General features: G+C 38.8%; 13 protein-coding genes, 3 long non-coding RNA genes, 1 other non-coding gene and 1 pseudogene across 34 annotated transcripts in view; 9 read left to right on the plus strand and 9 right to left on the minus strand.

Moving 5' to 3' along the window:
• Positions 1 to 5,271, plus strand: part of LOC114240042 (carbonic anhydrase 1) — a 7,649-nt gene extending 2,378 nt beyond the window's left edge. Inside the window, exons 4-8 of the mRNA XM_089728488.1 lie at positions 362 to 464; positions 1,148 to 1,260; positions 2,616 to 2,739; positions 4,294 to 4,466; positions 4,896 to 5,271. Of these exons, the coding sequence (XP_089584614.1) occupies positions 362 to 464; positions 1,148 to 1,260; positions 2,616 to 2,739; positions 4,294 to 4,466; positions 4,896 to 4,926 (544 nt within the window). The 3' untranslated portion in view covers positions 4,927 to 5,271. The remainder of the gene's footprint in view (positions 1 to 361; positions 465 to 1,147; positions 1,261 to 2,615; positions 2,740 to 4,293; positions 4,467 to 4,895) is intronic.
• Positions 5,272 to 6,086: 815 nt separating this feature from the next.
• Positions 6,087 to 9,697, plus strand: LOC149502771 (uncharacterized). Its single transcript, XR_016323196.1, has 3 exons — positions 6,087 to 7,530; positions 7,987 to 8,107; positions 8,199 to 9,697. It is a non-coding gene; the product is annotated as an uncharacterized LOC149502771 (long non-coding RNA).
• A 3,709-nt stretch (positions 9,698 to 13,406) lies between these two features.
• On the minus strand, positions 13,407 to 23,197 carry LOC114239992 (FAST kinase domain-containing protein 4). The gene is made up of 11 exons (XM_028170442.2): positions 23,038 to 23,197; positions 22,668 to 22,830; positions 21,970 to 22,160; positions 21,166 to 21,393; positions 20,596 to 20,768; positions 18,615 to 18,840; positions 17,954 to 18,104; positions 17,140 to 17,367; positions 15,825 to 15,891; positions 15,092 to 15,197; positions 13,407 to 14,165 (listed from the first exon to the last, which is right to left on the minus strand). The coding sequence occupies exons 2-11, from the start codon at positions 22,828 to 22,830 to the stop codon at positions 14,049 to 14,051; spliced, it is 1,650 nt and encodes a 549-aa protein (XP_028026243.2). The 5' UTR covers positions 23,038 to 23,197; the 3' UTR covers positions 13,407 to 14,048.
• Positions 23,198 to 24,183: 986 nt separating this feature from the next.
• Positions 24,184 to 104,675, plus strand: LOC114240012 (uncharacterized). 6 transcript variants are annotated; one of them, XM_089727997.1, is made up of 15 exons: positions 24,220 to 24,325; positions 26,091 to 26,166; positions 26,656 to 26,704; positions 88,640 to 90,046; positions 90,853 to 92,806; positions 94,018 to 94,222; positions 94,820 to 94,929; positions 95,391 to 95,530; positions 96,117 to 96,217; positions 96,980 to 97,035; positions 98,092 to 98,321; positions 98,793 to 98,858; positions 99,565 to 99,644; positions 99,765 to 99,847; positions 100,270 to 104,675. In XM_089727997.1, exons 4-15 carry the CDS (start codon positions 88,655 to 88,657, stop codon positions 103,323 to 103,325), a joined length of 7,473 nt encoding a protein of 2,490 aa, XP_089584123.1. In that variant the 5' UTR covers positions 24,220 to 24,325; positions 26,091 to 26,166; positions 26,656 to 26,704; positions 88,640 to 88,654; the 3' UTR covers positions 103,326 to 104,675. The 6 variants fall into 6 exon arrangements, with proteins under 6 accessions (XP_089584122.1, XP_089584123.1, XP_089584119.1 ...); XM_089727996.1 differs by lacking the exon at positions 26,656 to 26,704 and having other exon boundaries at positions 24,184 to 24,325; XM_089727993.1 differs by lacking the exons at positions 24,220 to 24,325; positions 26,091 to 26,166; positions 26,656 to 26,704 and adding exons at positions 39,844 to 40,423; positions 85,157 to 85,508.
• LOC149502772 (uncharacterized) lies at positions 46,108 to 52,913 on the plus strand. Its single transcript, XR_016323199.1, has 2 exons — positions 46,108 to 47,251; positions 47,514 to 52,913. It is a non-coding gene; the product is annotated as an uncharacterized LOC149502772 (long non-coding RNA).
• On the plus strand, positions 53,395 to 60,462 carry LOC149502773 (uncharacterized). The gene is made up of 2 exons (XR_016323198.1): positions 53,395 to 57,116; positions 60,252 to 60,462. It is a non-coding gene; the product is annotated as an uncharacterized LOC149502773 (long non-coding RNA).
• Positions 104,676 to 105,559: 884 nt separating the features above from the next.
• On the minus strand, positions 105,560 to 118,514 carry LOC114239926 (zinc finger Y-chromosomal protein 1). Its single transcript, XM_028170355.2, has 7 exons — positions 118,030 to 118,514; positions 117,535 to 117,951; positions 116,819 to 116,914; positions 115,939 to 116,406; positions 114,704 to 114,910; positions 112,408 to 113,144; positions 105,560 to 111,462 (listed from the first exon to the last, which is right to left on the minus strand). Exons 2-7 carry the CDS (start codon positions 117,804 to 117,806, stop codon positions 111,182 to 111,184), a joined length of 2,061 nt encoding a protein of 686 aa, XP_028026156.2. The 5' UTR covers positions 117,807 to 117,951; positions 118,030 to 118,514; the 3' UTR covers positions 105,560 to 111,181.
• Positions 118,515 to 119,403: 889 nt separating this feature from the next.
• On the plus strand, positions 119,404 to 139,785 carry LOC114239989 (mitochondrial protein C2orf69 homolog). 3 transcript variants are annotated; one of them, XM_028170437.2, is made up of 10 exons: positions 119,404 to 119,542; positions 123,514 to 123,699; positions 124,789 to 124,916; positions 125,522 to 125,626; positions 126,058 to 126,148; positions 127,547 to 127,629; positions 128,893 to 129,045; positions 129,866 to 129,972; positions 130,676 to 130,788; positions 131,445 to 139,785. In XM_028170437.2, the coding sequence occupies exons 2-10, from the start codon at positions 123,535 to 123,537 to the stop codon at positions 131,574 to 131,576; spliced, it is 1,077 nt and encodes a 358-aa protein (XP_028026238.2). In that variant the 5' UTR covers positions 119,404 to 119,542; positions 123,514 to 123,534; the 3' UTR covers positions 131,577 to 139,785. The 3 variants fall into 3 exon arrangements, with proteins under 3 accessions (XP_028026238.2, XP_028026239.2, XP_028026240.2); XM_028170438.2 differs by lacking the exon at positions 119,404 to 119,542 and having other exon boundaries at positions 123,561 to 123,699; positions 124,777 to 124,916; XM_028170439.2 differs by lacking the exon at positions 119,404 to 119,542 and having other exon boundaries at positions 123,585 to 123,699; positions 124,754 to 124,916.
• LOC114239990 (TWiK family of potassium channels protein 18) lies at positions 119,436 to 121,033 on the plus strand. Of its 2 annotated transcripts, XM_089727998.1 has the most exons (2): positions 119,436 to 119,542; positions 119,896 to 121,033. In XM_089727998.1, the coding sequence occupies exon 2, from the start codon at positions 119,927 to 119,929 to the stop codon at positions 120,953 to 120,955; it is 1,029 nt and encodes a 342-aa protein (XP_089584124.1). In that variant the 5' UTR covers positions 119,436 to 119,542; positions 119,896 to 119,926; the 3' UTR covers positions 120,956 to 121,033. The 2 variants fall into 2 exon arrangements, with proteins under 2 accessions (XP_089584124.1, XP_028026241.1); XM_028170440.2 differs by lacking the exon at positions 119,436 to 119,542 and having other exon boundaries at positions 119,566 to 121,033.
• Positions 139,786 to 141,004: 1,219 nt separating the features above from the next.
• Fkbp59 (FK506-binding protein 59kD) lies at positions 141,005 to 151,045 on the minus strand. 2 transcript variants are annotated; one of them, XM_028170346.2, is made up of 7 exons: positions 150,700 to 151,045; positions 150,092 to 150,234; positions 148,119 to 148,239; positions 147,451 to 147,846; positions 145,730 to 146,001; positions 143,715 to 143,825; positions 141,005 to 143,041 (listed from the first exon to the last, which is right to left on the minus strand). In XM_028170346.2, the coding sequence occupies exons 1-7, from the start codon at positions 150,899 to 150,901 to the stop codon at positions 142,865 to 142,867; spliced, it is 1,422 nt and encodes a 473-aa protein (XP_028026147.2). In that variant the 5' UTR covers positions 150,902 to 151,045; the 3' UTR covers positions 141,005 to 142,864. The 2 variants fall into 2 exon arrangements, with proteins under 2 accessions (XP_028026147.2, XP_028026148.2); XM_028170347.2 differs by having other exon boundaries at positions 143,708 to 143,825.
• A 5,969-nt stretch (positions 151,046 to 157,014) lies between these two features.
• On the minus strand, positions 157,015 to 157,796 carry LOC149502774 (uncharacterized). The gene has a single exon (XM_089728006.1). It carries the CDS (start codon positions 157,629 to 157,631, stop codon positions 157,056 to 157,058), a length of 576 nt encoding a protein of 191 aa, XP_089584132.1. The 5' UTR covers positions 157,632 to 157,796; the 3' UTR covers positions 157,015 to 157,055.
• Positions 157,630 to 175,168, plus strand: Tango10 (transport and golgi organization 10). 2 transcript variants are annotated; one of them, XM_028170399.2, is made up of 15 exons: positions 157,630 to 158,457; positions 159,366 to 159,506; positions 160,232 to 160,329; positions 160,751 to 160,832; positions 161,350 to 161,469; positions 163,413 to 163,549; positions 164,013 to 164,129; positions 165,259 to 165,371; positions 165,715 to 165,813; positions 166,831 to 167,009; positions 167,693 to 167,809; positions 168,746 to 168,834; positions 169,769 to 169,858; positions 171,259 to 171,337; positions 173,354 to 175,168. In XM_028170399.2, exons 1-15 carry the CDS (start codon positions 158,377 to 158,379, stop codon positions 173,420 to 173,422), a joined length of 1,611 nt encoding a protein of 536 aa, XP_028026200.2. In that variant the 5' UTR covers positions 157,630 to 158,376; the 3' UTR covers positions 173,423 to 175,168. The 2 variants fall into 2 exon arrangements, 1 of the variants encoding a protein (XP_028026200.2); XR_016323200.1 differs by having other exon boundaries at positions 158,047 to 158,457; positions 169,718 to 169,858.
• Positions 175,169 to 176,047: 879 nt separating this feature from the next.
• On the minus strand, positions 176,048 to 194,300 carry LOC114239953 (uncharacterized). The gene is made up of 7 exons (XM_028170397.2): positions 194,163 to 194,300; positions 193,821 to 193,994; positions 187,533 to 187,741; positions 186,571 to 186,721; positions 184,543 to 184,811; positions 182,117 to 182,329; positions 176,048 to 179,387 (listed from the first exon to the last, which is right to left on the minus strand). The coding sequence occupies exons 1-7, from the start codon at positions 194,212 to 194,214 to the stop codon at positions 179,334 to 179,336; spliced, it is 1,122 nt and encodes a 373-aa protein (XP_028026198.2). The 5' UTR covers positions 194,215 to 194,300; the 3' UTR covers positions 176,048 to 179,333.
• TRNAI-AAU (transfer RNA isoleucine (anticodon AAU)) lies at positions 183,541 to 183,614 on the plus strand. Its single transcript has one exon. It is a non-coding gene; the product is annotated as a tRNA-Ile (tRNA).
• Positions 194,301 to 195,000: 700 nt separating the features above from the next.
• Positions 195,001 to 205,519, minus strand: LOC114240041 (putative transporter svop-1). Of its 5 annotated transcripts, none has more exons than XM_089728000.1 (12): positions 205,341 to 205,519; positions 205,115 to 205,255; positions 204,708 to 204,944; positions 204,084 to 204,245; positions 199,973 to 200,135; positions 199,721 to 199,842; positions 199,187 to 199,431; positions 198,717 to 198,868; positions 197,604 to 197,721; positions 196,468 to 196,653; positions 195,611 to 195,738; positions 195,001 to 195,179 (listed from the first exon to the last, which is right to left on the minus strand). In XM_089728000.1, exons 2-11 carry the CDS (start codon positions 205,182 to 205,184, stop codon positions 195,655 to 195,657), a joined length of 1,539 nt encoding a protein of 512 aa, XP_089584126.1. In that variant the 5' UTR covers positions 205,185 to 205,255; positions 205,341 to 205,519; the 3' UTR covers positions 195,001 to 195,179; positions 195,611 to 195,654. The 5 variants fall into 5 exon arrangements, with proteins under 5 accessions (XP_089584126.1, XP_089584125.1, XP_089584127.1 ...); XM_089727999.1 differs by having other exon boundaries at positions 196,364 to 196,653; XM_089728001.1 differs by lacking the exon at positions 204,708 to 204,944 and having other exon boundaries at positions 196,364 to 196,653.
• Positions 205,520 to 216,852: 11,333 nt separating this feature from the next.
• LOC114239966 (synaptic vesicle glycoprotein 2A) lies at positions 216,853 to 237,365 on the minus strand. Of its 2 annotated transcripts, XM_028170411.2 has the most exons (11): positions 237,243 to 237,365; positions 226,233 to 226,325; positions 224,980 to 225,141; positions 223,712 to 223,874; positions 223,289 to 223,410; positions 221,764 to 222,008; positions 220,907 to 221,070; positions 220,073 to 220,196; positions 219,236 to 219,519; positions 218,052 to 218,179; positions 216,854 to 217,372 (listed from the first exon to the last, which is right to left on the minus strand). In XM_028170411.2, exons 2-11 carry the CDS (start codon positions 226,315 to 226,317, stop codon positions 217,275 to 217,277), a joined length of 1,575 nt encoding a protein of 524 aa, XP_028026212.2. In that variant the 5' UTR covers positions 226,318 to 226,325; positions 237,243 to 237,365; the 3' UTR covers positions 216,854 to 217,274. The 2 variants fall into 2 exon arrangements, with proteins under 2 accessions (XP_089584130.1, XP_028026212.2); XM_089728004.1 differs by lacking the exon at positions 224,980 to 225,141 and having other exon boundaries at positions 216,853 to 217,372.
• Positions 237,366 to 241,310: 3,945 nt separating this feature from the next.
• Positions 241,311 to 276,693, minus strand: LOC114239985 (uncharacterized). Of its 2 annotated transcripts, XM_089728005.1 has the most exons (13): positions 276,568 to 276,677; positions 270,259 to 270,368; positions 268,107 to 268,222; positions 263,121 to 263,282; positions 261,394 to 261,556; positions 260,288 to 260,409; positions 259,511 to 259,749; positions 257,155 to 257,303; positions 251,651 to 251,762; positions 250,765 to 250,952; positions 250,108 to 250,206; positions 247,537 to 247,664; positions 241,311 to 241,661 (listed from the first exon to the last, which is right to left on the minus strand). In XM_089728005.1, the coding sequence occupies exons 3-13, from the start codon at positions 268,207 to 268,209 to the stop codon at positions 241,618 to 241,620; spliced, it is 1,509 nt and encodes a 502-aa protein (XP_089584131.1). In that variant the 5' UTR covers positions 268,210 to 268,222; positions 270,259 to 270,368; positions 276,568 to 276,677; the 3' UTR covers positions 241,311 to 241,617. The 2 variants fall into 2 exon arrangements, with proteins under 2 accessions (XP_089584131.1, XP_028026233.2); XM_028170432.2 differs by lacking the exon at positions 270,259 to 270,368 and having other exon boundaries at positions 276,568 to 276,693.
• Positions 253,610 to 257,140, minus strand: LOC149502775 (uncharacterized; annotated as a pseudogene). Its single transcript, XR_016323201.1, has one exon. The product of XR_016323201.1 is annotated as an uncharacterized LOC149502775 (transcript).
• Positions 276,694 to 288,358: the final 11,665 nt, after the last annotated feature.

The following is a 288,358-nucleotide window of genomic DNA, read 5'->3' on the forward strand; positions in this document are numbered from 1 at the left end:
ATACGTCAAAATTAAGGCTTCGACTTCATGTCTCAAGGAAGGCAATGGCTTTCGCGAGACCAATGACTTTTTTATTCTTTTATTATTGCTTAGATAGGTGGACGAGCTCACAGCCCACCTGGTGTTAAGTGGTTACTGGAGCTCATAGACATCTACAACGTAAATGCGCCACCCACCTTGAGATAAGTTCTAAGGGCTCAGTATAGTTCAACGGCTGCCCCACCCTTCAAACCGAAACGTATCACTGCTTCACGGCAGAAATAGGCAGGGTGGTGGTACCTACCCGTGCGGACTCAGAAGAGGTCCTACCACCAGTCAACCAGTCAGTGTGACTACCTTCGTAATTGTTACAAATTGACAGGTTCCCAATGGAAATACATTTCGTTCATGTTCAATCGGACCTCTCTGTCGACGAGGCTCTAATGAAGAGAGACGGCTTAGCTATCATAGCTGTGTTTTGTGAAGTGAGTACCCAAAAACCTAATTAATAGTTCAATCCCTCTAGTATTACTTACTAAACACAAATTAAGTTTATTTACACTTTAATTACACTCGGTGATAATTATATGCAATCTTGATTTACCTAAACAAATTTAATAAACAGTATATATAACACTGACACTGACTATCTAAATTCGTATTCTATTCGTAACCGTATTCTAAGGTGGTGCCTTACTGGGTTATAAAGTAGTTAGCTCTCCTTTGTTTTCTGGGCTGGGTGTCGAACCTCCTACAAAGCCCCCACCCATAGGTGGGGCGCGGGTTATGTGGTATCGGACGGTCTGCAGATGTTGGTAACCGGATCAAGGACGGTATTTAGAGCCGTACTCACTAGATGACTCCCCTGCGCTCTCACACAAGCGTTCGATCCCCCCCGAGGTCAGAACCCGGGAGTGAAGGGTAAAGCGGTCAAAAAAGCAGCAAGACGCGCTGCTCTAGGCGGTACAGATGACAGTGTGTAATTTGTACCCGATTATGTATTTAGTGAATGCACATATAATACCCCATACGTGTCAAAAATGAATCCAGAGAGCTCAGTCTAGTAAAATGACATTCCAAAAAATTATAGGCTAGGTATATTAAAGTCATATTTGTGGCACTTTTATTCTTTTTTCGAAAATTAACGTTTATGAAATGTTTCAATAAGGTACAAGCAGATTTAGACGACTACGAGAACACTCCTGTCGATGAAATAATTGAGCACCTTCCGAACCTGACGAGTACCGGAGACAGAATTAGTGGCGTACTACTGGATATAAGGTTAGGGTAATTATCACGATTTAATGAGCACGTTATTAACAAAAAACCAAAATAATCGAATTGAAAACTTTTTCTTTTCAAATATGTTTTGTTAAGAACGGTGTCACCCAATATATCACTACATATAGTATAAAACAAAGTCGCTTTCTCTGTCCCTATATCTGTCTGTCCCTATGTATGCTTAAATCTTTAAAACTACGCAACGGATTTTGATGCGGTTTTTTTTAATAGATAGAGTGATTGAAGGTTTATATGTATAATAACATCCATTAAGCAGTGGAGAAATCAATAATAAATTACAGTTTCCGAAGCGAAGCGAGGGCGGGTCGCTAGTATGCAATATAGAGTATTTTTGAATTCATAAATAATTTGAAGTCGTCGTGGCTTCATGGATAGCACGCGTGGTGGTGATCGAATGGTGCGACTGTGCCGTCGTTGAAATCGCGCAGGCAGGAACTAATTTGTCTATTAATGCAATGTCTATGTGCTTCGGTAACCACTTAATACCAGGAGGGCCATGAGCTAGTTCAGCCATCCAAGCGATAAAAAAATTTGTTGAAGTTCTTGTCCTCTGTATTGTTCTTCTGCGAGTTTCTTAACGTCCTCGATAGCGTGAAAGTTAAGCCAATTTCTTTATGCAATTGGAAAAGCGCCTCTACCGGCAAAACTACGCAAACGATCCCATTCCATACACAAACATGAGCTAACTTTTACGCTATCGAGAACATTAAAATACTCGCACTAAGCACACTGAACTTTTCTGTTCCGTACATTTTCCTGTAATATTTGAAAGTTTTTTGCCGCTGTTTTGTTTAATGACATCCCCAGTAACTGCAGCTCATCTACGATGAGCTCATGGTTGTAAAGGTTAACAATTTCAGGGGTATAACCAACCCGGTCTCAGTAATGCATTGGGGCTTGAAGTTATTGAACAACTAGCGGCCCGCTCCGGCTCCGCTCGGGTCTTTAACAAAAATTTCAACGATATTTGACGTTACGTTTAATTTTTTTAAATAAAATAAATACTTATTGCGGCACAACTGTAATAATTAGACATAATATGCTGTCGCGACACTTTTTGTAAATAATAATGTGTTCTACAAACCGGAGCCTATTCAATACAAACAAACAAATCTTTCCTCTTTTTAATATTAGTATAGATAAGGCTTTTTACAATACCACTTTACAATAACATTAACACTTTGTTTCAATGTAAACGACATTCACATTGCGATGTATATGGATTCCGATAACATCTTAATACCAGATGAATCGTGAGCTCATCCGCCAACGAAAGAAACTCAAAAATCAACAACCACAAAATATGATAGCTAATTTAAAATACTCCGTTCTAGTAAACTCCTAAGCCCTAAAAACAACAATTATTTCACGTACGCTGGATCTTTAACTTCGCCGGAGTGCAATGAGGTTGTTATTTGGATCATCTATCAATATCCTATTCGCATATCGGATACGCAGGTAAATGAACTATATATAATATAATATATAATATATATATAATGTGAACACTAGGAACAAACATAGGCTTGCGTTGCCGGCGGCTCGAATTAAGAAAATAAGCAACTCTTTCAGGGGGCTGGGTGTACAACTTTTCAACAAGATCCCACAAAACGTTCAACTACTACCTGTTCATAAATTTAAGAAAACTGTCAAGGAACGTTTGTGCAACAAGGCATATTATAAAGTTAAGGATTTTTTACTAGATGGCACTACGTGGGAATGAGGCGTTCGCTCCTGGCCTTTTCATTTTTCATTATTATTATTATTTATTTGAATTGTATTTTTTTGACTTGTTTTTTCGTATACTGTAATATGTTTTCTTGTTTAAAAAAAAAAAAAGAAAATAGATGAGAAAATACAAAAAAAAAAAAAAAAGCCCGCTGAGTTTGTTTCGCCGGTTCTTCTCAGGACTGTGGCTTTTTTGGGAACCGGTGGTAGAGTTAGCATTTTCTTTTACATTTTGACATTCAACAAGTGTGTTTTTGATGGCATCCAAGTTGAAATAAATGATTTTGAATTTGAATTTGAATTTGAATATAGTACGAATATAAAGACTTTTTAAACAAAAAAAGATAGACGAAATTATTGCGAACCTGATAGAAATTCGTTGAAGCAACAGCCAAGACACTTTGTACCGCTAATGATTATTTCCAAACCAAATTATTAATCTTAACGCTACAGAAACATTTAGGAATTAAGCTTCTATCTAACCTGTATAATTTTAAATGCTTAAATAGCAAAAAGAATGACTTTATACTTTATTCTTTAACTAATATAATAACTTTATTCTCATTTGGTGACGTAAGAACTTTAAATTGTTCGAAATGTCGGAAGAACTATAACGAGAATAAAAAACGCAAAATTAAACCTTCAAAATAGTTGTAATTGTGTCTACTATTCGAGAAAAACTAATAGTATACTAATAGACAGGCTATTATATTATACCTCATAGACACAGCCCACATAGTTTCTCGCCGAATCTTCTCAGTGGATCGCGATTCTGATCCGGTGGTAAATTCTGCGAAACAGTGCTCTTGCTAGTGCTCATGTTAGCAAATTCTCTCACGTTGAGCCCGTAAACTCACCTACCGGTGCGCGCGTAAGTGTAATAGCCTCTTAAGCTATCAACGATTATGTAGGAAAAAAATGTAGGTACATATTTTTTTTATTGCTTAGATGAGTGAACGAGCTTACAGCCCACCTGGTGTTAAGTGGTTATTGGAGCCCATAGACATCTACAACGTAAATGCACCACCCATCTTGAGATATAAGTTCTAAGGTCTCAGTATAGTTACAACGGCTGCCCCACGCTTCAAACCGAAACGCATTACTGCTTCACGGCAGAAATAGGCAGGGCGGTGGTACCTACCCGTGCGGACTCACAAGAGGTCCTATACAATTAAGAATTAAGGTCGCATTGAGCCCAAATCTAGACTTAGCCCATTCACAATGTCATCACGTCTTTTAAAATTTGCATGTTATTGCCTTAAATATACCTACATTTGATTCCAGTACCGACAGTTCAGCAAGATAAGCGCTGGACGTCACAATTTCCGTAGCCAGCAGCGTTTATCTCAGCACGTGGTGTTCACTCCGCCATCGAACCACGTCAACAAACCACACTTAGTGGTGTTTTTCGAAAACGTCGTCAATTTGGTTGCGGATTTCTTTAGAAATGTTACCACGTAAGAAGCTTCCTATCATATTTATGTCGAAAAATCAATAAATCGTCAAATTTTCGGCGATCTCTAAAAATTTCTGCCGTGAAGCAGTGATGCGTTTCGGTTTGAAGGGTGGGGCAGCCGTTCTAACTATACTTGAAACCTTACTTATATCTCAAGCTGGGTGGCGCATGTACGTTGTAGATGTCTATGGGCTCCAGAAACCACTTAACATCAGGTGGGCTGTGGAGCTCGTCCAACCATATAAGCAATTTTTTTTTTTTTACAAGAAACGTTAGTCGAAATTAAAATAAATTCTTTTGGGCGTTAAATCGCGTGATAAGCTTAAAACTAAAATATCAACAACGGACTTTTTAAAATTATTATTAAATTAATATGAAATACAGATAATTTTTATGAAAACTATTTTTAAATAATTACCTTTTTTTACAGCTACATGAAAAAAGAATTGAGGTCGCGATAAGAAAAGAATTTGAAAAATGAATTACAGCGGATATGTGCAAGCGGTGCAAGATTGCACCAGTTTTGTGTTACGATGTTTTTGAATTGGTATTTAGAACAAAAATAACACTTAACTTGAAAAGTTTTTAATGTTCATGTTTTACGATTTAAGTTAATAAACACATCAATGTTGCGGCGACGTCGAACTTCTTTGAGGATCTTGTCAATTTCGATGTACACTCTTCAACCAACACCTACCCTACATCAATTATTCCCACGTTGACGCTTTCAGCTCTAACACTAGGAGCAGACTTAGGGACCCCGGTAACCGTACTCGTCGAACTCGGCAAAGAGGTCGACGTGCAACCTTACCTGTGGATCTTCTCAGCGGGTCGCAATTCCAATCCGGTAGTAAATTCATTAGCGAAGCAGTTGATCTTGAGTAGTTAGGTTTCCTTTAGAGGCGCTCTGGTAATTGTTAGCAAATCCCACCCCTCCTGGCTGAGCCTTTGCGCGCTCACCTGTCCTGGTGAAACTGGAAAGGCCTCTGGGCCACCAGTAATCCTTCAATCATATAAAAAAACCCACGCCTATTGCCACGAAGTGGCTAAACGCAGATATGAGAAGGTAATATTATAGTATTATCATCATGGACACACACTATAGGTATGTGACGATAGGCTAAATTAAACTTTATCTTTATAGACAAGTGTGATTCCGTGTAAGCCCCTCTAAACATCTCAGAATTTGAAAAACTAAAGTTGGTCCAGTGATCGAAATTCGACGATAATCACTGAGATTTCAAGTTTCACATTATGAATTTATGAAGTTTAATTGATATCACTAAAAGTTAGGCAATAGCTACTGAACAAGACAAAGAAAAATGCTGCGTTTGAAAAACTCGTCGTAGTTGTCGCGGCCTGAAGAATAAACTGCCCGGCACATTAGTACCAAGCGACGCAACTGCGCCGGTATTCAAACGCCCCAGACACGTACCAATTTTTGTAATGAAATACATCCTTAAGAAACGTTCACGATTGAGTTCCACTGTATAAGAAAATCGTGTAATGAAATGATATATCCAAAAAATATAATTCGCGAAATTACTGTTGGTAAGTCGTCTTGTAAGTCCGCGCGGGTAGGTCCCACCGCCCTGTCTATTTCTGCCGTAAAGCAGTTATGCGTGGAGTCAGGGGGGTGCAACTCCCATACAAAGGAAAATAACATACAACTAGCGTCATCTTACTCCTGTGGCGACGTCATTTTTGTAACTTTTAGGCATTAATGATCTAATAAACTCACTAGATGGCAGATATGAGTTCTGACTCAATAAAAAATGTAGCGTACTTTGAAGCAGTGCTTCCACTTTTAGGGAATTCTCCCTTTTTTAGGGAAAAATAGCTGATATTTTGGATGATAAAGACAATTTAAAAAATACCAGGATTTAGCATATTTCGGGGTAAAAAGCAAAGCCTATACTAGTAACTGTTGTGAATTTTAAAATAAACGATAATTAAAGTAAAACAATGAACATTTTATTTTATGGAGAGAGAATGACATTAAGTCGAGTTGACAAGTAAAAGAATAAAACAGAGTTGTGTATAAAAACTATAAAGGTTTGATTCAACAGTAACCCTCTAGTAAAGTAAATCATAGATTAAGCCACTGCTTTTTCTTAGGGATTCCCCAGAATCCCAATAAGTATAATCCGCCAAATTTTTATTTACCTATTTTCGTTGATGTCACCAGAACTTACTTGTATTGTAATATACAGGTACTTCATGTACCATGAAAGATTATCATGGTAATTTCATTTACGAAAACCTTGTAATTGTCATTTCACTTTTGCTAGCAGTTCCTTCTTCAAAGACTGAGGTGGAAAGATTATTCAGTGTTCTCAAATTTAAAAACTGACAAAAGAAACAGGCTTTCTAATGAAACCCTGAACGGCTTGCTTCATAGAAAGTTCCCAACTTTGCCAGCAAACAATTGCTCAATTTTAGAACCGAACAGTGTTAGGTTGTGCAGCAAAAGAATATAAAAGCAATGCGTCGACTTCCTTGAAAATTCTAATCCTATAGATCTATGATCTTCTGGGGGCGTTTATATTATATATACCTACATTAAATAATATGCTGTGGTTTATTTTCTGTATTTTATTTACGCTTTCTATATAAAGGATTTATGAAAGTTGTCTAGGAAATTTTAGGGTAAATTCAAAAGAAACTAGGGTAAAATGTGTTAAAAAAAACGTAAGTGGAAACACTGCTTTGAAGTTTTCAAAATTCCAGGGCCGTAAAACAATCTCAAAAAAAAAAAAAAGTTTTCAAAATGTCGTAACGATTTAATTTTTTAAATCGTTTTTTTTTGGTCTTGGTGTGAGTTATTTTACGTTGTAGTATTAATTTAGAGCAACTTTTAGCTTTATGAGAATATTAGACGATTAGACATTGAGAAACTCTGTTTTGAATTCTCTTTAGACATAACTTGGCTCCAATACTTTTTTCTTCGTTAGCGTTTCGTAAGCCTGTGTAACTATTTTCATTTCTTACAGAATGTTTATTATTAAAAATCAGCATGCCTCGAAGATCGAAAATGAAATGCTATTTCGGATGCCTTGATAACGGTGAGTTTACACTATTTTCCCGGTATATTATTTGCTAACAGAATTATTATTCATAATATAATTAAATGAATTAGCACCAACTAATGGTCCTTCCTATTTCTGCTGCCTAGCTATCATATATGTTAAGTTTTGATCAAAACAGTCGGTATTAAGTCTCGTACTATCACACACACACCTCAGATAATAAAATTGTCTCGAGTGGGTGGAAGTATTTATGTTTTGCAACTCAGCGTATTATATGCTTATTGTCAAGTGGGCCCGAACTAGTTTTTTGGAATGATCAATCAGTCATGCTTTCCTGTTTAAATAAAATACAGCACAATTGATCTCACATCCAAAGTTAGATGATGGCATTCACGTTTTGTTTCCTGGTGTTTGATAACTAAGTTACACCAAGTGGCCTGTGACCACGTTCATCCTTCTACCCAATATAAAATAATGTTTTTATTTTTGTAGACAAAGGTTTGATAATGACAAAATTTTATGGAAAAATTATAAGGAGCACTAAAATGTCTGAAACATGAAAAGATTGATGCACTATATTTGAACCAGAACGTGTTATGTAATATATTAATTTGTAAGTAAGATTACATTAACACAAAATTTTTCATGGTCGTATTTTTTCAATATTTGTTACATACTTAAGATACTTTGTTTCTCCGTTTCAGAAGAGAAACTGATTCAGCAAGGAACGTGAACTCTCAAGGGATCTTAATTTTTTTTAAATATGTTTATAATTGATAAATTAATAATTGAAATACTTCATAAGAACTAAATTGATGCCAATTTTGTTTTAAAATAGGTTGTTTAGTTCTTATAGTTATAATATTACGTTTGAATAGTTGTAATTAGTAAGTTAGTAATATATGAAAATACTGATATAAATTTTTGTAAATAACCTTTTGTAAATTCTACGAGAAGATGATTTTAATTAATGATCAAAAGTCAACGGTCTTTAAAAGCATTATTTGCAATTATTTAGATTAACTGTGGAATATATTTGCTAAGTTGTGTTTTCTGTATGAGCAGATATAAATGAAAATGCCCAAACATGATTATGTTTCTTACATTTTCATTATGTGAAATCAATATGCTTGTGACTGATTATATTAATAATTTATTAAAACTTAAGTGATAGACAGCAACCCCTATGGCACTGCTGAAGTTTATAAGCACTGGTGACCACTTATCATGGGCCGGGTTGCGTGCTCGTCTGCTGTTGAGTGCAATAAAAATTTTCGTAACCCTTTCTATTATTTAGATGTAATATTAGTGTACATTTAATTTGGATTAAAAGATAAATTTACATTTTATGTTTGCATGTGTATGTTTATAATTCATTTGCATGTAACAAACACCAGTTTCTTTTGTAACAAAATGTAAACTAATGGTTTGTAATGAATGTAATTAACTTTAAGATGATTTTCTTTCAATCTGCTGTTTGTTTCATCTAGTATTACCAAAGCTAAAGCATCAGAAACGTCAGAATAGAAATAATTTAGATAGGGAATAAAAGTATAACTAATGTAATCATGTCTAAGATTACTATAAGCGTCATTAAGTACAAACTATCAATATTTAAGAGTACTTTAAATCATCATTACATTTTTTAAAAAATTTTTGTTTTTCAAATCATGTAATAAAACGTTTGTGCAGAACAAAATGTCACATGTTATGAACATGATTGTGGGTTAATCGTTTCTTAAATTTCTAAATGTTTATAAGAATGCTAAGAATAATTTAGTATTCACTTTAGTGTGTGTATTATCTCTACAATGCTAGTATAAATGACAATTATTGTATGACGAAGCATAGGTAGTGTTTATAGATGTAATATTTTCATACAAGGTCATGATCTGTCACGATCAACTTTAAGCAAGAACTGCTATAGTTAAGAAACAAATTTATTAAATTTAATTCAAATTGTCTACTATGTTTGTAATGGAAAGCTGACATGTTTATATTTCGCACAAATGACTTAAGTGACATTGAATGATTTGATTATCTAGACTTAATTAACTTTTAGATAACTTTCGATTTAATGTTATTAAGTACTCTAGTAGGATTAATCTAGAGGAGTTATTGTTATTCGAAATTTTATACAATTGTACGTTCATACTATCTAACAGTAAATTGTTTGTAATATAGGGAAATTAAATAGCTTACAGAGAATTACAGCTTTTTATTTAAAAAAACTGTTTTCTCTCTGTATGAAAAGGTCTTATCGATTAGAATGCTGAACACAATCAAACGTTCTTTAATATTTCATAAGTACTACCGGGAATTTCAGCGATTCTAAACGATAAGATTTTTTCATAAAGAGAGGTAATTATAAAAAATATTAAAATTACTAAAAAAGCCACCTGGTGGGGCTAGGGAGACTAATAATCGACAGCAGCGACGCCTGCTGTCCCGGGCTCTAACTAAAGCAAAAATAAAAATGAGAGTTGCGCATCTATCTCAAATATATTAAGTGTATAATCTAATTAAGTGTATAATCTATGCGTGGAGTGTAACTATACTGAGACCTTAGAACTCATTAACTATACTGAGACCTTAGAACTCATATCTCAAGGTTGGTGGCGACATTTATGTTGTAGATGTCTATGGGCTCCGGTAACCACTTAACCAGGTGGGCCGGTGGTGAGCTCGTCCACACACCTAAGCAATAAAAAAATAAAAATAAAAAATCGTACTGAAAACTGAATCATGAAACTCATGTCTCAAGTTGGTAGGACCCATTTACGTTGATGTCTATGGGCTCCATACTTGACAAAAGGTGGGCCGTGAGCTCGTCCACACATCTAAGCAATAAAAATAAATAAAAACACTGCACGCAATGAACGGATACCCCAATAAAATTAACTGACACGCATAGTCAACGACACTGGGTGGTGACATACTGACTTCGCTTTCCATTGCTGGTTCAAAACGCTGGACACCTTACACTCCGCAGTCTGAAAAGGCATTATAAATGTAAAAAAAACCCACAATAATCAGTACATACAAATGAATTTATTTAAAAATAATATTAACAACACTGTACAAGACATGTATATAGCAAATCGTTTTTTTTTTTTTTTCATAATTTCTTTTACGGTTATTAGTTCTTCGACCTTTTGGCAGGAGAATTTACTTAGAGCTTACTCGAAAAGCAACTTCCACTAATTACTCCCAGCTCGAATTCTCCCATAAATAGTAAAAAGTTAATCACCATTATTAAACATTTGAACATTACGGAACACTAACTTAACAATTCACTATTAACTCCCTTTTAATATTTCTGCCAAAAAGTCAATACACACCTAGATGTTGCCAACGTTATTAAGGTTTACTTCAGCTTCGGCTTAAAACAAAAACTATTACATGATATATTGAAGGTAGCAAGTTCATTAATACAAAGGCAAATAAGGATATATTATATCAGTAGGAAACGGATTGACTGTGACTCTTTGCTGAAGACCGCGAGCGTCTTCTCACTTCAAGGAGATTTCATAGGCAATAAAAATGTTTAAATAATGTCAAACCTCGAATTTTACTTCAGCATAACCGTCATGTTATTCAAAACGGTCACTGCTAGAGGTTGCCAGTCCGTAATTTTTAACCCAATAACGGGAAATGTGAAAACCGTGATTTTCAGTAAACAGGTAGGTATGTTTATCGAATTTCTCATAACTATTCGGATTTAAACAAAAAAGTGTCATTCGATACGTCTGAACTCTGCCGAGCCATTGGTTTTTTGACGTCATATCGACATTAGTATAGACAACGATTTATTTCTATAGCTAATACTAATACGCGATAATAAGCTTTATTCTTAAGCTAATAATGTGTATTTTATGTTCCAAAATGTAAGTACTCGCTTGGTAAATATTCTCAGTTAACATAAGCAATTGCCCCCACTGGAATACCCACCGTGAAGAGGTTCAATTAGGCATATTGCAATCTATCTATTTAACATACTTAACCGGTGTTGTTAAGAGAGTTTTAACTATGAATGTGGAAGGCTTTTAAAGGAAGAAATAAACCTAAGAAGAAATGGATGGATTGCGTGAAAGACGATATGTGTAAGAGGGCAGTGAGCGAAGAAATGGTATATGATAGAAGAGTGTGGAAGGAGAAAACATGTTGTGCCGACCCCAAGTGACTGAGAGAAGGCCAGGATAATGATGATGATGATGTTTAACCGGTCTTGTGGTATATATTTACCAATAAACAAATACACAGTTCCCAGGATATAATAATCGTTGAACGAATACAATCGAGATATCGACTTATGTATGTTCCATGGGGAGTGCTCTGAGGAATTGTTCGAAATTATACCGGCATCTCGTTTTTAAACTCGCACCGCCCGCCACCGGAGTAGAGTTCATCCATACTACCTGGAGCCACTGCGGTCATCCACAGTGCGTTTCCAGAGGTCTTTTTTGCCACGTACCATCCGGTTATGGAATGAGCTCCCCTCCACGGTGTTTCCCGAACGCTATGACATGTCCTTCTTCAAACGAGGCTTGTGGAGTGTATTAAGCGGTAGGCAGCGGCTTGGCTCTGCCCCTGCCATTGCTGAAGTCCATGGGTGACAGTAACCACTCACCATCAGGTGGGCCGTAAGCTCGTTTGCCTACAAGAGCAAAAAAAAAAAGAAAAAAATCGCGATGGATTTCGATGAGCGCCTACCACCGGAATGAATCCTAGTATTAAACAATTAATTTATAGAAAAAATATTTAGCCTTTTCATTTGCCCCGGAATTAGAGGGAATCCGTTTGTATTGAATATACGCGACTAATAAATCAGTGATTTACAAAAGTGTTTGAAGCGTGATGGGAGCTATAAAAATATATAAAACTGTCAACAAATCACGCAAGGTCATCCGGTACCAATTTAGGATGCCCTGTGTTATGAGTACCTTTGAGTGACATACATACTTATATACGTTTAAATATATACATGTATACATAGTAAACACACAGACTCTTTGTCTGCGTGTTTACTTGTGTGTCTGTGTGTTTACCTGTGTTGCCTGTGTGTAAACAAACATGTTCATAACACGAATATTTGTCCGATGTGGGAAACGAACCCACGACCCTCCGCGCAAGTGTCGGGAGCTAATCACTGCACCATAGCCGTATTCATTTGCCAAGCCAATCAAAACTCGTAGCTTTATTAATGCCAGGTCCGCGCAATATAAAGCATACAAATCTCGGGGTCAATAACCGCACTCACTCAAACGAGACTGTCAAGTCAGCTGGTATTGAATTTGTTGTACACTGCAGTTTCTTTTTTAATTAGTTCCAATTAAATTTTTATTGTTCTTTATATTTAACACATTCAAGGACATGTAATGCAGACGGTAATAGACGACGGGTCTGGTGATGAGACTGGAAGAAGACCTTTGAATCGGTACAACAGATAAATTGTTTCTATATTTTTGAAAAATCTAGTACGTCTTGTGAGCCCGCGCGGGTAGGTTTTTTTTTGCCATATAGGCAGACGAGCATACAGCCCACCTGATGGTGAGTAGTTACCGTCGCTCATGGACGTCAGCAACGCCAGGGGCAGAGCCAAGCCGCTGCTTACCGTTTAGTACTCTCCACAAGCCTCGTTTGAAGAAGGACATGTCATAGCGCTCGGGTAGGTACCACCACCCTGCCTATTTCTTAGAGACCTTAGAACTCACGTGAACATGTAACCACATCAAGTGGGCTGTGACATCGTCCAACCATCTAAGCAATAAAAAAAATACATATTTGAATTCAGAAAAAAGTTTTACATGGCGTAACCGTTATCGGGTTGATTTGCCGTTATGATTTGCGTTATCAATAGTAGCGGCAAACACCACCAGCATTAAAAAAAATAATTTTAAAAATAAAAACGATTGATATTAGACTGTATATTAAAAACAGTTTTTCTTAACGCTCCAAGGGTTATTAAATATTTTCGTGCCAAAATTTATCAGCACAGCTCACAGTTCCTAAACACTTCGCTACATCACTAGACCGAAAACATCGATTCAGTTTTGTCGTTCTACAAATCACAAATTCTATTCACAAATCCACCAAAACATTCACAAATCAATCCAGTTACACCTGAATGATAATTTAAACTAAAAACTCAATAAAGTGCCACAAAAAAACAAACTATACAGATTACTGTTAATTTAAAAATATGACAGAATACGCTTCACGATTTAACAATTTTTTTTTTTGTACCTGGCAACATTCGCGTTTTTTTTTTAATAGCGTGTATACTCTGTGCACATTGTACAAGGCTATTTTTTTTTTTATACTAACTACCTAGTGTACGAATTGTTGATTTTTTTAAGGCTGACTTTTTAATAATATTATTTTATACAATAAATAAATAAAGCCATTTTTATCTGAATGGTCATTAATATGGAAAAAGAGCATGAAGTTCTAATTACCACTCTGCATTCGTTTGGTTTGAACAAAGATAATAAACATGTTGTAGACTTCAGAGCACTGGCGAAATACACAATTTAAATTTTAATAAAGATAAACTAATTGTTTTTATTATTCACAGCTTCCTTGAGTAATTTCTCTATGTACTGCACCCTCGTCACCAGTTTGTCTTTAGGATCGAAGTCCGTGTAATGGATCTGTATTACTCTATAGCCCTGCGGAGAGAAGTAAACTCGTGAAAATTATATTCATAAACGTTTCTGAAACCAAAGACAATAGGGACCAGCGGGTGGAGGAGGGTTGGGGGCGAAGTGGGGCCATCGGTAGCGCCTGGTTGCTGAGTGTCAATACTCCTTGAGGCGTGAGGTCGTAGGTCAATTGCACAACCGTTGCCCTGCACTTCAAAGCAGAGGCACGAAAGACTATCGAAAAATACTAGTATTGCTATCGAGAAAAAATGTATAGGATTTAAATAGCGCCCCTACCGTCCGTAAAATGAATTAATTTTAGCAACACGAATGTATTTACTCACTTTCGTTTCGCAATCCAATCGTCACGTACAATACGTACTTAACAAATGTTATTAAAATCAAACCCGCAAAATTATAATTTGCGTAATTACTGGTGGTAGGACCTCTTGTGAGTCCGCACGGGTAGGTACCACCACACCGCCTATTTCTGTCGTGAAGTATTAATGCGTTTCGGTTTGAAGGACGGGGCAGGCGTTGTAACTATACTGAGACCTTAGAACTTATATCTCAAGGTGGAGTGGATGGCGCATTTACGTTGTAGATGTCTATGGCCTCCAGTAACCACTACACACCAGGTGGGCCGTGAGCTCGACCATCCATCTAAGCAATAAATAAAAGCGTTCTCGAAACTCAAAATTTATACTCATAATCGAGAGCCAGAAAATTGTGTTGACATGCGGTAACGTAAATCTCGAAGGCTACCGTCTATTGTAATGATCCGTTTTCGTATCGACAACTCGATACATTTACATTACGAATTCTATAGATTTTCGTGCATGACGTTCTGAAAGGACACCTTCACGATTGCAATAGACAGGTGGTGGTCCACTGAGATCACATAGACTAGTCCTCCCTCCCAACCCCCCGGCGTCAGACACTCCCCCCCCTACCTTGAGCCGCAACAGCCGCGCGCCCAGTTCGCTGGAGCCCAAAGGCGCTATCGTCCTTCTGCTCATGTCGTGGTAGTCCAACGCCATCACTGCTATCCTGTACACGCTGGAAGTAAATTAATAACACTAAGAGTTCGTTCAACGATCAAAATTCGACCTTATCATATGGCACATCAAGATTCATTTTTCCTATTGATATCTAAATAAAATCTTGGAATTTTTCTTTTTTTATTCAGTTATTAAGTTGTTGTTATTAATAATAATTAAAGAGAAAAACAAACTAAAATGATAATCAATCGTCTTCTCTTTGCCTATTATATTAATAAAGACATTATTTTTGCGTTTTTTTGTATTGTAAAAAATCGTAAAATGTTTGTATGTGCTCTAATAAAATTTAAAAAAAAATTGTTAAATAAATTGATCAAGTTCCGAGCTATGAGCATTTCTTGTTATTAGTGGGTTTGAGAGGGAACGCTTTGTATCTCTCCTACAAAACGAGTGGCTTTTCTATAACCTTTGACGAATGTTTATGTAGAATTCGTATGATGCACTTGCACAATGACGTCATCGTTCAAAACAATCTTTTCTATATATTTTAAGAAGCTTTGATCACGTTTGTTACATACTGTTGGCTTTTTTTATGAAAACACAATAAAATAATTTAAAATTGGTGACGTGTTATATGCCTTTATATGTCGGTACATTATGTACAACAAACACGGTTTTTGTTTACCTTTTATCACCGGCGGCTTTGTCCAGAGGCACGGGGTGACACTTGGCGTCCACAGCGAATTCCGCATCTGAAATTCAATTTTTTATTTATTTATTGCTTAGATGGGTGGTCGAGCTCACAGCCCACCTGGTGTTAAGTGGTTACTGGATCTACGACGTAAATGCGCAATCCACCTTGAGATATAAGTTCTAAGGTCTCAAGTATAGTTACAATGGCTGCCCTACCCTTCAAACCGAAACGCATTACTGCTTCACGGCAGAAACAGGCGAGATGGTGGTACCTACCCGCGCGGCCTCACAAGAGGTCCTACCACCACTAAATTCAATTATTTACTTGTAAAGTTCAGCACGACACACGAATGAGTTCGCAGGCCAACTGTGAACGCATACAGTGGCCTCACTAATCAGGGGCTATTAAAAATTAGAGGGCGCCGGATTATTGAATAAAAAAAAATTTTATAAATCTTTTAACCAATAAATACTTGATTTATTTTTGGATATATCCACGTCTTCGCCTGTTTGCTTTTATATTCAAGAAATCGTGTACCTATATTAGTAGCTCACTCATCTTTTAACAATTGAAGACATGAGTGGATGAAGGGGATATGATAAAATTTGTTAAATTTGAGAAAACGGGAAACAAGCTTTTGTTACTTGTACATTTTCTTCCTTCATCACGTGCAATTTCTAAAAATAACCTTTAAATACGGATTTTTAAGGTCTAATATAGTTTATAGGCGCATAACACCTTCATTACATGTGAAAAACTCAAAAATCTAAAAAGCGGTACTTAACCCCTTCATCCACTCATGTCTCCAATTATCAGACACTCTTTCCATTCTGTAAATTCTTTTGAAACATCTAATTTATCTTTCAGAGATACGAGTCCTATTTTGCAGTTTACCCGACATTTCTAGGCACAATATTTTCAACAAACATCTGGTAAATGTCTACATGCTTGTCATCTTGCATATAAGATTTAAAAAAAAAACTTAAAAAAGAGACATGGCCGCTAAGTTTCTTGCCAGTTCTTCTCAGGACGGAGGCTAGTTTTTGTGAATTGGCGGTAGTTCTTTTTGACGTTCAACAAGTATGTACTTTCATTTATGTTGAATTTTTTTTTATTTATTTGATTTGATTTAATTCATTATGAGTCATTATGTCATTTGAGGTTATACTGATGTGGATGTTAGTAATTTTTGAAGTCTAGATGCGGTAGTCGCGTGTGTGCTTTGCGGCAAAAAGCGATCGTTATTCTGAATGTAACTCTAGATTCCGTAATGATGTAAGGAAACATTTAAAAACAAGTCACTCACCGTACAAGAAGCCCATGTTGGAATTGCAGTCCTTCTTTAGGAAGTTGGTAGAAGAGACCAGACTCCTGAAGGTTTCGAGCACGGCGTGAATGAAGAGCGCCTTCTCCTTGTTGTAGACAAGCGGCACGCCCTCGCGGACGTCGTCGGGGAGGCGGACGGAAGACTGCCTCGTCAGCTGGATATATGCGTCTATCATCATCAGCTTCCGGCGACAAGGGATCGGGATGTCTAGAGGAATTTATCTCGGTATATATTTTTGACGTGACAACGTCTTATAATTCGATGGAGCCGGCTGCACGCACGAAAAAACACGACTCATGCGGCGTTACCTCGCTCTGAGGCGTTCTATTTAAGGCTTGAAGTGCAAGCGAGAGCGCGCAACGAGCGACAAAGAGGCACAATCGGCCTCCGCGTTCGGCAGCGTTCGACATCTGTCTCTCTCCTGCTTGAGTGAGCGATGCATCCGCGTGGACAGCTGCTATACAATAATACATTTACATGTTTTCGTCAAGTATGAAGTTCAGTGAAAACTGAATGTGGTGTCAATTGTTTGTAACAACGATAATTGCGATAATTGAAAAATGAAACCATTCCATCAGTATTTTCTTATGACGTTGTCACGTTCAACTATCGTCAATAAACCGACTTTACGGACAACCGATTTTTAAACAACTTAACTTAATCGAGCTCATTGACATCACCGCGCGAACGCTGCCGCCATCCACCGTGAGACGTGAGGTCCAAGTCTCATGTGTATAGCAAGGTCGCTTACACGGCTACCGTTACACGGATAAAACCTGAATATTGAGCTCACCGCCAGTCGTGAGCAGTTTCTCGATAAATTCCGGTCGTAATGTCGATACTAGGTGATGACGATCCGCTTTGTCGAGAATGAGGAGCGAGAAGACCAAGTCCAGCCACGTGGACGGCTTCACGACCTCCTCCTCCTTAAGAGAGCGCGCCATCTGTATTCGAAAGGTACATATTAGTAACGAAGCGGTCTGGAAGTACTATTCATTCCTGTTTCTTTTCCTACCAATCCGCTGGTAGCCTAAGGCCTAGTGTCAGCTTCAACAAAACTTAGAAATGTTGATACCGATGTTTCAAAATGCGACCATTAGTTTACGTACGTTAAGTGAATAACTTTCTAAGTGTATCTCAAGAAGACTAAAAGCTCCTACGGTATAGCAGCGAGTTATAAACGAGTGGCCAGTGTGATTAGTACCAGTTTTTTAACGTTTTCGATAGCATAAAAGTTAACTCAATTTTGTATGGAGTCGGAATGTTTGCCTACGTTGGCCGCTAGGGGCGCTGTTCCAATGCATACAAATTCGAGTTAACTTTTACGCTATCGAGAACGTTAAAAAACTCGCACGAAGCACACTGATGTATCCGACATAACCCCCTGCCACTGGCAATCACACAAATTGCGAAATACCAAAAATTACCCATTGATTTAGAAATTTTAAAATCACCTCAAACAGAGCTTCGGATCCGGGCGGCACGTAGTTTAAGGTGGCCAGCGTGACGACGGCCGAAGCCACGTCGCTGGAGCGGCAGACGCTGCTGTGGTCCATCATCCACTCCGTTATGGCGTTCAGCGCCGGCTCGTGTCTGTACTTCATGAGGCCCAGGGACACAATTATCGAATTCACTACGGCCGGCTTGTCTTCGTTCTTCGGTAAGCTATCTATTACGTCACTAGAACATAATCATATGCGATCAGCTAACAGAACATAAAAAATAGTCGTTTTAAGATATCTTATTTTACTTGCAACAATATTCTTTTTTGTGGACAAGCTCACAGCCCGCCTGGTGTTAAGTGGTTACTGGAACTCATAGACATCTACAACGTAAATGCGCCATACACCTTGAGATATAAGTTTTAAGGTCTCAGTATAGTTACAACGGCTGCCCCACCCTTCAAACCGAAACGCATTACTGCTTCACGGCAGAAATAGGCAGGGCGGTGGTAGCTACCCGTGCGGACTCACAAGAGGTCCTACCACCAGTAAATTTATTGATCATTGGTGGCGATTCATTATTACCAAGCTCATCAGGCATCGATCAATCTGATAATAGCGCCACCTACTGAGTCCATTGTAAATATTTTTACATAACAGCCTCATTGGTACCAAGTTTTGATATTTGAAAAATTCTCAAATCGTCCCAACAGTTTACTACTAATGAGATTACCTACAAACACAATTTCACACATTAATATCCAAACTCATTAAATTTACATTAACTAGACTCAACCCATGATGATGTCCCATGTGGCTAATCACATATAGTCATTTTCCGACCAAAAGTTGTTTGAGACTAGACTTTATAAAGTACTACTTACATACTAAACCGATAACTCAAATAGCCTTTCACTGACCGAAATTTTTCATTACTCAATCAGATCAAACAAATTGGATTTAGCTTAAATAACCAGACCAGTTCTTAGTCCAACTGATGTTATGCTATTAACTTCGACATCTTGCTCTATACTCATTTGTCAAGCTATTTGATAAAGTTTGCTGGTATTAAAGAGTAATGTGGGTAGGTCACACTGATAAGCTCATATCTTCCATGAAGCGTTCAGTTCTAATTACAATGATATAACTGAAAACCTGAAAGCCATTGTATTTTTTTTCCTTTTTATATTTTTTTTTTTATTTGGAAGACAAACAGTGAACTTAAACTATAACCTTAAAATCTAACCTTACAACTAAACGCCATTTAAATGTCTTCGCATTTAAATAACTAAAAACGATTGTGGCGTCGCCTCGCCTAGAATTCAATAATTAAAGCAAAACGTAATTTTATACCCTCTGTATTTTATACCGTATGTTCCATGGGGAGTGCTCTGAGGAATTGTTCGAGATGATACAAACGTCTCGTTTTTACCATCGCACCACCCGCCACCGGAGTAGAGTTCATCCATACTACCTGGAGACACTGCGGTCATCCACAGTGCGTTTCCAGAGGTCTTTTTGCCACGTACCATCCGGCTATGGAATGAGCTCCCCTCCACGGTGTTTCCCGAGCGCTATGACATGTCCTTCTTCAAACGAGGCTTGTGGAGAGTATTAAGCGGTAGGCAGCGGCTTGGCTCTGCCCCTGGCATTGCTGAAGTCCATGGGCGACGGTAACCACTCACCATCAGGTGGGCCGTATGCCCGTCCGACTACAAAGGCAATAAAAAGAAAAAAAAAAAGTAAAACAAAAACAAATATAACAACAATTTGAAAAAAAATAACAGAAAACGTAGTAAATAGAAAATAATCAATTAAAAATTTACATTCAACCATCAACTGACTAATGTTCTCCTAATACTCTTAGTAGAAGTTTTGAAAATGTCCAGTTCAGGGCAGTCAGCTAGAGCATTGAGACAATACTCAATAGGCTCCATCAGGCACCAAGCGAGTCATGTGGTTGTCTAACCAATGTAAGCAATAAGAAACTTACTTGCATATCCTGTCCAGTAGCAGTGGGTCAGGAAAGTTTAAGCTAGCCATAGAAAATAGTAAATCGGCTGATTTCTTGAGATCAATGACCTCTGCCTGACTTGTTATGTTGTGAGAAAGAGCACGCAGTAATGGTGTGCTGCGACGTCCCTTCTGCTGCAATGCCTTCATTACCTGAATAGTTAAAAAAGTATAAAGCAATGTCGATTATCTTCATCTTCCTCTAGTTCAATTCATTTTAATATTGTATGTAGTATTTCTAGATAATGTAATGACTAGTAACATTGCAGCCATGATGTTACTAACATCAAAGTATGCAAGTACTGCAAGACCTTCAAAGTTTACACTATTTCACTTTCTTGCTTGCCACAGTCGTTGTTACGGCTGCTACTTTCGTAATCGTGCACCTAAATACCAGCAGTAAATATGGACAGCAATTCGTATTCATAGCATTTTTATTTTACAAGTTCTCATCTTCTTCACAGGCAGGAGGCCTTAAGCGCAATTTTACATGGCTCAACATGAAACAAAAAATATTTCTGCAATGACTGTTTCAAATAGTAATTCCTACCTTTATCATTTGTGACAGCGTCAAATTTGAAATCAGACGGGCTGCCTCATCATCACCAGTTATTCCTAGAACTGTGCTCAGATCCTCTGCCATTGTCAACGAACTCATCGCCTGAGTGGTTGAGGTCCTAGCCAGAATTCTACATAGCTTTAAAAAACGTGGGTCTTTCTCGAATTCATTCAAATTCACTTTGTTAGTGCTCGACCATTCTGATAAGATAGAAACCATCTGAAAAACAAAAATTCCAATTGAAATATTTTAAATTTTATATTCAATTAAGGAAAAATTATGAACAAAACATAAATCTGGATAGGTCATGTGAATCTGAAAAGACTTGAGATATGCGTGGAGATGTAGTAGCAGAAAAAAATACATTGAATAATTACCATTTTGTTTAATTGACTAAAAAAACAGAAGAATGTTAATAGCCGAAGAGTATAGTCAAAAGCCAATTTATATAGCGGATATATTGATAACTAAGCATTGGCAGTAGAAAAACAGATTAGTATGCTAACAGTCATTAAAGAATTAACTAAAGTAACTTTCCTGTAATATTTTGGGCTTTTCGACTTAACATTACTTTTCTAGGCTTACACTGGTTTTTCTTGCTTTAGAATGCTAACGAAGTAGACATCAGTAGTAACTTAAACACTATGTTTATATATTCACTGCATGTAAAATAAAATAACAGGGTTGTTTTTAGAATTTTATACAGGTTCTGTTATATATTATCTTTAAAATGAAATATGAAAAGTTTAGGAAATAGTCATTTAATTGCATTGCATTTGATCTCTATAAACATACCTTTAAAGCATGTCTTCGAGACACAACAGGATTTTCAGCAACAAGGAGCAGAGAATTCACATCAGCAGCTTTGGAAATTTGATTCTCGAGCTGTTGGTGGCGACTTGTCTTAGCTGATTTTGGACTTGGTTTCTTAGTTATTGTAATTTCACTTTCAGAGTTCAAGTGTGCAAATGCAGCGGCTACGAGGCCTAAAATTAATCATCCATTTTTAACAAACAAAAAACTGAATTAATTGACCTTGTTCTTGTCTTCAGGTGAATTTCAACAATGTACATGATATTTGTTAAGACCTCACAACAGTTACCATTGTATTGATAACCTAACAAGTTTGTAATTAACAACTTTTTTTAAACTTCTTGTAATAGACATTCTAATTTAATCACTACTTATACTACATATATATTTCATTATACCATTGACCTGTCTCAAGCCTGTCATTAATTGTCTCAAGCCTCATTCACATTGTGTTGTCTATGAGCTCCAGTGATAACTTAACAAAAAATAGTCATCTAGTCAACAAGAATACTAATAAAAGTGCATATTAATATGTTCTTAATTTAATAAACAAATTAAGATTTTTTTTATAGTAAATTACTTCTTGAAACATGCATATTTCTTGAATCTATATAAAATTAATGACATTTTTTACATCTAGCAAAATCAATCAAAGATAATGTATTAAATGAAAAATCTACCTGAAGTATCCTTAAACGTTTCCGCAATGGGTATTTTTCCTTGAACATTCTTAGTGTCCTCGATTTTGTCAGTTTTTACGGCGGCAGCGTTCGTAGTCGACTGCTTTCTTATGATTGCCCTGATACCTAACCTCCAAGATATTGATCCGCTGAACCTTAGCATCTGGAATCGAAATGTTTCAAACAACGTATTAATACCTCTTAATAAATATCTAAAAGCATCGTCTAACACATAAAGCTGCCGCAGAATGATCGAAAACAACTGATTTTGGATAGACATGGAACATCTTACATCACGAGTTATGAATTAAAACAAATGTAGGTTTTAAGCGGATATTTGTTTAATGTCTATTATTCGTTGCATATATACCTTCGTTTAACTTAAACTAAGCCGAAAGCTGAGATATAATTATTTTATAGCATTTAAAAATAAAAAGGAAACTTATTTATCTTTTTGACATTCATCTGTGATTATTGCCAAATATGTAAAATTTTCAAAATATAAATAAACTGGCAACTTCTATTTTTGTTTTTGATTATTCATAACTCTACATTACTTTTGTATTCTTAATGTAATAAACCTAAAACGTGATAGTGATTGATAATGAGAGAAATTCAATACTCAAGTACAATGTGAGTTATAGATTTACGTTTTAGGTTTATTAATGAAAAACAGACAAATACACTGAGTTTCTGATCTATCATTTGACAAGAATTCTCAAGGGAAGAGTAATTTATCAAAGTACAATTGCAGTTCAAGTATATGGCTTAAAACCAGTGGGATGACATTCTACACTCCTATTACTAAACTATTTTATTTTCTCAAATAGCACAAGTATCCTACACTTGCTTGAAAACTCGTCAAGTCATTTCGTATCCTCCCGATCTGATATCAGTGCTTATAAGCATTCCAAGTACCGCTCACCGACGTAAAAAATAGCCCACAGACACAACCCACTGAGTTTCTCGATGGATGTTCTCAGTGAGTCATGATTCCGATTCCGGTTCCGGTGGTGAAATCAGCGACGCACTGCTCTTGCCAGGGTAGATGTTAGCAGAAGTTTCCCAGACTGAGGTCCTTGATCATAAAATAGCCCCTTGATGTTACTAGCAATGGCAGGAAAAAAAGAATTCTTGCTTGTATGACCAGTCTTGACTTTGATTTCACATATTTCGACATATCATAATAAATGGGCCAAAAATATAAAAACTGATAAAAAATACTGCTCTAAATATCCAGTCCGCTCTTTGTCCATTGCAGAAGGCTTATTATTAAATTGGCACTACCCGCAGCTTACTCGAAGAGAGTTCAGGTGTATTCAGCAGTGGGGGTATAAAGGCTGCTGCTTTTAGATTGTTGTTGGACTTCAATAGACAGTTATATTTCAGGTATTCACTTCAAAAAGACACTGCACGTGATTTTAAGAACTTCATCGCTTTGTATCGAGGACAGCTTTCTTTTGTGGCCAACCAATTGAAATCGATTCAGCTGTCACTCAACTCGCTGAAACCGATTTGATATTTAGTTCCTGTGACTACTCAACTCTAGTATTGAAAATTGTTAAAAAAAGTTAACGGCGGCCGTAGATGATAGTTTTTGTTATGGTATTTTGTTGAACGTTCTAATAGTGCAGCCAAAACATTTATTTATGAAAATGGTGAGTAAATTTTTCAGCAAGATTAAAAATCAAGTCACAGTATTAACCGATTAAACAATTAAAAAAACAAATTCAGAAAGCCAACGAGGCCTATGAATTTTAATTTAATATCCTTTTTTTTTTCGTTCTGTGCATTTACTGGATTCATTGAAACTAACAGCAACCACAAAATTGTATAATTTAAAATTAATCAACAATTTTTTTCGTATAAAGACGCGTAATTGAAGCTCGCTAATTTCGTACCTGCATTGAGAAAATAAATCGGTAGATAAACTTTTTGCTGGAAAAACCTTTCATATTTATGAATAATAATTATAAATTAATTGAGAAACATTTTATGTATTTGTTAGATAATTTAGAACATACCAAAACACACAAATCAATACACAGCACAAATAAATCTTGTTAAAATGTTTGTCAAAAAAAAGTACTAATACAATTATTAGGTAAACTATTTCACATAGGTACATAGATTTTCTAATAGAAATTATTAGATAATAAATCAGTTTGCATGATAATGCAGTTTATGCCAAAATAGGCAAGAAAAAAATTCTCAGACGATCCTTTTTATTTTCTACCCCCAAAAGCTCTTGATGAGCTATTTGAGTATTAATAATGATTAGAAATGTGTATTGTGTTACTTCCACATTCTGTATGTCCTATTATTCCGTCTATTCCTGTTAAGAAACATTAATACCCTTGGTTTTACATGTAACACAGTCCATAAATATACATTACATTATTATTTTAATCGTCTCTCAAATAGTTATTGTTTAGCTTAAACAAAAAAAACTTCTAAATCACATCTACATAAGGTATATTTAAGTATTATTAGGTACAGTTTTCTACTCTGTTTGTCAATTGTTTTTCTTTTTAAAATTTGTTTTGTTATTATTGACTAACGTTATTCACTATTATTATTGTATTTAATTATAACTATTATATAGTATTAAAAATATGCGTAAAAGTAGGATTGGGATCCTAAATTAAATCGGAACACTTGTCATCACCTTTTTAGTAATTTCTTTACAAACAGATAATACATTTAATATGTAACCTTTATTCATAAATCTTCATTAGAAAATTATGTTTTGTGATAAGTGGTATTTTTTTTAATGAATCATTTTCTTCTCAATAAATGTCGATAACATGAATACCACTGTTTCCCATCCTTACTTGCTTTAGATCCAAGCTCTAACATTGCCAGGAAGGTTTGATGGTACAAGGGATCAAGTGTTTACCGATGATATAGATACCAAGGAAGATGATGGGTGATATCTATCTGTGCCACATAATAATATGCCCTACTAGCATTAATTACATAATACATTACTTTATAAATTTTATACAATCCATTCCTTATTAAAGTTTTTCTCTCATCATTGAGTTAGTTTGTGAAAACTTGGGAGACTCTATCTATGTCTCCAGAATTTGTACTTGATCAGTTTGATAATCCTGACACAATAAGGCAACTTTATGCACCAAAAGAGTAAACTAAGCACAATTTTTCTCCACAATAATATAATAAGACTCTTTTTACATATTGCTTATTAATGTAAAAATTACTATATTGTAGGGAACAAACAGTACCAAAAGTTTCTGGTGTGTTTATCAAATCTAGAATAAACTTTTTTTTAATAAATATAAAACATCACAGAGACAGCTTCGGTTTGAAATCATGATTGTTTTATTGAAGCTAAATTATAAATGCTACTGTACACTAAATCTTGTTAAAGTAATTATATTTTGTTTTGTCTGTGGTCAGGCGGGGGCAGATGGCGCTGGTGCTGCTCATTAAGAGGGCCCCGCACCCCGCCCCCTCCCACGTCCATTCTTCACGGGTAAGTCATTTTTTTAACTTCATAATCAATACCCACATTTTTAAATCTAGTAGCCCTATTAAAAAAGCAAAATATATGTAATACTTTTTAATTAGTGCTTTATATTGGTAAACACGGCTTATCTGGTTAAGTGGTGTTACTGGTGGTAGGATGTCTTGTGAGTCATGGGTTATTGACATTATGGACAAGGTCATGGCCCACCTGGTGTTAATTGTTTACCGAAACCCAAATATGTCTACAACGTAAATGCTCCACCTATCTTCAGATATGAATTTTAAGTTTCACTTTTTCAGTACACCAGCTGCTCCATTCTTCAAATCGAAACGCATTACTGCTTCACGCCAGAAATAGGCAGGGTGGTGGTGCGGACTTATAAGACGTCCTACTATCAGTAATAAAATTGCATGTCTTGAAGGAACTGTCATTCGCTACAGTGTCTAACATCATGGTTGTTACTTTCAAAGAAAATTAAGTAGACGCAATGTTTAGGTGCCGATCTGCCGAAGAGAATGGATCTAGCAGCAACGAAACCCTTTAGGTAAGTTGCATTATGCAATTTTAAAAAAATCAGCACCGGAAATAAACATCGCGTGTATAGTAACATACGCTAATCAGACTGTGTGTCGATTAGTTGCTGTGTGCTAGTTGGACTGTGAATTTGTTCAGCTATCTACGCAGCAAGTAAATACAATACAAACAAGTAAGACAGAAGAATAAGTTGAGAATACTAAACTATGGACAATCGACAGGAAATTGTTTGTAGATAATTATAATCTGGCAGAAGATTGCGATACCACATCCTCTAGCCTGAAAATGACGAATATACGTAATTAATGCAAAAAAAAAGCTTACTTAAACAGCACTTAATTATTATAATGTATAAGAACTAGTTTTAAATGAGACGACGAAACCAATTACTGGTTTCGGATACCAAAGTCGGCACATGTAAAATACGCATTGGCGCAGAAACAATCATAAGGGCGTCACACACGGCGAATATATTATCTATACTTCTATACTAATACTATACTAATAATATTATAAAGAGGAAAGATTTGTTTGTTTGTTTGTAATGAATTGGCTCCGAAACTACTAAACCGATTTGAGAAACTATTTGGAAGCTACACTATTCCCGAGCGACATAGGCTATAATATTATTTGAAAAAAATTAGGGATCCTTACTAAAACTCCAATAATGTAACCCAAGGTGTAAATAAATGACCTAAAATATTCTTTAGATCGCGTGCCCTGCGAAACTATTAATGATAGAATAAAATAATGTACTACGACTTTGTAGAACACATTATTATTTAAAATAGTGTCGGTTATGCCGCAATAAGTATTCTTTTATTAAAAAAATTAAACAACGTCAAACATCGTTGAAATTTTTGCTAAAGATCTGAGCGGAGCCGGAGCGGGCCGCTAGTAATATTATATCTTAACATGCAATATCACACATACATTTTGTATGAATTATCAAATATATATTATTATCTTAACCATGTGTGATAGTTCATACAAAATGTATAGCGAGCGATATTGTAAGTTAAGGATAAAATATTATAGTAAGTATATTCGCCGTGTCTGATGCCCTTTACTCTCGTGTAAATATTGTACACCAATCGATCGATAATGCAGTTCAATCCCGGACTACGCACGCTTTGTGAACTCCATTGTGTAGGTACAGTGAAGACATCGTACCTATAGTAGAATTTAGTGTTCTATTTTGGATGCTCTACAAAGATATCACGAGTATGACCTTACTAATCTGTTAATAATTCATTTAAAGACAATCTATGATGTTCAGTAAGGTTTTTTTTCTCAGATTAGAACTAAGGTCTGGATCAAATAACATATTAGAGTGCGTGTTCCGTCGTCAACCTTGTGACCTTGAAATCAAAGATTCGATCATATTTTTTTATTAGGAAAACGAAAAGAACCATAATATTGCAAAAAAGAAAATCGTAGTTATAAACAAAAAAACATTCTGCAGGTTAGTGGTAATAGGTAATTAACACGTTGAATGCTACGACGGACACCATGTGTCCATGGTTTATTTTCCCCTAGGCCCGCATATCAAATCAAGCAAGAATCGTCCAAAAATCGTTGAGGTGTTTTTTGCAAATATTGTCAAGAAATAACTCAAAAATAATGGACTTCTTACGGTAACAGTGACTACTCGTGAAGCCGCTTTTAGACTACGCTGTAATATAGTGTCATATAGTATAGCAGCGTATACTTAGTCAATAATACATAGTACAGTACAGTGTCCATAGCAATGTATGGTACACGATATTGTTATGCTATGAGCTATATACAATGTGCTATTATATTATAGCGTAGTCTGAAAGCAGCTTTATTCTTCGAGAGATGTCAAATAGTGTCTCGCGGTGTCCGTCGCGCCCCCCTGGACCCGACTTATTGGTGGTCACAGGGTGCCCGTCGCGGCCCATTGGGCTAAATGTGGTTTCTGGTCTGGCCTTCAACGTGTTAATAGAATACATAACTTTTAGCTACGCTTTCGGGTTGGTTTGACTTTTCCGTTTTGAGAACACTCAACCTTTACGTTTTTTCTAATTTCTCGTGGCTTTTGTTTACTGAATTTAACAAACTAAAAGTAGTAAACTTATTTCAAAGACACCACCAAAATAGATACCAAATTCAAACGTAAATCAACACCACGCATCGCTTAGAAGCTGTCGCTGTCATTTGTCAAACCTCCCTTACCCTAGACCAAAAAGCCACTTGAGAACATGTCTAGTGAATAGTTTCGATAAATCAACGGTGGGGTGCTAATGCTTTTGGTATTCCGTTACACAATTGTGGATTTTTCTTCTTAGTGGGAAGGACTGATGAACTCCCGCAGTTTCTCAATTGAATCTAGATATGATTTTTAAACATATTGGGGCACACTCGGTACTTTTGAAATTGATGAGCTATGTCGTCTTGAAAGGCCATTTTCTACTGAAAGTTGGAGATCATTAAGAGGATTTAAACTTTGACAAAAAGCTCGGAACTCTGTAACACAAACATTTGAACGACCATCTCCCCATGCCCCTTTCTTCTCAGTGGGTTGCGTTTCCGATCCGGTGGTAGATTCTGCGAAGCACTGCTCTTACTAGGGTTAGTGTTAGCAACGTCGTCAGGTTTGAGCCCCGTGAGCTCACCTACTAGTTAAGGTTACGCTGAAATGGCAAGACCATCAGAAAAAAAAACCTTTTAGAGCTTAAGAAATTAACTGTAGCAGCATATTGACTTCTCGTGATTAGCTTTAGGCCGTAGTGCTACTCTCGCAAAAGAAATTTTGCGGAATTACGTCCACTTTTGTTTGAACCATACGTACAATAAAAATTGGTTTCACAGCAGTGATCGTGACATGCGTAGCTTTAACACCGCACAAACACGATAGGGGGGTGGCAAATCTAATCTACGTGCAATAAGTTGTAATCCTACCCTCCGGGGAAATAAACTGCGGCATTTTGACATTCTTTTCATTGGAGCATACCAGGGCTTTTTGCCAAATAGGTTGGATATTACTTTCGGGGATTAACATTTGTAACCTCTGACTACAGAATATTTTAATGTTTTTTTTTTTAATTAAACTTGTTGGCCTTAAAGGTAATGAGCAAAAACCTATAAAAGCAACGCATTAACTACACATTTACATATTTTTGAGTGACTTTAAAACAAAGAATCAGAATTTAGCGTACAATGTTTTTTATCTTTCAGAGCTATTAACCATTTGTGGTACTTATAGGTTTATTGTAACACAACTTTGTGAGTGAAATGATTATAAACCACTGAGTTTCTTGCTGGATCTTCTCAGTAGGTCGCGATTCCGATCCAGTGGTGTATTCTGCGATCCACCGCTCTTACTAGGGCTAGTATTCGCAAATTCTCTTAGGTTGAGCCCGTGAGCTCACCTACCAGTCCGGGCGTAGCTGGAATAGCCCATTAGGCTACCAGCGAACGGGTAGAGAAAATTTATGTTTCAAACTAGCTGACCCGTCAGACTTCGTAGTGCCTCAATCGATAAATAAAAGACACATCAAGGGGACACATCAAAGGCAAACAAAATTGTTTGTTTTTATATAATTCCGAGCTTTTTTATATTTTCTAACCTTTTAAACCTTCCATGGACTTCCACGAATAATTCAAGACCAAAATTAGCCAAATCGGTCCAACCGTTCTCGAGTTTTAGCGAGATTAACGAACAGCAATTCATTTTTATGTTTATGGATGAGAATGGACTTTATTAGAAAGAAATGACTTGGCATATTTATAAAAAATAAAAATAGAATTAAATCGTAATTACAATAGATAAACCGCTGTATACCTTGAGAACCATAACGTACGATTTCGCTGCAGAAACGTGTTATAAATAACAGCATACCATTTACATATATTCCATACCCTACGACACTGACATTGCCTGCGTTTATGGCTTTATTTATTTATTACACTTCATGTAAAATTAACAATGGCGGACTTAATGGCTAAAGCATTAACTACCTGTCAACCAAAGGTAGTACAGAGTGAATAGTGGTAGGTGCAATGAAATTTATATTAAGTTACAAATACATACACAAAAAAAAGTATATACATACATACATACATACTACATATTAACAACGGGATTAATCCGACAATAGTACCTTACCACGAACAAGAGCCGAGAGCTGTTCCGAGATAAATAAGCGCAGTAATTCCCGGGAACAGTATCGCGATCGATACGACACGTGGCCCGCAGCCCACGTGGACAATTGCAGCAGTCTTGCGGCTTCTAGATTTCGCTTAGCCTGTATGTTTATGTATAGACTTTGTTTCTAACCGACCTTTCGCTTTTTATATTGTCACGTGTCGTATTTATTTTTCCTAATGGTTGCCCGGTAGTCGTTTGTACATTATTTTTTTAAGTGATCTTATGACCTGGTAACTAAGACCTTTAAGTCATGTCTTATTTTAATTTTTTTATGAAAAATGATAATATGGAGTGAAATGAAATGAAAATGATTAATTTGAGACATTAATCAACTGGGATGAAATTAAATGAAATGAGATGATGTGGGATGAAATATAATCTTAGTAAAATGGTGGTAATTTAATAAGATTTTTTCAGTGGACTTTTTGGAGGATCCCGAGAAGTTGCGTCCAGCGGCTTTGTTTCATTTTCCCACATTTGTGCACTTTCACAGATATTAAACAGTTAATAAAACACTAAATAGACAAAATAAAACAAATCACACAACTTCACTCCTCGCGTTCCCGCCAAAAAGTACTTGTACATTATTAGGGTTCTGTTGTCAAAGACTATTTATTATACTTCTATAATCACAGATTTAGCTAGGATTACACTTAAGACAAATATTAATAAAGACAAACAATATTAATCTATTCCCAAGTTCACCACAGACCACAGATGCATGCCTGTGTGTGTCAAATACATGGTAGTGTAATGATTTTTTTTTTTTTTATAAAATATTAACATTCTGCTCTCCTTCTCGATATTCTCTATAAGTGTGGGAAATTTCATACTCCTCCGTCCGCGCAATTTTTGTAAAAATGTGTACGAAGTTTTCACGTATTAATATTTTTTAATATAACATGCCTAGTTTTTGTCACCGATAACGAAATAGACGTTCGTATGGTATGTTATTTACGCAGCATCAAAAGAAGTACAGGTAACCTTCTTATGGCACGGTAGTTATGTTCCTACAAAAGCCTCGTTCGTGTTGTGTAAAACCGTGTTTGAGACGACCAGAAGTCAGTACAACACGAGAGTACATTTTCTGAATTAAACATCCCAACTATTCCGGTATATCTTCTTTTTCCCTATTATATATCTATAGATATAAATAGTCTCTTTGTAATATTGAAATAACTGCTTTTTACTACATGCATATGAATACATATACGGTACATACACAAAAATAGAATTTTTTACTATTTTTGTCTGTTTGTTCTGTCTGGAACGGTAGGACCGATTTTGACGGGACTTTCACTAATAGGTAGCTGATGATATAAGGAGTAACTTACTTTACTTTTTTTAGACTAGCTTCGCCCCGCGGCGTCACCCGCGGTACGACGGGGCATAACATCGCGGGACTCTGCTATGAATAATAAAATTTAATGTTTCCGAAGCGAAGCGAGGGCGGGTAACAGTAACAAATAAGCAGTAAAAGGGGATTGCCCACTCTCCATAGTGTGCTAGGCCCAAGATGGACATCAAATATTACTATAAAAATGTACTGATTCAAATTCTTAAATGTATTGGATATCTAAAAAATATATTGAAATTGACGCCACTATTATAAAAAATATAATAAAAATAAAAACTCGTTTTGAGGTTAATTTTCTATATAAATAAGTGTCGGATTGTGAGATACTTCAAGAACTTTTCTTTTCTTAATGTTTAAGATGTTCCTAATTTATTTTTATCCAATAGGGTATAAAAACACACTTAATTCTTTAAATATCTATATTTTCTTCATCTTCATACACAATTAGTATCATCTAAAAATAGCAAAGGAGAGCATATACACGGTTTTAAATCTCGGTCAGGGTAAAACCACAATTCACACAATGTTTTTTAGTCGTAGTATGAAACGTTATTGATAAAAGTAAAATAAATCGAAGAAAAATCAAAACACATCCATTTTGTACGCAAGCACAACACCACAAGCAGCAAGCGAAGTGTCAGTCAGTCAGATTAAATTCAGTGTTGTCAGTATAAAGAAAAATAATTACATGAAATTCATATATCGATTATTTTTTTAAATAACCGATAATTGATTTATATCTTAATCTTTTTTTACGAGTACACATTATTTTTTATGTTTTTGTTTTAGTTGTACATATTTAAATAACAATACTAGTAAAGTTTTTTTTATTGCTTAGATGGGTGGGCGAGCTCACAGCCACCCTGGTGTTGCTAAGTGGTTACTCGAGCCCACATACATCTACAACGTAAATGCGCCACCCACCTTGAGATATAAGTTCTAAGGTCTCAAGTATAGTTACAAGTTAAAGTCCAATGGGTATGTCTTCGATGTTATTTTATGTGCATAAAATCCATTAAAATCGTTTGATTAATGATAATACTTAAAATGATTTATTTATATACTCAAAATATTTACTTCATACGTAAAAGGATTTGAAGCTGGCAATATTTTTCCCGCAAAAATAAAAATCCTTGTTTTTTCAATAGAGTTACTTTTTTTAAACTACTTATTGTAAACTATAGTGGCGCTTATTTGCAAGAAAGTAAATGCATATTTATTTATGACAAAATTAATGCACTAAGTATTTTTTCTATAATCTATTGTCCGCTTTGGGCCGAAAATGGGCCATCCCCTTTCTGTTATTCCCATATATTGTGTGTTCATAGCGCATAATGTAATTTACTAAATAATTTTAAACAAAAATCTCATTATCGTGTTGTAGAGAAGTGCCGTGTCATAAGACAGTTTTTGTTTTGGAGAATTTTTCTTTTCGTGCTAGAGTCAAACCGTGTTATAAAATACCGTGTTATAGGAAGACTACCTTTGTATTCCGCTGAGCTTGCCAGAAACTTGATTGTGCATCTTGTTCAAATAATGTAAAAAAAAACTATGCACAATCTTTAGGGTAATTCAGCGGTTTTGGATTGCCAATAAAAATAGCCAAGTATACCATCAGTCTGCGAAATGAATTTGGTATTTCCAATAGAAGATCATTTGAACTTTTGCGGATCGGGAAACCAGTATACTTATATTCGGCTCGTTAAAAATATGCACTTAATGAAGATTTCCAAACATTCCTATTACTTATAATTCAGTTTTGTTTGTTAAATGTTACTGTATCCTGTTTTCACTGGTGGTAGGACCTCTTGAGAGTCCGCACGGGTAGGTACCACCGCCCTGCCTATTTCTGCCGTGAAGCAGTAATGCGTTTCGGTTTGAAGGGTGGGCCAGCCGTTGTAACTATACTGAGACTTTAGAACTTGTATCTCAAGGTGGGTGGCGCGTCTACGTTGTAGATTTCTATGGGCTCCAGTAACCACTCAACACCAGGTGGGCTGTGAGCTCGTCCACACACCTAAGCAATAAAAAAAAAATACTATAATTCAGTTTTGTTTGTTAAATGTTACTGTATCCCTTCAATGGAAGGTTTCTCGCTTATCATTCCTGTTTATTTATAGGTTTTTTAACACTTTACGATGATGTTACGTCGATCTCTGTGTTACTAATAAATGTACATCAGCTATAGATATCGGCTACAGGGCACAGGATCACGTGGCAGTGAATGTTGGTTATCAATTTTTGTTTACAGTTGAGAAAGGCAATTAAAATGCACGCTACGATTTACGACATTATATTACTTTTGACGAGTAAATTGTAGTGCTTAAATACATATATGCTACTGTGTTTTTTGAGTCTGTGCTTATGTATAGAGCGTGTGTGATATTATTTAGGTTGTTAATTATTAACAAGACACGAAAGTTTGCAACCTGTTTATTGGGCGACACAGACTGATCTAAACTAAGCCCGCTACAGTGTCCATACAGCTTTTCCAACGTATATATGAGGCCGTCAGCGCAAAAGTTTTTTATTTATTTATTTTTTACTAGCCACCCGCCCTCGCTTCGCTTCGGAAACTGTAATTTATTATTGGTTTCTCCACTATTTAATGGACATTATTATACACATAAACCTTCCTCTTCAATCACTCTATCTATTAAAAAAACCGCATCAAAATCCGTTGCGTAGTTTTAAAGTTTTAAGCATACATAGGGACAGATATAGGAACAGAGTAAACGACTTTGTTTTATACTATGTAGTGATTGCTTAGATGAGTGGACGAACTCACAGCCCACCTGGTGTTAAGTGGTTATTGGAGCCCATAGACATCACGCAAATGCGCCACCCACCTTGAGATATAAGTTCTAAGATCTCAAATGTAGTTACAACGGCTGCCCCACCCTTCAAACCGAAACGCATTACTGCTTCACGGCAGAAATAGGCAAGGTGGTGGTACCCAACCGCGCGGACTCACAAGAGGTCCTACCACCAGTAAAAGGTGGCCTAAGCTTACCAGTTAATATGGAGATCATGAGATTTCATTTTAATTTTACACTGCTTCGTAGGCAAAAACAATACGCGCAAAATAATGTTCACAAAGGCATCTGTTATCTATGGGTGAAACTAAGGATAAGCCAGTTTAGCATCAAAACTTCTTATGTTTCGAATAAATTGGAGTATATAAATCCGAATATGACACTCAATGAGAAAACTGATGAATATCAAAAGGCATTAAGCTCTGAAAACTTCGAAAACATTTCATTTATTAATAGTTCAGTTTTATATTCCTAAATAATCCGTAGTCACAGGAGGACTTGACAAATAATATTATCTCATGTTTATTTGCCCTAATGATATGTTAGTTAAAATCAGATGATACGTGTAAGCGAACTCAACCACTTGGAGTTACTTTTGCACCACCTTTTCATATTTTCCAGTTAAAAGTATCAATATAATATTTCATGTATGTCACCGGATTTCGATACGATTCGTCAAGACTTTGAAATATTTAACACACAAGACTAATAAATTTAAACGCAATTACTAGGCGGTCTAGAGTATAATGCACATTGGAGTATTGTTTGTGCATAACGTAATTTTCATGGCTTCCGTTCTCGTTAACTTTAGCTATTGTAGTTGCATGATTCGTTCGTCGCTTCCTTCAGCGAAACGCAATCCCGATTCTGCAGGATAGCCGTCGGAGCACCATGGTTCCTGAGGAACGTGGATCTCCACGATGACCTGGAGCTCGACTCTGTCAGTAAGTATCTACAGTCGGCATCATTGCGCCATTTCGAGAAGGCGGCACGACATGAGAACCCTCTTGTCGTGGCCGCTGGAAACTACATACCCGATCCTGTAGATCGAATGGTAAACAGTCGACGTCGCCCAAAGCACGTCATTACGGATCCTCCCGATCCATTAACGGTGCTTTTAGGCACCACAAGCACCGGTCACCGTCCTCGTCGAACCCGTCGCTTGCGACGAAGGGCTCGACGAGCGAATTAACCCCTAGACACAGCCCACTGAGTTTCTCGCCGGATCTTCTCAGTGGGTCGCGTTTCCGATCCGGTGGTAGATTCTGCGAAGCACTGCTCTTGCTAGGGTCAGTGTTAGCAACTCTCCGGTTTGAGCCCCGTGAGCTCACCTACACACGTTAGGGTGAAGCTGAAATAGCCTCTCAAGGCTATCTGCATAGGTAGGAAAAAAGAAAGTCAGCGAAACGTGTACAGAATTTATCGAAACTAGAGGTTCCGCAGTAGTCGAAATTCGACTATAATTAATTGGGATTGTAAGTTTGTACACTATTATGTGTGTATTTTATACTTCGATAATAACAAATTTTGCCAAAACTACACTATAAAAATATTAACAAAGACAAACAATATTTAATCTATTCTCAATTTGACAACAGACGTCAAGAACAAAAGTTTGACAATAAATAGTATGCATGCGTGTGTGCGTCAAATACATATTATGTAGTGTGTGTAATGTTTTCTTTATTGATTTAATGTATCTTTTATGCATTATTTAAAAAAAATATTAGCATTGTGCACTTCTTCTCTATATTCTCTATAAATGTGGAAAATTTCATACTCCTCCGTCCGCGCAATTTTTGTAAAAAGGGATACAAAGTTTTTGCTTCACGTATTAATATATAGATATCGATGCAACATTATTATTTGTATCTTCTTGTACTAGGTCTCATATCGGAGATTGGCAACCGTTTCGTCAGACTATGGATACTACTGTATGGAAAAGAGATTTTTTTGTATCTCTTGCGCAAATTGTGTATATTTTGAGCAAGGATATACGAAGTCTAATGACACTACTGTGTTGCCCTTTGTCTTTGGGTATTCTTAATGTTGAGAGTATATTTAAAATAGGTAATTTTAAGCATTCTATAAATAGCTTAATGTCTTGGTTTTTATTTATTGCTCAGATGCGTGGAGGAGCTCACAGCTCACCTGGTGTTAAGTGGTTACCGAAGCTCATAGACATCTACAACATAAATACCGCTACCCACCTTGAGATATTAGTTCTAAGGTCTCGGTATAGTTACAACGGCTGCCCTACCCTTCAAACCGAAATGCATTACTGCTTCACGGCCAGTTTTTAAGTACTGTACTGAAGTAATGCTACGGAGTGTCTTAAATAAAACCATTGAGACGTCTTGACAGCTTTAAATGTTTTTTTTTAATGACTACCCATTTTCGCACTGCACACATACACACATTTCCTGTTGCGCAGCTAATTCTTTCGTTTGTCTATCAACCACCCCACAGACACAGCCCGCTGAATTTCTCTCCGGATCTTCTCAGTGGGTCGCGTTTCTGATCCGCTGGTAGATTCTGCGAAGCACTGCTTTTGCTAGGGTCAGTGTTAGCATCACTCCAGTTCGAGCCCGTGAGCTCACCTACTAGCTAAGGTTACGCCGAAATAGGCTTGAGAGGCTATCAGCTCAGGTAGGATTTAAAAAAAAAATCAACCACCAGAAAGACGTTTTTGTTCTACGTATGAAGATGAGACAACAATTTATCTATGGTTAGTTAAATATTTTCTCCGTCGTATGCAAACTCAATAATCGGAAACTCACGGAGACTTTTTGACTGATATCCGTGAAGGCGTCGTTGTGTGTGTTGCTGACAATCCCGTATGATGGATATGATCGTGTGCCAAAAATATCATAATGTGACTAATTTTGCAATAATTATGGCAGCGAATTTCAAAGTGGCCTAGAATCCTGAGTTGATTTACTATATTCCATCTGATGTCCATTAGTGTTTACCCATACGATACCCTTTGAATATACTGCATCTTTCAACAAGTGGAAGATGTAGAAAAATCGATAACCGAACTCGAACATTCGGCGCATTCGGATAAGATAGCTGTGGAACCCGATCGCCTTTGTTTCGATAACATTGAACACCACCTTTAGGGCTTGTATAAGATACTACCAATTCTCTTTTACTTTAGCTATTACGTTCAGGGTTCACAGTATTATGAAAGTTTTTTTTTTTTTTTTATTACCCGAGCAGGCAGACGATCGTACGGCCTACCTGATGAAAAGTGGTTACCGTCACTCATGGACGTCAGCAATGCCAGGGACAGAACCAAGCCGCTGCCTACCGCTTAATACTCTCCACAAGCCTCGTTTGAAGAAGGACATGTCTAGCGCTCGGGAAACACCGTGGAGGGGAACTCATTCCAAAGCCGGATGGTACGTGGCAAAAATGATCTCTGGAAACGCACTGTGGATGAACGCAGTGGCTCCAGGTAGTATGGATGAACTCTACTCCGGTGGCGGGCGGTGCGATGGTAAAAACGAGATGATGGTATCATCTCTAACAATTCATCAGAGCACTCCCCATGGAACATACGGTACAAAATGCAGAGGGAACCGAAGTCCCTCCGCAGACGCAAAGGTTCCAAACGATCCGTGATCCGTTTAATTAAGGTAGCCTTTTCACTAAATTCCGTGATCTAAGATAATGTTTATTAAGAATTCCTTTAAGCCCATCACAGCCAATAGTTCTGAGTCTTCTTTGTCTCCATCTTATCCCAGTAGATGGGGTCGGTACAGCGAATTTTTCGACTCCATTCTCTTCAATCAGCCATCATCTCAACACTCACTCCTCTCTCTCTCTCATATCGTTATTCACAAACTCCATCCATGTCTTCTTCGGTCGACCTCTTCCACCTCTACCTTGCACTACCATTTACATACATCTCCTCTCTACGCATCACATGTCCATTGCACGCTAACCGAAGCCGAATAGTTCTGAGTGATTGGACAAAATGATTGGCCGATTTAAACAAAATCAATTATGATGATATAGTGAAACCTTTCTGAACAAAATCCGAAATGGTAATTGTGATGATATGTAGTTTGTTTTTATTAATCTCAACCCCTATGGAATGTAGAAAAGGTTGAGATATATTAGTTCCCTATTAGAGTTTTAATGCCCTAAAAGTATTATTAACAGATTTAAATACAATTCGTAAGAATATGTACTGAACGATTTGTCTGCCTTAGGTCAACTGAAGCATCTTCTGGTCTGCCCAAAAGGAAATTTAAAAAAACGATTATTTTTATTCCTAACTCCTCCCAGACCATAATGTACTGTGCGTAATATTTAACTTAATCTGAAAAATAAGTTAAGTTTTAGGTTTAAAAAAAATTATATAGTTACGAATTCAGCTGAAAAAATATCTCGGATAATGCCATGGCCATTTTGTTTGGTTCGCATGCCGATGGATTGCCATTTCTGTCTGACGCAGTCGTAGTACCGTAATTATAGTTTTAAAGGTAAGAAGACCATAATATATTTCTAAGCTAAGAGGTCGACAAACAGCTACGTAACAAACCATTGCCAATTATTAGTTCAAGACGCGCACAGTCGATTTATAGACGCGCACACCGGAATCGAAAATGAACGCTAGTCTAAATACAATATATTGGTTTTGTTTCGCATATCACGTTACGCTGACATCATCCGTATTGTCTTCGTTGAATATTTTAACATTTTCACTCAATAAAGCGAATGTTGATGTCTGTATCACCGGTAAACGTTGTTGGCTTAGTGAAAGCGACCGGTAAGAGAACTGCTAGGGAAACAACGCCCTCATAATGCTATCACCCCCCATTCGACATTACTACGACCGCGCCTCGTCCCTAGTTTATCCTTAAAAATATCACTATCAACAAACTCGCCCATCAATTAATTGCGTAAGGTTGAAATTTCCGTGAAATAAAATAGCGATACGTCCTTTGGAAATTTGGGACGGCTTGTTTATCGAACAATTTTGCTTTAGTCGAAATTAAACCTTATGCTGTAGGGAATAACATTGCAAATTTTAGATCTGTACCGGTCGCTTAGTCGTCCTCCCCTAGGGTTGGTACGGTCGATCCTTCCAGTCGCCTCGTCGGCGTGGACCGGCGCGTTCCTGCACAAGAAATCACGAAACAGAGTCCTTTATAAAATCCACATTTTCCTTCTCAGTGAAAGGAAAAATGTCGGAGAACTGAAAACAAATATATTTCGCGTTTTTAACACCTGTGGTTAATCTCGTTGAATCAGTGGTTTTAAGTGAAGAGTGAAGTGTAATTGATGTTTCGTATTGAAGCTAAAATCTGAGCTTAGTTTAAAGGCTTAGTAAGTTCGATATTAATTTGATTTAAGGAGCATAAGACAGAGGTATCTTACGGAAATTTTGATGTATTGAGTAGCGTTGTGTGCGCTTGTAGTTAGGTAAGCAATGTGACGATGCTTATATGTCTTTGTCGTGATAACTAGCTTCTTGGCTATTGTGAGTATAACTTAAAAGAATTCACATAAAATTCGATGTCGGAAACATAATTTACATAATAAAATAATGATAATAAATTTTAACGAAATAAAATACGAATGAATTATGAAAACTGAATTTTATGAATGGTTCCACAATTCGGTGTCGATAAGTCACGCTGGCGTAACATAATATTACTGTAACAAATGTGTTTGCCGAATGATATCACACATTCGGTGCATACGTCGAGCGAAGAAGAAACGGAAATGCCGAAAATAACCAAAATTATTAATCGTTTTACTTGATTTATGAACCATAGAGTTAATTTTAACAGGAAAAATCCTATGAGAGCAAAAATTGTTTGTCACAAAAGATGGCTTTCGTAAATTACCCAAAAATTCACGGAATTTCTTGTTTAAAATTGCTAATATTATAAAATACAAATTTATTGATGATATGAAAATATGTTGCGAAGGCAATAAGCAAGGGCTCTGGCGTGGAATATCGATACGGAAATGTATACAAGCGCAATGCGCAAGTCTGCACGGTGGCGCCTACAGCTTGGATGCGGGCCAAAACATCAGCTGATTATTTCTACAATTAAATTCATTAATCACAATATATCCAAACTAGTAACAATCGTTCACTAATTTGGATAATATCAAGTATTCAGTTATCTTTAAGTAATTTAATACGAAAAGTGCTTACGAGGACTCTTGATTGGTGAATTTTGAACATAATCGATTGGCGATGCAGTACTGTTACAAGAATCCGATATTCCATGCATACATCGTAATCGTTTCGAAACGATTGCTCTTCTGATAAAAAAAATAGTGGTGAGGTTTCTAAGTTGAAGAACAGTCTGATTAGTGTTAGAACTAGTGACATTGTAGGTACGCAATCTATATATGTATATATCTCTGGACAGTGTCAACAATTCACGTCCCAATTGAGCTACAAAATCAACCATTCATACTTTTCTGAGGATAGATATTTCAAATAAGAGTAAAACTAGATGCTAGACAGCCAACTTTACTATCCTGTCATCCTTTGATAACGTTAAAAACTCATTGTCTTGTATAACCATATATTTTGAGTCGCAAAACAATAACATTTGCGAAATAGGAATAATTTTCCAAGTTTTACAGCACGAATCGATTTACTGATGAAAAAAATATAATTACATACATGTAAAAAAAAACTATAATAAACTATACAAAACAATTAATCGATTTCGGCGTTAATTTAACAATTAATGTACGATCAAACTAATAAAAAAGTACAATAATATAAGATCGGAAAGCGCTGGGCTCTGCGATGTCACGCATTTGTGAATTAGTATTACTGGTGGCCCGAAGGCCTTTCCGGCTTCACCTCTCTGAGCCAGACAGGGTGAAATTTGTTGATATCTGAGCGACCCAATTAACCTAGCCCTTATATCAGCCTGCTGATTTTCTCACCGAATCTTCTCAATGGATCGCGATTCCGATCCAACGGTAGATTCTGCGAAGCACTGCCCTTGCTAGGGCTAGTGTTCTAGTGTTAGCAAATTCTCTCAATTCGAGCCCGTGAGCTCACCTACCCATCCGGGCGCAGCAAGAATAGCCCTTTAGGCTACCAGCAATAGGTAGAGAAAAAAAACAACTTTTGTAAATTGGGTTATCATGCAAATAATAATATTTTGAGCCCAACCGAAAAAAATATACTTCTCTTTTAATTGAGTACCTACCTAATAATTGCCTATGATTTGAAAAGATTCGTGTCGCTATATTTATAAATTGTTAATCTTCTGCTTAGCTTTGAACGGCTTGTCGATGTGTAGTCAATACCAGTGTGAATATACAGAGCGTAGCTTCGTCAACCTCATTACGCGATCGACTGACACTCGCCATCTCGTATGTCTTACTCGTATTATGTTGTGAAATAATTTAGCGGAGACTAAAGGAATTTATTGGTGTGAGTTGGATTTTTTTTATTATACACTCTACGATCAGTTGTTGACTAGTATACCTGCAAGGGGACAGGCTGCTTGGCTTTTACCCTAGCGCTCTGAGGAATTTTTTGAAATGATTCCATTATCTCGTTTTTACTATCGCACTGCCAGCCACCGGAGTAGAGTTCATCCATAATACCTGGAGCCGCTGCGTTCATCCACAGTGCATTTCCAGAGATCTTTTTTGCCACGTACCATACGGCTTTGGAATGAGCTCCCCTCCACGGTGTTTCCCGAAAGCGCTATGACTTGTCCTTCTTCAAACGAGGCTTGTGGAGTGTACTTAACTGTAGGCAGAGACTTGTCCATGGGCGACGGTAACCACTCACCATTAGGTGGGCCCATATACTCGTCTGCTTACAAGGGCAATAAAAAAAAAGCTACTGACCTACTGACATCCATGAGCAACGAGGATCACTCACCTTTATATGATCCGTACCTACTCACACAGGCAGTAAAATCAAAGTCTAATGAAGACTTCGATTAATTATTTGTTAGAAAATGAATGATACCACTTTAAAAGTCGATAGCACTAATTTCAATTTAAATGCTAACCATTAATAGAATACGTTGAATATTCGAGGCATGGTTCGCTTTCGTTTTCATCGTCCCCTGAAAGAATCCTTTTGTGGTTCAATAAAAACCAAAAACAAGTTTCTCTGCTGAAATATTTTTCTAATTCCGTCGCGGACGCCGCGCCATTTTGAACTCCAAGCTTAATGCTATAAGTGGATTTAGTTGAATTCTGCATCGGTGGAAAATTTTCTGAATATAATATATAGATTACATTAAATTCGAATCTAATGTTGATCAATCCGTATGCGAATATCAGTTATATTTAAAATGGTTTTCAAATGAAGGCGAAATATTTTTTTTTTATTATTTGCAAATACCCTCCACGGTGAACATTGGCAAATTCTCTCTTTTGATGGCCTAGCCCAGTTTCTGGCCGGATCTTCTGAGTGCATTATTGCACAGTGATTCTGCAAAGCACTGCTTTTTTTTTTTCTCCTACCTAAACTGGTAGCCTTGAGAGGCTATTCCAGCGTAACCTTAACTAGTAGGTGAGCTCACGGGGCTCAAACTGACGACGTTGCTAACACGAACCCTAGCAAGAGTCGTGCTTCGCAGAATCTACCACCGGATCGGAAACGCGACCCACTGAGAAGATCCGGCGAGAAAGTCAGTGGGCTGTGTCTGAGGGTTAATTTACTCGTCGAGCCCTTCGACGGGTTCGACGACAACGGTGACCGGTAGCACTGCTCTTGCTAGGTTTAGTGTTAGCAAATTCTCTCAGGTTGCGCCCGTGAGCTCACCTACCCGTCCGGGGGTAGCTGGAATAGCCTAAGGCTACCAGCGAATAGGTACAGGAAAAAAAACATGGCATCCACATCATGAACCATTATCTCTTCTTAACCGCTTCACTAGAAAGTCACTGAATATTATGTCAGTTTTAACGGAAAACTACAATCCACAAAACAATCACTAGGTATTTATATATAAATAAAATAATAATAAATAAATATTTACTAACAATCACGCCACGTTAACTGGTCCCGTGATAAGTTCGTAAAGAACTTGTGTTACAGGTACCAGATAACGGAAATAAATGTAAGATTTTTATTATACACATACATATATTTAATATACATCCATAACCCTGGAAAAGACATTTATATTTATCATACAAATATCTCCCCTTGGCGGGATTCGAACCCGCGACCCCCTTGTGTAGTGACCATGTCACTTACCACTACACCAGACGGCCGTATAAATTCATATAGTACACGTCAATCGCTTCAGCTAGTTAGATATAATGAAATTATTGAAACAACAACCCTATTAAACTCACAACAATTTAAATGCCAACAATAAATTGTAATGAGAAAGTAATAAAGTCAAGTTTTACCTAGTAAAGTTTGTACTGATATTTCGTACTAAATTGCAATTTTACTGTTTGCGTGTTTATAATAATTATGTAGAAGCTTTCGGATGCCGACCGACTTTTATTTTATTTGTAACTAATACTCGTAGATATGACTTTAATAACACTAATATTTTTTATCTATTTGTTTAGAAGAGATCTGGGTTTAGGGACCCTCAATTATGATGTCAGGTTTTTTTTTGTTTTTTTTTTATTGTCCTTGTAGGCAGCCGAGCATACGGCCCACCTGATGGTGAGTGGTTACCGTCGCCCATGCACTTCAGCAATGCCATGGACAGAGCCAAGCCGCTGTCTACCTACAGGAAATTGAAATTGTTCACATTTCACATGGATTCACGCCCCACCTGAAGCTACTATTAACACTTTGACATCTTATCTTCATGCGTTTGGTATCCACTGGTGGGCATAGGCCTCAGCTTCTTAATGCCATCATGTTCGATCGCCCGCCATCCTCAGCCGCGTATGATAAAATTAGCTTTGCTGACTAAAATAGAATGAAAATAATATATATTTCTCTATCACCACACCTATGACAAAAGACAAAGATTCAGGTAGCATGTCATTATTAAAAATTACAATGCCACTATAACGAGACAATAATGGGGCGAAGTTAATGAATATTCAGTGTAACAAAACGGCACGATAACGTTATTTCGTGTTGCAGATTTCAAACGCTCGTCCAGAATCATTTCATTTTCTACTTTTTTTATTTCCTACCTATAGTAGTAGCTTTGTGAGGCTATATCAACGTTACACTAGCGTGTTGGTGAGCTCTCGGGGCTCAAACCGGAGTTGTTGCTAACACTGGCCCTAGCAAGAGCAATGCTTCGCCGATGCTACCACCGGATGGGAATAGCGACCCACTAAGAAGATTCGGCGAGAAATTCAGTGGGCTGTGTCTGTGGGTTTCTACTAGCGACCCGCCCCCGCTCTGCTTCGGGAACATTTAATTTATTATTGATTATGAAAATAAGATGGCGGTTTGTTTTCCTACTTATTTAACACTTTTCGTTATGTTCTGGGTAATTCACACTATATTTTTATAAATTATACCCTATATGTTATTCTGATGTGTCAGTTATATTATTGTGAAGTTTCATCAAAATCCATCCAGTACTTTTTGCGTGAAAGAGTGACAAATATACATCCATACATTCTTATAAACGTTCGCGTTTATACCTAATATTAGTAGGATTCAAAACCCACGAGCCGTCAAACTGTCATCCTCACTTCCACAGCTGCCTTAAGTTTTAACGTTAAACAGATGCGATGGTAAATGAACTCACTTTATATGCATCTTTGAAAGTGAACGTAGAAAAAACCATGTTTATTTCGATGTTATGTTTGAATTGCACGCCCGCGCCCGCCGACTTTCAGTATTAGTGCATGCGGCGCGCGGCAAGCGAACGGTCGCGGCCATTTTATCGTTCCGAATTCGAAAATTTCGTTTTTTTTTTGTTTGTTTCAAACCAGTCTCGTGTTTTTGTGAAGTGAATTAAAAGATGCGTTAGTGTTTTAGTAGAATTTTTCGCGCCATATGCTTGGATAGTGCGCTATGGAAGTAATCTGTGGTCGGTTCGTACCTTTGAACGATTTTTCAGGCCTCGTTGAATTTTTGTTTCATGGTTGTTGCGTCGGTGATAGTATAGTATTATAGTCGTTAAATAATTTTAATATAATTATAAAAACGGAACGAATTAAAAAAATAAAAATCTTACTCTCAAGTTACTCGACCAAAAACAAATTTGAGCGCGTATGTTTAAATAAACGCCCACGAGAATTAAATTTTTCTTTCTAATACAAGTAGACAAAAATAAAAATGTCTGAATTTAATAATTAAAATTAGTTCCGATACGTACTAACTACGTTTCCCTTAAAATTGGCAAAGTTAAATTATGTACCTACAGCGACTTTTTCCAATCTGTTTAAAGAAAATTCACACATTCACATTGCGAAATGTAGCATTAACATGAAAGCATCTAACAAGAAAAAGCACTCTATTGAATGTAGACTCGTCTTTAACAACCCGGATGCTCGCTTAGGGTGCATATGCCAGTGTTTCTCAAACTTTTATCTCGGAAAATACATTTCTTTCTAAACTCTTTTCTCGTATGGCTAGCACTAGCAGACCGGTGACTAAAAAAAAAACTTTATGATGTTAACTTTAAAATTTAAACTTTAGTGAATCTGAATACTGTACATGTATGTACTTTTATGTGTTTACTATAAAACCGGAGAAAATTCTAGGTTGCGGTCCTTGAATCTCTTAGCTCTCCGTGAAAATAAATCATGATACTTGAGTATTATTTAAAGTGACATTTTCGTAAAAGTCATCTTACACTACATTGCTTTGCGAATTATACGGAGTTCAAATAATAAGTCGAAGTTTGAGTCGAAAATCCAACTGCTTGAGTAGCTGATTCCATTTAAACAAATGTTTTACTTAGCTTCTTTTTTAAACCTGTAAGATGTGTAGTGTTCTTACAAGTTCGGGCAGTTGGTATGACGGACATATGAAACAGCTTGATAGCTTGAACGAAAAAAAAAACCTACCGGATACTAGTTTAAGGCACATTTAAATCACAATTACTGTTCCCCTTATGCCCCTAAATAATAAAGTTTAAAATAGCATTTTAAAAGCAAGTCCTTAATTCTAAGTTCGTAACGATGTTGAAAGACGTTAATGATCAGGATTCCGTGGGTGGTGGCGGCTCAGTTGACTGTCGTGATGATGTACATGCGGCTTATGAACGTTTATCACCAACAAACCAGTATGTAGTAACTAAACTCAATGGAACAGTTTTTTTTATTTTTTTTATTGCTTAGATGGGTGGACGAGCTCACAGCCCACCTGGTGTTAAGTGGTTACTGAAGCCCATAGACATCCACAACGTAAATGCGCCACCCACCTTGAGATACAAGTTCTAAGGTCTCAAGTATAGTAACGACGGCTGCCCCACCCTTCAAACCGAAACGCATTAGTGTTTTACGGCAGAAATAGGCAGGGTGGTGGTACCTACCCGCGCGGACTCACAAGAGGTCCTACCACCAGTAAAGACAGTTTTGACTATTTTCGTCGTAGTCTCAATTATGTTCCAACTAGCGTCCCGCTCTCGCTTGGCTTCGGAAACTGTAATTTATTATTGATTTCTCCACTATTTAATGGATGTTATTGTACATATAAACCTTCCTCTTCAACCACTCTATCTATTAAAAAAAACCGCATCAAAATCCGTTGCGTAGTTTTAAAGATTTAAGCATACATAGGGACAGACAGATATAGGGACAGATGAAGCGACTTTGTTTTTTATACTATGTAGCTATATATATGCACGAATATGAAAAATTGTGGGTTAGGTCACTTTTGCAGCGAGCAACTCAACCGGGCTAGTAATTCTAAGCCACATCCACGCTTTACTATACTGAATTCACTCTCACTACTTCACTCGAATGAATGAATCATCGGACATAAACACTTGCGCCTAACTAATTATAGTATACTTTTCGTATACACGGTCTTTACCCTAAAATACAGCCGTGATATTGTTAAGTAACTGGAGATTATTTTTGTTGTAGGTCAAGATCGTGAATTTCACATAATAATTTTATTGACATTGTTAATGAAGCTTGCGTGAAAGACGATATGGGTAAGAGGGGAGTGAGCGAAGAAATGGTATATGATAGAAGAGTATGGAAGGAGAAAACATGTTGCGCCGACCCCAGGTGACTGGGAGAAGGGCAGGATAATGATGATGTTAATGAAGCTTGCTACGGTTGCCTTTAAAGTTCTTAAGCTCCGCGGCCTGGATATGATACTCAATTTGGAGAACTCCTTATCCGCTCTAATCTATCCAGTCGAATTGGAGCTAATAAACATCAAAGCTTCAAACCCGCTCGCTCATGGACATAATCCTAAGTCTGGATTTTGTTTTTAAAGCACATTACTGGCACCAACCATTGCGGGTTTTCCGTAGCACAAAAATATTTCGAACGATTTTATCGAAACGATAATTCAGTTTATTGGCAATGTCAGCCGCTCCGTGTAAGAGATTTATTCCCTTTGTTGTTGTGTAATATACGAGTCGGAGATACAAGACTGGAATAGACGGCTTTATATTGAGCTATGCGCAATAATCACAAACAGATGCTACGTCTACAATCTACCTTCTTATGTAAAATATATAGCTTAGATCGAATTTATTTTTATTTTTTATTGCTTAAATGGGTGGATGAGCTCACAACCCACCTGGTGTTAAGTGGTTACTGGAGCCCATAGACATCTACAAATGTAAATGCGCCACCTACCTTGAGATATATTTAGAGAATTATAATTTTGCGGGTTTGATTTTTATTACACAATGTTATTCCTTCACCGTGGAAGTCAATCTTGAATATTTGTTGAGTACGTATTTCATTACAAAAATCGGTACCCGCCTGGGATTCGAACACCGGTGCATCGCTCAACACGAATAGACCAGGGTAGAAGCCTCTAAAAACAATAAAAAGTGGAAAAAAAAATATAGTAGGATGAAACCCTTTAGAAAAGGAGGAAAATATTATAAAAATGGAAGGAAAAATAATTTACGGGCGATCGGAGGTCGGGAAGGGGATGGGGGGGGGGTTAAGGGTTAAAAACGGTTTTTCTCGATTTCCGGCAAAACTAAAAGTCCTATGAAAAAGTCAAATAGCAAAGTTGTAGGTAAGAAAAAGATCTAAAACTTTTGTATTTAGACTTTTTTCACATAACCTCAAAATTTATGTGAAAAATTCAAAAAACCAAGCTTTTGGTTTTTTATTTTTATCTTTTTCAAAAAAAAAACTTTTTTTTACGAAATTTGGTGAAAACTTACCTTTTTATGTCCCTAATACGCTGTAATTTATTTGATTAGAATTATTAATTTTAATCTAATTGATTAGTTTCCTCTGTAAAATTAACAATGCGTTGTTTTTCTGTAGTCTGTAGTACAGAAAAAAAAACCGATCATAGGAACGTTATTATACGAAGCGAAAGTAATTGGATTTGTAATACAATAAGATTAATTTAGGTCAAATTTCCAATTTTGATGAGAAGATTTTTCGATCGATTTGCTGTCGACATTCTCAAAGTAATACTAAAATTGGATCTTCCAATGCTTTATTAGCCTCCATTAGAGAGCTAGTCGGAAGAAATCTTTTTTTTAAACGCTAGGTTGTGTTTTTAGTGAATAAATATTTTCTCCGCCTGTTTCTATCTCTCTTCGGGTTTGATATAAAAATATAGCATATTTTATTTACATTGTCCGAAGTTAAGTTTCATTTTTTTTCTGTCACAGCGATACTAGAATAAAGAGTTATTTTTCATGCAATTGTCACTTATGTCTCTGTAGTTAGATAAACAAAACCTTGATTTTAATATCTCGGAAGATATTGTTATCTCTGGCTTGCAAGTTAAAATAGATCATGCTTACCTTCAGAGAATCGCGCTATTTAATTCACTTAAAAATTTCCAAAGGATCCCATATTTGATCTCAGCGGTTGGTGACCAATTTTTTTAATCTAATTGTTATCATTTTATTCAATAGTAGGCAGTGCGAGTTTGAGTTAACTTTTTCGATATCGAGAACGTTAAAAAACGCGCTCTAAGAACACTGAGGTCAGCTACTGTTTGTTTCAGTTCTCCCTATTACATAGCACCGAATTGACGTGGCATAAGCAAAATTCTTATTTAATGCTAAACTCCAAAAATGAAATTGGAAAATAGAAATTTCTTTGTTCTTCGATATGAATACTTTAAATATTTTATTTGAAACAGACGGAAATAGTACTTTATCCTTTTCTAGACATACAGAATAGTCTATGAGTTGTTCAAAGCACAAAATTAATTTGGTTAAAATTGTTAGTCAAGCGACAAGTCGGAATTTGCGTGCGAATTTTTAAATGCTATCAAAAAAGTTTGGTATTCGTGCTCTGGTAACCACTCGACATATACTTAATTATTCATCTGCATTTATATTAGATTATAGCTGACCCGGCAGACTTCGTAGTAGTGCCTCAATCGATAAATAAAAAACCTAAGCTTTTGTATAAAATAAACTTAAAACAAACAAAAGGAATCCATCCGACGGGGGCCACATCAAAGGAAAAACAAAATTGCTATTTTTATTTAATTCCGAGCAGTTTCATATTTATCTACCTTTTAATCCTTCTTTGGACTTCCACAAATAATTCAAGACCAAAACTATCCAAATCGGTCCAGCCGTTCTCGAGTTTTAGCGAGACTAACGAACAGCATTTCTTTTTTATATATATATAGATGTCATACAACAACAATATAACTTTCTTTTTAAAATTTTTTTTTTTTTATTGCCTAGATGTGTGGACGAGCTCGCAGCCCACCTGGTGTTAAGTGGTTAAACCCATAGACCTCCTCAACGTAAATGCGCCACACACCTTGAGATATAAGTTCTAAGGTCTCAGTGTAGTTACAACGGCTGCCCCACCCTTCAAACCGAAACGCATTACTGCTTCACGGCAGAAATAGGCGGGGCGGTGGTACCCACCCGTGCGGACTCACAAGAGGTCCTACCACCAGTAATTACGCAAATTATAATTTTGCGGGTTTCATTTTTATTACACGATGTTATTCCTTCACCGTGGAAGTCAATCGTGAACATTTGTTGAGTACGTATTTCATTAGAAAAATTGGTACCCGCCTGCGGGATTCGAACACCGATGCATCGCTTCAACACGAATGCACCGGACGTCTTATCCTTTAGGCCACGACGATTTCAAAATATGAAAACTCACCGCTATCAATATACATACTTTGTATCAAAGAGAACTGTGAATGTAATTGATAGTTGACGAACGAAGCGTAACATATGAATCACATTTGTGTGGGTGTCGTCTGATGTACGTCTGTTCGCTAACAATAAAATTGCTGTATCTCCATCGTAACCAAAGAATAATTTTATTGAATGAATTTTTAAAGAAATTTTTTTGAGAAATTTTTTAAAGTTTTGAGGAATAAGAAATATGTGTGGAATATGCGTGAAACACTATTTTTAGTTTAAGGGACATTTTTGCAACATTACAGAAGAGCTATTTAAAGTACATATTTAGAAAAAATATTATAACAAAATAATTTCTTCAGCTATTTGTATGGGGTAAACTTAATTGAAGCTCAATTAAAAACATTGAATTGTTGATACCATGACATGGGGTAAATTGGGATCCTGGGGTAAATTGGGACAAACCTGCGGAAGATTCTCAAAGTACCTGTATCACGGAATCTACCTAATTTTATTTATGTTAATATTTATCAATGTATAGAAGAAAAACCAAGTTAACTATGGAAGTACTAAATATGAGTTAAGTTGGTCCCAAAAATTCGTCAAATTAAATTGAAAATAGTGGTTGAAAGGTGCGTTTTAAAACAGCTTACAGAACTTTTAAAAAAAGTAATATTATCGTTGTTTTTTCAATAAGATCACAGTTTATATAAGTTTTTAATACACCTGGAAATACCACAACAAACGGTAAGTTGCAATATTCTTATTTTAAATACAATATTTCGACAAAATAAAAATAGTATAATTTTTCCTTTCTTTTGGGGAAAATTGGGACGTATGTAGGGTAATTTGGAACGAGACTGGAAAAATTAGGGACGAGAAAACACAAAATAGGAACGCCAAAAGACAAAATAGGGATGGATTGTTAGGGTTGTCACTGATATCTTATAATAAATTTTTTAGCCTATACTATCACTCAATTGCGTGATGTAAAGAAGGTTAATGTGTTTATCAGTTAGTTTATGTAAGTACTATAGGTAAAAGAAAAGTATATACAGTCAAAACCGTTTACTGCGACATCGTTTAATACAACATGCCGGTTATAACAACCTAGAACAAAGGTCCCGGCTGAATGCCATATGACCGCCTTATTAAAAATATTGCTCTCTACGACATTGGTAATAACGACATACCTCATAAAACGACCACATTTAACTAATATTTCGGAGAATTAGATCTGTTAGAACGACCGGCTAAGCTGTATTGTAAACAATTTGAATAGGTATCCACATTTGTCTTCAATGGCTTTTAAAATCAGTAAAGAAAACAATAGGATTTAGTTTAGTGTAGGGTCTTTTCTAATTCTTAGAAACAAAACGCGTGCATGCGGTAGTCAAAGCCCGCTTCTTCATATCTCTTCAGTTAGTTTGTTACTTATCTATACAAAAGACGCACCAAAACTTTGTGGAGTTATTCGTGAAACTTTCAAAATGTTGCAAAGAAAAAGAAAACAAATTAATATTGAAGAAAAATCGCGTATTATGTAAATATATTTTTCCAATAATTCCCTATCGATTTGTTTGTACTTGCACGATACACATTAAGCATCACCGGTTGTTACGACTATCGGTTTTTACGACTGAATATGAGCAGTCCCTTCGATGTCGTTATAACAGATTTTGACTGTATATAATTACATTTTTTCGCGACATTTACCTTGTAATATCTGCCCGGTCGTATGTCCTTTATAGCAATAAAATAAAATTAAAAATTAAAAAGAACTCAAACGAATCAAAACTTTTGTTATTTCAGAATCTATTCACGCGTCGAATCATGATTTTTTTAACATTCACAACGCACATACCTACAAATAAAAACAGGCCTCAGGTTTTAAATGTAACATTAATTAAAAATCCGAGATATCCAATTATGAGTGAGTGAATTAATTGAGTTTAGTTATTCAGCTTAGAAAGAATTTCTTTTATTTTTGTTATTATAGGCAGTAATCAGATAAATCTGCTTTTTTATCTTATTCACCTGATATCTTACTCTTGCTCAAAGATTATTTTGAAAATGTTGATTAAATAAAATTGTATTATCGCATTTCCAGTCCTTTTGTTTTCTATTTTTTATTCTATTTTATGATTTTGTTTCAGAGTTGTGATTTTTAAGAAATTAAATAATAATTTTCTAAAATATAACATGCACATACTTTTTTTGATCATTGTATTGTTGATTATCATTCACGTCACATCGCTTCGGAATAGAAACCAGCTTAATTTACTTAAATTGTATTGTGCTTAAATTATGGATTGTATTCATCATTTCGGTCCATATAAATAATTGCATGGCACCTACCTACCTACCTATATATCGCAGTACCGCGAACTGACAACCCTTACAAATATCCCAATTTAACCCTTACCCGTGTGTGTCAATTTACCCCGAATGCGGGGTAAATTGGGATGTCCATTATTTTTCCGATTATTTCTTTAAATTGAATAATTAAAATAATGTAACGGTTTTTATCACCTAGGTACGTTCAAGACTCAACTTATTTCTTTGGTTGCGCAGTGACTATTTAATTGGAACTATGTTAAAATTCAATCTGAAGTTCGATTTTGTCCCTATTTACCCCATTTTACGGTACTAATACTAAATAAAACGCATCTTTAATTACTAGGATAAATTTCGCATTAATATGATTAACAGCGCTATGACATGTCCTTCTTCAAACGAAGCTTGTGGAGAGTATTAAGCGGTAGGCTTGGCTCTGCTTCTAGCATTGCTGAAGTACATAGGCGACGGTAACCACTCACCATCAGGTGGGTCGTATGCTCGCTCGTCTGCCTACAAGGGCAAAAAAAATATGATTCGCGAAAGTCGTTTAAACCAAATAGCCCTAAATATGTTTTCCTTTATTTCATATTTCTGCTGCTTCTTAATGGTAAATCATCAGATGCTGACTATTATATATCTTTGAAATAAGTATATCTTATTCATTCTCTGTTGGACCCTGCGAAATCATTCCTCAAAGCTCTGATATAATCATTTGTCCAGATACGTCTAGCTCAGGGCAACTACTAACTAACTATACTTGAGACCTTAGAACTTATATCTCAAGGTGGGTGGCGCGTTTACGTTGAAGATGTCTATGGGCTCCAGTGACCACTTAACACCAGGTGAGCTGTGAGCTCGTCCACGCATTTAAAAATAAAATAAAAAGAACCGTTCTCTTCTGTCCCATCTAAGACCCTCTCATGGCTTTATCTTTTCATCTTCTTACGAAATGTTTCCCATTTTTACTCCGGAAAAGCTGACATGTATCCAATTCGAAATTAATTCAAATAAAAATATATAATACCTATATTAAGTACTTTGGCTACGAAACAAAAGTGCGCAACTTCATCGTTAGATAAACTTTTTATTAGAGCTTTCGAATTTTATGTATTTGCTCTCAATTTATTATCTATAAATCTTTTTACAAAATTGATAGCTTTTAAAGTTTAAAGACCAAAGTTTTATTTATTGTAAATACTAGTTTGAAACTAGCGGCGCTATGACTAATAGCTGAAACACGCTAGTTTGTTGAAACGCCTAGAGCGCCACTTACAGGACGTTGACGGCTTGATGTGTGGAACTTTCAAGAAAATCGTCGGTTACGTAGGTATAATAACCGGCAAACTTCTTGAGCATTTGTTGACGTAGTGGGGGTAAGTTTGCGCATGGTACACTCACGTGCAAAAACATTACTTACTCTGCGTCATAATGCTATTAAATTATTAAAATCAACATATGTATTTATTTATATATTTATTAGAACATCGACAAAACATATAGGTTAATAATTGTAATAATTTAATCTTGGGGTAAAATAGATATTCCTTCTATTAAGTCAAAACTAGAGCTGTTGCCAGGTCTTGGTTCAGTTGAAACGAAGCTGGTATTTGTAATTTTGTTTTCGTTATCATAATCTTGACCATCATCATCATCACTGTTTTCATCACCCGAGTCGCTATCATCGTGATGAGTCGACATAGGGCTCATCGGCGTAGTTTACAACTCGGTCGATTCGGTCTTCTTTTTTGTCTATAATTAATTATTTTTTGAAGATATTCGATTCGTAGTAATCGAATGTTACTTTTTTCATTTACCAGCTTCCGATTATTTTCTGTTCTTTTTTTCCATCTGAAGCCTAGCTCTTTCATAATTCGTCGTAAGCTTCTTTAAATTTTTCGAAGCCTTTCTACGGTACGGAGTTTCGCTGCTTGTTATGTAGTTATTATGATTACATCTTTTTATTACAGATTGGACGAAACTATCCGTTCCGGTAACTTTCTTCTTCCCTGATCTTTTCTTACCCGGAGTCCGAAACACGGCGAGCAAGCCAGAGCCTTTAGCTTCGTTAATAATGCACCTAACAGTACTCACTGATGTTTTTGTTGCTTCCGAAGTCTGTTTTAATTTTTCCATATCATTCTTCCCCTGTTTTATAAAGAAGCAATATACGTCGTACACAAATTTTCTACCCTTTCTTTTAAGTACTACACCAGTTTGTCACGGCATAGTGTATGTTTTATAAAAAATCAACAAACACTCAACAAATAGCAATGGCAACAAAGTCCACAAGCAATTATAACAAATAACTTAACGATTAATAACGATAGACTTTCCACTGTGCGCAAGCGTACTTTTGGGAGCGAGCGGAATGAGGGCGCGGTGCGGGACGCAAGGTTCGACTGATCTACCAATAACGCGCTCGATACGATTTCCCCTGCCGTCGCGCCTCACCCTCACCACCAAAGTGATCTAAAATTCGGTTCTGCGCAGTCAAGGTCATTTGCTCAAGAAGTTTGCCGATTACTATAACATAATTTCGCGCCAGTAAAATATTTTTTCTGAACATAAGTACCAAATACTGAGTACCTTCTAAGGATTGTATTTGATAAATGTTGATGCGTTGATTATTATAGCTGATATATTTTAATATATCGTTTGCCTATTTTTGGGAGCATCACATAAATCTGACAAAATGCACATAAGTATTCAGTTTTTTTTCTTCTTCGCTAAAAACTAAAAAAATCACTTACGTGGTATTTAGTTAAGCGACGCAGAAAGATAACAAATTTACAAATACAATGTCCAATGAATATACAAAGTTTCAAAATATTGTAACGGACGTGACGTCAGCTGTCATGCCCTGCCGCCAGCCAAGCCGCCAAGCCATATTAACACGCCCCCTTCCGCCATAGCCACCGCCACCGCCGCCAGCCAAAGCCAACGAAGGGGGGATAGTGTTAATAAAACAAGCCATGCCAGCCATTTCTAACTACTTTTTCTGCATTCTTGCACAAATAAAAGAACTTGTCGTTACGCTGCTGGTTTTTATTGTCACATCATTTGCAACAATCAGAAGTGGCATAAAGAAATGAAACAACGTCATATACACGCTCAGATGTCTCGGTCTTCTGACAAGTTTGAAGAAGATGAAGCTCCTATTTCACTGGCGAGGAAAGTGTTGAAAAATTGCTTCAGAAAGAGGTCCACAAGGCGATACTTGAGCTACAGGATGAAGAACCTGGAACAATCAAATCAAAGGGACTTCGACGTCGTCGGACCAAAAGCGCCTGCCGCCCTGTCCTTCCATCATTCTGGTTCACGTAGAGGGAAACTAAAAGAGCAGCAACGTGGTTACTCCACTGCGGCACTACGAGCTTCACGGCGCTTCACGAGATTCACGGCTACGAGCTTCCTTCTCCCTGCCTGCGACGCTGCTGAACGGCGAAGACAGCTACATCAAAGACATCAACATGGGCTCGGAGACCATCCTGTGGCCGCCGGGCGAGGTCCTGCTGAGGGCCAACAGCTGCGAGGAGCCACAGCCAAACAGCCAGGTGTGTTGCATTTCTACTTGCCATAGCCATGCCATTACAAATATTTCGAGATTTGTGGGTAGAAATAAAAAAAATTAAAAGGAGCCATTAAATATTAGGAGTCATTCAGATTAAAAAAAATACAGTATAAGCATTGCTTTGCTACGAATACACATGATTTAGGTATTGCCAATTTAGTTCAAATGCAAATTAAGCTTACTAGTGATCAGCCCGTGTATCGCCACTTTTAGACATCGGCATTATAAAATAATCTGAATCTAGTCATGCTTCACCAGTGGTCTTATTAAGAAAAAGAACGGCGACAGTAGGCTATGCGTTGATTATCGTGCGTTAAACGCTATGGTAAAATATAAAAGTATCCACCGAACAGTACTGCACGAGTTTAGATTTAGCCCAGGGCTACCATCAATTGAGCATTGTGCCAGACACACAACTGCTTTCATTACACCGCAAGGTCATTATTTCTAGTACACTAGAATTCCTTTTGGTTTAGCAAATGCGCCATCTGTATTCATGCGTTTCTTCTTTATCTCCACCTTATTCCACTAGGTGGGGTAGTTAAATGCGTTTAATAAATAAAATAATTGAGTCTGTGGGTAGAAAAGAAATGGGTAAAAATAAATGTAGGTCAAATCGAGATACTAGCAATTTTAAACGATTTACATCTACCCTCAGTTGGTATAAAATCGGGTTCAATAATTATTGAGAAAGTACTTGGGAAATTTTATGGTGGAGACTTAAAATTAAATATGAGTAAATGCTCATTCTTGGAGGAACAAGTCACTTATTAGGTCATGAAATATCTTCAGACGGTATACAGCCGGGTGCAACAAAAATTGACGGCCGTTTCGCAGTGTCCTGTGCCAAATAATGCTTATAGTGTGCGACAGTTTATTGGTTTAAAAAAAAAAAAAAGATAAATCATGGGTGTGGGGCCGTGAACAAAACGCGAATTTCGAACAACTGAAAAACAGCTTACGTTTCAAACCTGTGCTAGCTCTGTATAATCCTATGCTTCCTACAGAAATACAAACCGATGCGTGTAACTTAGGAATTTCTGGTATACTATTACAAAAACAAACTGACAACTCACTGCGGCCTGTTATACTATTTTAGCCGGGTTACTAGGAAGGAAGAATGTGTATCATAGTTAAGAGCTCATAACCTGGCGGTCATACAATCGCTACGTAGGTTCCGTGTTTATGAAGTAGGTAAACATGATATAGTAGAAACTGATTGTACTGTGGTTTGTGCTACGCTTACCAAACGCGACATTATACCATGCATTGCGCGATGGTGAGTTTTGAAAGAAGATTATGACATTAGTGTTGAGTATAGACCTGGTGAACGTATGGAAAATTTGTAGACGCGCTTAATAGGCATCCTGTTGACATGATGAACGTGAATCGTCTTAGTTACTGATTGATTCTGTACTGTGCAATGTCAGGACGAAAAGCTTAGTTCGATTATAAAGCAATCTATACTAACATTATAAAGCTGAAGAGTTTGTTTGTTTGAACGCGCTAATCTCAAGAACTGCTGGTCCGATTTGAAAAATTCTTTCAGTGTTAAATAACCCATTTATTGAGAAAGGTTATAGGCTATATAACGCTAGCACCGCTAAGACCATCACTGGGTCAGCTAAGACCAATACAAGCGAAGTACCAGTAAGTAATGTTTCAAAATCGGGTTATTTTCCCTTTTGAGAGCTTCCGGTGCGTGCGCTGCAGAAACTGTTAAAGTTTCGCTAAAATAATGTGACAGAATTGTACCCCTTTAAAAGATCTAAAAAAAAAATGTCCGCGATAGCATATGTTAAGGTTGGCTCACTATAACGTTTTTTTATGCTAATCAATTTGTACTAAAATAAAGCATTCTTTGTGAACTATATTCCACGCGGACGAAGTCGCGCTGATGTTAAAGATAATTATGAATGAACTAGTTCGAAATTTTTTTAAGGGAAATAGACTCGCAGTCCCTTCGGCTAAATGGAAAATTGTACAAATGCACTATGACGACATTTGTCACGTGGATCTAAATCATCGTTTAGCTCTGATTAAAAGCCAATATTGGTTTCTTAAAATGACACGCTTTATTAGGAAATACGTGGCAGCATGTCTTTATTGTACACATGAGAAGGATAACTATGTTAAAAAAAAGAAGACTGTCTATATCCGATCTCTAAACCATCTGATACTATGCGCATGGTACAAATATATAACATGATGCCCTTCTGTAGGACATCTAAAGGGCACCAACCAGTACATGATCGTAATGAAAGATGCGTTGTCTAAATTTGTGATAGCTGAACTAACGCGTACTGTAAATTTAATCGGGACCATTCGTGCATTGAAAAATATATTAATAGGGTTTGTCCAGATACCCGAATCACGTGGTGACAGACTACGGGAAAGCTTTTACGAGTAGGTACTTTAAAAAAATATATCAGAAGATAAACAGTTTAGGCATACGTTAAACGGTATTGCTTGTCCGCGCGCTAATTGGCCAGGTTGAACAAACTAAACATACAATTTTGTGTTGCGGGCAACTGATCCTAGTGAAGCTTCAAATAATTTAGTGAACTCCATTAATTGAGGCACAAACAACACAATTAAAAGTAACAGCGGCTACAAGCCTTGTGATTTAATCTTTACGCGCTCTGGTAGGTCAATATGTGATGTTTCGATTCCTGGTCTCGAACCAGAAACTGTTGACGCACGGCGTAAGATAGCTGCAGCTAGGATAAAACAAGCGAGTACACACAACATTAATATAAAAAAAAAGCTCATGTTTATAAGAAAAGGCATTTTGTATCATAGAGACAGGCGCCAACTGGTTAGTAGCGCCGCTAGGATTAATACCAAATTAGACGATTTGTACTCAGGTCCGTATGTAGTAACTAAAGTAGTAGGTAACAATTGTTATCGAATTAGAAGTATATCTAAAAGGTTTACGAAGTTATAAAAACTTCACTGGCCTGGTATCAACAGATTCATTAAAGCCCTATAAAAGTATAGCCCATGTGTCCGATAGCGCTAGTAGTTCCGATGAGCAGCTCGAAACTGAAGACCTTATTGATTTATTTGAGAACTAAATGTTTTTGTGTGTTCCCCATTGCGGGAGCAATTGTTGCAGGATGGCCGAATGTAACGGACGTGACGTCAGCTGTCATGCCCTGCCGCCAGCCAAGCCGCCAAGCCATATTAACACGCCCCCTTCCGCCATAGCCACCGCCACCGCCGCCAGCCAAAGCCAACGAAGGGGGGATAGTGTTAATAAAACAAGCCATGCCAGCCATTTCTAACTACTTTTTCTGCATTCTTGCACAAATAAAAGAACTTGTCGTTACGCTGCTGGTTTTTATTGTCACATCATTTGCAACAATATCGATAATTATAACTAAACCCACTGGATAGACCGCATTGAAATAAATACCCCAAAAAACCGATCAAGTTTCCCGTCAATAAAACATTTGGATCTATAAAAATATCTCTCGAGCCACTGTTGACATATTGATTGCGTATCTCTCGCATTAGTTAATGCATCGTTGGGCATAAGGCTATCTGCAGATATTAAACAGACACCCACGCTAAAGCTGTTTAGCCGTTGCCATTGCAACTGGTAAGCCTGACCAGAATTTACGCGTTGAAATACCGGTACCGCGAGCGGCCCTCGTAGCTGATCGCAGGTTCGAGAATTTAATTACATATACTGTACTGTTGGTAGGACCTCGTGTGATTCCGCACGAGTAGGTACCACTACCCTGCCTATTTCAGCCGTTGTAATTAAACTGAGACCTTAGAACTCAATCTCAAGGTGGGTGGCGGCATTTACGTTATAGATGTCTATGGGCTCCGCTAACCACTTAACAGCAGGTGGTCTGTGAGCTCGTCTACCCATCTATATATCCACGGACGTTCAAGGTCGGAGACGTGTCGCTAACAATGGCTTCTATTATTAACTTTCTTAGGACCCATCTTCTGTTAAGTGTGTATATACCGGAGGCCATAAACAACGCGAGTGCCGCCAATTACTTTAGGACGTGAGTCTAGATTGTATTAACGCTAACAAGGCGATTTCACTTGTCCAATTCGTCTTATTTAAGATTGTAATTTTTACGCAGAATTCGTAATGACAAGTGCTTGTGAATTCGTTTATGAATTCATCGTGTTAGACAAAGGCCCATTGTGTCCGATGACGATTCAAACGAATCGTGAATAGTAATGTGTTTTCGGCGAGCAAGAAAACAAGTTACAACGGCACTCTCTGTCTTCTTCAACAAAAGAGTAATCGACGGATTTTTTAATTCAATACAGCGTGAAACTGAAAATCTTCTTCTTCTTCGCTTTCTTCATTACTGAAGGTCGTGTCCCTGAAAATTGAACGTGGCCTGTCTCGTGAGCTGTTTCCATCTCGTCCGGTCCTCAGCTTCTCGAATGGCGGTTGCAACTGGCAACCCAGTTAGAGCGGTTATTTGATCACACCAACGGCTAGGTAATCGGCCGCGGGGTCTCTTTCCTTCTACTTCGCCCTACTAAAAATCTACAAAATAGAAAAATGTAATTAGGTCGTCTCGGGTAAAAGGATTAACTCCATAACGGTATCTAATTTCGTGATACACTTTTTATAACTTATTGAATACGAGTGCTCTAAAATCTCTAAAATTATCCTTAATTTTAATTAGGTTAGACTCAATTTCATTTGCAAATTGAATTGAAGTGATTTGTAGTTAATGTTCCGTTAACATTATTATTTTAGAATTTGCGTATGATAGTGAATTTGCCTACCAATTTGCGATTTATTTTTCTTTTTCAACATTTTTCACTTTTTAGTCCAATAATTGAAAAGCCAAAAGGATGATAGGACTAAACTTTAACGATTGGGTAAAACCTAATCAACAAAAGCTTTATCAAATAAATTTCATATTATTTAACACATATTTGCGATACAAATAGAAACCTATTTACAGTAATGCAAATAAAAATTGGAAACTGAACAATATTTTAATTATTTTTACACCTAAAGTATTAATCTACCATCAAGGCTTTAAGTTCAGAAATGTGACCTTATTGCATCACAGCAATGAATCATTCTGTGAGCGAAGAACATAATCGAGAATTTAAATATTTTATCCCTTTTTGGATTGTTTCATTCTGGGTCGCGTGTACAACTTTAAGTATGTTGTGAATTACTCAATAATGTCTACTCGATATGGCAGATAATTTAGGGTTTTTTTCTTGTATTATTTTTTTTTTTTTTTTTTGTGATTGAAAGTTTACTGCTGGCCCGAAGGCCTTTCCAGTTTCACCAGGACAGGTGGGCGAGCAAAGGCTCAGCCAAGAGGGGTGGGATTTGCTAACAACTGCCCGAGCGCCTCCGAAGGAGACCTAACAACTCAAGAGCAATTGTTTCGCGAATGAATCTACTACCGGATCGGAATCGCGACCCGCTGAGAAGATCCGGCGAGAAACTCAGCGGGCTGATGCATGGGTTAGGTTGCACGTCGACCTCTTTGTCGAGTTCGACGAGTACGGTTACCGGGGTCCCTAAGCCTGCCCCTAGTATTAGAGCTGAAGGCATCTAATGCAAAGGTTATTGGATCTGATGGATCCGTAAGGACGTGTCTAGGGCGTCGACGGTGACTGGCTCCTGCATGATCAGGATTCGGAGAGTAGTCAGCGGCGGCAACGATAAGGCGATTATCATGACGCATAGCCTTATCGAAGTATCGTTCCGACGCTGACTTCATGTATTTCCGAATTGATTCGAGGCCCAGGTCGTCGTGTAGGTCAACGTTCCTCACGAACCACGGAGCCCCGACAGCTAACCTGCAAAAGCGGGATTGTAGGGATTGGAGGGTGTCTATGTGTGTGCGGGCCGCGTGAGCGAACACCACACTCGCGTAAGTCATGACGGGCCTTATGCAAGTTTTGTAAAGTGTCACCTTGTTCCGAAGGGACATTTTACTCCGCTTACAGATCATGGGGTAGAGTCTACCGAGAATAAACGCGGCACGGTCACGGACTGATTTTATATGCGGGCGGAATGTCATCGATGCATCCAGGGTAACGCCCAGGTACTTGACCTTCCTGGCCCAGGGTATGGGTTGTCTAAAGAGAGTAATCGGGGGTGTGAGATTCCTCCTCCTAATCCGGGAGGAAATCCGTGTGGAGCTTCCCCTCTGAAATAGCACCGCAGTACTTTTCGCTGGGTTGATGTCTATGCGCCATTTTCGGAACCACTGTCCTAGGGCTAGGGCTGCGCTCTGAAGCTTCTTCGCGATTAGGGACTTATTTCTACTAGAATAGTAAACAGTCGTGTCGTCGGCGAATAAAGCTAAATGGGTCGGCGGCGACCGGGGAATATCGTTGACGAATAAGCTAAATAGGAGGGGTGAGAGGACAGAGCCTTGCGGGACTCCAGCTGTGAGAGGTCGTGGGGAAGAGCGGGTTCCCTCGACTCGATATCGAAAAGAGCGGTTCGACAAGAAGTCCCGTATGATGAGCACGAGACTATCCGGCACGCCCATGTTGAATAGTTTGAAAATCAAACCATTGTGCCAGACTTTGTCGAACGCTTTTGCGACGTCGAAGAAGAGAGCTCCCGTGTATAACGGTTTTGGTCGATTAAGCCCCACAAGAATGTGCTCCGTGAGGCGGTGCACCTGTTGAACGCATGAGTGATTTGTACGGAATCCGAATTGTTCATCGATAAGAATGTCCTTGGATGAGACGAAGTCTCTGAGGCGTTTGTAGAGCAGACGCTCATACAGTTTGCCTAGAGACATGAGGAGGCTAATCGGGCGGTAGCTCGTCGGATGATTTTTTGGTTTACCGGGTTTATGTATGCCGATAACGTCCGCTTCTTTCCACACCGCGGGAAAGATACAGTTCGCCATAGCGGCATTGAAAATAGATGCCAACATCACGATGAGTTGGACGGGTAGAAGTTTAATAACGCGGTTAGATATACAGTCGGAACCGGGAGCCTTGCGAGGACGTAGGTCTTTGATCAAGTCTTTAACTTCTATCGGGGTGACGGGTGGTAACGCATCCGATGGTGGCAAGGAGGCTCTGCGTTCTACCTCACTGTCTACTAATTCTACATGAACAGGGTCCACGGATTGAGTGCTGGGCGTGCACTGGGTTTGCAATGTATCGGCCAGCAGCTCTGCTTTTTCGTCATCATCGAACGCCGCGAGTCGGCCTGAGGGGCCTACGAGGGGGGGCATAGTTACTACCGTATCCGATTTGAGAGTACGAGCTAAGCGGTAGTAAGACCTTTGGGAGGGCGCGAGTCCTTCTAAGAAATCAGACCATCTGGCATCTCGGACTTCGGCGATGCGAGACTTTACGTCGCGTTGTAGGGCACGCATTCGAATACGATTTTCCGCGGTAGGATACCTGTCGTAGGCGCGTATCGAGGCGTTCTTAGCTCTAAGGAGTTCCCTAATATCGTCGGACAATTTGAAGCGGTGAAGGAAGTCCTCCGCTACAACTTGTTTCGATGACCTATCTAATGTCGAGGTGATGTGTGACGTTAAGATGTCTATGGCTTCAGCGGTATCCTGAGGAGACGGGATAGAGTCCGGGTTAAACGGGAGCGATGGTGGATCAGATTCAGCCAGGCTGATGCCCAGCGTGTGCCAATCCACCACAGTCCTCGTGACGGGAACGGAATCGGGAGCGCGACCGAGCTTCATAACGACGGGACGGTGGTCTGAATCTAACTCTGAAACTACTTCGATCGAGTGTAAGCGCAGAGTTACGTTTTTTAATAACGCTATGTCGAGTATATCCGGGCGATGCGCGATATTTAGCGGGTAGTGAGTCGGGGTTAGCGGAGCGACGATATCGAAGGCGAGATCATCGACTAACGCGTCAAGCCGCCTGCCATTCGGGGTTGTGGTGTGTGAGTTCCACCTAATGTGTTTACAATTTAGGTCGCCCGCCAGAATGACAGAGCTCCCCATACCGAACAGCGCCTCGATATCACTGCTTAGAACGATCTTATCCGGTGGAAGATAAACGGACGCGATAACGATCGGCGCGTGTCCCGTCAGTGAGATTCGGCACACTGATGCTTCGATATTAGCGAGCGCGGGAGGATCGAGCGGGACGCAATGCAGGGCTCTTCTATAGTAAATGACGGTACCACCACCACGGGCAGAGAGCCTGTCGTTCCTGACCATGTTATAGTTCGCGATATTAGGGTCACGGCGCGCGGGCTTAAGTAGGGTCTCCTGCACTAAAAAGATATCAATTTGGTGGTCACGCAAAAAGTCAGAAACCTGATCACGTTGATTTGCGAGACCGTAAGCGTTAAAAAATCCTATCGTTACGGATAGGGGCTTTATTCTACTTATATACGCCATTGATTACCGGCGGAGTGAGGGGAGGACGTACGTATTTAATGACGCGTATACGTCGGCGTATTCCTGCACAACGGCGATAAAGTGTTGTGCAGTGGAGGCAGCGCGAATGGCGTCGCCCAAAGCGTTAACGCGCTCAAAGTTGATCGACTGAAAGAAGTCGATTGCTAAAGCGAGATTGTCGGACGCGGTCGGAGGGCAAGTCGCGGGAGAGGGACGAGTCGCGGGGGCGGGACGAATCGCGGAGGAGGGAGTTGTAGCCGTGTTCGTGTACGGCAGCGGTTTTGCCCAGGCCGAGACACTGGGCACCACCGCCGGAACGAACGCTGGCTTAGCCTGCGACGCAGAGGGTGCCGAGGCTTTGATGTCTGGGCCGGAAGCTCGGAGGCGGTTTTGGCGGGCAACGCGGCGATTTATTTTAGGGGCTCGGGGGCAACCACGGTAATTCGCGGGGTGACCCTGTGTTCGACACAGGACGCAGCTAGGCGGTTCCGTCGCGGTTTTTTGGTCGCGAGCGCAGAGGGCCGTGGCGTGATCGCCCAAACACTTAACACATCGGGGGCGCGCGTGACAGTTACGGGAAGAGTGCCCGTACAATTGACAGTTATGGCACTGGCTAGGAGTGCCTTTTTTATGGGGGGCTTCGACAGCGATACCAGAGAGCCTACAGACGGTCTGTGTGTTAAAGATTTTCTTACCCTCGGGGGTAGGCTGGAGAGCGACTAGAACCATATTATATGGCTCCCTACCGCGACCAGTGTGCATACGGTGCACAGAATTCACTGGTAGGCCTTGTTCTAACAGGTCGGCTTTTACGAGCTCTACATCTAACTCTTTAGGGATTCCGCGTATTACAACGCGGAGTTCGCGCTCCTCCTGGAGCGTATACGTATGGAAACTTATACGCTCCTTACGGAGGTAAGAAGAGAGGGCCCTATGGTCGTCGGGTGTTTGAACCTTAATTTGAATGCCGTTCGCGAGGTTACGGGCATTCGTGAAATTTATATTTTTGGCCTTAAGGGCCAGGCAAACTCGATCCCAAGCTGCCTTCTCCTGAAGGATAACCGGGGGAGGGGTCTGGGTTTTATTTTGTGCCACCGGACGCGGCGACGGAGTGGCACGGGCTGGGGGCGCAACGGGAGTCTGAGGGCGGGTTCTTGTATTATATTCACGTAGATGGGCATACCAACTCATGGTTGCTGGTGTAAAGCAGACTCCTTAGCTTACGACGTGAACATCGACCCACTTTGAGACAAGATCCCTTCAGACCGAAGTGTAATATTGTTTCATGGCATGGCAATGGGCATGGGGGCATATAGGGCCCGTTCGAGCTCATCACAACAACTAAAAATTATTTATGTTTTTACTGAATGAATTTTACCACATGACGTTGCTTCTATATCACGTTCCGAGGCATCGATCGTCAATACAAAGGGGTTATTTTTATTATAGAAAAATTACCTGCCCGTGAACCAATCAGCGCTAATTTGCCCGACCAGAGATACACCCAGCTTACTTTCTTAATATATTAATGTGTATACTCTAAACTCTTATGAATATGATGGATTGGATGGATAAATGTAAATATTAATATTTCGACCACGTATATTATTATTGCGGACCAAGTATGGAAAGTGAAGGTTACATTGATGCATAACAAGTGGCTGTGTAGGTTGATAATAAGCAAGATAAGCTTATTTCATTGAAGACGAAATGTGGGTAGGCGTCAGTGCTTCGAGTGAAAATAGCTTTATTTTTGCTTACATTGGCAAACGATCTTTAACCGAGACTTTCATCACTCAAACGATTAACACAATTTTCATTCATTCATGTTACTAATAAGACCAACAATTAACAATTAAACAATTTAAAAAAATATAGAAAATGAAGTCCCTGCAATAATAAGTAGTTTTGAAGCATACAGAAAAAACAAAATTGAAAGTTTAAAGAAAAAAGTCTTGAAGAGTATAACAATTATGCGATTTGGATCTGGCGAACGCTCTCATGAACAATTTCGTTCCGATAAATCGATTATTGTCAGTGAAAGTCGAATTATTACAGCGGCAAACAATTTTAAAACAATCTTTGATTCTTTTGTTATACAGATCGCTTAGTTTTGATTTTACCAACAATAAAATGCAAAAAGATAAAACTAAGTCAAATGGAACAAAAATAAATAATAGCAGTTTTAAAAAAAAATAACAAAATACGCTTTTATAGAAAATCCAACTAAAAAATAGAAAATAAATGTTAATAAATTTGAATTAAAAATAGTGTAAGAAAAAATGATTTTATTGTAAAAAAAGCGTGGGGTGCTTTTCATGATATTATCAAAATAACCCTGAGAGCTAACACTATAGATGCAAAACAAAAACGGGACAAATTAGACATAGAAACAGAAAAATGTTAAACTGTAACTACTCATTCACTGCAGAGACTAAACAGTGAACAAACAATAGAGAATCTAAATCAAGTACCCTCTACATTCTACTTATTGAAAATAATTGAAACGCTCTCATATACCGTACGATATGATAAATTTTAAGACTGGTAGAATGACATCTTATTTGCCGAAATACTAAGAAATACTTGGGTTATTTGAGCGAGAACTTAAAACTGCTCTTAAAATTATACTAACTCTTGTTACTTTGCAGCTGAATAAAAATGTAGAATAAACGTAACGCAAGTAATGAAGTTGTAGTTTAATGAAAACTGGATTTTTTAAGATAAGGGTGGGTTGCGTAGCCGTAACATGACAGAGATGTTGCATCTATCTATATATACTAGAGGTCCCGCAGTAGTCGAAATTCGATTAAAATTAATTGGAGTTGAAAGTTTGTACACTATTATGATTGTATTTTATACTTCTATAATCACAAATTTCGCCAAGACTACACTATAAAAAATAATAACAAAGACAAACAATATTTAATCTATTCTCAATTTGACAACAGGCGCGCGTCCTAAAGTCGTGGTCACACCCGACTCCCCTCGCCGCGCAACTCCGTCGCCGAAACCCGCGCCCGTCAACAAAATCGTCGCGCCCCCGCCCGTAATCCTACGTGAAAAATCCGCGTGGAACCGGGTATCCCAGGCCCTTACGGCCAACAAAATCAACTACTCCCAAGCGCGTAATCTCGCGCACGGGATTCAAATAAAGGTCGCAACGCCGGGCGACCATAGGGCCCTCACTTCGTACCTCCGAAAGGAGAGCATAGGATACCACACCTATGCACTCCAGGAGGACCGCGAGCTCCGCGTAGTAATACGCGGAGTACCAAAAGAGCTCGACGTCGAGCTAATCAAGGAAGACCTAATCAGGCAAACGTACCCAATCATAAGTGTGCACCGTATGCACAGCGGGCGCGATAAATTCGCGTATAACATGGTTCTCGTCGCGTTGGAACCAACCGCCGAAGGCAAACGAATTGCCTCAAGCCTCCGCACCGTTTGCGGGTTATCAGGGGTCACCGTCGAGGCCCCACACAAAAAAGGCACTCCCGGTCAGTGCCATAGGTGCCAACTGTATGGCCACTCCGCGCGCAACTGCCACGCGCGTCCGCGGTGCGTAAAGTGCCTCGGTGACCACGCGACAGCCGACTGTTCGCGGGTCAAAGAGACCGCGACCGAACCGCCGAGCTGTGTGCTCTGCCAGAAGCAGGGCCACACAGCCAACTACCGCGGATGCCCCAAGGCCCCGCGGAAGCGTCTGGCCAACGCGCCATCTAAATCCGTCGGCCCAAAGACGTCGGCGCCCCGCGCGCCGAAACCTGCCTTCGTGCCGGCACCGGTGCCCACCGTCTCCGCGTGGGCAAAACCGCTGCCGCTCACGTTGGCAGGGAAACCACCGGCACCCCAGCCCCTGCTCGCGCCGCGCCCCGCCCTCGCGCCCGGTCCCGCGCCTCGCCCCGGCCCCGCGCGGCCTGCCGTAAACGATTTTTCAATCGTGCGGGATTATATCGCCGCGATAAATATAGATCGCATGCGCTCGTTCGCCGACGCCATGCGCAGGGCGGTCACGGCCGATGACCGCCTATACGCGACGTTCGACCATATGGACGTCATCGAGTCCGTCCAGCGTACGCTGGCTTGATTACCGGTAATCAATGGCCAACAACGGTAGGGTTAAACCGCGTTCCTTAAAGTTAGCATTTTATAATGCTAACGGACTCGCGCGTCAGCGCGACCAAGTATATGAGTTTCTCCGTGACAATCTCATCGACATCCTTCTGGTGCAGGAGACCTTCCTAAAGCCCTCGCGTCGCGACCCCAAAGTCGCGAATTACGTCATGGTTAGGAATGACAGACTCTCCACCCGCAAGGGCGGGACTGTCATTTACTATAGGAGGGCCCTGCACTGCGTCCCTCTCGATACTCCCTCGCTCTTACATATCGAGGCGTCAGTGTGCCGCATCGCGCTGACGGGACACCAGCCGATCGTCATCGCATCCGTCTATCTCCCCCCTGACAAACCCCTCCTGAGCAGTGACCTCGAGACACTGCTCGGTATGGGGGACGCGGTCATCCTGGCAGGCGATTTAAATTGCCACCACACTAGGTGGAACTGCCATCGCACGAATGTGAACGGTAGGCGTCTCGACGCGTTCATAGACGACCTCACATTCGAAATATTCAACCCCCCGACCCCCACGTGCTATCCGTACAACGCCGCGCGTCGTCCGAGCACAATAGATCTGGCACTGCTGAGGAACGTAACTCTGCGCTTACGCTCCATCGAGGCAATGTCAGAACTCGACTCAGACCACCGACCTGTCGTCATGCAGCTCGGTCGCCCACTCAACCGCGAACCAGATACGAGGACCATGGTGGATTGGAAGAAGCTGGGCACGTGCTTAGCTGACACCGCTCCACCAATCCTCCCTTGCGGCCCGGATTCAACTCCATCCCCCGAGGATACCGTCGAATCCATAAACATCTTCACTGATCACGTCTCGACGGCGATCATAAGATCCTCGAAACAAGTCGATGTGGAGGACTGCTTCCACCGCATCAGACTTTCCCCCGATCTTAGGGACCTCGTTAGAATCAGAAACGCGGCAATCCGGGCCTACGATCGATATCCCACGGATTCAAACCGGACTCGGATGCGTCGCTTACAGCGGGAGGTCAAATCCCGCTTAAGCGACGCCCGAAACGAAAACTGGGATAGTTATTTAGAAGAACTCGCGCCCACTCACCAAGCATACTGGCGACTAGCTAGGACCCTCAAGTCCGAAACTATCGTCACTATGCCGCCTCTCGTACGCCCCTCAGGCCAACCACCGGCTTACGATGACGATGACAAGGCAGAGTTGCTGGCCGATGCACTGCAAGAACAGTGCACCACCAGCACTCAACACGCGGACCCCGAACACACCGAGTTCGTCGACAGGGAGGTCGAGCGCAGAGCTTCCCTGCCGCTCTCGGACGCGTTACCCCCCATTACCACTTCCGAGGTTAAGGAGGCGATCGATAGCCTACAACCACGGAAAGCTCCCGGCTCCGACGGCATCCGCAACCGCGCGCTAAAACTGTTACCAGCCCAACTGATAACGATGTTGGCCACGATATTAAATGCTGCTATGACGAACTGCATCTTTCCCGCGGCGTGGAAAGAAGCGGACGTTATCGGCATACACAAGCCGGGCAAACCGAAGAATGAAACCGCGAGTTACCGCCCCATCAGTCTCCTCCCGGCGATAGGCAAATTATACGAACGGCTCCTTCGTAAACGCCTCTGGGACTTTGTATCCGCGAACAAAATTCTGATAGACGAGCAATTTGGATTCCGCGCCAGACACTCGTGCGTCCATCAACTGCACCGCCTCACGGAGCACATCTTACTAGGGCTGAACAGGCGGAAACCCATTCCGACAGGAGCCCTCTTCTTCGATATAGCGAAGGCGTTCGACAAAGTCTGGCACAACGGTTTGATATACAAACTGTATAACATGGGAGTGCCAGACAGACTCGTGCTCATCATACGAGACTACTTGTCGAACCGTTCGTTCCGATATCGAGTCGAGGGAACGCGTTCCCGGCCCCGTCACGTCACAGCCGGAGTCCCGCAAGGCTCCGCCCTCTCCCCGTTACTATTCAGTTTGTATATCAACGATATACCCCGGTCTCCGGAGACCCATCTGGCGCTCTTCGCCGATGACACCGCCATCTACTACTCGTGTAGGAAGAAGGCGTTGCTTCATCGACGACTTCAGACCGCAGCTACCACCATGGGACAGTGGTTCCGGAAGTGGCGCATCGACATCAACCCCACGAAAAGCACAGCGGTGCTCTTCAAAAGGGGTCGCCCTCCGAACACCACGCTGAGCATCCCTCTCCCGACTAGGCGCGTCAACACCCCCGCCCCCGCCGTTCGCCCAATCATGATGTTCGACCAGCCCATACCGTGGGCCCCGAAGGTCAAATATTTAGGCGTCACCCTCGACAGTAGGATGACATTCCGCCCCCACATTAAGACGGTACGCGACCGTGCCGCCTTCATTCTAGGACGTCTCTACCCGATGATATGTAGGCGAAGTAAAATGTCCCTTAGAAATAAGGTGACACTCTACAAAACTTGCATACGCCCCGTCATGACCTATGCAAGTGTAGTGTTCGCTCACGCGGCCCGCATACACCTAAAAACATTTCAAATTATTCAATCCCGTTTTTGCAGGATAGCCGTCGGAGCCCCGTGGTTCGTCAGGAACGTCGACCTCCATGACGACCTGGACTTAGAGTCCATCAGTAAGTATCTTCAGTCGGCGTCCATGCGCCACTTCGATAAAGCGGCACGACACGAGAACCCTCTCATCGTGGCCGCCGGTAACTACATTCCCGATCCTGCGGACAGAATGGAAAGCAGTCGACGTCGCCCAAAACACGTTATCTCGGATCCTCCCGATCCACTAACGGTGCTTTTAGGTACTTCAAGCACCGGTCACCGTTCTCGTCGAACCCGTCGCTTGCGACGAAGGGCTCGACGAGTAAATTAACTCTCAGACACAGCCCACTGAGTTTCTCGCCGGATCTTCTCAGTGGGTCGCGTTTCCGATCCGGTGGTAGATTCTGCGAAGCACGACTCTTGCTAGGGTTCGTGTTAGCAACATCGTCAGGTTTGAGCCCCGTGAGCTCACCTACTAAAGTTAGGGTTACGCTGATATAGCCTCTCAAGGCTCTCAGCTTAGGTAGGAAAAAAAAAAAAAAAAAAAAAACAACAGGCGTCAAGAACAAAAGTTTGACAATAAACAGTATGCATGCGTGTGTGCATCAAATACATGGTATGTAGTGTTGTAACGTTTTCTTTATTGATTTAATGTATCTTTTATGCATTATTTTAAAAAAATATTAACATTGTACACTTCTTCTCTATATTCGCTATAAGTGTAGAAAATTTCATACTCCTCCGTCCGCGCAATTTTCGTAAAAAGGGATACAAAGTTTTTGCTTCACGTATTAATATATACCTATAGATAAAAATGAATTGCTGTTCGTTAGTCTCGCTAAAGCTCGAGAACGGCTGGACCGATTTGGCTAATTGTGGTCTTGAATTATTTGTGGAAGTCCAGAGAAGGTTTAAAAGGTAGATAAATATGAAAATGCTCGGAATTAAATAAAAATAACAATTTTGTTTGTTTGATTCCTTTTGTTTGTTTTAAGTTTGTTTTATACAAATGTTTAGGTTTAATGTTAGGTTTTATTTATCGATTGAGGCACTACGAAGTCTGCCGGGTCAGCTTGTTCTCAATAAAATACTTTGAAGACATAAAGAAATCTCTGTCGTACTTTACACACCGCGAACCGTGTCCCCGCCTTTTAACGAACTTGACCTCATCCGTAGGAAATTGCCTAGTGCCCCCCCGCTTCCACCGAAAGTGCTTCGTCACGTGATAAATTTAATTCACGGTTAAAAATGGAGTTGCTTAACGTAAACGTTTCGTTACGTAACGAGTTCAAATCAAGGTTTTTTTATTTTTATTGCCCTTTTAGGCAGACGAGCATACGGCCCACCTGATGGTGAGTGGTTACCGTCGCCCATGGACTTCAGCAATGCCAGGGGCAAACCAAGCCGCTGCCTACCGCTTAATACTCTCCACAAGCCTCGTTTGAAGAAGGACATGTCATAGCGCTCGGGAAACACCGTGGAGGGGAGCTCATTCCATAGCCGGATTGTACATGGCAAAAAAGACCTCTGGAAACGCACTGTGGATGACCGCAGTGGCTCCAGGTAGTATGGATGAACTATACTCCGGTGGCGGGCGGTGCGATGGTAAAAACGAGATGCCGGTATCATCTCGAAAAAAATGCAGTACATGCCCTTTATTATTATATCTAAGCCATTAAGGCACACCTTGACGAACCCTATGACACTCAGTGTTCCAGTTTTCTGTTGGCCATGGGTCTCTTTGTATATTTGTCACTTATCTACACTGTCATCATTGACTTCTTGTCGGGCAACTCTCCTAAGATCCTCCACCAATACCCACTCAATCGATTAGAATACTGGTTATCTTTTACCTTAAAATAAGGCTTTCAATAGAGATTGCATTAATAAAGTTGCTACGATTTTTTTATTGCATTAACCTCACGACCCAATGTGAGTTGCGTGGTTACTTAAGCCGATAGATGTCACAATCTGAATGCCACCACCTACCTTGAGACATGAGGTCTACATCGCGGATGCATATTTGTACCGGTTATCCCACTCTTCGAACTAGAACAAATAACCTTCGCGGCTAAAACGGGCAGGGTGGTGGTACCTACTCGTGGGAATCACAATCGGTAAACTCCTACCGACAACCCGAACTATACCATCTATAGTTCGATAAACAAAATAAAGCTTACTCGTAGTAGAACGTATTGTGAGTCCTCACGGATAGGTACCACCACCCTGCCTAGTTCTGCCGTGAAGCAGTAATGCGTTTCGGTTTGAAGGGCGGGGCAGCCGTTGTACTATAAAAACTAAGACCTTAGAACTCATGTCTCAAGGTAGGTGGCGGCGTTTACTTTGTAGATGTCTATGCGGTCCGGTAACTTAAGCAATAAAAAAAAAAACTATAAAACTTCCTTCCATAAAATACTAAACCCTTTCGTTCAATACAACGGCATAATATTGTATTATATTATACTTAGATTATCACCACCTAGCTTTGTAATATATATGAGTGACTGACTTCATATGCGTAAGAGGTCGCGGCTTACGACACTCGATCTCATAATTTCACATTAACTTGTCATAATTAAAGCGCATTGTACTCAACTCTCGATTTTTTGCTGTTCATTGCACGTAATAAAGAATGTAGATATAACTAAACAGATCATTGTTAGGAACAATCGTTTTAAGATGGGAATAATGATAGTGTATTTTATATGATCGCTTTACCTACGAATCTGGTATCTCGGAAGTCCAGATATAAAATGCTTATTTTCAATATTTTTTTTTAATAATAAATAAATAAATATTTACTAACAATCACACCACGTTAACTGGTCCCGTGATAAGTTCGTAAAGAACTTGTGTTACAGGTAGCAGATAACGGAAATAAATGTAAGATTTTCATTATACACATACATATATTTAAGACACATCCGTAACCCTGGAAAAGACATTTATATTTATCATACAAATACCTTCCCTTGGCGGGATTCGGGATTGGAAATTAGTTTTGCAATTGCACATTTAACACCGTTTCGGAATATTTCTGAGAAATCCAAGGCATGTTTTTCTCATGCACAGTAGTGTCTTTCGGAAAATATAGATACTGCTTCTACCTCGACCCTGTGACCAAACAGTCAGAGGCCTGACTGAACACGGCTAGCCCACGAGCACTCAAATTATCCTCCTTCGATGCAGTGTGCTTAGTGCGAGTTTTTTAACGTTCTCGATAGCGTAAAAGTTAACTCTAATTTGTATGCAGTTGGAACAGCGCCCCTAGCGGCAAACGTAGGCAATGTTTCAACTCCATACAAACTTTTGTTAACTTTTACGCTATCGAGAACGTTAACGGACTCGCACTGAGCACACTGTTAACGTCTTATTCATTTCACCTAACAATGTTATCTTCGCACGTTAAAAACGATAAAACACGTTTCCCAGAGTAATATCAATTTAAATTATCTCTTTTAAAAGAAATAACGTACCGGAACAACTGTTACTGTGTTGTGAGTCAAATCGTATAAATATTTCGTAATAAAAAAATTTTCACGATTTTTTTTTTCCAATTCTCACGCCTTTTGTGGAGAGAGATACTAGACTATATTGCGGTAGACAGCGACTTGCCTTTATACCTGGCATTGCTGATGTCCATGAACAACGCTAAATACCTACAATCGGATAGGCTGTATGCACGTCGATGTATGTTTTTTTTTGTTGCTTAGATGGGTGGGCGAGCTCACAGCCCACCTGATGTTAAGTGGTTACTGGAGCCCATAGACATCTACAACGTCAATGCGCCACCCACCTTGAGAAGTCTCAATATAGTTACAACGGCTGCCCCGCCCTTCAAACCGAAACGCATTACTGCTTCACGGCAGAAATAAGCAGGGTGGTGGCACCTACTCGCGAGGACTCACAAGAGATCCTACCACCAGTAAATGACTCTCTATATCCTTCGAGCATTCTAATTATTAAGATTGTTACCGACACGGGCGACTGTTAATTCAAAGCCGTTTCTTACATGCTTTCAATGTGTCATTGTCCCCACGTGTTTTGTAATAAGTTTTTAGTCGTTTTTCTTGATACTAGTTGATATAAATTTCGTAATCCATTGTTTGTCCTTTAATGGCTTGATTTTTATTGTCTCTGTGAGTTCTCGAATGGCTTATTGTACCGGCACATATAAAAAAAGAGTTTTAGTTGCATAATATAAAATTTGTCTCATTATTTCTTTGTAAGCGGTCGCTTGCATAAGATGCATGGAGTTTTTTGGTGCGCCGTATCAGCAACTGCTGTCGTCCAAGGCGCTCATAGCTGTCCTGATGCGAAAATACCGGTCACCATCCTCGTCGAACTCGACGACTACGACATGGAGTTCGACGGGCAAACTAGCCCATACAGACACATTAATTTTCTTGTCGGATCTTCTCCGTGTGTCGTGATTCCGATGCGGTAGTACATTCAGCGAAGTACTGCTCTTGCTAGGGCTAGTGTTAGCAAATTCTCTCAGGTTGAGCCCGTAAGATCACCTACCGGTCTGCGCCAAGTTGAAATAGCCTCTTAGGCTACCAACGATTAGGTAGGGGAAAATAAAGTGGAAATATTACCAGCAATTTTTTATTTGTGAATTGACTGACTACTGCTATCCTTTAACATGGTTTCGAAGTCTATAACACAAACCTAACTAAACTATAATAAACCTAAATTGCTCATAAAATTGTCAAATGGAAGTTCGCACCACAGAATTATGGGATATTCCTAGTGTTTTCGTCATACGTATCGATTTGATGAGTAAGATGACCATTGTTCTATCAGAACTGATACTTTGAGTTCAAGGTCGTGGTATTAGTTTTGTCGCGTCGACAAAGTGCGGACTTATTACGAGAAAATTTTCCAAAAAAACAATCATATATTCTTTCGGATGTTACCAATCTAATGTGCATTATCTCAACCTGCTCTTCCAAGAATCAGCTGACTAACACGACTGTTGTATATCATTGATGTTGTGAAGTTGTGCCAACTATTTACGAAACGCTAAACCAGATGTTAACGCCAATAGGTCACTACTGATAGTTCTTTTTTGCTTCGTAATGTTTTTCGCCTAACCAAAGTGTACGCAATTCTGAACGATAATTTAGTTGCCGAACCACTCACTGCTCGGGAGTTCAAAAGTTGATCTGGGATTATTAACGCCTATCTACACAAATGTAACTATACTGAGATCTTAGAACTTATATCTCAAGGTGCGTGGCGCATTTACGTTGTAGATGTCTATGGGCTCCAGTAACCACTTAACACCGGGTGGGCTGTGAGCTCGTCCACTCATCTAAGCAATAAAAAAATGTCGTGTAATGTCTAGAATATCACTCACCTATTTTTTATTCCTGTCAGTGTCGTAAAGACTGACTAAAGGATAGTCTGGAGAAGAGATAACAAACAGGCTTTCTCTCTCACTGAGTGGATACAGATTCTGTCTCTTTATGTTTTGACGCAATAATGCCTTGCAGTTTGAAGGCTCGACGACACTGCGACCTGATGTCTCAAAAAAAAAGGTTTTTTTTTCGAGAACATTAGAGCTTGTTTATTTAAGATAAGAACATTATTTGTACGCTTGCATTTATTGTATTTCATTTTCTTACAACCATCTCATTTTATCAGTTTCATTCATACAAGTTTCAAGGTTGTTTACAATCTAAATATTTGAATATTTATATGTATCTTATGCGTTTGTCGTCGTATCGATGAACTCTCGTAAAACAGAATTGGTTAAATTGTAGTAATATATTCTTTACGTAATAAAACGGTTCAGTTTTTTTTTGCATATGAGAACATTTAGAGCGTTACCATTTTGAAGCCAATTTGTGACTATCAATTATTTAGACGTAAAAACCGGTCTAGATATTTTTTTATTTTTATTTTATTGCTTAGACGGGTGAACGAGCTCACAGCCCACCTGGTATTAAGTGGTTACTGGAGCCCATAGACATCTACGACATAAATGCGCCATCCACCTTGAGATATAAGTTCTAATGTCTGAAGTATAGTTACAACGGCTGCCCCGCCCGTCAAACCGAAGCGCATTATTGCTTCACTGCAGAAATAGGCAGGGTGGTGGTACCTACCCGCGCGGACTCACAAGAGGTCCTACCGCCAGTAAAACTCCGGCAGAAATGGGCTGGACGTATCGCGTTGGCGCCTAGAGCCGGTCGTCACGGTCCAATTATCGTAATGGCTTTGCGCATCGCGAAATTCCATAAATGATTATGGACTTTCACCGTTCGTTGAACGTTTTGCTTTCGCGTTCCTAATTGATGTGCGCTTCGTTCTTTCTCTTAATAAAGCTCTTTTCGATACTCATGATCTGACTGAGGTTTGTTTGAAGCCAAGCTCTTGTTCCGTGTAAGTAAAGGGGGTGATCCTCGAACGCTCTTACCAAACCAGTCAATTTAACTGTTCCTCAAAAATTGAAAACGTTCACGAGACAACCAGCGTTATTATTAGTAAGAGATAGTTATTTAGAAAAAGTGACCCATTCATCAAATTCGATATTTTCAAATTATTCCATACGTTGGAATTTCAAATCTGTATAAGGTTAATTCTCATGAAATCTCGAAGTTTTGTTTGTCCTTTCAGTTTTTATAAAAATCTAATCGATATAGAATGGTAATTAATTCTCCTTGAAAATAACGTTACTGAGACTAATTGCCCCTCGCTTGCGACGAAGGGCTCGGCGAGTAAATTAACCCACAGACACAGCCCACTGCATTTCTGCCGGTTTCTCAGTGGGTCGCGTTTCCGATCCGGTGCTAGAATCTGCAAAGCACGGCTCTTGCTAGGGTTCGTGTTAGCAACAACGTCAGGTTTTTAACCCCGCGAGCTCACCTACTAGTTCGGTGAATCTAGAATAATCCCTCGAGGTTAGAGAGAGAGAGAATACACTTTATTGCACACCAAAAGACAATTTACAAAAAAAAAACAATCAAAAAAGCATAATATACATTTGTACAATAGGCGGTCTTATCGTTAAAAGCGATCTCTTCCAGACAACTGTTTAATTTACAGTAATTCTGGGAAATATAAAAATATAATATGTATGTTGCGGTGTACTATAGATACTAGGTTACTAGAATAGGTAGAGAAAAAAAGACTAATTGTATTGGTAATAACTTTCCTTATTAAATATAATAATCTTTAAAGAATAATATATACATCGAACTAATTGCATAAAAAAATCATCTCATACCTCATTTCAGAATATTATGAGAATTACCCATAAATTAAACAATAAAGACTCTATCTGTCTTCACTAAAACTAATATTTCGTGTGATGTTAATTGGCCATACGAAACTGAATTAATGAACTAGATTAAAAATAATGAAACCGTCCACTAACCGCTCACACAGATCTATGAATAAACTGGATAATCCTTTCGAACGCTCGCCTCTTTTTTGAACAGCTCCACGTGCCCATAAAAAGTAAAAGAAACCCGAAGTCTATTTTTAAAAGTCACACTTCCTGCTGTGTCGTGTGTCGCGTCTAGTATTTTAACTCTCGGTTCGAATGTGATTATATTTATGCGTTAACTTTAGAATTTTTTTTACTCAAAATTTTAAAGCCTTATTTAATGCCAACGAAAATCTATAAAACGATCCCGCTGCTCATGGATAAGGGTGAAATGAGGCTGTCACCACTACCCTAACTACTCTTCTTAAGTCGTTAGAGACATTAAAAGTTAAAGCAGCATTGATATTACTGGTGGTAGGACCTTCTTGTGAGTCCGCACGGGTAGGTACCACCACCCTGCCTATTTCTGCCGTGAAGCAGTAATGCGTTTCGGTTTGAAGGGCGAACCGACGACGGGCAACCGTTGTAACTATATAAAGACCTTAGAACTTATATCTCAAGGTTGTTTTTTTTTTGTTGCCCTTGTAGGCAGACGAGCATACGGCCCACCTGATGGTGAGTGGTTACGTTGCCCATGGACTTCAGCAATGCCAGGGGCAGAGCCAAGCCGCTGCCTACCGCTTAATACTCTCCACAAGCCTCGTTTGAAGAAGGACATGTCATAGTGCTCGGGAAACACCGTGGAGGGGAGCTCATTCCATAGCCGGATGGTACGTGGCAAAAAATATCTCTGGAAACGCACTGTGGATGACCGCAGTGGGTGGGTGGCGCATTTACGTTGTAGATGTCTATGGGCTTCAGTAACCACTTAACTGTGTGTGAGCTAGTCCACCCATCTAAGCAATAAAAAAAAAGCCACTCTAAGAACGGTTCTCAAACCCTATACACAAGTATTCCAAGCCAAGACGAAACATCGAAGAGGTGAAGTATAACAGTGATCTAGTAATCCATTAGGAAAATCATTGCATAATTAATTAATCGTACATACTAAATGGCTTTAATTACCGATGTGCTGCAACAACATTCCGCGTTACCGTGTAATGGTGTGGTCGTAAGTATAGGCGATAGTTACGGCTTACGTCGCACACCGTTGCATAAATATGTATTACCAGGTTCTAAGCAGGGCGTTCTCGTCAGTCTGCATAAGTTCTCGCCGCAATTATGTGTACCGTTTTTAAGCGAAAAGTAGGATAGTCATGATGCGAATACAACTGACACTTCCAACCTTTATCTCTAAACTAGCTTTTGCCCGCGACTTCGTCCGCGTAGAATAGTTCACAAATAATGCTTTATTTTAGAACAAATTTGGTAAGCATAAAAAACATTATAGTGAGCCAACCTTAACATATAGACATATGGTGTCCCGGACTTTTTTTTAGATCTTTTAAAAGGGAACAATTCTTTCATACATTACTTTAGCGAAACTTTGACCGATTGCGCAGCGCACGCAGCGGAAGCCCTCAAAAGGGAAAAAACCCCGATTTTGAAACATTCTTTATTGGTGCTCCGTCTGCATTTCGATGTTTCTTGTTTTCGACTTTAATTCAAATTGGACCTAGAACGACCCCTTCAACAACTCTTAATTATCAAATGACCAAAAGTAGCTTATAAAGGGACTATACGCTTATAAAGGGCTATAATTCTAAAAGTGTGCTTTGTTCAATGATAAAGGAATGACTGTTGATAATAGAGGTATATAATAAAAAATTCTAAATTCATTTATCCAATTCGTCATATCATCACACCGTTGGTGTAGGACCAGTAAGTAGACCACTTGCTAGCTCGTATGTTATCGTTGACAACAATCTCACGTTTGGCATTTTTATAGTCACTATTTACGTATTTAGTCAATTAACCAAATAGTAGCAGTGGAATGGAGTTGCAGTGGAGTAAAAATTTGATCACATAAAGTCTGGTTGTGATGATGAGAAATAAATAGTCCCCGGACTGACTTAATAGTACTTCGTGTGGTACAATGACATTCTGAACTTTGAAGTGCTTTTTTTTTACCTAAGCTGATGGTCTAGCTAGAAAGACAATATCAGCGTCACCGGGCTGGTGCTAACACGAACCCTAGCAAGAGCCGTGCTTCGCAGAATCTACCACCCGATCGGAAACGCGACCCACTGAAAAGATCCGGCGAGAAACTCAATGGGCTGTGTCTGTGGGTTAATTTACTCGTCGAGTCCTTCATCGCAAGCGACGGGTTCGAGGAGAACGATGACCGGATTGTGTGGTAGAAGCGCAATTAGACATTAAACAAATATATTAACTTGAAATGTCTTTATCCAACCTTTTTCAAGGTTAAATCGAGGTGCTTTCGATCTAAAAATATGAACTCACAAGTGCCCTTACTATTAATAAGAGTATAAGAGCGTAGGGCCATCGAGATATCGTCAAAGCGAGTCGACGAAGTCGGTCGAGAGCTCCTCAAATAACTTCCAACCGGCTAGCTCAGTTTCTCTTGCGTCCGATTTTACCAAATATGTACAATATTTCGTTGCGCTAATTAAAAACTAAAACTTAAATTTTAATGTAGTATAACAATGAGGATCTCATTCCACCTTGCGGGGGCCAATCCACGCTACCTCTTTACTAGCTTTATGATCTATTTGTAATATGAAGGATGCATCGTAAAATGCGTTTGTAGCTTTGTATGGATTAATAAACTTGATCACGAACCTCTGTGCATACGCTCGACCTGATTGAGCGATGCGGAATTCATGATGATGTTGAAAAATTGTTTCCTCAAAGGTAACGATAACCACAGTAAAACAAATCTCTAAATTTTAAACGAAGGATCCCAAACGAACAGGCGGCATACAGAAGCGCGAAGTTAGAACTTAGATAATTGTAATAAGTACAATCGACGTTTCTAATTTCATTGATTATAACTCGAATATTGATTTGAAATACATTGCGGGTTCACGATTTGTGAGATTGTTAAGATGAAATTTGATAGGATCATATTTTACAATTATTATTGCCTGCTGAGGTTACTTACGGCACTGTCCTACTTTTAGCTTCGGGAGCGATTGAAATACAACTCTATTTATATCAATCGCGAGACATTTGTTGTAAAACACAAGGAATTTGTTTATCATTTGGTTGGTTCTCATGGATACCAAATTTAAAAGGGATTTTGTTTCCCCACATCTCATGAATATATGTATTTTCGTTGAACATTCTCAGAGATACGATAGTGTGTCAATGTAATGACTTATGGGGGAAAAAGAAACGTTATGTCTTATTTTTGTCTTCTTGCATTAAGCAGGACCCTGGTGAAATGTCCATGTGATCATGATGTTTTGTTTATAAGTTTATTACATAACTATCGTCACACCGTATCTTCTAATGAATCCTGTCAGATTAATATCACGTAATACTTCGATAGACTATACAACTCAATAAATAAAAACCTTTTTACTGAGTATTTTAACTATCATATAATTTCCCTACGTTTAATTTTTAACCATTCAAATCAACCTTGAATCTCTACCAACGTAAACAAGCTATTTTCAAATGAAATTTACGATCGTTGTTGTATTTCTAAACTGTACGTGAATCGGATGTGGATCTTATGGCATCTGCCATCTGTTTAACGCGTGCTTCGAGTTCACTGATTATGTTAACTTTAGCAGCGGTTCAACCATGCCCCTGACATTGTTGATGTCCACGTATGCTGGTAAACCTCCTAAGGCACGTAGGTACTATCGGTCGTGGTTGAAGTCAAAATTTAACAAAACTTAGATTCAAGTTTGATTCATACTTTCAAATTCTTTCGTAATACCAATACAAACACAATTTATCTAAACTGAGATGAGGTTTTGATGATTGCGTTCCATTCATTCTTTTCGATCTTTATCACGCTTACAACTTAGGCGTTTACGTGGAGAGTAATTAAATTTGTTAATTATTTTAACGTAAACATGAAGAGTCCGTTATAGAATACATATTTTGAAGTCGTCGTGGCCTAAAGGATAAGACCTCCGGTGCATTCGTATCTAGCGATGCACCGGTGTTCGAATCCCGCAGGCGGGTACCAATTTTCTAATGAAATACGTACTTCACAAACGTTCACGAATGACGTCCACGGTGAAGGAATAACATCATGTAGTAAAAATCAAATCTGCAAATTATAATTTGCGTAATTACTGGTGGTAGGACCTCCTGTGAATCCGAGTTTGTCACAAGTAAACAAGAACGTTTACGTGTATGTCCGTTGTTGATCGCTGTGACCTTAACATCTCCGTATCCTCTCATCACTAGCGGTCCACGTATATGGGCTTCGTGCTTGTCGAAAATGGCGTCACGAGTCATGATATTGATAGGAGATTGGAGCTGTCCGCCCCTGCATAAACCTGGCCATTGCGTTTGATCTAAAGAAAAAAAAGAAGTAGAATTACTGGTGATAGGATCTCTTGTGAGTCCGCGCGGGTAGATACCACCGCCCCGCCTATTTCTGCCGTGATTCTGCGTTTCGGTTTGAAGGGTGGGGCAGCCGTTGTAACTATACTGAGATCTTAGAACTTATATCTCAAGGTGGGTGGCGCATTTACGTTGTAGATGTCTATGGGCTCTAGTAACCACTGAAAACCAGATGGGCTGTGAGCTCGCCCACACATCTAAGCTATAAAAAAAATTGAGGAGTGAAAAGCTATGCGGCTTAAGCGACGTTTTTGCAATTTTACAGAAGATTCATTTAAATTTTGAAATACAGAAAAATATAACAAAAAAATTCGTTCAGCTATTTGAACGTGGTAAACTTCATTGCAGTTCAATTAAAAACGTAAAATTTTTGATACGAATACCAAATAAAACCGACCTTTAATTACAAAGATAAATGTCGCGTATCAAGCGAAATGGCTCTAAAAGCAAATAGCCTTTCGACCCACTTTCACCCCTCGACCTGTGAATTTTGTCAGAATACCTGCGACACAATATTTCTTGAAATGGACATACAAATTCGTAATGTTTAAAAAGTATAAAACAGAAAGAAACCGTATGTATGGGCACAAGTGCATAGATTTATTTACTAAGTGTGACACAAAACAACAATTCTTGATCTTGAACGACCAATTTGAAAATAAATTACTTTAACTGCCGCTACTGTGGCCTACTAATACTATTGTCATCCACTACTACTACCACTGTTAAACTTGGATATAGTTTAACACGAAAAGAGAGTTCAACTATGATTGAAATTACGATTTGATTTTTTTTATCTATACTCTAAACTAATATATAAATTTACAGTGGTTTTTACGGATGTTCTGTTATAACTACTGAACCGTGCATCCGATTGACTTGAAACTTGGTATCCGTAGACCATCTCATCTTGGCAACGTACCAAACAAAACTATCTTCCAACTAAAATAATAAAACAGAAACATCGTTTCTACTAAGATCCCTCTTTCAATAAAATTTAACATCAGTTATTATTGAACTATAGTCCATATCTAGGCCAAAAACACGCACGCACTAGATCTTCAAATATCGATAGAATTTATTGCCCAACACTAGTTTGCTATATGCCAGACGCTATTCAATACATCTAGATAAATAGATACATACTGACGCAACAGCTCTTACCGAAACACTATTCCCAGGAGCTCCTCGAAAGAAATGAAATAAATAGGAATATAACAAAGTGCAAAAATGAGTTCCCGCGATTACTATAGATCGTACAAAAGCGATACAGATCGCTCCAAAACATCGACAAGGGACAGCCACGATAATGATTTCTTGGATAACGTAACGGAATTCAACGCGAATCAGTTCAAATTATACGATGATTTCACGACCGATCTGCGTATTAGTTTTAATCCGTTGCGACAAAACTACGTTGAGGTGACGACAAGTGACGTGACACGAAGAAGAACAACGGATCCCAATGATTCCGGAGTGGATATGGAGAACGGGAATCCACTCGATGATCTAACTTCTAAAGATAGCGATTTGGTAAGTTTTCTGTGAATAAAAACGGACTATTTGGTACATTTGCTTTTGTATAAAAACTTAGAAAAAAATAGTCAAATTTCACTAGATCTGTCATTTCTTTACTCTTTATGTATTGTCTAAATGTTCACGGTATAATGTGGTTTTTTTTTTTATGAAAGAAGTTACGGCATAATGTGTGTATGTTCATTTAACTGTATCTACCTAAATGACTTTTCTTAAATCTAATATATTGTCAAATCATAAGTTTCAATCCTCTGCTTTTATTCGTAAAATACTTCAACGTCTGTAACTGTCTCTATACCATTAAGTAGGCAAATGCAGTTTACAACGCTAAAACAAATCAATAACTTTTTGGGGGTCTTTCAGATTAAGAGTGCTCCAAATAAACAATAAATGGGACGCACATGTACCGTGGATTTTGGTATTATTTATTTGCTCCGGTAAGCAGATAGCGAATTCGTTCGTATGAGCGAACTGTCAAACGTAAACAATCCACTTGACCCGACACCCGTTTCTAAAGCAGACATTGCAAATTTCCGACCGGAACCAATAGTGCATGTCGCTTCCACTCGACGTCCATTGTAACGGGAGGATACCGGTGCTTCGCCATTGTGTGTTTGACGGGAACCTGCCCGGCGTCTCGTATTGTGCAGATGACCTTCTTACGAGTGTTGAATGTCGAAAGGACATTGGAAATTTATCGTATTATTGGAATTTGTTATTAAACCTTTTAGCTTTTTTTCCTACCTATGCTGATAGCCTTGAGAGGCTATATCAGCTTCACCCTAGCGTGTAGGTGAGCTCACGGGGCTCAAACCGGAGTGGTGCTAACACTGGCCCTAACAAGAGCCGTGCTTCGCAGAATCTACCACCGGATCGGAAACGCGACCCACTGAGAAGATCCGGCGAGAAACTCAGTGAGCTGTGTCTGTGGGCCTTTTTAGCGCTCATCTGCTTTTCATATATTTTGCAAAAATTGCTAAAGGATTTTTGAAAATAACTTAAAAAAAAACAATGCTAAATTCACAGCAAAATCATTTTAAATGGTTATTTACAAATGTTATTAGCTTATTAAAAATGACGCGTCGTATAGGTCGATGCCTTATACCTATAATCAAACTAAGCATTCCGTCGATATTCCGACACTCCTCACTTTAAACGCAGTGACTCGATTTATCGATAGTTCGCGCTCTAAGGGTTAATCTTAACTAAATCATTTTAATTGTGTACGACGCGTTCAGCGTTCGCTTTCCATTCCACTGACAATCACAACACATTACGATAACAGCAATAGAAATTCTCCGATGCTATTTGTAATTTGCATTAAAATGTATATGTTCTGTATATTTTGCAAAAACAGTATGAACAATGGTTTGCGAATCCAATAGAACTATTTAGGTCACAGTTTACAGTGCAATAATAAATCTTAATACTGCGTTCCGTGCCTAATGGCCACTCCAAACTGACCTCATTCACTCTTAGTCTGACTATATGTACACCAGTATCAGATTTCCGTGAATAATGAGGTAATTTGAGGCGGCATGTCCAGGATTTCTTTTAAAAGTTCAGGCCAAAACCTTAGAGCACCACATGTAAATATCGACCGATATTAGGTACACTATTATTAAATATCGGATTGTTCAATTTATGTTTATATGAGACTTTTTGGTACACCCTTACTTCCTGAACCGCTGTGCTCACCCACCATGCATGTCCTGAGAAGGTTTTGCTGCCTATCACCCGACTCTGGAATAAATACATCTATCTCCACATTCACTCTACCACAATCAATTGTTCTGTTCTAAAAGGAGTTTGAAAAGAATCTTTAGCGACCTAATTATGTTACTGGTATTCCTGATTTTTATTAGCGACGGTGATCACTTACCGTCCCCTATTCGTCTGCGTTCGAGGGCATTAATATGCATTATTTCCATCAAAAACGTTTATTTTAAAACTTATCGTCCCCTATTTGTCTGCATTCGAGGGCATTAATATGCACTATTCCGATCAAAAGCATTTATTTTAATGCACTATTCCCATCAAAAATATTTATTTTAAAACTTACCGTCCCCTATTTATTCGTTCTGTGTTTGAGGGCCAAATATGTATTAAATACCATCTAATACATTTATTTTAAATCTTTAAATAGCTACGTACTCAACATCGTATTTGGAGACTAATGAAGACTTAAGTTAAATGGGTAATGAGTATTTTCGAAGTAGACTCTTCACAAAAAAAACTCACATTAACGGAAGTTATTATCAAGTCCAGTGAGCGGTCTTATCGCTTAAAGTTCATCATCATCAAGACAACAATTAATCAAAAGTGCAGTAGACAGAGAAAGTTTTCCTTTAGAAAAAATTACATCTAAATAAACTCAAAGCTTCGGGTCGCTTCCTGATAGGTGCCAGTATATTCAAGAGCTTAATTAATGTACTGACAGCGTTATGGGATAGTCATTGTTGTCTTTAATTGTTAATAGTTCGTTCGTCTACATTCATCTGCCATGGTAAACCATTAACATAACCAATAAACAACACAGCCATTAGACATGACTCACGCTACCATATATGACGTAACATGCGTAATATATTTAGCCGTCACTCACTTCCCTCGGTAACATCAGTAATTTAATTCATATAACAGCTTTTAAGAGACGGCCACATTCTAGAGGTGTAATGAACCGGAATACTCTTTGTTTTATTTCGTAAAACTTTCTCGCTGCGGTTTTGTGATTTTCTACAAAATTATGATTCATATTTCCGTTAGTTTCAAGATTCTTTTGTATTCCGTGACTGTGAAAGGTATGCAGATCTATTTGTTACTGTACAAAACTGTCGAAAAATCAATATCGGATGCAAGATTTCTCCTCAAGGTCGCCCGATATCATATGTCGTCGCCCGGCAACCGATGTTTTAAAAAGCTTGCGTAAATACGACGAGTTACGGCTTTTAAGCTTCATCGGTTGGTATAATATAGATGACCTTGGCCGGATTATCAACGTTGTATACAGTTCGACCTTTCGTATTAAGCTGTTTACCCTCACTAGTCAAAAGGGCCTTAACCTTATTCGCAAGCTTGTTTAATTCCCAAAAATTCTTAATAATATAGTTTCCTTTACATTGTTTCAGTTGGAGAACGAAGTAATGGTAGACCCGTGGAGCAGTATGGACTCTTCGAATTCACCGTTAACTGACTCCGGCCCATCGGCAAGTGAAGACTGCACCCCTTCCACCTCCAGCGAACCTTCTCGCGGCCGGCTAAGTGCCTCCTCCCCTATCTCGCCTGATACGCGCCGCTTGCCCGACCCTAAAGGCACCAACCCTAAAATATCTAAACCCCCATTCAAAGCAGCTGACAAGGCGCGGTCACGAGACCTAACCCTAGAACTAGAGACCCTGGAACATGATACTCACAGGCGCCGACCGCATTTTCTTGACGAAGACTATCAGCCGCCCTCCAAATCAAACATAGAATGTCGCATACCCAAACCACATTTCTTAGACCATTCGCCATCCCCAGATGAATTTGACGAACGTAGCGATATAACCAATCCGAATTTTCTGGATGACGATGTCGATGGCGATGACAGTCATCCGCAAAAGAAGGCCGGAGCTCTGCCCAAGAAACCGCAAAAATTAACCACTAGTTATTCGGCCCACGAAGATCGACATCGAACTAGTTACAGAAGTACGTTGCAATATAGATTAGAAACTGCAGCACGGTCAAGCGAACGAGATAAAAGGGCTTCCCAACTTTATAGAGGAACTTGGCCGGGGGAGCGAGACGTGTGGACTGGTCACGATTCGTCTAGCATTCGTAGTTTTTCTAGCAACGGATCCACAGACGGACCGAGAACTTCTTCTAGTTTAGAAAACAAAATGGAATGTGTATGCTCATTGATTTCACTTTTAAGTCTATCTCCCGAAAACAATGCAGATCTCAGCGGCCCATTACTGGACATGAGTCGATCTGTCGAGAGCTGTATAGCTATGAGGCAAGCTGGATGCATTCCGTTATTGGTACAATTAATTCATTCAAAAGTATCGAGAGAGACAAGAGATCGCGCCGCGAAGGCCTTAAGGAACATAATACATACACAAACCGATGATAAGGCTGGTAGAAGAGAAGCAAGGGTGTGGAGATTATTAGAACAAGTTAGGGAATATTGTTATGTTTTAGAGGATGTAGTGGAAGCTAAAAAGGAAGGTAAGAAAGCTATTGAAGATGACGCAACGAAACATCCAAGTCAAAGCGTCGCTGCGTTGATGAAGCTGTCTTTTGATGAAGAGCACCGGCACGTTGTGTGTCAATTGGGTGGCCTGCAGGCTCTGGCTGCCCTGGTTAGTGGTGACCAAACGGCTCACGGTAGCAGAACTGATGATAACACCTGCCTCACGATGAGGAAATACGCCGGAATGACTTTGACCAATTTAACGTTCGGTGATGGGAACAACAAATCGTTGTTGTGTTCATTTAAAGACTTCATGTTGGCGCTGGTTGAACAACTGGAGTCGCCCAACGACGACATGCGACAGGTGATTTTCTTTAATAAATCATATCGTAATTCTGGAACATTCTGTGATACAATAACCGAATTAACGTGATTTAAAATCATTAAATATCCTGTCTCTAATTGTGACAGTTTTATATTAGTGTCGAAAATCATAATACGAGCTCACGGTGTTAAAATTGCCGGGGCTTATAGACGCCGGAGTTGACATTGCCGCCCATCTAGAGACACGAGGTGGAACTCTCCATTCCACTAGACAATCTTATAATTGATTTAAAGACAATGAGTAATTTGTAGAGGGTCGTAAAGCAAGCAACCCATTCTTAAAACTCAAGTTATAAACTAAAGGAAGAGAGGTAAATAAGGATATTATTCCAATACTCCAGACAGATAATGAGGTAGTAGATAGGTTTACAGCCGAACAGAATGATAAAGATCCTGTGACTTACCCGGAGTGTAGGCCAGTCTAAGTTTCCAAGGAAATCTAAAAGTCAAAATTGTGTACCGTTTTTTATTGCACATATGGGAAAAGCGAACTCCGGGCAACGTGATGCTGAGTAGTTATCGGAGTACATAGACATCACGCAGATCAAGACAGAGGTCGAAATCCCCAATTTATTCCATAATTGGCTACCCCACTTTTCAAATTGGATTGCAAGATATAAAAATTCGTTTAAATTCTATAGATTAAGGTATCCGCGGTAGATATTAGTAGCTTACAGGCTCGCTTTACCAGCAATTTCATTCCAACAAATCTAAAAAACCGGCAGTGGAAGATGAAATGAAAAAGTTGAGTGCAATGAATAACTTTATGTAATGTTCAATCAACAGGTAACAGCGGCTGTGCTCAGAAATCTGTCTTGGAGAGCCGACACAAACAGTAAGCAAGTTCTTAGAGAAGTAGGAGCCGTTAAAGGCCTGACGAAAGCGGCAATGACTTGTCAGAAGGAAGCTACTCTAAAATCTGTGTTGTCAGCGCTCTGGAATCTGACAGCTCATTGCTCCATGAACAAAGTAGCCTTGTGTTCTGTAGACGGAGCTCTCGGTTTCCTTGTAGACATGCTAAGTTACAATTCACCAACGAAAACGCTAGCTATCGTGGAGAACGCGGGAGGCATAATGAGGAATGTGTCTAGTCACATCGCCGTTCGGGAAGATTACAGGCAAATTCTCCGGGAGAGAAATTGTTTAAGTGTCTTGCTGCAGCACCTCAAATCTCCTAGTCTGACGGTGGTCAGTAACTCGTGTGGCACCTTGTGGAACTTGTCCGCCAGGTGTCCACAAGATCAACAGTTTCTTTGGGATCACGGAGCGGTTCCAATGCTCCGCAGTCTCATTCATTCGAAACATAAAATGATCGCGATGGGCTCAAGTGCTGCCCTCAAAAATTTACTCAACTCGAAGCCGGGAAAAACGCACATCATTTCTTTAGATACTACAGCTAGAACAATGAATTTACCGGCGTTACCCACGCTCGGAGCGAGAAAACAGAAAGCCTTAGAACAAGAATTAGACCAAAATTTAGCCGAAACGTGCGACAACATCGAACCAGCGACTTCTCCCTCCACCAGTAATCGAGAAGAAAAAAATCTTTTCACTGCAACAGAACGACAAATCGCAATGAATTTGGAAAGGCACAGAATGACCTCAAGCTCTCCGCTCATGGGAACGTTGACCTCACAGATATCTTTAAGTCACAGCGCACACTTGGCTAGTTACTTGAGCTGCAGCAACACATTGCTCAAAGGTGCATTGGTCACCCGTTCCACGTCAGGAAGTGCCAACAGCGTCAACAAATCGGACAGCAAAGATTCAGTGACGAGCACACATTCGGATTCTGTGTTCGAACGAGTTGCGAGAACCGGAAAAGTGCCGGTACCGACGCCGAGAACTAAAGATCTTATGAAGAGCGAAACTAGCGACGATCTATGTAAATCCTCAAAATCGTCAGCAAAAGAAAGCTTTATCCGTTACCCGTCTCAACCTCCCGTTCCGCCTCCGAGAAGTACGACTGAAATTAGACCCAACTACACAGAAACCGGTTTTGACGTCGACCAGGATTCTTGTGATCAACCCATAGATTTCAGTCGGAAATATTCGGAAACGAAGAACACTGAAGGCGAAATCGCGAAGCCAAAAGCGGAAACCAAGAAGTATACCAAGAAGGAGAACTCTAGCTTTGGGGACTACCAAGAGACTGATCTCGATCAACCCACAGACTATTCTTTGCGTTATGCTGAACATCAGTCAGAAACGGGCTCCGACATATCTGAGCCCCCTGGTCCCTCCGTCCACGAGGACACGATAAAACACTTCGCCACGGAAGGTACCCCATACGAAACCCCAGCCATATTCTCTACAGCAACGTCTATGTCAGATCTTAGAGTTATCGGTAAAGAGCTCAAGCTGAAAACGCCCCCGTGCGTCAAAGAGAACCTCGAAGCCATGACGCACTCTGATGAAAAAGACACATGCTCTATCGAGGATCCCCCTCGTCATGACAACGACAGAGCTGCTTCGACTCCCCAAACATCAGCACCTGAGCCTATTATTGAGAAACAAGAAGTCTTCGATACGAAATTCAGTTCAGGAATGATAAGTCCAGAGAAGCCGGTAAATTATTGTGACGAAGGCACTCCCGGGTACTTTTCAAGGGTCAGTTCCCTCAGCAGTCTTGGTGAGCCGACCGAGGAAGACAGCTTAGCGAAAAGAAACGCAATGGCGACCATCAACGTGGAGCCCAGTCCACCGGAACCCAACACAAGCAGTTCCGGCAACAAAGAAGGTAAAGAATCCTCCTACCAAAATGTAGCTGCTATTAAATTAGTTAATTATCTTGTAGTTGTACTTTAAATGGGCTTTTATATACACAACACATAGGACGTGAAGAGCTAGGATCCAATTTTAATATAATATATATTTACTTTGTTTTTATTGCTTAGATTAGTGAACGAACTTACGGCCCGTCTAGTGTTAAGTGGTTAGCGGAGCTCATAGATATCTATAACGTAAATACGCCACCCACCTTGAGATATAAGTTCTAGGGTCTCAAATTTAGTTACAACGGCTGCCCCACCCTTCAAATTGGAACGTATTACTGCTTCACGGCTGAAATAGGCACGGTGGTGGTACTTATCCGCGCGGACCCACAAGACGTCCTACCACCACTAATTAGGCAAACTATAATTTTACGGGTTACATTTTTATTAAACGATGTTATTCCTTCACCGTGAAAGTAGTTCGCGAACATTTGTTAAGTACGTATTTAATTAGAAAAATTGATTTGAACATCGACACGGTCGAATCGCTCGATATGTTTCTTTATGTATACGATTTTCATTACATACACATTTGTGAATACTTACTAATAACGTATTTACTTTAAAAGATTAGTACTTGCCTGTGATATTTGAAGCACGGTATTGTCGCATCCCCCCTATAGACAGAGCCCACTGAGTTCCTCGCCGGATCTTCTCAGTAGGTTCGCGTTTCCGATCCGGTGGTAGATTCAGCGAAGCACTGCTCTTGCTAGGATTCGTGTTAGCAACGTCCTTAGGTTAGAGCCCCGTGAGATCACCTACTCTGGCTGGCATAGCATCTCAAGGCTACCAGCTCAGGTAAATTTTTTTTACCTACCTAATCTGATAGCCTTGAGAGGCTATTTCAGCGTAACCTTAACTAGGAGGTGAGCTTACGAGGCTCAAACCTGACGACGTTGCTAACAGGAATCCTAGCAAGAGCCGTGCTTCGCGAAATCTACCACCGGATCGGAAACGCGACCCACTGAGAAGATCCAGCGAGAAACTCAGTGGGCTGTGTCTGTGGGTTAATTTGCTCGTCGAGTTCTTCGCAAGCGACGGGTTCGACAAGAACGATGACCGGTGCTTGAGGTACCTAAAAGCAGTGGATCGGGAGCATCCGAAATGACTAGCTCAGGAGTCGCATCGCTTGATACATCGGGCGTGTTATTACTGTACACATCGTAATACCCGTTAGGTTCGAAAGCGGTGACATTTGCAAGCGAGCCCGTAGCGATCGCCACCCAAGCGGCAACGTCGGGACAGACCTCGGTCCGGACCTCGTCGCCGCAGCAGCGGTTCGTCGAGGACACGCCCCTCATGTTCTCCAGGTCCAGCTCGTTGGGATCCCTACCCGAGTGCTCCCAGCAGGACGACCAGGGTTCCGTGGTCTCGGAAGTTAGGTGAGTTCGGGATCTATGTTATCTAAGAAATTTGTTTTTGAAGTGAAACTTCTTGAGGCACGTTGAGAGTAAAATTTAATTCGCGACAGATTCGTTACGGCTAGAGAGAAAGGATACAATTTAGAAAGAGCGAGGGTGTGAAAATAGACAGCGTTTCGCGAACCACTCGACCGTGGAGAGAGGGAAGAGCTAGGTCGTTTCTCTTATACACAGCATTCCCTATTACAAGAGAAATTTGATTTATGGATGAAGAATGAAGAAAATCACAATACACCGAAAAAGAAGTTTCACTTCTTTCACGTGCACCAAGTTGCACGCACACCATATTTTTTTGCCGGAATTTATAGCTTTCTGTTATACAGTTTGGTTGTAATGTCTTCAAGAAACGTGTAATTATTGTTTAACTATAGCCGAATTCATAGTTTGATAAATAATAATACCACTATCTTTTTTCTTTGTTATTATTTACTGTGCTGCGACACTGCGAGTCTTGCTGGAAGAACTATGATTTTTAGTTGTATTGGCTTATTAAAAAAATCCTAAACTATATGTTTTTGCAAGTAAATACCTCGTGATCTTAAAGCTTTTGGTGTACAGTCGACTGACATCGGGCTGCATCTCTCCGAGTGAGATCCCGGACTCGCCGGGCGGCAGCGCCCCCGCGTCCCCGCGCCGCCCCCCGCCCGCGCCCCCCTCGCCGCCGCAAGGTACGTCCGCCCTCATCATTGAAACTTTACTTTTTAATATCCACCAATTTAATTTTATAACCAACTAGCCTTTGCCCGCGACTCCGTCCGCGTGGAATAGTTACTTTGGCATAACGCTAAATTTCACTCACTCGCTCCCCTCTAACCCATATAGTCTTTCACGCAATCCATCCATTTCTTCTTAGATCTACCTTTTCATTTCGTCTCATCACATGTCCATACCATCCCAAACGCGCACTTCTCAGCTTCTCTGTCACAGGTGCCACTTTCAGACTTCCTCTAACATATTCATTCCGTATTCTATCCGTTCTCGTTACTCCACACATCCATCGCAACATTCGCAACTCTGCTGCATGCAATCGCACAAATAACTATTGTCGAAATAAATACTATTTGGAAACTCATTACCACGGTCATCCGGGATCACAGAGAACTTTGTGTATCTGACGTGTCTGTCACAGAGGTGTCCGGGGCGGAGTGCGCGGGCTCGGTGTTTGAGGAGCGCGTGTCCCGGTTTGTGGTGGAACACACCCCGGCCCAGTTCTCCGCCAACACCAGCCTCAGCAGCCTGACCATCGACGACGAGGACAGGCACAACAAGGTACGTCCCGCTGTTGTAGCGTCAGAGCGCTTACTGCGAGTTTTTTAACGTTCTTGATAGCGTAAGAGTTAACTCTAATTTATTATGTATCTAACTTAAAACTGATTCACTAATCTATGTTATAGCTAACATACTAACTAAGTGGTACGACTCACCAGGTCTAACTAGCCTAGCCTATGTAACTCTAACGTCTGTGGGGAGAGCAAAGGCCACTACTCTTCGTTGCAGTCCTCCCCCCCGTGCCCCTTCCCCCAATTGTTACCCCCGCCCCCCTCCCGCAATTGTTATCCCCCGTCCCCCCGCCTTCCTCAATTGTTACCCCGGTCCCCTTCCCTCAATTGTTACATTGTTGACGCGCAACCTACCCGCAAATTAGAATATCGAAAGGCTTAAATACCCAACAATAGTATCCTCTCCTTTTTGTACTGGCTTCTGTCTCATATAACATGGTAGAGCTCCAGGTCGTATGGATGAACTCTACTATCTACCGTATCTACCGTGTTATAGGAGGGCTACCTGTATTCCTAAAGCTCGGCATTGCCTAATTGATTGGATTTGATCAAAATTGATTACGTCATTCCGGCAGCAATCGCTGAAGCTACTCTCGAGAAACGAAAAACTGGAGGATCAAAACTGTTCGGCGCTCGAGAATGATCCCGAAGACATGATACAGAAGAACGAAATTAGGTAAGCATACGTATATTATCATTGTCGGGTCCTGAGTCGTCGTGGCCTACAGGATAAGACGTCCGGTCCATTCGTGTTGAAGCGATGCACCGGTGTTCGAATATTGCAGGCGGGTACCAATTTTTCTAATGAAATACGTACTTAACAAATGTTCGCGATTGACTTCCACGGTGAAGCAAATAACATCGTGTAATAAAAAACAAACCCGCAAAATTATAATTTGCGTAATTACTGGTGGTAGGACCTCTTGGGAGTCCGCACGGGTAGGTACCACCAGCCTGCCTATTTCTACCGTAGCAGTAATCTAGCAGTAATGCATTTCTGTTTGAAGGGTGGGGCAGCCGTTGTAACTATACTTGAGACCTTAGAACTTATATCTCAAGGTGGGTGGCGCATTTACGTTGTAGATGTCTATGAGCTCCAGTATCCACTTAAAACTAGGTGGGCTGTGTGAGCTGGTCCACCCATCTAAGCAATAAAAAAAAAACCATCGTCGAATACTAAAAATGTATAAATACGTAAACTCAACTAGTCAGTCACATGTAACTCAGTCAGTGACATGTAAATTCTTGAGTGAGATATGCAGACAGCACTCCGCGGGAGGCAGCAACTTGACTGAGCCCGTGGCATTGCTGATGTCCATGGGCGACGGTAACCACTCACCAGGGGGGCTGAATGCATTGCCTAAAATGCCAATAAACATAAATATGTATATTATTATAATTTTTAATGTATTCACTGGAGGTTTTCTTTCCGTTTCAGAGATCAAATCAATCCTCTACCTACATCGATGAATACATCAAATTTATTAACGAAAGGTGAATAGAACTTTCTATGTAAAATTTTGGAAAATGTACTCGTTATTGCAAATGTGGCGCGAGAAATTATCGTAAATCGACCGAACGTGACCTTACCACGTGTGACGTCATTTGAGGCCAAAACAAAAGAACGAATACATTTTTGGGTTGTTTGATTCTGTTTAGTGATTTAAAATTTTAATTTCTTGATTTATTGTCGCATTAAGAGAATTAAGATCTCTAAAATAGCTTATAAGTTTTTAAATCGCATTGCCAGTCTTTCTGGGTTGCTGCTTGCAGATGTGGATACACATTCTGATGAAAAGGGTCAGAACGTTCCCTCCCAATTACCCCTTAAACTCTAATAAAGAGGTTTCTTCACTGCATTTGCTTGTTTTGTTAAAATTAAAAACGCCCTTACAATTGAAGACATGAGTGGATGAGGGGTATATGGTTCAATTTATTAATTTTGAGAAAATGGGCAAAACACTGTTGTTACTTGTACACTTTTCTTCGTACATATCTCCTTCATCACATGCAATTTCTGAAAATAGCCTTTAAATTTAGAGTTTCAAGGTCTAATATGGTTTATAGGCACATAACACCTTTATTCAATGTAAAAATTCAAAAAACTTAAAAAAATGTACTTAACCGCTTCATCCACTCATGTCTCCAATTATAATATTATATTTAAAGGGGACTTTTTGGCGGGAACGCGAGCAGTGAAGTTGTGTGATTTGTTTTATTTTGTCTATTTAGTGTTTCTTCAGGTTTAAATGTGTAATAATGGTGGTTTTTTAACTGTTTCATATCTGTGAAAGTGCACAAATGTGGGAAAATGAAACAAAGCCACTGGACATAACTTCTCGGGATCCTCCAAAAAGTCTACTGAAAAAATCTCAGTAAATGACCACCATTTTACGGAGATTATATTTCATCCCATATCATCTCATCTCATTTCATTTCACTCCTTAATATCATTTTTCATAAAAATAAGAATATAAATTAAAATAAGACATGACCTGAAGGTCTTAGTTACCAGGTCATAAAATTCAAAATATATATATATATTTAAAGGGAACCAAACCCCGGGCGAGGTCTGCAGGGTGTACTGCACCGAGGACACGCCCGCGATACTGTCGAAGGCCGGCAGCAACAGCAACCTGTCGGCGCTGTCCGTGGACTCCGCCCCCGCGCCCCCCGCCGCGCCCCCCGCCGCGCCCTCCGACGGACACACCTCGGACAGCTCCAACCTGAGCGACGCGGCCGACCTGCTCGAGGAGTGCATACAGAAGGGGATCGCCAAGGTGCGGCGCCCGCTGACGTCATACGTGTGCACACATACGTGCTGAACAGTCAATATTTGCTAAGTGGAGTTACTTAGAACTCACAGACAAATATAGATTATGAGATCAAATCGTAAATATTTGTAACAACTACTAGTCCCGCAGTAGTCGAGACTCCACTATAATTAATTGTAATTATAAGTTTGAACATTATTAAGATTCTATTGTCAAAGACTTAATAGACTTCTTTATTCACAGATTTCGCCAAGCAAATAATATTAAAGATAAACAATAGTAACCTATTCTCAATTTGACCACAGAATAAGCAATAACAAAAGTTTGACAATGAATATGGTTTATATGTGTGTGTCATTCGTTATTTAATAGTATTTACTAAAAATTTAAAAAAAAACCTGTCCGTTTCCACGAAATTTTTTAAACGTATGCACACGACTTTCAACCGTAAACGTGTTACACTCGTAATGTTTCCAGGTCGTCAAGAACAAAGGGCCTTCATCGGACGTGTCCTCCGGCCACCCCTACAGGGATGAAGTCTACGTGAGTTTGCTTATAGTTCAAATGTTGTCCCGCGCCAGAAGAGCGACGGTAACTGTTAACCCTCAAATGGTCCCCTCTCAAACCCCCTTCTGGCTAATCGAGTGCTGATACAAAATCTATAAAATCTATAATATGGTCTTTTTCTAGAACAAAATTAAAATACTTAAACCAAAATTGTATATACAGTAATCTACCCTATAACACGGTACTTAAGAGTATACGCGTTATAAGTAACGCGTTTTCACATTACGCGATCTCAATATCTCGTATAACACGGGTATTCCCCCATATAACGCGGAAGTTTCAAAATTTATATTTTTGTATAGACTGTGGAATTTGTAATGATTTGTACAGTTTATAATTAATTTTGTGTACATTTGCCCATGGTGTCAATCGTGTTGTTAAAAAATGAAATTAAATGTATTTAATAAATTTGTGTTCCTAATTTTTGAATTGTAAAAATATTGGGTACCTTATATAATATTTTATATGTATTATATTTTTATATAAAGCGTTATGTGAATTATACAAGCGCATTATCCGAGAATACTCCTGCAACGCGTTTCCTATAACGCGGAACCGATCTACCGTGTTATAGTGGTCATTCATTACTATATATATGTAAATAACTTTATATAATGAACATACCGTCTAACTCACAGCTTTTTGTTATGTTCTTAACCGACCTTTAATTTGTGTTTTCCAGAGGTCGCTTCCGGCCTGCCTGCGCTCCTCCACGGAGACCGTCAAGATGTCGCACGAGCTCGCCAGGAACGTGCGCGACAGGTTCGTGTTGCTGTGGTCCGTGGGCGCGGGGCGCGTGCCGCATCTCCAAAACTAATATTTTGATTATATTTATTTTTATTTTTGGAACGAAGTTCCTTATGGGACGGTTTTCTATTTCAGTCGCAGTCCGACACCCCCGCCCCCGCTGCCCCCCAAGGAGGGCAGGCTCGAGGCGCCCCCGCGACCCCCCACGCACGACGAGCGTGAGTATACCACTCTTCATCATTATTATTAATCTTAATAGTAATAGTGATTGGCTTTTTAACGTTTTTTTTTATAACGATGCCCAGGTTGGTATTTAAGCGCGTGACGTCATACATGTCAACGTCACTACCGCTATCATCAGGATGGTCGCTCATGCTTGGTGAAGTAGAAAAATAAACTTGTGTACATACAGTAGTTTCATTCCTCTTTTAAAATATTAAAGAAGTCCGATGTGTTATTTATAATAAGACAAAGGCCCGCACAAGTAATGTTTTGAGGAGAGGTCACTACAAGTCAGGTGTGAATAGTTGGAGTTATACGTTTATCTAAAGGTTCAAAGATTAACTTAACATAACAATGTAAGTGTTGTTACATTATTAATATAATAATGTTCCTAATATGATTTTGTTTCCTATTCTAGGCCGTAAACACGAAAGTCGTCTGCCTGTAAAATCCCAGGGCGGCCGCGAACGCACGAGGCGCGCCGCGCCCAGCAACCTCGCGCGGAACGACTCGCTCAGCTCCCTCAGCCTCGAGTCGTTCGGCTCCACCGACCGAGAGATCTTCGAGGAGACCGTAAAGGCCGGCGCCGCCCGGGCCAGCCACCGGGACTCTTCCTCCTCCGCCGGGGAGCTCAGCAACGACTCCTTCGGCTCCACCGACAAGGAGGTGTTCGAGCGCTGCGTGCGAGCCGGCATGGCCCGCCGGCCCCCCCCGGGCTCCTCTCCCCCACACGATGATTTCTTCAGCTCCGCTGATAAAGAGGTTTTTGAACGTTACGTCCGCGCCGGTATGTCGCGACGCCCTCCCGATCCCCACGTACCTCCTGCCCCCGCGCAGGCAAAAAACGGTCCCGCGCCCGCCGGCCTCCCTCCCCCCCCTCGCGCGCTCGCCGGCGGACGCGTCCCTCCCGCGCGCCCCCGCCCGCCTGACCTCCTGCCCGCCGCCCCCCTGTCGCACGCCACGCGCCCCGACCTCACTCTCTGTCTGCACTCCGCCATGCTGGACAGCGTGCCCGAGCCTAGCTTCGCTTCCCTCCTGGACGAAGCCTCTGAAGACTCCAAGCTAGATTCCGAAGCCATCGAGCGCGAGGCTGCGCGGCTGGCGGCGCGACTGTCCGCGCTGCAGGGCGAGCCCCCCTCGCTGCTGTCCCTGAGCACGTCCGCCCTGCCGCCGGAACACGTGCCGCGCGACCGGAAGAAGTCTCTCCCGGGCTCCTTGATGAAGCGGGCCCTCAAGAACTCCTTACACCGCGACACCTCCGAGCACCTGGAGAGCGACCCCGTGAGTTTCCTCGACAACGTAAAGCCTCCCTCCGAGATGGAGAACTTGGAGATGGAAGGCAGCATGGTCTCCGTGGCGAGTATAATATCCGAGGTGGCGGATGTCTCGGTGAAAACTCCTCTGGTGTTCGACCTCAAGCAACCCGTCTTTGAATTTCCCCTTTGTAAAACCTTCGTATACCACGATCTGGACCAAGTGAATCCGCCTTCTCTCTTCAACGAGATGACAGAATCAGCAAGCGAACTCGAGCACGCGGCCGCCCAGCCCGCGGAGTGCCCCCCCGCCGCCGCGAGTGTCGGCACGGACCCTCCCCCCCCGGCGCCGCCCTCCGACGGCAGCAGCATCGAGTCCTCGCCAAAGAGACAGCGGGACCCGAGCTACCTCACTCCCAAACAAAAACGACTCATGTCCAAAGACCGCTACCAGACGTACACGATAGTCGACGGTGATGCCGTCACGGAAGACGCGGTCGTGCTGGAGGTCGAAGAAGAGTTCCTGACCTGGACCAAGTCTGAAGAAAGCGAGCGCTCCGACGAGTACGCGCCCGTCCCCGGCGAGACGAGGACCAAGAGGAAACTCAGCGCGAAGCAGAGGAGGATGGAGGACCGGGCCCGCTACCAGACGCAAACCGTCAACATCCTCGGCGGGGGGGCGCGGGGGCCGGGAGGGGGATCCGGCGATCCGGAAATCGAGAGCTTGAAGCGAAGACTCGCGGCCAAGAAGACGATGAAACAGAAACGTTTAGAAGACGCGGAGAGGTTTAGAACGAGAACGCTCAGCGAGGACATCCCGCCCTCCCCGACCTTCGTCACCAAGGATGCTAACTTCGAAAACGTCGAGACCACCACCGGCTACGACAGCCTCTCGTCCGCCGAGCTCGCCCACCAGCTGGTCCTGGACGAGCGCGCGGACGACTCCGAGCTCAACTCCGCCCAGATGCAGACCTACACCAGGAGCTTCCGGAACTATCTGCCGGTCACCGAGAGCCCGGCCGCCGTCGACCTGTGCGTCGTCAACAACCTGAAGAACATCGAGATGACCGCCTCGTACCGGCTGTCCCGCGCGCACCACCCGAGCACCAGCGACTCCGCCAGCTACGAAGGCGACAGCGCCGCGGAGGACAAACCGCGCCCGGACGCCGACCGCGAGCTCAGACCTAAACCTAAGATAACGAAACCGGACCCGCGGAGAGACGACAGCCTCGACTCCAACGAGTCCCTCGGCGCGGAGCCAGAGCCGCCCAAAACTATTAGAGGGAGAAAGAAAGCCGCCTACGTGTCTCCGTACAGGCGCAGTGCACCGGCGCCCCGGACGCCGGCGGCCGCGGCGGCGAAGGTGACCCCTAAGGGCGTACCTTTAGCGAAGGGACCGCAGTCGGCTGCCAAAGCCCACGCCGGCGCCAGAGCCCCCCACAAAGCCCCCTCCAGGCCCCCCAGCGCCAACACGTCCCCGAAAAAATCGATCCCGAACAAGTCTCCTACGAAGGCGGCGGCGCACAGACCGGCGGCCGCACCACCCGCCGCTACAAAACCTCTGCCTTTAGAACGGCAGGGCACTTTCACGAAGGAAGAGAGCACAGTGCCGGCCAAAGATCTACCCGCTCCAGACAAAAAGACGAACGTTCCCAAGCTCACTAAAGCTGCGTCAGCGAAGCCCGCGAACACTTCCCCGTCGCGACTGCCACAGCCGGGGCGCTACACCCGCCCGCCAACCACGAAGACCCAGAAACCTCCCAGCAAAGTCACCAAGAAGCCTGAACCCGCTATGAAGAATTCTCCGTCGAGCCACAGCCTCCAGAGCAACGACAGCGGCAAAACGATAACTATAGCGTCGCGCCACACCACGCCCGCCAGCGCGACCGGCGTCAACTCCGCAAAGACGAGAGACGTTGAGAGCAAAATCGCTAATTTGTGGAAGAAAGTTGAACAGGTTAAGAAATTACCCGCAAAAGCTGACAAAAGAGTTTGGATCGAGAGTGAGAAGCCGGAGGCTCGGAAGCTGATCAGGAGTTCGACGTTCGAGGGTCAGCCCGCGCCCGCGCATGAGCCCGCCGCCCTCAAACAGAAGTCCGCCATCGCCATTAAAGTGTCGCAAATTCCCAGTCTCCGCCCCAAGGCCAAGGCGCCGCCCAAGAAGGCCACCAGCGCCAGAGTGTTTGGTAGGAAACTAGTGAACGGAACTCTGACGGCGTGAACCGCCTAACGAAATGTATTAAAAGTCGATAATTGTGGAACGATTAATCGATATCATTTTGATTATCGATTACTAATTATAATGTAATGTTGGTGTGAAAAGTGATTGATTTGCGGAATTAAAGTTGATAATACTTACGAATCGTGATCATTTATCCAAGAACTATATGCGTTTTAGTAGTTCAGAGTTCGAGATTCATGTCGAATGATGCGAACGCTTGTATATCAATTAATTGTAATGAAAAGGCGAATTTTTTTAAAGTTTATACCGAAATTATCGCAATTTGTTTTTTTTTTTATATATGTTTGCTGCATTTGATAAATAATAATAAAAAACAAATGAAATTCTCTTACTAAACCCGATTTGACTGTAACGGTAGTTCTGTAAGAGTAAAGACATTATAATAAAAAATTATTTACAGAACCAAATTTCCTGGTGAAAATACCTCTAAAATTAGTTGAGATTATAAAACACTACATTCGTTGAAGTTAACATTGACAGATTGATGAAAAAAATAAAATATGGACAGTTTATTTTGAATTCAAACTAAACAACAAGGCAATATAATGTACTGATGTGGCGGCCAGTCCACTTGTTACAATAATTCTTGAATTCTTATTGTTCTCTTAATGCGCCGGAACTTCACTATTAATAAATTTAAAAGTCAAGAAACTGGGTTTTCTTGCTTTGAATAATTATCCAGTGTAGTTGCGCCGAGCGTTGTACATAAGCACAGATTAGTTTTAAGCTACACGATTTTTGTATATTTTTCATGAAAATTATTAAAACAGAATTCAAAAAGGAACTTCAATATTTTTTGGTTCGGAGTAAAAATCGAGACGAAAATTTCGTTTTTTATATTTAACATCGAAATCTCGGTATCGATTTAAACTATCGATATACGATATTTCAATCAGCGCTTTTAAATACTGCTTTTAGTACTGAGAAGAAAAACGTAAAATTTTCGTCTTAATTTTTTACGTCTAGTCAGTTAAGTATAGCATCAGATCATTTTTTGGCGGAAATAAAACATTTCATTGGATTGTATCGAGGTAACATTAGTGGATTCTATAGTGGCTTCCTCTAGAGACGCTGAAATAGTTTTGAATTATTTTGTTAATCAACTTGTTAAGAGTGCTATTTAGAAATTAAAATAGCTTTACGATCAATCAATATTATTCCGTTATCAATACTGTTTTACTCGTTAGCTATTCATAATATGCATTCAGAATTTCTTATTTCATATATTTTCACTAGATACGCCATCTGTACGAGTATATCTTAAGTCAGTTCTAGATAATTTTGTAGTGATAAGATACGTATTGATGGTAAATAAAACATAATTACCTATTTAATTGTTTTATTGTTTTTGTATTTCAATTTTATTAAAATGCTTTCTAATATTTTAAGTATATTAGTCGTAGTGCTCCACTCATTTATAGGATTCCCGCCAAGACTGAGGGGTGGGGGGAGTCGGTCGTCGACATCATGACCATCGACCGTCAACACTTATTAAGGCTATCAGAGTGGCGCCGCTTTGTGGAAGAAGTGTTCTGACGCTGTCTTCAGATACTTATTGGATCTAATTTAACCATTATAATGCTGATCTTATTTTCATATAATTTGCAGGAAACGCTATCGGGTTTTTGTAACAAGTACCATAGACAAACTTTCTTAAAAAACCAATGCTAAATTCACAGCAAAATAATTTTAAATGGTTATTCTGAATGTGCGCGCGCTAAGGCACGTCCTATAATGAAACTGCGCAAATTGTCGATATTCCGACGCTCCGCACTTTACCAGAGATACACATTAACAGAGAGTCGATCTATTGACGGTTCGCGATCGAGACGTTAACTAAGGTCGTCGTGAGGATGTACATTGCTCCGACGGTTGCAAAACAGGAATCGTACGACCGAGGAGAGACGCGAGCTAACTACAACTAAACAATCCTTTGACTGGTGGCAGAACCTCTTGTGAGTCCGCACGGGTAGGTGCCACTGCCCCGCCTATTTCTGCCGTGAAGCAGTAATGCGTTTCGGTTTGAAGGGTGGGACAGCTTTTGTAACTATACTTGGACCTTAGAACTCATATCTCAAGGTGGGTTGCGCATTTACATTATTTATAGATGTCTATGGACTCCAGTAACTAATTAACACCAGGTGGGCTGTAAGCTCGTCCATCCACCTAAGCAATAAAAAAAAAAGAACAATGTCGATAAATAAAACCGTCAATTCGTACTAATCAGATTGTTTATTATGTATAGACTCAAAATACCAAACAGAGTTTTAATAGCGAATTACAATAAAACCGAAAACACGCGCACACTGTTGTCTCGCGCTAATTTTCTCTTAAACTTTTTCTTTTCTCTATTTACTTCGACTATTTTTTTACTTAAAATTTACATGTTTTTTTTTAACTATTCATTTATAATAAACATATGTAGTAGTAGTAGTAGTAGTAGTATATATGTGTAAAAGTTACATAGCAATAATAACAAACACTATAATTAGTTTACTGTCGTCCCAGGAGGCATGCAGAGGTAGTTCGGTACATTTACTAACAACTGAACTTCACAGGAGACGACGCGACGTCTATCGTCGAAACGCAAACACTATTTATAACGTTCTCGATAGCGTAAAAGTTAACTCGAATTTGTATGCAGCTGAAACAGCGCCCCTAGCGGCAAACGCAGACAAACATTCCAGCAAAATTGAGTTAACTTTTACGCTATCGAGAACGTTAAAAACTCGCAATAAGACCACAGATTTGCACGCTAAAAACAAAATTCCCGAAAACATCTTTCCAATGAATCAAAATTCATATCACATTTCGAGTACGCATTCTAAGGCGTATCTTTTTAAATATCGTTTTTAGGAAATCGACGTGTGAAAGTTTCATAAAGTTTTGATTGTGTGAATTTTGATTAGCCATACATCTCCCTGTGAAGTTTACAAACCTTAAACTATTACTATTACGCTTACAAAAACAACTTCCTTAATTAACGGATATTAAAAGAAAATGAATCCCAAAAATCTAAGTGGGTTAAAGGACATTAATATGCATACGTACAAACGTAACGGCCTAGGATATACACAATTGAAGAAGCTTGAAGCGTGCAAAATGCAATTGCTTCTCCTTAAATATATTTATTCTTATATCAAATCTCGGAAACTTTAAAGCAAACGATATTTATCGTAACAAAAGATCACTCGGATCTTGATTTCTATTACAAGTATTTTACAAGGAGACTTGCATTAAACAACAGTTTTAGGCCTCTTCTAGACAAAACTATTTTAAACATCTAATTTTACTGAAATAATTGATAAATCCACATTTCATCTGACAAAATTATTCTAACGAATCGGTTTGTGTATAACTAGAAATAAGCCTAATTAATTTAAAAACAAAAAAAGAGATGTGACGAAAAATTACAACTTATCGACATTAAATCGATTGCCAGGAGAATCGATTTTGTACTTATATAAATTTGACACAATACTGTAAGCGTCCACGTCCGACTAACTTCAAAGTAAACACTAACATTCATTAAATTTTATTATGCAATATTCACTAAACGAATTTTGGTAATGAATTTATTTAGCTTAGTACAAATAACGCGGACCGGGCCTAGAACGACATTCATTTTCTTTGTAGTTTTTTTCCGTTCGAATCTCTCGCGTCCCTTCTGTAATAAACGTTTTAAACGAACAAACATTTTTAAGCTTCGAAACCCGGTCGTAAATACTTAATTTTAAAAACAGACAGAATTAAAGTTGATCTAAATTTCTCTTTTATTATTTTTATTTGTACACTTTTCGGGTATTGGGGTAGTATTATGCAATCGTCAGATATCAGATGCTTTATATAGCTTACATATCAGTTATCAAATAACACTTCCATTAAAATAGAACCACAATACCCTGTGTTCGAATCTAACCTAACGTGTGTTTAACCCCTTATGTAAATCGCTCGAGTTAGTACTTTCAAGTTATCTCTATGGAGATCTGTCTAAATGGATCTCTAGCATATCGACGGGTGAAGTTATTTGATTTAAGCGAAATTTTTGCAACAGGACAGCCGTGTAATATTAAAAATTTGGAAAAAATATCATAAGAAAAAAAATCTCCAACTATTTGAAACTTAAACTGAAGTTCAATTAAAAATATCGAACTGTTGATACTAACACGAAATATAACAGACCTTCAATTACAATAATTGTCGCGTGTTAAGCGAAATTTCGGTTAAACCATATAGCCTTTCACTAGCCGATATGTGTTCGTGTGAGAACACAAATTCGGAATCATTCACATAAGTGAGATAACGCGGGGTTCAACACACTTCTAACGCCTAAAAGCTAGGGACACATACGGTCGCAAAAGGAGCAATGGAAATATTTTCATTCGCTTCTTCGAACATCGATGTTATAAAATCGATACAAGCTTGTCCACGTTTACAGGCATGTCGATACTTCGATTCGGGTCGTTAATTTCTAATAACAAACCAGTATCGATACAGTTGCATCATTTAATTATTTAAACTGTTTGTAGTTTAATGAATATGAAAACCTGCGTTGTTCCCTTTGCAACGAAATTTAAAAATTGGTATATATTTTTTTAATGATTAGAGAATGTATCGAATAATTACTATTTATATTGAAACAATGAAAGCCTCTACTGAGGACCACAACACATATTAAATTGTATTTAATGCTATAGATAATTACTATGTACTGTCGCAAGCTCGCACTCGATCGACAGCTTTTAAAAGCGGTAGCCTCTAATGCCGAACAATCACGTTCAATTACTCGTCGATTAATATCGAATAATCGGCATTGTCTTCCATCGATACATCGGATTCAATTGAATCGGCTACCGCATAATTTTCGAAAGGAGGAACCAATCTAGCGTGTTGTTATCGTGTGTGTTTTTCACCGCTCAAATAAATACGCGAGACGTCCAGTTTCCACAATCGTGAATGAATCGATATCGAATCGGGAGGAAATCTATCGATACTCGTTCATCTCTACATGAATACTAAAATCCCTCTATAATTAGTTGAGCCGTGAAAACATTAGAAAATTTTGTAATTTCAAAAGCATGGAGGCTCGTGACTCCAGCGCTCCGTGCGGGCGCCGCGGGGGGCGGGTCCCGCGGGGGGGCGAGCCGTCCGCGTCCGTCGGAGACATTCCTGCGTCGTAGTCGTGTCAAAGCTCGTAAAGTTCGTCCGTTAGCTACGTTTGAATATCTATTTCATTAATTTATTCGTTCGTTAAAATCGCCATCCGCATATCTTTTTTTTATTTTTATATCCCCGACTTATAAGTCAAATTTCAAGTTCAAAGAACTTTATAAAATACCTAACAGTCTTTGGATACTTTTATCACTAAGACAGCTCTCTTCATACTTGTAAATACTTCTCCCCAAAATATATTTCGGAGACAAAAACATCTTTCTATCGTTTTTGAAATTCTTTTTTTTTTCTTTTTTTTTGTCGTTACATACGTCTCGGCGGTCACACCAACGGTGGTATTTTGCATTTAAAGACTCGTTTGTCGCTGCGGCCCTTCATAAGCAGAGTTTGAAAGCTCATCGATCTGCTAATGAACTTTCGCATCCGTGTTTAAGTGGCACGCGTGCACGCCCTAGTCCGATCGCGCACGCGGCGGTCGAGGCGTCCCGGAAGGTCCGGAAGGCCGCAGCGGATTGCTTATCCTATTTCCTTGTCACTGGGTGTCCGTCCCGGGCGGTGAGTGCACACCGACGAGTATTGACAATAAACTTGTCAAAACTATAACGTACCGGGACGATAATTCCGGTTGAATCCCTGAACATTATTATCATATCAAATAACAACGGTTTGTACACAATCTTTACATTACAATCATCACTCTTATAAAACTAATTTACATTAAAAATATCACAGCACTATCGATTCACTTACGCTAAACATCTAGATGCTTTGCATCGAGATTATTTATAAAAAAAAACTAAAAAAAAAAAAAATAAGAATAAAAAGGAATCGATTTTTTTTTCAAATGCATCAAAACGCTGACATTGCTGTGACGTGTGGGCTGTTTGAAGTTAATTTGTAAATATCGATATTGCGGGCGTCACTCCGTAGCAGGAACGTCGATAGTTTGTGAATAAAAACAGCGGGTCACGACACTACAACGTGATCTAATATCGATGTTCGCACAAATACGTTTACGGTCGCATCGTGCTTCGAGATGAAATTAAGTGTTGCCAGCAACGTTCCCAGCAATGTCGTCGTATTACCGTATCGACGATGGCCCCGAGAAAAAGCAAGCGAAATGCGATTATTTAAAAGTGCCGCAAGTAACTTATATACAAAAGCAAACAATTTTGTTCGTCGCCTATAGCCTAAGACTTTGGATCGAAAAAAAAAAGTAGAAAGTAAAATCAAATAACGAAAATCGAAAATGACAAAACATGTCTTTTACACGTGCTCGCAATTTAAAGTGGAAAAGAAATCGTAACCGTCAAAACGAATCGATAACACCAAGTACTCGATAGCACGTCACATCCGTCCCCGTTATGTCCAATACGAAAATCGGTTATTCGCACTCGGTATTAATAAGGATGCCAAAATTAAGTTTAAATGGCACTACGACTCTACAGCTATTAGGTAATGTTTCTTCATGTGCGTCAACCCTTTATTTCACAGGTTTCGTGTGATCTTGGCAACACAGAATGTGTTTATACCCCTGCAGTATTAACCGAACAAAATATTATAACATTTCTAAAATATCAAATGCTTTATATTTAATATTTGATATTTAATTCGCAGATCACGTTGTGAAACAAAGAGTTAATACTTTATAATGAATTACTTTAGCGACTTATACTAACATGAGGTAGCGTGGTTATGTATATGATTACAAAACATTAACACACTATCATTTGGTGGGTTCTATATTATAAAATGTACTTTTATCAACATTAAAATATATTTCCTATGGATTACTGAGGTATTGTGTAAATATATTTATTCGTTTGAGGTAGCTATTAAATTGGACCAAATGATATTTTTATTTATACTATGTATCATTTGTGTAAATACTGTATAAATAGAAAATGTATATATTCTCTTTTACTTAAATATTTATAAATAACAAGTACATATCCATTTTAATATCGTAAATATATATTTTTTTTGTATAACAATATTATTGGATGCGAATATCATTTGGCCATTAGAAATACTATGAACCTTTAACATTTGTAGTCGATTTTCCAATCCTCAGACTCAAACATCAGATTTTAATTGGCAATAATAATAAAAAAGTCGATCAACCTACTATATCTACAACATCTTTAACTTTGTGTTAATTTGCCTAAACAAAACCTGTCTTTAAATGAAAAACCACGGACAATCAGATTGTTTTCTGAATGAAAATAAAAAAGAAACATTTGAAATCTGTGATAAATAATAACTACTGTTTATCAACTGAACTGAAGACTGAAAAATCGTCTTAGAGGTATAAATGGTTAGCTTGTCAAGTACACAGGAGTGGTCCCCCGCACATTAATATGGTTAGCACAAATGCTCTTAATCAACAATCAATTATTACAATCTATAAATAGAGAGACAACAATAATGAATAATGTAAAGTTAACAAATTATTAAAAAAAAAGACAATTTTACGGTTTAATTCATTCTCATTTGTTCGGTTGATGTCCGGTCTACACTCAAGCTGTAGTAATAGGTAGTAACCATAAACCGTAAAATATATTTTATTTATTTATTATAACTATGAAATCTTCTGAAAATACAATTTAATGGGTGCAAATTTAAAATGTAGCAATGTTTTGGTGCTCACCAAACATACTGCATCAGTATATGTCGGTGTTCATGATGGAAAGCCTGCTGGAGTCTGCGACGTCTTCATAGTAAGGCGGGTACAGTGTGGTAATGATGGGCGGCTCCCAGGCGGGCCGGGACAACAGTTCGTGCTTGATGGTCAACAGTGGGTCAATGTGGGGCATGAGGTGGTCGTCCAGGTCTATGTAGTCACCGCTGAACGCTGAGCTCTCGATGGCCTTGTTCACAAAGTCGGGACCATACTCCGGAGGGACCATGGACGTTTGGAATGTTGAATTGTTTGATTGGAAATCTGCAATGATATGGTTTTCTAATGATCAGATGATCTTAATGTTAGTTTGTTTAGTTCCTATCTGTCAAGCTACTGCTTCTAGTTTCTAGATCTGTCTGCAGTGGTATCTTCATTTATCTTTCTATAGGACTGTTGAATTCATGCCCTAACCACTTTCAAATCAGCGATCACTTCTGCTATGCCACATGGTAGGCAATGGCTTAGCTCTGCCCCTGGCATTGCTGACGTTCATGAGTGACGGTGACCACTTACTATCAGGTGGGCCGTATGCTCGTCTGCCTACAAAGGAAATAATTAATTATTCATGATTGCAGTATTACTTACGACATTAACTTCAAGGTGACTAGTAGTCTTATAGGCCTAAGCGGCCGCTTAAATAGTCTGCCTATCATAGCTAGTAAAATATCCTTAGGAGTTCATAGGGGACAATACATCCTATTTATACTGATGCTATGTTTTCAGCACAAAACAAAATATGATGAGATATTAAAAATCAAACCCACACCATTTGAGCAGTTAGTTAGACATTTCACTGTACTTTGAGAATTAGTAGTAATTGTGAAGAATATAAAAATTGGTGCCGATTAATTGTAGAAAAAGGCTGCAGTCTAAGTATTACTTAACAACGAACTTGTTTTTGGGTCGATTTATCAGTACTTGAGAGTAAAATTTTAGATGATTTTAAAGTTAAATTTAAATTTTAGTTTTTGTAATTTTAGTTCAGTCAAGCTTACAATATAATTTTATAATATAACCTAATTTATCTTAAGAAGGAAGGAGCTTGGAGATCAGTAATACAGGTCTTTGAACCTGAACTAGTACAGACTTCAGCTCTTTCAAAGGCTTACAAAATAAATTATAAGATTAATTTCCTTATGTATTTGTACTATACCTTTAAGAGAGAAATAAATAAATTATTATAGTTATTATTAATTGTTTGCTCACCAAAGACAGCTACTGCACTATTGTCGGGCTGAATGTCAGCAAGTTGGGATCCATCAACAGTGTCCCCGCTGTTGGTCTCGTTGAACATCTGCAATTCCTTCTCAAGAGCGATGGGATCAATACTCTCTACTGTACTATCATCCGTATCCATTATGGCTTGCTCTAACGGCTTCTGGTTAACTACAGATTGTTTTTCTTCAATTGTATCTTTGTCATGACATTCTTTCTTGGATGGATCTTTGATATTTTTTTGTAGATTCGATTTAGATTTTGGTTGGACATTGTGCACGCGAAGCATGTGTTTGTAGTGATTCGAATAACTCGCGAATGCTTTGGGGCATAACGAACACTTGTAGGGAAGTAAACCAATATGAATATTCACATGTTGCTGTAGATCATAATCTTTGAGGAATGCTTTTCTGCAATAAGTGCACTTGAACTGCCTTAATGTATGAGTTTTCGCGTGCTGAATGAGCCTCGATTTAGCGTTGTAAGACTTCCCGCATGTTGTACAAACATGGAAGACAGTTTCAAAGTGTTGAGGTATGTGCTTGATAAGTTGGTACTTGTGCTGGTATCTTTGGTTACAGACAGGGCAGGAGTAATGCTTGATGGCGTGAACGTTTAGATGCTTCTCGCAGGAGGACAGAGTGCTGAACTGAAGACCGCACTGACGACAGCAATATTCGTCGCTGTGACTCGGGTAGTGGAGGATCAGATCTTTGAACGATTCGAATCTGTACAAGAGAAAATTGTACTAATTAATACATTTAGAGTTATTTCGATTTCAACAGGCTTTGATTAATTAGCTCATATAACAAAAATATGTGAACTTAATTTTAACTGACTTCAAGAAGTCCGATTAACTTTAACGCAACAATGACCAGTGGAGAACACAATATTAATATGACTTCGCTCTAACATCCAGACTAGGATCATCAAGATAATAAAGACTAAATTAGTTGTTAGTTCGGTTTACTATTGGGGCGTATTTTTGTTTTGTTTTGAAACTACATATTGAGGTGCGGAAAAGCTATATGGTTTAAGCGACATTTCGCTTAATATGCAAAAAAATATTATCTTTGTAATTAAAGGTCCGTTTTATTTGGTATTAGCATCAACAGTTTGATGTTCTTAATTGAACTTCAATTAAATTTACCCCATTCATATTTGAATATGAAGCTATTGCTGATTTTCTTTTTCTATACTGTCTGAAAAGTTTTTATTTATTTTTACTGCTATTTTTATTTTTTAAATTACTGGTTAACACGTTGAACACTAGACTAAAAACCATGTTTAGCTGCGTGGTGGGTGAGATGGACATCTTGTGACCACCAATAAGTCGGGTCCAGGGGGGCGCACTCGACCCCTGAGTCTGGCATTTGGCATCCCTTCGAAAATAATGAGTAGTCACTGTTTCTGTAAGACGCCCATTATTTTTAAATTAATTCTTGATAATTTTTTTTGATAAAGACTCCCAATTGATTTTTGGACGATTCTTGTTTTTTCTCCCTACCTATTCGCTAGTAGCCTAGGGGCTATTCCAGCTACAACCAGACAGATATTCTTGATATATTTAAGCCCGAGGGGAAAGAATGCCGTGGACACATGGTGTCCGTCATGTTGTTCAATACGTTAAGTAATAGCTAGCAAAGCAGCTCTTATAGAAGGTTCTAAGTGATTTTAAACGTTATATCCATTTTTGCTGATCCAAGACTGGCACGATAGAATAAAAAGGTTGAATACTGTTAAAATATTAGTATTAGAAATTCAATGTATTTTAAAAACAGTATTTCTGGGCACTTTTATTTATTTATTGCTTATGTGGGTGGACGAGCTCACGGCCCACCTGGTTTTAAAGCAGTTACCGGAGACCATAGACTATGTATGAATGAGAATTTTAAGTATGATTTTTTTTAGTGATTTTATGGCCTGGTTATATTCTTATTTTTATGAAAAATGAAATGAAGATGATTAATTTGAGACATTAATCAACTGGGATGAAATTAAATGAAATGAGATGATATGGAATGACAATCTCATTTACTGAGACTTTTTCAGTGGACTTTTTGGTGGAGCCCGAGAAGTTACGTCCAGCGGCTTTGTTTCATTTTCCCACATTTGTGCACTTTCACAGATATTGAACAGTTAATAAACCACCGTTATAACACATTTAAACCTGAATAAGCACTAAATAGACAAAATAAAACAAATCACACAACCTCACTCCTCGTGTTCCCGCCAAAAAGTCTCGTTTAATATCAATGCTGATAGAAGATGGTGGAGGGATACGCACGTGAGGTCGCAGCCTGGTCTGTGGCAGCGGATGTCTCGGTGCGGGTGCTCGCGGCGGTGGTGCTCGGTGAGGCGCTGCAGCGTGGAGAAGGTGCAGTCACAGTGCGAGCAGGGGAAGGGCCGCTCGGGGTCGTGGCCGGGCCCGTGCGCCGCGCGGTGCAGCACCAGCAGCGACAGCCGCGGGAACAGCTTGCCACACTCCGAACACCTAAAGCACAATAACATTACAGTATCGGAGAATCTACTTTTTACCAATGCACTAGATAGTTAAGACGAACCAACTGGTTGTTAGTGATTACTAGAGATGAAACGGATATCCGATAACCGGCCTATATATAAAATTTAAGAAAATCTCACGGTTATACAAAAAGCAAATAATACCACAATATGTTATGGACAACTTTTATTTTTATAACCGCACGTCAAAAGTGATTGTTTTATTAAGACGTTTGTTTAATACTCAAAATTAACAAGTGGCAAATTGTCGTGAATGAATACCAAATGGTCGTCGTACCGAGTCGCTCACGAATATTTCCGAAAGGGCCAATATCCGGCGCTCCGGCCTCGCAGCTTGCCGAATATTCGGTATCCAGCCAAACCACTATCCGTTTCATCTCTAGTAATTACCCTAAGGTGGAAGTCTGAATTGTATTGTATAGTAATTTTCTAACTAACTAGTGGCCCCACAGTAGTCGAAATTCGACTTTAATTAATTGCAATTGTAAGTTTGTACACTATTATGATTATATTGACAAACAGCCAAAGACTATTAAACTCGTACGTCTATAATCACATATTCCGCCAAGGTTACATTATAAAAAAATAAAAATAAAGACAAACAATATTTAATCTCAATTTGACAACAGACGTCAAGAACAAAAGTTTGACAATAAATAGTATGCATGCGTGTGTGCGTCAAATACATGGTATGTAGTGTGCACTCCTTCTCTATATTCTCTATAAGTGTGGAAAATTTCATACTCCTCCGTCCAATTTGCTTCACATATTAATATATAGATTAGGCCGAGAAGCTTCCCATTTGGATACATAACCCTTTCAAATTAAATCAGTATTACCCAACTCATTCCATTTATATTGTTATTTCTTAATCATTATGTAAAATATTGTAATACTATGTATTATAAAAAAATATATAATCTTTCTGTTGTTTACCAGAATTATTTTCAGTAATCAATTTTAGTTTATAATTCACAGTATGATAACAAAAATACTCACTCAAATCTGTTCTTGGAAATATGGAAATGACAGTGATTGCCAAACAATGCATATTTATTATATTGCTTTTTGCATATTGTACATGTGTAAACAAGTTCCTTGTCGCTATGCTCAGTCTCGTAATGCAAATCATATTCGATGCGATTGTTAAAAGTTTCCTCACAGAAGCAGCAGTAAACACCGACCATGTTTACGGAGCAATCTTCAATCAACACTTTCGTATCAGTATTGATTTCTATTTCATCATCAAAATGCTTGGTTAAATGTTTCAGGATCTCCGGTCGATTCGGAAATGATTCTTCGCACACTGGACACGGAAATGTAAACGAACTGGCCTCATCGATATGCAATTCACACATATCTGCTGTATCTATATACTTGCCACATGTCATGCATGGAAAAGGTGCTTTGTTTTTCTCAGATTTGTGGATGATATTGTGAATAAGAAGTTCGTTTTTTGAGGTAAAACTGAAATAGATTAAAAAAGATATACGAGTTAATCTTAACATAAATCCATCATACTCAGCCATGCATACAGCCCATCTGATGGTAACTAGGCACCATTTCTCGTTACTCAAGGACACCCATAATACTAGGAGTATAGCCAAACTGTTGTCTACTGCATTTTTTTTCTAATTAAGGATTTTTTTGATATTTTACTCATATTTTTGAACACACACAATTGTTTGCAACAAAGAATTGACTTACTTATTAAATGAAGAAAGGAAATCTAAGATTCAATTTTTTGTAATAAATAAAATTATTTAATACAACACAAATTCATGGGATAATCAGATATCAGGAGTTCAATATTACTTATCATCATTTAAAGTATCTAAGTTGTGACTGAAAACCTTTTTGATGAACAGTCAACACTTACCTTTGCTTACATATCTTGCATATGAATGTATGCATAGATGCAATATGTTTCAGCAACAAGCTTTGTTTTGAATACATTCTATAGCAGTCATTGCATCTGAAAATGTATTTAAATTATTTCAAAATTAGCACTTTATATTTTTTGACTAGCGTATAGTGGCTGGCCATTATAAATTCAAATTCAGACCCCAATCTTATGCCCCATTTGTGTTGTAATGTTTCTGTGGGCTCCAGTAACAACTCAACACAAAGCTTACCTGCTCTATCAAAGAACATAAAAAAGAATAAATATGATTTTCTTTGTTGGCTACTGTACAAATTCTATTTCTTCTCTTCTACACACAGATTTATATTACACTATTCCATAGTAAGACAAAGATTAAATATCCAGTGAGCCTATACTTGCTAAATTGAAAAGCTTATTAAAAAACATTTGTTAAATACGTTGTAACCATTTACGTAAATTAATTGTGTTATAACCTAGTTTAATGGTTTATAGGCTATGTTTGTATAAAGCGAGTTACCTGCAGTCAAACTGCGTAAGCAGTTTTGCAGGGCATGTTTTGAATGTAAGTGTAACTTTTTACGAATAAATATATCACATACATACATACATACATACATACTTATTTAAAATGTTGATTATTGATAATATAATTAATGTTAAGGCTTCTATTTATTTCATTTGTTTAGGAGTGAATATATGGCTCAACTTACGTAAATCTGTCTTTGACAACATGTTTGAGGTAACAATGCCCCTGGAAACTCCGGTAGCCAGCTATCTGCTTAAGGCATATGACACAAGTATAAACTGTTTCTTTCTCTCCTGTATTGTGCCCCACGTAATGTTCGTCATATTCTTTTTTTTTACCGAAAGTTAATTTACATATGTGACAGTGGATCCCGCCAATTTTATCTATAGTAGTGGCCTTCGGGATGTGGAACATTTGGCTCGGCTTCGGTCCTGCAGTGTTAGATTGTGAAGCCATTGTGATTGTTTATATTTTTTGGTTATGAAGGCGGCACTATGTTTTGTCCATGTATGTTGATTAAACAATTGGTGTCATGGGAATGTGGAACCTGCTATTGCGAACATCGTGATATTATCAAATTCACGGCTACATGTTTATTTGTCTGAAAAAAAAATATCGGTCAATTTTATTCAGCGACCTTGAAATGTATAGCAGCTACGTACGAAAATGTATTACTTACAATTTAAATTTATAAAGCTAAAGCTACACGATGTTCGATTAAAGTTTGTCAATTCATATGCATTTTCTTTCATTTAGAGTCGGCCACCCATCTCTACAATTTCGAGGTTGTTCAGCCATTATCGTCGTCCCCTGAAGCCCCTGTGTGCTGACGTGATTTTTTTAGCTAAATAAGCACAATTTTGGAAAAGAAATCAAAGTTACACTAATAAAATTAAATAGGTTTTATGACATTCTAAGTGAAATATTGAAAATAAACATAAATTTCGATATTTAACATTTATGCCGGAATACAAACAACGCCAGAAAAACGTGCCGTGTAATTTAAGTTCAGGTTTTGCATTACCGTTCTCTAGAACTATGGAATATTTGAAAAAAGAGAACAACAAATACACTTTTCTCACAAGTGTAACAAAGGTAGAAAATAACTCCAAGCTAAAGAACATTGCAAAAATACGATTCCACAAAACGTAGATTTTTGTTTCCAATATTTAGGTACTTGGATAGGCAAAGGAGTGTTGGTCATTTTGATCATTTTGGAACAAATTGAATTTCATATTCAGAATCTAGAGTTCAAATCAATTTCTTAAGCGTTTCAATTTTTATAAATAAAAGTGCTGTCAGAATTTATTCACATAAAACACATTTTAAAGTTGAACGATTATTTGCAGTAAATACGTCGTTGAACTCATAAAGTAATGATGTTATTTATATTGTTCTAAAGCTATATTATAAGATCGCCGAGGACAGGAAGGCGTAGGTAACCATAGCGCATCGAGTAATCAACACTTTACGCTAGGCACGACCTTCAGCAATGAAGAGACCGACTCAGAACTTCAGAAGAAGTAGAAGAAAGCTTAGTCACCTGTCAAAATTAAATTATTGTTGTAAAGTATTGTTCTTGAGATTATTGTGACTTGAAATCAGAGGTTACGCTAAGACGATAAACAATCAATTTTACATGAGTTTGTAACGTTCTTTATATTTTAGATTATGAACTATGGAAGATTGTGTAATTCTAAATCACTAACAATCAACGTAGTAATAACCAAAAAATTTGTAGTAATTATTGATATCTGATATTGTAAAATTTATGAGATTATTTGTCCAGCTTCGGAAGACCACCTCTGTTCGGTGCCGGGGTAGGATTGGCGAAATTTTTATATTCAGTTCGATGGAATCATGTCGCATGTCATCCCAAATTTCTATTATTTATAGCTCCTGTTCGATTTCCACAAAAATTTGATGATGATTGATGATTTAAAAAATCAAACATTGTTCATGATAATCCATGTCACGATTGTTTTTCGGACTTAGAATCGGTGGTCATGCACGATTCTACGATAAATCGATGTTTTAATAATGTGAATGAATTGTCTACATCCCTAATTACAAACGAATTTTAAAAAAAGAATAATAAATACTTTATACATAAATAAACATAAATATTTCATAAAAGTCAGATTTCATAAATAATTAGATGCCATGAAACAAATTACAATGAAAAATTGACTGTAAGTATGGAATATTTTTAAAATTTTATTAAGGTTTTTGAACTTGTTGCTATTACTGTTCTATAAACTAGACCTATTTTGTTTAATAATTGTACGGACGACAGCGAAGAAGTCATTGACATAGTATATTTAAATCGACGGAAGAAGTAAATAGATTAACAATTTGTAAAAAAAATGCGTGTCTGAGTTTATATTTTCGAAGTGTAATGTTTTGTAAATGGTTTTGTAATCATACTTCAAAAACATAGTATCTGGCATAATGCCAACCGGTGCTGGAAATAGAATGAATGACGCGACTACTACACTAGATTCCAGTCATAATCCACATTAGTTTATTAATTTGCAATGGATAGACAACCTGTCAATGCGAGTTACCATGGTTCAATGAGGAGCCGGGACTCATCGTCAACCGGAAGCGATGCAAGAGAGAAAATCAAAGATTGCTTCAGGAAGTTCGTAGCGTTCATGTTCACGCAAGTGGGTGTTGGTGCTTTGGTTGTATGCTATGCGATACTCGGCGCTGCTAGCTTCATGCATATCGAAAAGGACAACCCTGATGAGCAACTCCAACATGTACGAAAGTGGAGACAAAGTTGTGCCGAAGAACTCTGGAACATAACAGTGGCGAACAACATTTTTAATGAGACTTCGTGGGTGTTAAAAGTGGACAAAGTTCTAAAAGTATTTCAAAACAATATTACAGCAGCAGTGCACACAGGCTACAATGGACGTTCCCCTGAGGATATATGGTCCTTTCCAGCAGCTCTTATGTATTCGTTATCTGTATTTACAATGATTGGATATGGAAACATCATACCTAAAACAATATGGGGCAAAATAGTGACCATAGCTTATGCATGCTTTGGTATACCTATTTACATTCTGTATTTTTGTAACATGGGTAAAGTATTAGCTCAAACATTTAAATGGTTGTACATAACAGCTCACGAGTGTAGCCGGAGAGATGATGCAGTATTCGAAGAGGGTGAGATTATACCTGTCAAAAGGAAGATAACTGTACCGTCAACAGCGTGTCTTTGGGTTATATCATTTTACATTTTAACAGGCACCATCATGTTCGGAGCCTGGGAGAAATGGAACTATCTAGATTCAACTTATTTCTGCGTGATAAGTTTATGCAAAATTGGTTTTGGTGACTTTGTACCTGGTGCCAACATATCAGATTCAGCTGGCGGGTCACACTTAAAGCTGGTTATAAATTTTATCTATGTGCTCCTTGGGATGGGTTTGGTGGCGATGTGCTATAATCTTATGTGTGAGGATGTGAGAGTTAAAGTTAGAGAATTAAAAGAAGATCTTAAAAATTGTCTTGACGATATTACCCTGAAGATAACAGTTTGCATGAATGACACGAAACATTTCCATCAAAAACAATCGAGACACGTTAAGTGAATCATTATATCTTTAAAACTTATTATAATTTTAATTTGTTCTTGTATTGAATAATTGTTTTAATAAATCATGGAACAGTTTCATTTGTTTTTAATAAATAATTAAATATAGTAAAATAAATGCCCAAAAAGAAATAAGATCTTTGATTCTATTAAAAACAAAACAATTAGATTTATGGTGGCCCGGCAAATTATTTGTGTATCAGTGGGAATCTTCACCTCACCTATTTAAACTGAAGGGCGGAGTACAATACAACTGCGATTTAGACCTCATATTTTAAGGTCTAGTAATGACGACTATGGGCTCCGGTATCCATTTGACGTCAGAGATGAACTTACTCACTCATCTCTGAGATAAACAAGTAACAAAAAACGAACTGTGTTTCAAAATATCAAAATCTAAAACTAAATTATTATTTTTTATTGTCCTTGTTGGCAGACGAGCATCCGGCCCACCCGAAGGTAAGTGGTTACGGTTACCGTCGCCCATGGACTTCAGCATTTCCAGGGGCAGAGCCAAGCCGCTGTCCACCGAAAATAACATCGGCACCCCACTTTAATTGATTTTCCAAATGTGTAATGTCATTGCTATCGTCATCTCTCTGGCTCTACCCTTATCGGCAAATGGTAGCTGACAAAAAAATTAAATTGCGTCAATAGTCAATACTGAAATAATTATTATGACTTCTCTTTTCGATTCAAAATATGTATATCTATAACGAATGTTTTATGTGTCAACATTTTTCACTTTCGCGTATATAGTAAGTGAACGAGAACACAGACTACCTGGTAGTAAGTGGTTACAATAAATGTATCGACACCTAGGATACCGATTGCGAATATTCAAGAACGTCTATACGTGATACAATTGAAATATTTTATTAAACAAACGTAAACAGAACTATGAGGTGGATAACTAATAAAAAACAAATATATAAGGACCGTTGACATATCCACGCCAGTAGCAAATCGCCATCAGATTTTTTTTGTGTGTGGATTAGACTTTTTGTTGACATTTTGGCCAACGTTCCCCTCTTCCTCGCATCGTTTTCCTCATTACTGAGGGTCGTGACTCCCCCGCTGCATCAGTTTCTCCCGTACGATTTCCCTCCATCTGCTGCGATCCTTAGCTTCGTGAAGGGCATTGTGGAAGTTAATGTTCAAAGAAGATCGTATTTGGTCCGACCATCTCGTGGGACTGCGACCTCTGGGACGTTTACCATCTTCCTTGTTTTTTTAATTTTTTTATTGCCTTTGTAGGCAGATGGGCATACGGCCCACCTGATGGTGAGTGGTTACCGTCGCCCATGGACTTCAGCAATGCCAGGGGCAGAGCCAAGCCGCTGCCTACCGAAAACTTTTCTGTCAACATCAGCTGTTCAAGATTGTGACCCTCTTTACGTGAAATATATCCGAAGAATTACAGTAACCTACAAGGCATAATATAGCAGCCGTGTATATGGCCAAGCGTTATAAATGCACAAAAACGTTTTTAAAAAACTGTAATGTAACAGACATTTTGTCGAAAATGTTTACAAACTGTATACCCACAAACGATCATCTTTTTCTATTAGCGAAGACCGTACCATAATCGATTGAGTAATTTTAAAGAAATAGAGGCCGACATAGACTTCGTTTTATATTATTTAGATAATAAGTTATAATAAGTAATAACGGCCGTATGGTGTAGTGGTAAGTGACATGGTCACAACACAAGGGGGTCGCGGGTTCGAATCCCGCCAAGGGAGGATATTTGTATGATAAATATAAAAATGTCTTTTCCAGGGTTATAGATGTATATTAAATATATGTATGTGTATAATAAAAGTATTACATTTATTTCCGTTATCTGGTACCTGTAACACAAGTTCTTTACGAACTTACCACGGGACCAGTTAATGTGGCGTGATTGTTAGTAAATATTTTATTATTTTTTTATTATTACATATTTATTTATTTAAAGTTAAAATATTTCGAACAACATTCACACTATTGGTCGTATTAAGATCTAAATTAACCAAAGATCCACGGGTTCAGCCGACAATCATCGTCCAATAAAAATACATTATTTTTTTAATCCAGTAATGTTTTATCAAAAACTCGCCCAAAAACATAGCAGCCGTCTCTGGAAATTCTATAATTCGCTATGGCATCTTATTTCCGGTAGCCGCTCAATATTAGTAGGGTTATAAAATTGTCTGTCCTAAGCAACGACGATGTTCACGATTGACTTTCACGGTGAAGGAATAACATCGTGTAATAAAAACCAAACCCGCAAAAAGTTTAATTTGCGTAATTACTGGTGGTAGGACCTCTTGTGAGTCTGCACGGGTAGGTACCACCGCCCCGCCTATTTCTTCCGTGAAGCAGTAATGCGTTTCGGTTTGAAGGGTGGGGTAGTCGTTGTAACTATACTTAAGACCTTAGAACTTATATTTCAAGGTGTGTGGCGCATTTACTTTGTAGATGTCTATGGGCTCCAGTAACCACTTAACACCAGGTGGGCTGTGAGCTCGTCCACACCTCTAAGCAATAAATAAATAAATGTGTGGCTTCCAGGCTGGACGTCGTCTCTTAACGATGATGGAACAAAGAGCCGCTAGTGTGACTAGTGACGAGCAGTCACCGCTGCGGTTGCGACGTGTCTTTGGATTTAAGGGTCGCGTGAACGACACCCTGTTCCACCCGGCAACGGTGCGCGTTGCACCCCAGCAACTTTTGGTCTATTTCGGTGGTGACATACAGGTGGGTAGGATGAATTTATCCTAAACTGTCAATTTCAACGTATGTGCTAAGTAAATAATAATAATAAAAAAACCGACTTCTCGATTGGAATACATTAATTAAACACAATAATACGATCACCTTGAACGTAGTTCACCTTACTGTATTGTTTTCAAATAATTTGCAAAATTTTAATCGAAAGACATGCATAAGACTTTTAATTGAATATCGAACCTCTTATTTTTAAGTCGGTTAAAATGAACAAACAAAAAATAATTTCAAAAGAAAGTTATTTATATTACTGAGCGCTTGAAAATGATAGTGAAATGCTAAAAAGCTATCTGTGAACACAGACACATACAGAGATACTATTTTTTTTTGTGACCGATACTAGGTCGTCTTGTGAGATCTTGTCAGTAATGACCTCACGTACAAGCTACACGGCTACGTACATATGGGCCTAGGTAATTTGACGCCATTTGACCCGTGAGCACCTCATTCTCAGATCACGCATAATTTTTTCGCGCCAAAACTAAGCAGAATGAGGGTACGTTCGTTTGCGGATGCAAGCTTTGGGTTAGTTTTTATTCAGTCGTCGTGGTGGTCGGTCGTGAACACGCATTTCCCAAAAAATAATTCGACCGCTCACGATTTGATTTTTTTTTTATTGCTTAGATGGGTGGACGAGCTCACAGCCCACCTGGTGTAAAGTGGTTACTGAGACCCATAGACATATACAACGTAAATGCGCCACCCACCTTGAGATATAAGTTCTAAGGTTTCAAGTATAGTTACAGCTGCTGCCCCACCCTTCAGACCGAAACACATTACTGCTTCACGGCAGAAATAGGCAGGGTGGTGGTACCTACCCGCGCGAACTCACAAGAGGTCCTACCACCAGTAATTATTTATTTATTATTATTATTTATTTATTTAGCACTTACACATATTAAATAAATAAATAGATAAAGGTACTATTCCAAAATCAGTACTGTAGCAGTACAGTTTGAACGCAGTGAGAGCAAAGACGTCTGAGTAATACGTGACTTAACTGAACTGTTACGAACCTTTCTAGAAATATGTCATTAAAATGGGCAGTCTGATCTATAGGACTACCCAGAAATAATGGAGGCACATCACGAGAACTGTAAATACGTGAAGTGGAACCTCGAGAACGTGGCTAAGATGCTCAGGAACAACTTCCCGACGAAGCACATACTCATAGTTAGGCCATCTAGGTGAGATTCAAGATTGATGACGTAATAAGAATGTTTATGCAAATAACATTAAGGCCGTATGGCTCCAGCGCCCTTTGTATCGCGTGTCGCTGTGAGAATTAAGAAAAATGTAGCTTTTATTCGGAGCAGGGCCCTGAAACTACGATAGGTACTTTAAGACAAATATTTTTTTGTATGGAAACTAGCGACATCTTGTAGCGGATGCCTCTAAACTTATATGTTGTTAAAGTTAAAGTATTTAATTATTGTATAACTAAACACAAAGAAAAACATACAAGTCTTTATTTGCTATAGACAAATTGATTAAATTTGTTGTTTCTGAAAATTTACGAAATCCTTCATTAAAAATAAAATATAGGATAACTAATATGGTACTGCCATCTACAGGAGCAATGAGAAACTAATCAATGCGAAGCCATCTAGTGGCCGACACCCATAAACATTTTTGTTGAGTGCTTGAGTTGCCTATCTATAACTAATTTATGTGTATTATCTATGATTCGGAACACTTGAAGCGTACGCTGCGCGTATGTATTAAAAACTCAAACTTGAAAAGCATTTTTTTATCGCTTGGGTTTGTATAAATTAAATTTGAATCCCCCCAGGATAGAATACAAAAGCTTCAGTTGCTACGACAACTTCGTTCCCAGCAACAACGCCGGCGTGCCGGAACACACCCCCACTCATAATGCCCTCCAACATCTGGAAAGGTAAGCACGTGTAGCTAAAACTACTATTTATTGGCACAATACACCGACCGAATCATGACATTTCGTAACGAAAAAAACCTAACACCCCTCACTCCGCCTACCATGTAGCTCGCGTTCAACACATTCACACGTTGCGCTTGTGTAGTGTTTGTGAATAAGCGCGCGGCGTGACGTCGCACTGCATACGCATCATGAAAAGTCTGCCCATCACTTTCTCGCGCGGTCTAGCTTATGAATGTGAAGGGGACAGTTAATGTTTTGCTTTTATTAATATTTAATATAGCGTGGTCTTGTTTTATTATTGTTTTAATATTAAATTATCATTGTCTAATTATAATTTCATAAGTTGATAAAAAATGCTATGCAATAGCTTTACCGCGGCAGTTCCCGAGTGCCACACGTTTGTTATTTTGTTTTCTTTTTTTTTTCAGATTAATAAAATCGGTTGGCGAACGTTTGAAAGATGTGTCGAGTCCTCCTCCTCCTTCGCTCCTCGAAGAGTCTCAACCTGAACAGCCCAATGTGAGTATTATTTTGCATAGTAATCGTATTCTATTTCAATAATGGCTCTTTGGATTTACTCACCATATATTTTTTTCGAACACTTGATGAAACGATACGACCCCCGCCCCCTTTTTTTTTTCGGGCAGGGAACCGACAGATTCGACCGCCGCCCTGTAGACTTGGCATTTGTTTTAATATATATGTATATCTTTTATTTATTGGTTAAATGGGTGGACGAGCTCGCAGCCTAACCTGGTATTAAGTGGTTACTGGAGCCCATAGACATCTACAACGTAAATGCCGCCACCCACCTTGAGATATGGGCTCTAAAGATTTAGTGTAGTTACGACGGCTGCCCCGCCCTTCAAACAGAAACGCATTACTGTTTCACGGCAGAAATAAACAGGGTGGTGGTGCCCACCCGCGCGGACTAACGTCCAACCGCCAGTAAGACGTTCATTTGGCATCGATATATGGACCGTTTATTTTGAAAGTGGTGTAAGTCCATTTTTGAGAAAAATGAGCTATCACGTAATTCATACTTAATTTAATGTAATTTTTTTATATATAACTAGTCCGTGTTTAATTTCTCAAAAAAATCCCATGTTTTGTACAACTTAAAATCGGTCGGTAAATGAAATTGCATAATCATCGATTATGAAAGTGGTGTAAGTCCAATTGACAGAGGTATGTGGCATAGCAGATGGATGCCGATCAGTGTTTTGATCAGAATTTAAAATTATCAATTTATTATCTCTACGTCCTGGAAGACCGTTAAAATTTGAAAAAATCGCCCTTGAGCCTTTGTACCAAAATGCCAGACCTATTACGTACCTATTACGTACGAAAAATATAAAGACATGAAGCAGCTACGACCCTATATACCTCCGGTGCATTATGCATATTTTGAAACACTACCACATGCAGAGAATAAGTAAATTCTTGTAATCAGCATCGTGTAATGACAATGTAATTGCCGTCTAAAATAAAATGTTATGTGTTGTTATGCGTATTTGTAAACAAAATTATATTAAAATGAAGTATATTTTAAGCGATATTTGATTTTTCAAAATTGAAATTAAACGATTTTTACAATTGTCTAATTTTGAAAGTGGTGTAAGTCCATTTACAGCACATAAATATGTGTTATCGTAGTCTAATTAGCCAAAAACAAATTTATATAAACAAATTAAATGTTGATAAAACAATAGAAACAATGCCAGACCTCATATGATTTGCCTGTATTTTTAAATCAACAAATATAGTAATCTTTAATTTTCTCGAAACAAAAGAAAATGGACTTACACCACTTTCAAAATAAACGGTCCATATTTCTTTAAGGATCCGGACTGACGAGGTCTTCGTCGCCTCGAGGCTCGTTACGGTATCGACAGGTTCTTCGTTGTTTCATTGCAGAAATATTCATGCAGCTCACCCGATGGAGCTTCAACCAGCAGAGCGGACCGAGCCGGGAGTCTGGGGGACGCGAGAACCGCGCCGTGAGTAGTAGGTTTTGTTCCAATCGGTGTTGTCTTATTTAAAATTACATAAAATACCATTTTATTTATTTATTTATTTATTATTAACATAGAAGTAGAAACACAATCATAATTTGCTACTGTGCTTGAACTAGGTGATAAAACCTGTATCTCAAGCAGCAGCATATCAACTCTTTAAGCCTTTTAGTGTTTTGGGGATGACGGGGAAGGGAAGATCTTTCACTAGTGTTTTGGAGATGACGACGGAGGAAAGATGTTCTACCGAGCTGGTAATATTGCTAGGTAGATCGACGGCCCGAATGTTGTTGTTCGGAACTTGTATATATGCGAGCTCATCTTGAGAATGTCGTAAGCAAGATTCAGGCATCTGTCAAATATCTTGTGTTCTATGATGGCTACCCGCCACAGTGCTCAGCTTGTTTTGACATGTTTTCCAGAAATCCCTATTTTTTAAGAGATTTTATGACCTGGTAACTAAGATCTTTAGGTCATGTCTTCTTTTAATTTATATTCTTATTTTCATGAAAAATGTAACATGGAGTGAAATGAAATGAAATGAAGATGATTAATTTGAGACATTAATCAACTAGGATGAAATTAAATGAAATGGGATGAGATAATATTCGATAAAAGTCGAAGAAAGTATTAGATGGGAGCAGTAATGGTGGTCATTTATTGAGATTTTTTTAGTGGACTTTTTGGAGGATCCCGAGAAGTTACGTCGTGCGGCTTTGTTTCATTTTCCCACATTTGTGCACTTACACAGATATTAAACCACCATCATTACACATTTAAATCTGAAGAAACATTAAATAGACAAAATAAAACAAATCACACAACTTCACTCCTGGCGTTCCCGCCAAAAAGTCCTGGAGAAATTGCAAAAGAGTACACTTTTTTTAAAAGTACCTTATATAATATTAAAAAAAGAATAATAATAATAATACTAAATTCACATCAAAATAATTTTAAATGGTTATTTATAAACGCTATTAACTTATTCAAAACGTTATACATGCGCGCCCTAAGACACGTCCGTACAGGTTTATATCTAATACCGATAATCAAACTGTGAAAATAGTCGGTATATCGACGCTCCGCACATTATACTCATTAATAGAGAGTCGATCTGTCGACGGTTCGCGCAGTTTTGTGATTTCTCAATTATTTAAATCAGGACGCAATTTTCTGGTTGTTTTGGCCACAAATCGGTATGTGTGGTCGAAACCAGGTTTTCCTGTTTAACGATTTGTTTCGTTACAGTTCTGAAAGCCCCGTGTCCTGGGATAAACTGTCCCTGGAAGGCAGTCGCGTGACCCTGGTCGGGTTCAGCAAGGGCTGCGTCGTGCTCAATCAGATGCTGTACGAGTTTCATTATACGAGTACGTTGACCCCCTCGGACTCAAAGGCGCTCAGGTAATGCATCATCTATTCTCTGTTCTCAATTAATTGACTAATATTACTTATTTATGTATTAGGCATACAATACACATCACAAGCTAAAAATATACATAAAAAACACAACTAAAAAGAAACAAAATCATGCATCAAGGCAACATAAGCCATGTGCGCACGACTAAACAAGACAAAGTGCTGAATATGTACACAATGTTTCTAACAACTCTAGGACAAAACAACACGAAAACTAATATAACTTATAATGTAAGGAAATAATTTTCTTCACAATTAAACAATTACACTACTTAACCTATTATTACCAGTTATTATTACTACTATTAACTGGGAACAAATCACGCCCTTTTTTATATTTAAATAGGTAAAGATAAAACAGTTAACTACCATGTTCTCATGTGATTTTCAAAATATTTCGTGTGTTTACGCAGTAGCTACAGATGAGTTCCAGTGACCCGTATAGAAGCTATTTAAAATATTACTAGAAGCTATTTAAAAGATTCACAGTTAATTCTTTGTGACCCTTATTTATGGATTTCATTGAGAGAAGTTGAGAAGTATGCGTTTGGGATGGTATGGACATGTGATGAGACGAAATGACAATGAGGTTGTCAGAGAGTTTTAATTATGAATGCGAAAGGCTTTAGAGGAAGAGGTAGACCTAAGAAGAACTGGATGGATTTGCGTGAAAGACGATATGTGTAAGAGGGGAGTGAGCGAAGAAATTATATGTGATAGAGGAGTATGGAAGGGGAAGACATATTGCGCCGATCTCAGGTGATCAGGAGAATGATGATGTAGATGATGATTGAATTATTTACAGGTTCATAAATCGTATAGAAGCTATGTACTGGCTGGATGGCGGCCACGCCGGCGGGAAGAACACTTGGATCACAGCTAGGGGACTACTGGAAACCTTGTCTAGATTAGGTAGGAGACTTCATGACAAGTTAACTTACTTCATTGTTTAATCGTTATTATTATGTAGACTTGCAGAGAGAGAAGTTTGAAATTGGTTATAAAACATTAATAAAAATTGAAATAAACCTTATAACGAATTAAAGTTATCTCAGTCGAAGGTATTGTTTAATGATGTGTGAACAACCAACAATTAACTTTATTAATTAAAAGATAGGTAGCTGATGTAAACATAATTAATCAGTTTTCCTTTATCTACTAAAACTCACTAACTGTAAGCATGGCGGTCGGACCCCCGCCCCGCCCGCGTGCTCTCCCCTCAGAGACCCGCGAGAGGGCACAAATAGGTTCTTTTTTATTTCTTACCTAAGCTGATAGCCTTGAGAGGCTATGTCAGCGTAACCGGGCGAGTAGGTGAGCTCACGGGGCCCAAACCGGGAGTGTTGCTAACATTGACCCTAGCAAGAGCAGTGTTTCGCAGAATCTACTACCGGATCGGAAACGGGACCCACTGAGAAGATCCGGCGAGAAACTCAGTGGGCTGTGCCTGAGGGCTAATTTACTCGTACTCGCCGAACCTGTCGCAAGCGACAGGTTCGGCGAGGGCGGTGACCGGTGCTTATGGCACCTAAAAGCACCGTTAATGGATCGGGAGGATCCGTAATGTGTTACAAGTAGGGATGTGCGCGTTAAACCCTTATATTTTTTCTTCCAGATATGACCATATACGTCCACGTGAGCCCGTACCAAGTCAGGGACGAGAGCCGACCCTGGATCGGGCGAGAGGAGAAAGCATTCTCGACCTTACTTAAAACCTTCAGAGCTAGAGTAAGAGATTTGAGAGTATTATAAGTCATTTATTATTCTGTCTATTTCTACTGCGTTCTTGGTTTTTTTTATTGCTTAAGAGGGTGGATGAGCTCACGGCCCACCTGGTGTTAAATGGTTATTGGAGCCCATAGATATTTATAACGTAAATTCCGCCACCCATCTTGAGATATGAGTTCTAAGGTCTCAGTATAGTTGAACAGCTTCCCCGCCCTTCAAACCGGAACGCATTACTGCTTCACGGCAGAAATAGGCAGGGTGGCGGTACCTACCCGCGCGGACTCACAAGAGATCCTACCACCAGTAATTACGCAAATTTTAAATTTTCGGGTTTGATTTTTCCTTCAACGTGCAAGTCAGTTGTGAACATTTGTTAAGTACATATGTCATTAGAAAAAATGGTATCTGCTAGCAGGATTCGAACACCGGTGCATCGCTACATACGAATGCACCCGACGTCTTATCCTTTAGGCCACGACGACTTGAAACTTGACTTGGTGTTGATGGTCGATTCCGCTGCTAGGTAGACTGACTTCATGTCTCAAGGTGCTGTCTGATAAACGCTTCACACCAATTGGGTAGCAACGTAACCGATTTTATCAACAACAACAAAAAGGACTCATTACGTTTGTTATACTCCACAATTGTATGACCAGATACATAGGTACATGCATGGCCGGTCGAAGTCTCCTCACTCGCTGGACATGCATTTCGAGGTGCTGGCCAACTTCAAGCAGGTCCAGGACCTCGACCCTCGACAGCAGGACTCTTCAGACGAGGAGATATAAGTCAGCTACGTATCCGGGCTCCGGACGCCGGTGATCTAAAGACGGGAGCTGGTATTGGGAAACTGTAATCCAAGTGATGACATTTTTTAATTGCTGAATAAAAAAACGACAAATTGAGGGCGATCTCTGAAAACTGGTCTAATTAATAAATGCATTGAAAAAAATCTGTATAATTAACAAGAATGAATGAGTTGAGTGATTTCAAAATGTTTGGCAATACTTCATGTCGGTTGTAAATTATTATTGTATAGATAGCTGTTTAGTATATAATTATAATTTTATTTATTTATTTATTTTATATACTATAACCTGTCCTTAGACATTTACGTGTAGTGTTAAGAAAAACAATATCATAGATGGTGAGTACATGACAATGTCCAGTGACATGTCCATCTCAAGTAACCATTTTATTTTTTCCTAGTGGATCTTGAGGAATTATTCTTCTAAGTCTTTGTAGCGGACGGTTTCTTATTTAGATATTTATACTTTCTTTGGATTTGTTAGGAGGAAGATTTTTACAATAAAATAAAATAAAATTATGATGCAACTTTCATGGCTGACAGTTTATTCTTACTGACTTTAGAAACAAAATTTAAAAATTATAAAAATATAAATGACAGCTTTGCAACTAAACTTTTTACTGCGGTTCCGAACATGCCCCCGGATGTTGAAAGGTTTCCTTTCAACCCAAAACTAATCCGCAATCAGGGGACAAATCTTATTAAACGACCTCTTGATGACTTCGCTTGAAGTACGAATGTCTGCGACCCGGTTGACTCCGTCGGACCCTGGATAGACAGCTACTATGCGGCCCAGTCTCCATTTAAGTGGCGGGAGATTGTCTTCCTTCACCACAATCAGGCTGTGAAGCTTCAGCGATGACTGATTGGTGCGCCATTTTGTTCTTTGCTGCAGCTCACTAATGTATTCCTTTGACTATCTGGACTAAGCTCTAACCGCTGGAACCTGGTGAGATGGCTTAGCCGGCAGTCCTTGTACTCAGCAGCAGGCATTGCAGTAAGGGGTTGGCCAATGAGAAAATGCCCAGGAGTAAGCGGTATCATGTCATCGGGATCGCTTGATAGTGGAGTCAGCGGCCGAGAATTCAATATTGCTTCGATTTGCGTTAGGACAGTGATCAATTCCTCATAAGTTAAATTACAATTTCCCAATACTCTGTGCATATGGAATTTAATAGATTTAACCCCCACCTCCCAAAGACCCCCAAAATGAGGAGAGTAAGGTAGACACAGGTGGAAGTTAATACCTTCTTCGATCAAAGCATCAGGCAAAGAATTGCAATTGGATTTTAAGAATGTACCGATTTATACGCACCGACGAATGACGTACCATTGTCCGAATATATATGAGTAGGCTTAACTCTCCGTGATACAAACCGGCGTAGCGCAGAGAGAAAACTATTGCTGGTTAAATCACCTACTAATTCTATATGGATCGCCTTTGTTTTGAAACATACAATCGCGATGGAGACCTTAACGATTCTACAACCTTGACCAAGGCGGTTAACGGACGAGATGGGTCCAGCATAGTCGATGCCTACACACTCGAACGGGCGACCAGGAGTGAGGCGGTGCACAGGTAAATTTCCCATAAGAGGAGTAACTGTTTGTGCTCGCATGCGAATACATCTTATACAATTATGGTAAGTGGCCTTGGCCAAATTGCGACCGCCAATAGGCCAGTGGACTTCTCTTATAGAAGCTAATAATAGTTGGGGCCCAGCGTGCATAAGCCTAATATGTTCAGCCTTGAATACGAGTTTTGTGAGAATGTGAGTGGACTGTAGGATTATAGGATATTTTTTCTCATACGAAAACTCCGACGCGTTTCCAAACTTGCCACCAACACGCATAATTTGAGCGTCATCAAGGAAGACATTGAACTTGTTGAGGGGACTTTTAGGAGATAACGAATGTCCCTGAGTTAGGAGCTTGTATTCGACAAACGAATCAGACTGAGCTTCCTAATAATCAAGTTCAAAGCGTTCTGTAACTCTTTAGAGCTTAAATGACTGATTTATGGATATAGCTTTCTGCATACATGTATTGCATGTAATTTACTAGGCAACATTTTAAGCCAGCCTAACACAATCGTCGAGTCAGTCCAAAAAGTAGTATGCCTGACCTGAACCCGGAGTGAATCAATAGCCTTCTCATAGAGGCGCACTCCTACCAGAGCCCCGCAGAGCTCCAACCGAGGGATCGTCGTTAGCTTTAATGGAGCCACTTTACTCTTGGCCATAAGTAACGAGACCTTGATTCGTCCATACACGTTCGCGCTTCGTGCATAAAGGCAAGCACCATAGGCGCTTTGTGACGCATCTGTAAAAATGTGGAGATCCGCGTAAGTATAAGCCTCGCAAACAATAAGGCGAGGGATGCGCAAATTATTTAAAAGCGGAAGGCTTTTAATTAAATTAGCCCAAATTTTGGCTATTTCAAATGGGAGCTGTTCGTCCCATGATAACTTATGAACCCATAGCCGCTGCAATAGTATTTTAATAGGAATAATGCAGGGAGAAACTAACCCCATGGGATCAAAAATGCGTGCAGTGACCGAAAGCATAGAGCGTTTCGTAGAAGGCGAGGCTTCACACGAATCGACAGAGAAAGAAAGCTCATCTGTGGCTGTCTGCCAATTGAGGCCTAATGTCTTACACGACTCAAGGGATCCGATATTTAAACTGAGGGACGAACTATCGTCGCACGGATCACCGGTAAGACAGAGTAGAGGATCGTTGGACTTCCACTTGCGCAGAGGCATCCTGGCGGAGGCGAGCTCTGCGGCGGCAACTTTTCCTTAATGTCCAACGTCTCCTGAAATGAGTCAGACCCCGTGAGGAGATCATTCACGTAGAAGTCGTGAATGATGATCTCTGAGATCTTCTTGTCACTGCATTTAAGGCCGATCTGCTTAAGACATTACGGCAAGGTAACTAGAGTTGTCTGTCACTTAAGCAGTCCGCAGATCGTTTTAAGGGTACACGCACACGAAAACAACCATCAGCTAGACGTTTCGTATTTTTAACGAAATGTTCTAAACATTTTCGTTCCTCCTCGGAGTATGATGACTTAAGGCCGACTTCCTTCGGCTGCCAGAACCGCGACAGCAAGTTCTGAGTGTCATTAACGCCGAGATCAAGATCTTGAGAAATGTCTGCAAGTTTTGTAAAGTTGCACATTAGGGGAGCATATCCATGACCATCACTTAGATCCCCGGAAACCACCAACCAGCCAAGTCGAGTTTCCCAGAGGATCGAGATGTTATCTCCCAGATTGATCTTTCGTGTCCCGAGCAGATCCCAAAAGACATTAGATCCAATTATCATGTCAATTTCTGACGCCTTATAAAATTGGGGATCGGCTAAAATAATATTAGCGGGAATATTTAAATGCGAAACATCAAATGAATGGCAAGGCACGTCGTCAGTTATGGACGGCAATACATAACAAAGAAGACATTTGGAATAATTTTCAGTGCGTGAACTGAAAGAAACATAACACATTTTTGAAGTGTTCGTTCTAGTCTTATCGATGCCGAAAATAGGTTTATCTATATCAATATACTTGGCATTCAATAAGCGACCCGTTTTCTCACTAATTATGCAAGACGAACTCGCACAATCCAGAAGAGCACGTATGATGTGCTCGTGACCATTACTATCGACAACTTTAACGAGAGCCGTCGCAAATATACCATCTTTACTAATCTCTGAAGGTGCGGCGGCAGAATACGTGGCTAACGTTAGGCCGTGGTTACCAGGAGGTTCAGGCTGGATGGCGGAGGCGATTGCCGTAGTGTCACGCTTAGGAGCGGGCTGATTAATTCTCTGTTTATTATTAGAATAGGTGTGCAGCAGCGTATTATGCCTACGCTTACATAAAGTACAACCACCTTTTTTGCAGCGATTCGAATAGTGACCACTACGAAAGCAGTTGTAACACACCTTGAACTGAGGAATTAATTCCCATCTCTGCTCATTATTAAGGCTCAGAAATTTATCGCAATTATAAAGATAATGCTCACCCTTACAGTGTGGGCACGATGTTGTACCGGAACCAGAAATAATACTAGCGCCGCCACTCGACGACAGCTGCGTTCCGGAGACAGAAACTAATGTTTTAATTTTCTGACCTTTAGGTGACTGTGGTGGCTGAACTTGTGTGTGAAGAAGGCTAGGGCGAGTAAATTCCATCGTTTCTAATAGATCGGCCCGGTTACGAATGAAATCGAGAAATATGGACAAAGAAATGGGTTTTTCTTTATCAAGACGACCTTTGCACTCTTCCCATTCACGCAGCGTCTTCTGTTCGATTTTACGACTCATCATGTGGATGAGAAGAGTGTCCCAATGATCAGTCGGTTCGCCCAGCGACTCCAAAGCTTTCAGGCTTTTATTCAGCTGATCTATGAAACGTCTTAAATTAAACGAAGATTCACTCTTTATTGCGTCTATATTAAATAAATTATTAACATGTGTTTGAATTAATAGGCGCTTATTATCGTACCTCTCACATAACAGCTTCCACCCCACAGAATAGTTGCTGGCAGAGAACTGAATCTCCTGAAGCAGTACAGCAGCAGAGCCTTCTAGCGAGGCCCTGAGGTAGTGGAATTTATTAATTTCTCCTATCGCCTCGTTCGAATGTATAAGACTACTGAAGGTGTCATGGAATTCCAGCCAGTTGTTATATGAACCATTAAATTTGGGTAGACTAATGGTAGGCAATTTAACCAGGCTATGATTGCTCACATGAGAACAACTCTCAAAACTATGCGCATCGGTTTGTAACAGTTTAGAATTACGAGAAAGAATCTCCTGAGCCTGTGAAAGGGATTTGTAATAAATCGATTCGAAATCTTCTCTCTCTGTGCTTTGCGAGCTGAAATCATCAGCGAGGCATTCTATTTTAGTTTGTACTACGTCATATTGTTCAAATAATAATTCGATCTTACCGATTCTTAATTGCAATTCATTTACTTGTTGCTGATTCAACGTACCGCTCAATTCCTCGATGTACTTTCTGAATGTAGTCAATCGGCCTTTTAGACTAGCTCGTTTTTTAACTAACTCCTTTTCTTCTTTCTCACTCATTTCGGAATTATTTGGGCAGAAGCGGGCTAGTTAATCTGGCATTGATAGAAGTTACAATTGAAATAATGAACTATAATGACAACTAAAATGAACTATACAGTCACACTATTATGTACGCACCTATAATTAATAAATAAATAATAATTTTACAAGTGTGAGAGACATAGACTATTACCAAAAAAATGCCAACAAAAACACATTAAACAAACCACATAGTTAACCCAGCTTGTAATATGATAAATATAAATAATCTAAACAAAAAACAGAGTAATGGGTTACACATCACTAATTTGTCCTGAATATCAAACTTTGATCACTTCCCTTATTTCCTGGGTATCTCGGCTCGATGGACCATGTAGCGGACGGTTTCTTATTTAGATATTTATACTTTCTTTGGATTTGTTAGGAGGAAGATTTTTACAATAAAATAAAATAAAATTATGATGCAACTTTCATGGCTGACAGTTTATTCTTACTGACTTTAGAAACAAAATTTAAAAATTATAAAAATATAAATGACAGCTTTGCAACTAAACTTTTTACTGCGGTTCCGAACAGTCTTCTTGTAGTCATCTGGTTGTGGTCTATTAGATGTTTAGCAAGGTTATGTGGATAGGGTTCGAATCTTTCATGATAAAATTCAGCTCTATGGTTATTTTCCCGCCATGAGAAACTCCTTTGCCCCTCTCGTAGTAGACAGACCACTCAATTGTCCGCGGCTGCACTTGGCAGTTAGAGACCATATTTGGAAGCCGCGTTTGGTGACGCAGAGCAAGTGCTATTGGGAATCGCCGGATCTGTTCAGTGGGTCGCGGTTACGATTCGATAATAAATAAATAAATATTTACTAACAATCACGCCACGTTAACTGGTCTCGTGATAAGTTCGTAAAGAAATTGTGTTACAGGTACCAGATAACGGAAATAAATGTAAGATTTTTATTATACACATACATATATTTAATATACATCCATAACCCTGGAAAAGACATTTATATTTATCATACAAATATCTTCCCTTGACCGGATTCAAACCAGCGACCCCCTTGTGTAGTGACCATGTCACTTACCGCTACACCAGACGGCCGAAATAGATTCATTGAAGCACTGCTCTTGTTAGGGCCAGTTTTAGCAATTCTCTCAGGTTGAACCCGTGAGCTCATTAGGCCACTAACGATTAGGTAGGAAAAATTTTTTTTTTTTTTTTTTTTTTTTTTATTGCTTAGATGGTTGGACGAGCTCACAGCCCACCTGGTGTTAAGTGGTTACTGGAGCCCATAGACATCTACAACGTAAATGCGCCACCCACCTTAAGATATAAGTTGTAAGGTCTCAGTATAGTTACAACGGCTGCCCCACCCTTCAAACCGAAACGCATTACTGCTTCACGGCAGAAATAGGCAGGGCGGTGGTACCTACCCGCGCGGACTCACAACAAGTCCTACCACCAGTAATTACGCAAATTATAATTTTGCGGGTTTCACTTTTATTGCACGATGTTATTCCTTCACCGTGGAAGTCAATCGTGAACATTTGTTGAGTACGTATTTCAATAGAAAAATTGGTACCCGCCTGCGAGATTCGAACAGCGGTGCATCGGTTCAACACGAACGCACCGGACGTCTTATCTTTTAGGCCACGACGACTTTTATCGAAGAAGGTTGCCCAGACCACGAAAACAGTATGTAATGGTTGTAAATGTGTCAATGTTTATGTAATTTGAGCAAGAAAACAGGTTTTAAATCAACATGAGCGTGTAATGCGCAAGGTTCTAGGTTAAAAATAGGCTGTCAAAATTATTAGGTTTTTTTTTTCGTACCTATTCTAGCAACCTCGAGAGGTTATACTAGATTCGCCGAATTAGTAGGTGAGCTCACGGGGCTCAATCTTGATGATGACGATTACTACGTTAACAGTGTCGAATGCTTTCATTAAAAATATGTAAAAATAAATGCATTAACTAGTGAGGTAAAATGTATTATTAGACAACAGGTATAAACAACGAAACCTCTAGAACAGGGATGGGCAAATATTTTGATAGTCGGGCCACATTGCAGATGAAAATTTGACCTCGGGCCAAACAGTTTTTTTTTCTAATTTTATATTGTGCGACTATTATACATACTTGTAATTGTTCAATTATCATAATATTTTCGATCAGGAGGTGCTGAAAAGAGCGGTTGTCCGGGAGAAAATTTTTGCTCCTACCGGCCCTAATAACGTGTATAAGTATTGCTTAATATTTTATCTAAAGAAATTTATGCACCAATTTATGTTAGACAAAAATTAATATTTGTGTTTTTAATAATAATATATTCAATGCTTCACGGGCCAGACCAAATTCTACCGCCATTTGCCCAGGCCTGCTCTAGAACCTACTGAAAGACCTTGGCTCTAGAGCCGGTTTTTATCAAATTTGATTAAACTGGGAGGGGAATGCGGAGGATAGACCCCTAAACCCACACCAGGGTCAAAATTCCAGTGGGATTCTTCAGATAATTCTCTCTCTCTGCAACTCGATGGACCGGACATCCGTAATGTGTGAACTAAGATTTTCGTCTCAACGATATATTTTTTTTTTTTTTTTAATAACATGTATATTTTGTTTTAAAATATTATAGCATTAGCTAAGGTTCTGTAGGTGCGCTGTGGAACTCGGTCGGACGTGATTAAAAGATGTATAAAAATATTTTAGATACTTCTTTGATTGTACTAATTGAAATCAATAAAAAATAATTAACATGTCACTGCTTGTTAATCCATTATCATTATGATTCATATTTCGCAACTTTAGAATTGAAGTGGCTGAATCCAAAATTCTTATTTCTTTGTAAACTAAAAAAATTATACGTTCAGTTTCGATTTTAATAATTTAAGCCTAAAGCGCATACCTTAAAATTTAAAGGCCATTTTTTTTTAAAGACGAGATTATGAATTTTAAGTTTATCGGCAGCGTAATAGTTTATATTTTGTCTATTCATATTTCTAATGTCAATAAATTAGTACCTATGTGTCTATTTATTACTGGAGAGTATGTTTCAATTATTGAACAATAAGAACTAAAATATCTTGAAAATAAATATCTTATTCAGGATTTGTTTTTTTTTTTTCTTTGGGCCAATGGGTATAAATAAGTCTACTAGTAAGCAGTAAGCCTATATAAAGAGATTTCGTGAGTTCATGGACAGTAACTCTGATCAATCTATGACTAAACGGACTGGAACTTTGATAACTGTACAAGTTAATATAGTCTTCAGACTAAATTTCACTAATCAATATTTCAATCGTTTATACTATTTTTCTAAGTAAATAAATGTACTTAGCGTTTTGACGATGATGAAATAACATACTAAAAAAATAAGTAATAGTTAAAAAAACTAACAAAATACGCTTTTATAGAAAATCCAACTAAAAAAAGAAAATTTGAATTAAAAATAGTGTAAGAAAAAATTATTTTATTATTGATCGTTTCTGCAACAAATCGGTCATGCACTTGGGATTGAAGAACGGAAGGGCAGTCTTCATACAATACAAAAATATAATTTATAAAAATATTTAAGTAAGCGTCCCGATGGGGAGGGTGATGGAGAGATGTACTCCGCACTAAATGCTTCACTTCCCCCCTTTGCCTTTCATGAGTTCTGTCTTATGCGAGGTTCGGACGTGGGTTGTTGAGCTACAGGTTTTAGTCGGTTCGACTCCGACATACCCCACCATTCCCAGTGGAGGGCGAAATCTGGCGGTTTAGTCCTGACAAAAAAAAATGGGATGGCAATCTAACATCGATAATTATCAATCACTATTATGCAATGAATCGATCTTATGACAAACTCGAAATTGGGTCTATTTTTCTATTTGACGAAGAAAACTAACATTACTAAAATTTAGCTATAAATAAAAATATAATAATTAAAAAAATTGCGTGATTATGATTTTTGGGTGTCTATTGATAATATGGGGTCGATTGAGCTTTGCTATCTCTATATTCCAGCTGACAGGAGGTGATGCACATCAGCTCTGCAAATCTACTACCCTGCACGTTTTTTTTTTTTTTTCCTACCTAAGCTGATAGCCTTGAGAGGCTATGTCAGCGTAACCCTAACTTTAGTAGGTGAGCTCACGGGGCTCAACCTGACGATGTTGCTAACACGAACCCTAGCAAGAGCCGTGCTTCGCAGAATCTACCACCGGATCGGAAACGCGACCCACTGAGAAGATCCGGCGAGAAACTCAGTGGGCTGTGTCTGAGAGGTACCCTGCACGTCGGCACCTGCGTGCTTTTATACCATCAGATAAAGCAATAAATAAAAAACTTGTCTCTTAAAAAGCTTTATTCAAATTTAACATTGCCCCCAAACTAGGTACATAATAAATCTAGTAATAAATCTAGCAAAACTAAACAGTCATTTAACCATTTGACAAACAAAACAATCATTTTTAAATTGACTTGTTGCTATTCATTCTAGGACCGCGACTGTTCGGGAATTATCTCAATCTCTCTCTTAAGGCCAGCGTTAGAGAGGATAATACTCATTTAGTTACAAACAATACAAGATGTATGCGTTCGAACTGGGTTCTAATGTACATATGTACTTCAGTAGAAATGCGAGTTATTTTAATAAGTTTTTTAACCCTGTACCTTCTAGCAGAGACTAATCTATTCGTTAAAGCTTTCTTTAAGCTAACGTCAACATAATATGTTGGTAAAATATGTCGAATGAAAGTTTAAGATAGAAAACATTAAAATAATTGCCAGAATTCATATATATATAAATTATCAGAAACAAGGCTTTCAACTAAAACAAAAAAACAAAGAGGAATGGTACATTTAATTAAATTCATGTTTTATTTTTGTGTCCGTCTGAGTTTGTGTTCGCTCTTCAGAATAGTTTAACACTTATTTATGTAGATAGTTAACTTAGTGACCTTCAGTACAGTTCGGAAATGTATCAGAAATGTCTGATACATTGATGAGCAGAATTATAATTTATAAATATATAAATATAAGAGATATATTCTTTTTTGTACATTTTTCATATAACAGGGATGTGTTGAATTAATCTAGGCTATATATATTAGATAAGGCATTACATATAATCTAAACTATATCTAAAGTGTGCGTAATATAGTTATTTTTTCTTCTAAATAAGCAAAAGGCATTTTTATGGCAAAACGTTTTGTAAAATCTACTTGTTACATTAAAATGTATTTCATTCATTGACATTTGTAATTTCTAATACAATATAAAGTTTTTTTTTTCACATTAGATCATTTACTTCATTCAGTATTGTCACAAGCTGATCGAAATTTGTTGTTACGTCTTACAACCAATTGCATTTTTAAGTAGGTATTCATTTTTAAGTATTTAATCACTGTGTTCTGAGAATAATTGAAGCCTGATAAATCACTGCCCTATCGAGAACAATTGAGGCAGTCTAAAAGCAATTAAACTTTAAAAATTGAAGGGTACATAGTATACATATAAATGTTTATTGTACTAATTTTGTTTTTTGTCAATCCCAAAATACATAATTACTAGAAGTTATATTTTTAAACGTTTGACATTTTAAATATTATTGTTTATATGTTATCGAAAGGTAGAACATCTAAATTGTTCTAGGATTGTTTTTTGTTAAGATATAAGTTTTCACGCCAAGTTAAAATTAGTATCGGTCAAAGGCTATTATTGGTTACTATTGACTTAACATTAATGCTTAACCAAAATATTCTCCCAGTGACGACTAAAATTAAGTTACAATAAAATTATTGCACTAATATTGCTTTTAAATCACATTACCAATTCATAAATTTAAATACCTCTTTTCTCAAAAACATTGATTTTACTAAAATATATATAATTCTGCTCACCATGTATCAGAGATTACGTCGTGATGTTGTCGACCGTCGTTGCCTGGTTACGCGCAACGATACCTTTCCAACAAGATCATAAAAAGTGACAGTTTCATTGAAACCGTTTTGTAATATTACAGGAGATGAAAAAGCTAGAGCTTTTTTTAAGCAAGCCACTGGTAGGCCGACGTCAACAAGCGGCAATAAATACTTCATTCATCATGTGTTCACGTGCTTGACTTCCACGTGCCCTATTGAGGTAGCAAGTAATGCATGAAATTATAACACCACGACTTTGCCAAGGCTGCGATACATCAGTTTGTTTACATGTTCTCGAACTGTCCGTCTCGGTTTAACATTAGAATGTTAGGGTTTTCCTTTTCGAATTCTGTAGGTTTTCTGTGACGTTGTTCGTCTGTCCACTCCCCTTCACCGATCCCCCACTCCCCCACTTTCTCCCCTATCACGTCTATCTCAGCTTTAGCTCTTTGTCTCTCCACCTTTAAAAGAAAAGTCATTCAAATTATTTAGTGTAAACTATGGTATCTTTGGCACGCACTCACATTCCATTTTGATTAAGAATCTGACTTAAAAGTTAGTTCCAATTTATGTATCTTATGGTACACATTTTATTAAATGTATGTATTAGTGCCAATGTTATACTGCCATAAACATAAAAACTTTAAAGAATCAATCGCAGACATACACGTCTACATAAAAGTCCTGTTATCTTCAAGAAAGAAATAGTTGCACAGAAACAAAACGCCAACATTGACGACTGAATGATCATCGACGCCGCAGGTGCCCAAATCAATTTCACTCCAATCTTTATATATAAAAATGAATTGCTGTTCGTTAGTCTCGCTAAAACTCGAGAACGGCTGGACCGATTTGGCTAAATTTGGTCTTGAATTATTTGTGGAAGTCCAGAGAAGGTTTAAAAGGTAGATAAATATGAAAATGCTCGGAATTAAATAAAAATAACAATTTTGTTTTTCCTTTGATGTGTCTCCCGTCGGACGGATTCCTTTTGTTTGTTTTAAGTTTATTTTATACAAAAGTTTAGGTCTTTTATTTATCGAACTACACTACGAAGTCTGCCGGGTCAGCTAGTATAAAATAAAAAAAACATGCAATCGAAAAGTGTATGTAGAGGGAGCGCGAACCTGTTACCTCGTTGTCGTGTTTCGCAAACTTGTCGAACATATTCGCGTACAGCTGCTTCTCTTTCCTCTTCTGTTTCTCTAATGCAGCTCTACAGACTATTATCTGATTGGCGGCTGCCTGAGAGAAATAAATATTCATAAAATCCTGAAGGACGAATAATATCATATCAAGGTGTAAAAGGCTATTTGATTTAAGCGACATTTATCCTTGTAATTAAAAGTGCGTTTTATTTGGCAAACTTCAATTAAGATTACTCCATTTAAATAGCTGAAAAAGTTATGATATTTTTTCCAAATTTTTAACTTTAAATGTCTCTCCTGTGGTACGAGGGCTGCACTAAAAGTATCGGGAATGGAATATTTCCACTGTTCCTGTCATATTAAAATCTTTTTAATTGAAAACTCCTTGGTTTTAAAAATCGAATACCATTTATTTATTTAAAAAAAGATTCTCGGTCTTGTCACGAGGTTATGTCAAACTTGTTTAGTCGTTGAGAAAATGGAATTGACTCGAGAAAATTCAAGAGCGATGATTTATTATGACTTTCGAAGTGGTTTAGCACAAAAACAGTGTGTTGACCGGATGATTTCTGCATTTGGTGATGAAGCCCCATCCAAAACCACAATTTATCGCTGGTTTGCTGAGTTTCAACGTGGACGTGTCAAGCTCAGTGATGATCCCCGTCAAGGTCGTCCAAAAACTGCAGTCACCCAAGAAAACGTTGATGCTGTGCGTAAGCTGATTGAGGAAGATCGACATGTGAGATACCGCGAAATTCAGGCAACTTTAGACATTGGCATGAGTCAAATACAAATAATCTTGCATGAACAATTAGGTGTAAAAAAGTTGTTTTCCCGATGGATACCGCATTCGCTCTGTGAAGAGCAAAAAGCGGCTCGCGTTCCTCAATTGCTGTATACAACATTGTATCCGGTGACGAATCCTGGATATACGTGTACGAACCCGAAACAAAAAACCAGTCACGAGTTTGGATGTTCGAAAATGAGTTAAAGCCAACAAAAATTGTTCGTTCACGGAGTGTTGCAAAAAAAATGGTAGCCACGTTTGTCTCCAAAACCGGCCATGTTACGACTATTCCTCTTGAGGGACAAAGAACGGTTAATGCAGAATGGTATGCTAGCATTTGTTTGCCACAGGTGGTTTCTGAACTCCGTAAAGAGAACTGCAATCGCCGCATCATCCTCCATCACGACAATGCGAGTTCTCACACCGCGCACAGAACAAAAGAGTTTTTAGAGCAAGAAAACATAGAATTATTAGACCATCCGCCGTACAGCCCCGACCTAAGCCCTAATGATTTCTATACTTTCCCTAAAATAAAGAATAAATTGCGTGGACAGAGATTTTCATCACCTGAAGAAGCTGTGGACGCCTACAAAACGGCCATTTTGGAGAACCCAACTTCCGAATGGAATGGCTGCTTCAATGATTGGTTCCATCGTATGGAAAAATGTGTCAAATTTCGCGGAGAATACTTCGAAAAGCAATAAATACATTTTTAAATAGTAATGTTGTGTCACTTCGTTAATTCCCGAAAATTTCAGGGCCGCCTATGTATTGCAAAAATGTCATTAAAACCAAATAGCCTTTATTCCTCAATGTAATAAAAATCTAAGCCAAAAATGTTTAATTTGTATATTAATTACTGCAATTGAGACATAAACCTCAACACAATGGGTACGTGGCGCCACACGTGTTGCTATATCAATGGGCTCCGATAACCACTCAACACCAGGTGAGCTGTGAGCTGATTCACAAGCCATGTGATAAAGGAATCTAGTGACTAATTAATAAATCAAAGTACTATTTTCTTATTACAGGAAACCATATTAAAGTTATTTAAGAATGTTAAAGTCATTTATTTGAATTTAATCATAAAACTCGTTTGGCTGGACTACAACACAATATCCTCTCATGATACTTAGGAAATTATTACCTCATCGTATGTATGTGGTTGTATTACAAAAATTGTCTCTACAAATATTGCTCAATAAACTCACTTTGTTCTGTGGTTCAATTTCAATAATCTTTTGGAAGTCTTTTAGTGCCAAATCTGCTTCTCCCAGTCCGAGCAGAGACTGACCTCTCCTAAAAAGGCCTTTGACATTATTCTCGTCAAATTTCAGGGCTTTGGTCGCATGGTCTTTTGCTTCGAAGTGGTGGATTGGAGTCACCTTCAAGTAAACTAGAGCGAGGTTCAGATGAACTGACAGTAGTATTTCAGTAGCTTTTGTTTTGTTTTCAGCCGTTTCACCAACATCTTCAGGGATATCTGAAAAGATAAATAATATTATTATTGTTTATTAAAATAATGTTTACAATATTATTATATTATAAAAATGAATACCGAATAATATTTATTTTAGAAAATTTTTTATTTTTACTTTTTGATGATTCATCATTTTCAAATAAAAATCCCGTTCAGAGGTTTTAGAAAATTGGAGATTTCTATAACATATGAAGAGATATATACATAAATAAATACAACGACCGTAGCTGTATATTGTTTAAAAAAGAACATTTCAAAATCTCAGCAAGCAGAGCCTATTACTGTCTAGTTTGGCTGTTCCAGTAGCATATACTCGTCGAATGCGCCAAACGGTTCGACGTGCAATTAAAGTCCAGGCAGAATCCACTGAGTTTGACGTCAGATCTTCTCAATGCGATTGTGGATTGCGATTCCGATCCAGTGGTAGATTCAGTGAAGCACTGCTGTTGTTAGGATAAACGTTAGCAGTTTCTCAGACTGAGCCCTGTGAGCTCACCTACCTACACTTTCGATGAAACCAGAACAGCCTCTCGAGATTTTTTTTTTATTGCTTAGAAGGATGAACGAGCTCACGATCATCTGTTTTTAGCTGGTTACATAGACACCTACGACGTAAATGCCGCCCACCTTGAAACATGAGTTCTAAGGTCTCAGTATAGTTACAACGGCTGCCCCACCCTTCAAACCGGAACGCATTACTGCTTCACGGCAGAAATAGGCAGGACAGTGGCACCTACCCGCGCGGACTCACAAGACGTTCCCACCACCAGTAATTTCGCAAATTATATTTTTGCGGGTTTCATTTTTATTGCACGATGTTATTTGTTCACCGTAGAAGTCAATCGTGAACAATTTTCAGGTACGTATTTCATTACAAAAATTTGTGCCTGCCTGCAGGATTCGAACACCCATGCATCGGTTGATACAATTGCACCGGGCGTTTTATCCTTTAGGCCACTATAACTTCTACTAGACTACTAGTAATTAGGTAAAAAATAAAAAGGTAGTTTGTTCTGAGCAGCATTACTTTCCTATTCCTTTTTACTGGTGGTAGGACCACTTGTGAGTCCGCGCGGGTAGGTACCACCACCCCGCCTATTTCTGCCGTGGAGCAGTAATGCGTTTCGGTTTGAAGGGTGGGGCAGCCGTTGTAATTATAGTTGAGACCTTAGAACTTATATCTCAAGATGGTTGGCGCATTTACGTTGTAGATGTCTATGGGCTCCAGTAACCACTTAACACCAGGTGGACTGTGAGCTCGTCCAACCAACTAAGCAATAAAAAAATATATATATAAACTATAAACATGCATGTCTCAAAGTGACTTTCAGTGGGTTCAGGTTACTCCTCAACATTACCTCTGCTCTGATGTGAATTTCTATGTCCAAATATATGAAATGAGCAACTTTGATATTCAATGGAAAATATTGAAAAAATTAATAGAAAACTTACCATCAACAAAAGACACGGCCCGCTTATACGTTTTGATGGCTAACTGAAATTTGTTCTGTTTGAAATAGTTTGTTCCTTTCTCCTTAAAGATTTTAGCTTGCTCCAGTTTTTCATTTCCGTCCATTGACCAAGAGTCTTTGGCTCTTTCAAAATTGTTCAATTTGACTACATATTCTACGACAGAATTAGGCGGGACACCCAATTCTGAATTCCCTTCGGACTTAAAGGCATATTTAGGCTGGATAATTAACCGGGATTTCTCATCTTTCAAAAATTTCTCTAGAGCTCGTTCTATACCTTCGCATATATTGTGTTCGGTACCTTCACCGAGTGAAAATGTTACTGTTCTCTGATCGAATATTTTGCTATCACCTTGCAGTCTCCCTTCTAGTTCAACTGTTCAAACAATATGAAAATAGTAATAAGCATATTTAAAAAATAATGTATTATGGTGGTGGAGTTTCAGTAGAAAATGAGAGAGTTACTCTTTAGTACTTTAATTTTAAAACAGTAAAATATTTTTACAAAAATCTCTTGACAATAACTACACTATACTCAAACTAAGACTCCAAGCCACTGATACCAAAAAAGTTAAGATCCAAATACTAGACATACAACTAGAGTAACAAAAATCGAAATCACCTACAGAAATTATCTGTTTGTGTTACCTGTGACCAATGCACCATCGTTGGGACTGTCAAGACCTGTACCAGCCTCGAGGATATGGCGCAGTATGCCTTTGTTCTTGGTAGGACTAAGATCTTCCAATCTCCAATCAATCATTTCAATCTGAAAAAAAAAATTAAGTTAAATAATAATTAATGAATAACTGTTAAGCTACTGTGTGTTGCCTGGTATTTACCACATATTTCTGCAAGAGAACCAATTATAAATTGTGTTCCATGCTGGGGATATATAAAAATTCTACCGAAGCGCAAATTAACACTCTATTAAACTTATAACACTTAACGAATACTTTTTTTTTTTTTTTTTAACCCCAGACCAATTATTTTACTTGTTGCATTGGTTAATGAAAAAAAATGTTTAGAGGGGAGCTGTGACATAAATTTTCTAATTTTGAAAATTTCTTGTATTATTCTTGTCTTGTATATAAAGTTGTAAAATTTTGAATTCTTTCTGTAAGTTATTAATTTTGAAACTTTAATTTATTTTCAAGTAATCAACAGGATATGTGATTGATGTAATTTATTATAGTGGTTTTATTGTCATGCTGATAAGTTGACCACAGTAATTTATTTATGTAAAAATTTCATTGTTCATAATATATTATAATTTATTCATGAGTGTGTGATGCGACGTACGTAGTTCTCGAAAATTCAATAACCGACAAATAGTGATTGTAAGGTACAGGTTATTCACGACAGCTTCTAGTGATTAGCGTCAATCTATGGACCTACTAGACTATGTAGCATATTCCATGAACAGTGCTCTGAGGGTTAACAATAAAAAAAGGTTTACTCAATTTGATCTGCCATTTGAGATGTAGTACTATCATATTTTCTTTACTCCTTCAGATTCATAGACGGAATACTTTTCCATAACCTTTGTAACAATCTGCCTATGCCTTTCTCCCAATGTATAATCGAACAGACACATCTAATCTTCATTAGCCTGTCTCATCAACGTTTTTAACATTTATTTAGCAATTTTTTTTTCTATTGCTACAGTAAGTATTCTGCTTAGATGTCATGGGTGATTTTGAAATAATAAACTGTTTAGTGAATGTAAATAGTGAAACAATAAACATTTTAAACATATTATACATAAAATATATTTTACATCACTACCATTAAACAATTTATTTTAGTAAGCACACACAAATATCTATCCTACCTCTCATTACTGTTCATGCATTCTGGTGTGTAGGATATACTTTATACAATGTAATTGCAACTTCGACCTAATGTCTTACTGTGGGTGGCAAAATTTTGTTATGTTTTCTATGGGTTAATGTTAAATGGTTATTTAACACAGTGGTGTGAAAACTTTTTTTAACAGCAATCCCTTCAGTATCATGAAAAATTTGGGTAACCCCTACAAAAGGGAGGAGTTGTGTATTACGAGCTTCTAAATCAACTGAAAAAAAATATTGTGACCCCAACCTTCTGGAGGCTTCTATTACAGTAGTCACAATCCCTACTTTGCACACCACCACTTTAACATCAAGTAGGCCATGCAGTCACTCTACAACTATGCACTAAAACTATGTCTGATGTACTCTTTTCTATAACACCAATTGATACAATAAATTATAACATTGATTTTCTAGAGAGGCTGGGGTAAGTAGGAATTCCAACCTCACACAAAAATGAAAGATAGCCCTGTCAGTTCTTTTAAATTATATTGACGCTTGAAAGACAAATGTGACTAAGCAACAATGCTTACTTTGATACAATGACAACTTTACAGTAGACTAATTTGAAGTTGAAATACCTGAAAAAAATTCTATTTTAACGAATCTAGCTGTAGGATTGAAATGATTTTAATAGACCTAGAAATATATTTTTTTTGCGCATCAAATATGTTTATTGCCTATGCTTTATGTACAAAGCAGTTATTGTTGCTTAGTCACGTTTGCCTTTCAAGTGTCGATATGTATTATTTCAAATCATATAAGTACCTCAAACTGCAATGTTGCATTTGGAGGGATTTTTGGTGGGCTGCCACTTGCTCCGTAGGCATATTCAGGAGCACAAGTCAGAATGCAAACTTCACCCTTCTTCATTGTAGGCACACCAATTTTCCATGCTTCTATTACACCATCTATAAATTTCATTAAATGTAATTAACATGTCTATGTCACTTGGCGACGCACCGTGGAGAGTGAGATGAGGACTGCCAACGTGACCTGGAGTAATTTCAAGGAGCAAGCGCAAGACAGGGTAAAGTGGAAACAACTTGTGAGGGCCCTATATACCAGTGGGGTACCCTAGGGCAACACCACACACAACATGTCTATGATGTTTGTGTATTAATAATCATCCTAAAATATTAACTCATACGAAGATCCTTTTTTGAAAATTCTCATGGTGAATCAGTATTCAATAGAACGAAAAAATAATCTGTGCTTTTCATGTTATTAATGTGCTTGATTGATGGAATAAGTGGTTTCATTTGTCCATAGACAGCATTTTGGAACTTAATCCAGAAAAACAAATGTTCATAAAGTACACTTAACCCTACATAAATAATTCATAAAAACATTTTTTATTGCTATTCAAACCTTACCTTTGCCCAAACAAAATTCGAACGGTTCGTTTCTGTCCCTGCTGGAATCAAACTTGGTACCATCTAGTAGTGTCCCAACATAATGCACACTCACATGGCATCCTTGGTTAGGAGTTTCGGTACCCTCTCCTTCCCTGGTAATTCGTTTTAGGACTCCACGATCTCCATTCTTTGTAATATCGACTCCCTGATCCACAGTCATAATTTTATTTTTCAAATCAGACCTTTATTAAGAATTCGTGAAAGTGCGATTTTAACTTAATAATGCTTTTATGTTAAGAATTCGGTATTTTCTGGAAACCTCTATTGAAATGAAACTGCAAAAGCGCACAATCTGACAAAGTATAGACAATATACCTGATTTTTATTATATTTAATGGCCGGGTAATGAGACTTTTAAGCTAAATATTATATTTTTTCTCATACCTATTAGAAATGTAGTAGAAAGTAGAAAAATGTAGAAGTGAAATGAAACTACCTAAGATGGGATGAAATATGGTCCACCGAAAAATGGATTCTTGGCCGAGAAGCTACGGCAGCGGCTTTATTTCATTTTCCCACATTTGTTCACTTATCGATTGGGTGCTTATGTTGAATTTTAGAAATAATGATAATGATATAATATTGGCCATCCCAAACAATCTAGGGTCACGTTGTAGGCGTAAAAATAAAGAAAGATGAAGGCTAACTTGGTCCAATATAAAGCATGTAGTAAAAATATGGTACCCTGTTTTCATAAAATTAATAGGAACCTGAATTTCGTATTCGAGGTGCGAGGTACTCACTCTTAATTGTATTTATTTCTGGCAGAACCGCTTAAATATTAAATATATTAACTATAGTATAGTCCGACTGGTGTGGAACTCAGACACCGTTGATGCTCTTAGCATAGTTCACAATTAACATAGGTGCCCTTGGCATGTTCTTACGGATCCACCATATCCACTCGCACTGTTGTTGAACTCCACAGGTAGCAGCAACCAAAACTCAGGTCATCGTACTCGTGAAGTTCGTTAAGGTTTTGACGTGAAACTTAGGCTGCTGAGTGTTTTGTCTAATTTTCTAAGTGGACTTCCTTACGTCGTCAGACTCTTTTCGGCAGCGGTCAGGCAAATAGGTAAATCCTTACATTTAATATTTTAAACGTGAAAGCATCATCATTTGTTCTTATTCCACGTTGAAACGATGCAATAGATCGGAATGATTTTTAAACGAATAATTATAGATCAGTTTATTAATGTAGGCTACCTTTTTATCTCGAAAATATAACTCATTCCGACAACAAACACAAACCTCTTTCTTCGACCACGAAGGCGAAATCTCGTGTAGCAGCTAGCTACAAAACAGTTTCAAATCAATAAAATTCAAATCAAAATGGAAGATTTAGGGCAATAAATTCAATGACGGATATTAAATTTTTAATTAGTTTACGATAATACAGGCTTAACGAAGATTACTTGCGATATAATCTAACAAAACGACTGTACATCGTAATCAATGAGTAGTACATGTCTATATCTATTTGGATATTACCTTATGTTTTTTAGTACCGTTTATCACGTTGTATCTGCCACGTGTTTAATTCCACGAGTATACAAAATTATAAAGCCGGGTGTACACATATTTTATTTTTATTATTTTAGATTGTGAAGGTACATTATTCATAAGGTCCATAAATATGAATCGTGAGACGAATATCTTATCAATGCATGGATTCACCGTGCGAGTTCCGGGTCCGTTGTGTTACTGAGAGAATTTGAAGATTGCCAGTAGAGTTGCGACTCTGGTGTAGGATTAAGAAGCCCGTCTCAATGCATGCATCTTCTCCCTGTCAAGTCTAATTTTATAGGAACCTACTATTGTGGTTTTAGATGCTCGTTTAAGTATAGAATTTACAGAAGTTCTTCATAAACCAAGGTCTTTTAATAAGTTATAGAGATTTCACTGGTATACCTTTTGCTCCCACTTCGACATTATATTTATAAACTAACCATATATTCATTTTTGGTTAACTCATTCGTGAGATCATTGTTTTTTTTTCTTGTCTTTAGGTATATTTGTTATGACTTCTTATTTTACGTAAAAGAATTTTCATCGAGGTGTATTTTCGGTATAGACCGATGCGGCTACGATCCCAACGTTATAACGGAGCTTGAATGAAAAAAATCTAACATTTCTTGCAGGTACAGTTAGATGGATAGATAGGTTTTGTCTACTTGCTGATAGAAGCTCACACAACGCGTCAATTATCAAATACCTTAAGATAAATACTATTGCACCTTTGAAACCTATTGTCAATCTTTCCATTTTCTGCTGTGAAACGCAAATTTTTTCCAGCTTATTGAAGAGGCGTTATACAATTTAAACTTTAAACTCACACCTAGCAAAGTAGCAACATTGATATGCTCTTGGGTTCCAGTAATCAATTATCACCAGATGGGTGGTAAGCTCGTCAACTCATGTAGCGCATATATGAAATAAATACACTTAATTACACAAAAACAGGCCTTAATTAGATTATATTATAAGTTTAAAATTGCCTTTTACTATTGTCTATTTGTTTCAAAACTTATATTGCTATCCACTGCGCAGAGGACAGTAAGGAATTGAGGAACATAGTCCTAACAAAAGTACTCTCTAAAGGTCACGACCCTCAGCACTGAAGAACACGACACCCGGAAGAGTAGGAAGAGGATTTATTTCAAGTTCTATGTAAGTATGTGTATAGCATAGGATGCATCCTATGCTTTAACATGAACATGTTCTGTATTTTTACTACCGAAAATTTGAGGGCGAGTTCATTTTTTTGTATCGATCTCTTATTAAAATGTATTGAAGATTGAACTAGTTTTGCTTGTCCTTTGTCCTTATGTGTCATTCATTTTAATAATATAATGTCACATCGTCATTTTCTTTAGATTCAATCGCAATCAAAAAATTTCGCATTTGCAAAAGATATATTCAAATAAAACATATGTATATAGTTCTACTTTTTTTCCCCTGCCTTTTCGCTAGTAGCTTATGAGCTATTCCAGATACGCCCGGACGGGTAGGTAAGCTCACGGGCTCAACTTGAGAGAATTTGTTAAACTAGCCCTAGCAAAAGCAATGCTTCGCAATCTACAACCGGATCAGAAACGCGACCCACTGAGAAGATCCGGCGAGAAACTATGTGAGCTGTGTCTATGGGTTACTTCGCTCGTCGAACTCTCGTAATCGACGAGTTCGGGCAGTGGCCGGTGCTTGAGGGTTCTAAAAGCAACGAGAGTGAATCCGGGAAACCCGACAAGACATAATTTGGGCGACGGCGGCGTTGAGTTGTCCCGTCGCAGTCGGAGAAGATAGTTTTACGATAGCTACCGCTGCATACCTACAGCTTTCTTCTGTTCTCCGCTCAGAAGTGATTCTAAATAGACAAAAAATAAGTGGTATTGCCACCCTATATCACTATATAGAACATTAACAGTTTGTATCTTATGTTAAGTTCGAGGGTGATATTCGCGTTGCGTTAATCTAATTTCGGTAACTCCATAACACAAACTGGATATTCAAATCGTCTGCTAACCAACTCTCCTAAAACTTTTTACCCGGTCACTGCGAGGAAGTTCGCTAAACTTTTAGCTTTTATGACAGGTGTTGTGAATCCGCGTGGCGCGGGTAGGTACCACCACCCCGCCTATTTCTGCCGTGAAGCAGTAATGCGTTTCGGCTTGAAGGGTTTGGCAGCCGGTGTAACTATACTGAGACCTTAGAACTTATGTCTCAAGGTGGTTGGCGCATTTACGTTGTAAATGTCTATGGGCTCCAGTAACCACTTAACACCAGCTGAGCTGTAAGCTGGTCCACCCATCCAAGCAATAAAAAAAAGCCTATCTGATCGTGGGTGATTACCGTCGCTAATGCATTTCAGCAATGAGCGTAGACAAGTGATTGTAGGCTCTGTAGACTGCCTTGGCCAACGAATTTCGAAGTTCAATGAGTACCTACTTATTCATTGGTCAACTTTTGCGACTATTACGTTAATATGATATGAATAATGTTTAATAAAATAAGTAGGTATGCCGAATTGTTGAAAAAATTTGCCACTTAAATTGGTTTGCTAACATAATTTACTGGTAAGGTTATACCAAACGCAGTGCTTTTTCACTGGACTTATTAGAGGTACCTAAATGAAAAAGGATAAGCTAATAAAACATTTTAAGAATAAAATGTATCTGATTTTGTTATTTCCTCTGAAGATAATGATTAAGACCTTTACTGAAGAGACTATGAATTGACTAGAAATTACAGACTGCAGCTGATATAACACACTTTACAAATGTAAATAATTAAAGCAGGTAAACAAATATGGTATTTGTGTATGGCTAGTGGTTCGCTTAGAATTGTATTCTTTTTAAATTTAGATGGTGATTTGTTTTTCCCCTAACGCTGGTGTTTTATGTGCGACGGTATCATTTAACATTAAAACGCACACAACGCATTTAATAAATATGCGTGTTAAACAATACTTTATAAATCTACCACACTAACTGTGATTTACACATATAACATTATGTCTTTTTTGCTTGTGCAAGCAGACGAGCATACGGCCCACCTGATGGTAAGTGGTTACAGTGGTCGCATATGGAAGTCAGCAATGCCAGGGACAAAGCCAAGCGACTGCCTACCGTAAAAGTTGAAGTAAATACGGTTACTCTCTATAGAAGACTTTTTCATTTCAGCATTTTAGCTTTGCTCACTGTTGACATTTTCGGGTTTTTAAGTTTTCAAGGACTCTTTGGAGTCTACGCACCATAACCAAACGATCCTTATTCACAAAATCAAAGGCTTTACTGTAGTCAATAATGCCCGTTTCCGCGCATATTAGTTTCGCTGAGGCCAAGGATAGAGAAAGGAAGCGCAAAATTGTGGCTTCACACAAAGTTTTCGTAATAAAAAGTAAACTTCGTGTAAGAACCTTAATTCGTTGTTAGAAGAAGGATCATATAAACGTATTAATGAGGTTCAAGTTTGATTATTACGCTTTTAAAGTTGAAAGAGGATTTTCACTTTTTCGTTTGTATTATAGGTGAGATTATTGGCACTCATTTCGAGAAAGCGGCACGACACGAGAGCCTTCTCATCGTGGCCGCCGGTAACTACATTCCCGATCCTGTGGACAGAATGGAAATCAGTCGACAGCGCCCAAAACATGTTATTTCGGATCCTCCCGATCCACTAACGGTGCTTTTAGGTACCTCAAGCACCACCGCACCAGTTATCATTCTATCAGTAAATTAACCTACAGACACAGCTCACTGAGTTTCTCGCCGGATCTTCTCAGTGGGTCGCGTTTCCGATCCGGTGGTAGATTCTGCGAAGCATGGCTCTTGCTAGGGTTCGTGTTAGCAACATAGTCAGGTTATAGCCCCGTGAGCTCACCTACTAGTTAAGGTTACGCTGATATGGTCTCTAGACTAGCTTAGGTACGAACAAAAAAACTCGGTTCTTGTAAAATTAAATAAGACTGGACAAGATGGTATGATAGAACACCCTCTGCAGCTGCTAGCTTGCAACAAAAGCTTCCAATTCAGCATGCAGTTGGGTATTTGGTTAACACATAAGTACAAAGTACCCTCAGACCGGCTCATAACATCTGAGTGATTTCACTAGGGCCAAAATCTTGGTAATATTTCACACCAGAGGTTTCTCATATTGTTCAGTTTTTCAACTCAAATTGTCATGGTAAAAAGGAAGGGATTCAAGCGTTTGTTATTTTTTCACCAGACCAATGTTCTACTTTGATGAAAACATCTTATTGTACTATCATCCCGGTTTTTTTTTATTGCTTAGATGGTTGGATGAGCTCACAGCCCACTTGGTGTTAAGTGGTTACTGGAGCCCATAGACATTTATAACGTAAATGCGCCACCCGCCTTGAGATATAAGTTCTAAGGTCTCAGTATAGTTACAACAGCTGCCTCACCCTTCAAACCAAAATGCATTACTGCATCACTGCAGTGGTACCTACCCGTGCAGACTCACAAGAGGTCCTAGCACCAGATAATCAGTAGAACAATAGCTCCATTACTTCTTTAAAGCCAGTTTGTATTTTGTGGATTTGGGATCTTACCTTTGCTTAGTTACAAACATCTGTAGACTACACACTTTTAGAAGTATTCATTTTTCATTTTTCGATCAAAACTTATCATAGTTTTTGTGTCTGCCTGTTCCTAATCACAGAATCATAGAAGCAACAAGGAAAAAAATCTTCCTTATTCATTTTCAATTAAAAATATGTATCTATATTTCAAAAAATAAAATGAAACTAGATGAAAAAAAAAATTTAAAACTTTTAATACTACATAAATTAACACTCATTTACAGTTATTTGAGCACTTCATGACATAATGCCTTATGTATTTTGGTAAACTTTGGGAAAGTAGTTTTTTGTTTCCGTTTAACCATTCATCAGAACCATCACAGCAGTCACATATCCCATCATTTACTTTACCGGAAGGCACTGAATTAAGAGCTGTGGGTTTCGTTGAATACTGTGTATCGCAGTAAAATGTACCATTAGCACATGCGGTGGTACTAGGTTCATCTGTTCCATCTTCACAATCACAATATTCGTCATTTAAATATTCATATGGTATTCTCTGTTCTGAATTTAAACATTTTAATTGATTTTTTGAATCGGGACGGTAAAGTTTCATGTTCGGATAAAATACTCCTCGGATAACGCCGTTCTCGTTTATAAACTTATCCGCGTTCGAATAAACGTGTTTAATTTCCTTTATTATAGAGTGATCAACGATAGGCACTATCATGTTAGTCCTGTCTGATTTTTCAGACATGAATGACCATAAGAAATACATCTGGTATACTATAAAACTTATAGCCACACACAAAGTTAAAAAGATAACGTTCTTCCTCTTTTTCGGTCCCATGATTGTATAAATTATATTGATGTTTTTCCAATTCAGTCAGAAAGATAATTTTATCTTATTTTTGCAGTTTACCAACTATTTACATGATCAAATAAATTAAAAAAAATAGTATCAACTTTATAGCACGTAATCACCGTAATCACTAACCATTCACTAACGTTTTGAATTATTTCATATTTCACCACTGAATGAACCACCTGAACTCAAGTTTGTTTACTGCCAATTATTTGTAACTGCCAATGTCAAAAACTGTCAAATAGTCGAAGTTCTATTTTTTTTTTTTTTTCCTACCTATGCTGATAGATATGTTTTGTTACTTGTTACCTACATGAAATCTATTCTATCAGAGAAGTTCCCTCCAGCGATATTGTTTAATTTTTCAACATTTATGTACTTTTTACATAAACTACAACGATCTAAGCCTTATGTATAGGGGATATAATCTTTAATAGATGCCATAACTGTACATCTACGTTAAAATGTTCACTCCTACATTTCTGCAAATAATATCAGTGCCTTCACCTACTATAAAACAATGACAAATGACAATGAAATACGTCGTTGTTTGTGACAGCCAGACAGCGAGTCAAAGTTAATGGTAGGTGCATAAATTGAAGATTAAAGAAAACAAAAAAGTTATGACACATGTATTTAATCGAAATCTTGATTTCTGCTAACATTCAGACTATATTTAGGGTATTGTTGTAAGTTGTCGTTTTATTCGTATGGATCAAGAGTGGGAGACATGAGCTACCTGACAGTGGACGGACCAAATCCTTCGATGGAGAAACCACCTGAGGATGCTGAACCAAACGAGGACCTTGAGGTGAGCTGTATTTAATCTATCTAGTAATTTGCCAATTGGCACTAAGAGAATCGGATAAATTTCTAGATGACCCAGGAGCCTTGGTGCAAAGTATTCTGAAACGTTTTTGTTCCTTACTCGCATTTATTATTTCTTTAACAGAGCTATAAAAGCCGACTTGAATAGAAAAAAATGGATATTGAGAAAATAAACCACTGGTTTCCTACAACATAATTTATTGTCTACGGCTTTTGAGGTCTAATTTCAAAGCTGGCATAAAATTTTAAATTTATTAAAACTCGTTTTGTGAAACAATTATGAATGCGAACAATTATGAAACGTTAATGAATGCAATTTTCGAAATATTTTGTCTTCAATGAAGATTTTAATCCGGAGGGCAGTTTGTTTGTTCTGCAACAAAGTTGTTGCAGTCCGAAAGATCCTACTGTAGCATAAACATATCACACTGTAGGTCTCCAGATATTTAACCACACTTTTTATAAGAAAATTTGTCCTAAATGTTTTCATCAACAGTTTCCAAAATGAAACAATAACATTGCTTAGTAATGATTTATAGCTGCAAAGTTATAACTCCTAGTAATTACTGGCTTAAGAGCATATTCAGAGCCCACATATTATGTAGATACTACCACTTGATCTATTTCTGCTACATATCCAAAATGCATCCTAATTTGAAAGGTTCGAATAGTTGTTACAAAATTTGACTACAGTTACAAGTCACTGTCAAGACTAACTATGAGCTAGTTGATTCATGGGATTATATTTTTTTGTTTTGACTTATGTACATGTTTGTTAAGTGTTGCTCATGCCATTAACAATGTCAACACTTATGCTAATGTTAGAAGTTTTTGCCTGTCAATAAACCTGGTGAATATATATCAACAAGTGATATGACATAATTATTACAGGTGGATAATTCAAAAAGTGTGCTGCTGAAGATAGCAACTCTGTATGCTGAGCAGCTGATGAGTGATCTGACCCTCGAAGTAGCTGGAGTTGGATACCCAGCTCATCGATTAATATTATGTGCTAGTAGTGAAGTTTTTCAGGTAATTATGAAATGACCAATTACAATTTTTTAACTAGATACATTGCTATAACACTCATGTTTTTGTACTCTTTTTCAAACGAGGCTTGTGGAGAGTATTAAGCGGTAGGCAGCGGCTTGGCTCTGCCCTTGGCATTGCTGAAGTCCATGGGCGACGGTAACCACTCACCATCAGGTGGTTCATCTGCCTACAAGGGCAATAGATAAATAAAAACTCTTTTTTGAGAAATAATATGAAATATCTGCACAGTAAGTTTATTTAAATCGATATCACTGTTCAGTATTATGTTGAAGATAAGAATAATGTGGTAATGTTTGTATATTGTAATAATAATATACAATTGACAACATTTCATTTTTTTAACATACTCATATTATTATGTTAATTGATACTAGATTCGAAATAAACAGACCCATATAATTAATTTTTTGGAAATTAGATAGTTTTCATTCATGAATTTGGTTTTGAATTCGTTTTATTCTATAGACTAGAGAATAGAGAATTTTATGCATGTAAATTTTTTGAAATGTTGTCAATTATTATGTGTATATTATGTAAGTAATATTTTTAACAATAATTCATATAGCTGTAGTTATAAGAGCTTAATGAATGCAAGCACTCTAAGAGCAAACATGTCTAAGCACTTCTTTCAAATCGATGAAGGTTACTCAAAGGAATAATGATATAACACACACAAGAGGTTTCAGTTCAAAGCCTGTTTGCAGGTTATGTTAATGAACAGAGAATGGAGTGAGTGGAGGGAAAGTCGCATAGTCCTACAGGAGACACCTTCTGCGGCATCAGTCTTCCCACATTTTCTAAAGTAAGTTTTTCCTTATTATTTAAGGCTTTTGCTACTAGCAGTAGCAAGAAAGAGTAGCAGTTTGGTAGACAGTGGCTTGGCTCTACCTCTGGCATTGCTGACGTCCATGAGCAACGGTGACCATTTACCATCTGGTGGGCCATGCGCCTGCCTACAAAGGCATTAAAAAAAAAGTAACTATACTCACCTGCCACAAAACGCCACCCGCTGAAAAACATTATCTATACAGGATAAGTGATGTGCGCATTATCAGCTCAGAGTCTACAGCAAAGCCTGCTGTAATGAGAGGGTTAAACATATAAAAATAGTTGTTTGGATTATTAAGTTTTTTTTAAAAATTGAATAAGATTATAATATAAAGTAGATTATGAAAATAAATTAAAAATACTATATTTAAATGAGACAAATAAAATGTTTCCAGGTATTTCTACACGGGTCAGATTAGGATATCCTATCACACAGTGCTTCCAGTCTTGTCACTCGCTGACAAATATAATGTTAAGGTAAACTAATTTTCGAGTATTAAGGTTGAGATAGTCGAAAACCTTTTTAGTCTAAACACACCAATATATTTAAATAGAAAATAGCAAACGATAATTTTCATCTACTACTGAACATCTGCATATCAGACACTGGTCAGAATATTAGAGCAAAATTATAAAATAACTGTATTGTTATTGGTCCTTCATGCGTGTGCAAATTTTCAAGTTAATCAGACTTCTTGAAGTCAGTCAAAATAAGATTCCGACATATACACACTTAGCTTATAAATATGTATATATTTTTTTACATTGGTTATAAATTTTTTGACATTTTTACATAATTATTTACATTGGTTAATAAACTAGCCATTCTTCAGGCCACAATAATGAGTCTCTCAATTTAACTTACACCTTTTAAATATTGATAGTATGAATTAAGAATAAATGTATGTAGGCTGCATCATCAGCAGAAACATATACAATATCATATACCGTTAATATAATTTAATAGGATCTATATAATTTGGTTGGTTTCCAGGATCTGGTGACATTATGTCTGAGCTATATGTCACAGCACATTGCCCAAGCTGCCAAGCGCGGACAACTCATAGCTTGGATGCAATACACCATGGGTTGCGGACACAATGATGTTGCCAAGGTAGAGTTTTAAAGTTATCCGGTACTGCTACTAATTTCTAAAAACAGTCAAGATAATTGACGTGATTAATTTTTTTAAGGAATACTTGTGATATAGGGAATATAAGATGTATAGGGAATTGCCATTACCAAAATAATCAATACTAGTGTCCCCAAGTAGTGGAAATTCGACTATAATTAATTGAAATTATAAATTTGAACATTATTATGGTTCTATTGTCAAAGACTATTTTACTTCTTTAATCACAGATTTCGCCAAGACTACACTGTAGACATTCTCAATTTGTCCACAGACTTTATGCAATAAGAAAAGTTTGACAAATAACCAAGAGTCTAATTGTCCCATTGTGTCAAATACATGGTAGTGTGTATAATGTATTTTTTTTTCTTGATATAATCTATCTTCTATCTATATATGTCGGCGCGTGTTTTTATAAACCATTAGTTCATGACTAATAAAGATGGGACGACAAACAACACGTGCAAGCATTCATCGAAAACAACACGTGCAAGATAAGAGTCGTAAACAACGTCGTCCCACCACGATACCTTGCTATAAAAACGCTCCGTTGTTGTCTCTCGAGCTCGGCACGTCATTACGGATCCTCCTGATCCATTAACGGTGCTTTTAGGCACCACAAGCACCGGTCACCGTCCTCGTCGAACCCGTCGCTTGCGACGAAGGGCTCGACGAGCGAACTAACCCATAGACACAGCCCACTGAGTTTCTCGCCGGATCTTCTCAGTGGGTCGCGTTTCCGATCCGGTGGTAGATTCTGCGAAGCACTGCTCTTGCTAGGGTCAGTTTTAGCAACTCTCCGGTTGAGCCCCGTGAGCTCACCTACAAACGTTAGGGCGAAGCTGAAATGCCTCTCAAGGCTATCAGCATAGGTAGGAAAAAAAAAAAAAACTCGATCTCAGAAGCGAGCGAGTCGCCGTATCAGACGGAACGCTCCGTGCGTAATATACGCTCTGAGTTAACATTTCTGGTTTTATTGACTTACGAAGACCGCCCGCTTACCAAGTCGCTACCCGAAAGTGGAAATACTCCAACATATATATAAACATGAATTGCTGTTCGTTAGTCTCGCTAAAACTCATTGGCTCATTTTGGCTCATTTTGGTCCTAAATTATTTGTGGAAGCCCAGAGAAGGTTTAAAAGGTAGATAAATATGAAAATGCTCGGAATTTAATTAAAAATAATCATTTTGTTTTCCCTTTGATGTGTCCCTCGTCGGACGGATTCCTTTTGTTTGTTTTAAGTTTATTTTATACAAAAGTTTAGGTCTTTTTAAGGTACTACGAAATCTGCCGGGTCAGCTAGTGTATTATGCATTACTTAAAAAAAAAAGCGTTTTGCACTCCTCTATATTCTCTATAAGTGTGGGAAATTTCATACTTCTCCATCCGCGCAATTTTCTTAAAAAGGGGTACAAAGTTTTTGATTCACGTATTAATATATAGATTTTATGAACAGATATGAGTAGAAGGGTTATTTTGATAATATCCTGAAAAGCACTCCACGCCTTTTTTACAATAAAATATTTTTTTCTTACACTATTTTTAATTCAAATTTATTAAATTATATTTTGTATTTTTTAGTTGGATTTTCTATAAAAGCGTATTTTTTTAGTTTTTTTAAACTACAATTATTTTTCATTTTTTAGTTGAATTTAAATTTTATTAATATATATTTTTAAATTTTTTTCCATTTTTTTTAAATATTTACTTGTTATTGGTCCTTAATAAGCATACCAAATTTCGAGTTAATCCTACGTTTTGAAAGGGGTCAAAATCATGTTCAAAGATTCCGTTACATACTAACATACATACATACGTCTGAAGCTAATAAAAGCGTGTTAATAATTAAGTACTGTTCTTGTTTGACTCGTGCCGATAGCAAGATTTCTGATGAAGCAGATTAAATTGAAGTTGTGCTCCAGGCTTGCCAGAACTTTGTGAAGTGGAACGTGGAGTGGGTGTGGTCTGAAGCAGCACTGGCTGAGTTGGAGGGAGACACGCTGGTGCAGCTGCTACAGCACACGGACCTCGTGCTGCACAATGAGATCACCTTATACCAGTAAGCTGATTGACGAATCGTCTTTTCGCATTAAAAGTGTACATTTTCCTAAAGTATTCGAAATTGAGTTAATACTCTGCTGGTGGTAGGACCTCTTGCGAGTCCGCACGGGTAGGTTTATTTTATTTTATTTTTTATTGCTTAGATGGATGGACGAACTCGCAGCCCACCTGGTGCTAAGTGGTTACTGGAGCCCATAGACATCTGCAACGTAAATGCGCCACCCACCTTGAGATATAAGTTCTAAGGTCTCAGTATAGTTACAACGCTAGGTTAGGCTTCTTTCCTTCTACTTAACTGAATGTCGGCGGGCAATATGATCGAAGTAGCTGAGGATCCTCTGGTAACAGATTGTTGAGAGCCTGACTCAGATGCGAAGCTGATCCAGGACAGTTTTATTTGTCCTCTTGACATAAGATAAGATATATAAGATCTTGCTATAAGAGCATGTTAATTCTTGAAGGTTCGTGGTGCGGTGGTTGAACAAGCAACGGGAGAAGCTGGACAGGACTGATCTCAATGAAGCAGAGAAGAAGCTGCACTGGGAGTCGCTGGTGGCGGCCGTTTTCTCGCACATCAGGTACGTGCGCTGGCCATCATGGCTCACGTTACCTTCGGTACTGCTGCTATTGGAGCAGTCGAGAAAAATGGAGATAATAAATATCATGAGCGAATACGATCCATCGTTTCAGGCAGGTCCCCGCTTATCCGACCGCAACGGGGCAACGCAAAGCCGCCGCCGCCCGAGACATCTCTTGCACCTCCTGGATCCACTTTCGGTGCTTTTAGGTCCCAAGCACCGGTCACCGTTCTCGTCGAATTCGTCGTTTAGCGAACTAACCCATAGACACAGCCCAATGAGTTTCTCGCCGGATCTTCTCAGTGGGCCGCGATTCCGATCCAGTGGTACTTTCTGCGGAGCACTGCTCTTACTAAGGCTAGTGTTAGCAAATTCTCTTAGGTTGATTCCGTGGCCCACCTGCTCGCCCGGGCGTAGCTGGCGTAGCCTCTTACTCTATCAGCGAATAGGTAGGAGAAAAAAAGTAGATCTCGGAAATATTAATTTCCTATTGTTTTCTTTCTCTGGCCTTTCTTTGGTCGCGAGTTTCAACCAAAACATTAATTCCTCACCCTCGAATACAAAATACAAAATAAATTACTTTAACCTTAATTATTGGATCATGTTTATTCATAATCTTATTCTGATAATCTATATATATAAAAATGAATTGCTGTTCGTTAGTCTCGCTAAAACACGAGAACAGCTGTACCGATTTGGCTAATTTTGCTCTTGAATCATTATGGGAAGTCTAGAGAAGATTTAAAAGGTAGATAAATATGAAAATGCTCGGAATTAAATAAAAATAATAATTTTGTTTTTCCTTTTATGTGTCCTGCGTCGGACGGATTCCTTTTGTTTGTTTTAAGTTTATATTATAGAAAAGCTTAGGTATTTTATTTATCGATTGAGGCACAACGAAGTCTCCCGGGTCAACTACTAAGAAATAAAATTAAGTTACTTTAATTTTAATAATTTGATCACGTTTATTCATAATTTTATTCTGATAATAATAAATAATATTTGTCAACAATCAAAATTAGAATTTTCAGATAACCGCGAGTTTTAGCGTTTGGCGGGATTGAAAACGACTAGTATTCTAGTTTAGCGTTTCTTGAAGTTTCCTCCCATTGAACCCCGTATATTTCAGGTTCCCGATGATGTGTCCAAACCAGCTGGCGAAACTACTGCTCTGTCCGCTGACCCAGGAGCACAAGGACTTCTTCATGGAGAGGATGGCCATCGCCATGAGCTATCAGTCAGGTAACGTCAGAATGCAGGGTACTTACTGGTGGTAGGACCACTTGTGAGCCCGCACAGGTAGGTACCACCACTCTGCCTATTTTTGCCGTGAAGCAGTAATGCGTTCCGGTTTGAAGGGTGGAGCAGCTGTTGTAACCATACTGATACCTTAGAACTTATATATATTATACAATTACGTTGTTGATGTCTATGAGCTTCAGTAACCACTCTATCAATACAATAAAAATTAAAAAAACTAATTATCGGGACTCCAAGTCTAAAGATAGTAAAAGTACCCAGGGGTCCGTGGGAGACCTGGTGGTCCTGGTGGCGCTGGTATAAGGACAGGTTTGTGGTCGCGTAGGTCAGTACGAGAGGGTGGCGGAGGTGCAGCAGACGGAGGCGGGTCGGATGCTGTTCACTCCTCGACTGTACACCGAGGACACGTGGGGATCCATCCTGGGTAATCCAACATTCGTATCATAAACGAACGCACCTACTGCACGTCTGTTACTCATCTGTCATAATCAGTGGTCGGAGTAGGTATATTGATTTTATATACTTGCGTCAAGATATTATAATATGGACAAGCCATTTTATTCATAATGATTATTTTATAAATTGAAAAAAAAAATTTTTAATCCTCATCGGATACAATTTCCATGTTTATGAGATAAAGTAACAATAAGCCCTGTCTAAGTTTTGTCTCGTACTGACAAGCGTCATTTCTAATTCAACAGAAAGGGACAAAATACGGTGTAACTATTCCAAGGTGTTTTTGTATAAAATAAAATACTGATTTCCTTCACCATTAGCTAGCACTGGTAGCGTAGATTAATATTAATAATACGTTTTTCACCTTAAACACAGATTCATGCTAATTTCAAAATTCCGGAACAAATATCACAATAAATATGAAGTTCCGGTATTTTGGAGGCATATCCATATTATCCTCTACGTTTGACGTCAACGACCTCAAATAAATCTACCTACTCCGACCTCTAGTCATAATAAAAGCACTCAATATTCATTATATTCCTCGGTTCTCGTGAATCGTAAACTGAACTAAAACTACATTTAAACTTTCGAAATTTCGGAGGTAAATTACAAATGGTTAAAAAAAAAATTAAATTATTTTCAGCAGATTCGAATAAAACTTCACAGAATCATTATTATCTTATAGCCTGAATTTGTATATTTATATCATACTTTATATGCAGGTAAATGTTAATACGGCAGGGTGTTCGTAGAGGCGTGATATTTTGTAGTATGCTTAGTGCGAGTTTTTTAACTTCTCGTAATAATATAATTCGGATTAAAGTTAAAGTTAAAAGTGGTAGCTTGACTGTTCCCCTGCCATTGCTGAAAGCTATGAGCAACGATAACCATTCACCATCAGGCGGGCTGTATTAATCTGCCTACAAGAGTAATAAAAACTAAATTGCCAAATGACCACAAAAGTGTATTGACATTCCCACAGCGGTGGACAACTTCCACTCCCTCCCATGCTACCACACGAGGACGTTTATATTCTCGACTCGTCCCACCATGTCGGACGTCCCCCCTCACGACAAGCTTCTGGAGTGGACCGTGGACCTTTACCCGAAGGGCGTCTGGTTCAAGAAGAGCCTGCTCATTGTCTGGGCCGGTACTTATGATGTAAGTTAAGGTTTTTATTTTTTTTAACAGCAACCCAGGTCGGGTGGTTATGGCAACACTGATTCAACGAGTGTTTGTTTTAATTCCAATATACCATACTATGGTAATTCGTAATTTTAGTGTGGTATTCTTTTATGATGTTAAATGGTTAATCAATTCCCTAGAATCATTATTTATTTAGTACAAGGAGAACCAACATACAACATAGCATAACCCACCACCACCTACCTCGAGACACGAGTTCTAAGGTCTCTATAGTATCAACGGCTGCCCCACCCTTCAAACCGGAACGCATTACTGCTTCACGGCAGGAATAGGCAGTGTGATGGAACCTTTTTTTTATGGCTTAGATGGGTGGACGAGCTCACAGCCCACCTGGTGTTATGTGGTTACTGGAGCCCATAGACATCTACAACGTAAATGCGCCACCCACCTTGAGATATAATTCTAAGGTCTCAGTATAGTTACAACGGCTGCCCCGCCCTTCAAACCGAAACGCATTACTGCTTTACGGCAGAAATAGGCAGGGTGGTGGTGCGGACTCACAAGAGGTCCTACCACCAGTAATTAATTAGCCATGGTCACAGCGAAGCGTGACCCGCTTTACTAGTAGTAGATAAATTCGATAAACTTTACATTCTTTGTCTGTGACGTTGGTCAGTAGATTAGTACGAACTTGTCAGGTTCCGGAGGTAGTGTTGCGCACAGTGCGCATATCGATCACGTGCCAGAACTGCCCGGAGCCCGCGCTGGACCAGTACGGGGAACCAGAACAAACTGAGCCCGACGTCAGAGTCAAGGTGAGCTTATCAAAGAAGAAAAAAATGTGATGATGATTGTATTTTTTTTCCTAAAATGTCTTAAGTTCATTGTTGCCCTAGTTTAAATCGATTTACAATATACAACGTGTTACAAAACACCCCGTAAAAAATGTAATTAATTAATTTACCCTGACCAGTACTCAATATATCATGAAAATTATATAGGTGTGTATGGTTCATTAAAACAAACATATTAATAGTTTTCATAATTAGGAAAAAAAAAATAAGTTAATTTTTGTTGTTGTTGCTGTCCATACTTTTTTCAATCGAACTTTGACAGATCAAGGTCAATGACGTGCACATTCTTATTTGAAACGCACTATACTTATACACAATGACAATGCACTCATCGAGGCGCGGTGTGTAGGTTGTGTCTATGGAGGGTAGAGGTAAGGAGAATCGTCTCTGTGTGTGAAAAAGTGTCCGTTAAAATCTGCTAAATAAGGGTGGCGCTACAGTAGCGACCGGTAAATTTTAAAAAAGGCGCTGAAAGTTATTACAATAAGATAGAGAAAAAGGATGAAAGAACTTTTATAAGAGTAAGCACTACAAAATCACAAAGAGTATTTTATTTAAAGCTGATAAGAAAATGCAATCGATGTCTCCACGTTTTACCACAGCAATAATTTTAGGTTATATTGACGAAATTAGTTTGGACTACGTAAACATGTGAGGTCTTGTATATTAAACTGTCACTATCTACTCTAGTCATGAAATATATTAAATTTCCTAACTCAGCATACTTCAATCAGTTAACAACTGCTAAATTCATATCGTACACTGTGCCTATGCTAGCGCCATTTTGGAGGATTTTTGAACTGTTATTTAGTGCTGAAAGTGGGACACTTTTTCAAGCTTCTCCCATATGAGACGGTTCTCCTTACCTCCACCCTCCATAGTTGTGTCGCTCCGCAGATCGGCGTGCTGGTGTGGGGCGTGCAAAAGGGCGTCGAACACGTGTCGTCCGTTGTCGAACGTGTACACAGATTTTCTGCGCAAAACAGGTAAAATACACTACATTCTAACACAAAATCTGATTTTAATTGAATTTGGCCTTATAATAAAAAAAGGATTGTGTGGTTTTATGAAACCACGGTAAAAGTGAAACTTTTTTCACATTATAGATATTGAACTAAAAATTTTTGGAATAATATTCCATTAAGGGTATATTTATACTTGGAAAATTGGAATGCTAATGGGAAAGGATAAAAGTAGACTAAGTCTCCAACTAATATTTTTATTGAATCCGCCGTCATATTGGCCTTGGCTGCTCTGACGAGCACCTTTCACTTTATCCCTACTCCGCGGCCGACCGTCACGTGACATGCAACACACAGACGAAAAAGTTTGAGACGATGTAAATAAAGACTGGTGCGCGTGCAAGAAATTCTCAATTTCTTCTTTGTCTCCACTTTATCCCCCTAGATGAGGTCGGCACAGCGAATTTTTTTTTCTTTCTTTTCCATTCAGCCGTCATCTCAAATCGTCAACCGTCCGATCCTTAATTTGAAGTGAAACAACTACGTAGGTACCTCGAAAAATAACATCAACTTAGAAAGAAGTTGTTGCCGGTACCTATTCGACGATTATCGAACAAGACTAGGTTTTACTTAATGTAGTAGTTTAAATAACATCCATCAGATGTCGCTGAACTAAATAATGACTTAGCTCGCTTTTCCTTTCCCTCACTCCGCGGTCGACTGGTTCGCGACACGTTCTGTCTACTTTCTCACTCTCGTTCTTCCTAAATTGTATCTTTTCTCCCTAGCCGTAACAAATCTGTCGTGAGTTAAATTTTATTCTTAACGCGCCTAAAGTTTCACTTCAAAAATAAGCTGTTACAAATTGAATTAAAAGCATTATATTATGGTTTGTGTTTGCCTTCAGCGTGAGATAAGCGGCCAGTGAGCACGACGTGACGTGGCTTGTGTGTTGCAGAGTCCTGAACATCGACGCCGCGCTCGACTTCGACGCGCTCAACACCCCGCTGTACTCGCCGCCCCCCGCGCCCTGCCCCCCGTCGCACAGGTACGTAGTGGGTCCCCCGCACCCTGCCCTTCGCCCTCAGGTACGTAGTCAGTCCCCCGCAACCTGTCCCCCGCCCACAGGTACGTAGTGGGTCCCCCACACCCTGCACCCCGCCGCACAGGTACGTAGTGGGTCCCCCACGCCCTGCCCCCCGTCGCACAAGTACGTAGTTGGTCCCCTGCGCCTTGCCTCCCCTCGCACAAGTACGTAGTGGGTCCCCTGCGCCCTTTCCCCCGCCGCACAGGTACGTAGTGGGTCCCCCACGCCCTGCCCCCCGTCGCACAAGTACGTAGTTGGTCCCCTGCGCCTTGCCTCCCGTCGCACAAGTACGTAGTGGGTCCCCTGCGCCCTTTCCCCCGCCGCACAGGTACGTAGTGGGTCCCCCGCACCCTGCCCTTCGCCCTCAGGTACGTAGTCAGTCCCCCGCAACCTGTCCCCCGCCCACAGGTACGTAGTGGGTCCCCCACACCCTGCACCCCGCCGCACAGGTACGTAGTGGGTCCCCCACGCCCTGCCCCCCGTCGCACAAGTACGTAGTTGGTCCCCTGCGCCTTGCCTCCCGTCGCACAAGTACGTAGTGGGTCCCCTGCGCCCTTTCCCCCGCCGCACAGGTACGTAGTGGGTCCCCCACGCCCTGCCCCCCGTCGCACAAGTACGTAGTTGGTCCCCTGCGCCTTGCCTCCCGTCGCACAAGTACGTAGTGGGTCCCCTGCGCCCTTTCCCCCGCCGCACAGGTACGTAGTGGGTCCCCCACGCCCTGCCCCCCGTCGCACAAGTACGTAGTTGGTCCCCTGCGCCTTGCCTCCCGTCGCACAAGTACGTAGTGGGTCCCCTGCGCCCTTTCCCCCGCCGCACAGGTACGTAGTGGGTCCCCCACGCCCTGCCCCCCGTCGCACAAGTACGTAGTTGGTCCCCTGCGCCTTGCCTCCCGTCGCACAAGTACGTAGTGGGTCCCCTGCGCCCTTTCCCCCGCCGCACAGGTACGTAGTGGGTCCCCCACGCCCTGCCCCCCGTCGCACAAGTACGTAGTTGGTCCCCTGCGCCTTGCCTCCCGTCGCACAAGTACGTAGTGGGTCCCCTGCGCCCTTTCCCCCGCCGCACAGGTACGTAGTGGGTCCCCCACGCCCTGCCCCCCGTCGCACAAGTACGTAGTTGGTCCCCTGCGCCTTGCCTCCCGTCGCACAAGTACGTAGTGGGTCCCCTGCGCCCTTTCCCCCGCCGCACAAGTACGTAGTGGGCACCCCGCGCCCTGCCCCCGCCGCAAAGGTACGTAGTGCGTCCGCAACAAAGGTGACGATTTTTACCATATAACAATTTCAATTTATTCAATTATTCACCGTGATATAAAAAAAAAAACTCAAAACAGGATGCAGTTATATTAATGTAACGTTATGTTACAGACGCTGTGCGAAGTGTACGGACGCGTGCGACACGCCGGAGGTCAAACACCTGCTCGGCGCCAACGGGGACCAGCTCAAGGTATCACTAGACACATTATATTCTCTAACTCTAATTGAACCGATAAGAGCGCGACTCAATTTTCAATGAGTGCAACTCTTATCCAACTCAGGCGATGAAGATACGCAAAACCGCCGCGAACTAACCCACGTAGCCCAATGAGTTTCTCGCCGAATCTTTTCAGTGGGTTACGATTCCGATCCAGTGGTAGACTGCGAAGCACTGCTCTCGTGGAAATAGTAGTGCAAGATATAGCGGGAAGAGGTCGACCGAAGAAGACATGGATGGAGTGTGTGAATGCTGATATGAGAGGGAGAGGAATGAGTGTTGAAATAACGGCTGATAGAAGAAAATGGAAGAGAAAAATTAGCTGTGCCGACCGCACCTAGTGGAATAAGGTGAAGAAAAAGAAGAAGAACAGTTACATTGTTTTACTTATTAACTGGTGTGTTAGATCACGGGCATAACCTGAGAGAATTTGCTAACACCAGTTCTAGCAAGAGCAGTGCTTCGCAGAGACTACGTTCTAGAGATCGAAACAACCCATAGTATTATCGGGAATGTTCTGGAAATTTGTAGATATTCTTCTTTTTCTTCGTCGATTCCTCACTACTGAGGTTCTCGACCACACATATGTAAGTCTCTCCATGAAGATCGGTCCGCTGCGAGGTGGAACGTCTGCTGGATGCTGCCTCCTACTCTTTTCTTTTCTCGATCCTCTTCTCGCTTCCCCCCCCCCCCCACTTTACCAAGAATCAGAAGCTTTTCCAGACTATGCCTTAGGGACCGCATGACATGTCCGAAAAGGCTAAGTAGACATAGTCGATATGAATTTAAGCGTGCGAGGCATTGGCGACGCGACGTGAAGGCAGCTTTATTCGAAGCGAAGTAGCGAAGTCTACTTTAAGTGTCATAATAACTAAACTTAGTATTAATTAGTATTCTGATGAAGAGTTTTCTTTATCCTACCCCACGACGCGTGACATAAGGTTTGTTCATATTTCATCGTCGGCTTCAGGTAGAATACATAATTTTTTTTTTATAATTTTTATAACTGGGAACAAAGTACGCCCCATCCTTTCAGCCCCATTCAGGGATTCCCTGTGCTATGGGTACCAGACTGACATACATACTTATATACGTTTAAATATATACATATATTGTGAGGTCATTTTAATAGGTGACATTTGACGTCTGTCAGTTTTATTTCCATAGTGAGGTGTTCTGCTTAAAAACATCGATTAATTAACTGACGCAACATTCTAACAACGTTCAGTTCTTTAGATCAGAAATTGTTTATTATGTTTAGAATGGTTTATTAGTGAAAGCAAATCGTAAAATTACTCGTATCGGTCATTATTACAATAAATATGTAATCGTAATCGAAAAAAAGTGAGCAGTTTTAACTGACAAAACGAAATAAATTATTATTTTATGCCCGCCGTTATAATTTGACGTTGTTGAATTTTGATGAATTGTCAAATGTTATAAGCCGCGCCATTAAAGAAACGAATCTAAAATGGCGGCGTCGATCATGCGCTCTCACTCTAAACTATTGCTGTCTGTAGTCGCACACGGCCCGTACTGCATGCAAAAAAAATATCAGTTCTGACTTTGTTGTTGAGTTCGAGTTTTTTCACTATCGAGTTGTGCGACTTAGATGACTGGCAGCAAAAGTGTCTACGCAAGTTGCATCCCAGATGAGAGACCTCTCCCTCTGCCAGGGCACAAAGTAAAGTAAAGTACATTCTCATTTGTTTTTTTATATTTTTTTACAATAAACAACTTTTTCTTTCTATCTTTCTTTTTATTTGTTGACCCTACCATCTGTCAGTGTAGGTACATAGACGCCATTTTCGATTCGTTTCTTTATTAGTGCGGCTTATACCTATTAAAATGACCTTACAGTATATAACCAAATCTGTTTATCACACAATGTTTGCCCAATGCGGGAATCGAACCTACGACCCTCGGCTTCGAGAGTCAGTACAGCTAACCACTGCACCACGGAGACAGTAATCGACTTCTTCATTTCAGATACAAGTCGTGATACTCCCACTCACGGACTACTGCCACGTCGGCGCCCCGGAGTCGACGTACGGATGACAGGGCCGCGGCTTCTGTCTCTGTCGCGCGACACGGACTTGAACCTAATGCAAGAGTGAGACGGCTATATATCTCGCGTTTCGCTTGCTCGCTCGTCGTGACGTAGGAATGTTGAAATTTGTTGTCGTTGTGTGTCAAAGTACAATTGACGTTTTTCCGTTTTCCTTAAATGAATTGACTTTTAATGTTAGTAATGTTTGGTTTTTTTTTAATTGCTTAGATGGTTGGACGAGCTCACAGCCCACCTGGTTTTAAGTTACTGGAGCCCATAGACTTCTACGACATAAATGCGCCACCCACCTTGAGATATAAATTCTAAGGTCTCAAATATAGTTACAACGGCTGCCCCACCCTTCAAACCGAAACGCATTACTGCTTCACGGCAGAAATAGGCAGGGTGGTGGTACCTACCCGCGCGGACTCTAGAGGTCCTACCACTAGTAAAATTTTAACAGTTTATATATGTATATTAATATCATTTGATAGAGTTTCATCTCAAGTCTCTAAGCCACATAGTTGTATCAGTGTATAGCCCCGGAAGCTAAACCGCAATGTATAGGCTGGACGCATGACGATACTACGAGTATACATTGCGCGCTCGTAACACATACCAGAAGGTTCTGTTGGTTCAGAGATGAGTATATACTAGATACAGGGCTGCGTGTGAGCTCCTGTGCCGGCTCGCAACTACAGAAATATTTTTTTAAACTAACACAAAATATTAAAAGTCAATCTGTCATTTTGGTTTTTGATATGTGCTCGTTTAGAAGATATATAATTTTAAATACACCTATTTATCGGAAAAGCCAGGCGTGTTTAGGGTTTATTTACAAAATTAGCCACTATGTTGTTGATTACGTGGACTTGTCATTAATAAGTAATATCGCGTGCTCTGTCACTTTGCTCTGACAATCAGTGTGACATTGACAAACTGAAGCAGTGACAGTTGACGCATGCAATTGGAAACGTTGACTTTGAAAAAGTACAGCGAGGGTTGAAACGCTAATCGGTTTAAGTGACATTTATCTTTGTAATTTTAAGGTGCGTTTTATTTGGTATTAGCATCAACAGTTCGAAGTTTTTAAATGAACTTTAATTAAGTTCCATTCAAATAGCTGAAGAAGTGTTTTTTGTTATGATATTTTTTCCTAATTGTAAATTTTAAACGGCTCTACTGTAAAGTTGTAAAAATGTCGCTTAAACCAAATAATCTTTCACCCGTTGACAGGATTATGAGATACACTTTATTATTTATAATATTTATAATATAATATCAGATTTGTTGATTTCTCCAGCGTCACAGCTAAATCGATCTTAATGAGATGTTTAAATGATTTTATTTTCAAATTTATAAATATCACATTGTCTATGATGAAAGAAAAGAACTAGTTTATAACGTAAAAATATTGCCAATTTTAATTTTAATAGAAATTAAATATTTTTTAGATTCAATTTTTATTGCCTCCGTGTTCGTTTGACATTAACTTCAATCAGTATTAAAACAGTTGCGTGACTAAATAGTAAAGAAGGCAGGCTATATTATACACTCAAATGAAGCAGTCAGTATAAAATGCTCATTTTGGATATGGCAACCCCATCTGTTATTGTATGTTGTAACTCTAAGTCAAAATTGTAATGTATTCTTCCATATAACTATTAAAATGATTGTGTGCAATAAATAGAAATATTCGTTGCAGTATTAATACTAGGTTAGTTAGTATTTTAAATAAAATTGCGACATAATAAGGTGTTTTATTTATTCTTTAAAGAACTTATCGTGGTCCAGACAAGATACCCAGTGCCTTCGTATCGAGCGATGAGAGCTCGTTCAATGTATGCAATAAAAAAAAACTTCCTAGCAAGTGTTTGAAAACTTTTCCTTTCGTAAATTATCCGAAGGCTTCATTTGTAAATTAAAACTGACCGACATTTCGCCAAGACATCAAATGCCGCAATTAATTAGTATATAGCATGATTGTGGATAGGCTCACTAGCCCTCGTAACGTTCACGTGTCCAATGGCTTCTCTTTTCATTTAGATTCATTTATGGAGGGTGGAGGTAAGGGAACCGTCTCTTAAGGGAGAAGCTTGAAAAAGTGTCCCACTTTCAGCACTAAATAACAGTTCAAAAATCGTCCAGAATGGCGCTAGCATAGGCACAGGGTATGATGTGAATTGAGCAGTTGTTAACTGATTGAAGTATGCTGAGTTAGTAAATTTAATACATTTGATGACTAGAGTAGTTAGTGACAGTGTAATAATATACTAGACCTTACATTTTTACGGAGGCCAAACTAATTTCGGCAATATAACCTAAAATTATTGCTGTGGTAAAACGTGGAGACCTCGATTTTATTTCCTTATCAGTTTTAAATAAAATACTTTTTGTGATTTTGTACTGCTTACAGTTCTTTCGTCCTGTTTTATTATCTATCTCATTCTAATAACTTTTAGCGTCTTTTTTAAAATTTACCCGGTTGCTACTGTAGCGCCACCTTTATTTAGCAGATTTTAACGGACATTTTTACACGCACAGAGACGATTCTCCTTACCTCCTACCCTCCATAGATTCTTTGTAAACGTAAAATTTTTGGATAACACATTTTCATATAACCATTAAAACAATTTTCTATACAAATACTTTTATTGATAATACATCGATAGCAAGTACAAAATGTTCACAAGCTTCAAACAATAACTACCCGATCCGTATAATGTGTACGCAGCGATCTAATACGATGCGAAGACGATTTAAAATTCCATCGGATCGGGTTTCTTTCTTTTTTGATACAAAAATTATTGTCGATAATTTTAATACGAATTGCGCTTAGCACTATCGATTTAAACGTAAACTTAAATCTAAAATTCTATTCTTTTATTAAAAATCGTAGAGCCGGAAACTTGGTTTCGTTAAAAAATATAAAAAAATTCGATTCATATATACATATTACTTTTACAAATAAAAACATAATACAAGTATATATAAATGTATATTAAAAATAAAACAGCAATTGAAATCTACAAATTTCAATGGAAGATAATTAGATCCCATAATTCGACCATAGAGTACGGATGTTTACAGAAGTAATAGGATATTCATATTACTATATAATCTCATATTTTATATTAAGAATATGTATTTTGTCAGAAAATCAGCGATGAAATTAACAAAACACTACGAAAGTTCCCAAGAGACGAAGATTTAAAATTATAGTCGCAATATTTATTGCACGGCTTAGAAGTTTGGTTTTTAAGTTTATTTAAGCGCTTTAGAATTTCATGACATTATTTTTACATGAGACTCGTTTAAAATACCATAAATCAAGCATTGACAGGTTGACAGTTGAAAATACTGTATTTTCCTCATTACTTTTAAAAACAATTTCATTCGTATATAAAAGAGAATAATGTCAGTTTTTATAATATATTAAAAAAATATTATAACTAAATTTAACATTCGCTTAGAAATATATTTAAAAAAATGAGTACAAAACTGAATAATTTTCGCACCTTTATGTATTAAATTAAAATATTAAGTACCATAACTAAGTACTATAGTTAAGACATTTAATCGAATCAAAATTTGAACTAAGATAATGGATGGAAGAGAACGGATGTCTTTGTTTTAATAAATCGTTGATATTTATATTAAAGAAAAAAAATACAGTTGAATATGCTTCATTATACACCAAAATATTTTAAAAAAATATGCGAAATTACAAGACCAGTCTTATCGCTAAAAGCGAGCCAAAAATCATAGATCGCCATGTACTTACAATTAATTAGAATCGCTTCTAAATTTCATAACTATGGAAAAACAAAAAACAAAAAAACGCTAGCCATTTTGATCATAACCAGAAACCGAACTTTTAACAAACATTTGTATTTTTTCTTCTGAATCAAATCGTTTTACAGATTCATTCTATAATAATCTAAAATGTTGCGTTACTGTTATTTCTTGTCTTGTGTAAGTAACACGTGTATAAACTGGAAGATTTTTATACATATTATTAAATTGACATGTGTATTATCCCTTTTTTTTTCTCGGGTAGAGGGCCGAACCTCCTACGAGGTCCCCGCGCAAAAGGGGCGCGCGGGGTATGTGAGACTCAACGATCTGCATGGTGTTGTGAGCAGACCGCGGGCCCAAGGATTTTAGGGCCCACCCACTAAACGACATGTGTATTATCCCTAAGTGTTTTTTCTTCCCATTAATTGTTGTTAGATAAGCAAATTAAGTTTGCTTTTTGGTATCGTCAGACAGTCTTTAATTACTGTAAAAGTAATAATATTAGTGTTATAACATCAAATTAAACATAATTTTGCATTAGTTGTTTCCGGTGTTGTAAAAATCATATTTTAGTACTAACAGAATTTCTGATGCATTTCATAATATAATATTGGGCTGTTTATTAGCGAATTTTTTTGAAATCTCTAAGAACGTTAAGTGAAAATTGTTTTTCTTAATGCAGTATCATTAGTAAGTGCGAAAGAAATGTCACAGGTTTCCGCCTTTTTTTTTTAAATGAGCATCAAAATTGTCTATGATTTCATCTCGTTGTAAAACATCAATGTTCGTCGAATAAATATTTTATTATATATATATTTTTTTCCTGGCTCTCACTTACCCATTCCTAGTTTCGAAGCGTACTACTACTACCTAAAGGTGAACTAGGAATAAAGTTCAATTTGCCAAGTTTTCTAACAGACAATCTAGTAGGACATGATACCTTCGTACATGTATTACGAAAAGTTCATTGACCTGGCGCACCTCAGTTGTTACTGTTACATTGCGTGCTGCAATACAAAACATCTACAATAAAATGAGCATTAACTTCCTTTCGATGATTGTTCTTTGTGTTCTAAAACAGTCCCACACACTTAGTGAATGTAATATTTGACAATTTAAATTTAATTAACCTCTAAATTTTCATTCGATTTTGTCCAATCGCACTTAGTACGAATTATTTTCCAGTTAATTTGTTTCCTTCTGCATTGGCAGACGAGCGGGCGGTTTAAAACTTAACCGCATCCGTCATTAACAATGTCAAACACTATTAACATGACTATGCCTGTTCCCAGAACGTGCTACTACATTAAAAGGTATTGTTTTCGAACATTCAACTCATTCGACTACGCGTTCAGTTACATCTCTATCTAAGTTCGTATTTAAAAAAAAAACCTTATCGAAAAGGGAACTTCTCAAAGACCCTGAGTCCGAGAGAGAGACTTTATTTCATTAAACGACTTTTATAAAATCGAACAAGACACACGTTAATGTTCCCTTCGTACCTATATAGAAAAGCTTTTGATTTTTTTTAGGTTAAAATAACCTCGATTTCTAAGCTTCAATGTAAACCGCGCATTGGACACGAAATAAATCGGACTTTTTTTTCTTCATTGAAATATTTTTTCCAAATTCATTGTTCATGTGGCCACCGGAGTGCACAGACAACGTCCGACCAAAATCACAACGTGTGGACATTCTACAGTTATACGTCATTTTGTATCTTTCAATTCTCTTTGAATCCTTACATCGTTAAATCGGTAGTGAGGTTAGGCGCATCTCAATAAGAATTTCAAGTATGACTCAATTCCAAAATATCGAATAGCAATACTGAAGGCAAACGCAAAATTATGAATGGAATGTTCTTTTTTTTTAATTAATGTTAAAGTATTTTTATTTTTAATATGAAGCGAACGAAGGGTATTTATTTATACATCGTGTCCGAAAAACTTTATTTGTTTTTTACTAGCGAATATTAAATATAGGCTAAAGCGAAAAGAAAGCTTAATATTAAAAACACCGACTTCTATAAACGCTAAATGAAATCAAATATTTATAAAAATCAATTATTCATAGTTGACGTACAAAATGTTAAGAAAAACGTATGGATTTTTAATTGCGCAGTCATAGTAAAAGTTCCTTGGGGAAGAGTTGCATCGAAGCATAGTCTTCTAAAACCTGAAAAATAAATATGTAATTAAATGTTTGATTTAAAAAAAAAGCTCAATCGAGATTTCGACAAACGAGGGTTGTATAGAGTACTAAACGGTGGGCAGCGACTTGGCTCTGCCCCTAGCATTGCTGACGTCCATGGGCGACGGTAACCACTTACCACCAGGAGGGCCGTATACTCATTTGCCTACAAGGGCAATAAATAAATAAAAGGAGATCGACAAGAGCTCACGAGACACAGACGGATATTTTAAAGTGAAGCTTCTTAAGACGCGTTGAGAGTAAAATTTAACTCGTGACAGATTCGTTACGGCTAGAGAGAAAAGATGCAATTTAGGACGAGCGAGAGTGAGAAAAAAGACGGAGCGGCTCGTGAACCACTCGACCGTGGAGAGAGGGAAAAGACAAAGCGAGCTAGGTCATTTCTCTTATACACAGCTTTTCTTTTTTTTTTTTTTTTTCCTATTCGTACACTCTTGACAGAGTGGTCGTGGTCATGCATCTCCATTCCGACAGGAGCCCTCTTCTTCGATATAGCGAAGGCGTTCGACAAAGTCTGGCACAACGGTTTGATATTCAAACTGTATAACATGGGAGTGCCAGACAGACTCGTGCTCATCATACGAGACTACTTGTCGAACCGTTCGTTCCGATATCGAGTCGAGGGAACGCGTTCCCGGCCCCGTCACGTCACAGCCGGAGTCCCGCAAGGCTCCGCCCTCTCCCCGTTACTATTCAGTTTGTATATCAACGATATACCCCGGTCTCCGGAGACCCATCTGGCGCTCTTCGCCGATGACGCCGCCATCTACTACTCGTGTAGGAAGAAGGCGTTGCTTCATCGACGACTTCAGACCGCAGCTACCACCATGGGACAGTGGTTCCGGAAGTGGCGCATCGACATTAACCCCACGAAAAGCACAGCGGTGCTCTTCAAAAGGGGTCGCCCTCCGAACACCACGCTGAGCATCCCCCTTCCGACTAGGCGCGTCAATACCCCCGCCCCCGCCGTTCGCCCAATCACGATGTTCGACCAGCCCATACCGTGGGCCCCGAAGGTCAAATATTTAGGCGTCACCCTCGACAGTAGGATGACATTCCGCCCCCACATCAAGACGGTACGCGATCGTGCCGCCTTCATTCTAGGACGTCTCTACCCGATGATATGTAGGCGAAGTAAAATGTCCCTTAGAAATAAGGTGACACTCTACAAAACTTGCATACGCCCCGTCATGACCTATGCAAGTGTAGTGTTCGCTCACGCGGCCCGCACTCACTTAAAGTCATTCCAAATTATTCAATCCCGTTTTTGCAGGATAGCCGTCGGAGCCCCGTGGTTCGTCAGGAACGTCGACCTCCATGACGACCTGGACTTAGAGTCCACCAGTAAGTATATGCAGTCGGCGTCCATGCGCCACTTCGATAAAGCGGCACGACACGAGAACCCTCTCATCGTGGCCGCCGGTAACTACATTCCCGATCCTGCGGACAGAATGGAAAGCAGTCGACGTCGCCCAAAACACGTCATCTCGGATCCTCCCGATCCACTAACGGTGCTTCTAGGTACTTCAAGCACCGGTCACCGTTCTCGTCGAACCCGTCGCTTGCGACGAAGGGCTCGACGAGTAAATTAACTCCCAGACACAGCCCACTGAGTTTCTCGCCGGATCTTCTCAGTGGGTCGCGTTTCCGATCCGGTGGTAGATTCTGCGAAGCACGGCTCTTGCTAGGGTTCGTGTTAGCAACGTCATCAGGTTTGAGCCCCGTGAGCTCACCTACAAAAGTTAGGGTTACGCTGACATAGCCTCTGAAGGCTCTCAGCTTAGGTAGGATAAAAAAAAAAAAAAAAAAAAAAACATGCATCAGTCGGATCCTGCGATACCGATGCTCTCGCGATGCGACGACGACTTATACACAGCATTCCCTATTAAAAGAGAAATTTGAATTATGACCGAAAAATGAAAACCACAATACTAAATACCGCAAAAGAAGATGCACTTCTTTCACGTGCACCAAGTTGCACGCGCACTATTTTTTTATTGCGTTGAGGCGTGAGGTCCAAGTCTCAATTGTATTGAGAATTTGTAACGGCTGCCCTTCCTTCAGATCGGAGGGTAGGACTACAATACATCCTACCGTTATACCGAAAATGTTGGTGCAGTCCGCTCGTATAATACTTAGGGAACGCTACTGCCCATTCTCTTTTTTTTGTTGCTTAGATGTGTGGACGAGCTCACAGCTCACCTGGTGTTAAGTGGTTACTGGAGCCCATAGACATCTACAACGTAAATGCGCCACCCACTTTGAGATATAAGTTCTAAGGTCTCAGTATAGTTACAACGGCTGCCCCGCCCTTCAAACCGAAACACATTACCTCAAGAAGCATCTACAAGAAGAGACGGGGACTGTTCTAGATTTTTTTTTATTGCCCTTGTAAGCAGACGAGCATAAGGCCCACCTGATGGTCAGTGGTTACCTTCGCCCATGGTCTTCAGCAATGCCAGGGGCAGAGCCGAGCCGCTGCCTACCGCTAGATGTTCTTTTTTATTTTTTTATTGCTTAGTTGGGTGGTCGAGCTCACAGCCCACCCGGTGTTAAGTGGTTACTGGAGCCCATAGACGTCTACAACGTAAATGCGTCACCCACCTTGAGATATAAGTTCTAAGGTCTCAAGTATAGTTACACACACTGTACACACAGTACCACACAGTACCCACACACAGCCTGGTACTCACCTCTCTGAACAGTTCGGCGGTAGGTCTGGGCACGTCTAGTTGCATCAGCGCGCGCAGCTTGGTCCCGTCCAGGCAGAGCTGCTTGTTGAGGAGCAGCTCCACCCCGGCGCTGGGCTCGAGCGGCGTGTGCTGGAGGGAGTACTTGCGGCAGATGTCCGCCCATGCGGTCAGGTGCTTGTCGTTGGCTTCCTCCGCCACAGACGCTATGTCGTTCTGAAGCAAATTTTAATTTGCGTACCAATAACGACGAACCTTACTTTTTTTTTATTGCTTAGATGGGCGGACGAGCTCACAGCTCACCTGGTGTAAAGTGGTTACTGGAGCCCATAGACATTTACAACGCAAATGCGCCACCCACCTTGAGATATGAGTTCTAAGGTCTCAGTATAGTTACAACGGCTGCCCCACCCTTCAAACCGAAACGCATTACTGCTTCACGGAAAAAATAGGCAGGGTGGTGGTACCTACCCGCTCACAAAAGGTCCTATCACTAGTAATTACGTAAATTCTGATTTTGCCGGTTTGAGTTTTAATACACGATGTTATTCTTTCACCGTCGAAGTTAATCGTGAACATTTGTTAAGTACGTATTTCATTAGTAAAAAAGTGTACCCGCCTGCGGGATTCGAACACCACTAGATACGAATGCATCGGACGTCTCATCCTTTAGGCCACTTCAAAGATAAACTTAACTCGACCCTAATATCTTAATATAGCATAATATCTATATACTAATACGTGAAGCAAAAACTTTGTATCCCTTTTTACGAAAATTGCGCGAACGGAGGAGTATGAAATTTTCCACACTTATAGAGAATATAGAGAAGAAGTGCACAATGCTAATATTTTTTTTAAACTAATGCATAAAAGATACGTTAAATCAATAAAGAAAACATTACACACACTACATACCATGTATTAGACGCACACACGCATGCAAACTATTTATTGTCAAACTTTTGTTCTTGACGTCTGTTGTCAAATTGAGAATACAATATGGTTTGTCTTTGTTAATATGTTTTATAGTGTAGTCTTGGCGAAATTTGTGATTATACAAGTATAAAATACAATCATAATAGTGTACAAACTTACAATTCTAATTAATTATAGTCGAATTTCGACTACTGCGGGACCTCTAGTAAATTTGAATTACCTAAGTCCAGTTCAAATATAACAACAGAACCATTAGGTCGGATATTGGTAAGTGGGTCCTGGAGACACTAGGTCAAAATGGAACAGCATTTCCTTACATCAAGTAGAACTTGGAATAGTAATAAAGCGATACTGGTATTATGAGCTGAACGCTTTAAGTAGTTATAATGTAAGTTTTATTTTAAAATTATTGAAACCTATCAAATTATTGCAAGGTTTTTTAAATACTCAACAGTTATAAACGGATACGAATTTTCATGCGAGTAGACGTCGGCCCATTAGCTCAGTTGGTTAGAGCGTCGTGCTAATAACGCGAAGGTCGCGGGTTCGATCCCCTCATGGGCCACACATTATTTTTGTATTTTTTTTTTTTTAATTTTTTTTTTCATTGAATATTTGAATAGTGACATATACCGGTTCTGGGTTTTGACAAAAAATATTTTATAAACCTTTTTTTTACATAAATACCTTGTTTGTTTGTTTTTTTCCTTATACTTGAATAGCTTGTAAGCATTCGCTGTGCAATAGCGTACGATTTATATTCAATGACATTTCGTGCGGACTTTAAATGACGCGAGTTTCTCAATCTTGGCGCATTTTAAATAATAACTGTGTGTGTGTGTGTGTGTGTGTGTGTGTGTGTGTGCGTGCGTGCGTGCGTGCGTGCGTGCGTGCGTGCGTGCGTGCGTGCGTGCGTGTACTATAATAAAATTTTCAGCAAATCTTCAGTCTGGCCTAGTGTCTGATTCTGAGAAATTCAATAGCGGTCTGCACAAAGCCATATATATCCAAGATATGCCAACAAACTGGCCAAGTTTCACTAGTGTACTATCAAGCACACCAAGTCGTATCTTTAGGGCTAGCCGCCTAATAAGGTAGAGCAATTTTTGCCTATTTCTACTAGTTAAATTATTAAATATTACCTACTAGTAAAAAGAGGTCACGTGAAGTTGAATAAAAATGAACTATATTTATGTTTAAATATTTGTGTGTTCTTTGTTTTCCAGTATCTACATTGATATCATTAATGACTTCGTAGCTAGACCTGCTCATCACCCTAGCGGAGCACACTGACAGTACAATGATGCTGTCAATCCACTGTTGACAGTACCGTTTATATGAATTGGACAATGTACAGCTGTAGATAGATTTGTATCAGATATAAACACTAATAGAAGCTGACAGATGTGTTTCAAAATTTATTTCTCCAATTTAATGACAGTCTTAGTGAGGTGTAGTATGTTTAAGGAAGATAAAACGAAAATCTTTCTCACCTTAGCCAAAGTAGAAATAGCGGTTCCGTAATAATCATGATTGATTTTGAATATGTCAGAGACGAGCTCGGCCAATGTACCCTGAGTGCTGTTCCCTTCGTCGACCAAGTTATAGATCTGCTTGTTGGCCTGAGGACTGGTCCCGAGAGTCCAAATGGCACGGCAGACGTCGCGGACATGTACCGTGTTCATTTTCAGATCGCCAGTCCAAAGGAGTTTCATTGTTTCGCCTAAATGCTTGTAAATTCCACCATAGAGGAGCCGAGGAGCTGTTGGGAATTATTTTGATTGAATTAACAGATATTATTATATTGTCTTTCTGAAGTGTATTATGTTCTGAATATTTATATCATTCGTGGGAGTGACACAGGCTATAAAATACTTTCGCAATACTTTTACGCGCGGACTCAGAACAGGTGCACTTCTTCTCTATATTCTCTATAAGTGTGGAAAATTTCATACTCCTCCGTTCGCGCAATTTTCGTAAAAAGGGATACAAAGTTTTTGCTTCACGTATTAGTATATAGATATTATGCTATATTAAGATATTAGGGTCGAGTTAAGTTTATCTTTGAAGTGGCCTAAAGGATGAGACGTCCGATGCATTCGTATCTAATGGTGTTCGAATATTGCAGGCGGGTACACTTTTTTACTAATGAAATACGTACTTAACAAATGTTCACGATTAACTTCGACGGTAAAAGAATAACGTCGTGTATTAAAACGTAATTCAACTGGTGGTAGGACCTCTTGTGAGTCCGCGCGGGTAGGTACCACCACCCCACCAATTTCTGCCGTGAAGCAGTAATGCGTTTCGGTTTGAAGGGTGGGGCAGCCGCTGTAACTATACTTGAGACCTTAGAACTTATATCTCATGGTGGGTGGCGCATTTACGTCGTAGATGTCTATGGACTCCAGTAACCACTTAACACCAGATGGGCTGTGAGCTCGTCCACTTATCTAAGCATTAAAAAATAAAAATCTAATAATTTACTTTATTGGTAGTTACTCGTTAGTAGTGGCATAGTACAGCCAATATCTCATGAAGCAAGTACCGACTTAGCTGTCTCGGTTTATTTACTAATGTCTGTTGGCAATGTTGATGTCATTCAACATTAAGTTGGCCATACAAGTTACATGGTGGGCAATTTTTTTTTTTTTTCTCCCTGCCTAAGCTGAGAGCCTTGAGAGGCTATTTCAGCGTAACCTTAACGTTTGTAGGTGAGCTCACGGGGCTCAAACCTGATGACAGGTGGGCAAATATCTCCACTGCCCATGTATTGTGGCTAGTAAAGACTATTTTGATAATCACACTAAAACTGTTATTTAGAATAAAGGTGGATAGCCTTTACTCAAACAAACGTTCCCACAATCAACAATAGATACTTTAGAATGACATTATTTATATATTTTCCCACGAGCAGCCAATATCTATTTGGTTATTTATGACAAAAATAACGGATGTTTAAGATTACAGCTAACTCCGGTTGGTGAAAACGATATCAAAATTATCTGTGTGTCGTTGACTGCCACAGAAGGGTTCTCTGAATATCATATCAGCATGTTTTAGTCATATTTACATATGGTAATGTAGACTCACATGGAGAGTTTTCGTCCTCCTACCTATTTCTTTTTATTGCTTAGATGGGTGGACGAGCCCACCTGGTGTTAAGTGGAGCCCACTTACTGGAGCCCATAGACATGCATAGCGTAAATGCGCCACCCACCTTGAGATATAAGTTCTAAGGTCTCAAGTATAGGCTGCCCCACCCTTCAAACCGAAACACATTACTGCTTCACGGCAGAAATAGGCAGGGTGGTGGTACCTACCCGCGCGGATTCACAAGAGGTTCTACCACCAGCGTGACTGCACTCAAGTTATGAAACCCATGTTCTCTTACTATAGTTTAGCTATAAGCTTCATTGGCAGAAATTTAAAACAAAGAAAGCAATTTGATATTTGAGCCGAGTCAATTTTGGGCAGAATTAATATTATAGTGTTAATCTAAATAGTCATATTATGCTCACTCAAACTTCTTCTGTCTCCGATTCCGTACACAATAGCGGGCCTTATGATGGTGTAGTTCAGGTCCTCCATGTTTTTCAGCTCTTGTTCCACTTTGCTCTTCATCCGACCTTCGATCGTCCAAGGGTCAATTGAGCAATCTTCCTTTTGGGGCTGTAATATGGAGTTTGATTTGTTAACGGATTTGTCACATTAAATTAGGATCTAGGTTGAATTTTGTGATCGGTATCTGTCAGTAGTTTTACAAGTCCTTCTTCAAATGAAAGTTCCTCTTGGGCTATTGCCTTCGAATGCAATATGTTGTTGTTAAGCTTTTGGTACTGACTTTTACCTCCACGTTGATGACGTCACGCCTTGAAGTGGGCTTACGATATTGCAGTGAAATAGTTAGGGGGCGTCCATTCATTGCGTGAGGCGTTTTTGAGAATTTTTTGACCCCCTCTCCCGCCTTGGTGAGATATCGTAAGATTTTTCTCAACTCCCTCCCCCCCTCCTCTAATCCCACGCGAGATTCTTCAAAACTTCTATTTGGACGATAAACGTCCGATAAACGTTGGAAAAAAAAAACTTGCTCTATTACTTTTATTGAAGACTAGCAAAGACTAGTATTTGTGAATATTACCGTAATTTAAAATCACAATCATAAAATTAAAAAGTGAATATCAGACAAAAATTAAGAAAAGATTTATTCTAATTCAGTCCATGGAGACTCGTGCGCGGCCTCAAGAGTGACTACTGGAACCAGTAATAAATCTAGGTGTTTTTCAACACACCGTTTTAAATCGTTTTCTGCGAGAAATATAATTACGTGATATTTGCCAATACCCCCTCTCCCCCCTAAGTGAGACTTGGAAAGATTTAGTTTGATCTCCTCCCCCCCTAGAAGCCCTCACGTAATGAATAGACACCCCTATTTTATTTAATTTTCATAATTTTTTTTTAGTTCTTATTTAAAATAAATTACCTTATCACTGCTGCACATCTGTCCACTTGAGATCTCAACCAGCCTTGGTACCTTCATCCTGGCGCAGTGCTTGGCCACGTTCAGGCTTAGGGTGACGATTCCTTCCGCATAAACCGCCTCGGTCTGACCTCCGCGAGTTTCGCTCGCACAATTCACTACCAGCCCCCATGGCGCGTCGTCTCCTGGATCTAACGCTGATGCGCAAGAAGCTGAAGAGGAAACCATGACCAAACTTATAACGACACGAGTAAGTGGATTTTCTTTTACTGGTGGTGGTGGAAATAGTCGAAATTCGACTATAATATATTGACATTGTAAGTTTGTATACTATTATGATTCTATTTTCAAAGACTATTATACTTTTATAATCACAAATTTCGCCAAAAGACACTATAGAAAAATATTAATAAAGACAAACAATATATGTATAATCTATTCTCAATTTGACCACAACAGACGTCAAAAACAAAAGTTTGACAATAAATAAATAGTATGCATGCGTGTGTGCGTCAAATACATGGTAGTGTGTGTAATGTTTTTTTTATTGATTTAATGTATTTTAAGGCATAATTTTAAAAAATATTAACATTCTGCACTCCTTCTCTGTATTCTCTGTGTGAGAAAGTGTGAGAAATTTCGTACTCCTCCGTCCGCGCAATTTTCGTAAAAAGGGATACAAAGTTTTTCCTTCACGTATTAATATATAGATTATGGCCAGATAAAATTGTATTCAACATTGTATAACGGCCGTCTGGTGTAGTGGTAAGTGACACGGTCACTACGCAAGGGGGTCGCGGGTTCGAATCCCGCCAAGGGAAGATATTTGTATGATAAATTTTAATATAAAATGTTTTTTCCAGGGTTATGGAATGTATATTAAATATATGTATGTGTATAATAAAAATCTTACATTTATTTCCGTTATCTGGTACCTGTAACACAAGTTCTTTACGAACTTAGCACGGGAACAGTTAACGTGGCGTGATTGTTAGTAAATATTTATTATTATTATTAAATTAGTACCTACGTGCGAAAAGTTAGAAAACATCTGACAAAATCATACATACTGCATTTTGGTTCTAATGTCGATACGTCTTTGAATGTAAACTAAATAAAGCCTTGAAATGAAAATAGCTGCGTCGAAACAAATAAAATATTTACGAGTGCATTGTCATTTGTGTTTCAAATCAAAAAGATTGCGCTTATAGAGGTCGCGGACACAATCGAATTGTGATTACCGTTCGGTGGTTTTTTTTTCTTTTTATTGCTTAGATGGGTGGACGAGCTCACAGCCCACCTGGTGTTATGTGGTTACTGTGGATATCTACAACGTAAATGCGCCATCCACCTTGAGATATAAGTTCTAAGGTCTCAGTATAGTTACAACGGCTCAGTATAGTTACAGCGATTCGCATTGAATCCCTTATGTAAATAGGAGCTTTGTATTGTCCTAGCCATTGTTGATAAGTTTAAAAACAATTCACGCTTATTTCTTGCTGTTATCTCGTAGGTTGACGTCAGCGCAATATTTATTCAACTTGCAGATTGATTTCACGAGTTTTAGCCCTCATTCGCACGGGCGTTTTAAAAACGTCGCGTTAAAATACGGCGTTGGCGCTTTTATAACGTTCGCGATGTGACGTAATCTGTAACGCCCAACGCTTAGCGCTCAAAATGCAACACTGCGCGATAAAAAAGAGTCGCGTTTTTAAAGCGCTGACGTATGAACATATCTATATAACTAGTCAGGTCATAAGTATTGTCACACAGTAAAAACTTTTCTTTTAGAATGCTGGCCACAAAAAAGTTTATTGAATTCGAATTTCGAATTGTTCATGAAAATAAAAATGTATACTTTTAGAATTTTACTCATTTTTAAATATGGAGTGGACGCTTTAAGAAGACCGTGTTGCAGTTATTGCGTTGCATCGTTGCGGTTACGCGCCAATTCAAATTTTTAACATACTGAAAAATTTGAATATAACCAAAAGATTCGTTTATCGTACCATCAAACGATACAATGAAGACTCTAGTGTAGATGACAGGTCAAGAAGTGGTCGCCCTCGGTCTGTTAGGACTCCAGCAGTGATAAAAGCTGTGAAGGCGCGAATTCAAAGAAATCCCAAACGTAAGCAGAAACTATTGGCCCTTCAGATGGGGTTAAGCAGAACCACGGTGAAAAGGGTGTTAAATGAAGACTTAGGGCTTCGGGCATATCGAAGAAAAACAGGACATCGTTTGAATGCTCGTCTAATGGACCTGAGACTGAAGAGATGCCGCGCTTTGTTGAAGCGGTACGCGGGAAAAAATATCGGGAAATTCTTTTTTCGGATGAAAAAATTTTTACCGTAGAAGAGAGCTACAACAAACAAAATGATAAGGTGTACGCACACAGTAGTGAAGAAGCGAGCAACCGTATTCCGCGTGTCCAACGAGGCTATTTTTCATCCTCGTTCATGGTATGGTTGGGAGTTTCTTATTGGGGCTTAACAGAGGTACATTTTTGTGAGAAAGGTGTAAAAACGAATGCAGTTGTGTATCAAAATACAGTCCTGACGAACCTTGTGGAACCTGTTTCTCATACCATGTTCAATAACAGGCACTGGGTATTCCAACAAGATTCGGCGCCAGCTCATAGAGCGAAGAGCACACAAGACTGGCTGGCGGCGCGTGAAATCGACTTCATCCGGCACGAAGACTGGCCCTCCTCCAGTCCAGATTTGAATCCGTTAGATTACAAGATATGGCAACACTTGGAGGAAAAGGCGTGCTCAAAGCCTCATCCCAATTTGGAGTCACTCAAGACATCCTTGATTAAGGCAGCCGCCGATATTGACATGGACCTCGTTCGTGCTGCGATAGACGACTGGCCGCGCAGATTGAGGGCCTGTATTCAAAATCACGGAGGTCATTTTGAATAAACTTTAGCGTCATAAGAATCTATGTTTTGTTAAGTTCATTTTGGTATATGAATGGTTACATAATGAATAAACTTGTTTCAATTATTTTACATTAAACATGTGACAGAATTTATGACTTGACTAGGTATTAATACGTGAAGCAAAAACTTTGTACCCCTTTTTACGAAAATTGCGCGGACGGAGGAGTATCAAATTTCTCACACTTGTAGAGAATATAGTAAAGGAGTGCACAATGCTAATATTTTTTTAAAGTAATACATAATAGGTACTTTAAATCAATAAAGGAAACATTACACACACTACCATGTATTTGAAACAACACATACATAAAAATATACTCTTTGTTTACTGTCAATTGGGAAACTTTTGTTATTGCTTAAAGTCTGTGTTCGAATTGAAAATAGATTAATTTTGTTTGTCTTTAATATTATTGATTTATAGTGAAGTTTTGGCGAATACTGTGGTTATATTATCGAAATATAATAGAATGTGTTTGACAATAGAACAACAATAATGTTTAAACTTATAATTTCAATTAATTATAGTCCAATCTCGACTACTGCGGTGGCCCCGCAGTAGTACTAGGAAATGCATCTGTTCTATTTGAACGCTTTTTTAACGCGCGCTAAAAAAACTCCCGTGCGAATGAGGCCTTACGAGAAGCTGCATGGCTTTGTGACAAACAGACATTTGAGGTAAGCCTTCCTTAGTATGTCGTATTTTTTATCGCCGTCTTAGGCAGACGAGCATCCCATTTGATAGTAAGTGGTTCTCGTCATTCACGGACGACGGCAACGCCAGGAGCATAGTCAAATCGCTATACACTGCAGCGAGCTCTCCTCAAATGCCGTAGACGCAGGCTCACTTAAAGTAGGTTACCGATTACTCCATTATGTATGTAATGTGTACTCTATGTCTGTATGCGATATTAAATAATGTCTAAACTTGGCATGTACATATGTTCTACATAGCAATTGTGTTTTACAAACTGACAGTGCATATTATAAGAATAAGGATTATGATTTTTATATAATTTGTAAAAAATTATATATTAATATAGTTTTTGCCTGCGACTTCGTCTGCGTGGAATAGTTACTTTGGCGTATCTCTACATATAGCTTAAGCTCTCAAAAGGGAAAAATACCCCGATTTTGTAACATTCTTTCTTTATTGGTGCTCCGCTTGGCCCTATTGGTCTATTGCCTTTCTCAATAAATGAGCTATCTGACACTGAAAGAATTTTTCAAATCGGACCAGTAGTTCCTGAGATTAGCGCGTTCAAACAAACAAACTCTTCAGCTTTATAATATTTAATATAGATAATAAAGATATAACAACCAGAGATTTATTTGTAAATTTTGCTTTCAATTAAGACCAGTTATACTTCTCTGATATTTTTTTTTATATTTTCCTCTTAATTTATCTCCTGCTTTAATAAATATTTTACTGCCTCATAATAATTGTTGAATATGTGACAACATATTTTGTACTTTGACAGAGTTTGATATTGAACATTGAGGAAAATACAAGAATTGTTTATTAACAATATTAATATGACATTCACGTGTAGCTAAAACAATGAGACAGTGTTTTAGCAAACTGAATTTGCTATTATAATTCAACATGTCATAAATATATGCATTAGTATTGTGTATGTTTATGAAGCAGTTGTGATGTATAATCGTAGATGTTTATGGCATAGCTTGGTATCAAGATCCTGTGTATTGTTACTAAACAATATATTAAGAGACTTTGATATCATGTCACAGATAAGAAGTTGCAATAGTTTGTGATGTTGCTTACAAACAGATAGGCCAAGAGTATAATATATTGAGGGGTGAAAGGCTATGGGTTAAGAGACACTTTTGCAAATTTACAGGAGAGCCCTTTAAAGTTAACATTTGAAACAATATCATAACAAAAAAACATCTTCATCCATTTGAATGGGGTAAACTTAACTGAAGTTCAATTAAAAACATAGAATTGTTGATACTAATCCCAAATAAAATAGACCATAAAGATAATTGTCACATCATTAATATATATGTCAGACGAAGCAATGAGTCGAGCTGATTCTTGATTACATGCATAACGCTTATTATTATTTTTTTTACGTTGTAATTACTTTTATAATTCCTAATTTTATTTTATTTGGCTTGTTACGTTTTTCAATAGCTTTAAAACCTTTTATAAAAATAAATTGTAATAAAAGGTATCAAAACTGTAACTTCACGTACGCAACGACCAATCAGAGCAGAGCGTTTGTCTCGAGCGTGGTCGAGGCGCCATCTGTACTTTGGGAAGGCTTGTGTTGTCGGTTGACACATTTTGTGAGCATAAAAACGTATCGATCGTTGGAGATAGTTAAAGTGAGATTGGTGCATCGAACTCTCTGCTCGGTCTCGGTCGATATTTACCAGCCTGAATTGATTAAGCTTTAGTTAAATTTTAAATGAAGAATTACTTTTGAATATTAGGCTACTAGGAAATAAAAGATACCATATTATCAACTGGTACAATTACATTAGGTCTGCTTATGCTATATACATTTAGAACGCTATTTGTTACAAACACACACTCTCTTTATCTAAACCACCACTATTCAGTACAGTGAAAGTGAATTACGCTCAGTAATAGAATCACGCTCTGTAAAATTTACACACTAACGTGGATGATCATCTTGTAGGTTTTGTCTTTATTCATTTGTATTTTTAAATAATACTTTCCAATGTTACAAATTTCATTACAGTAAAAAGGAATGATAAGCCGCATTTGAATGCAAAAATGTGAAATGAAAGTAAAATGAAAGTTAAAGTTAAAATTAAAGTTTTTACTTAAAATAGTTGGATGCAAATTTATTAACTGTAGATAAAAGGTCAAAATTGAGTGTTAAATACTATTTAGTACAGGTCTCAAAGCACAACCTTGTTCAACTTCTCAAACTTCAACAAATTTCACCCTTATCATAATATTCTATGGTTCATTATATGTACATTGTGTATGTAACATATATTAACATATGACATAATAGGGAAATGATTCATTTTCAGTGATAATACTTTTTATCTTAATTGATGAGCACTCACTAGTCTGTTGTTCTTGTATTTTAATATTTAAAACAATTTAATGATAAAATATTGAAAGTGTTTAGTTATATTTACTTTATACATGTTTTTGAGTTTATTTCGGTTTTTATGTATTACTTAGTTCAATTTTTGAAAAAGTAAATTTTGATACCGCGTCTATAAACAATAATATGCAGGTAAATTATTAAAGATGTTCTGTGTGATTGTTCTAGAAATAGAATACTGGGACATTTTGTATTTATTAATATTGTATCATTTTTTTTAAATAATATATTACTCACTCTGATTAATTAGATTTGCGCTTTTGTATTCAACGCGGGGGTCCTCAAATGTTTGAGAATGTATAGGGTTCAGGAAAGCCAGTTGAGGCGGGGTCTTGTCCACAACACGAAGCCCGCTAACCAGATCGTTCCTTATCAGGTAATCTACCAAGTTCCGCCCGATGAAGCCGCATCCTGCACATCACCATGCAAAAAACGGTTTAATTTTGTAACACGATGACTAAGATCAACGACCGTTGCGACAAAAAAAAAACTACACGATTTGAATACTTCTTGGGCATAATACGCTTTAAAGGACTTATGGAACTGCACGAACTACTTATAATATTGTTATTAAATTACCTCCTAGTATTAAAACTCGTGGTTTTAAATTATCACCGGTTGTATCAGACATTTCGCCCGTTTTAAGAAAAACGAATGACAGTTAAAGTTTACGACTTTGACATTAGACGTGACGGCCGATAATTTTTTTAAGGGATTTTATGATCTGGTAACTGCGACCTTTAAGACATGTCTTATTTTAATTTATATTATTTTTATGATAAATGGTAATTTGGAGTGAAAGGAAATGAAATGAAATGAAGATGATTAAAGACGATCTTCTTCGTCGGTACACTTTACACACGACAGTAAACTTTTTCAATGTTGCAAGTTCTAATTAAAATTAAAAGATGGTAGCTTAACAACGTATGATAGTGTTCTTTCGTATTTATCTATCAGTGGTGTAGATTTTATATAAATTCTACTGGTTTCTTATTGGAAAATATTCCATTATGAACTAAAGCCAAATCATGTATGTCAGGCTAGTTAAAAATGCTATGGCTGTGATAGATATACCAGTCAACGGCCAATGTTTTAGCGCATGGGGAGCACCGCGGGATGTTGGTTCCAGAGCAAAATAATACATGATAAATATGGTAGCTATAATGGCGCTATCAACGAATGTAGCAGATACAAACAATAACGATGAACCTTACTTTGATGGTCCTGCACATTTGTCATAGTCTTTTTTTGATAAAGGCTTCAATAGACTTTTTTTAAGTTGGAGAGTTAAATTATTATGTGCAAGAAGCTAATGGTAAAAATAATACAAACATTTTGTGGTTTTTGTTTTATTTTAAAGTGGCACTTTACTCTTGATCTTTCACGTAGAAGTAGATTTTGAAAAAAAAAAAAAGAATTAAATAACGGTTATCTGTTTATTACCAATTAACATAAATATTAAACTTAATATTCCTATTATACGAGATTTTTTCATCGGGTCGACTGCTTAAAATTACTGATCAATTGGTTTTTCTTCGTCTGATTGTGATACAGGTTTTCTTTCAGGCGGCAAGAATATCGAAACTACGAATCCAGCTGAAAACGAAAAAAAACCCTCAGTGAGATTATGTAAAATAGTAACAAAATCCATAGAGGTTCAGAAAATAAAATGTTTAACATTTTTGGCGGTTTCCAGTGTTTCCCTACGTTTGCCGCTAAGGGCGCTGTTCCAACTGCATACTGAGTTAACTTTTACGCTATCGAGAACGTAAAAAAACTCGCACTAAGCACACTGATTATAAGTAACATTATGTTAGCAGATATTAGGAGAAGTGATTTAACGAAAGAAAAGTCCACAGTTAAATTCGAGCTCGGGACTATCTGCTTTCTAACATCACTTGTTTCCCAATTAGCCATATGACCTGCTGTAAATCAGTTTACCCTCAGTCCTCACAAAGCTGTTGGAAAAATTCACCAAATTACAAAAACACAGCCCCCGTGATGCCGCCCTGCCTTTATCAACTTACAAATAACTAGTAGTACATATCCACTGATCATCGGTGTGCAGTAGTCAGTCAGTAAACTGGCTATTAGTTGCACGCTGATAAAGCCGAATCCTCGAGCGACAACAACGGATAGGCATGTTGCCATTCCTCTGAAATTCAAGAAATTATTACTGGTTTAATCCTGACTCTTTTTTTTTTTATTACTTAGATGGGTGGACGAGCTCCCAGCCCACCTGGTGTTAAGTGGTTACTGGAGCCCATAGACATATATAACTTAAATGCGCCCACCCACCTTGAGATATAAGTTCTAAGCTCTCAAGTATAGTTACAACGGCTGCCCCACCCTTCAAACCGAAACGCATTATTGCTTCACGGTATAAATAGGCAGTGTGGTGTTACCTACCCGTGCGGACTCACAAGAGGTCCTACCACCAATAATTACGCAAATATATTTTTTTTGCGGGTTTCATTTTAATTACACGATGTTATTCCTTCACCGTGGAAGTCAATGGTGAACATTTGTTGAGTACGTATTTCATTTGAAAAATTGGTACCCGCCTGGGATTCGAACACCGGTGCATCGCTCAACATGAACCCACCGGACGCCTTATCCTTTAGGCCACGACGATTCTAAGTCAATAGTGTGCACCAAATACGATTCACTGTTGTAATGTCATTGAACGTTAAAGACAGAGGACAATAATCCTATTACAATATTTTAAGACCACTTCATATCAATATATCGAACCTCTTAATAAATTCTCTAAACGATACCTTAAATGTGTAGGGTTCCATTCCACTAAATAGCTATTCACGTTTCCCAATATTAGCGCCACGTATAGAAATAAGAAGAACAGTGCTATACTGAGCATTGGTACCCTGACGAAGAGGAGTAGAACCCCGCAGAATGCTGCTACGGCAAACACTAGGAGCGTGGTCAACTTTTTCCCTAAAGGTCCTACGGCGAAGGACAGGAGAACTGAGGATACGGTCGACACTCCTGAGTAGCACATGACTGCGTATAGCGTCATTGGTTGGATAATGTTATCGCAGTCTTTTAAAGTCTGTAATAAAAACAAAAAAATGGTTGGTAGGTTTTAGAAATGTATCTTCTTAAAGCTATAAGAGTAGACAGACAAACAATCTGACGGACAATCTGATGGTATTATCGGCGACTATAAACAGAACATGGGACCATGGAACCATTGGACCATTCTCATCCTGGGACTTAGTCTCAATGAAGATGTTGATTGGTTAACAGAAACATAGCAATATGCTTAGCCGGTGTCAGCATCATATTATTTTTTCCGAAAGTCGTGAAAGGCGATTAAGAGATTCACTGGAGTACGGGCAGCAGCTTTTTCTATTAAAGCAGCGTACTGCTATCACCAACCGGAATTTATTGGCAATAGTGTGTATTGTAAGACTGCACAGCTACCACCATCCTACATCTTTCTAAAGAGAAGCATTTTAACGGTTGTTGTTCAATACAATTGATACTACCACGAGCCCCAAAGTAGATGACAGCATTCACAATGTAATATAAATGGGCCCGGTAACCTATTTACAGCAGGTGGACCGGAAAATCGTCCACTACTGGCGTCCTGAGTCCGCACGGGTAGGCACTGCTTATTTCTGCGTCAAACAACGTTTCGCTTTGAAGGGCAGGGCAGTCGTTGTACTTACTATATAACTGAGACTTAGAACTCATGTCTCAAGGTACAAATCTACTTTGTTTATGTCTATGGACTTCGGTATTCACTTAGCACCATGTGGACCGTGAACTAGTTAACAGACTTAAAAATACAATTAAAAGGCCACTATCTGATTTCAAATGTGAGGTTTAAGGGTCAATTGTAAACTGCCAAGTCACAACACTATAATAAATTACGTAAATTTTTGCGACAATTACATCTAAGCACTAAGCTTATTAGGATATGGGAAATTTAACCAATATTTGGTTTGGTTAAAGTGGATTGGTTAAATTGTGTAGCAGTACTGAGTTAGATCTTACAGAGTTCGTTGCAGAGGCGGCGTTACTTGCCACTTCGCAGAACGTCAGTCCGTTCTTGTCGCCACCGTTGAAGTATGCGTTCGTCATTGTGGGCACCCACATAGTGTAACCGGTTGATCTGGAATTAAAATTGATCGGGTGAATGAAGTCTTTTGACGATTTCATACGCAGAAACACTTCGTTAAAAATTTACAATTCAAATTCAAAATCATTTATTTCAACTTAGATGTCAGTATAACACACTTGTTGAATGTCAAAATATAAAAAACTCAACGGGCTTTTATTTGTTTTTTCTCAATTTTTTTTTTGTTATACACCCAGCCCCGTAAAAGAGTTGCTTATTTTCGAGCCGCCGGCAACGCAAGCCTATGTTTGTTCCTAGTGTTCACATTATGCATTTTTTTTTTTAAGAAGGTAAGATTACTGATGGCTCCGAGGCCTTTCCAGTTTCATCAGAACAAGTGTGCGTGCAAAGGCTTAGGTCAGGAGGGAAAATGTTTTATTATAGTTGTCGCATTGGTTTTTGTGAGTAGCAGTTTTACTAATTATAAGGCATTAGCCCGGAGGGGTATGCACAAGCAGGTCTTACCTCCCAGGAAGTTCTACCCTATAGTTCAGATATCACCCTCGTGTCTCAGAGCTGGTGGCGACAATCATATTATGATATCTATAGGCTTCTGTAAGCACTTAATACTAGGTCTTAACCCCTGTTCACTACGTTCAGGGTGAGAGAGGGGATGGGGAAGGCAGCGAGAGGAGGATGCACCCGCGGCCTAAGATTCGTATTCGTCGAGCAGCCGGGTGATATGCGTCTCTTTTGTTAATATAATGTATTTTACAAGTAATTAAATAAAACGATTACAATTAACTGTCATGCGTGGTTTCTTCTTCACCATCGTCATGAACACCCACGTATTTTCATTAATAACACAATAAAACAACAGTGTTAGTATTACTCTAGACTTCCTACTACTAATATTTAAGATTAAAGGAATTAGCAACAGGAAAATTATGTAAGGATGCTATTGCTACGGGCAGATCATGAGGAAGCACTAAAAAGCAGTTTCGTAAAGAGTCCAAAACAAATTTTAAGACCATTATCACATTACTTACGTCATGTAAGCGCACATTAGAATGTAGTAGAGCGTTAAGGAATTTTTCAGTAGTGGAGGCTTAAAGAGGGGCGCTGTTTGATCCCACATCTTCCGGAAGAACGAAGAGTTTTCCACTAGAACTGGCTCTTCGTCTAGATAAACACTGCTGACCTGTGAAATTATACAGGAGAATATATGATGGAAAGTTTTTGCGGAGGCAGTTTGTAGAAAAAGTTGTTTCTAGTAATAAAAGTTCCGATCTGTGAGTAGTTAGAATAGCCCCCTAAGCTACCCCCTAAGTTAGGAAGGGAAAACGAAGTAAATTTCTTTTTAATAGTAAAATTAACGTTACTTGATACACAAAAAGACCTTACTGTATTTTACATAGCATTATATAATTTGAACTAACCATGTCATAGGATATAAATTTGTATTAAATTTTTGACGTCAAAGATTAAACAGAAGTACAAAGTGATTAAAATTACTTACCGGATAAGCATATGGTTTTCTACCAGTATTCCATCTATAAATGGATTTAAAAGTATCCAATGCTTTTACAGTCTGGTCTCTGCTGAGCAGAAACTTTGGGCTCTCGTTGAGGAAGGCCATAGTGATAGTTCCTAGAACTCCTGGTATACTGATGATCTGCATCAGCATCCGCCACGGACGGTATTCCATGTGTAACCACGATATTTCAATGTAGAACGAATGTTTGAAAACCGGTAAAGCGAAGGCTGAAAATTTCAGGTAGATTTGTGATTAAAGGGTAGGTTTCCATTAAAGGTTCTAGAAAGGTCTTTCTCCCGAAACGCTCTATGGACCAATCTTGCTGATTGTGACAATGGTACGAGATATATACACCTATGTTATCCACAGCAGTGAAATGAGAGTGAATAAGACACAAGCAGAGCTGTTTGTGTGTGATAATAGTGATACTGGTGGCAAGGAAAGTGAACATTGATGTTAAATAGATTTTATCCTGAAAGGTCGAAAGCTCAATGACACTAAAACAAAGATACTCACAGCAAATTATAAACTGGACGCACATTGTGGCACTGGCCAGGAGAAACATGAATCTGCTTCTGTGCCTCTTTGGGGTGCTTTCCCCGACTAGTACAAAAGCTGCTGCATTAGCCGATGATGTACTAGAATTAATTATTATTTATATTTGTTTGTTGGCTTTTAATAATGTTGTTTTTGTAATTATCTACTATCTATCACTAAGGAAGTCATTCATGATAATAATAAGCTGTTATTAAAATAAAACATACTCACAAACTGGCTGACAAAAATTTCAATATAGCTAGTGAGATATAGGAAGGCGCCATGCTGGCTGCGAAGCCGAAGATAGATCCTACTGGCATCGCGAATAGAAGAGTGGTTCGACGACCCCTTGTATCAGCGCAGAAGCCCCACACATATGACGAGAACATAACTCCTGGATAAAGGGTTCATCTTTCATTAAATAATAAAAAGTTTACGGTTTCAAAACCGCTTTAAGCCGGCACTACTTCGTGGTATTAATAAGTAGTCGTGCGCCAAGTATTGTGCCTTTTTTTTATTATTGCCCTTGTAGGCAGACGAGCATTCGGCCCACCTGATGGTGAGTGGTTACCGTCGCCCATGGACTTCAGCAATGCCAGGAGCAGAGCCAAGCCACTGCCTACCGTTGAGTACTTTCCACAAACCTCGCGTGAAGAAGGACAAGTCATAGCGCTCGGGTAACACCGTGGAGGGGAGCTCATTCCAAAGCCGGATGGCCGGTTGAGCCGGTAAGCTCACCTACCCGTCCATGCGTAGCTGGAATAGCTACTTAGAACTATCAGCGAATAGGTAGGGAAAAAAGGCAGTAGTACAAAGTTTCAACTTCAATTAGTTGATGATAAGATCCAATAGGACACCTTTGTCGGTTCAGCAAAGTTTAAATTCCATTGCCTTGGAATAACGGTTGCACTAAATTGCGGTATCGTATACAGGACGAGGCCTTCGTGAGGCTTCATAATTTTTTTATTTTTTTTTTATTGCTTAGATGGGTGGACGAGCTCCCAACCCACCTGGTGTTAAGTGGTTACTGGATCCCATGGACATCTACAACGTAAATGCGCCACCCACCTTGAGATATAAGTTCTAAGGTCTCAGTATAGTTACAACGGTTGCCCCACCCTTCAAACCGAAACGCATTACTGCTTCACGGCAGAAATAGGCAGGGCGGTGGTACCTACCCGCGCGGACTCACAAGAGGTCCTACCACCAGTAATTACGCAAATTATAATTTTGCGTGTTTCACTTTTATTACACGATGTTATTCCTTCACCGTGGAAGTCAATCGTGAACATTTGTTGAGTACGTAATTCATTAGAAAAATTGGTACCCGCCTGGGATACGAACACCGGTGCATCGCTCAACACGAATGCACCGGACGTCTTATCTCTTAGGCCACGCCGACTTCTAACTTTATAACTTGATTTACTTCAAGCTTATTTTATAAATAGCACATCAATTAACCATATCTAATCAAATAAGCAACTGTTTATAAACATTTAAACCTACATAAAACGACATTTTATTGTCTCTATATTTACATTGAAAATCAATTATAAATGCTAGCTCCTTTGTCTTTCCAGACAAAATAAATATGGCATGTCTTTTAAATATACAGTGGCTAGACAAACGATTAAACAATATAACTTGAGGTAAACAAGTACGTTTTGACTTTCACTGAATTGTTTATCGAATACAAATATTATAATAATTAATAATATTAATATTTAATTAATATAAATATATACAATAAATGATCGTTCTCGACGCCAAAATGATAATAAACTATAACCCTATCGTTAACAGTATACGTTACCAAAGTTAGCGTCACTTTACTAATGGTTACTAAAGGTAGTTTTCCAATTACAGCACAAGAGCGCATTATGCGGCATAATGCTCAACGTTGAATGTTCCAACTACACATTCCCGATCCTGCGGACAGAATGGAAAGCAGTCGACGTCGCCCAAAACACGTCATCTCGGATCCTCCCGATCCACTAACGGTGCTTTTAGGTACTTCAAGCACCGGTCACCGTTCTCGTCGAACCCGTCGCTTGCGACGAAGGGCTCGACGAGTAAATTAACTCTCAGACACAGCCCACTGAGTTTCTCGCCGGATCTTCTCAGTGGGTCGCGTTTCCGATCCGGTGGTAGATTCTGCGAAGCACGGCTCTTGCTAGGGTTCGTGTTAGCAACATCGTCAGGTTGAGCCCCGTGAGCTCACCTACTAAAGTTAGGGTTACGCTGACATAGCCTCTCAAGGCTATCAGCTTAGGTAGGAAAAAAAAAAAAAAAACCAACTACAGCAACGCTTCGCACAATCGAGCACCCTCAAAAGTACTGCTCTCGCGTGATACTCGCAATCGATACCGACTCAGTGACAGAAAATTGACAAGTGTTTTTTCTTTAAGTTGGCATTGATCGAAATTTTGTTTATATTATCGTTAGTAATATTATTTAATGTTGAAAATAATTGTAAGGCTTTCGTTTCGTCGTAGTTTCTTAGAAATAATCAATGTTAATTAAAACTGTGCTAACTTAGCGCACTCTGCTGATGCATTTGAAAACTAATTCACGTTCCAATTAAGCTTCAGCATAATTCAGCATTGTGCGTCACTGACTCGCATTATGCTCTGTAATTGGAAAACTACCATAATCAATCCTCAAGTTCAACTCGCAAATAGACAGTCGTCGTGGCCTAAAAGATAGACGTCCGGTGGATTCGTATCTAGCGATGCAAAGGCGTTCGAATCCTGCAGGCGGGTACCAATTTTTCTAATGAAATACGTACTTGACAAATGTTCACGATTGACTTCCACGGTGAAGGAATAATTAACATCGTGTAATAAAAATCGAACCCGCAAACTTATAATTTGCGTAATTACTGGTGGTGGGACGTCTTGTGAGTCCGCATGGGTAGGTACCATCACCCTGCCTATTTCTACCGTGAAGCAGTAATGCGTTTCGGTTTGAAGGGTGGGGCAGCCGTTGTAACTATAGTGAGACCTTAGAACTTATGTCTCAAGGTGGGTGGCGCACTTACGTTGTAGATGTCCGTGGGCTCCAGTAGCCTCTTAACACCAGGTGGGCTGTGGGCTCGTCCACCCATCTAAGCAATAAAAAAAAAAAAAGAATTTGTGAAGCCTCACGAAGGCCTCGGCCTGCATACTAATTTGAAGTCGTCGTGGCCTAAAGGATAAGACGTCCGGTGCATTCGTATCGAGCGATGCACCGGTATTCGAATCTCGCTGGCGGGTACCAATTTTTCTAATGAAATACGTACTCAACAAATGTTCACGATTGACTTCCACGGTGAAGGAATAACATCGTGCAGTAAAAATCAAACCCGCAAAATTATAATTTGCGTAATTACTGGTGGTAGGACCTCTTGTGAGGTCCGCACGGGTAGGTACCACCGCCCCGCCTATTTCTGCCGTGAAGCAGTAATGCGTTTCGGTTTGAAGGGTGGGGCAGCCGTTGTGACTATACTGAGACCTTAGAACTATATCTCAAGGTGTGTGGCGCATTTACGTTGTAGATGTATATGGGCTCCAGTAACCACTTAACACCAGGTGGGCTGTGAGCTCGTCCACACATCTAAACAATTAAAAAAAAAAAAAGTCTATGGGCTCCAGTTACCGCTTAACACCAGGTGGGCTGTGAGCTCGTCCACCCGTCTAAGCAATAAAAAAAAAATAGAAGTACGTTCGATGTGAGTCTACAGCTATATGTGGTGTTACAAAGTTAACGTCAACTAATAACAGAACCGCTGCATACTCAATAATAACGAGAAAATAGACGAAGTGAACTTAGTAAATAATTATCGTTCCTTGTAGTCATATCCTCACTGGTGGTAGGACCTCTTGGGAGTCCGCACGGGTAGGTACCACCACCCCGCCTATTTCCGCGGTGAAGCAGTAATGCGTTTCGGTTCGAAGGGTGGGGTAGCCGTTGTAACTATACTGAGACCTTAGAACTCATATCTCAGGGTGGGTGACGCATTTACGTTGTAGATGTCTATGGGCTCCAGTAACCACTTCACACCAGGTGGGCTGTGAGCTCGTACATCCATCTAAGCAATAAAAAAAAAAAACCAGTTTCCGCTATGTTGATGTACCATATAACTTTATATAAAATGATCAGTGTGCTTAATGCGAGTTTTTTAACGTTCACGATAGCGTAAAAGTTAACTCAAATTTGTTTGTATGGTGTTGGAACGTTTGCCTACATTTGTCGCTAGGGGCGCTGTTCCAGCTGCATACAAATTTGAGTTAACATTTACGCTATCGAGAACGTTAAAAAACTCGCACTAAGTACACAGTAAGCAGTAGTCAGTTAAACTTACCAATCAACGGTATAGCAGAGAGTAGACCTTGTTCTGTGGTCGTAAGGTCCATATCACAGGCAACGGCCGGCATCACCACGGAGAAACCGAATATGTCCATGTACATTGCCAGTATTATGAGACAACATGACGTCAGCATTATAATGTTATATATTCCGAAGCCTGCAGGTATCATGAAGATTATTAGGAAATATTGACATGACTCGTCCTACTCGAACGACTAATATTACTCAATTATATATTATACTTCTTTTTTATTTTTCTAGGTATTTTCCCTTAAGGCCTTTAAGGCTTAAGGCTTCCCTAGGTAAATCTTCTCATTTCTGGTAATAGTCAAGATTTTATTTATTTATTTTTATTGCTTAGATGGGTGGACGAGCTCACAGCCCACCTGGTGTTAAGTGGTTACCGGAGCCCATAGACATTTACGACGTAAACGCCGCCATCCACCTTGAGATATGAGTTCTAAGGTCTCAGTATAGTTACAACGGCTGCTCCACCCTTCAAACCGAAACGCATTACTGTTTCACGGCTGAAATAGGCAGGGCGGTGGTACCTACCCGTGCGGACTCACAAGAGGTCCTACCACCAGTATAAAGCAAAATATCGTTAAAATCAAATAACCTTTCACGCCTCTATATGAAGTGCAGGAATTAATCGGCATTAATCGAATTGAATGTTTGAGAATATCTTGTTTGAAGAATGGCGTAGGCAGTATTACCCACAGACACAGCCCACTGAGTTTCTCGCTGGATTTTCTCAGTGGATCCCGTTTCCGATCCTGTGGTAGATTCTGCGAAGCACGGCTCTTGCTAGGGTTCGTGTTGGCAACGTCGTCAGGTTTGAACCCCGTGAGCTCACCTACTAGTTAAGGTTACGCTGAAATAGCCTCTCAAGGCTATCAGCATAGGTAGTAAAAAAAGGATTATTAATTAATTCTGAAGTGTGGTTGGTTTGTGAGCTCCGAAATGTTTTGTGTTGCGAGTTGAATGTTTCGTCTGTATTGTACAATAGACAATTTCGGAACTTACCTGTATGATCCATGGCTGTATCATAACTGCATTTTTTATTAACTACAACTTCTTGTTTAATAAAAGCCATATTTTAAATTTTCTCAATACGATTAAATCCTTATAAAAATCAATGCTCTTCTTTGCTTCTTAGTAATTTTGCTTAAAATATTAGACAAAACATAATTTACAGGTTAGTTTTTTGGTTTACTTCAAAAACATTTAAACTTGAATACTAATCAATTACCTTTGCCTTTGGAATTGGCTCTTTTTCATTTAGAAAAATGATTTTTTTATGTACTAAGTCATTAGTGTGCGTGAGCTTCACAAGAACATATGCTACGAAATTCTTAAAACCTTATTAACTTCTAAATTTACTATTTAAATGACACAAAAGCGTTGTAATTAAACACCGTTTTCAATCCACTGAAACCAATATAATAATGGTGTTCTTATAAAACTTTCAATGATAATTAAATAAAAAAAAAATACAAGAAATAGTTACTATAGCGCTATGCCACTTTTGAACAAACGAAAAGTAAACCTTATTCTGTTTTGTGGAAAGTTGAAAATAAATTTTCTTTGTAACTAAAATATTCAGTTATAGTACTGATAGCAAGAGGATAGGAAAAATGCATCGATGGTTCCGTATGCATCCGATCGAATGAGAATTTCAAAACTGTACAATTAATTTGTTTATTTGTACTTTATTAATTTATATACACTTTGTTCTAATCGTATAGTAAACTGTAAATATTATCGTAATCTGATTTAATTTATCGGCCTATTTTTTTTTATTGCTAAATGAGTGGACGAGCTCACAGCCCACCTGGTGTTAAGTGGTTACTGGAGCCCATAGACATTTACGACGTAAATGCGCCACCCACCTTGAGATATAAGTTCTAAGGTCTCAAGTATAGTTACAACGACTGCCCCACCCTTCAAACCGAAATGCATTACTGCTTCACGGCAGAAATAGGCAGGGTGGTGGTACCCACCCGCGCGGACTCACAAGAGGTCCTACCACCAGTAATTACGCAAATTATAATTTTGCGGGTTTCATTTTTATTACACGAAGGGGGTTTATGATGAGGTTTTAACAAATTATTGTTCGTCTTTCATGAAATGTAGTAGCTTATTATACTTAAAACTGCTACTTTTTGGACTTTGCTTACTTATCCATCCATCTTTGCTTATCCAATCCACATAGCTTTAATCACAATTTTAAATCATACCTATTCTAAAATAAAGGATAAATTCACGCCAAAATTTCTAATTTCATTTTTAAATAAATAGAAATATAATCATCTTACGGATAATTCAAATTGAGCATGGCGAAAAATATAGTAAAGGACATTATCGTGATTTAATTAACGAGCACTTTGTTATAAATACTAGCTCTCTGTTCAATTTTTTTGTAGAATTCATCATTATCATCTTTGGAAATCTATTCAGAAATACTGCGTACAAACACAGTGCTTTTCCATTATTGCCACATACTACCAGGCTCTGGAGCGAACATCTTCCAGTCGTCGTGGCCTAAAAGATAAGACGTCCGGTGCATTGATATCTAGCGATGCACCGGTGTTCGAATCCCGCAGGCGGGTAACAATTTTATTTATCTAATGAAATAAGTAGGTACTCAACAAAGTCAGAATAACATCGTGTAATAAAAATCAAACTCGCAAAATTATATTTTGCGTAATTGCTGGTGGTAGGACCTCTTGTGAGTCCACACGGGCAAGTACCACCACCCTGCCCATTTCTGCCGTGAAGCAGTAATGCGTTTCGGTTTGAAGGGTGGGGCAGCCGTTGTAACTATACTGAGACCTTAGAACTTATATCCCAAGGTGGGTGGCGCATTTACGTTGTACCTAGATTTCTATGGGCCCCAGTAAAACCACTTAACACCAGGTGGGCTGTGAGCTCGTCCACCCATCTAAGCTTAAAAAAAAAGTTTTGAAAAGAGTCCCCATCCTGACCGTGCCGACATTTCAGATATCGTTCTTTAAAAAAGTAGAAAAGTATTCACAAAAATAGATATATTAAAAGGAACTCTAAAACTCTATCAAAATTCATACAACTCATATCGCGAAGCTACAGATACGGAATACATTACGAATGTACATATATTTCTTGTATAGGTTACTATGTCACTATAAGAATGTTCATATTACGTAGAAGCGACTGCTGAATGAGTCTGAAGGAAATTGATTGAACTTTCTTCCTGGCGTGTGTCGTGATTTGAACGTGTGACTGATAAATCCACGTGAAGCATTGATTAATAGCAAAGGGTTAGTGCTTGTTCACGTTGACTCGCGGGCGCGGTAGCGGGCGCGGTCATGAAATATTTTATTTATTTATTTTTATTTAATATGTTTTGTACACACAGCTGTTATAAAAAACACGACAATAAGGATACATAGTACAAGGGCTCTACTTATTTCATGTCGAAATCTCTTCCAGTAGACACGCAAAAGGAAAGAAGAATTAGGAACACAAACTTAGTGCATACAGTAAACATTACATATAATAATATATACGTATTACAAGATACAAAACAATATATATATACATACAAATACACACACAAATCACACACACATATATATATACACATATACTTACTTTATATTATAATACATTATACAAATATTACTTTTATTTAATATGGTAAGGATAAATAGTGTTCTTTATCAAATATCAAACATATGGCGGTAATATGCGAGTATTCTCGTACCAAACGTACGCGCGGTCTAAGTAGTGGGTAAACTAGCGACTGGCGCTGGCGCGCGCGATGAGCTCGCGGCAATATTAAACGCGCGAGTTGTATGGGTCTAACTGCGGCGAAGCGCGCGATTCACCTGCGACGTCAGGTAAGTTCCCCGGTCACCGTCCTAGTCGAACCCGTCGCTTGCGACGAAGGGCTCTACGAGCGAATTAACCCATACACAGCCCACTGAGTTTCTCGCCGGATCTTCTCAGTGGGTCGCGTTTCCGATCCGGTGGTAGATTCTGCGAAGCACTGCTCTTGCTAGGGTCAGTGCTAGCAACAGTCCGGTTTGAGCCCTATGAGCTCACCTACACACGTTAGGGTGAAGTTGAAATAGCCTCTCAAGGGTATCAGCATAGGTAGGGGAAAAAAAAAAGGTAAGTTCAACCATTTTGAACTTGTCGCTAGAAACTATATGTCTTTCAATACAGAAGAAATATGAATAAAGGTATGAAATTCACCATATCGTTCTCTTTCTTTATCAATTTCATGCACACCGATTCTAATAATAATTATTGTTATCATCGCCCACTTTAGGTATGAATTTTCGGTTCAAAATAAAGGATCGTCGTCCATGTTTTCAATCTCTGAAAACAGGCAAACTCGCGCAAACGCCTGGCGGCTAATGTGAACTGTGGAACACGAACTCGCTACGCCTGCCGCGCCCGCGCCCGCCGCCGCGCGCGCCGCGCCGCTCTTTCCTATGTGAACAAGCACCTATACATAGCGAATTGCGTGCCTACATTTTGTGTTTTTATTTTATTCGTATGATGGCCGCGACTGTCACCGTCTGCTGTAAACGTTAGGTTACAGTTAGAATTGCACATTATTATTGTGTTTAGGTCATAGTCTCGGATACGTATATTGCAGTTATTTATCCCAGGATCGAATCATAGCACAGTTACCAGATCATCTTTTTTCCTCTACCTATTCGATGGTAGCCTAAGGGCTAATTCCAGCTACACGCGGACGAGTAGGTAAGCTCACGGGCTTAACCTGAGAGAATTTGTTCACACTAGCCCAAGCAAGAGCAGTGCTTCGTAGAATCTACCTTCAGATCAGAATTGCGACCTACTAAGAAAATCCGACAAGAAACTCAGTGAATTAACGTGTCACTATTAGCTTGCAGCTTGTTGCAGTTTATACATACTAATCAGATTTGAAAACCATGTGAAATGTTTTGAAAAATGTGATTTATCTAAAGAAAAATATTGTTACGCGCTGGGGTTCGGGTTAAATAAATGTTCCACCAAAGGACAACTTAAAACTGTATTAATCACTAAGAGCACACATAGAACACTTTAAAATCCTGAATTCGCTTCTTCCGCTTCGCTTCAGGTGAACCGTTCGCTGTTTCGCTTCGAGTAGTTCCGATTACTGACTGACTGCGTGCCATCTGTGTAAAGTTTATAAAGTCGATACGACATCCCTAGAATCGTCGAGAACATTCCTCACAAGTCGAGTACCTTCGATAGGTTTCCGCTATCTGACAATAGATGGCGTTGTACTTCTCTTCTTTTTTCTCTTCTCTTACCGGTGTAACAATATTATAAAGCCCTTGAAATATGAAAATTATAAAACCCTTGAGGATTTTATCTTCCATATCTGGATTTTCAAGATAACTCAAACATAGACATGGTACTGGTATATAGCTCATTGTGCAGTAAGTAATAAGCATACTTAAAGATCTCGTAATTAAAGCAAACAAAATTGAGTCTTTAAATAGGGGTAAATGACGATGAGATGATTACAACTTTTTCAATCAGTCAACTTCGTTCGAAAAATCGATTGTTACGACCACGTTTTTTTTTGTGAATCGATTCTGAGTTTTTTTTTTAATTATATTAAGCATTTGTCCAGACGGCTGGCTGATCCTTCGGCTGGTCGTAGGACCGTCGAGGCGATTCGCCCGGTCCTTGTGGATTGGGTGAATCGTGACAGAGGACGCCTCACTTTCCGGCTTACGCAGGTGCTCACTGGGCATGGTTGTTTCGGTGAGTTCCTGCACCGGATCACAGCCGAGCCGACGGCAGAGTGCCACCATTGTGGTTGCGACTTGGACACGGCAGAGCATACGCTCGTCGCCTGCCCCGCATGGGAGGGGTGGCGCCGTGTCCTCGTCGCAAAAATAGGAACCGACTTGTCGTTGCCGAGTGTTGTGGCATCGATGCTCGGCGACGACGAGTCGTGGAAGGCGATGCTCGACTTCTGCGAGTGCACCATCTCGCAGAAGGAGGCGGCGGGGCGCGTGAGAGACGCACAATCCCGCCGCCGTCGAGCGGGGGCCAGGGAGGCGGATTTCGCCCAAGCCCTGGCCCTCTAAGTGTTTCGGGTCCCCCTCACATGTCGGTCTGGGGACCGGCGAGGGGGGCCTAAGAAGACGACGTGCAAGCTGCTCTGCACGCGTTTTACGCAAGAGCATCCGGGTGATGGAAGGCCGGCTATCCTCGACCCACGCTGGTTCTGGCCCAGCGGGGTATTCCGTAGGGTAACCCACTCTAACCGGCGCCATCTAGGCGGGCTTCGGACAGTCTGCCGACCGAGAGGGCTGGTGGTCGTGGCGCCGACGACCGCCAGTCCGGCGTCCCGAGGGGGAGGGTGATGGGAGAGATGTGCTCCGCACTAAACGCTTCACTTTCCCCCCTTTGCCTTGTCATGAGTTCTGTCTCATGCGAGGTTTGGACGTTGGTTGTTGAGCGACAGGAGGTTTTAGTCAGTTCGACTCTGACATACCCCGCCCAGTATCCCCAGAAAAGGGCGGAAGTCCGGGGAATTCCTCCTGACCAAAAAAAAAAAAAAAATTAAACATTTAAGAGTTAAGCCTGAAATTTATGAGTTTACGCATCTATGTAATACAATAAAAGTCACGACGCATCTAAAGAAAAACTTCAGAAATGAATAAATATAATAGAAGAACCCATGAAATATTATAGTATTTATAACGATATTTTAGTTACGGAGAAACATGATTATGCTGATTTTTAAAAGTTTAAGGTCACTGTCAAACTATTCCAAAAGAAAGAGAATATAAATACGAAATCGAATAAGTCTGACCCATTGCTTGTTTGAAGTGGCTCAGCTGTTAAGATTTCGTTGGGGTTGTTATCGATTTTCCTTTACCGAATAGACAGAGACGAACATTTCGCACTGTCTCATCCTAACACCCCCAGGAGAAAATCGATACCTCTTCTAGTTTATGCGCTCCTGGTATTATTCTGTAAAATGGCGGATCCGGAAACTGAAAAGCCGCCGCCATTTTCCGATGATTTTCATGAAAATGTTTGCAGATAGACAGAATGGAAAATAACAGTGAAGAAAATGGGACACATAATTTATCAGTTTGTTTGTTTTATGCAAGGAAAGCTTTCCTGGAATCCTGAACAGTTTTCCCGACATCTCATCTACTAGGATAGCATAAGTAAAAGGAAATTTTGGAATGCGAGTTGTAAGCTTAGAAATCAAGATGTGTCACATCATTTAATAGTATTTTTATGACGAGAAAATCAATAAGCAAATATGTAACATGCTTACTAAATAATAGTTTAAAAAACTAAAAAACACGCTTTATATAAAATTCAACTAAAAAATAGAAAATGAATTTTAATAAATTTAAATTGAAAATAGTGTAAAAAAATATTTTTTTTATTTAAAAAAAAGCGTGAGCTGCTTTTTAAGATATTATTGAAATAATAATTCTTCTACTCATATCTGTCAGAAAAATATTTATAACTAATAACACCATGCACCCCAGTCTTTTTTACAATAAAAAAAAATTTTATTTTACACTATTTTCAATTTAAATTTTATTATAATTTATTTTCTATTTTTTAGTTAAATTTTACATAAAGCGTGTTTTTTAGTTTTTTTAAACTATTATTTATTTTTCATTTTATAGTTGTATTTCAATTTATTCAAATTTTTTTTTCATTTTTCTTTAAATATTAAATTGTCATCGGTCCTCGATAAATCTACAAAGTTTGAATGAAATCTGGCCGTTTAAAGTGGCCAAATCCGTCCGCCGTCAAAATAGCGTCTAAAGGAGTCCGTTACAACCGTACAAACATACATACAAGTGAAGCTAATATAAAGCGTGTAAAAAAAAACAAAATGTGTGCAATCCACACGTGGTAGAAGTGAAATCTTCCAAAATTAAAATACAATTATCCTAAACGTCTTAAGTATATGTAAAATTTTGTCATTAGTAAATAATTGTAAGGTAGCGCCCTCTGTGAATTGATATTTTAATTTCACGTATAATCCTAAATTAAAATTCACTACAAGAGCTTTCATACACACGTTAGTATTAAAAAATCTCACAGATGGCGCTGTATTAAATAGTATGTATATTTCTGTCTCATTCTTTGCTGGCTTCATCCTACACATTTTTGTATTTGTGTCTCTTACCTGTCGTTTTTTCCGTTGCATCCGGTTTCAAATCACAACGATTCTAAAGAAGTTTTCACTTCAAAAAGAATAAAACACAAATGTTTAAGTTTTGGAAGAGTTAATTTAAGTAGGTATGTATTCACATCTAAATATATTTAGAAAAAGTACCATAACGTATTCTCGATGTTCAATCCAAGTATATTGCTTTATTGCCTTTGCTTTATTTATTGCTTTTTCATTGACACATCATGACAAAGATTTTGATTGAAAACGCCCATCGACATTTAGCTTTGGTCTTTACGTTTTTTTTTTTTTTTTTTTTTTTTTTATGATTGAAAGTTTACTGGTGGCCCGAAGGCCTTTCCAGTTTCACCAGGACAGGTGGGCGAGCAAAGGCTCAACCAAGAGGGGTGGGATTTGCTAACAACTGCCCGAGCGCCTCCGAAGGAGACCTAACAACTCAAGAGCAATTGTTTCGCGAATGAATCTACTACCGGATCGGAATCGCGACCCGCTGAGAAGATCCGGCGAGAAACTCAGCGGGCTGATGCATGGGTTAGGTTGCACGTCGACCTCTTTGTCGAGTTCGACGAGTACGGTTACCGGGGTCCCTAAGCCTGCCCCTAGTATTAGAGCTGAAGGCATCTAATGCAAAGGTTATTGGATCTGATGGATCCGTAAGGACGTGTCTAGGGCGTCGACGGTGACTGGCTCCTGCATGATCAGGATTCGGGGAGTAGTCAGCGGCGGCAACGATAAGGCGATTATCATGACGCATAGCCTTATCGAAGTATCGTTCCGACGCTGACTTCATGTATTTCCGAATTGATTCGAGGCCCAGGTCGTCGTGTAGGTCAACGTTCCTCACGAACCACGGAGCCCCGACAGCTAACCTGCAAAAGCGGGATTGTAGGGATTGGAGGGTGTCTATGTGTGTGCGGGCCGCGTGAGCGAACACCACACTCGCGTAAGTCATGACGGGCCTTATGCAAGTTTTGTAAAGTGTCACCTTGTTCCGAAGGGACATTTTACTCCGCTTACAGATCACGGGGTAGAGTCTACCGAGAATAAACGCGGCACGGTCACGGACTGATTGCCTTTACGTTTTGAATTCAGTGGTTTAATTTTTATTTGACTTCAAAGTCATAAAACCTGTCACCCTTAGATGGGTGCTTATAAAAATGTATCTATAAGTCGATGTGTAAACACATATTTGCATATTTCCTATATGTGCCTAAATATTCAATTGGTCTAAGTGATCTTGTGTGAGTTCGGTTTGACTAGTTAATTTAAAAAAAATAAAACAAGACTTCAATGTCGAATGTCGATAAATTGAAATTTCGAAAATACCACATCCACAGCACTCACGATATTTTCTCCTCAAGGGTGACTTGAGAAACCACGACGCTATTTTGTCAATGAATCCGGTAGCGTCAATGCGCATGCGTGCGGACCCGTTGTCATGGCAACCGCCCAGGCATCTACCCCATCTTCTTTCGTTTATGCGGCCCTGGTACCGCCGCCCACAAATCTGAAAATTTCCTGCCCTCTTTTCAGGCTTTATAGGAAGTAAAAAACCTTCGACTTCCGTTCTTTAGGGCGTTTCAGTAATCAGATATGCTCATGAAACTTTATTAATCTGTTTGCAAAGAAAATACGAGTATGTAAAAGTGACTTACTTAGTTTATGAAGTTACTGCGCATTCTTTCGCGCAGAGCAACAAGTTAAGATATCGTTTCTCATGTTTGTTTTGTAATTTTTTTTTGTATGTAAATAATTAATTTTCACAAACAAATCACGTTGTTAATACTGCTTAACTTCCATAGATTAATATAATAGATTTTTGCCGAATACTTCAAAAATCGATTTAGTCCTTACATAATATCTTTTATCGTAAGCTCGCTAGGTTAGCTACCACCAAGATGCTTACTTTTGCTAATTGAAAAATATTGTTTTAGACCAATTTATTTTACTTGTGATTTACTTTATCAATGTATTTACAGAAATTAAATTTTTTTTGTATTCTATATACTAAACTTCATTAGTTAGACAAATTTTCAAATCAATGTACTGTAGAATTTTTAAATATATATTTTTTAATATAAGTAACCAGCTTTTGCCCGTGACTTCGTCCGCGTGGAATACTTCATTTGGCATAACGCTAAATTTTACCCGCGACTTCATTTACGTAGAAAGTGAAAATATTTTTGAATAATATAATGTTAAGGAGCTATTTAAGGTACCAAAATTACGCCTTTAACCGACTTCAAAAGAGGAGGCTATCAATTCGACCACCATTTTTTATCTATGTATGTTCACCGATTTCTCGAGAATGCTTGAACTGATTCTGATAATTCTCTTTTCTGTTTTTTGTTCAATAGAGTAGACTTCCCGAATTGCCCTGTAATCATCAAGACCTGATGATGGGATTCTGGAGAAATCCATAAAAATCTATAATTTTCAAAGCCTATCTTGAAGTGATTTGGGTGTTTCTGGTTATTGTTCTTATTCTGTGCAGCCGCGTACCGGCCGGCCGGCACCTTGTACATCAATATTACGCGCTTGATCATTATTTTGCTGCAATGTTATTTTAAAACTGCGATATCATCTCATACTCATTAAAATATGGATAGAGAGATACTTATTAAAATCAAGTGTGGGTACATTTCTTTAAAATTAAATTCTTGTAATGTATAACGTACTTATTTGGATAGAGATTAATATCATCTTCATAAAAACATCTTCACAAATAATGCTTTATTTTGGAACAAATTTGGTTAGCATAAAAAACGTTATAGTGAGCCAACCTTAACATATAGACATACCTAGTCAAGTCATAAATTCTGTCACATGTTTAATGTAAAATAATTGAAACAAGTTTATTCATTATGTAACCATCATATACCAAAATGAACTTAACAAAACATAGATTCTTATGACACTAAAGTTTATTCAAAATGACCTCCGTGATTTTGAATACAGGCCTTCAATCTGGGCGGCCAGTCGTCTATCGCAGCACGAACGAGGTCCATGTCAATATCGGCGGCTGCCTTAATCAAGGATGTCTTGAGTGACTTCAAATTGGGATGAGGCTTTGAGCACGCCTTTTCCTCCAGGTGTTGCCATATTTTGTAATCTAACGGATTCAAATCTGGACTGGAGGAGGGCTAGTCTTCGTGCCGGATGAAGTCGATTTCACGCGCCGCCAGCCAGTCTTGTGTGCTCTTCGCTCTATGAGCTGGCGCCGAATCTTGTTGGAATACCCAGTGCCTGTTATTGAACATGGTATGAGAAACAGGTTCCACAAGGTTCGTCAGGACTGTATTTTGATACACAACTGCATTCGTTTTTACACCTTTCTCACAAAAATGTACCTCTGTTAAGCCCCAATAAGAAACTCCCAACCATACCATGAGCGAGGATGGAAAATGACCTCGTTGGACACGCGGAATACGGTTGCTCGCTTCTTCACTACTGTGTGCGTACACCTTATCATTTTGTTTGTTGTAGCTCTCTTCTACGGTAAAAATTTTTTCATCCGAAAAAAGAATTTCCCGATATTTTTTTCCCGCGTACCGCTTCAACAAAGCGCGGCATTCTTCAGTCTCAGGTCCATTAGACGAGCATTCAAACGATGTCCTGTTTTTCTTCGATATGCCCGAAGCCCTAAGTCTTCATTTAACACCCTTTTCACCGTGGTTCTGCTTAACCCCATCTGAAGGGCCAACAGTTTCTGCTTACGTTTGGGATTTTTTGAATTCGCGCCTTCACAGCTTTTATCACTGCTGGAGTCCTAACAGACCGAGGGCGACCACTTCTTGACCTGTCATCTACACTAGAGTCTTCATTGTACCGTTTGATGGTACGATAAACGAATCTTTTGGTTATATTCAAATTTTTCAGTATGTTAAAAATTTGAATTGGCGCGTAACCGCAACGATGCAACGCAATAACTGCAACACGGTCTTCTTTAAGCGTCCACTCCACATTTAAAAAATGAGTAAAATTCTAAAAGTATACATTTTTATTTTCATGAACAATTCGACATTCGAATTCAATAAACTTTTTTGTGGCCAGCATTCTAAAAGAAAAGTTTTTACTGTGTGACAGTACTTATGACCTGACTAGTTAATATGCTATTTTAAAGGGGAACAATACTGTCATACATTATTTTAGCAAAATTTTAACGGTTTCCGGTTTCTTTATTCGTGCTCGGTTTGTATTGGTCTTAGCGTGATGTTATATAGCATATAGCCTTCTTCAATAAATGGGCACAAACACATGGCGAAAAACTGAAAGATTTCTTCAAATCGGACCAGTAAGTAGTTCCTGAGATTGGCGCGTTCAAACAAACAAACAAACTCTTCAGCTTTATAATATTAGTATAGATAAAATATCACGGTATTAATTTAGATTCTTTGAAGCGCGCATTCGTTTTACGTAATTAATTGTCATTAATTTGAAAGCATTCTATTTTTATATTCATTGAGATTTTGTGGATAATTCGTAAGGAAAAGTTAGTAAAAAGGAAAAGCTGTTCATATTCCTAAAAATAATTTACTCTATATTTAGATTATATACATGTGTATATACAAAAGCAACCTATACATAGTATAAGATTTTCCAGCGCGGTTCATTTTTAAAACACGTCATGTGCTTTTTATCACATTTATTTTTATATATTTTCTGCGATTACTTTTTTCATTTACTGTATAAAATTAAAAAAAAAAATCTTTCTTTAACTTGTCAACTTGAAGTAGATAAGTCATGAAAATAAAATTCACAATATCGTTTCCCTCAAAGGTACTTATGTTTTTTCATTAAAAATTATCTGGCTTTAAACATCATCACAGAATATCAATTATCAGAATAAACCTACTCATTTTAAATTAAAAAAAAAAACCACATCTCGTTATCTGTGGAATCTCATGTCACTTTTCACTCTCTTCACACCACTCCTTTTGCTGATCGTTTCTAAAAAATAATGTAGTTTTTTATCCTTAGCATCAGGTCCAAGCTGGTTCATACTGGTTCGTGGGTTTCATTGTGTGTCGGCTCAACCGTCTGTTTCCTCTTCAAAGTCTTTTTGCCGGGTAGTGTGAAACAAAATATGGCGTTTACTGTAAACAAATTCATTTATACGAATGAAAAAAATCGTTTTATTAAATTCAAGTCAACCGAAATTATAACTAATTAAAACATTTCCATTAATTTTACATATATATTAATTAACCAGGTAAAAATTATTTGTCTGCTGTTTGCTTTTATATATTCTATACTTAATATATAAATCTACGGTGGTTTTTATAGATGTTCCGTTATAACTGCTGAACCATGCATCCGATTGACTTGAAACTTGGTATCCGTGTAGAAAATACATGTACTTAATGGATAGGCTAATATTTATATGAGTGTTAGACTCCCTAATAATAATAATGACAATAAATAATAATGTTAGTTTTAAATGCCCAGCGAAGCGGGTGAGTACAGCTAGGTAGCTAGTGTAATATAAAACTCTATCCTATTAATAAACGAATACTATTCCTAAGTGACACATGACATTTTGACAAAAGTGGCATTTTTAAATTTCAAAGATTACTTCATTTTCTGACACAAAGGTATAAACTAGGTAACAGGTTAGCTTGTAACTGACATTAAGTTTACACTCACGAATAAAAAGTTACAATTAGGTTAGCAGGAAAAACAAACGCGTAGCTAGATTAGAAAAACGAACGAAATTTTCCATTGCAGAACATCAGAAAAATGATCTTAGTAGACATATTTCGTGTATAATCTTACCGATAAGAATTCCCCCGAAAAGATAGAAGCCAGCTCCGCAATTCGTCTCCAAGAACACCCCTATTAAGTTGGAACCAATCATCGACCCAACCCTTCCCATCATCATTGAAAGACAAATCGCCATGGCTCTGAAATTTCAAATGGTTCGTTTAATATTACCACTTCCCTAGGATCAATACGTTGTAGTATTGTTACCTAAATACAGAATAGTACTCAGTGAAAAGTACTTCCTCAAATAAATAGTCTCAAATTAACTTGTCTAGTGTAATATTAGTCTATGCATTTCTTGGTTAAAGTAATCGGCAGTAAAAATAATATCCTAATTAATATTATTATTACGAAAGTAATTGGTATTCGACAACGAAATTATTTGAGCCCTGACAAAGAAGTCAAAGAAGGGTTTCCATCCATGTGATATAAAATGTATTTCATGAGGTATAAGTTGTGGACGGGGCTAGTTAAAATTCAAGGTAAATTGAATTGGCAAAGACTTCCCAAATCTCAAATCCACAGCTGTAGACTTGTAACGCTATTTTACATAAAATACAATTATGCTACTCTCTGTGGTCTATTATAGGGTACGAATGAATGCGCTATGAGGGGGCTTGTAGCGGGAAAGCGAGGAGCGAAGTTGTGTGAATTGTTTTATTTTCTTAATTAAGGTTTCTCCTGGGGCAGAGCCAAGCCGCTGCCTACCGCTGACTCAATGTTAATCAAGTGTAATTTTATCCCAATGGAATATAATTATGTAATATTTCAAATAAATAATAAAATACCTGGCAACAATGGCGCTGCAAAGAGCCAATTGCCACTTAATGGTGGTAGGACCTGTTATGAGTCCGCGCGGGTAGGTACCACCACCCTGCCTATTTCTGCCGTGAAGCAATAATGCGTTTCGGTTTGAAGGGTGGGGCAGCCGTTGTAACTACACTGAGACCTTACAACTTATATCTCAAGGTGGGTGGCGCATTTACGTTGTAGATGTCTATGGGCTCTAGTAACCACTTAACACCAGGTGGACTGTGAGCTCATTCATCCATCTAAGCAATAAAAATAAAAAAAATATTGAAAAAAAGAAGATTAATAAAATATGTTTTTTTTTTTTAGTTTATGGCCTGGTATCTAGACCTTTAGGCCAAAAAAGAAGAAGTTAATATTAGTTTTAGTGTTACCAATAAATTTACCTAAATTTCGTGGGGAACAATTCAACGGCAACCGCATTCATGAGGCCGATGCAAGCGCCGCACATTTGAAAGATGGCGAACAGAACTACCGCGAGATGTTGGCTGGAGGCCAGGTGGGCGCCGATCCCGCAAAGTCCGGTGGCGCATAGAAGCGCGATGAGGATCGGCTTCTTCCCGATGAAGTCCACCAGGAAGCCTACGACGATGTACATGGAGCAGAACACGAGCCCTATATAGATCGAGAGCTCGAAAGTCGTCGTGTTCATTGTGTCGTCGCACGCTATCTGAAAAAGTCGATACCTTTATTTTTATAACATTTTGATGCATTAAATACTGTTTCGATCTATACATATAAATAAAATTGGAGTGTCTGTTTGTAATATTGAAATAGCCTCTTTTTACTACATGCATATGAATATATATACGGTACATACACCAAAATAACATTTTTTACAATTTTTGTTTGTCTGTCTGTCTGTTTGTTCCGGCTAATCTCTCCGGAAGAAGTGAATTATGAATTTTAAAGTGTTCTGTGAGTGTTCTAAATGACAATACAGTGATAGCTTGCAATTCCGTAGAATTTTTATTTATCCCGAACCCCAGCACGGAACAGTATTAATTTTTATTGTTAACAGATTTTAATATATTGAGCCGTTAATGGACAAACTAAGCTCCCTTGAGAAGTAATTTCGGAATTTCATGTAGGTACATTGCGGCTTTATAACGGCCTTTACATTTCAAAACTAAACGCACGATTACTTCGTGGTAAAAGCAGGTAGGAAAGCTGCAGCGATCCCTGTAAGACATTAAAAGCATCAAGTGATCAGTTCAACTTACATCAGTTCCGTTGGCTGCAGTTTCCCTACTTGCGTCCAAGACATCACAGATCCCAGTCTCACCTCCTTCGTGATTGGCGAGAGAGTTTAGTATCGTGGGAAACCACACGTAAAAACCGTTGGTACTAAAAAAAAAATACACAATTGCGAATTAGTCAGTATGCCTCCATTAGTGACAATACTCACTAAAATATTAAATTGAATGTGTTAAATGCTCATATATCGCAATAGCATTGCATCGAGGCTCGGAAGCCATTGCGTTAAAGCTCTTTATTATAATTATAACAAAATATACGTATATATTAGTGTAGGATCGTGGTACATAAAATAAAACTATTCCACTCATGCACTTTTATTGTTTCCCTTTTAAAATCTTCTCTGTTATTATAATTAAAAGTTAATTAACATGTTTTTTACGCTCTGTTCATTCAATCGTCTTCGTCATAGATAATACACTTAATATTTGAGAGTCTTCGCCATCTTGGTTTTCTCTATCTTTCTCGTTTTCCTTTCTTACAGTTTTCTCTGGCTCACTAAGATGTGACTTCACTCTTTCCGTTCTTACCAATCCTAATCCCAAATAGCAAATCGAACCAACAATTAGTGTATTTTTTTATTATATTTAAACTGAGAGAGAGAGAGAGAGAGAGAGAGATTCATAGATACGATATTAAAACGAAGATATACTTAAAATGATTGTATTTTTATTGGTTCTTGATGCAGATTGTCAAGTTAATCAGACATCTTGAAGCCGGCGATATAAAAAAAAAATACATATGAAGTTAATAAAAGCCTTCTTACAAATGTATAATTAGAATAGAAATTTGTCTCTTACGTGGCGAAAATTCCGAATTGCACAAAGCAAGTCAGCAGGGTCCATGGCAGAAGGGGACGTTTGAACAAAGGTACTGTCTGATCCTTCATCGAAGACCAGACGGCAGCGGCTCCTTTACTATTACAAGCTTTCGAAAGCTGACTGTCCATTACTAGGGATTTAATCTGAAATACAATGTTATATATGTATGTAGTTTGAAAACAAAGAAAAAATTGCACAAAAATGTATGCATGTAATAATAATATTTTAATATTAAAAACAATAAATATATAATTAATATTAAAATAATACGGTCTGCTTGTTTCTTTTTAACACAATTATGTGTTCCAGTTCAAACATGGCCACTGGGTACTGCCAAAAAGGTAGCCTGTAAAGCTTGTAACTTTAAAATTTAAGGATAAGCTACTTTACTATTCATTAAGCTCCGTGACTTGTGGACATAACCAAAACTCTACGGTTTAATTTTGCCTTTTTTACTGTCATTATTGTATTACGACTGACGGGCCATCTCAATAGTCACCACGAAAAATAGCTGGGAACTAATCACGCCCGGCCCCAAATTAGGATTAACTGCGCTATGGGTACCAGAGGCTGACGTACATATTTATATACGTTTAAATATATAAATAGTAAACAGCCAGACAAAGAGCAAACAAACCAGTTCATCACAAAGCTTTTGCCCGATGTGAGAATCGAACCCACGACCCTCGGCGAAACAGGGTCGCTAACTGCTGGACCACCGAGTGAGTCATTAATCTGCTATGTACTGGATTCTTAATGCCCGAAATAATTAATGACATTAAAAAAATGCGAGACTAAATCGTAAAAATAGGTTTGATTAACATAAATTAACTTACAGGAAAATCGTCTTTAGACATCTTTCGGTTTCCCGAATAGATCGTCTTCACCACATCCAGAGCATCGCTGTACCGGTCATTGGCGTTTAAGAACTTCGGACTCTCCGGAGCGAACAGCAATAGCACTGATGCTATAACGAAAGGCACTGCGCAGGCTACGACCAGTAGACGCCATGGACGATAAAGAATGTCAAGGAAGACTATGGGAAAGGCGAAGTCTAGGGGTAGAATGAGCCATGATATACCTGCGGAAACATTATCTCATTGAAATCTCGTGGAGCGGCTTCATTCTTCGTAATGTAACCAAAGATGGTATGGTATAATATGAGTTTGTGCAACGAAAACCTTTGACCATTAAATTAGTCTTGTGTACTAATGAGACGCAGATAAGACGTTTTTTTTATTGCCCTAGGCAGACATACAGTCCACCTGATGGAGAGTGGTGACCGTCGTCAGAAATGCCAGGGGCAGAGCCAAGCCGCAGCCTACCGTTAACCTACTCTCCACATGCCTCGTTTGAAGAAGGACATGTCATAGCGCTCGTTAAACACCGTAGAGAGGAGTTCATTCCAAAGCCGGATGGTACATGGCAAAAAAAGATCTGTGTGAACGCACTGTGAATGAACGCATTGGCTCCAGGTAGTATGGATGAACTGTACTTTGGTGGCGTTGGGTGCTATGGTAAAAACGAGATCAAGGGATCATCTTAAACAATTGATGGCTGAACAAAATAAAACATAGCTTCGATATGGCCCGTTATTGAGACGATCATTTTCTTTTTGTTTTTGTTACATTCGAAGGCGGATAAGTAGACTCCTTCAATGGTGGAAGATCACAGTCGCTCGTGGCACCCGCAATGTCAGAAGTTGCCACATAATTGTCTACTGATTAATAGGCTAAATATTCTTAGATCAGTTCCACTTCCCAGCATTTGATAAATTAATATTTAAGGGATTTATTTTAATAGTTCCCAAAAGCGATGATCCCAAAAATTTTCCTTCAAAAAATTATATATATATGTATATATATTTTATTATTGCTTAGGTGGGTAGACGAGCTCACAGCCGACATGATGTTAGGTGGTTACTGGAGCCCATAGACATCTAGAACGTAAATGCGCCAACCACCTTGAGATATTTTTATTTTTTATTTTTTTTTATTGCTTAGATGGGTGGACGAGCTCACAGCCCACCTGGTGTTAAGTGGTTACTGGAGCCCATAGACATCCACAACGTAAATGCGCCACCCACCTTGAGATACAAGTTCTAAGGTCTCAAGTATAGTTACAACGGCTGCCCCACCCTTCAAACCGAAACGCATTACTGCTTCACGGCAGAAATAGGCAGGGCGGTGGTACCTACCCGTGCGGACTCACAAGAGGTCCTATAACCAGTAATTACGCAAATTAAAATTTTTGCGGGTTTGATTTTCATTATACGATGTTATTCCTTCACCGTGGAAGTCAATCGTGAATATTTGTTTTGTACGTATTTCAAAATCATCAATTGATTTAGGTATGACTTACATGGTAATATAACCGTTCCGATACCGACGAACGAAGACCCGAAGGCGACCATCTTGTCCCTGTGCCGCAGGTTGTTGAATTCGCCGAGATACGTGTAAACCACTGCTGATGATCCGGACATGCTAAAAAAATCATCATGTCAATGGCCAATTACTTTTTAATTGGGCAGATACAAATTTATCATTCCACAGACAGTTTAATTTTCTGAAGGACATATTATAAGTGGTTGCGATGTGATTGTTCATGATTTTGAAGTTTTATTAACTTTGTGTATCAGGCCCAAACATCTGTTACGTTTGCATACATCGTGGTAATCTTTAGCGATAATTATTAACAGCTTAAACTAGGTAATACATTAAATTAATCTGGTATGCCTTCAATGCCATTAAAAATAACGGATAAACATTTTAGCAGCATACTTACAACACAGCAGATAGGAATTGCAAGATCGCAAATGAGATGATCTCAGGTGAGAAGCTGGCAAAGACCGAGAATACCGCGGATATGATCATGGAGAACAGCATCACAGGTCTCCGACCCTGGGTGTCTGCCAGCCAGCCCCAGAAGTATGATGTTAATATTATTGCTGAAATTAAGCCAAAAAGGACCAAATGAAAAATTCCGCGACCATAAAAAATCCAGATATTGTAAAATCATCAATGATATGAAATTTATAGCCAATAGTCATTGCCGTAACAATTTTCTGAAGTCAGTCAACAGTAATAATGGTATGCGACCTCTTAGAACTCTTCCCGGCTCTCCGTCCACATAGTAACGCTTCCCCTAATTCCTGTCTAGGTTAATTTTGGTATTAAGAGCGTACTGAAATTCATAACCACATTTCCGCTGCGAAGCAATTGTCTATTTCAGTTTGGAGCTATTTTAATTTAATAAGGGATGTTGAGTTCTTATTAAATAGAAAAACAATATATTTCCAAAAGCTATGTTATCTAAAATCTAAAATGAGCTATGGCGGTTCCTGTGTGCATACAAATGCATTACATTTGCGATTTTAGTGATTTCCTCTAGTCTGCTCCAAATGAAATTTAATTGCACGCTATATGGTGCTCAGGCTTGAGCAGCTGGTCAACACCAGATGGGCCATTGACTTTAATGCTCATCTACCTACGGCTTTAAAAAAGGCCATTCATCATCTACTATCACTATCACAGAGTCTTCGCTATCTACAGAGTCGGTCGCAGAATCCTAGTTCCGATCCTAAGATTGCAATGACGCACTAAAAATATAATAAAAATCAAACCCGCAAAATTATAATTTGCGTAATTACTAGTGGTAGGACCTCTTGTGAGTCCGCACGGGTAGGTACCACCGCCTTGCCTATTTCTGCCGTGAAGCAGTAATGCGTTTCGGTTTGAAGGGTGGGGCAGCCGTTGTTTTCTGGAACCAGTGGTAGAGTTAACATTGTTATTTTTATTTTGACATTCAACAAGTGTGTTATACTGACATCTAAGTTGAAATAAATGATTTTGAATTGAATTTGAATTTGAGTTTTGTAACTATACTGAGACCTTAGAACTTATATCTCAAGGTGGGTGGCGGCATTTACGTTGTAGATGTCTATGGGCTCCAGTAACCACTTAACACCAGGTGGGCTGTGAGCTCGACCAACCATCTAAACAATAAATAAATAAATAGCAAACCCATGTTCAATCACAATAACAATATCTTACCTAAGAACGGAATAGCTGATAGCCACCCTCGCTGTTGTAAGGTAAGTTTGAGGTCGCATTGGGCCACCGGCAGGATGTACCCGAGGGCCAAACTCTGCATGATCATGCCCATCAGAATGACACCACTCATCAGCATATGCAGAATGTTGTAAACACCAAACCCTGATATTTTCATATGTTCATACATATTATCACATTTAAGAATTTATTTGCTTGGTTTAGAATCCATCAGTTTTATTTTGCTCGTGTTTAATATTAGTCGCAGCGTACACGAAGACTTCGCATTTGTACCAAGCACAAAATTGAGACCAGATATAGTGCATTCATGATTAGCTTAATTTTAATAATCAAAGCATGAACGAAGCTAACCTATTTGATGATGTTATAAGCCCTCATATAGCTTTAGTTTAAAAATAAAGCTTATTTGTAAATCCTCTACCTCTGCTAGGCCTAGGCTTAAACCGTTATTAAACGGTTTTTTTTGGTGGGACTTGACCGCATGCTTGACTGATGCAATCGCATATGGTTGGAGCAGACCGCGGGCTCAAGGCCCAGCCTCTCCTAACATTAATATGGTATCAATGCAATCTATTTATCTATTATGTAGTTTACTTTACTGCTTCAATGTCATATCTTTATCTTATCGAACTGTCTAAACAAAAACACAGATTATTTTACGAACTATCACCTAAATCAGTTTGGCCAACTTATTTAGATTTCTGTGCGAATTTCCGATTTAATGACCACATTTAAATTTACTCAACGACAAAGCCATTCAAAAAAGACAACATACATATAAATGAGAGATATTTTTTCTTAGACACTACAAAAGACTGAAAATTTTTTTTAAGATGCAAAATTTTATAAATTCTCCAATAAGTACATAGTTTAGATTGTTGGTTTATATTGTATGCTTATATTGTTATAAACACCTTATATGCAAAATAACAAAAAGCCAGTAAATACTGCGACGGGGTTTTCCAAAACTGTTTCATAAAATAATATCGCGTTTTATTATAAGCTAGTTAATGTAGAATAAACATGAAGTTGATCCCAGAGCAAATGCTACATATTACGTATTTGTTTGACGTAAAATGAAAATAAATATTTAGTTAACATTAAGTATTACGATTGCACGGTGGGTTTGTCCCGCTAAAGTTTCAATATCTCGTCTATTTTTATTGTGTTTGTTGTGTTTTATCGTAGCTGTGAGCATGGCAGCGTTGCTTACTTCGATGCACTTTCTTACTTACCGGCTTCCATCATAGCTTCATCTAACGTCGCTATGCGAGTCTTCTCCTTATCTCCCTCTTTCTCTATCTTCCCGTTTGCTGTCATTTTGTATTCTGCAAAGCGAAGTATGCAATCATTTTAATCGATTGTTTTTATTTTCGCACATGGGTGGAGTTAACGAGCTTGCAGCGCAGATAATGCACCGCTTAAGTGTCGCTGGCTCTTGACTTAACTGAGATCCAATCTCGAGGATTGGAGAATTGAAATAGCGGCTATATGATTGCTGTTTGGTAGAACTAGGCAAGATGTTACTGATGTTAACAATTCATATTGACATAATCGATTGATGGGAGAAATTACTATAGTCGCTCGAGAAGATCTAAGTCGCTAGTTCGTGTACTCTGATTAATAGCCAGACTTGTATGTATAATACTCTCATCTTTGAATTCGAGACATCCCTGGCTTAATGGGTAAAGCACTCGATGAACTCAACTCACATTTTGATAAATAATAAAGGAAGAGAAGTTTCATAACCAATCATATATTTTGTGATTTGAACATTAAAAAAACTTTACGAAGTTTACAACAGTTAATACGTCCTTTATTATATCCTGTCAATACCGGTCAGTAATTTTCTAGTTAGTCGGAACCAAATAAATTATCATTGGTCGGAACTCAGTGAAAATGGTATTCGGAGATTTGGTTGCATACAAACAAACATGTATATATAGGCCAAGATAATAAGAGCGCGTTAGAATCGAACGAGGTGATGTTTTCAAATTTGCGATTACCGTATGAGGTAATGTTATTGATATTGTTTCTATTCCCAATATTTATTCATTTATATAAAAAAATATATGTTCGTTGCCCTAGATCAGTACACCAGCTCACTATCTCAAAAGTGGAGCTCATAGATATCGCTAACGACGTTTTCAAGATAAGTTTGCATATATACAAGCAGATTCGTTCGTGAAGCAGCCGGTCATGAGTGGTTAGGTCTCCTTTGGAGGCGCTCGGGCAGCTGTTAACTAATTTCACCTCTCCTGGCTGAGCCTTTGCTCGCCCACCTGTCCTGGTGGAACTGGAAAAACCTCCTGGCCACCAGTAATCCCTCATTCATAAAAATGATATAGCAATTCTTGTATATTAATATATATATAATCTGAATCACGGAAACGGCTCCAACGATTTTCATAAAATTTAGTATACAGGGGATTTCGGGGGCAATAAATCGATCTAGCTACGATTTATTTTCAGAAAATGTTGTTTTATTCGTGTTTTCAATAATCAACTCTTCCCGACATCTATTGGCGAATAATACTACTATTTTTCTTAATTGAGGGCAACTAACCGCTTTAAAGACACAACAAGATGGCGTTATCAAAAAAAAAAAACGAGCAAAGCGGTCATCATCTAGTTATAAGTAATATAAGTTCCGAACAATACCCATACACAGCTCTAGTCGCTATAGTGGCTCTTTCACAATACAAGCAGTGCGATTAAGGAATTCTCTCCCTCAACCTATTCGTGCTAGTTCCTCTCTAGAAGTTTTTAAGAGTTAAACGAAGAAACATTTCCTGTTACTTTAATTGTATTTAAGTTATTGTTTTATGTATGTTTATTTATATGTATTTTTCATTTTATATTAGTTTTTTTTTTTAAAGATAAGTTTAAAAATCATGCTTTAATAGCTTTTATATTGTACACTATTCCCCTCTTATACATCGTATTTCTCTCTACTAATGGTTTGCTGGAAGAAAACTAATGAATGAGTTAAGCTCGCCTTTGTACATAGTATTTAGACATTCGTTAAATCTGTTTTTATTGTATTTCTTTTTGTGTACAATAAGTATAAAAAAAAAACAAAAAAAAAACCATAACATTTGCTGTCTGTCTACCGAACAATTTGGACCGCTCAGTAGAAGATCTTGCCATTGTCACAACCCCGCCAAATACACGTCTTACCTTTTTATCTATGCTGAATACAACAAATGATTCTGAGGGACTATAAATACATTTTTATATAAAGATAAACTTTTATATAGTCACCGTTGTTACCTTGCTAATGAAAAACACAATAAACTTTAATCCTAACGATTTAATTTTCCTTATCAACGCTGATCCTAAAGACCCCAAATGTAGATTGATAACGGATGCGAAACAATAATAATTTCTTTATGAGTCTAATTTATATGCGCGCAAAACTTTAACGACAGTAAGGCTTATGAATAATAAAAATAAAATGATTTTCTTTATTGCAGGAGCTTCTTCGGTCTCATGGATGTCGCAAGCGTGATAAAACAAAAGTAAATAAATGCCGGATCAGTAAAATATCATCAGAATAATACTTATTAAAACATTAGCAACAGTCTTCTTAACATCATATTGAGCAAGATCGAGGGAATGCTAATTAATAGCCTTTGCAACGGGAAAGACTAAAAAATATATGGTAATAGTCAGATAGTAATGTTTTAGGTTTTGAAATTACTAACATAGATTATAAGTAATACTTACTAACATAATGTACGGTTTCTTTACTGAGATAAAGATTTAATAATAATAATTATGTCTATGATGAAGCTTTGATGTTGTTTATGCTTCGATGGTGTAGTGGGTTGTATTAATTAATAATTAAGCTAAAATGTTTTTTTAGAATAAACCTTTTCACTGCCGCTCGACCCCTTTTGAATAGGCTTATTTTTATTGCGTGGTTGGGTGAACGAGCTCACGGTCCAACTTGTGTTTAGCGGTTATCAGATCCCTTATACATCAACAACGTAAGTGCCGCCACCCGTCACAACACATGAGTTCTAAGGGTCAGTTGGGTCCCGCCCTTCAACCGAAACATGTTATTGCTTCACAGCAGCTATAGGCAGGGTGGTGATATCTACCCGTTGAGGCTCATAAGACGTCCTACCATCACTCGCCCGAAGCGCCTCTACCGTTGTGCTTAATACGAGCCCCTGGCGGCAAACGTAGGCAAACGTTCCAACTCCATACAAATTTGAGTTAACTTTTACGCTATCGAGAACGTTAAAAAGCTCGCACTAAGCACACAGATCCGCGTGAGTTATTGTGAAGTCGCACCAGAATTTGCGTTTCCATTGTGCTCTCAGCTAGGATGTTAGTCCACACATGAAGACACGTAGTCAAAATCACCTCCTGCCTGTGTAACCCTTCGTACTATTTAATTCTCCTCGCCAGTAATAAGCAGCAGAGGGATATTTAAAACATGCGCGGGATCAACACAAATATATTTCATCCATTTTTTTTTTTTTTGGTCAGGAGGAAGTCGCCGGACTTCCATCACCCGGATGCTCTTGCGTAAAACGCGTGCAGAGCAGCTTGCACGTCGTCTATGTAATCAAAGATTGTTTTCAATATCTAATCTCAAATACCCCCAATGTCGATAATTAATAAGAACTCATAAAACAATAAATTTTTATGACAAACAGTACTTTGTGACATAAAGGAAAAAGAAATTACTGACTACATTTGTCATTGTCTCATAATAATATCATATGAAAACGATAATAATAAATAATTATAAATTATTGGATCAAATTTCTTTGGAAATAACCATCATTTGGTTATCAATGCGTAATTTGTTACTGCCTACTTTGGAAATTCCTCGTTTATTCATCCATTGTTCGTTGGAGAAAAATCGAGTTTCATTGCGATACTATGTGACTATATCTCGTCACGTATTCAATGACTTGTACCAACTGTTTTAATGAATAATAATAAATAGCTGGGAGTAAATCACGGACGGTTATCCGGCCCCAAATTAGAATTCCCTGTGTTATATATTATGGGTACCAGAGGCTGATATACAGTTACAGGGCTCTAATAACCATAAAAAAATGTTAGAATTATTCGATACTTTTTTTATTGCTTAGATGGGTGGAAGAGCTCACAGCCCATCTGATGTTAAGTGGTTACTGGAGCCCATAGACATCTACAACGTAAATGCGCCACCCACCTTGAGATATAAGTTCTAAGGTCTCAGTATAGTTACCCACTTCGATAAAGCGGCACGACACGAGAACCCTCTCATCGTGGCCGCCGGTAACTACATTCTCGATCCTGCGGACAGAATGGAAAGCAGTCGACGTCGCCCAAAACACGTCATCTCGGATCCTCCCGATCCACTAACGGTGCTTTTAGGTACTTCAAGCACGACGGGCTCGACGAGTAAATTAACTCTCAGACACAGCCCACTGAGTTTCTCGCCGGATCTTCTCAGTGGGTCGCGTTTCCGATCCGGTGGTAGATTCTGCGAAGCACGGCTCTTGCTAGGGTTCGTGTTAGCAACATCGTCAGGTTGAGCCCCGTGAGCTCACCTACTAAAGTTAGGGTTACGCTGACATAGCCTCTCAAGGCTATCAGCTTAGGTAGGAAACAAAAAAAAGTATAGTTACAACGGCTGCCCCACCCTTCAAACCGAAACACATTACCGCTTCACGGCAGAAATAGGCGGGGTGGTGGTACCTACCCCTGTGGACTCACAAGAGGTCCTACCAATAGTAAAACCTTCCTACTATTTCCTAAGATTTCTAACGTCACGCTAAATCCAATCAAAACACATGACATCATACCTAGCTAATCATTGTATTTTAGTGTATTATTTATGATTGTTAGCTCGTCGTTTGTTTGGCCTGAAATGACATCACGATCTTAATTACATCCACGAAAATTGGAAAAATACTGGCATTAATTATTGGAAATCTTTCAGCGTTGATCACCGTTGCGGCCGACAGCAAGCTCATTATGTGCTAATTCAATAACAACAACAAAGCAATGTCCTTCATTTAAACTATAAACGATGTTAATATTATATTTAAAAGTTTTATTAAGAGGATTATTAGGAGTTTATTTATTGTCATTATATTACTTCCTACATTGTGAACAATTCATAGTTTTATACGTTTTCCGGTTTTTAAAACCGGTTAAGCCTTTGCTCGCCCACCTGTCCTGGTGAAACTGGAAAGGCCTCCGGGCCACCAGTAATCCACTCATTCATAACAAAATCCGAATTAAAAAAAATGTGAGCCGTCACGGGACGCCTGGCAGATGTAAAACATCGACATAATTTTGTAAAAGTAATATGCAGAAAAGAACAGATTGTGATAGGAACTAAATATATCATAAATATAAAATAAAATATTACGAAAAAATAATTTGTTTTCAAGTAAAACACAAGTTATGTGTACTGTAGTAAACAACACTGTATACACTACGGAGTATACACTATAGGTATCCGAGCTCAGTGTAGCGAGAGAGATGGCTTAACGCCGGATCGAATGGGAGAGAATCGCACAGTCGATTGCGCATGGCGACGTGTCGCCACACCGTACACACTACTGCATATAGACTGTATATAACGTCATATAGCGTGGCGACGCGTCGCCACGGCATGCGCCGCCACGCCAGAAATCAGTTTTACGTGCGGCTATAGATGTTTCACATCAAAAGTCGCTTTTTTATGGCCAAAATAAACATGAGAACAAACCATTTAAGTAATTTTAATTACGTCTACTATTCGGGATCAAAAGACTACATAATATTGATATTAATTTGTAGGAACCCAAAATAATTGACCAGTGTTTTATGGCAATAAAAATATGATGCCGGTCAGTTTTATTGACCTCTCAATTAATGTGTGCCGCCAGTGTGTATCTCGTGCTCCTAATTTTAGGTAGAGGACCATTGTTATGAGAATTTTAACGTTATTATTCTGTCTGGGTGTGTGAATCCGATAGTAAGCATCGCCAAGTATGTATTAGTTTAGTTATTTATTGCAAGTTCTGAGTGCGTTAGCTTAAAGGCGACGCTGAGAGACTACCAGAAATTGTTTATATCAAAACGTGAATGGTACTAGCCATACGAAGACACGAGATTCTACCATAACATCACCTACAGCAAGCAAAGCAAAGACACCAGAAGTACTGCGTTAATCCACATTGCGTCTCCCGAGATCTTTTTTCTACCACGTACCATCCGGCTTTGAAATATTTTCTTAGCGTTATGTTATGTTTTTCATCATACGAGATTTGCGCAGAGTACTTAATGGAGGCAGCAGCTTGGCTGTGCCCCCGGCATTACTGACGTTCATTGGTGAAGGTCTTCGATCAACAATTGAAGGTAAATATTCATCATCATATCGGTCGTATCGTCCACTGCCTACAAGGAAAATGAAAAGAAGATAATAGCGGCTGTTTTCTCTTTATAATCGGAATATATGACAGCTACACTACCGAAATCATTATACGCTCAGTATACGCCCTTATGAAACTAATTCTTAGGGGTTTTTGATCCCTAAGTCGTCATGGCCTAAAGGTTAAGACGCCCGGTGCATTTGTGTAGAGCGATACAAATGTGCCGGTGTTCGAATCCCGCAGGCGGGTACCAATTATTCTGAAGAAATACATAATTGACATATTTTGTATGAATGTCTTCCATAAATTCGCACAGGTAACCAAATATTAACCTACTTCTTCGATGAAGCAGTCTAACGTATGCGCTCAATTAAAATGTATTTTCATATGAAATTTTATAATACACTATCCACAAGTCCTAAGTCAGGTCGATGTGTGTCGGCTATGAGTAACTCGCCTATCAATATGAGCCAATAACAAAAAATATATAATGTCATTGATAAAACAACTAAAAAGTCATTTTAATGCGATAAGCCGTAAATAAACACTAGAATGTTGCCACGCGAATTATCAATGATGTCGCCTAACGATTTAATGATTATAAGCTATATTTATTGAAAAAAAAAACGATTAATACATTTTATTGATACCGTTGACGTTATTCACGACTTTACTGCAATCGCTTTTCCGTTTTCCCGACGGATATAAAAATAAATTGATAACGTCGTATTTATGTTCAATATTTTTATGCACTTGGAACAAAAAAAAAAAAAAAAAAGTAAATAGACATTTTTATAAAATGAATATTTAAGGTAGTCTTTTTGGTCTTAATTTCAAGAAGAGCCGCTTATATCGAGAGATACGACTTTGTCGGTGTTTAAATAAATCACCAATTCTACAAATGAGATACTTAATCAAACTAAACAGAACGACTTGCACGATTGAAGGATAGAGACGTGTAATATTTGTTTTATTGCCACTAGACAGGATAATATATGACCCACCTGATGGTTGGTCATCGTTGCTTATGTAAATCAGCATTACAAAATCTCTGTATACCACTGATGGCCTCCTCAAACTTGGTTTAATGAAGGTCATGTTAAAGTGATCGGTAAGCACTATAGGGGGAAGTTCATTCCAAAGCTGGATGGTACGTGGCAAAAAATATCTCTGGCAGAGCACCGTGGATACACGCAGTGGTTCTAGGTAATATGAATAAAATCTGCAGTGGTGGAGGGAGGTTCGATGGTAAAAAGGAGATAACTAGATCATCTCAAACAATTTTGTCGACTAGACTTTTTTGCTAGTAGTAGAACGTCTTGTGAGTCCGTACAGGAAGGTACCACTACTCTATTTATTTCTGTTATGAAGCAGTAATGCGTTTTGGTTTGAAGGGTTGGGCAGCCGTTTTACTGTAAAAACTGAGACCTTAGAACTCATATCTCAAGATGGGTACCGGCATTTACGTTGTAAAACCGGATAGGCTCCGGTTAGCGTAGTACGGACATGTGATTTTGGGACAGTTAACTTCTGTACTTCTTGATCCGGGAATTTTTTGATTTGCCAAATAAAATTTATTTAGTGTTCATCAAAAATTTTGGCGTCTCACTAAGTGAATTTGCATGCGGCTTTATTGTTTAGTTTTCGTATTTATGTCTTAGCTTTGGATTCGATTGTGAAATCCAAAATAAACAATGATGCATTAAAAAAAGTGTTTTGCGCAAATAATAATAATAATAATAATGTTTTTATTTCAAGTATCCATGACTCATATAAATTGTTAATAAAACTTAGACCTATGTTAGTAGTTATATTTACATCACAATGAATTACTGTGGTAACATCCCATGGGAGATGGCACCACAGCGACCCATGTATATACAGTCCAGCCTGCTTGCGATCATGCTCAGGATACTGTTGGAGCTGGCCCTCACTAATTTTTTAGTAGATTTTAGTAAATTTCCGTTTTATCATTATTTAGTAAAGGGAAAGTAGTGAAAAACTGAATGATTGTTATTTGCATTCTTCAGTTTTCAAGACTTAGATAATACCAGTATAATAATAATGTGTTAATTTTGATGTTCATTTTATTTTATCATTGTCATTCTTTATGTAAATAATTTCTCATTATTAATATCTACTAAAATGATAATGTCATCGTCGCCTAAAGGATAAAAGTTCCGTTGCATTCGTATCAAGCGATTCAACTGTGCTGATGTTTGAATCCCGCAGGCAGATACCAATTTTTCTAATGAAATAATTAATTAACGAATGCTTACGATTGCCTTCCACGATGAAGGGATAACATCGTGTAATAAAGTCAAGCCCGCAAAATTATAATTTATAGAACGTCTATAGTTAGGACGTCTTGTGAGTTCGTACGGGTAGGTACCAAGGGCCTGCTTATTTCTGCCGTGAAGCAGTAATGCGTTTTGACTTGTAGGGTGTTGCAGTCGTTTTACTGTAACAACTGAGACTTTAGAACTCATCTCAAGATGGGTGGCGGTAGGTACTTACGTTATTGATGTCTTTGGGCTCGGCTAACCACTTAACACTAGGTGGGCCATGAGCTCGTCCACCCATCTAAGCTATAAAAAAAAAGAACGGAAATATTTAAACTCTTCTTTTAATATTTTTTGCTATGGTTTTGTACAGTCCCACCCATACTCTGTAATTAACGCTTATTATAATAATATGAATCGACATCCGACCTATTTTTAAACATTTCCCTCGATACAAACCTTCTTCTGACAATTACGAAAAGAAGAATCACCCAAATCGGTCGAGACGTTTTCAAGTGATGCTCTGTCATACACATCACCCATTGGTTTTAAGCTATGGCATAGCTTTTATCGCGGGTTTTGAGCGCGATGACCGAATCAAGAAATTCCGTAACGAAAATAAAACCTAACACCATTCACTCCGCCTACCATGTAGCTCGCGTTCAACACATTCACACGTTGCGCTTGTGTAGTGTTTGTGAATTGGCGCGCGGCGTGGCGTCGCCCTGCATGCGCATCATGAAAAGTCTGTCCATCTCTCTCTCGCGCGGTTTAGCTTAAGAGTGTGAAGGGGGCAGTTAATGTTTTGCTTTTGTTAATGCTTATAAATATAGCGTGGTCTTATTTTATTATTGTTTTAATATCATATTATTATTGTCTAATTATAATTGCATCAGTTGATAAAAAATGCTATGCAATAGCTTTACCGCGGTAGTCCCCGAGTGCCACACGTGTTTTTTTTTAAATTTAAATTTAAGTAGCTTAGCTGACGCAACAGTCGATCGCCTGTCAATTTAGCAATGACAGGAGAATTCAGAAACTGCGCCTTATTCGACTCAATGATTAATCATTATGAAAACGTCAAAATTTAACACATTATTTTTCATTTTCAAATCCAATCCAAATATAATCCAAATTTCTTGGCTTTTTCTCGTGGATTCCAAAGACAATTTCTCATCACAAATTTTTGATTTGAACGTTAAATTAATTACGTGCAGTATAGGTATGTACCTACCGAAATTAATAAATAAATTTTAATGACATTATTATAATAAAACAGTAGACGAACGTGTCGATAAACACCGTCCCACATTTCTGTGCTGATGATAAGTGATTTCATCATGTCCATGTATTTTATAATGATACAATCACGAATGCGTAAGTACCTCGCGGCTCTACGAAGAGATATTAGATATTTTTGTACTACACTAGCTGTACCCGTCAGTTTCTCTGGGCATTTAAAATTAACATTATTATTTCTCACCCCCACAAAGATTCTCTTCATTAACGCCTCCGCAACTGGTGTAGGGAGTCCAACACTCATATAAATATTAGCCTACCCATTAAGTACATGTATTTTCTACATGGATACCAAGTTTCAAGCCAATCGGATGCACGGTTCAGTAGTTATAACGGCACATCCGTAAAAACCACTGCAGATTTATATATTGGTATAGATTTATCAAAAGATACATTTATCTGATGAATTATAATTAGATACTGTAAAAACTGAGAATGGAACTCATATCTCAAGACGTGCAGTGGCATTGACGTGGTTTATGTCTATGGGCTTGTCCATCCGTCTTAGCAGAAAATAATTTAAAAAAGAGCTGACACCACTTTTTTTTATTAAGGCGTGTAATGTGCAGTTTTTATAAAGTTGTGATTATTTATAATAATGTTATTTGTTAATGAACGAAGCGTTTTGAAATATATATAAAGTAGTAATTTATAAAAGCAAATAGAAACATCAGACCTGCGCTCTCTAAGTGCAATTTCAGCATAAATAATATAATAGCATATCATATTATAGTATTATATAATTATCATACTGCAACATAGTACAGACTTTGATCACATGTCTCGGGGTGCATATCACGTAGTATTAATATCGGTCCATTAATTTACACCAAAATATGTTTTGTGTTTTGAATTAAATTAATATGCTGTTTAATAAACTCATTTTTGAAATTATTTCATTATAATTATCACAGGCTTAGGTACGTCAAATTTATTAGGTTAGGTTAGGTAACACATTGTTATTACAACATCTCATTTAGTTTACGTGCTTAGTAGAATAAAAAAAAAATTCAGATAATGAATACGCAATTGACGCAATGAAGCAATTCTAATCTAGTGTGTGTGGATAAACACAGTCTTATTGTATATATGTCTAATAATAAAAAAAAGTAAACCATTTAAATTAATTAGTTTGATATTCATTAATGTTAATATAAATTGGCATTATAAGTGATTGTCGGATTTTATTTAATATGAAAAATAAAAATTGCATAAAAAAAATTTCCCGCTCAAATTAAAAATAAATTATCAGCGCCACAGATTATCCAAAAAAAAAGTAAATGAAACCTACCTATAGTTCGTGTATCGGGCACGTCCGTCACTGACAAACTGGAACTGACTAATTACGGGCAGAGCACTTGATATATCATAGAGCTGTGCCATCGAGAGATAAGGTACTTGCAATCGACCTAGGGTCACAGCCGAAATGCACTGATAACAATCTCTTTGTTGTTGAAGTACTTTATTTTGATTTTACAAGAATCTGAATGAAGAGCTTGGGGCCTTAGCAATAACATCCAAAGGTCGCAGTTCACTGCCGTGTGTTGCGATTTTTTTTAATTCATTAGGGTCTTCAAATTAAGTTTTTATAAAAATTAACTTATTTATGGTCAATGACCTCCGAACCGTAGCCGGCTAGGTGGTTGAGGAGAACCGAAGACTGGGCTCAGTGATGTGGATTGGGAGAAGCCTATATCCAACAGTAGATGACTGTGTGATGTTGATGATGATGATGATAGTTAATGACTACGTCACTTTAATGGCAATGTAACCAAAGCAAACAGATACTGGTGGTAGGACCTCTTGTGAGTTTGCACGGGTAGGTACCACCACCCCGTCTATTTCTGCTGAAGCAATAATGCGTTTCGGTTTGAAGGGTGGGGCAGCAATTGTGATTATCTTGAGACCTTAGAATTTATATCTCAAGGTGTGTGGCGCATTTACGTTGTAGATGTCTATGGGCTCCAGTAACCACTTAACACCATGTGAGCTATGAGCTCGTCAACCAATCTAAGCAATAAAAAAAAAGTAATGCTATTAACTAATAACGCAGGTTGGTACCATAGATAATGCAATCAATACACGGTCAGTTCAACAGTTCTCGTTATTCTGCAAAGTAGTGCATTTTTCTTTAATTTCCAATCTAAATATGTAACGAGTAGCGCGTAAACACTGATAGGTAATGATTACTCTAGAACAGTGATTCTCAACCACTGTTCCGCGGCACTTTTGTGTGCCGCCAATTTTCAAAAGTGTGCCGCCAAATTTTGCGAATATATAATAATGTTAATATTATTAAATTATATCATTTTAAAAGAAAAATATTTTAATCATGAATATATATTTAAACCCACAAAAAAAAATTTATAGTATATTTTAGTTTATTTCGTATATAAAATTTTTTTGATAAACTATTTATGCAGTGTAAGTAAATAATTTTTATCTTTTTTTTGTGTGCCGCCAAATTTTGAAGTCGTTAAATATGTGCCGCAACAAAAAAAAGGTTGAGAATCACTGCTCTAGAAGTTTCAATTCAGCTGTAATCTAAGTAAGTATGTACAATATACAATATCGAATAAATGAACCAAAAATATTTATCTTTCTTATTTTCTCCTATTGTACAAATGTATCTGCTTTTTGACTGTTTTTTGAATGTAAATTGTGTTTTAGTGTGCAATAAAGTGTATTATTCTCTCTCTCTTTCTCGTTTTATTAACGTGAAATGTTAAAAAAAATATGTTTTGTTTTCATTGATAATTTAACAATAATAGTATAGGCATTTTAGGGATGATAACAAGCATGTTTTTTTAACTTCAATGAGCTACTTTGCTTTACAATCTCTGAGAGGTTTGAGGGGAGACCTCAAAAGTAGTCGGCGACTAGCTTATCCTTGACTTCGCGGATGTCCATGAGCAGCGATGACTATAGTAATAAAAAATCACATGGAATTTTCAAATATATCTTCATTGACGCAGCGTCTGTCTTGAAATTGAATGAAAGTGAATTTTTTTTGTGTAATATTAAAAATACTATAGTACTTTTCTAAATAATACTTTTTCACTAGACAGTTTCTTGTCTTTAACCATGCCGGTACTTCTGCTAACTGCCGTATAACGTAGAGAGAGCTAGTGTCATTCCGCCTAAGTATTTACGGGTTACGGGTATTTAATGGTGGTAGGACCTCATGTGAGACCACACGGGTAGGTACCACCAGCCCGCCTATTTCTGCCGTGAAGCAGTAATGCGTTTCGGCTTGAAGGGTGGGGCAGCCGTTGTAACTATACTGAGACCTTAGAACTTATATGTCAAGGTGGGTGGCGCATTTACGTTGTAGTTGTCTATGGGCTCCAGTAACCACTTAACAACAGGTGGGTTGTGAGCTCGTCCACCCATCTAAGCAAAAAAAAAAGGTTTATTAACTTTTCCGAGTTCTAATAAATTATCTAATATTTATTTATTCAACTTCATACAGAAGAGTATATTGGCGGACTTAATGCTTAAGGCATTCTCTACCAGTCTCTTCCAGTGTGGTGTAAAAGTGAGATAATCTTATACCTTTAAACGAGCAATTCTTGTGTATTAATATATATATATATAATCTGAATCTCGGAAACGGCTCCAACGATTTTCATAATATTTAGTATACAGGGGATTTCGGGGGCAATAAATCGATCTAGCTACGAATTATTTTCAGAAAATGTTGTTTTAATCGTGTTTTCAATTTTCAACTTTATCGATTGACTCTTCCCGACATCTATTGGTGAATAATAATACTATTAAGCTATTTCAGCAGATGGCGTTGTTAAGCCACCCGAAGCCAATGAGTGTTTGGTTTAAGGTTAGACCAAGAAAATGAATTGTTTATTTATATTATTTGTGTCTTTTTCATATAAAATATAAAAAAAAACCGAGTCATCGTCTAGTATACACATTAAAGAATAACAAAAAGGTGATTATAGAAAAGTGGAATCCATGAGTTTCTTGTCGACTTTTCTTAGCGGAACAACTGTATTTCGTTTCGTTTGTAAAGTGATGAATTAAAAGCTAAATAAAGATCAATCTATACATACAAATAAAATTAGAGTGTCTGTTTGTAATATTGAAATAACCGCTTTTTACTACATCCATATAAATATATATACGGTACATACACCAAAATAACATTTTTTACAATTTTTGTCTGTCTGTCTGTTTGTTCCGGCTAATCTCTGGAGCGACTGGACCGATTTTGATGAGACTTTCACTAATAGGTAGCTGATGATATAAGGAGTAACTTAGGCTACTTTCTTTAGCCCGCTTTTTTGCCCCGCGGCGGCACCCGCAGTTATAGTCGTACCGCGCGCAACATGGCGGGACTCGCCTATCAATAATAAAATCTAATGTTTCCGAAGCGAAGCGAGGGCGGGTCGCTAGTTTTAATATAAAAATAATTTGTAATTTGGTTTGATTAAATTATGTAAACGATCTGAAGTCTTTGTGCTGGCAAATTTAGGTTATTTATCAACGGTATTATTATTGTTTTATATAGTACAATTTAACTCTGCCATTGCCGGTCCCTAGCCCGGATGAGAAAAGAGGAGGGTTGGCGTCGGTATGCCACGTACCCGGCCGTAAAAATACAATGTCGAGCAATGGACGGCGGTCAACTAACCCGAACTAGGGCTTCAGTAGTCCAGAGGAACTAAATCGCCTCTGTGATTCTGCTGTGGAAGGACGCGGGAACCCACCACTAGCAATTTTCCCAAGAAAACCTCTACGTATGTATTGAGCGCTGAAAAACGACGCATGGAGGAGGATAGTACAATTACAGATTCTTCTTTCATTGTATGGATAGGTGAAAGAGCCTTTCTAATATTATGTGGTTAGGGGAGCCTATAAACATAAAAACGTGAATGCCGTCGTCCAGCTTGAGACATGAGGTCGAAGAATTGTATTATATAACGGTTCTTCCACTCTTCCAACGAGCTCTCGCGGCACTCTTCCCGGCAGAAATAAGCACGATGGTGGTACTTACACGTGCGAGCTTACAATGTCTCGCGGCACTCTTCGCGGCAGAAATAAGCACGATGGTGGTACGTGCAAAGATGATTAATATTAAAAATATCACATGTTAAACCTTTAAAACACTCCTGTGAAATTATTATAGTAAGTTTTGAGATTACACAGTTTTAATGCGAGAAGACGATATACAAAATGTATAGTATACTACACGAATTTTGAACGTGTTCACATTAAAGTGATTTCTGCTTAGCGAAAATTCTTCTCGTAAATTGAAAATACTAATTGTATTCCTTAAATTTTATTTATTTTACGTACATGACATACGTAATTAAAATCAAGGTTACAGATAAAAACAAAATTGATTTATCAAAAGTATGTATTGTCATGTCATGCTGTGAATACCATTGTTAACAAATAAGATGACTGCCATAGTGGTGCAGTAGTTAGCGGCTCTGACTGTTGCAACAAGGTTCGTAGGTTCGATTCCCACATCGGGCAAACATTGTGTGATGTTGTACTTTTTTTTAATTATCTATATATTATATATTTATGTATGTCAGTCTCTGGTACCCATGACACAGGGAAGCCTAAATTGGGGCCGGATCACCGTGCGTAATTTGTTCCCAGTAATAAAAATATAAAAAAAATTAGTCTTTTATCTCGTTTCAACTTCGGTCTTTTGGCAGCAGCAAACTGAGGGCAGCACACACTGGAATAGAATACGTACATACATTATTACTAATATATAAATGTAAAAGTCGAAACTGCATTTGTTTGTTGGTGACGATGAGCGCTCAACGTGCAACCTAACTTATACGAGTTAATTCTTAAATTCATTAAATTCATCTCAACGGGTCGAGATTTCGATCCGGTAGTAGATTCATTCGCGAAGCAGCTACTCTTGAGTTGTTAGGTCTCCTTCGGAGGCGCTCGGGCAGCTGTTAGCAAATCCCATTCCTCCTGGCTGAGCCTTTGCTCGCCCACCTGTCCTGGTCAAACTGGAAAGGCCTCCGGGCCACCAGTTATCCTTAAATCATAATAAAAAATATTTATACATTTCGCTTATTAGGCGACATTTATCTTTGTAAATAAAGGTCCGTTTTATTTGGTATTAGCAACAGCAATTCGATGTGTTTAATTGAACTTCAATTATGTTTACCCCATTCAAATAACTGAAGAAGTTTTTTTTCACGATATTTTTTTCAAATTTTAATCTTTAAACATACAAAAATGTGGCTTAAACCAAATAGTTTTTCGCCTTTCGATATATAGAAATAGGCAAAGGCAAAACAGTTCATCGCGGCTCTCCACTCTGTCAAGCGATATTCTTTTTATTTTTTTATTATCAACGGACGAGTTTTAGTGGCATTAATAAATTTTGGAAACAGTTTTTTTTAAAACAAAACCATCTAGAAAACGTAATATTTGCATAAATGAATCTAATTCTTGAAGATTCCGTTATTACGGTTGAATTTCGACAGTTAGATGAACACTTATACAAAGGCCACGAAGTCTAGCTGTGAAGACTTTATACTAGAAACATTCCAGAACCGCCAACACCTTCCGCCAACAGCCAACACCCAACTTTACAAAGTCTCAGTCTACACAACCTATTATTAGGCAGCGGCTTGGCTATGCATTAAGGGTCGCTAATGTCCACACAATTAAGTGGTAACTCACAATTAAGTGGACCGCGGGCGTTACTCAGAAGCGGTTATATCTAAAAGGGAGCAATATATTTCCTAGTCATGAGCACACTGTTACGCGCTGGGGTTCGGGATATATAAAAAATTCTACCGAATTACAATTAGTACCGTATTAGCACTTAGAGCACTTAAAACACTCAACAAACACTTTAAAATTCTCAATTCGCTTCTTCCACTTCGCTTCAAGTCATCCATACATTTCGAGTATTGCGTTTCGCTATCAGACAATAGATGGCGTTGTACTTATCGAGAGTTCTAGGTGCTACTATATCCTTCGATATTCGTTCGACTATTCGGCGAGAGATGGCGTTACTCTTACCGGCATAACAGTACTTTTAGTGTCGACAAAGGCAAGAGGAATTTATGTAAAATTAAACAAATTTTTTGAAGGCTCTTAACGTTAAAAGAATTTTCGTGATCGAGACTTATTTTTTAGCATCGTATTATATAAGATTGGTTGGATAATTATAATAATACTCCTGCATACGTGCTTATAAGATCACAAAGCTTATACAGGGTGATCAAACAAGCAACGATGTATTAAGAAAATAATTTTATCGAGATATTTATATATGTATATTATTATGTCACTGAAGACGGTGTCAGTGGAACAATGAGGGAAGTTCTAAAAAAAATGTATGAAAAAAGCATTGCGAAAAAATAAAAAAGAAAAGAAGAAAATTGTAATATTGCGAGGGGTGAATATAGCGGCTATATTATTTTATGCGTAATTTATATATTCAAAGGTAATTTTAGAAAAATATAAATAATACGTTATTTATACGTAATAGTTACTGAAACACCCTGTATAGATAATATATGGACATGTTTGCCTTCCAAACGACTGATAAAATTATTATTATACTTTACATGTTGTTTGTTTATAATGACGTTATTATACGAGTATATAATAAACTTTAATCTTGCTACTAAGTCAATTTCCCGCGAACTATATATCTATCTATACATCGACCAATCGCGCGTCCAGTGCATCTGTATGCTTAAATTTGTCCTTTGCAAATGTGAACTCGCCATAAAAACGCTAACACTAAAACACTCAGAATCACCTACAAAAATTATCACAGAATCATTCACTCATAAACAATTTGCCAAAGCGAATGTTGGATTTTACATATATAAAAAAAAAAGTTTCAATTGACCTAGTCATTCTTATAGGCTTATAATATGAATTTTAACACTTTTTTTAATCGATTCGAATAATTTGTATGCTTTTAATATATTAACGTTAAAGTCACAACCAGATTAATGTTAGTTACATATTTGGGTGCAGATAATTCTGATGAGACATTCGAGTATACATGTCGCACTGTAGAACCACACGGGAAGTACCATCATCCTACTTATTCCTGTGAATTCGTAATCCGTTCAGATTGGAAGAGTCGAACGCTCCTTATATTGAGACTTTGACCTCATGTCTCATAGTGGGCGGTGGTATTCACGTTGAGACAAACAGTATCACGGTAACCTTTTAACACAAACTAGGCCGTGAGTTCAAACAACTTACTAGCGCACAAAAATAAATAATTATTAATTCGTTTCTGCCTCAAGTAATCTGAATACAATTTAAAAATAAAAATATCTATTGTCTTATGATCGTAACCTAATTTGGATCATTTGGAACAATCAGTGAAATTGATTAATATAAAGATAATGTTAGTACGACAAATTAAATATTCGATAAGTGATCAATCGATTTGAGTGATTTCCTTGAGTTTTTACAATGAATACAGTAAACGACTATTCAAATGCTGACTGGTGGTTCAAATCAAATCAAATCAAAAAAGTTTTATTCAACATAAATGAAAGTACATACTTGTTGAACGTCAAAAGAACTACCGCCAATTCACAAGAACTAGCCTCCGTCCTGAGAAGAATTGGCAAGAAACTCAGCGGGCATGTTTTTTTTTTTTAAATATTAGATAATTTTTTTAATATTAGATTTTTTTAAATATTCATTTTTACAATAAGTATTATAACATAACAATTATTATAATATTGAAATGCCCGGAGCGAGCAACTCATTCCCACTTTGTGCAATCTTCTAGTTATTAGTCGTATTTTAGGTCGTCGGTTATTAGTAGTAATTATTTTTGCTCCATTGTCATGCAGTCTTAAATCTATACCTATAATAGATCTATAGTAGTCATATGCTGTGATATGAATACGAAAGATAAATCATGACGATGCAATTCCTGTGTTACGAACGGTTAGGTATATCGATTTTAAATTAGGCCGGCTCACGGCCAGTAGCTCCGATCGCGGACGTAGTACGATGAAATGCCCCATTGTCATTCCGAGGTCTCGAACTATTTCCATACCGAATTTCCACCAGTGATTTTGGCCGTAAAGACGTAACTAAGTTACTTTCGTATAAATAATATAATTAGCTATGTAGCTTCTAATCTTTAATAGCGTATAAGTAAATTCCCAAACTGTTTTAAACGATAATTTTCTTTTGCGTGAAATAAAGTGTATATTCTTCTGAAAATTAATTTCTGTCTAGCTGTGAAAACTACATGAGAATTCGCTGCATGAAAAGCGTAACACAGACGAAATACACTTAAAAATAACTATTTTGATTTATTGCAATACTTTGTTCTTTTCAGATCTGTATACCTATATTAATTATCAAAAATATATCGTATGTCATGATTTAGATTTTCTAAGCGACCCACTAAATTCTCAAATATATTTCATATTGTGTAAAACATTTCATATGACTCAAAATCGAATCCAGAGAACAGGTATCAATACGAATTTCCTTTTAAACTTTCACTGTTATCTAGATATTGACGTTCGTATTAAGTAATTTTATTCCAGGTGTCGTCTGATCGATGAGAACTATTAAGATTTTATAATGGTGTTTTGAACCATCCCACCGATTTTCAGGTGGTACGAATTTTTTGTAACTTCACTCCTATTTTTCGGTCTAAATCGACCGGCTTATATCTAATACGAAACAATAATGCATTTGGATGTAAGCCAGTCATCCGCAGTGTTATTGAGAAGTCGAACGTCTCAACGCAGTCGGTCCAATCATGTTCTGATGTCTACGCTACGATCGGTATACCTTGACCGTCAATTTGGCCTTCCAATGTGACCGGTTTAGTTACTAAACATAATATAACCTAACGAAAGAAGCCGCGAACGCTGTCATGTTACTTTATAGAACAGTAAGCAACATGTGATTTTTAAATACCTGATTAGCTTTATTACCTCACACGAACGATATCGACAATATGCTGTTGAATTGTTTTTTTTTCTTTGATATCGCGATTATTTCTGGCATTTTCTGGGAAGGAATTAGTCATTATTGCTAAGTCGCTACCAGATTAACGTTTTGTGGATATATTTTTGTGGGATTTGAATAGAGTCCAGTTCTGTTGTAGGCCTGAGAACGGTGGCAGGGTATATTGAAAGTACAGCACTCTCTTCTTCGAGGCGGTGTGCGTTTTCGTCTGGGATCTGGAGGCGGAGAAGTTCGTCGCCGATTATACGTGGCCTTGCGAACTCCGCGATAGTGGGTAGTCACGTTCCAGCGAAGAAGACTCTTATCGCGTCTTTCTGTGCTGGAGCCGTGGTCATGCCGTGCATGTTGAACCCGTCGGCCGGTCTTCGGAGTTCTTCAAGCCCGTACGCCCGGTCTGACAATCTCTCGAGCCACCTGGTGTTAGCCGGATATCGATGCCTGTTTTTTCCCCTACCGATTTGCCTAAGGGGCTATTCCAGCTTCTCGTGAATGTGTGGGTGAACTCACGGGCTCAACCTGAGAGAGTTTGCTAACACTAGCCATATTAAGACCAGTGCTTCGCAGAATCTACCACCGAATTGGAATTTCGACCCATTGAGAAGATCTGGCGAGAAACTCAGTGGGCGGCATCGGAAAAGTCATCGTGGTTTAAAGGATAAGACGCCCAGTGCATTCGTATCGTGCGATGCACCGGTGTTCGAACCGGTGTACCAATTTTTGTAATGAAATACGTACTTAACAAATATTGACGATTAACTTCTACGGTCAAGGAATAACATCGTGTAATAAAAATCAAACTCGCAAAATTATAATTTGCGTAATTAGTTGTAGACGTCTTATGAGTCCGTACGGGTAGGTACCACCACCGCCCTTCCTATTTCTGCCGTAAAGCAGTAATGCCTTTCGGTTTGAAGGGCGGGGCAGCCGTCTAAGACCTTAGAACACATATCTTTTTTTTTTTTTTTATTGCCCTTGCATGCAGACGAGCATACGGCCCACCTGATGGTGAGTGGTTACCGTTGCCCATGGACTTCAGCAATGCCAGGGGCAGAGCCAAGCCGCTGCCTACCGCTTAATACTCTCCACAAGCCTCGTTTGAAGAAGGACATGTCATTGCGCTCGGGAAACACCGTGGAGGGGAGCTCATTCCATAGCCGGATGGTACGTGGCAAAAAAGACCTCTGGAAACGCACTGTGGATGACCGCAGTGGCTCCAGGTAGTACGGATGAACTCTACTCCGGTGGCGGGCGGTGCGATGGTAAAAACGAGATGCCGGTATCATCTCGAACAATTCCTCAAAGCACTCCCCATGGAACATACGGTACAAAATACAGAGGGAACCGAAGTCCCTCCGCAGACCCAGAGGTTCCAAACGATCCGTGAGAATGGGTATCTCAAGGTAGGCGGCGGTATCTACGTTGTAGATGTTTATGGGCTCCGGTAACCACTTAACACCTCGTCCATCCATCTAAGCAATGAATAAAAAATCACTACGTAAATGCCAACATTGAGACACGAGTTCAAAGTCTCATGATCGTTTTAAAATACTTGGTCTGTTCTTCACAGCAGAACGCAACATAGAAATATCTAGACCGAGTATACTTACAAAACAGCATGAACGAGAATCCATAGAAGGTAAGGGTACAAGCTATCGATAGGAAGAATCCGGCTGCATTCGCGCCTAACGCGGATCCGATCCTGCCAAACATCATCACGGCTCCTACTGCAGTTCCTCTGTAACACAAAACTGTGTCTCAAAATTATGTAACCTCCATATGATTTTATGACATAAAGAGGTTTTTTTTTGTCAGGAGGAAATCGCCGGACTTCCGCCCTTCGTCGGAGTCGAACCGACTAAAACCTCCTGTCGCTCAACAACCAACGTCCAAACCTCGCATGAGACAGAACTCATGAAAAGATAAAGGGGGGAAAGTGAAGCGTTTAGTGCGGAGCACATCTCTCCCATCACCCTCTCCCTACATAAAGAGGTTAATATGTTACAAGTGACATAAATGAGAATTTCGAATATTGAAACATCAGAACATTAGAAGGAACATTAGAAATATAAAAGCATTTTTGAAATATTAAAAGATAAAAAACAGTGGTGAAGCAATAGCTTTAAATGTTGTTTCTCTTTATAAGAGCAACTCAATTTGCGCTATAGTTTTACTAAGCTAAACTGTATTTTGATATAAATAAAATAATACATTATATGCATATATATTAATACGCTTTTATTAGCTTCAGACGTATGTATGTATGTATGTTTGTAACGGAATCTTTGAACATGATTTTGACCTCCTTCAAAACGTCGGATTAACTCGAAATTTGGTATACTTATTAAGGACCGATGACAATACAATACATAAAAAAAAATAAAAAAAAAATGAAAAAAAATTAAACTACTAAAAAATGAAACATAAATAATAGTTTAAAAAAACTAACAAAATACGCTTTTATAGAAAATCCAAATAAAAAACAAAATTTTCTCCACGCTTTTTTACAATAAAATATTTTTTTCTTACACTATTTTTAATTCAAATTTATTAAAATTTATTTTCTATTTTTTAGTTGGATTTTCTATAAAAGCATATTTTGTTAGTTTTTACAATTATTTATTTTAAAAGAGCCCATCCGTAACGATACGCTGATGATGAGCTTAACGCCAGATGTGAAACCAAATCGCTAAGGAAGGCCCAGGCTTGCATGTTCCTGAACTAAGCAATTCCTTTAAAACGATAGTAGGTATTGGAATCCTTAGTCGTTTCTTGAATTCTTGCCGATATGATTCTGATAACGAAAATTGACATAACGTGAAGCTAACTGCCATGAGTAAGCTTAAATATCCATTTGCCTTCATAAAAAGGCTGCTCTCGACCTATGGGTCCGCATGGGTAGGTACCACTACCCTGCCTATTTCTGCCGTGAAGTAGTAATGCGTTTCAGTTTGAAGGGTGGGGGCAGAAGTTGTCCTGTAAAACTGCTACTTAGAATATAAGTCTTTATTATTATTGCATGTATGGTTGGACGAGCTCACAGCCCACCTGCTGTTAAGTGGTTACCGGAGCTCATAGACATCTCTAGTAAATGCTGCCACCCACTTTAAGATATAAGTTCTAAGGTCTCAGTATAGTTACAACGGCTGCCCCGCCCTTCAAAGCGAAACGCATTACTGCTTCACGGCTGAAATAGGCAGGGTTGTGGTACCTACCCGTACGGACTCAGAGGATTTCCAGCCACCAGTCTCAAAGTGAGTGGTGGTATTTACATTGTTGATGTCTATGAGTTCCGTTAACTAGTTAGCGTTAGGTGGGCTGAGAGCTCGTCCACGAATTAAAGCAAAAAAAAAAATGAAAACTATCCTGTTCCGGATTCACAAACATTCTGGAGACAGTGTCCACATCATGAATGAAAAAATATTAAGGTCATCTTTGACTTTTCACGTCTTACCTTCGATTGGAGTCTAATTACTTTCGCTCAAGTCGGTTGACGGATTTGATTTTAGAAAATAAACGCACTATATATCACTACATAGTATAAAACAAAGTAGCTTTCTCTGTCCCTATATCTGTCTGTCCCTATGTATGCTTAAATCTTTAAAACTACGCAACGCATTTTGATGCGGTTTTTTTAATAGATAGAATGATTGAAGAGGAAGGTTTATATGTATAATAACATCCATTAAATAGTGGAGAAATCAATAATAAATTACAGTTTCCGAAGCGAAACGAGGGCGGGTCGCTAGTATTGAATAAATTGAATAGAAACAGTATGCTATTTTCGTTTGCGATTTCAACTGCAACTACGTCATAACGTAGGTATGTTTTAATAATATCAGCGGTCCTGACGTCACAGTTATAAAAGCAATCTTGGGTCACCGCCTTCGTTACAATAACATTAAAGTATCATTTGTTTTCAAGATAAGACTTACAAAACAAAACTGTGTTTGTTTTTCAAAAAGCTACTTATAGGGTGAATAAACATAGATTTTTTATTTACGTTAATGTCCGGTCTACGAAAAACAATAATAAATGTATATTTTTCTATCTAAAATAATCTTAGCATTTGGTTTTTTTTTTAACTTTCTTTCCAATTAAAAAGAATAAAAATCAGCTGTAAGGGCGTTTTGTTTAGGTTCCAATTGTGTTAAAAAATTGAAAGATTGATGTTTCCTCACCTTAAGCGCGTTGGAAACAGATGTATCGCGTAGGCAGTCAAAGGTCCGATACCCAGAGCAGTTATTTGTAATGACGACATGGCAACACCGGCCAGCATTCTGCAACGAATTTGACAATAAACATGTTTATTTGCTAAATAAACAATTTTAATTGCTAAACAGCCTATTATTTTTTTTGTAAGCGAATCATTATATTCCAAATAAACTTCTTGCTTTTTGATAGGTCTCGAGTTTTATGTAAGAGGCTATCAGGTAATCGTAAGCAGCTGTACAAAGGTTTAAATTCAAACAGATGATGCTACCGATATATGAAATGCGAAGGCAGAAAACATCAAATGATTGAAATATGAGAGTGTTTTAAGATTTAACTCACAAAATATCACTACCCATTTTGAGGAATAACCCTAAAGTCTGAATGTTATTGGTACGTTGACGATCGTAACCATCATATCAGAACGCGGCGGATCACACCATGGCCATAAACTTTCCTTTCAATAATCGCAAAACATTCCCACTCCTATTTTATCTTTCTTGCACTTCATTTGATAGTATTTTAAGCAGTGCTGTTTCGTTCAGCTTGTAATTTAGCAGCTAAATTAGCCTTGTACCTCGATCATGATTTTTAGGCTAATACCACTATAAAAAATATTTTAGTACCTGTTCTTGCTGAGGCCAGAAACGAGACAGCTGATGCCCACCACAAAGAATACGGCGACCAGCAGAGTCTTCTTGGACAGTGGGGCGACACTTATCGCCATCACAATGACGCTGTACACAAGTGTCGTGACCACCATCACTAGGAGGGTGCTGTTTGAGATCGTATCCACGCACGCGTCAGTAATTGCCTGTAGGAGATATTAATTGCTTAGGTGGGTGGATGAGCTCACGGCCCACCTGTTGTTAAGTAGTTACCGGGGCCCTACATCATACCTACAAAGCTACTACCTTACATCGTGGCAAATATAACGTAAATGCCGCCACCAACCTTGAGATATGAGTTATAAGGTCTTAAATATAGTTAAAAAGGCTGCCCCACCCTTCAAACCGAAACGCATTACTGCGGTACGAAAAATCTTCGTATCTTCAGCGGTAACTTTTTATTGTTAACATAGGCAAAGAAGATGGTGGCCTCTGCGATGGAGAGTGGTTCCTGTGGTTACTGTGGACATCAGCGATGCTAGGAGAACAGCGAAGCGAACTCTAAGAGCTCTTTTTCAAACTCGCTTGCTAGAGGATTTTTTTTATTGCTAGATACCCATCTCTAGCAGGTGAGCTGTGAGCTCGTCCACCCGGACGAGCTCACAGCTCACCTGGTGTTAAGTGGTTACTGGAGCCCATAGACATCTACGAGATGAATGCGCCACCCACCTTGAGATATAAGTTGTAAGGTCTCAAGTATAGTTACAACGGCTGCCCCACCCTTCAAACCGAAACGCATTACTGCTTCACGGCAGAAATAGGCAGGGCGGTGGTACCTACCCGCGCGGACTCACAATAGGTCCTACCAACAGTAAAAAAGATTCTAATTTCTTTTGTATCTTACCGTTATATTGTTACCGTTGTTCATATACAGACATATGGTTCCGACTTCGTCTGATGTTCCAGTCAGCATTCTATTGATCGTGTCCGGTGCGAACAGAAAGAGACCATTCAATCTGCAATATAATATCGGTGTAGATTATGGACAAAATAACGAAATTTTCAAATTATTCGAGATTATTTCACAATCTTTTTTGTGCCATGCCCCATTGTAACGTTTCTAAAATTTTTATGCACCTCATACATAATTTTTAATTTTTAAAAATTGATTTGTTGACTTAAGAAAAATAAATGATAGGTTTTAGGAAGAAATGACTATGAAATTGTTATCAGAATTGGAAGTAATATATCAAAACATAATTAAAAATTGAAATTGAAATTCAAAATAATTTTAATACAGATATTCTATTATTAGAAATCAGAAGTGAAAGAGGTTTTTTTAAAAATAAGAAATGATACTCTAAGGATGATTTATCAGAACGAAAAGCAATTACGACAACTAGGAATTAATTAATCACGACACCACAATAATTAGCACTGGATTACACGTCCGTTGCATCTGAGCGCCCGCAGCCAAGTGACCGACGATCTAAACCGGCCGGCTAGCCTGGCGCGATGACGTGACTCTCGCCCCACCACCTGACGTCACTGAGTAGAAGGGCCGGGTAGTGACAAATTCTCTAACACGGCCTCTCCTGACAGCTGAACGGCCTCGTCAGCTTGGTTCCCCTCAGGCTGGTCTCCCTCGACAACCCCAACCTGGTCTTCCTGCTCCTCTTTAACAAGATCACCATGGGACTCATTCTCAATGGATAAATGCCCATCGTATTCATCGTCATCTAAAACAGAAAACTCTTAGTAAGCTGCTCAATGTTTGTTCTTGCTATTATTAGTAGTCACCCACTCCAACCAGACCACAAGTGTGCACATCCAATAACCACTATCGGGGTTTTTAGAGGGCAATATCAACTACGAAGCGTTGCCACAATGTCGGGGCATTGCCACAATGTCGGGGCAGAACAACAGCCACAATGTCGGGGCATTGCCACAATGTCGGGGCAAAACAACAGCCACAATGTCGGGGCATTGCCACAATGTCGGGGCAAAACAGCAACCACAATGTCGGGGCATTGCCACAATGTCGGGGCAAAACAACAGCCACAATGTCGGGGCATTGCCACAATGTCGGGGCAAAACAACAGCCACAATGTCGGGGCATTGCCACAATGTCGGGGCAGAACAACAGCCACAATGTCGGGGCATTGCCACAATGTCGGGGCAGAACAACAGCCACAATGTCGGGGCATTGCCACAATGTCGGGGCAGAACAACAGCCACAATGTCGGGGCATTGCCACAATGTCGGGGCAAAACAACAGCCACAATGTCGGGGCAAAACAACAGCCACAATGTCGGGGCAAAACAACAGCCACAATGTCGGGGCAAAACAACAGCCACAATGTCGGGGGTTGCCAGGACTCTGTAACACGGCCGCTTCCGACGGCGAGGCGTCCCCGACCGCTTCATCCCTCAGCAGAAGCATATCTCCTCCAGCTACGTCAGAGCTTGCATCAACAAGGTCACCCTCTGCAACGTAACAAAAAAAAAATTACACCCAGACCTCAATCCCTACTACAGACGCAAGCGTGCACTCGTACATCTGCAGCGAGGACGAGCCAAAGATAAACATTTGAAGTGAGAAGAATAGATATCGCACAACTGTCCCAAACTGCGCAATTTGAAACACCTGCACGATTCCTTTACTGAGTTAGCCGGTACAGGAAACGTCTAAAACAGTAGCGCGCTGTTGTCGGCAATATTCACCGATACAGATACTGAACATTACAGACACAACACAGCTGAACAGTAGGGACGCAAGATCCGGCCGAATCCGCATCTACCATACTGCTCAAAAAAATAAACGGGAAGTAAAGCACCGTCGTGCCCACCTCAACCTCAAAATGGGAAGTAAAGCACCGTCGTGCCCACCTCAACCTCAAAAATGGGAAGGAAAGCACCGAAGTGCCCACCTCGACCTTCACATATTAATTTCGAAGAAAAGGCTGCATGTCACCAGGGTCCACTCGTAAGGATGATGTGGAGGCAGGGCAGCCGTCCCAGCTCCAATCTGCTCACACGATGCGAGGCTGCACCACGTGTGGCGGGCGTCCCGCTCGACCGTCCTGATAGATAATCCGTTGGGTAGTCCGCAGCAGCAGGCCGCAGACTAAGCGACATCGCCCTCTGCGTCACTGCCAGTCGTACGGCACCGTGAAGTTGGTGGCTCGCGAGCATCACCTGCAGTGTGCACACGAGCAGTACGTGCGGTATGCACGCCAGAAACAGGCGAGCGCGCGCAGGCAGCGGTACGCGAGCAGTGCGCGCATTTTGCACGCCAGAAGTAGGCAAACGCGCACAGTTACGGTACGCGAGCAACACGTGCAGTATGCACGCCAAAAGTAGATGGGCGCGCGTAGGCAACGGCACGTCGCTTGCGTGCTACTGCCGCAGGAACCATTGAGGGGCCCGAGCTGGCGACAATGCCCGTGAGGCACCATCCTCACCATTCGGTAAGGTCCACGGATTCCCGGATTTAGATTTCCTATAGACTCGACCTAGTTCTCGACGAACTTCACGGCTCCGAGACACCTCAGTCATGACATCACTAATTAGCGTCCTCACCACAGGTGTGGTGGCGTCTGTTCCCACCAGAAGCTGCAGGGCAGATATCTGTTGTCTTGCGTTTTGCGATGTTCAGAATGAGCTGTAATCTCAAAAGTTCAATTGACCATTTTGCCAACACAGTCCCGTCTACTTGTTTGATATTACGCGTCACTGCTGACAACTAGTGCCCGAACCCTACAAGGACTCGGCCTAACCTGACCTCCAAAAATGAAATCAAATCGTGAGTAGATTAGCGTTCGCGCCTCTAACCTGAGGGCCCATTATGCCCCGTATCACTATTAAAGTTCCAAGTTCTATCAGAAGTAACCCATTCACCTAGCCACACCTTTGCGTTTCCCCTTAAGCAATTTGCCACACGTGACAGAGTCTCATGGTCGGTCCACCCGTTTAAATCCTTTGCACGGTCCACCTCCTCACACCACGGCTCGATATTGTTAATATTAGGGTCGAAGTTTGATACAAAATAATTCTGTGATCTTATAAGCTGGACTGCCTTTACGGCATCGATAATCGCTTGAGCAAGCGAGGGGGTCTCTGAACCGCGCAGGGCTGAGTCCGACATACGTCCCCGGTCCGCGAGGCTAGATGCTACAGGCACTGTCGAGCTCGCACAATTACTTTCAATCATAGGTTTCTTGGGACAATGAATTTGCTTATGGCCTACTTTCCCGCACGTATAGCAAGTCGATCGATCGTATTTAACATCACGCTTACGTGAATTGAACGTGCTAGTGTTTGGTGGGCGAACAGGATTGCTAGGAGCAGGTGCACCCTTAGGTTTTACATATACCGACAAAAATTCGACCAAATTCTTTGACTGCAGCTTAGCGTTGACCGTCGCCGCTTTTACTTGAGGATCGGAAATGCCTCGAATAGCTATGGCGGTTTTTAATTCGTCCGAAAGCCCCTTGACGATGTTTAAACGTAAAAGAGACCTTCGTGCGTACTCTGCATACGTGGTGAATTTGTTGGAGTTTGTGCTCATTACGTCATAAAGGACAGTGACCATATCAACCTCACGTGGACACAACGATCTAAACTCTGCTTTAAAATTTGTCCACGAGCGGTCTCCGGTCACCCACCCACTCGTCTAACCAAGTTTTAGCATCACCACGTAAACAACCACCAATTCGCCCTAGGCATTCGCGATCGTCCCAACGATTTAATTCGCGAGCTCGATCTACTTCCGTACACCACGCGTCAAATTCATGGACACTAGGGTCAAAGTTTGAGATGTAATAATGCTTAGATCTTACTTGAAGCAATGAAGAAAGCGCACCAACAATCCTGTCCGCCGTGCCAACGCTCTCATCACGCAGCGCCTCGGAAGCTTGGCCCGTTCCGTGCCTCTCCGCATCAGCCACGGACACCTCGTTGGCCCCCGAAGCCGACGTCGGAGTGCGCCCTCCAGCGCTCGGATGCAGTAACGGAGTCGACGTTAATGGTGTCGTAACCGGCAACCGGCCCTCTAGTGCATTTAACCTCTCGAGTATTTGATTTAACGGATCGCACCGCACACTATCACGACGGCTAAATGAACTATCGCGGCGCCTGCGCCGAGTTTCTAAGTAAGGAGATCTACTGCGCGCATGGCGCGAACGGTTGCGTCTACTCGAACCATTATCACCACTACGCGATTCACCACGACTTTCACGTGAATTCCGTCGATTATCTTGTCGCCTGGGAGGAGTACGGCGACTCATAGATCTAAACTCGCGATCCGACATGATGATCACACCCGAAAACAAACACTCAACGGAAAATAATTAATTTAACGGGTAGTTGCAACTTAAAATCACACGAAAACTATTTTCGATTATAAACGATGGCGAACGATAAAAAGGAAAGCGCGCGTACCGATCCCACTTCTGATATTAGAAATCAGAAGTGAAAGAGGTTTTTTTAAAAATAAGAAATGATACTCTAAGGATGATTTATCAGAACGAAAAGCAATTACGACAACTAGGAATTAATTAATCACGACACCACAATAATTAGCACTGGATTACACGTCCGTTGCATCTGAGCGCCCGCAGCCAAGTGACCGACGATCTAAACCGGCCGGCTAGCCTGGCGCGATGACGTGACTCTCGCCCCACCACCTGACGTCACTGAGTAGAAGGGCCGGGTAGTGACAAATTCTCTAACACTATATTAATTTTGTGCGATTGCTCACTTAATTGTCAAGTTGCCCCCTTGTGGGGCGTCGGCCCCACGTTGGGAAACACCGCCTTACAGTGTTACAGAAGAATATGGTTAGGTTGGCAAAGTTGTTATTGTCTGACAAGATTATTAATAGTGTCATAGTCGTCAATCAAATTGGAGCGGAGTAAAAAGGGTAAAGATCTTCCATCGGGCAAATAATTTTTCTCAATACACAAAAGAGACGAATGTTGGTGTTCAAAGTGAAATACGCAAAGCTATCGTAAATTGTTGTCGTAAACATTCCGGTGCAAACGAAATTCACTTTAGACTGTGTTTTTATTCCTTGGTTTTATTAAATTCTGTAATCATTATTAATTAAATTCTGCCATTGCATGTCGGAATATGTTTCTTTTAACAAATTCACTCTTTAAAAACGATTGTGTAGATTCATGATATCGTGGGGTGATAGGCAATTTGTTTTTTGTAACTTTACAGGAGAACCATTTAAAGTTTAATTAAGAAAAAATATCATAACAAAAAAAAAACACTTTTTCATACCAGATACTATTAACAAATAAAGCCGACTTTTAATTACAAAGATAAATGTCGCGTAATAATCGAAATGTCGCTTAAACCAAATAGCCTTTCACCCCTCGATATAAAATCGGAATTAACTTACAATGAGAACAGTCCAAACATGAGGAATCCTGTTAAAAGCAGCCACTTCAGATGCGGCGGTCGAAGCAATGAAAGTATAGAATTATTTGTGAGCTCATCAGTGTCACTGGCGTCGCTGGCTGTTTCTGATAGACAACTCAATGATTTGACCTGTAAGCAGAAGGTGTACAGTTGATCCTCCATCCAAGATTTTATTTGTTGCCGCGCATAGAAAACGCCCTTTGTAAGAATGTTTTTGAAGTAGGAAGAAATTTTTCAAATTGAAATGTTGTCCCTGTTGTTAATACGCTTTTATTAGCTTCAGACGTATGTATGTATGTTACGAGGGCGGCACTGAAAATTTCGGGAATCAACGAAGTGACACAACATTACTATTTAAAAATGTATTTATTGCTTTTCGAAGTATTCTCCGCGAAATTTGACACTTTTTCCATACGATGGAACCAATCATTGAAGCAACCATTCTATTCGGAAGTTGGGGTCTCCAAAATGGCCGTATTGTAGGCGTCCACAGCTTCTTCAGGTGATGAAAATCTCTGTCCACGCAATTTATTCTTTATTTTAGGGAAAGTATAGAAATCATTAGGGCTTAGGTCGGGGCTATACGGCGGATGGCTAATAATTCTATGTTTTCTTGCTCTAAAAACTCTTTTGTTCTGTGCGCGGTGTGAGAACTCGCATTGTCGTGATGGAGGATGATGCGGCGGTTGCAGTTCTCTTTACGGAGTTCAGAAACGACCTCTGGCAAACAAATGCTAGCATACCATTCTGCATTAACCGTTCTTTGTCCCTCAAGAGGAATAGTCGTAACATGGCCGGTTTTGGAGACAAACGTGGCCACCATTTTTTTTGCAACACTGCGTGAACGAACAATCTTTGTTGGCTTTAACTCATTTTCGAACACCCAAACTCGTGACTGGTTTTTTGTTTCGGGTTCGTACGCGTATATCCAGGATTCGTCACCTGATACAATGTTGTATACAGCATTTGAGGATCCTGCGTGGAATCTTTCGAGAGTTCTGACTCACCAAGTAACGCGAGCCGCTTTTTGCTCTTCACAGAGCGAATGCGGTATCCATCGGGAAAACAACTTTTTTACACCTAATTGTTCATGCAAGATTATTTGTATTTGACTCATGCCAATGTCTAACGTTGCCTGAATTTCGCGGGATGTCACATGTCGATCTTCCTCAATCAGCTTACGCACAGCATCAACGTTTTCTTGGGTGACTGCAGTTTTTGGACGACCTTGACGGGGATCATCACTGAGCTTGGCACGTCCACGTTGAAACTCAGCAAACCAGCGATAAATTGTGATTTTGGATGGGGCTTCATCACCAAATGCAGAAATCATCCGGTCAACACACTGTTTTTGTGTTAAACCACTTCGAAAGTCATAATAAATCATTGCTCTTAAATTTTCTTGAGTCAATTCCATTTTCTCAACGACTAAACAAGTTTGACAAAACCTCGTGACAAGACCGAGAATCTTTTTTTAAATAAATAAATGGTATTCGATTTTTAAAAACAAGGAGTTTTCAATTAAAAAGATTTGAATATGACAGGAACAGTGGAAATATTCCATTCCCGATACTTTTAGTGCAGCCTAGTAGTATGTAACAGAATCTTTGAACATGATTTTGACCTCCTTCAAAACGTCGGATCAACTCGAAATTTGGTATACTTATTAAGGACCAATGATAATTCAATACTAAAAAACATATATTGAAAAAATTGAAGTTCAACTAAAAAATGAAAAATAAATAATAGTTTAAAAAAACGAATAAAATACGCTTTTATAGAAAATCCAACTAAAAAATAGAAAATAAATTTGAATTAAAAGTAGTGTAAGAAAACACAATTTTATTGTAAAACAAGCGTGGGCTCACGGCAGAAATAGGCAGGGTGGTGGTACCTACCCGTGCGGACTCACAAGAGGTCCTACCACCAGTAATTACGCAAATTATAATTTTGCAGGTTTCATTTTTATAACACGATGTTATTCCTTCACCGTGGAAATCAATCGTGAACATTTGTTGAGTACGTATTTCATTAGAAAAAATGGTACCCACCTGCGGGATTCGAAAACCGGTGCATCGCTACATACGTGTTATCCTTTAGGCCACGACGACTTCAAACCTTAGAACGACTTGAGACCTTAGAACTTATATCTCAAGGTGGGCGGCGCATTTACGTTGTAGATGTCTGGGCTCCAGCAACCACTTAACACCAGGTGGGCTGTGAGCTCATCCACCCATATAAGCAATAAAAAAAAAACTGGCGATACATATTTAAAAGTGCTTTTGATTTAGTTGCAAGAAAACTTGAACCGAAACCAGCAAAAATACTATACATACACAATATTCTTTTTCAGGCTTTGCCCTGTTAATGGAGTATATTTTCCTGAGGACAGCCAGAGCTTCGGTGCGTTTGCCTCTCGTGACTAGGAATTTGGGGCTCTCCTGCATCCAGGTCATGCAGACCGCCACTACCAGCAACGGAATAGCGTAGACGATGGTCAGAAGACGCCACGGTCTAAAGATAATCGCACCCATTTGGTATCGCCATTCGTATGGAAGAATTAACCAGGCCAGCACTAGAAATTAGAAATGCATATTACATTTTTCATCATATTCCGTTTGAGTTTGAGCTTGCAGATTATGTTGGTAAACAAAAAAAAATAAACAATATTATTATAATTATTATTTTTTAATCTCAAAAAGGAATCCATCTATCACAGGACTCTATAGCACCCTTGGTTGACTGGTAGAATTCTCTAAGCATTAGACATTAGGTTTAAAGAAACGTAATTAAATAGACAATTAAATTCATACTGCTGGTACATACATACATACTTACTGGTGGTAGGACCTCTTGTGAGTCCGCGCGGCTGGGTACCACCACCCTGCCTATTTCTACCGTGAAGCAATAATGCGTTTCGGTTTGAAGGGCGGGGCAGCCGTTGTAAGTATACTTGAGACCTAAGAACTTATATCTCAAGGTGGGTTGCGCATTTACGATGTAGATGTCTATGGGCTCTAGTAACCACTTAACACCAGGTGGGCTGTGAGCTCGTCCACCCATTTAAGCCATAAAAAAATTACTAGACATGGTGGAAGGTGGTGGAAGCTTACCAGGACATAGTGTGGAGAGTATCATCACTAATCCGTTGCAGATCAGCACGGTTCTGTCACGACTCTTCACTGGAAGCATCTCGCAAATATACGCGAAGCCCAAAGATGACGCGCTTGACAAACTGAAAACATGTACTAAAATTTTTAATCTTGAATTTGAAAACGCGCTGTTGTCTTGTTATTTACCATTCTTCCTATGAAAATGATTTTTTTCTTTTTTTTTTTATTGCCTAGATGTGTGGACGAGCTCACAGCCCACCTGGTGTTAAGTGGTTACTGGAACCCATAGACATCTACAACGTAAATGCGCCACACACCTTGAGATATAAGTTCTAAGGTCTCAGTATAGTTACAACGGCTGCCCCACCCTTCAAACCGAAACGCATTACTGCTTCACGGCAGAAATAGGCGGGGCGGTGGTACCTACCCGTGCGGACTCACAAGAGGTCCTACCCCACCAGTAATTACGCAAATTATAATTTTGCGGGTTTGATTTTTATTACACGATGTTATTCCTTCACCGTGGAAGTCAATGGTGAACAATTGTCAAGTACGTATTTCATTAGAAAAATTGATACCCGCCTGCGGGATTCGAACACCGTTGCATCGCTATATACGAATGCACCGGACGTCTTATCCTTTAGGCCACGATGACTTTATTCATGCGATACAATTTTCCCACACATCTCGAAAAAGTTGATTATCCTATGATTTATCATGTATATGCATTCAATCATAAATAGGAACTTTTTTCTTACCGTTATTGTTTTTCTATGAAATTATTAAATTTTTTACGAGTATATTATTTAATTCGTCAACTTACGCGAACAATTCTACTAAAATTCACGCCTTCAGAGTGAAAATTCAGCGCTTTATTTTCATAATTACCATGTGAGTAGCAATTGTAAACAATCGATTTTTTTTCAAACGAAAGTGTATAAACTAAATGTAAATTCTAATTGCAATGTTTCCATGTTTTTTTTGCGAATTATCTTTTATTGCAATTTATTATGTTTATACATTAATTTTTTTCTTTTTTTTTCAGCCCACAGACGTTCACTGCTAGACCTAAATATAAAAGAAATATAACGTGAGTGTAAACTTACAAAAGTGAACCACAAAACTTGCAGATGCTGAACGCCAACAAATTAGGCATGAACGCAGCCAGGAGTCCAACGAACCCGCCCATCGAAGCAGACGCAATCATCGCTGGCTTCCGGCCCAAAGTGTCCGATGCTCTACCCCACAGCGCCGCCGTGAGGATGACGCCTGAAAACATTCACTGATTATCAGAATTCACAGGAAAACAGGACAAACATTTTTTTTATTGCCTTTGTAGGCAGACGAGCATACGGCCCACCTGATGGTAAGTGGTCATTGTCACTCATGGACGTCAGCAATGCCAGGGGCAGAGCCAAGCCACTGCCTATAGATTACTGCTGCCTATAGATTACTTATTTATTACTGTAAATTAAACGGTTGCCTGGAAGAGATCGTATGTACAAATCGATGTAGATTGTTGTACAAATGTATCTGCTTGTTGACTGTCTTTTAATGTTAATTGTGTTTTGATGTGCAATAAAGAATGTTCTCTCTCTCTCTCCCTCTCCAAACTAAGCAATATAACCTTAGAGAAGCGAACACTGGACTTAGCCCACTAAGTTTCTCTCCGGATCTTCTCAGTGGGTCGCGTTTCCGATCAGGTGGTAGTTTCTGCGAAGCACTGCTCTTGCTAGGGTCAGTGTTAGCATTACTTTGGTTTGAGCCCCGTAAGCTCACCTACTAGTTACGCTGGAATAGCCTCTTAAGGCTATCTACTTAGGTAGGAAAAAAAAACACTGGACAGCATTGGTTTCTCTGACTTACATCTACAACGAAACTTCTATCATCACGATATTGTATCGATATCTAAATTTTTGGGACTTGTATCACGCTTCTCAACGTTGGCTGGTATCATTCGCGTTGTGGTGGCAAAGCGATGCTTAATAATTTTATTTTCTGGTTAGAAGCGGCCTGGTTAAAGGTAGGCAGCGGCCTGACTCTGTCCCTGGCATTGCTGACGTCCATGGGCGACGGTAACCACTATCAGATGGGCCGTAAGCTCGTCTACCTACAAGGGCAATAATGGTATCTAATCCTGAGGTACTATTACATATGCCCCTCAATAATAACGTAATATAAATAATAATGACGACTAAGGCAATCTTGAAGGCATCTTCTCTATATAAAGACGATTTATTGTTAAAGCGCGGCAGAATAGATTTGGCTTGATTAGCGGAAACATACATCGTTTGTACTATTTCTTTTATAAAATAAACTCAGTGCCAGTCAGTTTCCTTTTGACGTGACAACGTCTTATAATTCGATGGAGCTGGTTGCACGCACGAAAAAACATGACTCATTGAGGCGTTCCATTTAAGGCTTGAAGTGCAACCGAGAGCGCGCAACGAGCGACAAAGAGGCACAATCGGCCTCCGCATTCGGCAGCGTTCGACATCTGTCTCTCTCCTACTTGAGTGAGCGATGCATCCGCGTGGACAGCTGCTATACAATAATACATTTACATGTTTTCGTCAAGTATGAAGTTCAGTAAAATGTGAATGTGGTGTCAATTGTCCGTACAAAATATCTATCAAACAAATAAAATTAAAATTTTCTTTTGAAAAATGAAACCATTCCATCAGTATTTTCTTATGAGGTTGTCACGTTCAACTATCGTCAGTAAGCCGACTTTACAGACAACCGATTGTTTTTAAAAAGAGCTCCTAAATCCACCCCGTAATCCTAATCTATCTGTTAGCTTCACTGTTTGAAAATACTATCCAAGCAATACCTATGTTAGGTATCGAAGTGATGATTCCTCTGAGTTTATCAGATAATTGAAGGTCGCATGTCGCGGCTGGGAGCACGAAAGCCACTCCGATCATTTCTAATATCGCAGCCGTCGTCGAGAACAGCATCAGTGCAGTGTGGACCAATTGATACCGGCCCGCGCCTGAAAATATTAATATAGCAAATCAATCTATACTAATATATAAATAAATCTACAGTGGGTTTTACGGATGTTCCGTTATAACTACTGAATCATGCATCCGATTGACTTGAAACTTGGTATCCATGTAGAAAATACATGTACTTAATGGATTGCGTTTCGGTTTGAAGGGTGGGGCAGCCGTTGTAACTATACTTGAGACCTTAGAACTTATATTTCAAGGTGGGTGGCGCATTTACGTTGTGGATGTCTATGGGCTCCAGTAACCACTTACACCAGGTGGGCTGTGAGCTCGTCCACCCATCTAAGCAATAAAAAAAAGGCTAATATTTATATGAGTGTTGGACTCCCTACACCAGTTGCGGGGGCGTTAATGATAAGAATCTTTGTGGGTGTGAGAAATAATAATGTTAATTTTAAAAGGCCCAGCGAAGCGGACGGGTATAGCTAGTATATCTATATATTACCTACGATGGCTAAATAATTTATTTCAGATTAAAACGGAATATATGTTAAGCGATAATTTTAATTCCAACATAACATTAAAATTAACAGTTTCAATGTCGACGACATAATAATCTACTATTAATAGCTTATAGTAGGTAATTAGTACAATAATAATGATTACTATGGTTCCATTGCTTATCTATTTAACTATTATATACCGTGGTTATCACATAATTAAAAAAGCTAATTTTACGGGAAGTTTTTTTTATATAAACTGGTATAACAAATTTTTTTTTATTGTTTAGATGGGTGGACGAGCTCACTGACCACCTGGTGTTAAGTGGTTAACGGAGCCCATAGACATCTACGACGTAAATGCGCCACCCACCTTGAGATATAAGTTCTAAGGTCTCATAGTATAGTCTCGCAAAAAGATTGAGGCGTTTGAAATGTATTGCTGGAGAAAGCTGTTACGCATTCCTTGGACAGCTATGAGAACCAATGTCTCCATCCTCGAAGAGTTGAAGGTCACCAAGCGCCTGCTGACTATGTGCCAGGAAAGGATCCGGATTTTCTTTGGGCACATAATGCGATCCTCATTGCGCAGCCTGGAGAAACTCACAATTCTCGGACAGATGGAGGGGAAGCGCGCTAGAGGAAGAGCGCCAGCTAGATGGGTTGACCAACTCAAGGAGGTGACTGGAGGCCAGATATGGGGAGCGGTACATATGGCGCAGAACCGGACCGAGTGGAGAAGATTGACATACAGTCACGATCCTCAGCATTGAGGGAACGACCAGAAAGAAGTATAGTCTCAAATATGTATTTTTTGGTATTTCTCTCGGTATCGCCAAACTTTTCCATACTAGCAGTATATTCGTTGCCTTGATACATAAGATTGGCTAAAAAATGAATATGTAGATAAACTTTATACATAAATTAGATTTGGACCTACTATCACTACTCCATAGTGGCTGTTCACATAATGTTTTTTTTTATTCTACATAAATATTTTTTTTATTGCCTAGATGTGTGGACGAGCTCACTGCCCACCCGGTGTTAAGTGGTTACTGGAACCCATAGACATCTACAACTTAAATGCGCCACACACCTTGAGATCTAAGTTCTAAGGTCTCAGAATAGTTACAACGGCTGCACCACCCTTCAAACCGAAACGCATTACTGTTTCACGGCAGAAATAGGCGGGGCAGTGGTACCTACCCGTGCGGACTCGCAAGAGGTCCTACCACCAGTAATAAAACTTGATGGGAAGAATTAGTCATATAAAAGACTAGAAAAACAATAGTTTTCCACGCTTTGAAGCATTCTGCCACTTATCAGACTACTTCAAATGCTCTGCGTGTATCTAAAGAGAGAAAATAATCTAGTCGAGATGATCGAAATATTTTTTGTTTGGTAAAACATAATTCTTTTAAAGGGCCTATCGAGCTGAGAAAAGGATATTTTGCTGAAAACAACCTTTTAGCATTCTCGGCATGCACTATGCGGCGAAGGCGTTTGGTAGAAGGAAAGTTACAGGAAATCTTAGCAAAGAAGGAGCTCATGTTGAAACGGCGCCATAGACAAATCCGGATTTGCCAAAAAGTATGAAAACTGGACGGTTAGACAAATAGTGGGAAATAGCTCTTTTTTTAAAGAGAACAAAATAAACAGGGTATGTTCTGATGGAAAACCATATGTTTAACGTTTTCCCAATAAATCATTCGACTCTAAGTACACAAAAGTGACATTATAAAATGGTGGGAGAAATGTGAAAATTTGGGGCTTATTTTCTGAACATGATCTTGGATCTGTTAAGCTGATACAAAGGAACATGGATCAATTTCAATACAAAAAGAATTGGAAGAGACAATGTTCTTTTATGCTGAAGACGTGCTTTCAGTTATTTGGACATTGGTTCAGATCCATACCGCACGCGCCATTAAAGAATTTCTCACATTGTAATCCGTCCTGTCTAAGGTTGGCCAACCAACAGCCCAGATTTAAACCCAATAGAGCATATTTGGTATGAAGTCAATAAAAAGGTTTGGTTTTTTTTTTATTTTTTATTGCTTAGCTGTGTGGACGAGCTCACAGCCCACCTGATGTTAAGTGGTTACTGGAGCCCATAGACATCTACAACGTAAATGCGCCACACACTTGAGATATAGTTCTAAGGTCTCAGTATAGTCACAACGGCTGCCCCACCCTTCAAACCGAAACGCATTACTGCTTCACGGCAGAAATAGGCGGGGCGGTGGTACCTACCCGTGCGGACTCACAAGAGGTCCTACCACCAGTAATTACGCAAATTATAATTTTGCGGGTTTCATTTTTATTACACGATGTTATTCCTTCACCGTGGAAGTCAATCGTGAACATTTGTGGAGTACGTATTTCATTAGAAAAATTGGTACCCGCCTGCGGGATTCGAACACCGGTGCATCGCTTCAACACGAATGCACCGGACGTCTTATCCGTTAGGCCACGACGACTAAAAGCTGTACAAGGTTTTTTTAGATAAATAGATATCTTGCGAAATGTCAAAAATTGATAGTGTCACGTAACGTACTTATATACGTTTAAATGCATCTAATACATAATAGATAATAAGCACCCAGACAAAGAGCAAACAAATCTGTTCATCACACAATGTTTGCTCGAAGTGGGAATCGAATCCACGACTCTCGGCGCAACAGTCAGGAGAGCTAACTACTGCACCATCGAGTCAGTCGAATTGCTCCAGGTTTTTTTTTAATTTTAAATGAAAATTGTATTGTTGGTGAGCGAATTGTAGCTCACATAGTGGTGATCTGACAAAAGTAAATAGACATTCAACCTTTTTTTTTTTTTTTTTTTCTTGTAGAGGGCCGAACCTCCTAAGAGGTCCCCGCGCAAAAGGGGCGCGCGGGGTATGTGAGACTCTACGATCTGCATGGTGTTGTGAGCAGACCGCGGGCCCAAGGATTTTAGGGCCCACCCACTAAACGACTCCCCTGCACTCTTACACCCGACGTCCGATCCCCTCCGAGGTCAGAACCCGGATGAGGTTATGATGAATAGACATTCAACCTAACTGAATATATTAATAGAAACAATTTTTTTGAAGTGAAACTTCTAACGCTACTTCCAACAAGGTTCCTTTTTTCCTACCTAAGCTGATAGCTTTGAGAGGCTATTTCAGCGTAACCTTAACTAGTAGGTGAGCTCACGGGGCTCAAACCTGACGAAGTTGCTAACACGAAACCTATTAAGAGCCGTGCTTCGCAGAATCTACCCGCCGGATCGGAAACGCGACCCGCTGAGAAGATCCGGCGTGAAACTCAGTGGGCTGTGTCTGTGGGTTAATGTACTCGTCGAGCCCAAGCGACGGGTTCGACGAGAACGATGACCGGTGCTTGAGGTACCTAAAAGCACCGTTAGTGGATCGGGATGATCCGAAATGACGTGTTTTGGGCGACTGCTTTCCATTCTGTTCTCAGGATCGGGACAAGGTTGCGTTATGAGTTAAAGGCTACCATACTAGAAAGAGACAGAGCGAGAGTGAATGCGTGGCACTCGAAGGCATGCGCGTAGTATACCTGTTACAGGACAGCGCGAGCGTTAGCAACGAGTAGTGTCCAATATTTTAATGATTGATTTTTAATCTAGAAGATTGCACAAAGTGGGAATGAGTTGCTCGCTCCGAGCATTTCAATGTTGCAATAATTGTTACGTTATAATACTCATTGTAAAAATTAATATTAAAAAAAAAAAGTAATATTGAAAAAAAGATGAAAAAAGACATGCCCGCTGAGTTTCTTGCCAGTTATTCTCAGGACGGAGGCTAATTTTTGTGAATTGGCGGTAGTTCTTTTTGATGTTCAACAAGTATGTACTTTCATTTATGTTGAATATTTTTTTTTTTATTTAATTTGATTTGATTTGAATGATGTATTTAAAAAATATATATATTTATTTTTCTATCTATAATTTAAAATGTTGAAGATGACGCATCTCTAATACACAGCATTCTCTATTACAAGAGCAAACTGATCTAAGAATGAAAAATGAAGAAAGCCACAATACTACACATCGAAAAAGAAGTTTCACTTCATTCACGTGCACCAAGTTGCATGCGCACCGTTTTTTTAAACTGTAACTTTCAGTTTCTTTGACTAGATAAAATAAAAACTTTTATTGGAAAGTTAGTCCATAATGAATATTATTTTGTAAGTTTTCTTAGAATATGAAAAATTCATTCTGCAAAATTGACAACATTTTTTTCCAGGAAAATACCGGCTCAAGCTATAAAACAAATCAGTTATCTTACTTATACATATATTATTATGTATTTATATTAAATAAATTAAATAGTTCATAACCTTGTACAAAATTTACCTGCCAGATCTAAGGCGTCTTCTAGATCCACATTTTCCAGTACTTTCTGTGGTAAATCAGATTTTTCCTTCACATCTTTTAAAGCCATATTTTTCTCCTTCATATTAGATTTATTGCTGTAAAATTACAATAACTTAATTAACGTATTTTTTAGACACTTCTAAAGTTTTCTAGTTAAATAATTATTATATATATGCATGGATTGACATTGTAGATATATTAAAGCTGGTTGTATACATTGCGACTTTTTACAGCGACTGTTTTGTGGTTTTACTAACGTAGTGTTCAGTACCTATTTATTGTTAGCAAATATACTATCATGTTATGAATACAAATATTCTTTACTGTACACAGTAATGGATTTAGGCTTGATGTTGCCCTCGGTCCCGTTTATCACGCCACTCTTAATGCTAGATTTTTTTAATATTATTTTTGATTCAATATTTTTATTTTAAATTTAAAACGGTGGTAGGAACTCTTGTGAGTCCACGGGCAGGTATCACCACCCTGCCTGCCTTTCTGCCGTGAAGCAGTAATGCGTTTCGGTTTGAAAGGTGGGGCGGTCGTTGTAAATATACTGAGATCATAGAACATAAATCTCAAGGTGGGTGGCGCATTTACGTTGTAGATGTCTATGGGCTCCAGTAACCACTTAATACCAGGTGGGCTGTGAGCTCGTCCATCCATCTAAGCAATAAATAAATAAAAACGATAAAAATCAATGTCGAACTTAAAGTGTCCCGATTCTCCCCATTTTACGGTATGCGATCTGAATGATTCAATTTTGCTTTAGATGACCTGGACTTTTGGCACAAAACTACGTTCTAATACTGAGCATTAGTAATCTCAACTCTTCTTTACAGCCGTGCGGCAGTCCTAATGTCGAAGAGAATGTCCCCGAGGGCTACATCATCACAAGTGAGATCCGAGCCGCCGATCCTGACACTACGGCTGAAGGAGATTGACTGTCTTTACTTTTTTTCGTTTCTGAAACTTTGGCATTTCAAAATTTTTGCAGAAACCTTCTCCCTCCCCTCCCTCTTGCAATCCTGCAGAAATGAGATAGGATGACCTGGAGAGAGTTAATGTGTGTACGGGCCGCCTGAGCGAACACTACACTTGCATAAGTCATGTCAGAATATAATGAACGTTAAATTGTGTTGGTTTGTGCTTGTTTCACGTCGGAACGAAGCAACGAATTCACAGAATCATTAAAGTGATAGTTTTTTGTTAGAGGGACAAAAGCTAATTTTTATTCCGTAAAAAAAACCATCTCATTCCTACGTGAAACTACATATATCGTGCTTATTATCTTTACAAAAATTACTTGAATGCTTCCGAAAACTTAATCGACTCTTTTCTTCACCACGCGGAGAACAGTTAGTGTTCATACAAAATTGTAGAGATTTATTTTTTATTTTTTATTGCTTAGATGGATGGACGAGCTCACAGCCCACCTGATGTTAAGTGGATACTGGAGCCCATAGACATCTACAACGTAAATGCGCCACCCATCTTGAGATATAAGTTCTAAGGTCTCGGTATAGTTACAACGGCTACCCCACCCTTCGAACCGAAACGCATTACTGCTTCATAGCGGAAATAGGCGGGGTGGTGGTACCTACCCGTGCGGACTCCTAAAAGGTCCTACCACCAGTGATTACGCAAATTATAATTTTGCGGGTTTGATTTTTATTACACGATGTTATTCCTTCACCATGGAAGACAATCGTGAACATTTTTGTTGAGTACGTATTTCATTAGAAAAATTGGTACCCGCCTGCGGGATTCGAACACCGGTGCATCGCTAGATACGAATGCACCGGACGTTTTATCCTTTAGGCCACGACGACTTTTAAATTTATCATTGTGATCGCATCATGAAAAAACTACCATATACATTTCGATCAGATTTTCTTAGTTCCATTATCTTGTTGGTACTTATCTAAAAAAATATAATATATGTATATCAAATCTCCTCAACACTTTATGAGATAGTATTGTATCGGCCATTAGTCTTTCGTTAATAATCATTTTTCTATGGCTATTTCCAGAGCCAGCCACATAGAGACCTAGATGACGTTGAGGACTCGTTCCAATAATAATAATAATGAAACAAAATAATGAAAGTTCTTGAGTGGCGACCGCGTACCGGAAAACGTCCCACAAGATGGACCGACGATCTATTGAGGTTCACGGGGATCCGCGGGATGCAAGCAGTGCAGGACCGGTCTTTGTGGCGAGGCTTGAGAAGTCTGTGGGCTGATAAGAAGAAGAAATGCAACAAACATTATGATCTACTTGTCCCCTATATAATAAGATAGTGATTCTTACTTCTATCCTCTATACTTTCTGCAAATATAAAAACGATCTACGCACACATAACCACTTTGCAGAGCTGGTCCCCCGATTAATGAGGACAGCCGGTTCTTTGAGCCGACTGCTCCCGAATATCGGGGGGCCGGATCAGGTTGTTCGCCGCCTCTACGCGGGGGTGGTGCGATCGTAAGCCCTGTACGGTGCGCCTGTATGGGCTGAGCCACGCAATCGGGCTACTATGGCTCGGTTCCTGCGCCGGCCGCAGCGCACCGTTGCTATCAGGGTCATCCGTGGATATCGCACCGTCTCATTCGAGGCGGCGTGTGTGTTGGCTGGAACACCGCCATGGGAGCTGGAGGCGGAGTCGCTCGCTGCCGACTATCGGTGGCGCAGTGAGCTTCGTGCTCTGGGCGTGGCGCGTCCCTCCAAAAGTGAGCTGCGGGCGCGGAAGGCCCATTCTCAGCGGTCCGTGCTCGAATCGTGGTCGAGGCGGTTGGCCAACCCCACGTGGGGTCTACGGACCGTCGAGGCTGTTTACCCAGTCTTTTATGACTGGGTGAATCGTGGCCGAGGACGCCTCACCTTCCGTCTGGTTCAGGTGCTGACTGGGCACGGATGCTTCGGGAAGTACCTGCACCGGATAGGAGCTGAGCCGACGACGAGGTGCCACCATTGTGGACACGACCTGGATATGGCGGGGCACACGCTCGCTGCCCCGCTTGGGAGGTGCAGCGCCGTGTCCTTGTCGCAAAGATAGGACCAGACTTGTCGCTGCCTGGCGTCGATGCTTGGCGTCGATGCTTGGCGGCGACGAGTCTTGGAAGGCTATGCTCGACTTCTGCGAGTGCACCATCTCGCAGAAGAAGGCGGCGGGGCGAGTGAGGCAAAGCTCTCCTCACTATGCAGAAACCCGCCGTCGCCGAGCAGAGGGTCGGGACCGGGGTCCCGACCGTAACCCGGCCCCCTAAGAGCTTCGAGCTCCACCCGCTTTGTGCGGGAAGGAACCTAGGCGTGGGGTGGCATGTTAGGTCGCGTTCCCCCGACCGCTCCGGGGGAAGGTGTAGCGCGGCGCTATCAATCGGTCTCTTGGCCCGTCGACCGAGAGAACCGGCGGTCATGTTCCTGGCGGCCGCCGGTCCGGCGTCTGGGGGACGGCGGGATGAATGTAATGTGCTCTGCGTAAACCCTGTCCCGCCGTCCCAATAGCTCCGAGTGGATTCCCACCCTGTCTGGGGTAGGGCGCCGGCTGTGAGCGCCAGGAGTTTTTAGTGAGGTTCGACTCCCACATACCCAAGATCAAAAGTCCTTAGATTTTTTTTTTATTTGCTTATCTGGGTGGACGAGCTATAAGTGTTTACTGGAGCCCATAGACATCTATGACCTTGAAATATAAGTTCTAAAGTCTCAGTATAGTTACAACGGCTGCCCCACCCTTCAATCCGAAACGCATTACTGCTTCACTTAGGGCAGAAATAGGCAGGGCGGTGGTACCTACCCGGGCAGACTCACAAGAGGTCCTACCACCAGTAAATTAATTAATATTTTGGTGTTGATTTTCTAATTTATTAAAATTAATTTCGAGTGTAAAACAACAGGAAAATCAGTGTCGAAAATCGCAAACGTGTCGCCCGCCTTACATTCCTTAAAGGAACGGTTATTTCGTAACCTGATATAGAGGGTTATTAAGATACTGATGCATTTTATCATATTTAAAACTAAATAGTTAAATTAACTGATAAAGTAATGACATCGGTATTCATTGTATGGTACAGTTTAATTCTGGTATTTATTTTTATTGCTTTATCCGTGATCTAACGTACCTATCTACTTTACAAGGATTCGACTCGATCAGTCCAGTGCTGATATATTTAGAGAACAATTGGTCAATAGTTGGTTTAAATGGCATTTTTTATTATTATTGATTTTACTTTCATTGATAAGCTATTGACGAGATTTAGTGCTATGGAAGAAAACATCATGGAAATTGCGTCCTTCGCTATTTAAATGATGATAAAATGCAAAGAAAATATTTAAAAAAAATGAATTTAAGCTGGATGTGTCAATTCGATCACTGGCCGAATTTATAAAACTGGGTGACAAATTTTTTTTTGCGTCAATGTAGAATACTCTTTTGTAGGCTGTTAAATGTAGACATAGTCTGCCATTTTTCTAAAATAATCAACGTTACAGATAGCAATCATTGATATGATAAATTTTATCGGAGACTTTTCGCCCTTTTGAATTTGAATGATGAATTTTAGATTTAATATCTCGTCTTTTTTTAAAATCAGAGATAAAAGACATTTTATTTTATATCGATTGCGATTATTGTTATTGCCTAAACACATGAGAGCTGCCTATCACTCGCATATGCAACGTACTGACTTTAGATCTTTAGGCTATATTTTTTTAAGGGATTTTATGGCCTGGTAACTAAGACCTTTAGGTCATGTGTTATTTTAATTTATATTCGTATTTTTATGAAAAATGATAGTATGGAGTGAAATGAAATGAAATGAAACGAAATGAAGATGATTAATTTGAGACATTAATCAACTGGAATGAAATTAAATGAAATGAGATGAGATGATATGGGATAAAATATAATCTCAGTAAAATGGTGGTCATTTACTGAGATTTTTTCAGTGGACTTTTCGGAGAATCCCGAGGAGCTACGTCCAGCAGCTTTGTTTCATTTTCCCACATTTGTGCACTTTCACAAATATTAAACAGTTAATAAACCACACAACTGCACTCATGGCGTTCCCGCCAAAAAGTATCCAGGCTATATTATGTGTTTATGGCACGGAGTTGCTAGTTTATAGGAAACGACAAAAAATATTGTACTGCATACTTCTAGAAAGATCACAATGACCTCAACTTAGTCAAATAAATCATCACACTTTATCACACGTTTAGTGGTCAAATTTCACTGACAATCACTGCTACCGCTAGATTGAGATTCAATTTGTTTTATCACATTTGCGCTTTTGTTATTTAAAACTTTTCTGGTAGAAACCGGAAAAAACCTAATTATTTCCAAACGTTTCTTGTATCGATAACACTATAGTTAGTCATTGTTTTATTCTGTTGATACCGGTCAGCATAATAGACCGAATTTATGAAATCAATAGCCGTAACCGCCCGCTTCGCTGCGCATTTAAAATTAACATTATTATTTATGGTCATTATCATTAGGGAGTCCAACACTCATATAAATATTAGCCTATTCATTAAGTACATGTATTTTCTACACGGATACCAAGTTTCAAGTCAATCGGACGCACGGTTCAGTAGTTATAACGGAACATCCGTAAAAACCACTGTAGATTTATATATTTAGTATATATATTGCATTGTCATCGGTTCTTGAAGCGTGTACGAATTGTCAAGTTAATCGAGCATTTGAAGTCTGTCGGTGCAAAATAACGTTAAACAATTTTTAAGGTACATACCTAAAAAAAAATATACACAAATACATACCAAAAAGAATGTAGTTAAGCATTTGTATAAAAGACACTGAAACGTTTCGTCTCTGCCTATTTATATGCACATAGATTATCATTGATAGTGAGCGAACGCAAGAAACTGAAGTACTTTTTTTTTTTATCAAGAGACAGTGCAAAAGTTACTGTACCGTAAATAAATCAATCGAGTTGCAGAGAGATAAAAATATGTTTACCGACATGCGAAAACCGAAGAAAATACTATAATATTTATATACTTATTTATTATTATAAAGCTGAAGAGTTTGTTTGTTTGTTTGAACGCGCTAATCTCAGGAACTACTGGTCCGATTTGAAAAATTCTTTCAGTGTTAGAGAGTCCATTTATCAAGGGAGGCTATAGGCTGTATAACATCAAGCTAAGACCAATGCAAGCGGAGCACCAATAAAGAATGTTTCAAAATCGGGGTTTTTGTCCCTTTTGAGAGCTTCCACTGCGTGCGCTGCGAAAATGGTTAAAGTTTCGCTGAGAGAATTGTTTTCCTTTAAAAGATATAAAAAAGTCCGCGACAGCATATGTCTCTAACGTTTTTTATGCTAACCAAATTTGTTCTAAAATAAAGCATTATTTGTGAAGGTGTTTTTATAAAGATGATATTAATCCCTATCCAAATAAATACGTTATTCATTACAACATTGAAACACCCAAATCACTTCAAGATAGGCTTTACCAATTATATATTTTTCTGGATTTCTCTAGGATCCCATCATCAGATCTTGATAACTATAGGACCATTCGGGAAGTCTATCATATCGAAAAAAAAAAAAAATTTTATTTATCAGAATAAATTTTTTTATTTTTACTGGTGGTAGGACCTCTTGTGAGTCCGCGCGGGTGGGTACCACCACCCTGCCTATTTCAGCCGTGAAGCAGTAATGCGTTTCGGTTTGAAGGGCGGGGCAGCCGTCGTTACTATACTTGAGACCTTAGAACTTGTATCTCAAGGTGGGTGGCGCATTTACGTTGTGGATGTCTATGGGCTCCAGTAACCACTTAACACCAGGTGGGCTGTGAGCTCGTCCACCCATCTAAGCAATAAAAAAAAAAAAAAAAATCAGAATCGGTTCAAGCATTTTCGAGAAATCTGTGAACATACCTACATAGACAAAAAAACTATAGTAAAATTGATAACCTCCTCTTTTGAAGTCGATTAAAAAGCGTGATTTTGGTACCTTAAATAGCTCCTTAGCATTCTATTGTTCTAACATATTTTCATTTTCTACGTAAATGAAAAGGCGGGTAAAATTTAGCGTTATGCCAAAGTAACTACATATTCCACGCGGACGAAGTCGCGGGCAAAAGCTAGTATATATTATATTAAGATACGTCCTTAACAAATGTTCATTATTGATTTCCAAGTAAAGGAATAACATCGAGTAATAAAAATCAAACCCGCATAAAATGATAACGGACGTAATTACTGGCGATAGAATGTCTTGTGAATCCGCGCGGGTAGGTACCATCACCCTGCCTATTTCTGCCGTGAAGCAGTAATAAGTTTCGATTCGAAGGGTAGGGCAGCCGTGGTACTGTAAAAACGGAGGCCTTAGAACTAAAGCCTCAAATTGAATGGTAGCACTTATTTGTTGATGTCTATAGGATCGAGTAACCACTTAATGCCATGTGGAGCGTGAGCTTGTCCACCCATCTAAGCAATAAACACACACATACGATAACACTTTGTCAAAGAAGCTGACCTTACCACCAATACACCAGATACGAATTAGAGAAAAGCGCAAGGATTCATATTCCATTCGATTCATTTTTGAGACTTGGTCTCATGTCTGATAACGTATATGACGGCAATTGCACTGTCATGTCTATGGCCTTCAATAATATTTTAATACTCAATTGGCCGTTAATTCGTTTGCTCGTGTTCGCATGCCTTTTCTATAGAAGAATAGCCACGCTCAAACTACACTACTACAAAATCCTCATACATTTCAAGAGAGATATGCCATGGCGCTTACAAAAACAACATGTATAACGGTTGGCAGCAAATCGGCTTTGCCCCTGGCATTGCTGACGTCCATGGCCGACGGTAACCACTCACCATCAGATGGGCCGTGTACTCGTCTGCCTACAAGGCCAATTAAAAAATAAATTACAGTGTAAAATGGGACTGTCTTATATATATATATATATATAATTATCTCCCGGAACGTTCTCGTATGCATCTAATTAACTGTCAATGTACAAAACAAAATTAATAAACTAGTAATCCCGCAGTAAGTTTGATTTATTATGATTCTATTTTCAAAGACTATTAAACTTCTATAATCACAAATTTCGTCAAGACTACACTATAGAAAAATATTAATAAAGACAAAGAATATTTTTAATTTAATCTCAATTTGACCACATACGTCAAGAACAAAAGTTTGACAATAAATAAATAGTATGCATGCGTGTGTGTGTCAAATAAACGGTAGTGTGTGTAATGTTTTCATTAATGATTTAATGTATCTTTTATGCATTATTTTAAAAAAATATTAGCATTGTGCACTTCTTCTCTATATTCTCTATAAGTGTGGAAAATTTCATACTCTTCCGTCCGCGCAATTTTCGTAAAAAGGGATACAAAGTTTTTGATTCACGTATTAATATATTAATTACTAAACACAATCAAACTTACGTATGTATATTTGCGGTGTACAAAACGAAAATTGATTAATAAATAACAAATTTTCAAACAAAATCCGAACACACTCGACCGAAGTTCTCTCACGAATACAACATTCTTAGCATATGTCATTGTGCGTTACAAAAGAATTAAACTTAATGTATATATTTATCTCGTTTATTATCGTCTGCTTTAAGTAAACACGACAATTGATAATGTGAAATGCATTCTCTACGAGACTGCACGATCTTCCTTAGAACGCCGGAAGGGTACATAGTCACTAATGGTTCTCGATTGAGCTCGAAGTTCAAATTATCAATTCGAATTTTATATGAAAATAGGACTAGTGGTTTGCAACGAAGCGATTTAAATACATTTTATATACGTTTTTACTCACAACATTGCAAATGTAATTTTTTTGACGTGACAACGTCTTATAATTCGATGGAGCCGGCTGCACGCACGAAAAAACATGTATCATGCGGCGTTACCTCGCTCTGAGGCGTTCCATTTAAGGCCTGAAGTGCAAGCGAGAGCGCGCAACGAGCGACAAAGAGGTACAATCGGCCTCCGCGTTCGGCAGCGTTCGACATCTGTCTCTCTCCTACTTGAGTGAGAGATGCATCCGCGTGGACAGCTGCTATACAATATAACATTTACATGATTTCGTCAAGTATGAAGTTCAGTGAAAAGTGAATGTGGTGTCAATTGTTTATAGCAACGATAATTGCGATAATTGAAAAATGAAACCATTCCATCAGTATTTTCTTATGAAATTGTCACGTTAAACTATCGCCAGTAAACCGCCTTTACAGACAACCGTTTTTTTTTTTGTTATTACTCTAGATGAGTGTCGATCCACAGCGCGCCTGGTCTTTTTCAATGATTATTAAGTAGCTACCAGAGCAAATAGACATCATAACGGGAATGATGGCTTGAAATGACAATGAAGCTTCCATTTCATTGTATAACAATTCAAAACAGAACACAATACTCCCTTACGGCAAATGTTCCCGGTATTTACGCAAATATCTTACACGATATCATTCCTTTACCGTTGAAGCAGTTTTTGTATTAATGAGGTATTTTTTTCGGAACAATTTAAGTATCGGTCTGCGGGATTTGAACACTGATCTAGTAGCATTGCTCGATACCAGGGCTGCACTAAAAGTATCGGGAATGGAATATTTCCACTGTTCCTGTCATATTAAAACTTTTTAATTGAAAACTTCTTGGTTTTAAAAATTGAATACCATTTATTTATTTAAAAAAAGATTCTCGGTCTTGTCACGAGGTTTTGTCAAACTTGTTTAGTCGTTGAGAAAATGGAATTGACTCGACAAAATTCAAGAGCGATGATTTATTACGACTTTCGAAGTGGCTTAACACAAAAACAGTGTGTTGACCGGATGATTCCTGCATTTGGTGATGAAGCCCCATTCAAAAACCACAATTTATCGCTAGTTTGCTGAGTTTCAACGTGGACGTGTCAAGCTCAGTGATGATCCCCGTCAAGGTCGTCCAAAAACTGCAGTCACCCAAGAAAACGTTGATGCTGTGCGTAAGCTGATTGAGGAAGATCGACATGTGACATACCGCGAAATTCAGGCAACTTTAGACATTGGCATGAGTCAAATACAAATAATCTTGCATGAACAATTAGGTGTAAAAAAGTTGTTTTCCCGATGGATACCGCATTCGCTCTGTGAAGAGCAAAAAGCGGCTCGCGTTACTTGGTGCGTCAGAACTCTCGAAAGATTCCACGCAGGATCCTCAAATGCTGTATACAACATTGTATCAGGTGACGAATCCTGGATATACGCGTACGAACCCGAAACAAAAAACCAGTCACGAGTTTGGGTGTTCGAAAATGAGTTAAAGCCAACAAAAATTGTTCGTTCACGGAGTGTTGCAAAAAAAATGGTGGCCACGTTTGTCTCCAAAACCGGCCATGTTACGACTATTCCTCTTGAGGGACAAAGAACGGTTAATGCAGAATGGTATGCTAGCATTTGTTTGCCACAGGTCGTTTCTGAACTCCGTAAAGAGAACTGCAACCGCCGCATCATCCTCCATCACGACAATGCGAGTTCTCACACCGCGTACAGAACAAAAGAGTTTTTAGAGCAAGAAAACATAGAATTATTAGATCATCCGCCGTACAGCCCCGACCTAAGCCCTAATGATTTCTATACTTTCCCTAAAATAAAGAATAAATTGCGTGGACAGAGATTTTCATCACCTGAAGAAGCTGTGGACGCCTACATAACGGCCATTTTGGAGACCCCAACTTCCGAATGGAATGGTTGCTTCAATGATTGGTTCCATCGTATGGAAAAATGTATCAAATTTCGCGGAGAATATTTCGAAAAGCAATAAATACATTTTTAAATAGTAATGTTGTGTCACTTCGTTAATTCCCGAAATTTTCAGTGCCGCCTAGGTACGCACAGCAGACGCAGTCTTACCCCTATAGGTCAAGACGACTTCAATATTTAATCATTACTCATTATAGAAAACAATAGATTCTGTTTTATCGGTAGAAACTTTTCCATTGTGCTTTACTGCAGTGTCGTTAACCCCGTCCCTTCGAATCTGGAATCTGGCCGATCTTCAAAAGAGGAAGAACGAACAGAAAATATATTCAAATTTAGTTAGTTATTTTAAAATGATGACATCTTCTCTTTCTCTCTCTCTCTCTCTCTCTCGCTTTCTCTCTCTTTTTTCTCTTTCTATCTTTCTCTTTTTATTGTCATTGTATTATTTCTGACGTTTCCAATATGTACTTTATGGTTTTCATTTTTTCCCCCCCTTATTGCTTTGCTAATATTGGCCTTAGGGCGAGCAGTGCTTCGTTTAATCTACCACCGCATCGGAATCGCGATCCATTAAGAAGATTTACAGTTATAGTTAGTTTAAAATTTGAGAAAAATATCATAACAAAAAAAAAGCTCTTTCAGCTATTTGAATGAGGTAAAATTAATTGAAGCTTAATTAAAAACCTCGAATCTGTTTATGCTAATATCAAATAAAACGTAAATGTAATTACAATTTATTTATTTTTTTATTTATTTAATTTACTTCAGATTTTGCATCCATATTACACTTCATTACACTGCATTAACATTTCATTTATACTAGAATTAAATAAAAATAATAACTACAATCTCGACTAAAACAAAAATAATAATAATAATAATAAAAACAAAAAATCAAATAATAATAATAATAAATGTCGCGTATTTAGCGAAATTTCGCTTATTTCACCCTTCGATATATATTATAAACTAGCTGAGGCCCGCGATGTTACCAATGGTTATTGTCGTACCGCGGGTGACGCCGCGGGGCGAAGCTAGTTTAAAAAGAGTAGCCTAAGCTACTCTTTATATCATCAGCTACCTATCAGTGAAAGTCCCGTCAAAATCGGTCCAGCCGTTCCAGAGATTAGCCGGAACAAACAGACAGACAGACAACATTAAAAAAAAATTTGGTATATGTACATATGTGTATACATACTTACGCATTTAGTAAAAAGTGGTTATTTTATTATTACAAACAGACGCTCCAATTTTATTTATTTGTATAGATTGTTCCAAATTCCAAAGCGAAGAGAATTCAAATAAGACTTAACAGAGTATCTCATTGTCGTTACATTGCTGCTTTGGCCTTTAATACTAGAAAGGTCGTATGCTATTTCCATATTTGTATGCATTAATAAAATCGAGATCAAAAAAACTCGCAATTAGACTCATGTTTATATGTATTATCTCCGTAGCAGATAAAAACCGCAGTGGGTTAAAAACATCATAATGTCAATGCACTGTCTTCGATCAACGGCATTACATCGTAAATTGCGTCGTAAATAACTGATGAATTGTTGATGTTTAATTTAGATACTAGATGATGGCCGCTTTGCTCGTTTTTTTTTTTTGATAACGCCATCTTGTTGTCTTTAAAGAGCTTAGTTGCCCTCGATTAAGAAAAATAGTATTCTTATTCGCCAATAGATGTCGGGAAGAGTTGAATATGAAAACACGAATAAAACAACGTTTTCTGAAAATAAATCGTAGCTAGATCGATTTATCGCCCCCGAAATCCCTTTTAAACTAAATTGTATGAAAATCGTTGGAGCCGTTTCCGAGATTCAGATTATATATATATATTAATATACAAGAATTGCTCGTTTAAAGGTATAAGATTATTTTACAAAAAAATATCAATATAATTTATTTATCATCATCATTTAACTCGTGGTAGGACCTCTTGGTGGATGGAAAATGGAAATGGAAGTGGGCGGGACACATGGTCAGAGGAAAAGAAAAATGGAGCAAAATAACTACACATTGGTGCCCAAGGGAAGGCAAGAGGAAAAGAGGCAGGCAACAAAAAAGATGGGACGATGATATCAGGCAGGTTGCGGGCATAACATGGAGTAGAGTAGCCAGAGAGAGATCAGAATGGAGTAGGTTAGAGGAGGCCTTTGCCAACTGGCAAACGGACTTACAGAGAGTAAACAAGCACCAAATACACCAATTTTAATTTTCCAAAATACATATATATATATACATATATCAGTATAAGTGCAGTAATATAAGAAACTTAATTGTATATCTGTTTTCCGAATAAAGGGCTCTATTATTATATTATTATTTAGGACCTCTTGTGAGTCGCGTAGGTACCACCACCCTGCCTATTTCGGCCGTGAAGCAGTAATGCGTTTCGGTTTGAAGGGTTGTAAGGGAAGCCGCTGTAACTATACTGAGATCTTAGAACTTATATATCAAGGTGGGTGGCGCATTTAAGTTGTAAATGTCTATGGGCTCCAGTAACCACTTAACATCAGGTGGGCTGTGAGCTTGTCTACCCATCTAAGCAATAAAAAAAAGCAAAAAATAATAATATTAGTAGTAAGTGGTTACAGCAAAAACGTAAATGCCGCCGCCCATCTTCAAACTTGTCTGCTTCACCCGTCAATCCAGAAAGCATTACTGCATCACGGCAGAAATAGGCAGGGTGCTGGTACCTACCTTGTACCTGGTGGTTTGAAGGGCGGGGCAGCCGTTGTAACTATACTTGAGACCTTAGAACTTATATCTCCAGGTGGGTGGCGCATTTACGTCGTAATTGTCTATGGGCTCCGGTAACCACTTAACATCAGGTGGGCTGTGAGCTCGTCCACCGATCTAAGCAATAAAAAAAAACCTGTAATAACGAAAATTTAAATTTTTGCGATTTTTACTTTTATTACCCGGTGGGCCGGTGTTATTACTTCACCGTCGAAGTCATTCGTAAACATTTGTTAAGTACGTGTTTCATTAGAAAATTTTGTACCTGTAGGCTTAGTGCAAGTTTCAAAAATCGAATCGAATGACTCGCATCGAGTGTACGCTCTTCACGGTGAAACGTGCGGAGCTCTGAGTGCGAGTTACTCGATTTGCAGGACGTTTATTCATCTTTAGAAGCAATATTTTTTTCTTTTATATTGGTAGCACGCAAGTTTTTTTTTAAGGCGTTTAATTGAAATGCCAAGCTTTCTAACGATATTTATAATTAGTCGGGTAATGGGTAATGTACCTGTGCTTAGTGCGAGTTTTTTTAATTAATCAGTCGATGTTAATGTTATGTTTAATTTGTGTGAGTTTGTATCAGTGCCACCTAGTGGTAAGCTTATGAATCTCATTTTGTGGGAGAGAGAAGGTTTGTTTATGTTGCTGTCTCATGTATCGAATAGCTTTACCGAAGTGAGCCTCTCGATTATTGTATGTGCGAGTGCGAGTTACAAATTAATGGATTTTGAGAGTATTTCTTCACTTTCAAGCAAGTTAAGTAGTCACTAAAAATTTTGCCGTGAAACCGTGAAACGTTTTTAATAATAATGTTGTTTTTTAAGGTTTTATCTATTCTAATGGTTTATACACATATATTTTTTCGGTTAGAAAATTTTATAGACGTCTAGCTAGTTGTAAATACATATTAATTCTTTGCTTTTTCATTTAATTCTTATTAAATCATTGCTTTTTTTTAAAGAGTTGTTTGATGAGAGAGAGAGAGCGAGATAGAGTTTTTTTTTTTTATTGCTTAGATGGATGGACGAACTCACAGCCCACCTGATGTTAAGTGGTTACTGGAGCCCATAGACATCTACAACGTAAATGCGCCACCCACCTCGAGATATAAGTTCTAAGGTCTCAGTATAGTTACAACGGCTACCCCACCCTTCGAACCGAAACGCATTATTGCTTCACGGCGGAAATAGGCGGGGTGGTGGTACCTACCCGTGTGGACTCCCAAGAGGTCCTACCACCAGTGAAAGAGTATTCTTTATTGTACACAAAATGAATAAATATTGTGAAACATTTTTTCTTGGTCTTATCGCTAAGAGTGATCTCTTCCAGACAACCATTAGATGGGCAAGAATAATTTCGAAATGAATTGCACACTGTGTATCTATCTATTATAGAAATATATACACACACGCACATACACACGCGCACACACACACACACACACACACGCGCGCAATATACATATTTACAGGTACATACGTACAGATTTATATTTATAAATTATATAGAAATTTGAACAATGTAATAATAATTTTGCTTCTTTACACATTTATAAATAAGGATGGATGCTCGTAATAATTTTAGTATATTTGGGCCACCTAATGAAGATCATCAACACTATTACCGTAAATACAATCATTTTATAAACGTTCAACGGGTAAAAGATTAAACCTATGTAAAACATAATTTCTTTAATTAAAAAAAACTGAAATAATTACCTATTCCAAGATTAATTATGTTAAGTATGTCTAAATATGTAATTACAATTAAATAAATTCTATAATAAACTTCTAATTCTAATACTTCTATTAAAGTTACTAAAAAAATATGTTTATGCTGGGCAGTTTTCGTGTATTTTAAAGGTTACGCCATTACGGCAAAGTTTGTTTACGAAATTGCACCCTTAGAATGGAAGTGGTATAACTAAAAAAATTAAGATTAGTTTTATATTTCAAAACACTTATGTATTATTATTAAGAACCTACATTTTAAGTAGGTAATACGTGCAGCAAAAATGTTGGACTCCTTTTTACGAAAATTGCGCGGACGGAGAAGTACGAAATTTCCCACACTCATAGAAAATATAGAGAAGTAGTGCAGATTGCTAATTATTTTTTTAATTGTGCATAAACAATAAAAAAATAAACTAAATGAATAAAAAAACCTTACACACATTACCATGTATTTGACACACACACACACACATGCATTTATACTTTTTTTGTTTATTGATATATCAATCTGTGGTCAAATTGAGAATAGATTAATATTTTTTGTCTTTAATATTATTTTTCTATAATGTAGCCTTGGCGACATAGAGCAATGATTATTATAGAAATGATGATAATAGAAAGGTGACAATAGAACTATAATAATGTTCAAACTTAAAATTTAAATAAATTATGGTCAAATTTCGACCACTGGACTACCATTAGTAGATAATAATAAAATCATTTATTGCCTTTCACACAGATTTAGATTATTACAGGCAGCCTACAAGGAAACAACAAAAAAACAAAACAATATTATATCATTTCTGGCAAGCAGCTCAACATTTGCACTTGTATATTATTAATAGGAATTTTATTAAGAATATTGACAATTTATGAGGAATTTGACAAGTACGGATTAGTTATAGATATATGTAGTTACATATTGTAAATTAAATTAGTTTTATAAGTGCAATAAAAATAATTTAAATGATAAAATGATAAAGCCATACCTTTTTCCAATGTGACGATTAGAGGGTATCCTATTATTCTTTTCTATATTATTCTATCAGCTTATAAAATTAAACAGTCTCTTTTAGTCTAGAAAAGGACAAAGTACTCTTTCTGTCTTTTTCAAATAAAATGGCATGCCTTAAAGTGTTTAAACCGAAAAACTAAAAAAATACAAGCATTGTATTACAATATTGAAGTTTACCAGAAACTAAGAATTTTGGGTTGAGCCACTTTAATTCTAAAGGTACAAAATAGTATTGAACACGTGACATTACCCGAATAATTTTGAAAGTAGTTGGTTCCCATTAAAATGCTGTTAAAATGCGTTGTATTTCATTTAGACGGTCTAATGCCAAAACATCACGTGCTACCAATATACGAGAAATAATATTATTGCTGCTCTCGGTGAATAAACGCCCTGCGAAGCGAGTAGCATATCTCAACTCACACTCACAATTCTTCATTTTTCACCGTATAGAACGTAAACTCGATTTGATTTTGATTTATTCATTTACAATTGAACAACTAGGAAAAAAGGTGAAAAGACATTTTGGAGGGACCGCGAGGAGCTAAATTGTGTGAATTGTTTTATTTTGTCTATTTAATGTTTCTTAGTTAATGCGTATTTAATATTTCTTCGTGTATAAGTGTAATTTTGAGACCGTCCTGGCTTAAAGGTTAAGGCGTCCGGTGTATTCGTATCTTGCAATGCACCGGTGTTGTAATCCCGCCGGCGGGTATCAATTTTTCTAATGAAATACGTACTTATCAAATGTTTACGATTGACTTTCACTGTAAAGGAATAGCATCATGTAATAAAAATCAAACCCGCAAAATTAATTTTTGTAATTACTGGTGGTAGGACGTCTTGTGAGTCCGCATGGGTAGGTATCACCACCCTGCCTATTTTTGCCGTGAAGCAGTAATGCGTTTCGGTTTGAAGGGTGGGACAACCGTTGTAACTATACTGAGACCTTAGAACTAATATCTCAAGGTGGGAGGCGGCATTTGCGTTGTAGATGTCTATGGGCTCCGGTAACCACTTAAGATTAGGTGGGCCGGGAGCTCGTCCACCCATCTGTGCAATAACAAAGTAACGTGGGTTTATTAACTGTTTAGTATCTGTGAAAGTGCGAAAATTAAAAAAAAATTAAACAAAACCGCTGGACGTAGCTTCTCGAAGTCTTCGAAAAGGTCCACTGAAAAAAATCTCAGTATATAATCAGCATTTTGCAGAGATTATATTTTATCCCATATTATCTGATCTCATTTCATTTCATTCCATGCCAATTGATTAATGCTTCAAATTAATCAAATCCATTTCACTCCATATTATCATTTTTCATAAAAAAAAATTTGGTTCTATGGCATGATATTTTTGCCTCTCTAGTTGGAAAAATAAAACTACTAAAGAAATACTCGATCGAAACGTTAAAATCCACTAATTTGTAACACGCACTCGCACAAATGTCATTCGTAGTACTCATTTCGGTAAAATTACTCGGTTACGAGATCACAACGTTAATATGAACTCGCACTCACAAAATAACACCGAGTACATTTGCCGCTAGGGGCGCTGTTCCAATTGCATACAAATTTGAGCAAACTGGCTCGCTAGTGAGAACGTTACAAAACTCGCACTAAGCACACTGCCTGCCGGATCCGAATACCGGCACATTCGCAAGAAGTCGTCGTGGCCTAAACTCTAAAGGAAAAGACGCCTGACGCATTCGTACGAGCAATGAGCTATGCGTATGATTTCACGAGTGTACTAAATACACCAAAACAAACCCGCACAAATATTAGCTTAAACAGGGTTTAAAAGCGTCACGAATTAAAGTTAGAACTTGTATCGAAATTTAGATACTAGCAACATTATGCGACTGCAATAATTGCTCAGAGAAAACACTCAGGAATTTAATTATTGAATGTAATGAATGCTATGAATGAATGTAGCTTCCGCAAGCTTATAGACAGCGGCTTCGTTATGTCTCTGGCTTGCTGACGTCCATGACATTCGATGACCAGTCATTTTCAATTTGGTCCAGCGCTTCTCTGGCTATAGTTGTAATAAAAAATAAGTTTAATTGTTCATCACTTTCGATTAGGGATGCAAACTAAATATCGATGTTTTTCAAAGTTACGATATCGATGTATGGTTTATAAAAATCGATGTTTTAAAAACGATGTTGAATCGTATACACACATAGGGCGCCATCTTGCGTTTTATCCGTGATTTACACAGATTAACTATCTCAGTCACAAGCAGACATTTTTCAATTTAGCGTCTCGCTCAATCAGCACTTTTATACCTATTGTATGTTACAACGATTCATGAGCTAATTGAAATTATTGGTGCTATATTATTGTGCCGCCCAGACGCGTTTCCCGATCCTGCGGAAAGAATGGAAAGCAGTCGACGTCGCCCCATGTCGCAACACGTCATTTCGGATCCTCCCGATCCACTAACGGTGCTTTTAGGTACCTCAAGCACCGGTCATCGTCCTCGTCGAACCCGTCGCTTGCGACGAAGGGCTCGACGAGTAAATTAACCCTCAGAAACAGCCCATTGAGTTTTTCGCCGGATCTTCTCAGTGGATCGCGTTTCCGATCCGGTGGTAGATTCTGCGAAGCACTGCTCTTGCTAGGGTTAGTGTTCGCAACAACGTCAGGTTTGAGCCCCGTGGGCTCACCTACTAGTTAAGGCTACGCTGAAATTATTTCTCAAGACCATCAGCTTAGGTAGGAAAAAAAACCTACCTTAACACAAGAAAATAGCAGTCAGCTTCTTTATTGATTTTTTGACATGTTTAACATTACCTTCGTTTAATGATAATTGGCTACTGATAACTAGGTTTACTGGTGGCAGGACGTCTTGTAAGTCCGCACTGGTAGATACCACAGCAGTAATGCGTTTCGGTTTGAAGGGTGGGGCAGCCGTTGTACTGTAACGTAACTGTTGTAATGTAACTCATATCTCATCTCCGGTGGGTGGCGGCATTAACGTTGTAGGTTTCTATGGACTGCGGTAGCCACTTAACACCAGGTGGGCCGTTAGCTCGTTCACCAACCAAAGCAATAAAAATGGGAAAAAGCACGTCGGGGCTACTGGTAATATTATTATTTTTGCGATTCTAGAGTGCGTATTTGAAGCAGCCTGGCCTAAAAGATAAGACTTCTACTCGTAATGAAATTAATGAAAAGCTAAACACGTGTTCATAGATGACTTCCACGTGAAAGGAAAAACTCGGACTGTCTCTCTCTCTCTCTTCCCAGCTATGTGGTGACGGAATCAACTTCCTGATTTTTCTCCTCCACTTCGCTGTCTTCAACGTCATTGTCAGTGACCTTGCACTCCCTCTTGTCCTTCAGCACTACATATCTCCACCTTGTCTTGCGTCTTTGGGTCTTCCTCTGAGTCTCCAACCAGGGAGGTCCAGCTCCAGTGCCCAATTTGAAGGAAGAACCTTGCGTAATTATTGGCGGTAAAGCGTTTTCTACGATCCGACTTGAGCAGTGGAGTAAAAATAAAAGAAAGTGCTATTTCTCGAGGTGAATGGCGGCATCACGTCATATTTTTAGACTTTGGCAGCCACTTTGCACCTGGGCTTCAGAGCATCTAATAATGCATCTAATAATGCCAAAGAAAACCCATATTTCTTCTCTATTTTTCGAATCACGCCACCGAGCCTTAGAAACAACTATTTAGTTTTCTGAACACAAAAACACAATAAATCATCAGAGATTTTCGAAAATTTCAGTTGTTTTTTTTCTTAAAATGTGATATTATTTAAACCTTAATTACTTTGAACAAAGACCCCCGCAGATATGTAAATCCCAATTCATATTTAGAGAACAAGCATCATAAATACGTAATTAAACATTGTAGATAATAATATCAGCCTATTCCGTTGTCATGTCATTAAATTAAAACTAGCGCTTAAATACACGGAGAATGTTCAAACTAGGCAAAGTGACGAAATTTTGAGAAAAAATGTTTTTTTATGGAAATTA

The sequence above is a fragment of the Bombyx mandarina genome, chromosome 06 (genome assembly GCF_030267445.1).
Source record: "Bombyx mandarina strain Sakado chromosome 06, ASM3026744v2".
In the NCBI taxonomy this organism is placed as follows: Eukaryota; Metazoa; Arthropoda; class Insecta; order Lepidoptera; family Bombycidae; genus Bombyx; species Bombyx mandarina.

What these genes read in the sequence shown, in the direction of transcription:
- LOC114239953 (XM_028170397.2), bottom strand. Translation starts at nt 194,214, where the DNA reads ATGTCTGATACAACCGGTGATAATTTAAAACCACGAGTTTTAATACTA. An exon ending in AGATGTGCAGCAGTGATAAG is followed by an intron (nt 186,722 to 187,532) that starts GTAATTTATTTT and finishes TCCATATTACAG; the next exon opens with CCCCAAAAGGAAGATTGCTC. An exon ending in CCGCCGAACTGTTCAGAGAG is followed by an intron (nt 179,388 to 182,116) that starts GTGAGTACCAGG and finishes TTTATTTTTCAG; the next exon opens with GTTTTAGAAGACTATGCTTC.
- LOC114239985 (XM_028170432.2), bottom strand. Translation starts at nt 268,209, where the DNA reads ATGAAGGAGAAAAATATGGCTTTAAAAGATGTGAAGGAAAAATCTGAT. An exon ending in ATGTTTGGACTGTTCTCATT is followed by an intron (nt 251,763 to 257,154) that starts GTAAGTTAATTC and finishes ATTATATTGCAG; the next exon opens with ATTGAATGGTCTCTTTCTGT. An exon ending in ACAACGGTAACAATATAACG is followed by an intron (nt 250,953 to 251,650) that starts GTAAGATACAAA and finishes TATCTCCTACAG; the next exon opens with GCAATTACTGACGCGTGCGT.
- LOC114240012 (XM_089727993.1), top strand. Translation starts at nt 85,206, where the DNA reads ATGAGTTCCCGCGATTACTATAGATCGTACAAAAGCGATACAGATCGC. An exon ending in CCAACGACGACATGCGACAG is followed by an intron (nt 90,047 to 90,852) that starts GTGATTTTCTTT and finishes TTCAATCAACAG; the next exon opens with GTAACAGCGGCTGTGCTCAG. An exon ending in CAGTTCCGGCAACAAAGAAG is followed by an intron (nt 92,807 to 94,017) that starts GTAAAGAATCCT and finishes AATACCCGTTAG; the next exon opens with GTTCGAAAGCGGTGACATTT.
- Tango10 (XM_028170399.2), top strand. Translation starts at nt 158,377, where the DNA reads ATGAGCTACCTGACAGTGGACGGACCAAATCCTTCGATGGAGAAACCA. An exon ending in CTAGTAGTGAAGTTTTTCAG is followed by an intron (nt 159,507 to 160,231) that starts GTAATTATGAAA and finishes GCCTGTTTGCAG; the next exon opens with GTTATGTTAATGAACAGAGA. An exon ending in CCAACGGGGACCAGCTCAAG is followed by an intron (nt 171,338 to 173,353) that starts GTATCACTAGAC and finishes TCTTCATTTCAG; the next exon opens with ATACAAGTCGTGATACTCCC.
- LOC114239989 (XM_028170437.2), top strand. Translation starts at nt 123,535, where the DNA reads ATGATGGAACAAAGAGCCGCTAGTGTGACTAGTGACGAGCAGTCACCG. An exon ending in CTCATAGTTAGGCCATCTAG is followed by an intron (nt 124,917 to 125,521) that starts GTGAGATTCAAG and finishes GAATCCCCCCAG; the next exon opens with GATAGAATACAAAAGCTTCA. An exon ending in TCGGACTCAAAGGCGCTCAG is followed by an intron (nt 129,046 to 129,865) that starts GTAATGCATCAT and finishes AATTATTTACAG; the next exon opens with GTTCATAAATCGTATAGAAG.
- LOC149502774 (XM_089728006.1), bottom strand. Translation starts at nt 157,631, where the DNA reads ATGGGACCGAAAAAGAGGAAGAACGTTATCTTTTTAACTTTGTGTGTG.
- Fkbp59 (XM_028170346.2), bottom strand. Translation starts at nt 150,901, where the DNA reads ATGACTGTGGATCAGGGAGTCGATATTACAAAGAATGGAGATCGTGGA. An exon ending in CGAATTTTGTTTGGGCAAAG is followed by an intron (nt 150,235 to 150,699) that starts GTAAGGTTTGAA and finishes TGAAATTTATAG; the next exon opens with ATGGTGTAATAGAAGCATGG. An exon ending in GGCCGTGTCTTTTGTTGATG is followed by an intron (nt 146,002 to 147,450) that starts GTAAGTTTTCTA and finishes TTATCTTTTCAG; the next exon opens with ATATCCCTGAAGATGTTGGT.
- LOC114239966 (XM_028170411.2), bottom strand. Translation starts at nt 226,317, where the DNA reads ATGACAGCAAACGGGAAGATAGAGAAAGAGGGAGATAAGGAGAAGACT. An exon ending in CAATTCCTATCTGCTGTGTT is followed by an intron (nt 223,411 to 223,711) that starts GTAAGTATGCTG and finishes TGATTTTTTTAG; the next exon opens with CATGTCCGGATCATCAGCAG. An exon ending in CGGAACGGTTATATTACCAT is followed by an intron (nt 222,009 to 223,288) that starts GTAAGTCATACC and finishes ATGTTTCCGCAG; the next exon opens with GTATATCATGGCTCATTCTA.
- LOC114240041 (XM_089727999.1), bottom strand. Translation starts at nt 205,184, where the DNA reads ATGGCTTTTATTAAACAAGAAGTTGTAGTTAATAAAAAATGCAGTTAT. An exon ending in TTCATATAGAGGCGTGAAAG is followed by an intron (nt 204,246 to 204,707) that starts GTTATTTGATTT and finishes TGATACCTGCAG; the next exon opens with GCTTCGGAATATATAACATT. An exon ending in CCGCCTCTGCAACGAACTCT is followed by an intron (nt 196,654 to 197,603) that starts GTAAGATCTAAC and finishes TTTTTATTACAG; the next exon opens with ACTTTAAAAGACTGCGATAA.
- LOC114239990 (XM_028170440.2), top strand. Translation starts at nt 119,888, where the DNA reads ATGGATAGACAACCTGTCAATGCGAGTTACCATGGTTCAATGAGGAGC.
- LOC114239926 (XM_028170355.2), bottom strand. Translation starts at nt 117,806, where the DNA reads ATGGCTTCACAATCTAACACTGCAGGACCGAAGCCGAGCCAAATGTTC. An exon ending in GTTGTCAAAGACAGATTTAC is followed by an intron (nt 116,915 to 117,534) that starts GTAAGTTGAGCC and finishes ATACATTTTCAG; the next exon opens with ATGCAATGACTGCTATAGAA. An exon ending in TAGTGCAGTAGCTGTCTTTG is followed by an intron (nt 111,463 to 112,407) that starts GTGAGCAAACAA and finishes ATATCATTGCAG; the next exon opens with ATTTCCAATCAAACAATTCA.
- LOC114239992 (XM_028170442.2), bottom strand. Translation starts at nt 22,830, where the DNA reads ATGCTAAGGTTCAGCGGATCAATATCTTGGAGGTTAGGTATCAGGGCA. An exon ending in AACGTTTAAGGATACTTCAG is followed by an intron (nt 22,161 to 22,667) that starts GTAGATTTTTCA and finishes GATTAATTTTAG; the next exon opens with GCCTCGTAGCCGCTGCATTT. An exon ending in GATCCGAAGCTCTGTTTGAG is followed by an intron (nt 18,105 to 18,614) that starts GTGATTTTAAAA and finishes TTTCGAATACAG; the next exon opens with ATGGCGCGCTCTCTTAAGGA.